Source organism: Lemur catta, chromosome 12, assembly GCF_020740605.2.
Source record: "Lemur catta isolate mLemCat1 chromosome 12, mLemCat1.pri, whole genome shotgun sequence".
Classification (NCBI taxonomy): domain Eukaryota; kingdom Metazoa; phylum Chordata; class Mammalia; order Primates; family Lemuridae; genus Lemur; species Lemur catta.
Window position 1 is genome coordinate 12,289,732 of NC_059139.1, and position 288,358 is coordinate 12,578,089.

The 288,358-nt window shown below is 33.7% G+C and overlaps 1 pseudogene; it reads right to left on the reverse strand.

Moving 5' to 3' along the window:
* Nucleotides 1-48,436: 48,436 nt before the first annotated feature.
* On the reverse strand, nt 48,437-236,960 carry LOC123648137 (annotated as a pseudogene).
* Between the last annotated feature and the right edge of the window lie 51,398 nt (nt 236,961-288,358).

Here is a 288,358-nt window from a genome sequence, read left to right on the forward strand (position 1 = left end):
CTTATATTTTAAACTAGCATCCTTGTATCCTAAATTACTCCATGGAAAAGAAAATTGATGGCATAAAATTAATTTCTACTTTTTTTAAAATATACATAGATATAAATCACTGCAACTTGGGGGAGGTTGAAAAATGACTATATTATCAAAACTTCATGTTCAACAGACAAATAAACATCCTCACAAATCCAAATCACTGTTGCATATTTACCCATCATTAGCCATAATCTACTTCAGATGATGATGATAAATGAACCAAGAAACTGAATCCCGGAACAATACTTGCTTAATGATAACAAACAACCAAAAGTGCAGAAAGAGTCTCCTGCTCTAGCATTGGTATTTAGTCTCATCAGGGCCTTATTTAACTGTTCCCTGCTCTGTCATCACAGGTTTCCTCTATAAATGAGTGTCCCTTTTTCATAATCCAACAGCTTCATTTCTAATTTACAACTGATCACATAGAAATTGATTATACATAGTACTATGCATTCTCAAGGTGAACTCCATGAAGTAATTATATATATAAAATATATATATTATAGTATTACACACAGATATATACATACACATATAATACATATATGCATACACACTGACCATAAGGACATGTTTCTTTTTCTTTTTTCACGAAATACTAGCAGTTAAACTGTTTTGACATTATTGTAAAAGTTATCAAAAGTCTGTTTTGCAGGCTTCTAAGCTGTAGACACGAGATTCTAAATTTAAAATTCTAATGTTTCTTGCTATGATCAAAAAGACTTAAGATGACTTCTCTTGAGACACTAGATCCCTGAAAAACAAATGCCCTTTGCTTTGTCCCTCTGGTAAATACAGGTTATGGTAGTTTATAGTAATGAGACCTAAATACAACCAGGTGCCTTAATTGTACTTACAGTTTTTCATGGTTACGCTTTCATCCTTCCTGACTGTGGGCACAAAACCTCCCATTCAGATCAACATAAAATTCTTTGTATCTCCAGATTGTCTGATATTTTTTCAATAGATTGATTAGATTGCTTTCCTTCTTGGTTTGAATCTTGACCTAACTCTCTGAAAAAATCTTTTCTCTGGAAGTGAATTATATTGTTATAATTGTCACAAATTGTTTCACTAACCCTTAAGAAATGTTTCTGTCTTTCTATACATCATCATAAATTCATTACTACCTCTTAGTCATATCAGTTAGGTAAATAACCAAAAAATAAAGGAAATTCTTTCTTTACACATTTGAATATACAGAGAACTCTCTATGAAATTTTTCTGAGACAACTTTTATATTTTAATTAAAGATGCAGCTCAATATTTTTATAGCTATTTTGAAAATATTTTAAAATAAGCATAAATAGTTCAGGCTAGAGTATAACTATAAACACAAAAATATGCAAGAAAATAAATTCAAAAGACAAAGGACAAATAGAAAATTTTGTTAGTGTGAACGAGAGAAAAATAGAGAGAAAGTGTAAGAGGGGAGTAGGGAGAAAGAGCGAGAAGGAGGAGAGAGAGAGAGACAGAGACATTAGAGAGATTAATATTAGTATTAGAAGTCATTCTTCCAGGTTAGAATTGAAAAAGTTGAGATATGATCAAATTTTCCTGAAAGGGTTTATAGTGCATGAATTTCAAGAGAGCTTGGATTAAATATTGGAATGGCAGCTATATTAGTTTCCTATTGCTGCTATAACAAATGGCCACAAGTTTAATGGCTCAAAATATACAAATTTATTATCTTACAGTTGTGGAGGTCAGAAGTCTGAAATGCATTTCCTTGGCTAAGATCAAGGTATCTACAGGGTTGTATTTCCTTTGGAGACTCTTGGAGAAAATCTGCTCTCCTGAATTTTCCAACTACCAAATGCTGCCCACATTCCTTGGCTTTTGGTCCTAGTCCATCATCTTTAAAGCTAGAAGCATCCCACTGAGTCTTTCTGATGTTGTCATCTCTTAGGTTCTCTCTCTCCTGCCTCCTTCTTCCATTCCTAATAACCCTTGTGTAACGTTGGCACCATCCAGATAATTTAGGATAGTCTCCTCATTTCAGAGTCATCTGATTTTCACCCTCAACTTTTCTGTAAACCTAATTCTCATTTACTATGTAACCTAACATATTCATAGCTTCTGGGAATTAGAATGCAGCTATCTTTGTTGAAAAGGGCATTAGTCTGCCCACCACAAAACACAAGAATAGTCAGGAGGCACGATATATAGTTTTGCCATGAAAATGTTTGCATTTCTGGATTCTGACTCATGTTTCTTATGCTATTTAATTCTTAGTAGTTAGTGCAGTACATTTGCAATGAGATTTTTCTCAGTAAGAATAAGCAATTGTAGTTCCAACTTTGGCAAGCTCATCTAACACTCTGAAGGAAAAAAATGTTATAAAATCAATCAATAAATAGTGGGTTTCTTCTTTGGGGAATCAAAACTAAGCTTTTTAGAAATAATACTGATAAAAATCTAAACTCAAAAATGACACTAAACCAAAATATTCTCTTTTCCAAAAAATAAAACTCATAAAGTTATAAATTCAATGAAAATTTTTAGGTTCTACTTTAAGAAGAAATAGTATGATTACTTTTATTATAATTTTAAAATGCTGATGACATTTTAAGGGTAATTAAAAATTACAATACTGATGAGCATCTCTAAGGATATTCATATCAGACTTTCTTTAATCATGTATACAGAGAAATTTTTCATACTTTAAAATGTAATATATATGTGAACTATTCTTTCATATAATTTGTCCCATTAAATATTTAATGTATAATTTTAAAATTTCTTAATTCTCTATCAAGTCATAATAATAAAAGGAGAATGAAAAACAGAAAGCAGAGAAAAAAATATAAAAAGAAAAAAATGAAGGAAGGGGGAGTAAAAAAAGTAGAAGGAAAGATTAAAAATACAGAAAAGAAGGAAAAAGCTATGGATGGAGAGAAATAAGAAAGGACAAAGGGAAGCAAGAAAGAAGCCCAAGACACCTAAAAGTGGCAATCATCTGACTAAAAAAAAATTAATATACCATGAAATATATGTTCAAAAACTACAGTTATAAACAAAAATTGCTATATGAATTTGATTATAGAAAGTCAAAGTTCTAACCATCAGCTAGAAAAGAATATATAGGGCACTTCCACTTTAAAATGTTTGTCACTCTTGTCTCTCATTATAAATATTATAATTAATTATTATGCTTAAATAAGTAATGGTTGCTTCCATATTATCAGTTCTTGACTAGGACAAAAATTTCTGTATATAAGCAAAATATTTTTGTTTGCTTGTTTTATGTATGGATAACCCTTTTAGAATTCTATATTTATTTAAATGTAGTATTTTATATGGCAAAACCCTTTGTAAAGCTTACTGTCCTCAATTTCCAGTTCCCCAAAGAATAAATCTCACTGAATAGACTAGTGTCTAGAAAATAATTAGTCCTAATAAGGTAAAGAGGAAATATGTGAGGCAGCCTAAGAGTGATTGATTTATCTTTGGTGATTAAGAAAGGTGGCTTTGAGGAGACCACATTTGCAGAAAACAGAATTGTCAAAGAACTGTTTTTTCCTAGAGGTACTTCCCTGTTTTGCACTCACCAGCACACCAGTGCATGGATTCATTTGAATTAGTCCACAGGGGCGTTGAGCTTCATATGGAAAATAATAAAGCTAAGTAGAGATACTGAACCAATGTCAGTAAGAAATTAATCAGATGAGCATTCAATCTAATAATTTTCTTTTAGACTGGGAAATAAATCAGCAAAGATTTTTTAAAAATTTAATCAAACTGCAATATTAAATGAACTCTTTGTGTAAATAGAATTTTTTCAACAGACTTAAACGTTAGGTGTGAAACTATTAGAATTCTAGAAGAAAATGTAGAAAAGACTCTTACAGACATTGGCCTAGGCAAAGAATTTATGAAGAAGACCCCTAAGGCAATCACAGCAACAAGAAAAATAAATAAATGGGACCTGATCAAATTAAAAAGCTTCTGCACAGCCAAAGAAACAGTCATGAGAGTAAACAGACAACCTACAGAATGGGAAAAAATTTTCGCATACTACACATCAGATAAAGGACTGATAATAAGAATCTATTTAGAACTCAGGAAAATCAGTAAGAAAAAATTGAACAACCCTATCAAAAAGTGGGCAAAGGACATGAATAGAAATTTTTCAAAAAAAGATATAAAAATGGCAAACAAACATGAAAAAATGTTCAACATCTGTAATCATCAGGGAAATGCAAATCAAAACCACAATGAGATATCACTTAACTCCAGTGAGAATGACCTTTATCAAAAAGTCCCAAAGAAATACATGTTGGCATGGATGTGGAGAGACAGGAACACTCATACACTACTGATGGGACTGTAAACTAGTGCAACCCCTGTGGAAAACAATATGGAGATACCTTAAACAGATTCAAGTAGACCTACCATTCGATCCAGCAATCCCATTATTGGGCATCTACCCAGAAGAACAAAAGTCATTCTATAAAAAAGACACCTGTACCCGAATGTTTATAGCAGCACAATTCACAATTGCAAAGATATGGAAACAACCCAAATGCCCATCAATTCATGAATGGATTAGCAAAATGTGGTATATGTATACCATGGAATATTACTCAGTTATAAGAAATAACGGTGATATGGCATCTTTGGTTCTCCTGGAGAGAGCTGGAACCCATTCTATTAAGTGAAGTATCCCAAGAATGGAAAAATAAGCACCACATGTACTCACCAGCAAACTGGTTTCCTTGATCATCACCTAAGTGCACATTTGGGAACACCAATTGGGTATCGGACAGAGGTGGGGGCTGGGGGGAAACGATGGGTGTATACCTACTTGATGAGTGCAATGCGCACTGTCTGGGGAATGGACATACTTGAAGTTCTGACTGGGGGGGATAGGGGTGGGGGGAGGGGATGGGGGTATACCTACATGATGAATGCGATGTGCACTATCCAGGGAATGGACACGCTTGAAGCTCAGACTCAGGGGCATGGGGGGCCATGGGCAATATATATAACCTGAGCTTTTGTACCCCCGTAATAAGCTGAAATTAAAAAAAAAGAAATTGCTTGTTTTCTTCCAAAATTATAAAAAGTATTTTTGTGTATTTTTCTTAGAAGCTAATGTTGTTTAAAGTGTCAATTAAAACATAACAATTAGGCCGGGCATGGTGGCTCATGCCTGTAATCCTAGCACTCTGGGAGGCCGAGACCAGCCTGAGCAAGAGCGAGACCCCATCTCTACTAAAAATAGAAAGAAATTATCTGGACAACTAAAAATATATATAGAAAAAATTAGCCGGGCATGGTGGCACATGCCTGTAGTCCCAGCTACTTGGGAGGCTGAGGCAGGTGAATTGCTTGAGCCCAGGAGTTTGAGGTTGCTGTGAGCTAGGCTGATGCCACGGCACTCACTCTAGCCCCGGGCAACAAAGTGAGACTCTGTCTCAAAAAAAAAAAAAATATATATATATATATGCATATATATATATATAAAACAATTAATAAATTCAAAATATGAGAAGGGAAGAATTCATGTAACTAATTTAAATTTTTGATGTTTTAGGGTAGTAGTAAAATATATTTTGACATAACTATATTTGTTGTTTAAATAAACTGACTAATTTAAAAGTTAAGGAGGCAGTATTAGGACAGAAAAAAAAAAAAATACAAAAAACAAAACAAAAAAACCCACAAAACCTCTCAAACAAGACTACCTGTATTCAAATGTCAGTGCTACCTGTTATTAGCCATGTTATCTTAACTGTATTCGTTAAATTCTTTTATCTGATTCATTTTCCTTATTGGTAAAATGAAAGTAATAAGATAATTTATGTAATTATATGAAAATAACTTTAAGAGAATGCAAATCAGAAGTTTCTAATAAATGATATTTGCTTTTGTTATCATCATCATTTTTCAGTAAATCAGACAACTATTTTGTAAAGTAACTGTTCTTTAATGAGGTTGAAAGTATTAATCATTTTTCTTCCATTTACAAAACACTAGGTCTTTAGATAAGTTCTCATGTAGATTGGAAATCATAGCTAAACGAAACAGGGTAAAAAAAATGGAAGGCAAAATTGTTACTCACACTACTTAATACTACATACACCTGAAAACTGTATATAAAAATGTTAATATAATGAAAACTCTTGAAGTCTTTCTTATCTTCTCAAGTTCTTTACATTCATTATATGGATTTGATATTGAAGTTTACTACAAATCCATTCAAATAATGTAGACATTACTTGGTTGGAAATTTTACATCATGGATCTTTCAACTAGAATGCCCCGGGACACTTTTCAAATATGGGTTAGTGATTCCAAAGTATAACTTATCATCAATCATGTATTGACAGCTTTCTTGTCAGTTGGCAGATTTGTCAGTAAGCTGGCTATTTGAGTTACCGACATACGTTTTGTCTTCTTGACTCTAAACTTTTATGTCCCCAGGTAAAAACACACCTCTTTGATTTTGTGTGTGTGTGTGTGTGTGTGTGTGTGTGTGTGTGTGTACACGCGCGCAGATTTATTTATTTATTTATTTTGTTCTGTGACATTAAGTCACACACTGTTCTGAATTCCCTGGAGCAGAGGTGCAGAAAAAATGAAAATCACTCCCTCCATGACTTAAGAGCAATAGGCTTTTGGTATTCGAAATGTGTGTTTTGAATTATATGTTTAAAGCTTTGCCCATTTTGAGGAAATGGCTTATTTTCTTATTGTTTTGGAGAATTCTATATAAAATATAATTATTCATTCTTTTATATTATATAAATTTCACCTGTTTTATTCTGGCATACAACCTTTCTTAAACTTTGTTCATGTTTCTTTTTATTTTATAAAAGTTTCCATAGTAATTTAGTCAAATTATTAATTCATTCCTGTCTTTTTATTTTTCATGCCTAGTTTACAAAATATAATTCTCTTCCCATTTCAAAAGAATATTTGTAAATTCTCTTTTAATACATTTTCAGTTATCTATCAATTGTGTATCTCTTCCTTCTTCAAGCGTGGGGGTCATGAGACTTCTTCAATCTTTGAGTATTTAAGTTGGTTTAAGTTATTACACATATATACTCTAAGTTACACTAAATTTGAAGTGACTCTAATCTCTTTAATAGAAATAGGGCATTTCATATACCTTTACATAAAAGCTTTGCCAGCGTGCACTATATAATATTTTACTGTTGAAATCTAAAGCCAATAGCACTGGAAGCATTGTTTGCTTTTCTTTTTTTTTTTTTTGTAATTAAAATTGCCTATGATGTATAAAAGGCAAGAAATCTCATTTGAATAGAGTAAAAGAACTAGTCATTACTCATGCATAGAAAATTTTAAGGATTCGGCTGTGTGATAGATGGATAGACTGCTGAGAAACCATTTGAGATTTCAGTGGTTAGGTTAGACAGATCCCAAGTCCTATTAGTGACTGTTGCCTTGTTCTGTTACAGAGAGGAGGCGGCTGTCTTCCTCACTTTTCCCCATGGCACTGCTTGCTTTAACTAAGCCTATAACAATTTCGACAAGCAAATCAGGAAGGACTTTGTGGACAGATGGCGATGCTGCCTATGCATTCTCATTTACATGCAACCTTGGTTTGTAACTGTACTTGAGCCATATGCAGGGGGTTTTGCATTCCCTTTGGATTGGTTTTAAGTGCCAGGCAGACGAGTCAAATCTAACTTGTTCCATGTTTTCCTAATGTGCTTTAATTCAATGGAGTTATGCAAAGCATTTATCAAAAGAAGTTTTGAAACTAAAATCTTGACTGAGTGCAAAATACTGATACCAGCCATGATAAGTGAGAAGAGCTCCCCAGGAGACTTCCTCATGTAGGGCATGAATACTTCATTATATTAATTTATAAGCTAAAATAAAATTAAAATATAAACAAACAAGTCTCCTTGGGAATTTGAATTGAGTAAACATGATGTTGGCTTATTAAATTGCCTAAAATGCTATTTAGTCATAAATATGCTAGCAAGATTGTGTACTTTCCATTATTTGATGACACAGTGATCTACAGGTAACTAACATTAAAAATGTGCAAACATTCTAACTCTCACTTTAACTTTATATATTCTTATGACAATTTATTCAATTAGTAAATCAATTTTTGTCACAATAACTAGAAGTTTATTTGTGATTCGTCAGAACAATATCTCATAAGAACATGAAAAACATAGAGTTATATTTCATTTAAAAGAAAAATTTAAATATTAGAGATGAGGCTACAAAGAAGAAATACTTTTTAATCTGTCATTTTTTTAACCTTGCAAATCTCAAATAACAACAATGCTTAATTGTATTCCAAAGTACAATGGCAAAAAGTCTAGTTCTTATAGCTTTTTTTGTCTTACTGCTAAGACTCATAAGAAGAGTATGTGTGTTGTTTTCTCTGATGAAAATAATATTTTCTCATTGTAAAAAATGAAAGCATAGAATGTTGAAAAGATTTCAAAAAATTTATCTATTCTTCCACCACCCCCAAAACAATTATTAATGTTATGCACATTTAGTTTTATACATTAAACACAATTGAGATAAATCTATATAAACAAATTATTGTCCTATAGTTCTTGATAAACTCTAATCTCAAGCATATCCCCAAGCTAATTCAATTAATTTCAAAAACATTTTTTAAATGCTGGAGTATCTTAATATTAAGGATGCATTTATTCAAAAACAATGTCTTTCGACTCAGACTCAGACTCATTTTTCCCATTGTCTATGACTTTCGGTGTTGAATACATTTGTATGTTGCCAGAATTCTGAGAATGTACAAAAAAATTAAATTTCCAGGAATCATCTAAATATGACAATATCTAGACAACAATAAAAGAAAACACAATAAACTTTCACTTTCTATGATTCTTTCTTTGGAGGCAGCAAATTTTCCAGAAAAATTCACGGAACACATTTCCTTATGATTCATGGCTCAGAATGTGGTTACATTTACCAACTTCAAATTGAGATGTAAATCTCATCTACTTCTCTCGGTGTCAGTGGTGATTTCTAAGCATGAGACAGATGACTGCAGTTAATTCAGGCATGCCAGGCATAGTAAGAAGAAGATTCTTCCTACTGTGGATTCTTTAAAGAAAGAAAACCTCCTTTTTCTTCTAGGAACGTCTGAGTAGGAATCCCCCGGTGACCTATTTGCCCAAATTTGATTACCTATCTATTTGTGAACATGGGACTACCTTGGATCAAAGTTCTCTGGAAACGAAGGTGGATACAAGCCATTCCCAGAAACATGACTGTATGGGAAAGGTTTAAACAAATTATCAAAAGCAAGGTTCAGACAGGAAGTTACGTGAAGGATATAAATGTTTCCCAGGCAAGCAAGTTTAAATTTTCTTTTCTTGACTGATTGAATTGGCCATAATCTCCAGTACAGTGTTGAATAGAAGTGGTGAGAACAGATGTCTTGTTCCTGATCCTAGGGTGAAATAATCCAATCTTACACCATTAAATATGAGGTGAACTATAGATTTTGCTTTTCTTCTTATTTATTTGTATAAATTTATGAAGTACAAGTATAATTCTGTTACATGGCTTGTAGTGTATCCATCATCTGAATTGTACCCAGTAAGAATACTTTTCAAAGATTCCCTCTACCACGTTGAGGCTATATTTTCTACTGCCAGTTGGGTGAGATTTTTGTAAATCCAAAATGAGGATGGGCTTTTGTCAAATATTTTTTTTCCTCTATCTGTATAGATGATCACATGGTTTTTCTTTTAGTGTTTTAATATGGTGAATTGCGTTGATTTTCAAAACTTATTCCACATTTGTGAAACTGGGATAAACCTCACTTGATCATTGTGTATTTTATTCTTTTTTTGTTGTAGATCTAATTACTAAAGTTTTATTTAAAGTGTTCACATGTATGTTCATATGGGATATTAGTTTTTCTTCATAGTATCTTTCCTTAATTTTGGTATCAGGAGTATTGTAACTTCATGGAATGCATTGGGAAGCAATCCAATCTCTCAAATTTTTTGGAAAATTTTGTACAAGATTGGCATTTTTTTAATAAAAATATTTAGTAGAATTTACTACATGGATCTGCAATTTCTGTGGGGAATGCTTGAATCACAAATTCCATTTATTTAATAGTTACAGAGCTATTCAGGTTATGCTTTTATTTTATGATTTAGTAGGTTTTATATTCCAAGAGTTTTGTCATTTCATCTGTTTCATAATTTATTGACATAAAATTGTTCATATTTTTGTCTCATCATTTAACATTCAGAATAATGCTCCACATCTCAGTGTGGTCCCTGTAGCAGCTCCTTTCAGCAGACATTTGCAAAGTTTTTTTAGTAAACTTTTTTTTATTATTTTAGCAGAATTTTAGACCTATAGATTTAGAAAAAAATGGCAATAATGGCACAAATGTGAACTTTTGAACAAAAATCTTTTTTTTCTTAGGATACAAAATGGTATGGTATCATAAGCCCTGAGGATATAAATATACCACTGATATCCCAAAGTAAATTGGTGTGCTGTTTTGTGATTTGAAGTCTTAAAGCAAAAATCGTTTATTTTTAGTTTTTAGTTTTTCTTCAGAGAGTATAGACTGTTGTAATGTCAGACTCATTCTAAGTTTAGATACCCCATGGACAAGTTGTTTCCTCTAATTAAAACAAAATGAATACAAATCTCTTATGCATAAATCTTTGATGATAGGAAATGTAGTTTAATATTTCTAAAGCCTTCCCCAAAGTCAAAATGCCTCTCATTCTGGTAACTCTACTTTCCACAGCCAACTAAAATAATTATTAAAGTATATTTGGTGTACTGAATCTATTCATAGTTATATTCTGTTTGATAATTAGTATCTCTGGGACCATTTACTCTAAATATCCCTTGATCTTTAAAAAACATCTCTGTCAGAGGATACTATGCACAAAACATATGTATTCCTAAAAATGTAAGTTTAGCTTTCAAAAAATTTTCAGCAAAACTCTGTTAATTCAAAAAATGTTATGTTTAATTTTCTTAACTAAAATATTTTCTGCTTCACTATAATCATTTAATCTACTACACTTTTCTATAAAACATCTTCCTCTTAATAGGTCCATTATAAGCATTTTAACATAAATGAATAAAAGAATTTTGGCACGAAAACAGGGATTTGAGAATGAATAGGGAAAATAATAAAGCATAACTGAAGTAAAGCATAAATGAATTATCTTCTGTGAACTCTCAAAATTTTTATGTGCATTATTTTACCAGTTTAAATTAGGACCTGGAACCTCAATTCATGGTATAGAGTTTGAATAATTTTGTTCTCTTATTTGAAATTTCTATGTCTTAGCAGTATTTGGAAATAAATTTTTAATCCTCTATCTAGATATAAATGACTCAAAATGTCACACAATTTTATGTCTAATACATTTTAATAAATAAATTTCCACTATAGAGTGAGAGTTAATGTACTACAGATTGATAGAGAACACTATCTGAAGATAAATGGCCCAGATCTTTTCGTAATAATCCTATAGATTATACTCTGAAGTTAAGTATGACAATTCAATTCCATTCTATTATTCATAGACTGTTGTGGAGGCAAAAGAAACAAGTGCTAATGTGGGTCACTGCTTAAGGAGTCTCCATCATTCTTAAGTCACAAAATGTGTTCATCTCCACAGGGCAGAAAACAGGGTACTAAATATAGATCATCACACTCACATAAGAAACAAATTGTCCATTTTCCCACTGATAGGACACAGTCAAATAGAGAAATGAAAGTCTCTTATTATAAAAGTTTTAGTTTTGAGCCAAAGTGAACAATATATTAAGGGAACAGCTCTTCAAGGGTAAAAGTACAGTTGTCTTTATAATTTCAGTTATAACGTATTTCTTTTTACCCACGTGGATAATGAATAAGCAAAATGTATGTCTAATTATAAGAAAGTGGTTATTTTTAATATCTTTTCTGATACTTAAAGAAAAATTATAACCCTGGACCTCTAATATTAACATCATATTTTGAGTTCCTTAATCTCCAATAATATGTTTTTACATTTTTGGGTTTTATTGAAGACAGATGGCTAGACTATATGTATTCATAATACTTTAAGAGTTGGTTTTCCTTAAGGAAAAGCTCATAATTTATGAATAACCATTTGAAACATAGATTTCACAAATCTTCTTCCTGTGCATCTAGTACAAACAGAATTTTGCCTCTCAAAAAATCTGAATAAATACAGAGTCACATCATGTTTCCCTGGATGGAACATCAATAGCAATAGATAATATAGACTATCTATTATGTGCAAAGTGTTTTACCTGCAATAAGTCATTTATCTCTTGATTTATGTACCTTCTATTTATATTCTTATTTTACAAATTAAACGTTAATCCTTTAAGTTTCTAATATTTTAAAACCTGAAAACTCAAAAATTAAAATACAATCCAATTTTTAAAATGGCAAAAAAAATCAACACTTCGGCAAGTAAGATATATGATTAACAGCAACTAAGCACATAAAAAGTTGTTGAACATCATTATTCACCAGGAAAATGTAAATTAATAACCATAGTCTCATACCACTACAAATTTATTCAAGTAGCTAAAACAAACAAACAAATAAACAAACAAAAAGGCAGCAGCAAAGGATGAGGGACGGGGCAATAGAAATTCTCATGCATTGCTGGGGGAATGCAATGGTGCAGCTACTGTGAAAGATAGTCTGACAATTGATTTTAAATTTAAACATATCTTTACCATTTGACTCAGCAACTCTACCTCTAAGTACCCTAAAGTCAATGAAAAACTTATATTCACACAAAGTCCTATGTATGTTTATAGCTATTTCATCATTATCACCTAGAAACATAAGATTTCTTTCTACAGGTGAATGTATAAACTATGACACACTCATTCAATGATATTCTGTCCTGAAACCAAAGGAACAAATTATTGATCCACAAAATGATATGGATGCACCCCAATTTCTAATCCTTTACTTTCAAGCCACTCCAATCTGCACCTCAAATAATATTTCCCTAATAGCAGGCATAACACACACACACACACACACACACACACACACACACACACTCACAAGGTCTCTCATTCTCTCTCTCTCCCTCCTGTTCTCTCTTACACTTGCTCTCTATATTTCTATTTGTCCATCTCCCTATCTAGCTATTAATATATCTGTTTGTCTATATGTATCATTGGGTAGGTTGATCTATTATCTCTCATCTGTCATCCTTTCGAGACATAAGACTTTAGCAAATATTTAAAAAATGTTTTCCATGCTGATTCTGTTATCCTGTTATCCATATATAAAAAAAATTACTATTAAAAATTTTGTAGCATTTCTTTGAGTTATGACCATTTTCATTTACACTCTTTTAGTTCAGCAAACCAAACTAAGCACCAATTCTCTATCACTTTTTGAACAATATCTTCTTTGAGAACAACTCATTTCAAAAGATATAACAAAAAGACACTATTCATTTATAAATTTACTTTTGAAATAATGCAAGCATTATTTTCACAACATTTCAAGGGCTACATACATTGTTTTCACTGATGTTTAGTATGTTGAAGACACAGGTTTTGGGGGTTGCTAAATTCTAGGTTGGACATCAATTCTGTCATTTAAAAGTATGATCCTCAAAAAATTATTTAACCTGTACTTGTTTCATTTGCTCAAATACAGGGATAATGATGCTCTCTTATCTCACAAGTTCATGGGTACACTGAAAAAAAACAAATGAAATTGCATAAAGAAAGCATAAGTTCAGTCCCTTGATTACTCTTTGAGCATCATAGTTGGAGAGCAATATAAATTATACTATCTTAACTTAAGCAACTCCAAAAACCTTGCTTTATTTTGCAGGTACAGGGGAATACTCCATCCTCTGTGATGGAGAGACTACATTATAATTTTACCCAGCCACAGTAGCTAGCATAGTTCATGTGTTGTCTATATCTTTAATGATTGAATGCCAAATACAGTATTTGAATTATCTACTCATTTATAGTAGTACTAATTTAATAACTCATTAAATGTAGTGAAGATATAAATTGTATTCCTTGAATTTTGGAAAAAAAATGTCTTTAGACTTCTGTTGTATAATTTTCAGTGAAATTAAGTTATACTTGGGGATTTGTGATATATCATTACATTATAAGCTGAGGTCTACACAATATATTAAAATAGCATTGAGTGAACTTTCCTTATAGCCCATATGAAAAACATCTGAAAAGTGAGAATTTACAAGATGAATAGCACAAGTTTTCAGAAATTTTCCATTTTAGGGGGACATTGACTTTTCATACCACAACTTTGACAGTTCACTAGGAAAGGAACTGAAAAATATTGCTTATATATGGCTATATTATAACATTTTGTAAAGTATATTATGGACCAGTGACATGACTTATTAGGATTGTACTTTTGTAATATTCCAGTGTATTGTACCTAACAATTTCCACCATTACATGGACATTTTTTAAGAATGATATATAAAAAGATTGCCAGATTAATTTCTTATTGATTAGCATAAAGGAGCAAATGCACCACATATATATCTGAGTATGTGGAAAAAGTTTCCATAACTTAGGTTCTTAGTTAAAACATAAGAGCCCACTATTTTTTTAAATATTGTTTATTTTTTATTTTATTAATTTATTTTTTTAATTTCAGAACATTAGAGGGATACAAACATTTTGGCTACATGTATTGTTTTTGTACAGTTTGAGTTAATGATATAAATGTGCCCATCACCCACATGGTGTACACTGCAGCTGCTAATTGTGAACTTACCCAAACCCTCCTCCCTCTCCCACCTGCTTGATTTCCATTGAGTTGATTGATTACTTCCAGTTTCACAGTGAGTACATGTGGTGTTATAAGAATGATAGTCAATTCCCTACATTTAAACTTTAGGAGATTTCAACTAAGAATCCATATTTCAGGTTTCAGCTTCTCCCCTGGCACCAGACATGGAAAGGCTGCTGCAAATATCCTCTAGTTCACCTTATTCATTGAAGATTACTTGCCTATCATTTAGTGTACAAAATCCTTTATCTTCTGCTTTTATTGTCACTTGAAAACATTATATGAGATGCAAATGTTGTAGACCACTAATGTATTTGTCTCCCTTCAGAAATATCTATCTTATGAAGAAACTCAAATATTCACAAAATGAAAATATCTTTCTAAAATGACTGTGACAGCTCAAGGTCCTTATGTATCACCAAATAGGGCTACTTTTAAGGCAGGTGCATGTTAAATGCTATCTACTCTTTTCTGAAGATAAGTCTTTCTATAAGATAGACTTTTATGAAAAGACCAGGAAATTTATGACTCTGTGTATTTTGAGAGTTTTTATTTAATTTTATAAGATGAATTGGCATATAATAAATACCCTTGTTTTTAAAGGCAGAAATTATACGATTTGATTCTGGCCCTTTAATTTAAACTCTTAGGACTCAATCTTTCTCATCTAAAAGAAGACTGATTTATGAAAATAAACTCCTTCTCCAGAGTAGATTAAATAATTTATCTATTACAAGTGGGAGGGAGTGAAATTTTTATTCATGTTACTAATTATTTATCAGAAGTAAATCAGACAAGAAGGATATACAATTTTTGAAAAAGACACATACACACTTCTCAAGTTTACAAACCTATTTTATCTGTCTTTTATCCTGAGTCTACATGGCACACGTGAGTTTGTTTTAATATTATGCTAATAATATATTATGTAAATAATATAATAAAATAGAAGTCATATGAAAAATATGAACATGCACATATATATTTTACATATTTTAAAAATTAATGAAAATTAATTTGTGATGTTATTTAGATAAATAATAATGGTAAACTTGTAAAAAAACAGTTAAATTGTTTTCAGTTTTTCTCATGATATAACTCTCTAGGATTTTAAGTGTCTGACAACCTTACTTGAATATTTTGACTTTTAACGTTTTCCCATGGAGGATTTGCATAGGATACTCTGGACACTGTTTTATTTGTGCTAGCTCCCAACTGTCACTCAAAGTAACATGGTAAAAGTTAACACAAGTCATTGTATTAACTTGAAGGTAACAAAGCTAACGCTAAAAATTTGGCCAATTGAAACTGGGCAGCCAAATCCTCTGGATCCTTTAACTGTCTATGATAAGCGGAAAAAATGCAAGACATTTCTGCAACAATGGCTAAAATACTCCTTATTTTTAAAAGTATTTTATCAGTAATTTGCGGTACTGGCTTTTTATGAAATTACAGGATCTGAATTAGAATTTTAGGTATATTTGAACATGTGGAATGATTTAATTAAATATTATTTCAGTAGCTCATCATCTATAATGTCTCAAAGAAGCTATAGCACTAAGAATTAAAGATAAAGTTGAACAAGAATGTGTTTATAGCATACCAGTTCAAAACATTTAAAATTAATGCTAAACTGAACAGTATGTTTTTCCTTTTCTAAATATAATAGCATATTGTGCAACAATCAGGCACTCATGCATACAAACAAAAGTACATTTACTGAATTTAGCATTGGATCTAATTTAATGTTAAACTGTACAAATCTAAAAATTTACAGGTTAGTGACACTCTCTAAAACCTACTTCCAGGAATGTGTGTTGTCTCTATCAATATTTTCCTTGTCTCCTTAACAACTGCAATGAATTGCTGGTTTCTCCTAAAATATTCCTAATTTCAGAATGTCAAGGCCAGGTCTGGCTGCATGGATAGGTAAATGATGTAGTCATACACAGATTTTCTCAAATGTCTTGAACTCAGCCTCTGCAGAAGCGCTCTGTGCATTTGTTAGGTCATGCCTTAAGTGTGATTGATATAAATGAGATTTTATGACCAATTGTCTGTCAGGAGGAGAGAGATGGACAGTCACAACAGATTCAGATGACTTGAGAATGTAACACAGTATTCAAAAGAGGATGCTGAGTGAAACAGACTGAAATAAAAAATGTTCACCGTATTTTATTTTTAGGCAACCTGCATGCATATTATTTTAAATTATTTATTTATTTTCTGTAATTAATACAAAATAATTATACACATTTATGGAGTACATAGTATTGTTTCAATACATACAATGTATAATGATCAGATCAGGGTAATTAGCTTGTCCACCATCTTAAGCAGCTGTCATTTCCTTATGTTGGGAACATTCAATAGCTTTTTTTGTACTATTATTTGACACTATTTAATATATTATAGTTAACTATAGTCATCCTACAGTGGTATAGAACACTAGAACTTATTTCTCCTATCTGCAATTTTGTATTCTTTAACAAATCTCTCCTTATACCCCTCTTCCTCCTACCAATTCCAGCCTCTGGTAACCTCTATGCTTCTCTTTACTTCTATGAGATAAAGTTTTTTAGCTTCTGTACATGAATGAGAACATGTGGTATTTGACTTTTCTTTTCTGGCTTATTTGACTTAACATGATGTCCTACAGGCTCATCCATTTTGCTGTAATGACAGGATTTCATTCTTTTTTATGGCTTAATAGTATTCCATTGTAGATATATATCATATTTTTCTTTATTCATTCATCTATTTTTGGACCCTTGGGTTGATTCCATATGTTGACTATTTTGAATTATGCTGCAATAAACGTGGGGGTGCAGGTCTCTCTTAAATGTATTGATTTCCTTTCCTTTGGATAAATGCTCAGTAGCAAGATTGCTGGATCATATATTAGTTCTATCTGTAGTTTTCTGAGGAAACCACGGTACTCTTCTCTACAGTGGTTGTACTATTTTACATTCCCACCAACAGTGCATGAGCATTCCCCTTCTTCATGTCTTCACCGGCATTTGTCATTTTTTTTTATAATAGTCATTCTAACTTGGGTGAGATGATATCTTGTTTTGTGATTTGCATTTCCCTGATGATTAATGATGTTGAGCATGTTTTTTAGCAAATGTATTTGTTAGCCATTTTAATGTCTTCTTTTTTGAGAAATGTCTGCTCAGATCATGTGCCCATTTTTAAATCAGATTGTTTTTATGCTGAGATGTTTAAGATACAAGATGAATAGTTTGCAAATATTTTCTCCCATTCTGTACATGTATGTGTTTTTTCAACCTATACAAATCTGTTTGGAGTTGAATTATACCCCATCAAAAAATATGTTGATGTCCTAATACCAAGTACCTGTGAATGTGACCTTATTTGGAAACAAACATCTTTGCACATGTAATCAATTTAAGATGAGGTCATACTGGACTAGAGTGGGCCCTGTATCTACTGACACAGAAACACACAGGCAAAAGGAGAGAAGCCAGGTGAACAATGAGGCAGAGATTAGAATTACGTATGTATAAATCAAAGAACACGAAGGAGTGCTGGCAGCTATGAAAAACTAGCAAAAGCCAAAGAAAGATCCTACCCGAGAGCCTTTGAAGAGAGCTTGGGGTGTCAACACCTATATTTTGTGTTTCCATCTTCTAGAATTATGACAATAAATTTTTCTTGCTTTAAATCATGCAACTTTTTGGTAATTTGTTATGGCAGCCCTAGGAAACTAATATAATCTGCAATTGCTACACTCAATATAAAGCAACTTTTTCTCATACACTCCTCAAACGAAGAAAAGAAAAATCATGTGCATTTATGACATTCAGTTTTAAGTTTAGGCTAGTTTATTTCCTCAGTTATGTGAGGATGCTGCTGGTTTCTTTTCTCACTTACATGAGGATGGTACAATAGTTAAAAAATTATGTAAGATATTAAATATAACACCTTCTGGCTCTACATGAAAATTAAACTAACCATATACAATACGTAATGAAAAACGGAAAAAAATAATGATTTTTAAACAAATTCCATATGTAGAAAATGAAAAATTATTAAGCAACATAACACAAATATAGAAGATAAATTTCACTCTACATTTCCCTAGAAAGGCTATTTGATTACTTCTGGTTCTGGTCCTTGATTGCAGGACAGAATAATATGAGTTGGAAGTTTAGTCTATTTCTATTGTCTTCTGTAGAAATATTTTACAGAGATTTTGAAAGTGATTTTTATTTGATATTGCCCATATAGAGCTAACCACTAGTTATACAACCAATCAGCCAGTTGGTTGTCTGTGATTGGCTGAAGCATGATTGAAAATTAGTTACAAGGAATGCCTTTAAGTTTTGATTTGACTGTATTAATTTACAAGTCAGAGATTAGAAACTTGATTTATTAATAAAATATCTATAAATAGATAAGCATATAGAAATTAATCATCAAATGTGTGCCTTATAGAATAAATAGAAACCAGAATAAAATAATAAAAACTTGAACTCACAAGAAAATAATTTAAGAAGCATCTGCACAAAGTACCATGTTAAGAGTTGTAAGAAATGGCAAAAGACTTCATAAAAATATAAATAACTTTAATGTATTTTCTCCGTATCAGTAAAAGTAACAGGAAAGAAATCTAAATTGTAAAATGCTATATGAAAATAGAAAATCAGTTTACATTGTAACAAATTCTTTAATAATATTTAAACAGAATTTGCAAAGGCATGGATTCTATAAAGGTTTAAAGGTGCAAGAAACAAATTTGAGTGCCAGTGAAATCGTTGGAGCTAGCAGTAAAATCTTGGTTAGAGGCCAATTGTACTAAGACTTCAGCATTTGCCAAAAGGATTTTCCAAACATTTTTCTATGTATCATGACATCTCAAATTACATTTTGTATTCTAAACCATTTTCAGTTAAATTCCAGGTTGTTGTACTATTACTTAGGTTGAAACAAATACTAAATAAAAAATTTCTTTGACCTTCATCCCACGTTTCCTCAAATGTGTTGTACTGCAGCAATTTTTATTAATGTTTGCAGATGCTGGTAGCACTCCTGGTATCGACCTTTTGAAATTATTGAAAAATAAAGCAAAATAAATCTTTCTCCTGGAAATTCTAAACCGTCTCCTATTTTCGTGACCTTATTTGATGCCTGATCCTATCACCTTGCCTATGACCAAAAGTCAGGGCTTCCCACTCAGCAGAAAGCAGATCATTTATTTTCTTAGCAGGAGATTTCTTCCATGTCATTAATGATTCATATAGGTCATGTTTACAAGGGGCAAGTGTTTCCAAGTTTGTTGTATCATAAAGCAGCAACTTCTATTTTATATAAATATAGTGCAAGAGCTTCTTATGTAAGACAATCAAGAGTGATAATTTAAGCTTTACTATCCTCTTTATGTATTGAATGGCAAAGGACTGCAAGGGGGAACATAAGGAAATAATGAAATAAAATCCTAGGAATAATGACCTGATTCAAGCATCCAATAAACTGGCTCAGAAAATCAGGGGAAAATTTTACTTATTCAGATTGAAGAATCAGAGTTGATATTAGGGATCAAAAATAAACTGAGAAAAGAAAAGGACTTGACAGTATAATTATGTTCTTCTCTAGTTTCTTAGTTTTTCCTTTATTTTTATTATTTCCTCCTTCTTGAAAATTAAAGATTAATTTAACCATCAACATATAACATTCCAAAAGTTTTTCTTGTAGATCATACTTTTAATCTTACTTAATTTATATATTTCAGAGTATAATGTACATTACCTAAAAAAGGGCAAATTCTACAAGTTAGCTAAATCAAATGCTTATATCATTCTTTTTCTTGCTCTTTATCAATGTACATATTATTTTTTATAATTTTTCCCTCACATATTTTCTCTTTCTTAGAAATATTTAATCTTTTTCACTTTTCTACCTTCTCTTGACTAAGCTAATGAAAGTCTAGAAACTAATATGAAAGTTCCTGTACTTACATGGTAATAGCAGAAAAAAAGGAATGGATTTTAATTCATTCTGCTTGTTCCAAATTTCTGGACATTCCAAGCAATGCTGTGGTAACTATGCTTACGATATTGTTGCATTTATTTTGGGGATATAGTTTCTCAAAAACATGTTTGGTAAGTGAATAATATGTGCATCTTTAATTTTAATATATAGTGTCAAATTACTTTTAATAAAGCCTATAATAATAGGTTTTACCATGCTTTTCACTGTTCAGCTAAAGTTAGGTTATTGATTGTTTTTGGTAGCCTTCCTGAATCTCACATATTTACTCTGCCATTCATTTTGTTGTTGTTGTTTGTGTTTGGTAATGGTAGATTCCTAACTAGCAGGCAATGGTGCAGTGTCCCAGAAGAACATTTGACTCACTAGCACAGACAAGTTTTTGTCCTGGTTTTAAATTTGCTGTTCCTCTGAGTCATGCCTCTGTCAGAACCACCACGTGTGAATGTTTTACATCAAACATTTTATTATAACCAATGATAGTATTACAGACAACACTGTTCTGCTCCAAGAATTTTCTTTAAGGGGAAATGACTAATTTCATGGAAAAATGTTAATGTGATCCATTGAATTTACTGTGTACTTCATCATCAAGAACCAGTGGTTGTTATCATATATACAATTGGCCTCTAGAACATTTGGAGATTATGATTTGTAAGTTTAGTTGCCATTCAACAAGTTATAATACATGTTGCCAACCAACGACAAGTATGAAGTTCCTTCTTTAAAAGCCATAATACATACATTCTGAAAAACTAATAAGGAAGAAGCCAATGTTTAAAGAAAAAGCTTATTGCTGAACACAGAAATATTAAGTCACATTTCAAGAAAATCCCTCAAATAGTTCATTTACATCAATAACCTTACATATATCTTTAATGGTTTAAATTGTATACAGAATCTGTGTAACCACTTATAAATATTGCATTTTTTATTTATTTTAAAGCACTATTTCCTATTTTACTGAATTTAGAAGTAACTTGTTGATTGATATACCTCAGACAGAAAGAAAATTATGTAGAGCAAAATAAAAAGGAAATACTTAGTAGAGAGATAGCTAGTGGTATTGGCTGTTATTTTTTTCCAGGACTGTCTCATACTAAATATGCTTTATTTTACAGGGCCTGTATCACTTGATTGTATAGTGTTAATCTGTTTCATATCACAGACTTTTTGAAGAGTTTTATACTCTATTAAATAAATGTAACTATTTTACAATTTTTTGACATTTAGGTTACTTATGCATTTAGACTATTATAAATAATATTCTGTTGTCAGTAACTATGCAATTGTCTATTTAAAAAATTGTTTTCTTGGAATTAATTAAAACAACAGAAATATTCTATGTGACAGTATCCAGATATATGTTCAGCTCTTGAGCTAATTGTGTCTCTATTGTTGTCACACAAATATTTTACATAATCAGACTAAGAAGTTATGATTTACAATCCTATATGGAATGTGTAGTGGAAATGAGAAAAGAATAAATTATAAGCTTTTATACGACAGAAAAGCCAGTTTATAGTATGAAAGCCTAATAATTAATCTATTTTATCACCTAATTATTTTGTAAACAATATTGCTTCTGTCATAATCCATTAACTCAAATTGTTCCCCATAAGAAGGTGGTAGATGTTGTTAATGACCAGCTTGTCACAGCAATGAGACTTACCTTTTGTCTCAGTCTATTAATTAAGGAACCAGTTATTGCTTTCTTAAAAATATTTTCAAAAACATAAAAGTGAAAAGATTATATAAGACATTCTCAAAATAGTATTAAAATGTTTTCCAAGTACATATGTTCTGACCAGTAAACACATGTGAAGAACAATCCGATATGTTAACTGTGGCTGCTCGCAGATCTTCAGGGAACATAATTACAGAGGCAGAACTTGCAAGGATGTGTGGAGATGTGTAAGGGCTAGATAAGCCCAATTAGTGCTGTAATTGAGCAGCTGACAAAGGCTTGATGATTCTAGTAGTTGAGAATGACTGTCTGAAGGACAGATCAGCTGTTCATCCTTTTAGCACTCCTAAGTATTAAATCTCTGTATTAAGTTAGATCTCAAGGAAAAGCACCTGCACAAATAATCTCAAGTTCAAAAAGAAATGTCTTCAGCAGGTGTCAGTTTAACTTCTTTCCCTCAGCCACTATTGAATTGATACAGTAATTCATTTTAGCACTGTGTCAGTATCAATTGAAGAACTGACTTTGGGCCGGGGGCAGTGGCTCACGCCTGTAATCCTAACACTCTGGGAGGCCGAGGCGGGTGGATCGCTTAAGGTCAGGAGTTTGAGGCCAGCCTGAGTGAGACTCCGTATCTACTAAAAATACAAATAAAAATTATCTGGGCAACTAAAAATATATATAGAAAAAAAAATTAGCTGGGTATGGTGGCGCATGCCTGTAGTCCCAGCTACTCGGGAGGCTGAGGCAGGAGGATTGCTTAAGCCCAGGAGTTTGAGGTTGCTGTGAGCGAGGCTGACGCCACAGCACTCACTCTAGCCCGGGCAACAGAGCAAGACTCTGTCTCAAAAAAAAAAAAAAAAAAGAGAACTGAATTTGAGCATAATATTGAGTATGCTATCCAATGGTCATTACATGAAACTTACAATTTTATTAATGTTTCATTGAATTAAACTTCAGAGTAAAAATTTTCAGATTGATCCTGTACTTTATTTTGTGAGAGCATTAAAATCGTTTATAACTACATGATATTCCATGGGTTACAGAATATATTCAAAACATTTTCTCATGTATGCGTACTAAAACTGAATGAAATAGAAAGGACAGACTTCATTATCACAATTTATAGAAAAAAAAATAAAAGTAAATAAAAAAGTGAGATACACAGAGTTAATGTGACTTTCCCTGACTGGCATGAGTGTCTGACTGGACTAGATTGCAAATACTCTGTTATGCTATGTCTTTGCTTACAGACACCTTTTACATCTTTTTTTAAAAATCATAAGCAAAAGTAAAGAAAATTTGCTATCCAAGATTAAAGTTACCTTATTTGAAATAGCTATGTTTATTCTGTATATTATCTATGTGCTTCATTTTTAACATCAACTATTATTTTAAATTATTAGATATCCAATAAGTTTATAAACATACTGGATTCAGATACCTGTTTTTCTGATACGAAGAGATACAGACTAAGACATATGAAAGTACATGTATCACAGCTTAATTTCCCCCAGAGTTTCCTTGAATACATACTAGGGGTTACCACTTCTTATGATATCTCCTTAGCTTCTTCCCAATTGCATATAGAAGATACAGATGAAATAAGTATATTTCTGCAGAGATCTTTTTGTAACCAAGGAAGAAAGGGGGGAAAACATTTTCTGTGAGGCATAACAAGGCTTTCCATAATTTCTTGAAAATAAATATTACCTTGAATGTTTGTGGTTCACTAAATGTCATCAATTGCAATACCACACTCCTGAGGATCAATCTTATGGTAAGCGGAAGGTCCCAATTAACAAGGTCCTCTGTGACTGGAAGTTCCTAGTTAACAAGATCTTCAATGGCTCTTATTATTTGGAAATTTTGCAAATTATGCTCCTGAGTTACGGTAAACAGACAGACAGGAGGCCAAACATCCAGAGGATAGGCAACCTTGCCCGCCTAATTTCTAGGGTTCCCTTCCAAGCATAAGACAAATGAGTGACCCAAGCCAAAAAGAACAAAAAATACACACACACAGCCAAACAAATTAAGTACACTGACCCACATAGTATTAGCAAGAGATACAACAAGACAGCAGTAACTAAAGATCTGGCTTTCTTTTCCTGTGACCGTACAGGCTTGATTTAACATAAATATATACATGACAGCTAGATAGATAGATAGGTGCAAGTATGGGAAATCCTATTTCTAAACACATTTCCATAATATTCTTCATGTAGTGCTAAAAATACCACATTTGATCCCCCGCTTAACATTTACTTCTTTCGTATATGGTTTGCCTTAGAACATCTTTACTATAAGGATGATGGTTTATTTCCATAGCAACAAGTGGAACATTTGCAATGAAGATTTTATCTGATACAATACTTAGTTCTACTTGATCTGATTCCCACAATAATTTTGGTAACGTTTATTGTTGTTATGTTTTGAGAAGAAAGCATGATGGGAGGGGAAAGTATTCTTTCTGCTTCCAAATCTCCAAATATTTTTTCCTCTTCTCTTCGTAGATTCTTTTTTTTTTTCATTTTTGGAAAATTTCACCTGAATTTATAGATTTAATTTTATTTTTAATTTCTAAACATATTGTGTTTTTCCCTGCTGTACTACAGATTTCTCTTATAAGCAATATTTTCGACTCCACAAACACAAAAGCATTAGGTGTGGGGAAAAAAAAAAAAACAGGAATTAAATGCAGTACCCTCGGGGAGTCAGGGAAATGGAAAACTGTGGTTGCCTAGGTCTTATTTAACCAATTTTGTTTGTTTACTAATCTGGTAAAAGTATTAATGTCACTAATACAGAATCTAAAACCTGGAAATAGATTACTTCTGTTTCACCATCCCTCCATAGTATTTCTGGTTGCTCTTAGTCAAGGTGAAGCTGTAAAACTAAGGTTTAGTACTAACAGAACCATGAAGGAAAAAAAAAAAAAAGAAGTGAAAGCCCTTTTCAGCAAGATATCTATTAGTAAATAAAAATAAATTAAAAATATTACACGTGATCAGAAACAAACCTGAATTGATTTGCTTGCCTGGTGATAAAGCAAAATAAGCAGGTCACTGGGGTTATTTCTGCACCATACTGAGAACATTTGTTTAGTGCAGTGAATCTTTTTAGATCCTTGCTACTCAGAGTATGATTATTAAATCAGTGACAGTGGCATCACCTGGTAGCATCTATGAATGTAAAATTATGGACATCCCTTCATCAGCACTTTAGCAAAATCCCAGGTAATTTCAATGACATGGTTGTTTGAAAATACTATTTTAAATGACTTTAAGCAAAACATTATATGACATATAATACTTTAGGAACCAGTTATGTTAGGAAAGCCTGCACAAAGCTAAGACTTTCTTTTTCACTCGCACACCTAGCCTACACAAAGTCAACAAAGCTGTGTTTTCTGATGGAAAGAAAAAAAGCCTAAATTTAGGTAAAGAGGCAAAAAAAAAAAAAAAAGGAATAGTCTCCCAATTTCCATTAAAAAATCATGTTAGAAAGATGAAGATATTTAACAAGTATGTAAATATCATTTTAAAATAAGCAAATTAAAGAACATAATTTGCAAAAGATAAGTGACTATCTTAGCCTAGATTAGATCATTATCAAATGATAGAAGTAAATGCTCTACGAGTGACTTGTAAATACTTAATAAAAGCACTAATTTATGAAATAAGAGTGTAAAGACCACATGGTAATAAAACCCAGTAAGATGAAAATGGGGACTGGAAAACTGTGGAAACAAATTGAGATATAAAATTACAATAATACAGAAATAATAAATGCATTCTAAACCCAACAAAACAGAACAGATGTGGCTGAAAATGGAATCCTTGACACAGTGGAGAAAATACCTATTGAAATTATGTGAATGCAGAGGAAAGAGGCCCAGATCAAAGCAATTAGATGAATTACAATAGATGAAGAGAACAAAGATGTTTTAACATGAGAGTAACTGTCATCTATGATGTAAAGAATTCAATAGATTTAAGAAAAATCATTCATCAGAAATCGATGAAAATTTCCCTGAAATAAATTTTTAAATATATTTGCAGAACAACAGAATACACAGTGTTCCAGAAATAAATGGTGCAGAACAATTTGCCCAAAGAAATAACCTGGCAATGCAATTGCAATTGAAGAATTCAGTATTCTCTGGCATACAGAGATGAAATGAAAGTTATGTACAAGGAGGAAATGTCATATGGGACACGATGAAGCTTACCAACATATACAAAATGGGATTTATGAAAGAAGAGGGGAAAAAGGGGGAAGAAAAATATTTGAAAAAATATAGCTGAAATTTTTCCAATTTTGATGAAAAACTTTCATCTACATTTAAGAAGTTTACACTAACTGAAAGGAAGATAAACTGAAAGAGACATAGACCTAAACACATCATAGACAAACTGTCATAAATGAGAGATGAATAGAATCTTGAAAAAAGCAAGAAAATAAACAACTTTATATGAATGCTATCTCAATAAATCTGTTATAAAAAAGAACTAATGAATATGTGCAAGAAACAAATGAATGATTAACCAACAAGTATGTGTATGAGAGAGTATAAAAATAGGAAGCTCAAAAACAGCAAGAAAAGAATTTCTTGTGAGAATCACAAACATTAATAACATTTTTTAGTATTTGAGAATATTTTCAGTGGGTTTTTGAAGCATTAATCAGATCAACTGATATTCAACAATTTCTGAATTCACCCCAATTTACTTTGGCTTTCTGGAGACTTTATTTAATATCCTCTTGAATGATATTCTATTTAATTAGGTACTTCCACAGGCTTCTTGAAGATTGCTCAGAAAGAGTCAAAAGGAATGAAAAGAAAATAACTAGCATGTTTAGAAATAAATGGAAAGAAAATGTATTTCTTTTAGAAAAGTGTTCTACTAGACTAAAAATGGAATAATGCATTGAGATTCAAGGATTTTTTCCTATTACCTTACAGCATGCTATTTTTCATGGTAAAAAGGTTTTGAATTAGGCTATAATATCATAAGCAGCAAGAGATTCTCTTTCAAAAGTACCTGGAAGCTTTATAACATGGAAATGGACTCTAAACATAATATTTAGAAAATAGTGGCCTTCTCCAAATGGAACAAAAATATATCTATGTTTTAAAGACATACTGCATTAGAAGTTCCCACATTTTAGTTCGAGAAAATTTTCTTTTACAACTATATATTCTAGTGGCCTTTAGCCACAAAAACGAGAGACTATTCTATAGATTGAATAAATGGCCAATTCTTAAGCCATCTCTGACAATTCAGTGGACATGCACAATGGAAACTGTACCTTAAATCTTTTTTAGGACAAGTTGATTTCTATGAAAAATAGAACACAGTTATACCTTTGTTCAGTGTTCTCACTGTGAACAGTAAAATCCTAGGAACAGAGGATGCAATAACATTAGAAGTATAAGGCTGTTGACTTAAGATTGTCCTGGAAGATATTAACACCGGACCCCAATGAATCTAAAAACCCATGGATTAAAATAAAATTACAAGTATACGTATTTCTTAAATGTATATGTTTTAAGTAGCAGAGTCTCTACATTACAGAGAGCCAGCAATTAAGCTATCTTATTTCCAGAATGGTAAATTGACTTGAAATCTAAATATTCCTTTATAGAAAGATAGAAAAACTGATTACTTTCTACAAACTGGAAAAATGTATACACTCTTAAAAATAATACATATATTTTCTGATGTTGATTTTCCCCATTAGAAGATGATATTGAGATCTTTTCTTTATAAGATTTTTTTTTTTTTAACTAGCCATTTGGGCTATATTGGCTGAAGTAGACTTCGTATTCACTGTTTAAGATCTTTATCTGCTAGATTTTGATGCATAGCAAACCACCCAGTGTTAACAACTTATTTTTTCTTCCATGGGCTTGGAATTATTTTGCAACATGGCTAACACACCGAGAACATTGAAGTCACCAATAAATAGAGGACTTGATATGGTGCCTTTTTCAGGAAAATGATCACACAAATAAATATAATTACTGAAAAAGTTCTTAATATTGTTTATGAGTAAATTTATTATTTCCTTAACATTAATATATTGAATAATTAAACTTAAAATTAATATAAATTATTCTGATTTATGACAAGACCTCACTCTTCTTCTAAAAAAGTTCTCTTTGAGTTTTTCATGTATAAAAAAGAATATTAAACTAAATAATTCATAACATTGTCCTATTAATTACACTGAATGTTTACTTAAGGTTTGTACTCTTATCTGAAAAATAGAACATAAACACATGTTTTCATATACATTTTGAGAAGAATCAGAGATCTCAATGTAAGAATTCCAGATTTAAATGGTCTTGAAAACCTCTTCATTCTAAATTCATATTATTCTGAGCACTCTTACCTATTTTACTCAGAACACATGATTATCAGTGCACTTGTGGATTTCTAAAATCTAGAAAGATACATTGTGATTTTGTTTGCATTGTGGTAATCTTCCTATAGGTTTTCTTCCACTAAGAGTTCAAGGAAAAAGAATAGCTTCAGCAGTAAGGTCAGACAATTTTATGACTGAAAGAGAATTATTAAATTGCATGGAAATAGAATAATATCTGAAAAAGAATTCAACCTCAGCACTTGGGTTATTTTTATACCCTGAACAAATGATTTCTAACTTTATCAAGTATCATAATTACATGCAGGGCTTATCAAAACATAGATTACTGGTTCCCACCCACAATTTCTTACTTGGTGTGTCTGTGGGTGAGGGAAGGTCACAAGGCCTGTATTTCTAATGATGTCTCAGGTGATGTCAATGGTGCTGGTTTGGAAACCACATTCTGATAACCACTGCCTCAGCACATTAAATTTCACTGTAAATTAAAAACTGTATTTCATTGTTATAAAATCCCTCATTCATGATTACCCCCAAAAAAGTCCATTAAGGGTAAGGTTTTATTGTGTCTCTTTCTTATTATTTGGCTTCTTATTTATTAAGCATGTGTAAGAAATTATAATAATGTGGATTTATTTCATTCCACTATGTTATCTATCACTGCACATGCCATCAGAGTTCCATTACTCTCTAAAGAGCTACATACAAACACTATGATGAGGACTTGACAAAAGAATGCAGACAAACTTATCTCTGCCACTCATCATTCCACTTGGAACATAAACCACGCTGTAGTCTTCACTCCTAGAGGGTAATGGCGTTTCCTCAACATTCAGGGGAATCATATTTTAAAGAGTTAATGTGTTTCATATTTTTATGTTTACATGATTAAAATTAAGTAAACCCATTTTAAAAAGTAATTAAATCATGAGTCTGTTTTAATTAAAATTTTACACTGTTTTTTACTAGACCAATTTTAAGGTATTTTAATTCTTAATTATATTTATATGTAATTGGATACTTTGAGACTATATTCACTAAATCATTTCTCATTAAAAGAAATGCACATTAGGATTGAATCATAGATATCCCCATAAAACGTTACTAGATTATGTTTTATGGTAAGAAAAATCTAGTTCGCATCATCTGATGGAGAGCAGGATAGGAAAGTGTTCAAAGAGCTTAGGTTCTTTTTTCGTTTTTTTTGGAGACATGGTCTTGTTCTGTCTCCTGGGTAGAATGCAGTGGCTTCATCATAGCTCACTAAAACCTCAAACTCCTGGGCTCAAGCAATCCTCCTGCCTCAGCCTCCCAAGTAGCTGGGAGGACTATAGGCACACACCACCACACCTGGCTAATTTTTCTATTTTTTGTAGAGGTGGGGGTCTCCCTCTCGCTTAGGCTGGTTGCAAACTCTTATCCTCAAGTGATCCTCCCTCCTGGGCCTTCCAGAGTGCTAAGATTCCAGGGGTGAGCCACCAGCCTACTAAAGAGCTTACGTTCTAATATAGGACTGCGTACATTCATCTTCTTCATTAACTGCTTCCTAGTTGTGTGTTCTTAGATAAATTAGTTAGTCTTGCTCATATATAAAATAAAGTTGATTTTTTTCTGATGATTCGGTAATTTGTGTGAAGCCCTTAAAATAATCTCTGTCAATCAGTAAGCACACTATAAATTTAACTGTTATTTTCTCTATCCTTTACAAATCAGGAACAGGTATTGTACATGTATTAGTTTGTAGTCTCAAAATATAGTATATCTTCCAGTGACTAAGTAATACCAGGCTTCATGAGAGGTTTCATTTTATTGTTTTTATTTTTGTTCAGTTTTGCTTGATTTAATAGTGAAATCAATGCATGTTTTGGACTGACACGCTTTAGACAAATAGAATTTTTAAGACTCTTAAATTACATGTTCATTTTGTATGTGTTAATACATATTCAATATATACATATTGAAAATGGATTCCTATGAATTAATTAACTCCAAAAACAATAAAACATTTTAAACACAGCTTAACTATTTCAATACTGCATATGGCTAATAATTCATGAAATACAAAAAAGAAAGAGACAGGAAACAGCTCAGTTTGCTTCCATGTAGTTCCCACATTTAAATATGCAGGGACTGAGTGACCACTAGCCACGCACCTCTCCCTCACTAGCTCTTTACCCTGACAATCACTCAATTACATTTTGGATGATTATTAAATGTTTCCTTAAAATTTGGCTTTGCCTGACATGTCATCTTCATAATTTGATACTATGGTAGCCAAATGCAAGAAAAAGCAGCATTCTTGAATGTTTATATATTATCATACTAACACTTCATAAGTTACTTGCAAAGTCATTTATTTAAATGCAGATAGGTCCTATTTTAGTCATTACAGTTTGGGTACAGTTGTAGTTATTGCAATTATGATAATCATTTGAGGCTGCTATTCTGTTAATCATTTTACTTGTCATGAATTATGATAATGAAAGTCAAGAAGACGGTAATAATCACAAACTTTGAGTGCACAGAATTATAACTTGGTTTAAAATCTAAACCGTATGGAAAGTGAATTAATAAGTTGCAATGTATTAATTTTTGGTTGTAGAAAACAAAAAGGAAGAAAATATAAGATATAAAGTAATATGACCTTTTTCTCCCTGGTTTAGAAAATACATTGACTGACAATAATAGCTGCTTTATGTAAAAGTATTATATGATACAACTAGTGCCATGAAAATGCTAACATATTTTTGAACAAAGTGAAGAGAAGATATCATTTTGGAGTTGTACTTCTACACACTGAGGATTTTTATGGTATAATTTAAATTATAATTGTGTAAATTAAATAAAACTTGACTCATTGAGAAAGTTCAATATATATAATTTAACACTTACACTTCCTAGCAGAATCTCAAATCCATGCAAATTTTATGGGTAAATGAGCAGTCTTAATCAAGAGTTATTTAATTTGCCAGAAAGTAAATGACTATTCACTTTATCTAGTCCTTTTTGGGCAGTAATTTTTTCCAGTACTGTGACTCCTACATAAAATATTATTTATATTCGCTATTCAATGGCTTATGCAACTTCTTTATCATTTAAAATAAAAGGAAAATATTTGTGCTCACACTTTAATAATTACCAATTTCTTTTGATTTACGTGTTAAACTAGAGAAACAGATAACTAATCAATAGAGAATGTGAATTAATATTTTATTCTCAAATAATACTATACAGAAGTGAATTCTGATTCCCCAGGAAGGGGAGTAACCCTGCCAATGTCTACCTTCCCATTCAAGTCTAATACCTTTTATAGGCAAATATTCTTCCCCATTTACTGCCACCTGAGTGGATGCCTATCATTTGATGCACTTAATGGCTTTCCAAATGAAGAGTTCAGGTAAGGAGGAAAAAGAGGAAAAGTAAGAGGAAGAGGGGAGGAAACCTTATTTTTACATACCATCAAATAATTTCCCATATCTATCCCTCTCTTGGAAAAAAAAAACCCATTTTTATTATTTAATTCCTAAATTACTTTTGTATTGACAGAGGTTCTTGACTTAAAATATTCTAAACTAGGATCTCTTAGATTTATGATACTTTTTATGAATTTTAAGACCCCAGTGATGGTGATCCAAAAATCCCACAGAAGAACACCTGGTGATTACAGGCAACAGCAACATTCAAAGCAATATTACGACTTTTTATTTGGCACAAGTAACATGCAGTCAAATGTGCTTTGCTTTTGTTTCTCTGCACATTTCAAAAAAGGCATAGGGGCACATTAAAGGCAGAAGTTTTAGGGCCAGAAAAAACATGCTTTGATTGCTTTTGGGCAAGAATTGATGGCATAATAAAACATATCATGGGAAAAATGAAAAAGCAAATAAAATTTCTCCTGAATCACAATATTTTGCCTTAAGCTTCTATTTTCAAACAAGGTCACAGTTAGGGAACTGCCTGAAAAGCACAGGCATCAATTATAGGACCATTTTCCAGGTGATGTTTTTTATGCTTCTTGACTGAAAGAATAGTTTAAACCTTTAAATCATTTGCTTATCAATATCTCAATTTTTAACTCTAATATTTGTTAAAATTCTAATTTGGAAGGTAGCTCTTGATACAAATGTATCTGGTGGGAAGAGAGTAAGAAAAGATAAGAAATCCAGCTCCAAATCCTCACCTACGACTCATATGTGTTATGTTGATGTGGTTAAGGAAAAGGAAACAAACTAGACACAGGTGTCAAATTTGCTACTGATGACAACTCATTTTCACCACTGATGTATAGAATCTTTCTAAATGGAAAGGAAAATGTGTACCTTCTCTACCTATGCTTGCTATTTGAAGGTAATGCTACCTCTATGTAAAAATAAATTACTATGTTTGGTGATAATTTTGTAAATATCTGTATTATTTTATCTATTGTTTTAGCATAAACAAATTCCTATTTCATAACAAAATAACATGCTTCAAAATTTATTTATAACACAATAAAAATGAGATCCATATCTCATTATACATTTTTATTTAGAAAACTGGACAGTCTCTTTTTCTATGCAAAAAGATAAGATTTCATTTATGTTTCACAGTTTTACTTCATACATTTTAACTGCAATACTTTGTAGGTTCAAGGCCTGCAAGAGTACCTCTATCTTTTAATGAAACTATTGTTTAGTGAATATATATATAATTATTTCTAATATCAAAGTTTAATAATAGTACATTTATATTTCTAGTCAACTTTTAAAAGTTTCAATGTGTAGCCCAATACTAGCAATCTGCATTTCCCTTTATTTTTAGAAAATAATACTTCCTAGCATTCCCTAAGAAGTTGGTTAATGCTTTCACAAGCAGGAATTTATCTCTTCAGCTATCCATTCAACCACTCATAACATTTACTATGCATTCAGCATTGTATTACAATGCAGTCCTTTTCGAGGACACACATGATCTACAAACTGGAAAAAATCTGAACAAATAATTTCACCTATAAAAGAGTGAGACAGATGCTTTAGTAAGGGAGTCAGGCAGATCTGAATACAGAATTAAAATGCTGGTTACATATGGGATTTTCCAGATGATTTGCAGGTTTTCATTTAACTGAAATCCTGTCATGAAATTCAAAACCTCAAACAGAATGTCTCAATTATAAACACATACAGAAATAGAGTGCTACATTCGAAGCCATATCCAAGGTCTTTAAATTATTTAAATCAAAGCAAACCTAAGTGAATCCTTAGTGTGATTCTGATTATACTTCTACAACATCTTATATAATTTGTCAAGAATATTTCTAAAATCTTGGAAAGAGTTAAAAAAATACTTTACCAAAGGAACTGGCACATAAATTTAGATTTATAGACATAGTTATCTAGTTTATACTTACAACCAATTTATCACTGGTTGCAAATCATTTTCTGTCACACAATACACTGAAGATAATAATTTTTCCTTGAATGAGATGATCTTCCTTCTTTGATTTGCTCACGTTAAAAGCAAGTGGTGAAACTATTTTTGGATTTTTTTTCTTTCTTTCTTTTTCTTTAAACTGAGGAGAACAAATAGAGAGAAATCAGAGAAGTGAGACACAATTACATGCAAGAGATAGTTTGTGAAAGTCTGTTTCTCTTAAAAGAGGAAGTAGTTTTAAAGCAAACAAAGTCCCTTATTATTATGCCTTAAAATATTCTATTTAAAGCCAGTGCATTAGCAAAGAAAGAGAATTGCCAAGGACATCAAGGAAATGTTCAAGAGTATTATAATTAAGGATAACGTAGGCTACGTTTTCTCTCAGTAAATACCTATTACAGCCAGCAAGGTAGCTCTACAGTACTTTTTGTAAAAAGTTAATTCATAAGCACATATTAATCATACAGAAAATGATGGAAATGAAAAGGTTATCTTTTTTCTACTCAATTGATTTCACTGTGCAATAATAACCAATATCAAACCTCTTATTAAACCTCATACTAATATCATAAAAGGATAGAAAATTAACCATCCTCAGATTAGCATGAATTACAACCAGGTGAAGGTTGGGATTTAAATTAAAAATATGTGAACTAAAAGATATATTTGAACTAAAAAAACATAATAGCTATGCAGAATCAACCAAAATTTTTACCATACCCTGCATATTTTGAGTAAACTCATAGCTACCTATTTTTTCATGAAGCTATATGCCTTGTTTTTATTTCTGTAATAGTTTTATTTATATACATTGACAGCCTCATTTTCTTTTCTTTAGTGTGAAAAGAGATCACAACAAGCCAAAAGAAATTATCAGTGGTGTTACACAATTGATTTTTAGTAAATTATTGTTACAAACATATTGTATGCACAGAAGTGTGACTTTGAAGAACACTCGTTGTAGTTGAGGCACTAGATGGGTGAATTTTGCAACTGTGTCCCTATTATCTTGGTCCAGATAGAATATATGCTGGGTTTGCACTTCATATTTATTATTAAAATACTTCTGGCTATGTGATGAATTGTATTTTTATGTTTTTCAAAGGGTGTACATTGGAAAAACCACTATAACATATTTGCTACTTACATATTCGAAGAGCTCCAAAGTAATAACAGCGTTGAGGTTTCAATGCAGGCTACTGTGCTAAGTTAACAAACCTACTTGCCTTACAACTGAGTCTTCATTACAAAGGCTGCAAGGCATTTTAAAATTTCACATTCATTTTTATAATCAATTCTATTGCCTAGAAAGTTGCAAATCTTTATGCAAGGGATTGTACATTGTTCCAAAATGATATTCAGCCACTAGAGCATTCATAAAATATTTATGCTGAAATCCAAGCTACTACCTAGGTGGAAAAATTGAGTTTGAAGTAATTCTAAAAATCAGTACATGCAAACATAGCTAAAAGGTCTCATACAATAAGTGGCCACTATTCTGACACTGATTTGATTGAAAATAATCCATTTTACATAATTGTGATGCCAGATCATATCTAGCCTTTTAAAACCTAAAGAAGCAAAGGAAAGTTTACCTACTAAATGTTAACAGCTCTGAACATGACACCCATACTTTATGAATCATTAATTTAGGTGAAACACAGAAATATTAAAAGTTTAAAATTATCGAATATATTATATTGTGAAAATTCAGAGTTTAGTAAGCCTAAAAAGATGTCCGTATTTATTTCAAGATTTCTTAGATGCTAATTTTATTAATGTTCATTAAAATCTCTTCAATAGATTTTCATATGTTATGCTCCAAGATAAATTTATAACACAGACTACCATATTTTAGTTACTTTAAAAAATGATAGCCTGGCATAGTGGGGTGCCCCCCTGTAGTCCCAGCTACTTAGGAGGCTGAGTCAAGAGGACTGCTTGAGCTCACGACTTCAAGGCTAACCTGGACAACATAGGGAGATCCCATATCTTAAAAAAAAATGAGATACATGGAATGCACTTTTAAAATATGTTTGTAAGCCATTTAAAAATGAAAAGAGAAAACTATCAATATTGAGACTCTCTGATCTGAGTTGAGTGAAATCTTTTTATTTTTTTTTAGTTATCCATTTTGTTCTTGTAATTTACAGACAAAGCTACATGATTCAGGGCTTTTCAAGAAAACAATCACCAATTTTCACTCTAAATGCTAGGCATTTCATTCCACTTCTATGGTCAGAGACAATATTTGGTCTAAACCATCCTCCTCTGAGATGGACTTTTCCAAAAACAAAATACAATATGGTCAGTGCTAAATAAACGAGGTACCTAACAATAGTAATCTTTACTGAGACTACTAAAACTACTACTTTTCTAAAGAGAAACTACTACGTCTCCTACCTTCACAACTCCATTTTTATGGCTTATAGATCATATGACCAACTTCTAAAGAAAGTTCCTCCAATTTCTATTGCAATGTTAATGTTTTGAATATTTAGCATTCAGTTTGTCTTTTATTAGTAGCGTTTTTTTGTATTTGCTTTTTTCTACTTTTAACTGCATGTTTGTGTCTTTTAACCACATTTTTTATTATAGTAAATGTCTTTTCTTATTGATAGGAAAGAGTTTATATATTAATTGTTTTAAAAATCTTACTGTAGGAGCTAGTTTTGTTTAGGCTCCTGGGTACAATTCAAAGACATATATATTTTAATAAAGCCAATGTGGTTTGTGGTACTCGAAAAGCAAAACTTCAGATCAACTCTGGATATATTGTTGGTTGAGTGGAAAATAATATTCTAGAAAATTACTAATGTATAGCTATTGTTTAATATGTGATTTTTGAGTATTAAGATATTAGTGTATTCAATATACCCATCAGTTGTACAAATAATATGGACAAATTCATTTTATTAATTATATGTTTTTATTGTGATTCTGTATCCTGTGCATTGTTGTTATGATCATTCAATATCCAAGGTTATTGAATATAACCTAGAAAATAAATAGTAATTTTAAAAGAGTGAGCTCTTTTAAAAGCAGAATCATGAGAAGACTAGCATGCATAGATTTTTTACTAACCTAAGACTTTTCTAATTTCTCTCTACTTTATTCTTATATACTTGGAGGGATCCATGAAAAAGTATATACTTACTGAAATAATCAAATTTCCTGTATACTCCAGGAGACCTCTGGTTTATGTCTCCTACAGATCTATCATTCTTATGAGTGATTTTTATATTTCCTTTCATTCATAAAATGAAAATGTTAAGCTGGTAACTTTGAGATGATCCTGTGAATTAAGTAGGAAACTATACTTAGCTTATAGCAAGGGGGAGGTAGCTTAATTGGATTTATTCTTTAGAAAGATTTCTCTGGTTATACAGTGAATAATGGATTAAACCACAGCTTGGCCAAGGGCCCAAAACAACAATCCTCCAGAAGCTATTAAGATAATCTCTAAGAAAGAATATGATGGATTAAGCAAGATACTAACAGTGGAGAAGGAGAAATGTAGAGTGATTTAAAGGATATTAAAGAGTAGAAAATTAATTTAATGATTTATTGTGTTTGGGATAAGTGGGATAGAGTTATCAAAGATCACTACCAGCTTCCACCATGGGCCAATAGTATAGGGAACAAAAGAAGTACAGCAATTTGTTGCAGACATAGATGAATCACGGACAAGTTGATATAAATGCCTTTGGTATGTAAAGGTGGAAAAACCAGAAGGCACATTCTAGAACTTAGAAAGGAGATCTGAAAAGCAAATATAAATTAAGAAGAATATAAGACTAAGGATAAAGAAACCAAAGGAGAATCTGTAAAGTGAAAACAGAAAAGGGCTGAGGGAAGATTAACGGCTCACAGAGATTTATAATGAAGGCCCTGGTCCATTGGCTCTTAGCAGCCAACTGGTTGTGATCTCACAGAAAATGTTTCTATTGAAGGTAAGACGCTGTTTTCTATTGAAAACTAGATTGATATCATTTGAGAAGTGAATGTCAGGTCAGTATGTGGTGCAGTGATCGTACAAAATTCTTTCTAAATTGTGTGATAAAGGATAGTATCCAGGAATTTCCATACCCAATATGTAAGCATAAGGAAGATGGACAAATTTATTTTAATTTATAGATGGATTTTTTCTGTGTTTATGTGATTGAAAAAGAAGGCACATATAGAATTGCAGGAAAAATTCTTTAGATCTGGGGGGAAAAGTAAAGAAAGCATAATAAAGATCAGCTCCTTGTTTCCTATCGGTTTCTAATAGAGACAGAATGTATAATTATAAAGCTCCAAATGACCATGTGTCCTGAGCTTCCCATCATGAACTGAACTTATCTACCCCACTGAGTCATAGAGTTGGACCGAGAACCTGTACTTCTTCTTAAGTAGAAGTCATGTATATGATGTAAGACTCCATCTTCAAGATCACAAGTGAACAAAACTTGGAATAAAATATCAAAAATGTTTTCACCTACCTAATGAAGGCGAGATTGAATATAAGTTTAGAGTCTTTTGCAATAACTCACAAGAGAGATGAAGGCCAGAATTGATAATAAAAATAAAAGGGAAAACATACATTTAAGACTGTAAAAAGAAGGTCAAAATCTCATGGCCACTCTCCTCAACTCCTTAAGCAAAAGGAAAGGTAAAGTCCTCAGGCACCTGTAAAGATGGGCCCCAGAGATCTTTCATTAAGGAAATACATTACCAACCTCCCATAAGCAAGGACATAAAAATCGTGACTTCAGGTCCACAGGCTATGTCTACCACCTAAAACTAAAGTCTATTCCTGTCAAACGGAATCTATGCAGTCTTGTCTGTAGCTGGGTATTCATTTTTAAGTTCCTGCTGTGTGTAAGACATTACACTGAATTTTTTTATTAACCTACAGCATGTCTGATAAACACAATCTGACATCCAGGACCTTATTCTGACAGGATTTGATTTATAGCAACTGTCTTTTCTACCTGATGAACATCCATTTTGCCCAGACGAGGACAACTTAGCAGACAGGCTGGTCAGCAAACTTTTTCACATACTTTTTTCCCTTTTTCACATTCTTCCCACTCTCTTTTATTATTATAACATGAATAAAATTAATATATGAATACATATTGACAATTATAAGGAAAACATCTCCCTCTTCTAACTGCTTACATATAGCGTTTTCAATTACTTCCTGCAATATCTAGCACCCAATCCTTATAATAATCAAATATGTTGCCATAGTAATAGACTACATAATCTACATCATTTATATATTTGTTCTACATTGAATTAATTTGTATTAATAAGAAGGTTTTATACAGAAGTACCAGAAAGTAAGATTGTAAAGAATGTTTGTGGCTATTTAATTTAAAAGAATTTTAAACTTTGTTTTTTGAATGAGGGATGTTTGGTGTACCTACCATCAGAAGGTAACATAATGAAAATATATTGTTCAAATGAGATACATTTGAAGAATGTGGGCTAATGAATTAATTAAAATAACTAGAGTCAGGAAATATTTCAAAATGTAACTATGATATTGTGAAGGCTGAATGTTTGAACCCCCTCAAAATACACGTGTTGAATGAAATCTAATCCCCAATGTAATGATATTCAGAGATGGGTCTTTGAGAAGTGATTAAATCTTGAGGTGGAACCCTCATGAATGGAATTCTTGTCCTTTTACAAGATATAATGGAGAGCTCCCGCCCTATTTCCAAGTGTGGACACACCCAGATGAATCGGGTCTATGAATCAGCAAGTGAGCTCTTGCCAGACACCAAATTGTCCAGTGTTCTCGTAGTGGACTTCCCAGGCTCCAGAACTGTGAGAAATTAATTTTTAGTGTTTATAAGTCACTCAGTCTATGGTAGTTTGTTATAGCAGCCCTAACTATGACAGAATCCATAATTTTTTTTAACTTGGTTCCCCAATAAGTATCTTTATCAGAAAAATAATTGTTATTACCTTCACACACACAAAAATTATGCTGCAAAAATAGGTATGGAAACTATTTCTCCAGCAGTGAAATATGTATAATAATAGATGTTCAAAAGTAAAATATCATGGTTAGAATTAAAGGTCAAATAAATGTCTCAGAAATATTTGTAAAATGCTATAATACAGAAGCAAAAAATAGGAAATTTAGAAGATTAGTAAAATATGTCTAATAAAAGACTGGTAATAATGCCATGGAGAGATGGCAGAGAAAATATGGACACGTTAAGTCATTATAATACTGTAACAGCCAAGTATCTCAGACTTGGAACACATGAATTTCCAGAATAAAAGGCATATAGAAAAAAAAGGATAAGACAAGGTCTTAAAATCTCCCAGAAAGAGTGAAAAAACTGACATGTTTATTTGGGAATTAAAGGTTCATCAAGTATCTCAATACTAGCAGTGGTTCTGAAAAGGAAGTGGAAAAAATGCTACAGAAATTTGGAGAGAAAAAGGGAAATATGAAATTAGTAAACTAGCTAATGTATCAATAAAATAAATATATTTTCCCTTAGGTAAAGTAAATATATTCTCAAGCATTCAAGATCTCGTCAACGGTACCTCGCACATCTCCTTTCTAAGGAAAACGCTGAAGAACGTGTTCCACCAAAACAAATGGGGCCAATTTCTAGCGAGATGGTGGTGGAGGGAACTTCAAGGTTAAGAACTAGGTTGGAGGTCTCCAGTCCAGAATAGAAGGAATTCTACGACAAATTTGTCCAAGAAGAAAATGAAACTGATAGAGTCCCTAATGTGTCTGAATATATAAAGTAATATATATATAAAGTCATACTTCAGAGAAAGTATTAGTGATCAGTAAATATAAATGAACAATTAAAACAATGTCATTCTTAGCAGTGAAGGACACAAAATGTGTGAAACAATTTATTCAATCAATAGCATATTAGATGGTCCCTTTGTGAATGGCCATGTGTTATAATAAAATAAAAAATTTACTTGGTCAATATTTGTAATTTATCCATTTCTTAGGATAAGATTTATATAATGTGTGTGGTGATGGAAGAGGACCAGGGGAAGAAGTAAAATTTTTTTCTTCCATAGCCTTAAGTCAAAAGATGATATAATATCTATAATATTATATAAAAGATTATACAATCATATTGTTTAGACAATGGAATTTAAAAACAGAAGAAATCACTCAAAGTGTTGAACATTGTTTGCCTGAGAACAGGACAATTAAGATTGTAAAGAAATGGGAGGAGATTATTGATGAGACTGACATTTTATTTCATGTAATGTATTTCATTAGATGTTAAAAAGTTTATAGAAAACAAGAAAATGTTACAGACTTGTAAAATGTGCAAATAAGCATCAGATTTTTTTTAAAAGCAAGACAAATAATCAGATATGGTCAACAAAGTATCAAGTTTCTTACCAATTAGGGCATGTTTTGGTTTTGGAAAGACAGGCAAGATTTTGAGCTGCATATGAAGCAAGATGGTCCAGCACAGGGGCCATTTCCCTTCAAGAACATCTCATTGTACACTCTCCTTACTTCATTGCTCCCATTTTTCAGCCAGATTTGCGTCAAAACCCCACACATTCTAGGTTTATTATGCACAGTCTAGGAACAACTGATATGTCCAACTGAAATATTTTTTAGATAGATTTCTCTTTCCTCTGTAAAATTCCATTACCAACTTCACAAGCTTTTAAACAACTTTGAACAGAGTCGTTAATATGTTTGCTAGGAGAGCTTGAGAGCCTTTGTTTTCTTGGATGTCCCCAGCAGTAAGGGGTCATTTCAGGACTTTTACTTAACCTTTTTTCTTTCCAATTCAACCTCTGCACATAAGAAATAAATAATTCCTTACCTAATATTGCTCATATAACTTTTTTTTTTTTTAAACAGCCTCTCTCTGTCACACAGGTAGAGTGCAGTGGAGTCATCGTAGCTCACTGTAACCTCAGATTCCTGGGCTCAAGGATCCTTCTACCTCAGCCCCCTAAGTAGCTGGGATTACAGGCATGGGCTACCACGCCTGGCTGATTTCTTCCAATTTTTTGTAGAGATGGGGTCTCCCTCTTGCTCAGGCTGGTCTCAAACTCCTGATCTCAAGGGATCCTCCTGCCTTGACCTCCCAGAGTGCCAGGATTACAGGCGTGAGCCACCGTTCCTGTCCTTCCCATATAACTTTTAACAGTTTGTCTTTCAACATTTTCTGCAAAGGAATAAGTCTATGTTCACCTCCTTCTCTGGACAATTGGCTTTCTGTAGGTACCACATTATGTGGGGGGTTTCAAAAAAGTATTATTAAATATTGTCTCATCCAATTTTCATCTAATTATATTTATAAATCTACAGATCCTTTGCTATACCATATAGTGATGGCATTAGAAGGATATCCAATAATAGGAGGAATTAGTTTTAATTATTTTCCTTTTGCTCTTATAGATTTCAACAGAGCTTCTATTTATAACAATAGCCATCAAAAATGTATTTCTTCTATTTAATATTCTATTCTTATTTACTTAGGAAATTCTCCAAGATAAGCCTGCATCCTCCAGATCACAATGGCAATACCTTACTTTCTCTTATAACTTGCCTCAAGATTTTCACTTCTTCTTACCAAAGATACAAAGAGAGCTATACCAGCATCCACTTCTTGTCATTTCTCGCATTACCTCACATTTTTTTGTTTTAAAACTAATATTCAAAGTATTGAAGTCACACAATCAAGAAAAGTCTTATTTAAAAATATATGCTCAGCTTAGACATCTTATTAGACTATTTATAAATTGAGTACAATGAAAAATATCATATTCACTTTTTCATTGCCTTTTTAAATTAAATATTATCTTAAGACACCATGATTCATAGTTTTCAAAGATAATTCCATCCCTGCCAACTTTTAGTATGACAAATTGAATTAAAATAATTACATGAATCATAGATATTATTCAACCTCAAATTTTATTTATATAAAATATGGTAGAAAATGAAAAGCATCCATAAAATATTGTTTTCCTGGCAAAGTGTAAAAACTTTAATTCTCAAAAGTATTTCCTTTTTTTCTGCATCAGGAAACATTTTGATTTCAGAATGACACTAATGTGTGTGGAAATGCTGATCACAAAGGGAACCTTTTCAGTGTTGGGACATCTATGCTTTATACTCCTTAAGTTACATAGTTTATAAAATCGTCTCTCATTCTCTAGCCAACTAATCGCATAAATTTACAAATGCCATAGTTTATTTAAAACCTGGAGATATCAGTTTTGATGTTTATGAAGTCATTTATAGATAGAAACTTCTTTTTTCACTCTTACAAAGCCCTTAGCATGTTTACTAGCAGGTCTGCTTTAAATTACTAGAATGTTTACTTGAAGGTTCTCTGGGTCATTCTTTCCTCCTGGTTTCCCTAATGGGGAGCAGACAGTTTCCAACCTCCTGTTTTATCCTTTCCTCCACAGACCATTTATTTCTCAGCGATATGGACTTTTGAAAATATTTTTAAATGTTGCAAACATTGATAGAGTTAATCTGGTTCTTTGTCAGTCTTTATCAGTTGCCAAAAATGGACTCATGCTTGAGAGGAAATATTATTTACTCATAAAGATCATGAGCTCTGTGGTCGTGTGCTCTGGATATGAATCTTGACTCTTGACGCTAACTACTTATAGGACCTTGGATGAGTTTCTAAATTTCTCTCAGTTTAAGTTCCCTTATTTGCCAGTTGGGGATATTAATACTACCTAATTCATAAGGTCAATGAGTATTAAATAAATCAATGCAAATAAAGCCCTTAAAAGATGTATGACTCATTTTAACTTAATAAATCTTAACTCTCATTAGCTACTATATACCAATGACCTAGACCAATTTGTGTTTCAGTTTAAATTATTTCACCCTGTTCTTGTAGCCTGTCCATTTTCAAGCCCTTCACTTGTTCTCATCCTTGCACCTTGGCTCCTGTTACAATATGCCCCTGCTTTATTCTCCATTTTCCTATTTCTTCTTAGACCTATGGGTTTGTCCCTAAATTCATGTCCTTTTGACACCAATCAAACTCTGTAGTGACATCAAAAACCAAAACTGTAAGCCTAAATTGAAGCATTGGGTTTAATTTAATCGTTGGATAAAGTTATTGTATGCTAGCGAATCTCTGCATCCCTTAACAGCAGATTTATATTTCTCCTTCTATTGCTAAGGAGAAATAGCTAACAATTCAGTTTTACATTTAGAAACCAGACTCCTTTCAACTTACATCTTGGAAGATTGCCAATCTATATTGCAGATAGGCACTAAATTAATTCATTTAGGTCCTGATTCTGCTGTGTTTGCTCAGGCAAAATTTCTGCCTGAAGTTCCATTGACTTTGAGGTCAATAAAATCTTTGCATATATAAATCCTGATGAGTCAGATCTTGAATTAAGATCACACAGTTTCTCTCAGTGTGATTCCTACTATTGAATAACCAAATGGTATTTTATGAAATATTTCAACTGACTTTTTTGAGACAGGATTTATCCATTGAGTAGAACCATTGAACACTAAATAAAAGGTACACATTATATCCTTTCAAACCATTTTCCTCAATTATTAACTTATTAGTGCCAGTGAAAGAAATTAGCTGAAAATGAGTTTTATGTACTTTCTACCACTACTAATATTTTGCATTTTAAACTTCTGTGTATAATGTGATATGTTCTCATTCTTGGTATCTATGATGAATGAATAGGAGTAAATTGGATCATTTACTTATTGCCTTTTTAAAAAAATAACAAACTACTTTGAGTTATGTGCTATAAAAAGTGTGCTAGGTCTCTATGTTCTATTGCAAATATAGAAATATTAGACAGTGTGTGGTCTGATAAGAAGGATAATTGGAGTCTTCTCCAGTATCCTCTGTGATAGAAAGCCTAGAACTTAAACTAGAAAGTCAATGCTCTCGATGTACCCAAATTTGAACAAACGCAGAGCATTTGAGTGGCCTGGTGTACAAAATGAGAACATCAAAAAGCGAACCTGAAATAGACCAAAATATTTCTATTTACCCTCTAGGAAAGTAAGTAAAGAGAAATTGGATCTTGGAAGTTTATGGTAGTAATGAAAAAGTTTTATAGGAAGCAACTGATCTAGGTAAAGAAAAATAAATAGTGTTGAGGAGGAAGGTATACCTTTGCATTTTCTGGGATAATATCTTAAGCATTTCACCAATCATCAATATATCAATCAGGAAACAGTAAGAAATTGATGTCATACTAGAATATCATCTGATGAGAATTTGATTTCATAGAGTCTATGTACAAAGGTGGGGATGGTGTATAGGAGACTGTAATAGGAAGATACATTTGCTGTGAAACCTAACACACCATGACTTTGCAGCTTAAACCAGCAGCCATTTTTATAGCTCAGAATTCTGCAGCTTGGTAGTTTGGAGTGGACTCAGCGGGTTGGTTCCTCTGGTTTTGACTCCTACATCTGTGGTCACTTTCCAGAGCTTGACAGGTGGCCAGCCAGTTCTAGGATGCCTCAGAAAGTTTGACTCTACTCCAGATGATCTGTCACCCACTAGTATGAAAGCTTGAGCATGGTAGTTGGACAGGCCTCCAAGACAGCACAAACATTCAAGGCGCTTTGACAATTGAACTCAGAATTTGCCCACTGTCACTTCTGCTGGGGATAGGTAAAATGTCACATTGAAAAGGGTATAGTACAGGGGACCTACAAAGAGTGAATCTATTTTCTATGCTACTATAATGGTGGATACACGTCATTATATATTTTAAAACTTATAGAAAATACAACACTAAGAGTGAACCCAAATGTAAACTATGGACTTTGGGTGATAGCAATGTGTCAATTTGACTCATTGATTGTAACACGTGCACCATTGTGGTGTGGGAGGCCGATGGTGGGGTAGGCTGTGTGTGTGAGTGAATGGTGGGGACTTTTTGTGGTTTCTGCTCAATTTTGCTATGAAGATACAACTAAAAAATAAGTCTATGTTTAAAAAAAAAAGCATGGATGCTTGGAGGGATCAGTGTTCTAACAAGGTTTGCAACCTACCATAGGATTTACATAAGATAGAGCAGAGATGTGGGACTATTCTGTCACATTAGATTAACTCACATTTTCTAGAATTTTATATTAATGGAATCAAACAATATAAAATATTTTTGTTTGTCTTTCCCATAGCACAGTTATTTGGAGATTTATCTCATAGCTGAATAGTATAGCATTGTATGAAAAATCAGTACTTATTTCTCCATTCACCTGCAGATGGATATTTGGGTTGCTTATAGTTTTTGGTTAATATAAATAATACTCATACCATTCGTGTTATCTTATTTCTCTGTGGTAAGTACTTACAAATAAAATGGCTTTATCATATGATAAACGTATGTTTATACTTTTATGAAAACACAATTTATTTTCCCCAAAGTGATTATGTCATTTTACATTTTTTTCCAGCAGCATATAAGAGTTCCAGCTGTTCCACAAAATTGCTGACACTTGGTATAGTCAGTCATTTTATTGTAGCCATTCATATGTGTGTATAGTGGCATCTTATTTTGGTTTTAATTTGTATTTCCCTAATGACTTATAATACTGAATTCTTTTTTGTACTTACATTTGTTATCCATTTTGGTGAAATGTACTGATTGTCCGAATCTTTTATCATGGGAGATATATTTTTTTTTCTTACTGAACTTTGAGAGTGTTTTATACATTCTAGATACAAGTCCTTTGTCAGAATTTTCTTTTTGCACAATGAATTGCTTTTATTTCAGTATGCATTCACATTTCTGCATTTAGTCTTCCTGAACAGAAAGTGGAAAAACGTAGTAATTTGCCAGGAAGTCAAGCCTGCGAATTCAGGGATCTGCTGTGCACACCAAGTTCTTTCTGACACCCCGCCGAGGATCCTGAGAAGCAGCATCACCAAAACCAAAGTATGCAATGAATTCAAGATTGTTTTTGTTCCAGTTGTCAGATTTCAAACTAGACCCCAATGGGATGACCAAATGAGAATCTTGTCTAAAACTTCTTCAAAATTTTAAAAGCAAAAGCAATTACAGGAAAAGAAAACAATTCAGAGGGATCATGTGTGCTTACAAATGTCTTCATGTGCCTTTTCTCCAAGTTTAAGCACAAAGGACTCTGAGAGCTGACAAGTTTGAGTCACCCTGGTGACTGTGCGTTTTACGTTATCAAAAGAGGAGCTGAAAAAACCCTATCAGCAGAGAGTGGCTGGGCTGAGGACCCAATATTCATTTCCCTGGCTTGTGGAGAGTGAATAAATGCTGTTCCAAAAAGAAAAAAGGGAGACCAGAGACACTTTAAACCTTACCTGATGACTTCTCGCCAAAACAAGGAAGCGTCATGACAAGTGTTGGGTGGTGATGGTGCAAAAAGGGGCTTGAAAAGGAGGAGGGAGAAAGAAGTACCCTCGATGAAGGTGGGGAGAGATGAAATGGGAAAAGCCCTGAATTCCTCACTGGAGGCCAATCTCAGAGGGGAGCGGAGGGGTTAGGATCTGTGCTCCGGCCAATGGCGGGAGTGGAGGAAGGTAGGGAGAGGACAATGGCTTGGAAGAGGAGCATCATTTAAGACTTAAAGAAAGAATCCAGGGGTGCAGACAAAGCACTCCACACACCCAGCAGCAGTCCCACAGGCAGCAACCTGAAACCTTCACAGCTACTCTAACAAGGCCGCAAGCTGAGGGGCTGTTGCAGGGAGGGCAGGAGGTGGGAGAAGGGAAGGGGGAGAAGGCAGAGACCCCAGACCACGTATCAGCAGCAAGGCGTTTGGGTGACGTGTCTTTTCCCAGTGGAGTTAGATGTGCCCCACCAGTTATGATGGGAATCAATTTGAATATACTTTCTTGATCCCAGAAGTTCAACCGCATGAACAGTGATTACACTTGACAGGATGATTTCTTATAGCACAACTTATATATTTTAAATGGGCAAAAATTAACATAATTTACAGTATCTTAAGATAAATTGCGTCTGCATGGGAGCTTCCTTTCCAGTACTTTGAAGTCTACAAGACGTGTATGGAAAATTTACTACCGTGGAAAATGAATATTGTTTAAATTAAAGGTGGGGGCAGAGGAAGGGCCTGTCGTTTTTCTTTTTGATTAATTGCTGTAACACAGTCTTTCAGGTGGCTGAATGGAATTTCACATTTTCTTTAGACATCATTAGGTGCTGAGGCTCTTGCAGGACAACTTTAGTGATGTATGAATTTTGCCATTTTGGTAGCACTTATATGGCTCTTGGTTCCACCACACCATTGGAACTATTGCCGCCATTAAAACATTAATTTTTGTTACAAATACTATGAAGGGGGTGCCTCTGGGTATTTAGGTCCACATTCTATTTTATAGCTGTATTCTCGGTTTTCTTAAATTGTCTGAGCCCATGGTGGCTGCCATCTTGTGCCACTCCCTTTATCAGATTTTTGATTTGCAAATATTTTCACTCAGTTTGTGGTCTGTATTTTCATTGTTATTATTTTTCTTCAAAGAGCTGCAGTTATTAGTTTTTATGGATACCAATTATGACTTTATAATGAAGTTCGATTTTTAAGGATCATGATTTTGATTTTGTGTTTATAAAATCTTTGCCTTAACACAATGCCAGAAAGATTTATCTGTGTTTTCTTCTAGAAGATGTATAGTTTTACTTTTTATATTTAGGTCTATGATATATAGTCAGGTATTTCTCTCTCTTTTTTGTTTTGATGGTACAAGATTTGCATGAAAATTTTTTTAATGTGAATATCCACTTGTTCCAGCATCATTTGTTGAAAGATTCTTTCCTCACTGAATTCTTTTCCATCAAGAATTTGAATTTAACCAATTGCTGCTGCTTCATTTTTCTCTAGAACAGAAATCTCACAAAAAACTTGCCATACATGCAAGCCTCCCAAACAATAAATTTCACCCTCATACAAAAAAATTCTAGGCAGGTTTCACACTCTTTCTTTTTTCTTTTTCTTCTTTTTTCCTCTTTCTTTTTTTTTTTAAATCAAACTACAAATATATCAGCATTCTATTTTTCATAGTTACAATAAATGTTATTGAACTTAACCATCTAGGTTTATAAACATAATTTGATAGAATCAGAAAATGACCTTTGATTGGAAAGATACTTAGTGTTTAGGCATAACCAGAAATAATCAGGACGTCAAAAAACAGACTATTTCTCAGTTTCTATTTTGTACACTATTTTTTAAAGAAATAAACTGGTATGTTTATTTGTGAGTACAAAAAGGAAAACATTTTGCTGGGAAATGGCTATTTTCTGACAATTTCTGTCTATAATTTAACTGAAACTTGTGACTGAGATTGTTAATGTTTTACATGTTAATGGAAAGATAATCAGAGTATTATAAATGAAAACACAATTTTTCAGGAGACCTAGGATATCTACTTACTAATTGAAACATTATTCTGGCATTCTTACTTCCTGTCACAAGCCTCCACATTTGTCACATTCATGGATTTAAAGATAAAACAAAATGTTCTCATGGGGGAAAATGAGAATTTAAAAGAAGCAAGTAAATAATTCTGTAAGGTTTTAAAGATGTCATTTCCCCGAGTATGAGATATATCTATGAATGAGAGTGTCTCTATTTTTGCTTTCTTGTTGAACATTTCAAGGGCATTCTGAAAACCTATTTCTAAGTAATTTTTTTTTTTTTTTTTTTGAGACAGAGTCTCACTCTTATTGCCCTGGCTAGAGTGCAGCCGGGCTCAGCCTAGCTCACTGCAACCTCAACCACCTGGGTTCAAGGGATCCTTCTGTCTGTCTCCCAAGTAGCTGGGACTGCAGGCATGTGCCACTACACTCACCTAATTTTTTCTACTTTTAGTAGAGACCGGGTCTTGCTCTTGCTCAGGCTGGTCTCGAACTCCTGACCTCAAGCGATCCTCCCACCTTGACCTCCCAGAGTGCTAGGATTACAGGGGTAAGCCACCTCACCCAGTCCTATTTGTAAGTAATTCTACATAAAAAATAATTCCTCAGAGTTCATAAGATGTACGTAATGCAATATGTTGTGTCTCAGAAAGCTCCTTAAACAAGCCCCATGGTCCTCTTCCCATCAAAATTTATTTATGTCTCTGATTTTGTATCAAATCTCCAAATTCCAATTTTCCAGTTGGTTCTTATGCCATTAGTTGCCTCTCCATTCTGCAATTTAATATATATTTTTTAATTCTTATTTCAGCATATTGTCAGGGTACAAAAGTTTAGGTTACATATATTGCCCTTGCCCCCCCACTGACATTTAATATTTTTTGATTGATTTCTACACAAAACATTTTCAAATTTATTATCATGAAGACACTTTATAAATGTCTCTTTAAATCCTTTATATTCATTGAAGTAATCCACTGGGAAACTGCTCTTGTCCAGGAGCTGTGCCTGGAAGACCTTGGCCCTGAAGTTCATGGCTGTGGATGTCATAATGGTAGTGGCTCAATATTTTGCAATCTTAAGAATTAATAAACTATCAAGGATTAACAGATAACTGAGCAAAACCTAAAATACAAAAGAAAAATACTATCTTAAGAAAAGCAGAAAAAAGAAGAAATAAATTAATAAAATTAGAAAATAATGCAGAGAAAGGGACAGATATAGAGGCATAGGAAAGATTCAAAGATTAAGAAAGAATGATATGTAAAAATATATATAAGTTTTACAGAAATCTGTAAATTTCCTAAAACACAGAATCAAATGACAAAGATTAGAAATGTTGAAAAGATAAGAATCATAGATAACCAATATTGACATTTCAACAACTGTATAACATATATCATAGAAAGAGAGAAGTATGAAAATTGAAGGAAAAAAAAATCTCCCAAATTTTACAGTATTACCTAGAATTACAGTGTCTTCAGATGAAAAGAGTTATTACCCAGCACAGTGAGTTATAGACTCTTTTCCAAAATCATTGTAAAAATTTTATGATAACAAAGATAAAGAAGAGACTCTGAAACTTGCAGTGATAAACCACAACAAAAGCAAGCAAATCAAAGGCCACCTGTAAAATAATGAAAATTAAATTGTCCTAAACTTCATAATATGCATCATGATTGAATAAATATCTCTGCCACCATTTTATCATCTGTTAAAATTTTAACAACTTTTTAACTAATTTTGGCCGCTATGCTCAAAATTATTCACACTGTTTCTAAAACAAGATATGCCTTAGTAAATATTTAGTGAAAAATACTAGAAACCTTCTTATTATTCACAACATATTTAATAACTTTTCCCTATTCTCTTTGAAAAAGATGGGACAAAGAAATCATGACCGTTAATCATTATTGTTTTCAAGTAAATCCCAGGAAGATCCATGTGTATCTTTCTCTGATATATGAATTTCAAATTATTGTAATAAATTGAACATGAAATGCTTTCATAGTTCTGTGAGAAATCACTTTATAAAAATTGTGCCGGCTTGTTGTTGAAAGCTGACTCTAAATAACACAGAAGGCACTGCTCATTTTATCTACCGCAAATGGATAATGGAGTTATGATTGATTCTTAACACTGCCAATCTCTTTTCCTTTAGAGAGGTTGTAAGAGGGTTCGAAACACATTCAAATCTGGTAAGTGATGGGTGGCTGTTGGCAAAATGCTCTGTGTCTGCGCCGTAAACTGTTGAAAGAGATCCAATTCTGATTAGACAGAGAAAAATGACCCAATCTCACAAAGAGGATGGAAATTTCATAAGCAAAGGTCTGAAACCACTGAGGCAGTACCTTAAAATTATGACAAAGTGTTTTGTATAGGAATAATCAGTAGAAATAACAATAAATGTTCTCAGGGTGTCTCAGAGTCTGGAAATTTCTGACTCAGCACCTATTTTAAATGACCTAAAATAAGTCCTAGCCTGAATTGATGGATCATATTAATATATAAAACCACATACCTGGCATGTAGAACTTTGGGGTTTGTTCCTAGCTCTGTCATTAAAACAACCACCACCATCTCCTCAAACCCCCTCCCCCCCACCGCCCATGTAGTTGTAGAGATTATAATTTGCAAATTTCAACATACCACTGATACTTCCCATTTCTCTGCTTCCTGCCTTTTTGCTTTATGGCTGCTTACAATATAGGAACCATTTTTAAATATTTTGCTGGCTGCCTTAAATGCAACTTTTCTGACCTTGAGAGGTTGTTGCTTGGTGTTCTTGTTAGTATAAAGAAAGAAAGCAGTGGAGAAGGAAGAAGTGTTCTTTTATGTACTTTCACAGGAACAGGGTTACTCTTCCTCCAGAGCCAGACACAAGTACACCATCATTCTTTTCATTCGGTGTATTTCCATTTACTTTTTTGAATAGTGTATACTTTTCTGAAAGTTGGGTAAGTTGCCTTTCTCATATGTCAGCATTAATAGAGATAATTTTCAATTGCAACTTTCTAGCTGTTTAGTGGAAAGGCAGAATAATCCACATCAGGGCATATTATTTCTCAGCTACCATTTCAAACCAGATGCCTATTGCAAAGGAATTGAATATAATTTGAAAATAAACTCAAACCCTCTCCAAAACTGGCTAAATACTTTCTGTTATGGTTTAAAACATAATGGCTGAAAATACTAAGAATCTGTATAAACTAAAAAGCAAAACAATTTTGAAAAGAATGTCATAAAATATTAAGAGCAATAATTTTAACTAGCAGTGTACAATTGTTCATGTAGGTGTCCTACTTTCTGCTTTAGTTGGTATTTTATATGTAGTCTGCAGAGCAAAATTGTTTGTGTCCGATACCAGAAAATTAAAGGTGGTCATTAATGTAAAAACATTAAGGATGTGACAAATGCTTTTCTCTATCCAAAGTTTATTGGCTCAAAGAAGGATATACAGAAGGAGAAACAGTATTTACATAATATCTTATATCCAATTAGATGCATTTCTTTCCCTAGTTTAACACACACACCCCACATAATAAGGAAAAAAAGGTAAGGGCTAACAAATGTACAAAATAAAATTAAAGTTCAAATAATTATAAACCACTTAATTTATATGAATTGCTGAATAATTACTTAAAAAGCAATATATCTACAAGATTTTTAGACCTATTTTCATATATATTCACATGACATGATACCTGACTTTGTAGATCATTCATAACACTTTTATTTTTTAAGTGTTACAATACTTTCAACAGTGATTTATTGTCATCTTGTCAAAGTGAAATATAACTTTTTCAAATGGAAAGCATAGAAAATAATCAAGAACTGTCCACATTTTTTGAGAAAGCATTTGTTCCTGAAACTCCTTCTTCACTGCACAATAACTGTTCAGCAACAGAGGAATTCCACAGAATAGCAATTCCTTTATTTGATCTTGCAATACTTACATTTCTTGGGTTCTAAAATGGTAGCATTTTTCATTTTAAAGCACACAAACAAAATACCTACTTACTTAGCTGAAATATTTGGTTTCTAATAGAACACTAATATCAAAGCATGCTAATTTGACATGTAAAGATAAACTCAGATATTATTGATTCTACTGGCATGTTTAAATAAAAGGTTGAGTTTTAAAATTAATATATTAGGAAAATCCTCATCATAGGGGTGGGAAATATTTATTAGGCCTTGTTTCTACTCCCTGTTCCTGTGGTTTTTGGCTCCATTTTCTAGAGAGACGCTTCCTTTTTTTTTTTTTCATCCTTTCCTTGATGGCATTTCAAAAGGGCACTTGAGAATATAGCCATAACCGGGAAATGCGGGTTTTTCTCATCTTATTTACCTTCTGTAGAACATTGGATCCCAGAGGTGTTTTTGTTTGTGCATTTGCTTGTTTTAAATTTCAAACAATTACACTGGTAAATTATTTCCTTTCTCAATTATCTCAGGCATTATTATTAAATACTTTTTCATTGCTTGATATAGACCACTACTCTTTGAACTTTCAATAAAATTTCCTTTATTGCTATCTGCATACCACAAAGACATTCACATGCATTAAGCTTTTTGTTATTGCTGAACCTTTTTGTGCCAATTTCTGAATGGAGCAAAATAAGCTAATTTATAGAGTGGTAACACATAATTCATAATATCTCCAACTTACAGCAACAATGTTTTATATTTAATGTTGTTTCCATAGCAATTTTGCTTGTTGTTCAGCTCTATCTGTCATCTTCACTCAGGAAATCCAGACTGAAAGAGTAGCCACTGTCTGGAAGATCACCAAACTCATGTGAAAGGAAAAAGATTGAATATGATTAGGCTTCAAAAATATTCAGCAATAAAAATATTAATAATATTTCATTCTAAAATATTTATGTATAGAAAATAAACAAAATAAGCAACAATGTCATTAGCAACTAAATGAAAAAAATCCCTTTTATTACTAAATTTGATCTACAGCTGTCACTATGAACTGATGATAAATAGTTTAACCTTATCTCCTAGGTCTGTTGACTAATAAAGCCTAGAAGCAGTGGCCAACTCAGTGACAATAAATGTTGTTAATCCTGAAGCTTTTATTTTTAACATGTTCACCCATTAAAACTAGTGTTCATTAAACAATGTGAGTATTCCAATTGTGTGCAAGAACTAGCTGAGCCTGATATGTGTTACAATACCAGAAATCAAAGAAGATGTAAACAAATTAATGGGAACCTATATCTTAGATTACACAAATAGTTGAAGAAGATAAATAGATTTTGTTTATAGTAGTATTCCACCTGATAATTGAGGAAGAAATGATAGGATTATGATGAAATAATACTGTCCTAATTTTTCAATGTCTGATGAAATAAGACTCCAAAATATGATCATCAAAGTCTGCTAAAACCTCTTGCAAAAAAAGGTTATGGGGAACATATGTTAAAAAAAAATAACTCATGACCAAATAATCCTGATCTCAAGAATGCAAGTTTACCAACTGGAAATCAATCAGTATAATTTCCCATGTTGAATAACAACAGAATAAAGGAGGAAAACATTAAGATAATTTCAATTCTTGCAGAAAAAGAAATCTGAATAATGCCACATGATGAAAACTCTTAGGCAAACTAGTATAAGAAGAGTACTTCCTCAACCTAATAATAAGCATTTAAAAACCTACAGCTAATGTTATACTTAATGGCAAAGACTGAACATGTTGCTCCTAAAACTAGAAAGAAAGAAAAGATGTTTGCCCTAAATATTTCTACTCCGAAAAGTACTAGACTATCTAGCCAGTAATATGAAACAAAATAAATAAATAAATAAACAAATGAATAAAATACATATTTTGGGAATGAAAAACTAAATTGTTTTTATACACAGAGACATTATCTCAAAACAAAATCAGTTTGTTTATAATTAAAGCCCTACGAGATTTTATTACTTTAGTAGGTTTTTTGCTGTATCAGAAACAGATAATTTCCTCATGAAAAGAGGGATCAATGGTGGCTTAGAAACAAAAGGGTATCCTGGGAAAGCTGTCAACACCAGTGTTTGAATCAAAGTAATAACTATTTGAATTTTACTTGACCAATTCCCATTTTTTGGCCATCAATATATATATATATATTTTTTTTTAAAGATAGTGTCTCACTCTGTCACCCAGGCTGGAGTGCAGTGGTATACTCCTTCCACAGCTCACAGCAACCTTAAACTCCTGTGCTCAAAGGCTCCTCTTGCCTTAGCCTCCAGAGCAGGTGGTACTACAGGCATGAGCCACCGTGCCAAGCTAATGCATTTTTTAAATTTTCTGTGGAAACAGGGTTTTGCTATGTTGCTCGGGCTGGTCACAAACTCCTGCCTTCTAACCATCCTCTGCCTTGGCCTCTCAAAGTGCTAGGATTATAGGCTTGAACAACCACGCTCAGCCCATGGATATCTTTTTAATGATACTTCTTAAATAATTACATATCACAATTTAATTCATGTTCCAAAAGTTATTGTTGTTATAGTCCACTTGCAAATTATATCTATGTTATGGTTATTTTCAAAGGAAATTATCTAAGCACATGAAATTCTTTAATTCAAACCTAAAAATATATCTTATTTTGGTAATTACTTACAAAATGGTAACTAAAAAAAATGTTACAATACCTGGAAAGACACCTTGAGATTATTTATTCCTTTGATAGTTATTTATAAAATTATATTAAAATGTAAATATATTTGTATCTAAATGAATTAGAAGTATCCACACTATTTTTGGTTTGTTTATGGTATAATTTACATACTTAATATTTTTAGTTTGAAGCATTAATAGGTTTTTAAAATAGATATTCTCTATGCTTTAGTGAGAAATTGTATTTTTTTCTCTTAAATTTTGATCTCTTTCAATAAGATCATTTACAGGTAAACTCATTAAACTTGTTTTCAATTCTTTATATTGAAAAAGGTAAGATTAAACAATGTACTAGCACACATGACAAGTATATTACAGTGGAAATTAAAAAGCTAGGAACAATTGTAAATTCATTTAACTAAAATATTTAAATGATGGTTAATATTATTTTATTTCTATTTTTTGTCCAATAGTTATTTCTTTTTTGTGGTATCAATGCACAATGAAATAAAACCAAGAACAATAAATAATTTCCATTATTTTTGTATATAATGCTTGCACTATTTTCTGTTTTGGTGGTCATGTTAATACATATCTATGGAGTAAACTTTATTTTAGAATGCATGGCTCAAACATTATTAAAATATCTCTGGGCTCAAAGATTTTATTTTACTAGTCTTTCTATTTTACCCAGGTCATCTTTATTTTTTTCAATCTCTAATAGTATTTTCCTAATCATTTCAAAACTCTGTAAATAGCTTTTCAATTGTGATCTCTAGAGCTATACAGAAAAAGTTTTAAAGTTAAAATGAAGAGACACAGAAGTCTTACTCATGGAGAGAGTGGAGTGTGCTTAGTTTTTTTTTTTTTAAAGTATGACCATTTTCTGATCTTTAACTTGGCACACTCCCTAAAAATATAAAAATAAGTAAGTAAATTAATAAAAATGTGTATCTATTATGTATTCAAGAATATATAGCCATATATATACACACTATATGGGTGTAGTGTTTCTTACCAGGAAATTTAATTTTATAATGGTCAGGACACCACACATATAACATTTCATTCCCCAGAACAATTCCATGAATTGTTATTGTTATCTCAATATAGAGATGAGTAAGCTTAGACTCAGATAACATCAGTAATTTAAGTTCTCACAGTACTAGGTAGCAGTAGAATAGCATTCTGCATGTGTTTGTGCCCATAATCACCTGAATTAAAGTTTTTAATACAAACTACCTGTGTTAAGTAAATTTGAAACAAAGACATAAAATATTTAATTTATTAAATTAAAAGGCAAATCAATATATTGCTGACCAACATCCTTACTCTACAACCAAAATAGCATGTATTATATGCATAATTTTCTATTTTCTGTGTAGCAAACTATAAATCCATTGGCATTGATCCTAATAAGCATTTTTTCTAGGCTACATTTATATACACTATATTATAGTTCTCAATGTAATTGCCTAAATAAACCTTATTGTCCTATAGCATGCACTTCAGTGACGAATAGGTCAAAATCTGGTGACCATATCTTTATATATATATTAACAAAATGTCAAGGGCTGATTTATACACTGTACATAATTAGTTTCATCCAAGTGTAAAGCAAAAAAATCTGCAGCCAGACAAATGTGATAGTAATTGGGTGATGCCCAACATGTCTGATAAAAGAGTTTTGCCAACAGCTCATATTGCTTTTCCTCAGTGCTTGATATTTGTCATAACATTTGCAGTTATTTTTTTTACAAGCTTTAGAGCAAGTGTAACATAACATTTCTCCCCTAATCTAGGAATGAAACTTTCCGTGATGTCTCAGTATTTATAGTCTCTTCTCTGCATTTAGCAATATAATTCATCAATTTTAAGCTTGCAAGTGTTATTTTGTGCTTATTCTATATAAAACTACAAATTGCTTTCTTAGAGAGCAGCAAATAGTGCTGCTTTGAAAATGATATGGAACTTTAGTGGCTTCATGCCACTATTTATTATGGTTGCCAAGAAAAGGCACTGGGATCTGAAGCACATGGATCTCCAGCTCAATTAAGTTCTTTTTCTCCATATTTTTATAATCAGGGCTCTTTTCACATTTGTGGGGGTGATTTGGCAACTCTTTATAGCCACAGATTTTATTAACCTTGCAGACTCTGGAGTTCTGTTGACTGTTTTAACACATTGACTGCCACGCTAGAAAAATTTGTTTTTCCTTAGAGCCACAGTGTTTTATTATGAAAATAGAATAAAAACTTCGAAAACAAAATAATCCATTCTAACTTAATGAATAATTGTTGGGTTTTTTTTTTTATTGTTGTCTGTGCATGAGTTATATGCAACTTGAAAAATAGTTCACATGGTTCCCAAGGTGAAGAGACGTGTGAGTTACATATGCTTCATGAGGCCCCGGGCTCAAAACTAGTGTGAGTTAAATACAACTCACATGGCAGTTAATGTGTTAAATTTGCTGTGTTATTTTTTGTTTTCTTTTGAAGTTATGTTATTCTTTCCATTACTAATTTTGTGCTGTAGTGAAGCATTGATGAATCCTGATTAATCTTTGTGAATTGAAATAATAATACAGTACAATAATAGTTAAAAAAGAAACTCTAACAGATACAAACAGTAATGCAAATTATGCTAGTCTATGACTGTCTTAGTCGGTTTGGGCTGTTGTAACAGAATACTATAGACTGGCCACCTTAAACAAAAGTCATTTATTTTTCACACTTGTGCAGGATAAGTAGTCTAAGATTCAGGTGCTGGGTAGATTTGGTTTCTGGTGAGGGCTCTCTGGCTTTCAGATGGCTTTATTCTTATGGCATCTTACGTGGTGGGAAGAAAGAAAGAGAAGACTTTCTGATGTCTCTTTTTATAACAGCACCAATCCCATTTTCAGGGCTCTACCTAAATGACCTAATCACATTTCAAAGGCCCCACCTGCAAATACCATTGATACAGGAAAGTGACTCACAATGCTGGGAGCCTCCTGAGGTCTAAGTGGGTCCTTGGCTTTGCACAAGAAAGAATTCAGAAGTGAACTGACAGTATAAAGTGAAAGTGAGATTTATTCAGAAACTATAGAACGTCTACTCCATAGAAAGAGCAGAGGCAAGTTCTCCCTGCAGAAGAGAACTGGCCCCCTGGTTCCTGTTGCCTTTCTATTTAACCAATGGCCTTTTCTTTCCTTAGAATGCATTTTGGGAAAGAAAAATAAATGAAGAAATAAGCAACGTCTTAATTATAGGTAAACAAGGGGAGGAATATTTATGGCAGGGGCAGTGTTTTCCTGGAATCAGGATGACACCCTCTATTTCTCCACCATCTTGATTCTAACTGGATGGAACTTGCCCTGCCTCCATCCTGTTTTGTTCACCATAATTTGAAATTTGTTTTGAGGCTTCCTGACCCAGGTAATGTTGTAGCAATGCCCAAAGCAATGCCCAAGGCAATGCCTGCAGCAATTCCCAAAGCAGTACCTAAAGCAGTACTTGCCAGTTCCCTGTTTCACCATCACAATGGGGTTTTGGGCTTTAACATATGAATTTTGGAAGGACACGAATATTCAGTCCCTAACAAAGACCAATTAAACCCTGCGGTTATTTTACGGCATGCACAGCCTTTGAAGACATGCTCTAATCATCCCTGAATTCCTATTGAAATTATTTGGCTTTGATTTCAAATGGTGAAATATAAATAAAATAATAATTATTTCATTATATTGACCGCAAAAAATGGCAAAACACCTTAATACAATATCATGGAGCATTAAGTGCCACCAGGTTCCAAAGACAGTATTTTGAGATCATATATGGTACAGACTGATTTTAATGGTGTATTAAAAGTCTTTGTTTATGCCATTATACCACGGAAATATGAAATGCTTAGAAAATTTACAAACTAATGAGACTAATGCTGTTAACAAATTGTATGTTTGTATGTAGAGTAAAATATTAACATTCCATTAGAGCTACTCATTTTCACTGTGAAGAACCAATGAATTTGTTTCTTTCTTTAGTAAATGGGAATAATACAACAGTTTTTGACATGACACACAGTAAACCAGGGTAACTATTCACCAGCCTATAACCTGGAAGCCACACAGGTGACCAATATTTACATTGCTGGTGCAGCATTCATTATGACAAAGGCAACTAATCAAAAACTTTAAGAATATCATTAAAATATATTTATAACTCTGCTTGAGCAAATTTTAAATTTATATCCGAAATGACTAACCTGAGTCGTCAGTTAGTTCCCATAATTTTTTGCATGTCCCTAAAATGTAAGGCCATAGTAATTGAAATATATTAAGGCTGTACATTCAGAAAAAATTAGCTGTGCTTCAAAACCTCTCTTCTCTTTTAGTAGTTATCTAAATTACCAGCTACCAAGTTTGAGATTGTCTATGATTATGAACAGAACTTATAAGGATTATAAGTCCCAAAAAACTCTCTGTTTGGCATTTTTTAGTCTGTTTTACATATATATATATAAATATTTATTTATTTATTTATCCTGATAAATAGATTTATAAATAGCAGATTTGATTAGAAGTATTTTACATACAATATGTATGATACATATTTATAATATATGTGATATGTATATCACAAAACTGAAAATTATTCTTTAGTGATAATGTAAAATATCATCAAATAGTTTGCATATTTTCTATTTACATAAAAGATTTAAATATTTTAATTTTAATTTTCAGTGATATAATATAGATTATTATAAAAAGCTAGATCTTTTTTCATGGGAAAGTGGACAAATATGAATGTAACTTAAATTGTATTTAAATTATTTTGAAGGAAAAAATTCTATACACATATTGGATGGGTTTTTTTACAGCAAACTAGAACAAAGTAAGAATTGATAATTTAAGATCCTGCAAAATAAAAGGAAAAAAAACCTGAAATTATAATTCTTCTTGGTATTTCCCTAAAGGAGTTGAAAACATCTGTCCACACAAAACCTGCACATGGCTGTTTACAGCAGCTTTATTCATGATTGTGAAAACTTAGAAGCAACCAAGATGTCCTTTGGTAGGTAAATTGATAAATAAACTGTGGTTCATCCAGACAATGGAATTATCATGTAGTGTTAAAAAAAAATGAGTTAACAAGACTTTAAAAGACATGGAGAAAACTTAAAAGCATATTACTAAGTGAAAGAAGCCAGTCTGAAAATGCTACCTACTGCATGATTCCAACTACGTGACATTCTGGAAAAGGTGAAATTGTGAAGATACTCTGTATGATGCTGTAATGGTAGATATGTGTAATCATAAATTTGTCCAAACTCATAAAATGTACAATAGCAAGAGTTAAGCCTAATGTAAACTCTAGATTTTGGATGAGAATGAGATGTCAATGTAGATTCATAAGTTGTAACAAATGTACTACTCTGGTGGAAGCTGTTGATAATGAGGGAGTCTATACATATGTGGGGGCAAGGAATATATGGTATATCTCTGTATCTTTGGCTCTATTTTGCTATGGAACCTAAAACTGTTCTAAGAAATAAAGTCTTAGAAGTCTTATATATATATATATATATATATATATATATATATAAATGTAGAAACTGAAAGACAAAACCTCCCTCCACTGGAATTTAAAACAGCAAATAAGGCTGAAGATAGAATTTGGGAATCAATTTTCTGGTGATGATATGTGACATCACCAGAGTAAGTAGTATCGGCTATGGCTATAGGAAGAATAGGAAAATTAGAGGCACACAACTAGTTTCTGCAAAATAAACATTTTAATTGCACAAAAAGAAAAAGGACATAGATGCGAAAGCTGAGAAGGATCCTACAAGTGAGTGAAAGGAAAACTAGGAAGGGGCAGTAGATGAAAGGCAGATGAGAAAATACTTCAAAATAAACATAGTGTTCATGATAAGAAGTGCCAATATGGTAGGTAGTCAATTAAGAAAGAAAAAAAAAGTTCCTCTTGGATTTAATGAAAAAAAAAAACTCATTAATATTGGCAAGAGAAATTTCTTTGGAACACTGGAGTTGAATATAGAATTGAAGACAATTTAGAAGTGAATAAAAAGGAACAGAGACAGTGAGATGCACAGCTGTTTTAAGACTATGACTTGTAGGGTGTGTTGTGCTAATTTGACGGAGTCATATCGTGGATGAAAAGCTTTTTTTATGGGAGACACATAGCACAGTCATGTATTTCCATGCTGAATTGATATTCCAGAAGGACATTGAAAAGATATCAACAAGGGGCATAAGGATTTCAGATAAAGGGCTGTGTATGAATTCATCGGGGCTGCTTTCTATGACCAATTTTCTTAAAATTATATTGATTCAAATGTCTGAACCAGAATTTCTCAGCCTCAGCATTGTTGGCATTTGGGGCCATTCTTTACTGATGTTTAGCACCATCCCTGACCTCTACCCCTACATGCCAATAGCACCACCCCCAATTGTGACAATCAAGAATATCTTCAAAGATTGTAAATGTTTGAGTGGGGAAAAATTCACGGCCATTTGGGAACCACCGCTATAAGTGAAGGAATATATTTCAAAACAGGAACTCTAACAATGTTTTCTATTTTAAAATGCAATTCTGAATATGTATTACTTTTATTTTAATCAGTCTCTAAATTGGAAAGGAAGACACACTTTCATATATATTTCATTTGGGAATGTTTCAATACTTGCATTCTAATGAAGGGAAATATTTTTGAAAGTTTACATAGTGCTTTATATTTGTTACAGCTTGCAACTCATTCTATAACATTTTGTAGTGTGGAAACTACAGTTATTCTCTGTGTAACATAATTTGGAAGTTAGTGTTCAAATTTTATACCGTAGTCTTCCTTTATCCACAGTTTCTCTTTCCATGGTTTCCACTACCTGCAATCAACTATAGTCTGGAAATTGGTGAGTACAGTACAATAAGATATTTTCAGAGAGAGAGAGAGAGAGATGAAGAGAGAGACCACATTCACATAACATTTATTACAGTATGTTGTAATAATAGTTCTATTTTGTTATTATTTATTATTGCTAATATCTTACTCTGCCTAATTTATAAATTAAACTTTATCATAGATATGTATATATAGAAAGAAAACATAGAACTGTATATATAGGGTATAGTAGTAGTTGCAGTTTTTGGCATCCATTAAGCGTCTTGAAATGTATCCCTTCCAGATAAGGGAGGACTTCTGTATACAACCTTAGGGAAACAATGGCATAGGAAATGGGGTCTATCTTCTGGAATTTAATATCACCTAAAAATATGAAACTATCCAGTGTAAAAAAGGAGGTTATAACCACTGAAGTAGTACTTTGGAAGAAATAAGGATTTCAGAGTGAACAGATACACACTAATACATTTACAAGTGATATTTTCCACAAAATATTCACAGATTGGGTCAAATTCTTTATCAAAAAAAAGTTAGATATACTATGATTGAAAAATTTATTTTAGAAAACACTTATTCTTAAAGATATAAACACATGCTTTGTTCTTGGCTCATTAGGCCCTGTTTAGTGAATTTGTTTAAATTAGGAGTCCTAAATCATTTTGTGGGTCATGAATTCTTTTGGCAGTATTCTAAAGCAGGGTGAATTTCTCCTCTGAATACATATATTCATTTTAAATCCATGAAATAAAATATAGAGGCTTAAAAAGAAAACCAATTATACTGAAATATAAATGTCAAGATGTTTAAGTATGATATGGTAAATAAGTGCATACTTATAAATGCATTAAAAACAAGAATTAGTGGCAGGTCCAACAGCAGCATAATTTCAATATAGGGATGATTATATATGCTATATTGACATATATGTATAATGCCTTATATGAAAATATTAATGGTTTCTATTACTTACAGAGCCAAAGTTTCTGCTACTACTGTGATTTTTTTCCCCCTAAATTCATAAATGAAGGAAATACTAAAATTCAGCTAGAGGCTAGTTAAAATAAAGACATAAATTTTCCCAGATAAGTTCATGAGTCACCTAAATTTTATCCTCTTATTTCCTTTTTTTAAAATGTATTTATTTAAATTGACAAGTAAAAATTGTATGTATTTATGGTGTACAACATATGATGTTTTGGTATATGTGGACATTGTAGGGTATCTAAATCAAGCTATTTAATATATGTATTATTTCACATCATTATTTTTTTGTGATGAGAACATAGAATCTATGTTTTTAGCAGTTTTCAAGTAAACAACATATTGTTATTAACTGTAGTCACCGTGATGTACAATTGATCTCTTGAACTTATTCCTTCTAACTGAAATGTTGTGCCCTTTGACAAATATCTCCCTAACTGCCTGCCCCATGCATTGTATCCTTTAATTACTGGGATTTGATAGAAGAACAGATATTTAAAAGGATATTTCTATGCTCCTTAGAAATTATTTTTAAACTGTTTGCATAATTTAATAATAGTAAGAGAGGAAGTCTAACACTACATCTACAGTTTATTATGAGCTCTCTTTTATTAATGAAAGAATCTTAGAGCATGGTCTAAGTAGACAGCAAGATCTCTTTGGTGTAACTATTTGCTCTTTAGTGAAGGAAATAGTTACTCATTAGTTGTTCTGTACTGAAGCCATAATATATAGTCATAAAATCGCTTAAACTTCCTAATTGTGAACAAGTTTATGACCATCATTTTAGTACCATTGTTTTCTTACAATTTCAACACTTATCAACAACTCTAATTTATTTGACCATACCATCTCAGTTTTCAATATTGTTGATTCCTGTTTCATATTTGGGAGAAAAAATTCTTATATTCTATGACATCAGAATTTCTTAATTTAAGACAGCTAACTAGAGGGACCCTGCATTTCACCTACTCTACAAAGGACTAAAACAGCAAGTAGATAAGCACATGTCAAATAAAGTGTCTAAGAGAAAACACTGGAATTCAGGAGGGAAGTGACAGGGAATCTCTGAGGCTTGGAAGGAGACAGGAAGCCAAGCATCTGACCTGACCATAATTGGCTGAGAACAAGAGGGAACTCCCTATTGTGGGAGAAAGATAGGTGAGAGATCCCCAGCCATTTGCATCCCCTCTATGGACTCCTGCAATCCTAGCCAAAGTACATCCCCTCAGTCTTCATGGGTCCTGAGACTAGTATAGGGAGTGGTCTGGTGTCCAGGTGATGTCATTGTTCTACAAAGTGGCCTGTGGTCCGTGCAATAGCATTGGTCTGGGGCGGGGTGGGGTGGGGGAATTAGCACTGTTTGAAGAACAAAACAGTATGACCATCTCTATAGAGACAGAGAAAGCACTTGATAAAATTCATTAACCCTTCATGATAAAAAAAAATGTCTCACTAAATTAGGTATAGAAGAAACATACCTCAACGTAATAAAGGCTATAGATGACAAACCTATAGGTAACATCATATTGAAATGAGAAAAGATAAAAGCCTTTGCTCCAAGACCTGGAACAAGACAAAAATGCCTATACTGGAAGTCCTATCCAGATCAATAAGGCAAAAGAAAGAAATTTTAAAAGGCATCCTCACCGTCTGGGGGATGGACACGCTTGAAGCTCTGACTCGGCAGGTGGGGGGGCAAGGGTAATATACGCAACCTAAACATTTATACCCTTATAATACGCTGAAATAAAAAAAACGAAGCATCCAGATTAGAAAAAAGGGAAGTCAAATTGTCCTTCTTTGCAGACAACATGATCTTATATATTAAAAATCCAAAAGACTCCACTAAAATAACTCTGACACCACATTAAAAAGATCAGGATAGTTGCAGGGTATAAAATCAACATATCAAAATCAGTATCATTTCTATACACCAATAACTAACTAGCTTAAAAAAAAATCAACAAAGCCATCTCATTTATTAATACAATAGCTACAAAAATATAAAATATTTAGGGATAAATTTACCCAAGGAGGTGAAAAACTCTACATTGAAAACCAAAATCCTGGCTTGGGTGAAGCAAAGTCATAACTTGTAACCAAAATGTTTGTACCCCCATAATATCCTGAAATAAAAAGAAAAAAAAAGAAAGAAAACCACAAAACACTGATGAAGAAATTGAAGAGGACACAAATAAATGGAAAGACATTCCATGCTCATGAATTAGGAAAATTAATGTTGATAAAATGTCCATACTAGACATACTAGAATGCCCAAGCATTCTACAGATTCAGTGCAATCACTATTAAAATACCAATGACATTCTTCATATAAATAGAAAAAAAAATTCCAAAATGTATATAAAAGTACAAAAGATTCCAAATAGCCAAAGCAATACTGAACAAAAAAAGAACAAAATGGGAGGCATCATACTACCTGGCTTCAAAATAGAATACAAAGTTATAATAACTGAAGCAGCCTGATATTATCAGAAAAACACCCACATAGACCAATAGCATAGTATAGAGAACCCAGAAATAAATTCACATATTTACAGTCAACTGATTTTCGACAAAGGTGCCAAGAACATACGTTGGGGTAAGGATACTCCCTTCAATAAATGGTGCTCATAAAACAGAATAGCTATATGCAGAAGAATAAAATTATCTCTCACCATTTACAAAAATCAACTCAAAACTGGATTAAAGACTTATAAATAAGACCTGAAACTACAAAACTACTTGTAAAAAACATGGGGAAAATGCATCAGGGTATTGATCTAGGCAAAGATTTTATGGGTAAGATTTCAAAATCACAGGCAACAAAACCAAAAATAGAAAAATGGGACTATATTAAGCTAAAAAGCTTCCATACAGCAAAGAAACAATCAACAGAGTGAAAAGACAATCTGTTTAATGAGAGAAAACATTTTGGAAATTATTCATCTGACAAGGGATTCATATCGGTAATATACAAGGATTGCAAACAACAGTAAAACAAACAAACAAACAATTCAACTGGGTAAAGGATCTGAATATGCATTTCCCAAAAGAAGACATACAAATGTCTAATAAGTATATGAAAAAATGCTCAACATCACTAATCATTAGGGAAGTGTAAATCAAAACCACAGTGAGATATCATCTTATCCCAGTTAGAATGGCTACTATCAAAAAGATAAAAATAACAGATGCTGGAGAGGATTCAGAGAAAAGAGAACCCTTATATACAGTTGGTAGGAATGTAAATTAGTATAGCCATTAAGGAAAACAGCATGGGGGTTTCTCAAAAAATTAAAAATAGAACTACCATGTGATCCAGCAACCCCACTAGTGGTTATTTATCCAAAGGAAAGGAGATCAGTATATGAAAAGGATACCTGCACCCTCATGTTTATTCCAGCACTGTTACAATAGGAAAGATATGGAATCAGCTTAAATGTCCATCAATAGATGAATGGATAAAGAAAATGTGGTGTGTATATACAATGGAATATTATTGTATATATATGGCATAAAAAACTAAGTCCTGTCATTTCCAACAACATGAATGAGTCCAGAGGACACTATGTTAAGTGAAATAAGCCAGGACAGATAAACAAATATAGCATATTCTCACTCACATGTGGGATCTACAAAAGTTGATTTTATGGAGGCAGAGAATATAATGATGATTAGCAGAGGCTGGAAGTATGTGTGGGGGAGAGGGGAGAATTAAGGGAGAGTGGTTAATGGGTACAAATACACTCTTAGAAGGAATAAGTTCTAGTGTTTGAGAGCTTAATAGGGTAACTATGGTTAACAATAATTCGTTAACAATAACTATATATTTCAAAATACCTATAAGAGAAGATTTGAAATCTTCCCAATATGAAGAAATGATAAATGTTTGAAGTGATGGATATCCTAAATACCCTGATTTGATCATTATACATTGCACACATATATCTAAATGTAACATACACCTCACAAATATGTACAAATATTATGTATCAACAAAAGAACAAAAAAAAATTTTTGGTTTAATTAATTGCCTTTGGGCAGAATTTTCTCAACCTCCTTTGTAAGGTCCTAATGTGATCCTCCTTATGTAAACATTATGACTCAAATCTCACTCACAGACCTCTTCCTACCCAAGGCTTCCCATTTCAGTATAGCTCTGCCATCCCTATCATCGCTCAACCCACAATACTGAATCAGTTTTCTTTTACCAATCGAGCTCCAGTGCTCAATGATATCACAACAAAAAAAAATATTTCTTTTATGTGCTTGCTTCTCCTTATCCCTATTGTTACCAGCTCTGGCAACACCTGCCATTAGTCCTCCACTATGTTTTTGACTTTTTTTTATAGTGGTAGCATTTTTAACTGTGTATATAAATTCATGAGATTAGTTTCTAACATCCTCATAGTTTGATTTGGATGTGTAATCAAGAACTATCAAATATATTGTGAGAAAAAGTGATGGCTGCAACTTCTAGAACACATAAATCAGGAAAGGTTACTCTTTCTTTTCCTTTTTTCATTTCCTACTTATTGGAGCTGTAAATGAAAAAGAATTCTGCTTTTCTTCTATTTGAATGTCATTGTGTTATGTCCCACCATCAAAAGAGTCTTATAAAACACTTTGCCACTGTGGAGCCACAATAACTTCCTTAGACTATCTTATGTTCTGACTCTTAAATGCATAAACAATGAGCTCCTATTAAGTTCCAGTACTGTTTGTGTTTTGCTTTTTGAACAGAGTTGAAGATATAAAACTTCATGCTGTCACAAATGATACAAGTTCAGAATTAGTGTAGTTTGATCATTTACTAAAATATAGCTCAATTTTGTACCAGAATGTAGTGAAATAAAATATTCTGGTTAGATAGGCAGGTAGATAGGTAAGTGGATGGATGCATGGAAGGAGAGAGGGAGAAGTAGATCACAGAATGTAGACAGAAATATAAATAACAGGGCAGAATTTGATTTGTAAACATTTACTTCACCGACTATTCTACATTCAAACCAAGCTAAATTCCAGGACAAAACATTGTCAGCTCTATTCACAACTGACAAATATTAGTGATATTTCATTGTCATTTTCATCTCACCCATCTAGTTGTTTGTTATTCTTTGGAGTGCTTGCTATGTTTTGCTTAGTTTTGAGAGATTTTACAAAAAATATTTACTCCATCAATTCTAAAATGCAGATGCAGTGACAGGGAGGAAAGCACCATTAAGAAGCCTATGACTATTATTGTACTGAAACTAAAATAAATTCCACTGATGGAAAAATGATTAAATGTGCCCATGTGAATGAATCAAATTATTCAGTACGAAGGATTCTGAAGGACATGGAATAAACAATACAGAATGTTGAAAGTGCTATTAGTATGCCATTGACAATGATCATCAAGAGAAATGCATGATAAAAAGGAAGGCATAAAATAAGGAAAAAAGTGCTGATTTTCACAAAACAAAACAAAACAAAGCAAAACAACATCATTGAGTTTCCATTTTAAAAAAAGGGGGGGAAAGAGGATTAATGTGGAAAATTTGTTCCAGATGGCTCTTTAAGTATAAACTTTGTTGTGATCTGCACAATTTCCATGTTTCTTGGTGGTAAATGCAAATATCATGACTGCTAAGGTGCTTCAACAGCAATACAGGCATTATGAAAGAGGATATTTCAAGGGAGAAATATTACCTTTCTCAAAAACTATTCTGTATAGAGGAAATTGATTTATTTTGGGAAGAGACAAGTAAAAGAACAAAAGTAGCTGTAAACAACCAAAGTGCCCATCAATGGACAAATGGATAAAGAAAATATGGTATATATAAACAATGAAATATTATTCAGCCACAAAAAAGAAGTAAAGCCTGGAGAACAATTTGCTAAGTGAAATAAGCCAGACACAGGAGGACAAATATTGTATGATATCACTTACATGTGGAATCTTAAAACGTTGAATTCACAGAGGTAGAGAGTAGAAGGGTGGTTTCAGTTATAAGATGAATTTAATTTCTGGGGATCTAATGTAAAAATGTATTGCTTACTTGAAATTTGCCCTTTTGAGGTTATTTTCTAGATCTTGTAAGCATGTTTTATTCTTTTTAATTATTTTTTTTCTTTTTTCTCTTCTGACTGTATTTTCAAATAGCCTGTCTTCAAGCTCACTAATTTTCTTCTGCTTGGTCAGTTCTGTGATTGAGAGACTCTGGTACATTTCTCAGTTTGTCAATTGAATTTTTAAGCTCCAGAATTTCCACTTGATTTTAAAAATTATTTTAATCTCTTTATTAAATTTCTCTGACACTCTTCTTACAAATTCCCTACAGTGATATTCTGTTGGCCCTCAAGTTTTCCTTTACTTTAAAAAAACGTAGTCATAATTCTCTGGCACATACTTTTATCTATTTATTTGACACCTAATATATAATATATATGATATATATTAAATATAATGTATACACACATATATAATATGTCTGTGTTAGTTGCTTTAGAAATGCATAGATTAAATAAACATTATTCCTAGTCATCAGAGATGATTTTACTGGGCATTAACAAGATATTTTTAACCTGATGTGTGAGAGAGAGAGAGGGGAACCCTAAGTGTAGAGTACTTCTTGTATGGGGATTTAGAAGGACAACTGAAGGCACCAGGGAAGCTTATTCTTAGATATGATTCATGAGTTTATTCCTGGTAGATGGGTTGAATTTAGATATGCTCATTTCTAATAAGGCACTTAAGTTGATGGAGGATTGATGGCAATGGAAATATTTTATTTCATGTATCTCATAGTTTATCATTTATTTTCTTATTTGTTATATTTCTTATTAGAGATACATATCTAAATAAAACAAAGAATTAACCTGCCTAAGATTAAAAAAAAAAACCTTTGTATATTTTCCTTTTGTGTAGTTTTAACCCCCCCTATTTTTCATAGTGTTCTATGATCTGTTGTGCTCAATAATTACTGTATTCTTTGAGGCAGCATACTGAAACTTTCACAGCAAATACCACTGGAAATATGTCTTTCATAACCAACAGGCTTATCCCTGATGTTTAATTACTGTCCCTATAGTCTATTTAGCAATGAAGACTGATGTGTATTTAGTGTTGTTGTTGTTGTTGTTTTTCACTGTCACCTATGAAAAATTATGTGTAGGCAAATACTTGCAAATATTCTAAGTCATCTAGTTGTCAATCTGGGCCTAAATCATATATAAATGTTAATAATATTATGTGATACTTTCATAGTGATAATTTAAGGGTTAAGGACAGTGAAGAATATAACCAAATAAAATTCATTCCCAGAGTATTATAAACATATTATTAGGTCCTTGCTAAAAACAAATCCTTGTAAATTCCATTGGAAAAAAAATATTTATGACCAAATCTTGGGGGAAACTAGACTGGCTCTGTTGTAAGCTGTTCTGTGGAAACAAATTTGAAATACATACACTTTGTTCTACTGCAACTTTGAATATCTCAACTGAATGTTTTAGAAGAAGCCACAAGTGTGTTAAAATAGGAAACTAATGCCTGGTAGAAGCCAGGCTAATCAAGGAAAACAGTGCTGCAGCATATGTTGTTTTCAATAAAGAAAAATCCAAATGGGACTTTCCAGTGACTGAGACTGAAATTAATTTTATAGGCATTAACATTTGTGGGTGTCTCACACGTGCAAGTACAGAACATTTCCCTCGATGATAAAATAAAGTGTGGGTATCTAGAGGGATGTAAATTGAAACTCACAGTTCCTTACAATCAATTGAGTTTGTATCAGTCATGGTTTGAATGTTATCACACAGTTTATGCATTTTTTTCCTAACTAAATATGTTGGTTAAAACAATAATAGATATTTTAAAGCTAAACAAGGTTAAATAAATAGTTAAACATTTATTTAACCCCAATAGCATGTTTTTGGCATTCAAAAATTTGCTATCTACTCTCCACATTTTTGTGCTGCTTTGAAAGTAAAATAGGAATCTATATTAAAAAGAACTCCATAAATTTTGGAGTTTAAATATTTAGTATGGAAAAATGTCAAAAACAACCAGAAAAAGTGAATCGTGCCAATTAACCATTTAACCATTTTTAAATGTTTTATTTTCTAGTCAATTAAAAAAAACAGTTGAAAATCTGTCTGAATACTGTCTTCTTGAGCATAACAATTGAAAATATGATTTGAAAACTGTTATTTGAATTTATGACCAAAAGCATTTGTTCATTAAACAGGTATAAATTTATAAAGCATTTTATGTGAGCAATTGTGCTAGAGATTCAGAGATACTATCCCAGTCCTCAAACATCTTATAAATACGTGGTATTCCATCTATTGACATAATCTTTGTCAATAATATTTTAACAAGGTTAGGGTCAATACAGCCCTAAAATTTGCAACTTATAGTATGTATACACTTCACATTTAGTAATAAAAATTATTATAACCTTTTTTATATTATAGTTTAATTTATTCTATTAAAATTCAACAATATGGCAGTAACAACAACAAAAAAGAAACATAAGTCACTTTCCTAAACAATATTCTCTAATATTTGCCTAGAAAACACTTTGGTCTTTTATGTCTGACAATTCTTGTATATCTCTATTTTATAGTACATACACAATTCCAATTTGATTTTAGTATTAATGTTTTTGAACATATTTTGATGTATTAATCTGTATTACCCTGATGCTTTATACTCACAAAATCATTTTCCATTAATAAAACTTATTTTCCTGCTTAGCATATATAGATGCATGAGTTAAAAAATATGGAGCCCAAAATTATAAATATTAGACTATCAAGACAAAAAATGTGTTCACTAAAATGCTACAGTAAATATTTAATGTAAATTGAAAATGTTTTTCTCACTTCAAAAGCATAAGTAATGGACACTGGGGTTTAGAGAAGAAGCAATATGGTGGTAGAGGGACCACATCACTGGAAAATATGTAAAAGCCAAACAATAAGTCACTTAGTAGAGCTGACATCAATGCTCACCAGGTGTCAGTTAATGTGTTATATCTTTGGCTTTCTATTAGTTTTATTTTGACTTTCTATTTAACTTATTCTCTTTCATTGCCTATATTTGGGTTATTCCATTTTTACTCCACTTGTTTAAAAAGTTGCACATTCTGTTACTAACATTTCGATTTAGTGTATAAATTTTAATAGGCATACTTAACATACAGAATGAATAGGGATCATTATCTCTATCAAACACAGAACACCCCCTCAACTTAGAATACTTACAATTAGATTTTTTCCTTAATATATATGCAACTTTTGTGATACATTTTATTTGTATTTTGTTTTTATACTGTTGTGTAATGCAGTCAGTGTTTGTTTAGAATTAACCAAATATTTACCATCTTCTTTGCTCATCATTCCATCTAGATCTCAGAATTTTATGCTTGAAGGAGAGTATTTAAAATGTCTTTGATTAAGTTCTATTTTTTAAAACCCTGTCCATTTTTTTTTATTTTATTTATATAGAATTTATATGAAAATGCAAGGGATTTGGAAGAACTAAGACACATATAAATAATAAATTAGAACTAGAAAACAATCATTATCAGAAGCAAGATAATGGTAATTAATATAATACAAAAACAAGAATAAAAATGGATCCATAAAACAAAATATAGAGATCAGAAACAGATCCACAATAACAATAACCTCTTTCTAACACAGGGACCATTCCAATGGAGTGATAGGAAAGATGGCCTTTTCAATAAACAGTTCTGTTGTATTTGGTTATTTAGGTAATTTGAGATGGAATAGATACCTAAATTTTAAAGATAAAATAATAAACCTTCTAGACAAAATTGGAGGAAAATATATTTATAGATTGGAGGTAAATAAATTTTTCTTAAACCTGATGTTATTCATTTTGTATTGCTGCTGTAAAAATTAACATAAACATAGAGGTATAAAATAATACAAATTTATCATCCCATGATCTTGTATGCTACCAGTACTAAAATCATGATGTAGGTGGAGCAGCACTCCTTCTGGGTGCTTTAGAGAAGAATCTGTTTCCTTACATTTTGCAGTTTGTAGACACCACCTCCATTCCTTCTAATTCCTGTATTTTCAAAGCTAGTGGCATAGAATCTTTAAATCTCTTTTTTCCTCGGTCTTCTTGACTTCTTACAAGGTCACTTATGATTACATTGGGCCATCTGGATAATCCAGGAAAATCCCACATCTCAAGATCCTTGATTTAATCATATCTGCAAATTCCTTTTTGTCCCATAGGGGAATTCACAGATTCTGGAAATTAGGATGTGAACGCCTTTGGAGAAACATTTTGCTCTCCAAAGATCCATGTCTATCCAATGCAAAAAAAAAAAAATTTGCTTTATCTAAACATTCATAAAAGTCTTAACTAATTACAACATCAATTCAAAATCCAAGATCACACTTAAGTTTTATAGTCTCAAAAGCCTAAATCCTCCTCCTATCTAAGTCAGGGATGGGTGAGAATCTCGTATGATTGATCCTGGGGTAAAATTCCACTCCATCTGTGGCCCGTGAAACTAGAAAATAAGTCATCAGCTCCCAAAATACAATGACAGTTTGGACATGGTATACAAGTTATAGACAATTCCCTTTGAAAAAGGACACAATGGAAGGTGGAAAAAAGTCACCTGTCAAACAATTTTGAAATCAGGTTAGGCAAACAACATTAAATTTTAAGGTCTAGTACTAATATTCTGTGGTTCTTAGTTCTATCCTCTAGCAGCTGAAACTTTTACCCTTGGATTTATTCTTCCTTCTTTATGAAAAGTATCATATGTTTTAATCTGAGTGATTGTATTTACCTGTGGAATTTGGGTAATCTTAAGGCTTTCTCTTATTTTATTTTCTTTCTGTTTCATTTAACCCACGCTGGCAGTATTTCTGCTGGTGTAACATTCACAAGAACCTCTGGATCTCCTGTCTATGTCAAATGAATTCATTCCATTTCACAAGGTGATTTCTCCACAAATCTTTCTTGAATAATACCATCTCTATTCCTGGATTCTGTGTTAAGATGGCTGAGAAGTCCCATGAATCACATTTGTAATCTGTTCAAAGAGAATTTTTGTGACTGACTACTCTAACCATTTGATCCTTCCAGGACACTAGCCGAAGACTGTCCAGCCACACATTTGGCTTTCTTCACAGAGCACGCTTTCCTGACAGAGAATCTCCTAATATTATCATTTACAATTTGAATAGACAGAGAATTTCTCAAATCCTCAAGACATGGCTACTTTTTGCTTCACAGTTCTTTCCTCAAATTATCCATTTTCTGTACAAACAACATTTTACTACAAGCATTGAAAAGAAACCAGGCCATATCCTTGACATTTTGCTTGGAAATCTTCTCAGCTAAATCATCTCTTACAAGTTCTCCCTTCTACATAGCTATGGCTGTATTTAGCCACGTAAGATATCTTCCACTATACAATAAGGATTCCCTTTCATCCAGTTTCTGATAATGTGTTCCTCATTTCCTTCTGAGCCCTCACCAACAGTTACTGTAATGTCCATATTTCTACTCACAGACTGTTTATGATGACTTAAGTATTTTGTAAGAAATTATAGCTTTTTCTTTACTATGCTCCTCACTTCCTTCTGATTTCTCACTATCATAGTTATTAACATTCATATTTTTACTAACAGTCTGTTCAAGTCAACCTAGGCTCTTTCCATCGTGCTCTTTAAAATTCCCTGTGTCTCTCCCATTCCTCAATCCTATTTGAAATTCTTAAGTGTTTATTACAATAGCACCCCACATTCAGGTAATGAAATCTGTGTCAATCTCTTATTGCTACTGTAGCAAATTACTACAGATTTTGTGGTCTAGAAGAGCAGATTCATTATCTTACAGTTCTAGAGGTCAAAAATCTTATCATCAATGTATCCACAGAGATGCATTAATTCTGGAGGTACCAGGGGGAAAACAGTAGGCTTATATTTTCCTGTCTCTAGAGACTGCCTTCAGTTGAGGCCCTTTCTTCCGTCTCCAAAGCTAGCAGCAAAGCATCTTCACATCGCCCACATTTCTTGTCACATCTTCTTCTCTGACTCTAACATCATGTCTCCCTCTTACAAAGGCCTTTGTGACAGCGTGGGACTCATCCATATGGCCCAAGACAATTTCCACATTTCAAGATGCTTAACTTAATCACATGTGCAAAGTCCCTTTTGCTATGTAGGAAAAATATTTATAGGTTCCAGGGATTAGAATCTGGACTTTATTTTCTTTTTGGCAGGGGGCGGAATTGTTCTGCCTACAATAATGCCTAATTACTAGAAGTATTAGGAGTAAATGAGAAAATATATAAATTCAAATACATTAAAATTGAGAATTTCTGTTAATCAAGAAATATTATTAAGAGAGTGAAAAGTAAAGGTCAAGACTGGGTGAATATGTACTTTCAATACACACTTGATAAAAGATCCATATCCAGAATATATAAAGAAATCTTTCAAATTAATAACGAAATATGATTTAAAAATGAGCACAGTTATGGACAGATCCTTCATAAAGGATGTTTTGTGCTTATCAGAAATAAGCAAATAAAATATCACTAAACATTGTTAGACATCAGGGAGATACAAATTCTGCATATAAGTATATAAGGCATACTTATATACCCATGAACTGAGCTAAAATTCAATGGTTTGATAGTTGAAACAAAATGTGTGATTTCCATATTTTGACATTTTTTTCATCATGAGTTTTTTAAGTTTGCTTTTTAACAATAATACATTAACATATTTTTTATCTTGATCACTGAGGTTTTTGAAACCCCTAGCATGCCTCATTTGTTTCACCCTTGTCTCAGCCCTAATATAAAGTACAGAAACAGGGGAAAAAATGGTGATAGAGGTCAGAATACTGGTTTCCTTTTGAGAAGGTGGTATTGACTAGGAGGGAGCACCAGAAAGCCTTTGTGTGCTGCAAATTATGTAAGTTTGTGAGTATGGGGTGTTGGTTGTATAACTGTGTAAAAATTCATCCAATATAATCTGTATACTATATTATATATAATATAGTACCTCAAAATAAGTAAAAGAAGAAAATTGCCAAAAAATATGTATCTTAGTATCTGCATATTAAAAAACAAAATTTTAAAAACATGCCATCTTCATGACCTCTTTCTTATTTTTAATTACCCATCTTATACCTTTAAATAATTTAATAAAATTTTTTGTGTTTCTTGTGGGAGTGTACAGTTATATTTTTAGCTTTCCTTTACCCTGAGAATACATAATTGGGTAGTTTTATTTCTGTAGGGTATAGTTTCTTATAGATTATAGAACTTTTATGGACTCTGCAGTTTGTTTCATGTCCCCTGCTTCTTGCAAGGCCATGACAACCAAAACTCAAATTCTCTTATGATGAAAACTAACTTTAATGTTCTTGCTTTACTTTGTTCCTGATCCCCCATAGTTCTTGGCCTCTGAGAAGTTCTTACTTTAACACTTTATCAATGCATTTAAAAATACTAAAAAAGTATGTATCTATTTTAGACTCAATTGTGTTCCCCTAAAATTCTGATGCGGACGTCCTAACCCCCAGTAAGGTAGAATGTGACTGCATTTGGAGGCAGGGCCTTTAAAGTAATAAATACAGGAATAAATGAGGTCATATGGGCCCATATCCAACATGACTGGTTTCCTTTTAAGAAGAGGAAGAGACACTAGGGTTGCAAATGTGTAGAGAAAAGACCATGTGAAGCCACAGTGAGAAGGTGGTCATCTACAAGTCAAAGAGGGAAGCCTCAGGAGAAACCAACACTGCCTGCACCTCGATCTGGCACTCAGCCTCCAGAACTGTGAGACAATATGTTTCCATTGTTTAAGCCACCCAACCCATGGAATTTTGTTATGGCAGCCTTAACCAATTAATACATCATCAACACACTCAAGCTCACTCAAAATCCCATCCAATCCCCGGATCATGCACACATTCCAGGATCTGCAGACACATCTCTTTCAGTTCCTGATGGGTTTTTCTATGCTCCAGTAAATTCTGAGCTGAAATATATCTCCGAAAAGGAAGTGAGGGGATTAAGCAAGAGTAGTAAAAAAATTTCAATCAAAAAGAGAAACTTGGAAGACAAGTAACTATTTTTCATTCACAGAATGCATGAAATCCTATGGACCAGATAGTACAACCTCTGTCTTGAGGATGACAAACTTTCTTATTTACTTCCTGCGTCTATAACAGCACCCAAAATTCTTTCCTTAAGATAATTACTGAGACTGATTTATCTGCCACCTTGCTCCAAAACCTTACATTCTTAAGGTAATGAAAACTAATTTGAAGCCTAAAGAAACAAGCTTGGGTGGAAAGGTAGCAACTGTGGTCTGAACTTTGGGTAGGGATGAATTCTTATACACAATGAATGCTGAATAGGATTTTTTTGCTCAAAGGTGTTTTTAGAATCTTAGCTCAGACTGTTTGGATCTACAAAAACTTCACTTTTAAGTTTTCAAACTTTGAGGATCTATCTTCTTAGTTCATTCCAATTCTGCTCTTGAATCAAACAATTATTTTCTGAGTTTTCCTCTTTCTTCAGGTATTTCAGCTACTATGCATCACAATATGTTCTTGAAAAACTTTGTGTTTTCCAAAATTAAGTATGAAGTGAGACAGAAAAGATAGCCTCAGGTCAATAAAAATTTATGTGGCTCTGTAATTAAAGCAGTAATAATAATAATTTAAAGATTCCTTTAAAAAAGAAAAGTAAATACACGTTTTAAAGTAGTTATGAAGACAGATACTCAGTTTGGCAAATGTAGAAGCTCATCTTAAAATTTTTGGTAAAGGTAGCTTGATGGAAATGGGTTCAAGGAAGGATTGAGGTAGTAGAGTGTGACAAAATGCGCAAAGATCTCCAGTTCCATGTGAGAAGAACTGTCAATACAGAACATGTAGACAAACTGAGTGAATAGGAAGGAAGTAGGCTGAAGGAGTACCATACGAAACTTTGCATTTCTCTTCTGTATTCTTCATTGTTGATATCCTGTGCAGCCAGATTCTATCATTAGGTCGTTCAAAATAATCAGTGCGATAGGAAATAAAAAATGATCCAGCATGTTTTCTGTATTGTATTGAAGTGACTCCCCTAGTCACCATTTTTATATGAGAGAATTTGCATAACAGAAACACATGTTTTAGCAGAACAGGATGCAAAAGCTTTCAGAATCCAGCAAGCAACAATCTGCACTCTATTAACATTGTGTTTTCAATGCTTCCCCTAGCTACAGGCACCATGAAAGTTAGATCTGTCTTCTGAATTATCTCAAGAAATAGTTTTGCCAAATGCACACAAGAGTATCCATCACCTAAGCCTTTGATAAATATTTCCTCACCACCTGCTGTGTGTATCGGTAAGCACTGCTGATAACTTCTATATTAGGAAAGATGACACAGTTGACTAGAACAAACTCCAAACTTTCAGTGGATTAACATTTAGAAATTTATTAACTATGCTTTTAAAATTTCAAAGTTACTGTTTTGGATCAATATGAGGGTGAATAATTTCTGCTTTTCAAATTTATGTAGGGACCCAGGCTGACGGATGATGCTCTGTCTGTCATCTTAGCACATGATACTCAATATCAACTTGGTGTCAATATTCAGCTTCCAGAAGGACAAGACAGAATGGAAAAGGCACATTTGCTTTTAACCACTTCAGACTGGAAGTGAACATCTATCCCTTTCACTTATATGCCATTGGCAAGAAGTCATATAATCCCATCCATGTTGAAATAGGGCTAGGAAATGCGGTCTCTTGTAGGACAGTTACTTCCAAAACCACATTTATATGCAATGAAGTGGGATGCATTTTTTCTCTTATTCTCCTATGTTGCACTTCAACTGCTACTGGGGAACCCCAAAACCAGTCCCCTCTGGGTTCCATAGTCTGTGGAAAATAGGAATACCTGGGATAAAATGTTGTAGAACATTCTGCTCTAGGAAGAGCAGGGGCAATGGGTGGACTGGCCTGGGCGGATCTTCTCTATCGGAAGATGTTGCATTCTGTAGGAGGGGCAGGACAAAGGCCTGGGACCTTTTGATTAGTTCCTCCCTATCTCAGGATGTGGCATTCTACAGTTATTCTGAGAAATATGGACAAGGAAAGGGGGGAAAAGTGGGTCAGCTAAAGTCATCCAAGAACCATCCTGCAGGATGTTGAGGGCAGCTTTATTCATAATCATAAAGACCAGAAGTAACAAAGATATTTTTTATTACTGGAATGAATAAACTGAAATGCATCCATGCAATGGAATATATGCATCCATAAGCAGGAATGAGCTATTGATTCACAGAAAACCATAGACAAATATTAAATGTAGCATACTGAGTGAAAGAAGTCAGGATCAAAAGGCTATATATTATATGATTCCATTCATAGTACATTTTGGAAAAGGATGTTCTATTCTGCAAAACTCTAGGGATAGAAAACAGATTTGAAGGTTCGGGGATGGGTAATGGTTGACTACAAAGAGGATGGAAAAGGAAATTTTAGGATGGAGGAACTGTGACTTTGTGGTGGGACAGCGGATATATGGCTGTGAGAGTTTTTGAAAACCCATTAAACTACATAACAAGAAGGAAAATTTAATGTGTGCAAACTCAAAATTGAAAAGAAAAAATTAAACAAACCACAATCGTGTACACAAAAACTCAACCAGGATGTTGAAGGATCCCAGGATACAATATAGATTCTTTTATAAATGTATAACATAACAACACTAAAGAGGATGAGGTAAAAACAGGAGATAACCTAAGTAACTATGGAAAATGGTGTTTTGACTAGAAACTGTAAGGCTAACAACAAAGGGAACTGAACATAACAGAAGCACCCTACTCTAGTTGATATTTTTATCAGGATACAGGTTAATAATTTAAAATTTTATTTACATGACTATAGGGCTTCAACAAATCAGTAAATGAGTGGTAGATTGTGGACAATAAATGGGTGGTAGATTGTGGGAGCCAGGTTTCTCCTTTGCAGAGAAGGAAGTTACAAATAATCAAGAAGGGAAGGATAGACTGATCCCCATCACACTGAATTTAAGTTAGAGGCATCAGTATGACTTCCCACTTAGCTGAGTGTTAGTGCAATTAGACAGATGCAGAACCAATTGTAGATATGTATGTTGTTATAGTTTCCTATTGCTAATGTAACAAATATCACAAACTGGGTAGCTTAAAGCAATGCAAATTTATTATCTTAAAATCCTGAAGGTCAGAGGGTCTAGATGGGTCTTACTGTGCTAAAACCATGGTGTTGTCAAGGCTGTGTCCTTCCGGAGGCTTTAAGGGAGGCTCTACTTGTATTTTCCACCTTTTTGAGGCTTCCCTCATTCCTTGACTCATCTTCAAAGCCAGCAATGGTCAGCTGAGTCTTTCTCATACCATTTCTATCTTATTAGTGTACATGTGATTGCATTTAGGACCCACATTGATAAACCAGGATAAATGACTGAAGATTCTTAGCTTAATTTTACCAATCTTTCCTATTAAAGATAATACTAACTCTATAGGTATTCTATAGGTAATAATATTTACAAATTCTGGGGATTAGGTTATTGACATATCCCTGGGGCCACTATTCAGCCTACCACCATATGAATATGCTTAGACACCAATAAATGAAAACTGATGGATAGAATTTTTATTTTGAAAGGAATTTATAATCCTATATTTTTTTTCTTGTATATACTTCACCTCATTAAAATATAAATTAATGATCATAAAGTATATTGTTTCAATGGATTTTGATTAATTGATGTGCCAATATTAATGGGTTTTTATCAGTTTTGGGAACAAATACTTGATTTTTTTACTTTATTGTGAAATCCAGTCATTTTCCTCTGCATTCGTTTAGGAACTGAAAATACTAACCATCATCTTTTTTGCAACCTCCAGCAGTAATTCTCTTCTCCTTACCAAGGTATTGTTATTGCTTAAATGAGCTGCCTGTATCTTCTCCATATCTGATGCTCTTCTCAATGTAACATTTTGTCACTTCCCAGAGGCACAGCACAAGCAATTTATTTTCCTTTGAAATATTCACTCTAAAAGAAGCCAAAACTTGTCACAAGTTGAAGGCAAAAGGCAGAGGATGCTTTAAAAGTGTGAGGTGAGCCAGGGGGCAAGATGGTAGAGTGAAAGGGCATCCGCTTTGAAGTCAGACAGACCATTAGCTGGGGGCCCTTGGGCATTATACAGAGTTCTCAGGAGCTTTAGTTTTCACTACTGTAAAATCGGTGTAATTATCGAGGCAATGCACATGGTTGTTATAAATATGCTTTCATTCCACATACATATATAAATATTGATTACTTAACATTACTGAGCAGAGGTATATAAATAGCATAGCACAGGGCCTGGAATGAGAATGCTCCATTTTTAAAAGTGGTAGCTATCATTTTATTAACTATGAGATAAAATATTCTTTATTATATCATCACCAGCTGTAGTAAAATCTCCCAGATCTCAGGGACAAAGCAAAATAAAGGTAAGCTCTTTTTTTTAATGCTACAAATTCAATGTTATTTAATATCAAAAAAAAAAAAAGAGTCCACCTTTTTTGAGGTATGGAAGAGGCATTGCAAATCCCTTCCATGAGATATATTCTTGTGAGTAGAAGGATAAAGATTATGTCTCAAATTGTGGTGTTCTTTGATTTCTTTACAACCAAATGCAAGGCAGGCTCTTTGTGAACTATGCCCTAAGGATGTGTGTAGCCTTCTTGCTAATAATATAAAGAAATGGTACAGAGTAAACATGCCTGGATCCTGGGAACAGTCTGCCTGGGATGAAATGCTGACACAGCTGCTACATGCCACAGGAACTTTGGGAGTTACTTTTGCAATCTCTGCCTCAGTTTGCTCAACTGACAACTGTAGCTGATGATGATAGCAACATCCACATCAAAGTTTATAGTTAGGAATAAAATGATCTCATACATGTGAAAGCACTGAGAACAATGTCTGCATGTAATATTATGAAATAAATCTACCTTTGAGGGATTCAGGGAGGAGAAGTGGTAAAGCAAGATGTTGCTGGTCCAAAAATAAGGTAAACAGTAGGCTTTTATCACTCTTTCTTCAACATCACTGTACAGAAAGATTTCCTTTGCACTCTGGGACAATGGACTGGTAATGGTTTGTTGTTAATCACCGATAAAAGTTCAGAACTTCCCAGAGATCCTGATATTATACTGAAAATTTATTTTGAGGATGAACGCTAGTTACTAGTCCATCAGTCGTAGTTGAATGGATGCTCTGATTTCATTTTTCCATTACTGGATTTTGCATTATGCATTAATTTATTAATCCCATGTCTCCCCTGGTAGAATGTAAACCCTCTGAAGGCAAATTTTTTGTCTTGTTTTATTCTGTGCCCACTGAGAAATGCAGAACTAGCAGCACATAATGACTCAGTCCAAACCTTTGCACTAATTGGTGATCAAACTCTAGCATGGCTTCTGGCAGCAAAAGTTGATGTCCCTAAAATGCCCCCAGTTCCCCCATTAAAATGTCTGCCTGAGAAAAGCTCAACACAGTCAAGAGAATTTACTCTTTGTTCTAGCAAACCCTGACCTCCCTTTCCTTAGAGCAATTACAAAAAAATGGCTTATGAATACTTCCTCTGTCCCTTTCAGATGTATAGCGATCTCCTACAACTCAGAAGTGTCTTTTTCAAGGACCCGAAAGCCATTCCTTTGAAATGTAATTAATCATCTGGAAGGAAAGTGCCTCTGTCTCCCAGTCTCTGTGGGAAGATAGCATCCTAACTTTCACAATTGCCAGCTGCTGGCCTAATTGCATTTACACTGACTAACTCTGTAATTTTTTACTTCTCTGCCTCTGCTTCAGTCCCTAACTGCCCCCCTTCCTATTTTTCCTTTACAACACACAGTTACCTCTGCACACAGGCCAATGAGGCAGTTCTCTCCCCTGCTGTCAGTAGTTACTGAATACAAACTGTTTTCATTGACTTAACTAATGTCCAGCTGTTTATCTTTGAGACTAGCTCCTAGAGTAATGCCTGACACATGTATGTTAATCAGTGTTTTTGGATTAATGAGTGAATAAGTGAAATAGTCTTGCCAACCTCTTTTTAAAGGTTCTGTACAGAAGAATTGCTTGGTTTGGTAATTTCTGACAACTTGTCAGGCTGTTTGACTCTTAAGATTATCATTTTCCTTCTGAAATGATGGATGACCACCAAGACCAATTACATTTTCATGAAGATAGGAAGCTGATGTACAGGTAACCTACTTTTGATTGAATTTCTAAATTTTTTTAACCCAAGATTGATTTGGTTTCCTCCAAAAAGAGATGAGAAGAGCGTAAATTATATGTTTTTCATTAAAATTATGTTCATGTGGAGTACAATTCACATACAGTTAAATTAATCTGTTTTAGATGTACAGTTTTGACAAATGTATAAAATTGTATGACGATCACTATCACCGTAATCAAAAAACTGAATTTTCCCCTACCCAAAACCAAAATGTCCCCTTGTGGCCCTTTGTAGGTTGATTTCCTCCTTCTTATACCCATTCCTGGCAACCACTAATATGATCTCATAGTTTTACCTTTCAGTGTGTCATAGAAAAGAATTTAGGGAATTTCACCCCAAAATATGACTCCTTGGTATAAAGACTATTTTCAATTAAAGGCCCTTAGAGATCAATGGGTGTTGGAAGGGGTTTTCCTTCTATCGTCCATAAAGACCACCAACGAGAAAAATTGTCTTTTCTTCCCCCTGTTATCTCAGTATCTATGGCAGGAAAGAAGATCAAGAATGAAATGAGACCTGGCCCAAACCATTTTAAAAATAATGCCTGTCTCCAAGGTTAATTTAGTTTCCAAAGAAAATAGTTTATTAATACAAGTCCATCTGTTTCCCCCATCTATGCATTCTCCCAAGTATCTATTCTTCCTCCCTAATAATCACCTATTGGTCCTCAACAGGATTACCAATATTCCTCCTCTCCTTCCCCTCTAAAATGAAGGTATAAAAGCTTCTGGACCCCATGGGAATGTTGAGCAATCACTCTGTGATTCTCCCGATGCACACAGTAAATAAATTTGTAATCTTTTTCTCTTGTTAATCTCCTTTATTTTGAGGTGATTTGTTAGTGAACCATCTGAGGGGGAAGAGGAAGCTTCCCTTCGCCCCAACACATATCAATGGAATCAAACAGTGCAATATGTCAATTATACTTTCATTTCAATTATCTTTTGCACTTCTGCATTCTAAATAGTTCATAATTCTCTGATTTAATTGAAATTATAGGTGTGTATGTTGTTGTTGTGACATTACCTTTTTGCTGTGAATAGTCAGTCATTTTGCTCATGGTTCCCTTGTATACTGCCCTACAATTTTGTGATTTAACAATGTGGGACTGTGACTTCCTGTTTTAGTACAAGTAAGCATTCTCCCAGTTCACAGAAGCTTTGTGTTTGTTTGTTTGGTCATATTGACATTTGTCTCCTATAGTACCAATCATTTGCTATTTACTAAATATTTGCTTACACATTATTTCTTTTGAGAAAAACATATCTAGATTTCAAAATAAAGGCTTCTACTTCTCAATCATTTATACAAAGCAATCCACTTATTCTCTCAGTCTATAGCAATATAATACAATGTATTTTTTTGGAATCCGCCCCTTGCTGCTTACTGAGTGCTGTGTAAATTAAATGATACAGAGAAATAAATAAAATTAGGAAGCATTATGCAATGACCAGGTGTCATTTTACTCTGCCATCATTCTAGTTCTCCCTTATTCTACTGAAAGTTTCCTGATGGGTTAATTCTTCTAATCTTCCTGTGCTCCAAATTCAGTCCTTGTCCAGCTCTTCGTTTTATCTTTGAAAAACACAGTTCTAATCCTATTACTGCCCTGCAAAAATGTTCTTGATTTTTCACCACTGACCTAACTAAACCCAGATATTTTATCCTGCCACTTAAAACCTCTGCAAGGTGGTTCTAAAAAAGGTTCTTTATTTTATCTTCTCATTTCTTTCCAACATACCTTATTCTCTCATGACATTGTATTTTGTGCTATTTCTGGAACAGGCCCAAATTAACTTTACCCTCACTTGGAAGGTCCTGACATAATTGTAGTGCAAAGTTAATATTAATTAACCAGGAAACAACGTAGGCAGTATCAAATCTACAATATTGAGATGGCTTAGAGTTAAAAACTAAGTAAATAATAACTATACTATTATTTTTTTACTTAGCTAGTACCAAGTACACTAAGTCATACTGAAGTTAATTTTATTAAGCATTTCTATGCCAGTAAATAGGTCAGTAAATGATTAATGTAACACAAATAATAATTATACAATTGCAAATGTCATTACTTAAGGGGTTAAATGTAAATAACAACCATTTCAATAATAAATTGAAAAGCAATTTTTGTGACCATGAATGTTTTAAAATTCATTTAAAATTTAAAAAGAGATTGGAATTTAGATAAGTCATAGAAAAAAATTTTGAAACAGTTAAAAAATGAAGCCTAAATCCTAAAATCTAGTTAAAGCTATAATGCCACAGGATTTTAAACAAATATTCCTCTACAATGCTAACATAATAAAGATAAAATCTGGTAAGCCTCTTTTTTTAATCTCTCATGCATGTACTAATACATACATAAAAAGTACTTACCCCAAAATTTTGCAGACAGTATCAAAAGATGTGGGAAAATATTTAAGTTCACTTATGTATGCACTGTGAATTCATGAATTCCAAAATAGACACAAAGTATTTTGCTAAATTCTCAAACCATGTCTCTTGAAATGAAGAAGTTCTTAACTGACATCATATATCATAGTGATATGTGTAATTGTTATATTGAAACAAAGTCTAGATATTATTGTGAAACTAAAGAACATATAGATGATGAACTAATTGTCCATAATTTGAAAGAATAAATGGAGACATATTTCAAATGAATGAAGATATATAATTTAGGAAGGATATGTCTTTTCTGATTGCTTCCATAACTCTGATCAAAATTATAAATGCTGACAGGCAAGTGCGTCCATGTGACACAATAAAAGATTCTTATTCTGAATAAGTTTACCAATCAATTAGTGAACAAAATGAAATATGAAAGGGGCAGATGTCATCATGTGTATAAGATTAGGACTTTTTCATTAAGATATATGATAAATCTCTGTCCATTGGTTATTTATCTAAACTTTCCTCTTAGTTTTATTGTTATATCACTTTAATAAATATGTGATATATATATATGAACATGTATACTATATATACATGTATGTATACACACATAATTTCACTGTAGTTGTTATTGGTGGTATAGTATCTTTGATTCCATTAGTCTACTGAAGACCAGAGAGAAGTGAATCTAAAATAACACAAAATAAAACATCTCCATTTGACTTCATTGCCTTCCTCACAGCTTCTTTACTCAGAGACATTATGCTAATTCACTAGTGAACAAATCAGATACCTATTTTGTTAACTTATAAGGATGTCCATGGCATATCATATAAGCAGTAAAGAAATATCTACACTTTTGTACCTTTTTAGTTTGATATCCCCATGTTTAGATATTGATATAAGGCATTGTAGCCTAGTGGTTAAACTCAGGAAAGCTGGAGTCTAATTACCTAAGTTTAGTACTGGTTCCAATATCTTCTAGCAGTAGAACCACAAACAAGAAACTTAAACCTCTGTGCCTCAGTTTTTTCATATATAAAATGAAGTTCATAACAGTTGCATAGTGTGTTATTAGGTTGAAATGATTAGTATTTATAAAATGCTTAGATCAGTGACTGACTCATAGTAGACATTACTCTCTAAATATTTATTAAATAAAATTACCAATTTTCTTTTTTTGTGCCTAAGAAATGGTAAAATTTTCCCTTCATGCCAGTTGCTATAGATTGTTTAGCACCACCAAGTATTATGTTGACATTTGATCTTCAGTGTTGGAAGGGGGACCTGGTGTGACGTATTTGGTAATGGGGTAGGATCCTTCATAAATGGCTTGGTGCCATTTTTGCTGGAGTGAGTTGTCACTCTTAGTTCCCAGGAGAACAGGTTGTTGAAAAAGCTAGGCACCTCTTCTGCTCTCTCTACCCCTTCCTCTCTTGTCATGTGATGCCTGCTTAGCTTTTTGAGGCCCTTGCCAGAAGCATACATTAAAGCCATGCTTCTTGTACAGCCTGAAGAACTGGGAGCCAAATAAATTTCTTTTCTTTAAAAATTACCCAGCCTCAGGTATGCCCTTATGGCAACCCAAATGGACTGAGACAAGGAGCCATGAACAAAAATGGGTAATGGACATTTAAAAATTTAAATTTAAAAGACAGAAACAGGAAACATGATAATTAGGGCATTTCATTGGATAATCTACACAGATAAATAATTTGTAAAACAAACAAACAAAAATTTCCATGCAATTGTGAATGGCAGAAATCAGAGGAGATGCCACCTGAAGCTGCAGATTTGATGAAAGGGCAGCTTGGTGTATGGATAGAAGAATTAATGCAAACAAAGAACCTAACATAGTGTCATTGAAATGCAGAAAAAATGAAGAGGAAGAAACAGCAGGCATATTTCCATTTGTTCCTAGCATTAAGAATTTTCTTCCTGCCTGTTCTTACATCAAGCTGGAAAAAAAAAAAGAAAAGAAAAAAATGACTTCCAGCCAAGAAGCACCAAACCTATATTCAAAGTTAGGATACTTCTGTTTAGTGCCTTTTTCTGAGTGTAAAAACAAGATACATTAACATGGAATTCAATGATCTAAATAAAAACAATCAATAATTAGGAGCACTCAAATATACAGAACCTCAATTATTATATTTAGTATATATGAAGAAGTCATACCTAAATCAGAATTGGATGTTTTGACATAAAAGTAATCTGAGAACAATGAGAAGATCTTGAAAATTGAGAAGACATTGAAATTTTCAAGAAAATAAATTTTAAGCATCATAGTATTAAATTAAGGTCATTGTCAAGACTTCAGAGACCTCCTCTACCACCACCAGCAATGACAAGATAAAAACAAAGAAATAGGAATCAACATGGCAGCAGACTTTTCAATAGGTACAGTGGATACTGGAAAACAATGGAATGATGTCCTCAAAATTTTGAAGAATAAATATTTATTATAGAATAGATAATTTAAAATATTATTTAAATATAAGGGTACAATGAAAAATATGTGCTTTCATTCAGGGCCTCAAACAACGTCCTTCCCAGTGTCCTCTCATGGGAACGGAATTAGCTCCAGCAAAATGTGACAGTAACTTAAGAATGAGAAGGGTCTTGGAACCAATGAGTCAGCCTGAGAAACTCAGTAAAGAAAGCCACACAGTGCCACCCATAACATTGGTGTTAATGAATATACTAACCAGCTCAAATTAGAGGAAGATATAGGAATCTGAGCTAGGGCATTTGATAAAAACCAGAGTAGAAGGGAATTTGATAAAAATGCCTTATGAGTCATAGCTTTTAAAATGTGGGTTATATTAAGGATATTACTGATAAAAATATGTATATAAACATTTCAAGTGGAAACATGTTTAGAGAATAAAGGTTGTGTTTAAAGTTATCACAAATTGACTAAGCTATTATATACTGATGGGAGGTATTTAATAATATGAGCACATTACCAAAACTATTAATAATTTAGCACAACACTACTTATTTTGATTTCATGGAATAGGAAGAGGAAATGCAAGCAATAGGAATAATAACTCGACGGTTAGAATGATGTCTTTAACTTATCTTGGACTTTAATTATGCCTTAGTTCCCATTATTTTAAAACATTGGAATAATATGGGCAGATAATGAGGAGGAAAATAGGAAAACATTACAATTAAAAGTATTTATAATGTTAAGCTGTGACTCTCTGACACTTAGAACATCAAGGGCTATTATTTGTAAACTATTGGAAAAATACACCAAAACCCAAAAACTTTTCTAGCATCAATGGCATAGCAAATCAGGACTATCATGCATGCATCTGGCATACCTTGTTTAGAGAAGATTCCTGAAGTGGGTCATCCCAGTCCTTACAAATATTAATCTATAGCAGGGCGAGGTCAAGAGCATACTTACAATGGAATACAGTGATTTGATGTTTAGTGGAATATTCAGACTCACACATATTAAAACTCACAAAGCATATTGGAAAAATAGATAAGAATCCATAGCTCTTCCCTCAAATATTTCTGGTTGTTTCAATACAACAAGTTAAGCATGTCAAATCCACAGTCTAGTGATAACTGTTGCTAAGCAATGCTTGCTTGGATTTGTTTCCATGTAATCATCCTACTTATTACAATATTCTAGGGCAAATAGAGATTGTATGGAAGAAAATTGTTCTTGTATGACTGAAGTTCTTAATAAATACTTTTCTTCTTCCTTTTAAAATTCAAAGTCTTTTGTACATATGCCAGATGAAAAAAAAATGTCTATGTCTTCTAGATATCTTCATTATAATTGAATTGAAACAACCCACTAATTTTATTCATAATAATTTCTCTCATCACCTTTTCTTTCATCACCGTGTCTGTACTAATAAAACACTGGAGGATTAGGAGTTGAACAAAAAATAAAATAAAAGATTTGTAAGATAATGATCTCAGTCAGAATAAAAATAATGACAGTGAAATCACTTGGATGTCATTACAATTCAAAAGTAGTTATTGGTTCACTCATGTATTAGTTTTCTACCACTGTTTAACAAATTCCCACAACTTAGCACCGTAAGCAGCACAAATTTAATATCTCAGAATTGCCATGAATTAGGAATTCAGGCAGGGATTAAATGGGCCTTCTGCTCAGGGTCTTACCCGGCAGAAATCAATTTGTTTATTGGGTCTGTGGTCCCATTTGAGACTCTGGGTCCTCTTTCAGGTTCATTCAAGTTGTTTGCTGAATGCAGTCCCTTGCAGTTATACGACTGAAGTCCTGTTTTCTTATGGGCTGTTGGCCAGGGTTTGCTCTCAGCTCCTGGGCTGTTGGCCAGGCTCTGCTCTAAGCTACTAGAAATTACTTTCAGATCCTAGTCACAAGCCCCTCTCAAAACATGGCCGCTTGCGTCTTCAAAGCTAACAAGAGAATCTCATTTCTTCAAATATTTTCATCCAATCCGCTAAATTGGAACCTCATATAGTGTAACCTAATCAAGAGAGTAAAAATCGCATGATACACACGTATTTCACCCACATTCAAGTGGAGGGGATTATACGGGGAGTGTGTACCTGGTATAGGTTTCTTGGGAGTCATCTTAGAAGTTTGCCTACCACAATTCAACAAAGATACCTGAATATCAACAATATATTAGTAATTAAGAGCAGTATTAATACTCTGTTAATTGCTTTAGTAATTCTCAAATCTGTTGCCTGCTGAATGAAATGTTAAACTTCAAAATACAGCAATTCTTAGGCTCCATCCAGCCAGTTAAATTGGAATTCCTGATAGTGTGGTCTGATAACATTTTTAATGTTTCTCAGGTGATTCTAATGTGAAAGCAGGGTCAAAACTTTCTTGCTTTAATAGAAGAAGCACATGAAGTTCTGTGTCAATATAGGTTACATGTTCTCATGAATCTTAGGTTTGCTTTTATTAAATTCCTGCCCATGTAGAATTTAAAAGTGACTTTAACTAAAGCAAATTATCCATTTTGATAGAAAATTAGCACAATGCTCAGTATATTTTAAGAATGAAACATATATGTTGGGCAAATAGCAAAGGGGTATTATTTAATTTAGAGTAATTTAATTTAGAGTAATTGGCACACAGTACAAGCTAGTGGAGTATATAATGGGAGGAAGAAGGAATAAGAGAAACGGAAAGTTGCTTAAATATATATCTCTGCGTGTGTTTGTGTAATATTGAGTACATTTAATCTGCGTAAAAGTCAGTAGAATCAAATGATTAATCACTAGCTTTAGAGATAAGGACAATGAAATTGTGAGAGATTTAGCACATTGTTCTGCTCTCACAAGTAATAAAGGATAGAGAGGTTTCAATCTAAGAGCTATCTTGTTGCAAAGACTTGATGCTAAAAGCAAGCCGTTCCTAACTCTACGTTATACGGAAAATTCTTTTCTGCAGTTCCACAACAGTTTGGTGTGGTTTGTACTTTACCGCCCTGTTTCTGTCACTAGAGGCAATTTTATGGGGAAAAAAATCCCCTAATTTTATTTTTCTGCTGTACTTTATAATATTAATGAAATGATGTGTTTAGTGTGTGGATTTAAAAACAGTCTGAGTTCATGAAAGGAAAGCAGAAGACATAGATTTTTAATATTTTAGAAAATATAGCATTTTATGTTTTCAGAAAGTGTAAAATTTTATATTTTCAGAAAATATTACTTTTTATGTTGCAGAAGATATAGCATTTTATATTTCAGAACATATAACAGGGAAATAAAAGTGGCTGTAAAATCATCGACAGGTTGATCTGTAAGTTCCAGGAGATATTATTGCTGAATTTTTAAATTCAAATCCTACGTAAACTGAATAACATAGTATGCATGTGTGTAGGGGGTGATAATTATTTTATATAGAGAGAGACTCTGTTCTGCCTTTAATTTAGGTGACTGATACTTCGACTCAAATATATTTTTTTGAATTTTATACTGTTTATTCTTTTTTCTTTTTTATTTCAGCATATTATGTGGAAATATTAACGGTTTTAACATACTTAAGACTTAAGATATCCAACTGTTATAATTTACACATTATTTGATAATATTGGGGATGGCTGAAAATTGTATTTAACTTATTTTATTAAGAAGCTTGAACGTGACTGGTAAATATAAAGAAGACATCCATATAATCTGAAATTTGCACTAATTCACACTATTTTTCCCAAATCACTAATATTTTATACTGTTAAGTAACATCAGGTGGATGCAGAATACATTAAATAGCTAAATGCATCCAGCCTCTGCAGCATACAGTAATGTATACATCCATTTGCCTTGGATTCCTTCTGTTGTGCCCACTTTAGCCTTGAGCTTTGTCTTGGAAACACTTAAGGCATGAATCTACACAATCCTTGTGACTTTTGTGTTTTTGTTCCTCATAATTCGGTGATTTCAAGTAGTTTCACCTGGTGTTTAAAGGAAAAGTCATTTATATATTATGTTGTTTATTTTTTTAGGAAATTAACATGTGTTTTAGAAATACTTCTCTATTAATTTTATTAGGGTTGTTTTGTTTTTATCAGAGCTCTGGTTGTACATTTGCATGTACTCTTTGATGCTCAGCCCTTAAGCCAAATTTCCCTCACAAACTTCTTTCTTCTTAGAGTAAATTGTGCTGAACGAAACATTTACAAAAACATATACATTGCATTCCAGCAGAAACATTTCTACTTACTTTTCTGTTATATATTGGATAAGATTATTACCCATTGGAAAACACATTATGACTTTATGATGAAGCAAATAAAAATCAATATGTGAACATTTAACATTTACATGCAAATTTTTAATTTGGTAATTAATATATTTTACTTAATAGTTTTCAGGGCCTGATTTGTGGCAGGCTTTGTATTAAGTGATAAGTTTAATATTTTTTAAAATAGATACATTTAGTCCCTGCCCTTGTAAAATTTATATTCTACTGAGGAAACAGAGATAGAAATAGGAAATTACAATACAATTCAATGTGAATTTTAGGAATGGTACAATATATTTTGTGTGGCATAAGAGAGTGGTATTATGACTTCTGAACTGAAAATTAAAAAAAAATACTAGCTAGTTTCAGTAAGAAAGAGATTTATCACATGGCATTACATCACTTGCAGATTTTCCAGGAAATCCAAAAGAACCAAGTTTGGCAGCTACACAACCAGGAATATGTCTAAATTGCATCCATCATAGGGCTGTTATATGTGGCCTAAGGTGTTCAGATGTCAGTCTGAGCTTCGTATTCAATGAAATGCTTTGTTTTTCTCTTGGTGGATTTATTCCTTTTGAGGAAACTAACTTCCAATTTAGTAGAGACTAGAATGGAACAAATATATGGTAAAAAATTATTTTCCATCAGATGTAATATTTCAGAGAACCATCCATATATTCTGTCTATCAAAAAAACAGTGACACATATTCCTTCCTGGTTCAGAACATGTGCCACTATCATGTACAATATGATGCCGAATTTACAAGATTTCTTTTTATTTCTTTCTATTTTATAAACCCAGCTTTTTGTAGGTGATTTGGTATGTGTTAATGTCAGCAATCATAAGAAAATTACCTGTTTCCATAATTTTCCACCATAAAATAAATATTGTAGACAGAATCAATGGTATCTATAACATATATAGTAAATAAGACATTTGCTAAATTGATGAAAAAGATTGTAGATAGATGTATGGTGAGCAGAGAAGACAATATGAAATTAAAATATAATATAGTATCTGTTTTACCTACTATAAAGGACAAGATTCAATGGAATTAACTGGCATCTATTAGGTATTGATACACTGGATATAGGGTGCCATGACAATCGTTACTTTGCTTAGTACTCAGAAATACTGGACAGTCGACAGGACTAGCCAGATGGGTATTACTTTTTTTTATTTACTCAAGTACAGATTGGTATTACTTTTAAAAAAACCATATTACTGAGCTCATGCTTACAAGGTCACTGTGGTTACACATCCATTTCAAAAGCATTAAGGATGGTGACAAAAACTGCCTAACAGTAACAAACTGGATTATCTTCCCAACTTGAGTCTTGAAAGCCTCATGTGCAATAAAAATCTTTGGGCAAACATTGACATTCAGTCATAATTTTTATCAAGTTTGATTTATCTTGCCTTTTAAAAAAATGTCCTTTTGATTAATCCCCTAATTGCTATTGTTAAAAATCTGTAACTATTGACCAAACCACTTACCTTCTCCTATTAAGTGGTGGATCTTAACCGCAGCTTATCTTTTCTTCTCAATGATGAGGACAGATAACTAAGTTTTATCAATGGAAAATAAAATTTTCCTCCCCTACTCTCTTCACCCTCCAAACTCCACCATAATTATTATGTCCAACAATTCACTTCTACCTGTGTCAACAAGTAGTACAGAACCATCTCATACTTGTAACCAGATTATTTTAAAAAAATGTTTCTTTTCAGTTAAATGATCATAAAGGAAAGCCCAAGGAGCTAAAGGAGTGAGCTTTGGAAGTGGAGGCCTCCCGGCAGGAGGAAGTACATAAGAAAATATGAGCTACATGCTTATGTAACTTAATTTTCCCTTAGGGGACTGGCTTTGCTCCATATATATATCACTTAAATTTGGAGATTAAATGCTGCTAGGAATGCACTATTTCATACCCGATGGGTAAGAAAACACCAGGTTCATGATTTGTGTCTTATGTTGGTCATTCAGTTCTTTCTATAGCTTAGAAACAAACTAAGAGCAGTTGCTATCACTTGGCCTCAACAACTCAAAATCCCATATCCCTACTGAAATCACAAAGCCTGTTTCAACTATATTTTATTATAGGTAAAACTATATTTTACCTATAGAAAACAAATAGAGTGGCACATTTCAAAATGCTTTCACCTCTTTCACCAATAAACTTGTTGATCTTAAAGTTAAAATAGTACCTCTTGGATCCAGTTAAGAGATACATTTATGGATTAAGTTGCATTTCTATTTCTCTAAGTCTTTAGACTCCTTTTGATCCCGTCAGCAATTAATTTCTGTCTTTCAACTTCATCTGTAGGAGGCTACAGTTGAGTAGAGATTTCAGTTAATCAACCAAGCAAACAATTAGAACATCTGTCTGTGTATTGAACTCACAGATTGTAATGATAATCTCTGGTAAATACACTTGTCTTAGGTCAGGTGCCCTAGAAGCAGAACCTGAGATGGAGACTTACGTCTATTTGATTTATTAAAGGAATTTTCTTAGGAAAAATTGATTATGGGATGATATAAGCAAAATAAGAGAGGGAAAAAGCTATAAAAATGTAGTATCAAGTAAAATTTAGAATGATTCTGATGTAATCAACTTACTAACAAGTGTTCTATGGGTCTCTGCAAGCGCATAGGTTACTGGGGAGTCGGCTTCTTTCTTTCCTGCTGACAGGTTCGGCATTCAGGAGCAGCAGCTGGTGACAGGGAGTCTATGCTGATGGGTATTGGCATAGACTTGATCTCTGCCACCTGTCTACTCTAGACATGAGTCCACTGCAAAATCCGTGAGGTGGCTGAGAAATGAGTTTCATAAATTTCGAGGCTCATATATTTTGACTAAATCATTCTGTCCATTGGTCTTTAGTAAATTTTCTGCAGTAGATACTTTACATTTATTGTGGGAACAAAGACACCTATAATTAGTACGTTGTCTATTATATCTGTTTATATGCTTCTTCCTCAAACATCTGTGTCCATGATTTTCAAATGTTGTTTCTTTCAAACCCGGGGCCAACCATTTGTAAACGCGTGTGAATCAACATGTAACTTGAACTCAGGCCACTTTATCTCCTCATTAACTAGATGCTCAAGTGCAGTGCCAAAACCCCTGTCCACTGGAGGATATCTATACTCACTGGCTTGTAAGACCAAGTCTAAACATGTCTTTAGACCATTTTCAATTATGTACCAACATACTAAGCTAATTCATTCATGAACAAAGCCTAGTATTTTTATTTCACTCTCATATAAAGAATGTTATATGAAGAGCTTTATGTTATCTAAAGCTCATATAAAAAATATTCCATGAGGTCATATATAAGCCAATGATGCTGGTACGACAGTGGTGATTGCAAGAGCATTTGGCCCACCTGTTTATGCAGCTGATATATGCCCATTACCAGATATATGACTTCCATTTTGTGATGGATGCTGCTGTGCCTACTCAGCAACCCAATGGTATAGTGAATCCAAAAGCAAACAACTCACGATGAGCAGCTCAGGTGGCCTGGTCATTTGTAATCCACGGCCAAATGCTCATTCTCTACCAGGTCTCATTAACAGGACAGGAGCTGCTTTTGAATGTTTTATAGATTTCTCTTGCAAATGGCAATAGAATCCCATAGCTTTTCACTAAACTCTTCTTTTCTGCCTTGCTGCAGACTCCATGTGAAATGTTATTTCTACCACAGACACCTCTATTATTATTATGGTATCAGACAGATCAGATGGCCAAAGTGTCACTCTTTTTGCACTCACATTAGACGCCATTCAAAACTAACAGACATTCATGCCACTTGATAAAAGACTCTGAGAATATTTCCAAGTGTGGAATATGCTGCCTCCAAATTGTAGGCATATTGGCCAAACTGGCTGCATATTGCCCTTATTTTTTAGTGGTAAAATGTTAAATAACTGATACTTTTTTAGAGGAGATGCCCAGTATACCCAAGAACACTGGAATGCTAAAATGTTCATTGACATGGCAAACTTTTGAAGCTTTGTAAGGGTTTTCTCCAACTTTCTAGAGTACATATGTCTCATAAAGATATCCAGAGTCTCGAGGTCTGATTACCACACTGGAATCAATGTAGTAGACCAACAGTAACATTCTGAAGAATGTCCAAATTTCAGGTCTTTTTGGACTGTGATCTGACTGAGAGAGAAATAACATAGCATTAGGGTAACCTGTAAATATATACTGCCAGACAAATCAAGTGATTCCAAACTGCCATCTGTCCTCTTCTTCAAAGGAGATAGAAAGAATACATAGACCAGATCAAAAACTGCATACCACATAGCAATGCTGTGGTAGTATCTTTCAGGAAAAAAATACCACATCTGGTACAATAGCTAAAATTGGAGTTGCTACTTTCTTAAGTTTGCAGTAATCTCCTGTCACCTTCAGTGATGTAGTTGAGTTTCACAGGAGCCAGACTGGTGTATGAGGGGGACCACCACCCCTGAAGTCTTTGATGACAGCAATTTTCCCTGCCATTCCACCGGGGATTTGACACAGTTTATTATTTACTCAGTTCTGGCCCACAGGAGATAACATCTATTGGCCATACCTTGTCACCTTGGTAAATGGAATGTGCTCTGGGATTCTTGAGCAACATTTTTAGCTGGTGAATTTGCAGGCCTCACATAGTAGATAATTCCCAGCATTCTCAATTCTCTGAGCTTTGTATCCCTTCTTCCACACTCTGCTAGTGCCTTCCTTACATAATTATTTCATTTGATGTGGAGCATAGTTTTGTTTTTTTTTTTCCAAACTTCCAAGGACCATCCCAGCACTTTACCAACTTTCCCCCAAGGACTTTGCTAGAACATCAAATGCCATATGGTTATAGAGTGCTCTATTTTGACAAAGTTGATGTTTTCCTGCTTTATATTCCTTCCCCCTTAGTCCTATTTCCTCAGGATCCACCTCAAGGCACTTTCTTTTTATTTTTGCCAGTACCTGTTTGCCAAGTTCAGCAGCTCCTTCTGTACATATAACATTTTTCCACCCTTGACAGGCCTAGCTTCTCTCCAGTTAGATCTCTGAGAATTAAACTTAGTTATTGGTATAATTGGCAGGAGGAGGGACGGTGTTGTCGTATGAGACATTGACCTCATTTAAAGTCTCTGCACAGTCTTTAAGCATGGGAGAAGAACATTGACCTTTAGTTAGGGGACAAAGTCATTTCTGCAAGTCCAGAGTTGTTTTCAAGTCTATCTACCCAGACCTCCTTATCCCAGAGTCAGGCTACTACTCTTTTCCTATTGGGACCCTGACTTTGGCATAAAAGATTTATTTTTACTGAACAGTTAGCCTTCCCTGCTACTTCGCTTGTTAGAATTACATCCTGAGCTTAATTTTCAGCATCATCAGTCTCCGAGTGCAGCAGTTGAGGGTCACTTTAAACACTGCCAATGAGGACTTCTGACTTTAGCACTTTCCTTTAAATGAATGATTCATTGAATGGAGCTTGTCCTTTTCTCTGTTTAGTGTATCAATAATGATTTGCAACAGCCATGTGATTCCACAGTCTTTATAATTACCATCTCCATTGTATCTATTAAATGCCAGAACTACTGCATAAGCCAGTGCAGGCTTTGCACCTTTATCCCCATCCTGGTCACTGCAGTTGAAAATCTTAGCGATTGTACTGCAACTGTATGCCTGAAACAATCAGTATTTCCCCTACAGTCAGTGATGTTATCCTCCTGGAAGAGGATCCAGCTGTGGAGTCCCATCCTAAGTGTCTTTTTCCCAGGGCCTCTGCTCATAATGATTATTTTAGGTTGAATTTCTTAGAAGCAAAGCCTGAGTTGGTATTCACATACATGTAATTTACTGAGAGTGTACTTAAACAAGGAACAAGTGAAAGAGTGAGGCAAGTGAAATAGGAAGTGGGGAAAGGTGAGGATATACAAGGATGGGTTTTGAGTGAGATCCAGTGGCTTCTGAATTAGCTGTATCTGATTGGTATAGTCCTAAGAGAGGCTGGAAAGTATGAAATTTTGGTTCTGGTCTTCCAAAATTACACATACATAATTTGAAACTTTCAAATGTGAGGAAGGTGACCAGAGAGTATGCTAAATATTCATTATGTTGAAAAATCTAATCAACATTTGAAAGAGCCTAAAAGATGAATCTAACATATAAAAATGTCAGCCATATTTAAATGGAATATAGGGCAGAGTGCATAAAGCGACAGGGATAGAATATAAGAAGAGACAAAATAGGTCAGAATAGCAGAAATATAGCTGTATAAGGATATAATTATGGCTAGAGAAATTGAGGGAGGGTATCAAGGACAAAGGATAAGGCTGGATAAGAAGCATCTATGTCATGCAAGAAGGCTTTATGAGTCTTGCTAAGGCAATGGACTATGAGCAACGGGAAATATAAAGCACTGTGAAGTGTCTGAGGTTTCACCCTGCTTGCATACTGTCAATTTCATGAATGTTATGGTTTCCTGGATGCTAGTAGGAAAACACAAGATTTCTGGGACAGACATAAAAGATAGTTTAATATTCACACCAATAACAATAAACAGAGTCATCAAAATTTCTCTGGTGGTCCCCTATGACCAAATTCCCACAGGATCAAGTGAAGAACTACAGACGACACCTGCCCGTGTAGTGTGTTAAATTACAGGAGGCAAATGCTGAGCTTAGTGAACCAAAAGATTTTATATTAGACAGTAAGTTTGCCTGCTTCTGTTCAGTAGGAAAAAGTTTCTTCATTTTACTAGAAATATGCATGCCTACACTATATTCAAAAAGGAGACATTATCTCTATGTTTCAAGGTTGTTCACTATACAAATGTTTTTGAAAAGATAGTGCAAAACAAAGGCCAATCAGTAAACAAGCCAGAAAGAACCGTTAAATATTTTCAGCATGAAGATGCTTGATTATTAACTCTTCTCTTCATCCTTTTCTAGATTTATTGTGAAATATAAAGAATGATTTAAGGATATCCTTGTTAAAAAAAAAAAAAAAGCAAATGGGAGTCTAGGATCAAATTTAAAGATAGGAGGGATTCCAGAGAAAGGGAGGTGGGAATACTGACTAGAGACATTGGTTGCCAGATCATTTCAGAAAGAAGGAAAAGTTTTAGTTGAAAAGAAACATAGCCCAAGTGCAATTCTGACGGAATAGTACCAGAACCTACTGGAGATTCCAGGGGAAGAAGTTGTGGAGCAGAACAAGAAGGAGCAAGATATTGACAGAGATCAACCCCTGAGGAATTTGGAGCCCTGTGGAACGGGTAGATGGGACTGTTTATTTTTCTTGTCCTCACACCTCTGGCAGACAGCAGGCTCCCGAACTATTGGAGAGCTTCTCTAACCTCATTTGTTCAAAAGCTGCTGCTGCCAACAAACTGGAAGCTTCCTGAGAAGAGAGCACTAGGCTTTCAGCACCCTCAGGGTCACTCCCCTTCACTACAGACCCGAGCCAAGGTCGTGGGCACCATCCTGCTTTTCCACCCACCCACTGTGTGCCTTTTTCCTCCCCAGGGAGCTTCAGCCCTTCAGTTTTCTTTTCACTGGTCCCCATACAAAGATTGGCCAACTCCTGCCCAGATTGCAGTGGTCACAGGGGGTCCGTGGGTGTCAGGGAAACTGTGTGATCCCAGAGCTTGAACATTTAGGGCAGGCTGTCTTCAGGGTAGAGGAGAGGGCAGCATGGTGAGGGGATTGGACAAAGGGGACCAGAGTGCCAGCTCTGCCCCATTCAGACTGTCCTCCACCTCCTCCCCTCCACTGGCCACAGCTGCCAAGACAGCCATGGCAATTCCCCCGTGAGTTGGCTGGCACAGCTTCCCCAAGGGCTGATGTGAGGGGGAGTTTCGTAGAGTGGCTGCTTCCCCTCTGTTTGTGTGCCCGACACACCTAGGCTTCCACAGAGAGCTGGGCTCACCCCTCTCCTCTTAAAGACCTGCAGCAAACCAAGGGGTTCTCTAACCATGATTTCCCTGCCTGCTGGTCCTCCCTGGGTCTACCCGCCTGGCTGCTTCAGCAGAGCAGGGCAGACCCCAAAGCAGAAGGACATTAAACCTGCTTGAGCACTCCATGGGTGACTCGGGACCAGCACACTTCTCCCTGGTGTGGTCAGGTATAGAATCTGGGGGATCAGAGGACAGGATTGCAGGCTGGATCCCGTACCCTCAGGACTCAATTGGGTTGCTTGGGGGCATGAAGGGGAGAATTGTGAACTAATCTTGGGAGGAGAGGGAGCCCACAGAGGCAGAACTAAAAGGAGAGTGTCATGTGGGTCTGAGTTGCAGCAGACTCGCAGACAACCCCACCCCGCAAAAGAAAACTGCACTTTCAGTCTGGGATGATATAAATATATTCATATATATTTTAAATATGTATATATTTATATATAATGTATATTCTTATGCATATATACAAATGAACATATATTTGCAATTTTATTAGGTGAAAGTTGATTCCAGATTGATTTTGCTACTATTTAACTAGTCACTGTACAAAAGACCTTATTTCAACTGTGAATGGAATTTGCCAGTGAACCATACACGCTTGACAATGTTCTCCAACTCTACCCTGTACATCAGGTATTTTTAGAAGTAATCAAGAAAACCATATTGTAAACACTCGGCAATTTTTTCCTGTATTGTAGTATTTTGGTGGGAATTGCAATTGTAAATTGCATCTAAGACAGTTTACTTTTGGACCGAGAACCATGTGTAAAGGAGCGATGCATTACCTAGATTTTTGAACTGAGTCATGATATCATCTTTAGGTAAAGAAGTTACTTTCTAAAACTCTGTGCTTTGTTTTCTAGTCATTTCAAAAATCAGAGCCTGAAGCTATGGCTATTACTGCTTCTGTGATTCTGGTCTCTGTTGCGCTCTTCACTTACTTTATTGTTTATATTATTCATACTCTCCTCCTCTATGATTTCTCTAAGGAATTTTGTCTTCTGTGTTACAGATATAGGTCTTTTACAGACTCCACAGGCAAGCCACAAATGTAATAGGCATACATATATGAGCATACATCTTAGGTATTCCATCCTTCTCAAAAGTTTGTGGCCTCAAGAGGCACTTTTTTTTTTCAGTTACAAATTTCATTACTATTGTTGTCCTGCTCCTGCCTTGTTTCATTTACTAACAATGGATAGTTTATACTAGAATTATAGAATGTTTCAAAGGACTGACCATTGTGTAAGCTCAGGGTCATAGAATTCTACTTAAGCATTTTCTATTTTCCTAATACTAGATCAGAATTCATGCATGTGATAAAACCTATGCTACCTCCTTTAGGTTATGTTTCTGAATACGTGTACACCAATAGTAAGTAGAATTTTATTCTTTAATAAATTGAAAATATTTCTAAATGATATTAATTTTCCCATTAATAATATAATCATCCTAAATATTTGCCAATATAAATTCACTACCTTTTAAATTTATATGAATCTTTTCTATTTCCTTGATGATATATTATGATATTACTTGCATAATTTGGTTTACATTTAGGAATAATATTTTTCAAATTTTGTATTTCCAAAAAGCATGTTTATTATTATATGCTTAGTGTGTTGGCAGCATTAAGATTTAAAAGTTAATATCCTAAATGGTAATATTTGAATAAGAGATGAGATATGGAGGACCTTATGATTAATTTCTTGGGGCAGAAGATATGACAAAGTTGAACATGTTAATTGGACTTCAAGAAAGTTATATTTTAATGTTTTACAAACTCTAATATATATGCCTAAGGGGTATACTTTTAATTTAAAAATTATTTTTGAGGAAGCATAGGAAATAATTATTTTGGCCCACAAACAGTCTTCAGAAATTTAAATATTTTCAAGCTATAGCTTTACTGGAATTGCATTCTGACAATGCTTTTAGTCTGAGCAGGAGGGAACATCTGAGTGAATTTACTCTCCTTAAATGATGAACTGACACACAAAGTCAACTGTTAGGTTATTATATTTATTTATTTATTTTTTAATTGAGGCAGTGTCTCGTTCTTGCTCAGGCTGGTCTCTGACTCCTGACCTCAAACGATCCTCCTGCCTCAGCCTCCCAGAGTGCTAGGTATATGGGTGTGAGCCACTGCACCCAGCCAACTGTTAGGTTATATGACTTACTTGCCTTACTCTTCTTGGCTAAATTGTTTTTTGTTTGTTTGTTTTCTCCTTATTTTTTTTAAACTTAACATACACTTAATTATAGTAAAAAAATAAAACATCTCTTTTAACATTACAGTAAGATACCTTATTTCTTTTTCTGAAACTTAAATATTTTGCCCTTTAAGCACCAGGCTTTAGGCAAAATGGTGATGTTAATGATAATTTTCTTTCCCACTTGCATTCCAGGTATCTGTGGCATGGCCCACCATAGCAGGGTCTAGTTATCTAGCTAGAAATCAGTTTTGAAAAGTTTGTCACTCCTAAGATATTAGCTGATACTACTTAATATCTTCATATTCTCGGAAAATTGTACACATTGAATAAACACTGGAGATAATCAGAGTTCTAAAGACCCAAAAGAAAAAAATCACTAATGGTGAATAACCAGGGACAATAACCAGGCAGTAATTCTATGTAGTAGAAGTTCTCTTAATTGGGACCAATAATCAGTGAATTAATTCGAAAAGTTAAAAGAAGTGGAAAATGAAAATGGCATATATTACTTTAAACACTTTGTTTAAGCTTTAAATGTATGTGTTTATTCACCAATCATTGGACATGGAGTCAAAACCTTTTCTCTGGACAATTCTGTAAAAATTAAATTAAATAATTATAAAAAGTACAACATATATAAACAAGTGTGAGTACAACACTGACTCTTGGGAAGCACACAACTTGGTTGGTGAAAGCATGTGAATGCGGATAGCCATAGAAAGTGGCATTTATCAATATCATTCAAAGGGAAAATAGAACACGTTGGTTAACCCCAGTTGAGCAAGAGAAAGCTTAAACACTGCTTTTACCAAATACTTTACAATATACTGGTTAGTGCCGATATGTTAGAAGTCTACTCCATGAAGTATTTCCATACGTGTTTCTTCTAGAGCTTTAAAATGGATAGCCAGAAGAATATTATAGAAGAAACTATACATTAGAGATGTGAATAAACTTGGATTTAGAATAATTTATTCTGCTTTAGTCAATGCACAACATACATTAAAAAATGTGAAAAACATAAATGGTTCAATAACTTCTGATTGGGATCTACACAATCCAATGCCAGTGTTGCCCCAGCCAACTTTAAGACATAGGTCCTATCACTCTCCTCTCCAAGCTATTCCTCCCAGGAAAGACAATTTTTATCTCAGGGCCTTTTCTCTCACATCCCTTCTACCTGGATTAGTTCATTCCTCACTACAGAAGGACCCCGACTTACAAGAATTTGACTTGTGATTTTTCAGATTTACAGAGATATGAAAGCAATGCACATTCATTGGCAACTGTACTTCGAGTGCCCATACAATCATTCTGTTTTTTACTTTCAGTACAATATTCAATAAAGTATATGAGATATTGAATATTTTATTATAGAATAAGCTTTGCTTTGTGGTAGATGACTTTTCCCAAGTGTAGGCAAATGTAAGTGTTCTGAGGATATTTAAGGTAGGTTAGGCTAAGCTACGATGTTCAGCTGGTTAGGTGTATTGAATGCATTTTCAACTTAATGATATTTTCAGCTTATGATGCATTTATTGGGTTGGAACTCCATTATAAGTTGAGGAGCATCTGTTTATGACTACTTCCCTCACTGCATATTTGGTCTTTGCTATGAAGTGTTAACCCTGTAATTTACCTCTTACTATGAATTCACGGATAGTACTTATCATTAGCTAACATTTTATAATGTATAGTTCCCTTTTCTTTATTGTCTTTTACTACTAGAAGCGAAACTCCATTATAGCAATAAAGCTGTGTGTCTATTGTTGTAAACAACCCTTGGCATGCAACAGACAACCAATAAATATTTCCTGAATGAACAAATAGTTGACTGCTTTTGCTCTTATAGTCATAATTCTGAATGTATTTTTAGTTGATTATGTCTATATGATTTTTCTCAAGTGTTCCTTTTTAATGTTATTATAACCACATTAAAAAGATACAATTATGATTATAATTAGTATTCAATTATAAACTAATTATAAGTGATAATAAGGATTGTCGCCTGCCTAAAATGTTCTAATAGCCTTCATATTGTGTGAAGTCGTTGTATCAGAAATTCTCAGTTTATTTTCCAAGGTTTTTCAATCCCTTTCAGAGGAAAGATGTGAAGGAGGAAATAAAGGCCAGTTGGGTCCCGTGAATTGAGAGAACTTCATAGGAAGGGGATATGCAGAGGGGCAACTATCCTTTGGAATTACACTTCCTCCGTGATACCCTTAGAAATCTCCCAGTTAGAATGCTTTTTTTCCCCTGTTCAAACTCAGCTCAATTCATTAAAAGGCATGAAATGAGGGCAAAATTTAGGTTTCTGATACTTCAGTGATTTTCCTGGTAGCTGTATGTTAATAGATCCCAAAGACATTCAACAGTTTTAACTGATAAACAGTTGGCTTTATCGATACCGACTACAAATAAGGAAGCCTAGTATGTAATTGAGCTGTTTGGATATTGGAGGAAGCATATTCTGCACCTGGGAACTCTATTATAAAGTATCTACAAAATTATTAAACGCTTGGCAAACTTAAATGAAGTTGTCTGTTACCAGAAGTTTTGAACACAGTTTAAAGCAGCCAGGAAACAATCCTTAAATTTGGGCTGCTTTCTCCTTCATATGCTATGGAGTAACAGATGTGTATACCAGTTATGAAACCTTTGACAATAAGAATGTGCCAGTAATTTCTGGTCTCCGTGTTTTAGACTAAGACTTTCTGCAGATACTAAATGGTACACATGCACGTTATCAGCTATTTCTAGACTGTTATTGCTCACTGGTGCAGACAGACCATCTCACCAAGGGATGTTTGGCTCTTCAACTTCAAATGCATATTCTGCAATGAGCGTTATCTGAATCATCGTTTTCCAGGTTGTGCCAAGACCCAGAAATTTTCACTGTGAAGAATTAATGTATGTAAATTAATGAGTTTGGAGATACGTATCTACCCATGAAACCATCACCACAATTTATGCCATAGACCTATCCAACACCTTCAAAAGTTTCATCTCACTCTCTTATTTATTATTATTGTCAGTTTTGTGTGTGTGCAATGAAAACACTTACTATAAGACCTTTGGCTGTCTCTCTCTTGGTTGTCTTCTCTCTAGGTGTTTCCTCCTTCCTCCTTACAGGTTGTATCAGTGGGCAACTCCATATTTTCATTTTATTTTTAAAAACAAATTGAACTTATTGTCTTGGCTTATACCTCTCCTGATTATGCTTTGCTCACCAAAGTGGAACATTTTATGGGACTTCACTAAAGTGTTTTTATGAACGGAGAAGCAGCTCTTTTTCAGAGTAGAATTATTGTTATTTTTCAAAATATTGTTCCTTTGACATTTGTATTCTAAGATACAAATGGAACACTATTGACGTGGAGATTCATGATGCTAAATTGTTGATTTATTAGAAATCTTGGAAAACTCTCTTTTAAAAGAATTTTGTAGATATTAGCTACAGGTTCTGAATTAAACAAAATGCAAGGTTGTTTCAAGTTACAGAAACATTTCACATTCACTGTTAATAAATGTTTATTGAAGTTGTTTAATTTCAGTAGACTCCTTAAAATGTTATATGATCCCTGTCATTGAAGGCTTATGAATGTACTGCTTGTCTATTCTGTAAGTACAAATTAAATAGCCTGGCTATTAATTAGTGACCTGATTAGACAAGCTATAAAATGCAGGTGATTATGTTTTTAGAATATTAGAATTTTTCTTTAGTTATGTAGAAGATTTTCTGCATATTGACAATATTTGTAAGCTCAAATAGAATAGTAATAATAGGTGAAAAAGCTTCTATTCTGGTTGAATTTAGTTGCAATATGGTTCCTCATATTTAAGATGGAACAGAAATAAGGGTCTGAGAGAAAGAATTGCTATAGAGTTTCTTTATGAGTGTCTTCAATACTGTATGAAAGCTTGCTTTCATTTATTTATCATTTCCTTCTTTCTTTTTTCCTCCTCTTTCCTTTTTATCCATTATCATCTTATGTCTAAAGTTGCATTTAGCTAACACACGGAGAATAAAGATATTCTATTGTTGCTATGAAAGAAAAAGGAAGTCACACATTTTACTACTCAAGCTCTGATTCACAAATATTCATAAATTTTTTGATAACAAAGGTGAAAATATACACTTTTATTCAACTCAAAATTCTCATTTATGTTTCCTGTCTCTCCTTCTGTAAATTCTTTTAAAATATAATGAATGCTACATTATTTCAGTTTATATGACCATTCTAAGAATAATTTAATCCATCAACAAATATTTAAGCCAAGAAAGCAAATTTTTTAAAATGTGCAGAATGTGTCAGAAATAAAACCTTTTGCCCCAAAACTTATTTAAAAAAATATATTAATAAACTCAGACAAAACAGGTTTAAGTTCCTACAGATCTTGTGAAAACTGGTGTTATGCTGGAACGATAAACTTATTTGAAATAGCTGGCCTTTAGCAAATGAAATATGTTCACTTGAGAATCGGAGTTAGCATTCTAACTGCCTGTTTGTTTTGCCACAGTAAAACATTTTTTTGTTGCCACAAAATATTGAACAGAAGAAAAACATCTGAAGGCAGAGTTAACTATGGAAATTTTTATTGACTGTGGTCAGGGAAATGCTTCTGCCTGATAACAGAATTGTTGCTGTTTCTGAACCCCACGCTAATAACCCAGTCTGCTCTCCTCAGTTATCAACAGCTGCAGGCATCCAGGTCAGGCTGCTCAGGTTTGTCTCTGGGGCTCGCAACTATGACTGGGACGAGCTGCCAGAGTTTCGAGGCTCTTTCTTTGCTGCTGGTAAAGTGCGTTGGTTTTTAAACTTGCTTTGCTTTATCCCTTTCTGCACATCTTTTACTTTTTGTCTCTTTGTCTCAATCTCAGAGAAGTCAGCACGGTAATGCTGTGATTCCTATGGATTTCCAACTCATTTGTTGTATTGTGCAGACTTTTGACATTTTGGTATTTCACTTAACCCAGTTTTTTCACAATTCAAATCCAAAGCCACATGCGTTTCATACGTTACTCCTGGGCTTAAAATCCCCCATTTCAGGTGACTCTTTGTCCTTGCCACCACTTCCTGCTGAACTCCTTAGCTGGATAATTCTAACTATTAATACCTTCACATCTGGTGACTACTGCCTGGTTGCATCCTTAGAGAGATTCTTTACTTGGGCTATTTTATTTTCAAATTAGTTTGTTTTTAATCTTGGATAATGATGACTCCCTTCTTTCACTCCATGCTAGGCAACTCAAAATCAGTCTTGGCTGCTTTTCAACCCTTTATCTGGACAGGCCCCTGATGCTTTTGCTTGTCCTCCCAGGGAATTTGTATATATTTCCCCATGTCAGAAGACATTGCCTGAAATAACTGGGCAGGTTCTCCTCGCAATTCTAGCCCATGCTTATCAGCTGAGACTGAATCAGATGCATCTGACAAAGCTATCTTCCCAGATAAGCCCAGAGGTGCTGATTCATGGCTCTACTGAACCTCTGGTCACTGCTGATGGGTTTATAGTCAACCTATTGTTTGTTTGGTAACCCATTTATTGAGATAGACTCCACATACCATAGAATTCACCCACTTAGACTGTCAATTTAATAGCTTTTCCTATATTCACAGAGTTGTGCAATTTTTACAACAATAATTTTAGAACATTTTCATGACCACATCCTCCCCTAAAAAACTTTATGCCCATCAGCATCACTCTCAGATTTCCTCTGATCCCACCAATCACTAATCTATTTCCTGTTGCTATAGCTTTGCCTATTCTAGATATTTCAGATAAATGGAATTATACAATATGTGGTCTTTTGTGACTAGCTTCTTTTGTTTAGTACGTTTTTTTCAAGATTCACTTATGTTGTAGCAAATATTGCTTTTCTTTTTATTGCTGAATAACATTGCATTGTATAGATATACTTCATTTCATTTATCCACTCATCAGAGATTGGTGTTTCGACTGTTTTCACTTTTTGTGTATTTTGAACATGGACAACTTTTTTGTGTGGATATAAATTTTTGTTTCTCTTTGATCATATTTAGTATTTAAAATAATACAACTCTATGTTTAATATTTTGAAAAACTGCCAATCTGTTTCAAGGTTGCTCTAGTATTTTTCATTTCCATAAACAGTGTATGACAGTTCCAATTTCTCCACATTCTAACACTGTTCATCATGTCTTTTCATTAGCGTCATATTAGTGAGTGTGAACTGATATTTCAGTTTTTTGATTTGTGTTTACCTGATGACTAATTATGTTGAACATCTTTTTGTGTGCTTATATAGCTTATATCTTCTTTACAGAAATTTCTGTTCAGATTCTTTCTCTACTTCTTGAGTTCTCTTTTGATTTTTAGATTTGGAAGTGTACATATATGTTCTACATACATGTTCTTTATCACACATACAATTTGCATATATTTTCTCTTATTCTGTGAATTGTCTCTTCACTTTCTTCTTATTTTTAAATTTATGTTTATTTATTTATTTTTATTTATTTGTTTTTTTGAGACAGAGTATCACCCCGTTGCCCGGGCTAGAGTGCCGTGGCATCAGCCTAGCTCACAGCAACCTCAAACTCCTGGGCTCAGGCAATCCTCCTGCCTCAGCCTCCCAAGTAGCTGGGACTACAGGCATGTGCCACCATGCCTGGCTAATTTTTTTCTATATACTTTAAGTTCTCCAGCTAATTTCTTTCTATTTTTTTAGTAGAGACGGGGTCTGGCTCTTGCTCAGGCTGGTCTTGAACTTCTGAGCTCAAACAATCCGCCTGCCTCGGCCTCCCAGAGTGCTAGGATTACAGGCGTGAGCCACCACGCCCAGCCCTTCTTCACTTTCTTGATAGTGTTTTTGAGGCACAAAAGTTTTAAATGTGTTTCTATCCAATTTATCTATTTTTTTTTCTTGCTGTGCTCTTGGTGTTTGTGATGATTCTTGGTAAAGACTGATTAAATTTCATTTCTGTCTTTTGTGTCTCAACAATAATCTTCAATTAAAATCCACCCTGAAAGCAGCTGAAATAAAAAAGGGTCAAGTTCAGAGTCTAGTGGCTATTCATGGTGCTTCGCCATTTTGGATGTATAATCTTGGGAATTCAAGAGTCTAAACATGCACATCTTCTTCCATGAAATCTAGAGGCAAATTTAAAATTAGTTAAAAGAAGGGAATTTTTGAAGATAACTGTAAATTATTTCTGGGCCTCTAGTACCAGGACTAAGCATTTATTTTTATTTTTGAAACATCGTACCATTTTAACAATAAATATCTCTCACATGCCACTATTATATAATGTTTTTATACCTCTAGTTTCTCCCCATATTTATGGATTTTACTTTTCAGGATATCTTAATTTATTAAGTTTTAAGGGACACAGAAAATACTGTATTCCTAACCTTGCTTAATAGCAAAGATCAAGACTGCAGTTTCTCTTCCCTAATAGAACTGATTTTACCAGGAGTTGCTTGATCTGCATCATCAAATGTGAGTTAGATAAAAAGATAACGAATCCCCTACTTCCAGACACCATACTCATCATTGGAAAAAATTTTGGCACATGTGCACTAAATTGTGAGAAGCTGAACTTGTCTGAAAAAGTGGCTACTTTTTCAAAGATATATTATACATTCAATTGTGTGAATGTATAATATATTCCAATACCTACCCTCATGCTAAAGTCTAAAACTTGGCTGAATAATTATTCTTTGTCCTACTAGGGTCTGTTTATTCCTCAAAATTGAAGTAATAATACTTCTTATAGTTTTTCTTTAAAGTGACTGTGTCCTAACCCAAAATCAGATGGTTACAGTATTGATGGGCATTACTGACAAAAAGCCAGAAACTACAGGGATCAATATAAAGTGCACATAGAAATTAACAAAAAATATGATTTCTCATACTACCTGCTACTTATAATTACATGACCAAATGCCTATATTTTTGAAAATCAATTTTACATCATATATTTTCTGATTTTCTTAATGTTAGGTCTGGAGCTGAGAGAGAGACATACGAAGCCTCATGTGTAGCAAAATGCTGTGTATTTTGAGCATCTGGGTGCAGATGGGTGGAGGCCAAAAAAGGCATCCACACCAAAAAAGGGGAGAGCCTTGGGTTTTACAGAGGGTTTTTCTGGGAGGAGTAAATACTTTTCAAACAAACTGGAGGGATAAGGAAAGTAAGTTCCCCTCTTGCATTCCATTCCTTTATCTCCCTAGGGAACAATGGGAGAGATAAGTATAGTTCTCATCAGGAGGGATAAGGAAAGTAAGTTCCCCTTTTGTATTTCATTCCCTTATCTCCCTAGGGGCCTGGCAAAGGCTATGTACCTAATACACTGCAAGGAAGGGGAGAGGGGTGGGTTCTATAGGAGGTTTGGATGGAAGTTTGGGGAGGGTGAATTGTTTAAACTAATATTTATGTCTTCAGCCAGGTCCCACAGCACTTTCTGCCTTGTATAATGAAACATTTCCTGCCTCCTGCTACATTGTATATCTTGGATAAATGTTTCAATTTATGTGGCGTTTTCTGATCAAAGCATTTATTGCCATAATACATTCCTAAAGAGAAAAGAAAAAAAAAAAAGTAAAGCATGGAGCAGGAAACTTTAAATACATGCTATCTTTAAGATATTTAACCAAGTCATGGACCATAGTGCTGTCCCTGATTTGCTAGACTGGATACTCGGTAGCCACCCTAGCGGTATTCTAAAAAGAAGCAATCCTCCACTTCCCAGCCCCAAGATGAATAGAGGACCAACAGAAAGAATTTGAGTTCATAATTCATTTCTGACTCCCACACTTAACTCCTAGAACTCCACAATCATCTTCAGGAATGTAGAATGGTGGGTGCCATTAGCAGAGTTGAAAGGAGGTATATAAATGACCAACTGTGTTATTCAAGAAGCAGGCATGTCATATGTGTGGACAGTGATCTTTGCTCAACTCCATAAACAAACATTTTTCTCCCTGCCCTACAAAAAGTTCCAAGCCTAAAATAGATAAGAGGTAATTATTTTCTGGTTCTGAATTTACTGAATCTAGAAGGATGATATATCTATAGATGAGAGCTGCAACACCCCTAGTATGTGGAGGTACATCGGAAACTAGGCCAGATGGCCAGAAAATAAATTATATATTATAAACCATATTATTTTTTAAGTTTTTATAAGTATTTTTTAAGTTTTTATAGAAATTTAGTGTTTTTGTTTTTATTCTTTGGAAGGGGGAGAATCTACAAGAAGAATTTAGTGATGGGGAATATTTTTTACCTACATTGTTGAATCAGGCTGTAGTTATTTAGATGACAGATTTTTCTTTTGGTGTAAGCCTGAAATTTTGGCTAGAGACATTCATTAGGACAGGAAGAAGAGCTGAACACTTTCTTCCCCACTGGGGTTTTGTAAATGCAATTGATCTGATCCCTCATCTTTATTAAATGCTATTCTAACTACTTGAAACCAAAGGAAGTCTTTTGCACACATGTATATTAATCATAGTCTACCAGCTTATCCATGTGCCTTTTATTATTTGTTGAGGAAAAAAAGTAGAAAATTCCCTCATTCTAAATGCAGTCACTACCAATGAGTGACTAATACATTTTCCCCCTATACTGCTCCAACAAGATAAGCTTCATGAGATGAAACAGCCAGGAACTGAGAAATGATTAGCCCCTGCCTTGCTCTAAATGAAGATATTTTACATGAACTACTAAACTGAAGTATATGATCTTATGTATGATATATGTCTTATATTTGCTCCTGATCTGGGCAGTCTATGATCATTCGTTAGCATGTGTTCAGATTTAACCCTGTAAAATGTAGGTTGGTGTTCAAATTAACATCCTGTTTAGACAAAGCACGATAATGTATTGTCCATGATGGTTTGATCATTTTTCAGGGCAATCAGAACCATCCATTTCTGGAGTCCACAGGGGAGGACACATAAGTTAGCTAAGGAATTGGAGTAAAGGAGCATATTTTATCCCAATTTTCTCTAAACAAACTGTAGGAATATTCAAATTACAAGATCATAAAAACAGTACTTAAGGAAAAGAAAGGGCATTTTAATGGATCTTAGCACAAAAACAGAAATAGGAATATAAATTGCCCATCCGTCCCTCCTTCTTCTCAGTCTTTCATCTTTGTCTTGGGGCATGATGTTCTCAAGGAGCCGGCTTTCTTCTGGTGCAGGAATAGAATGGAACTGTTGCTTCTTAGACCACCAGACTTTATGTCAGCCGGGTCACTGCCACCAGTGTGTTTCAGAAAATTTCATGAAATCAAGTGGGATTGGTACTCTTTTGAAGAAAGAAAATACTCATCCAGTAGAGTTGCTCTGCTCTTTGACCTGGAAAGGTAGTGGTTAAGCATCGCACCTCTGGAATTTGATGGCATTGATTTGAATCTTTAACATATCTCTTCCTAGTGGTGTTACTGAGCAATTTCATCTGCAAAATAAGCACAATAAGAGTCCTAAGTTGACTAGGGTAGGGAACTAAATTAGATATTATGAGTAGGCATGTACACTCTGCTTGTCATGAAGAGATCAATAAATGCTAACCATAGGCTTTATTAATATTTCAATATGGTAATATCTCCTTATATAACCTACTCTCCTTCCCTGCCATTGCTGTCATTAAGAAGAAATGAAGGTCTTTACTAGTTTGTGTTCTTATAGGTGAGTTTTAGAAGCAGTACAGCTTACTTCTCATTGGCTTGATTATTTCTAAACCCCACTTATCAATTTAATGTTTTTTCCCTCTCACTCAAAGTGAAGTATTTCTAAAAATAATTCATTGTATACAATGCCTACACGTTTTATGACCTAACTCTTCCCATTGTTGACCTCTTCAAAAGGAAAAAAAAAAATCCGTATTCCAAAAACTGTTGGATTCTATCCTACTGTTTAAAAATCTCAATCTTTGTGTGTCCAAGTCTCTGCAGTTTAATGTTTGTAAGCCTTTGTATTTCAATTCTGCAGTTAGGGACTTCTTGTCACAGGAAGTCAGCAAGCTCCAAAAGCCTTGGTGAATAAAAACTGTTGCCAACGTATATCAGATATTTATGTTAGGGATCCCACGTCACAACTTCAAAGCTTATCTTGAAGAGAGTCAGTTATCTCTTATCCAAAAACTCTAGGTACTAAACCAAGGCAAAAAATGGTTTGCTTTTTCTGTATAGACATTCAGTGTCCCTACAAGCCAGCACTGTTGCATTTTTTAATGGAATAGTTTTCCTCCAGGGACCCCCCAAAATTGCATTACAGCACAGTTCACTCTTTATATTTTGTTTTGAATCATTGCAAGTCTCCATGTCCCCCACATTGATGTAGACCTGCTAGTAAAAGTCTCCAATCCTTAGGTTAGTGGTTATCACAGGTGTCTCAAAACATGTCAATCCGTATTTATTCCATTAAGGGAACAGATTTGCTATATTTGCTCCAGATATATTTTTTAAGAAAGACAAAGATATTGGAAGATCCTTTGTATGCTGTACTAGAGGCAATCAGAGTCCCCCCGAGAGGAAAGACTATTCTAAATCTTTCCACCCAAATTTTTTACATTTGCTATATGTTGATAGGTCCCCACATTTTCATAATATTATCTTATGTTTTCAAAATCTATGCACAATGAAATTTGTCAATTTCATTAAAGATTAATTTTTCAAGAGCTTTCTGTGTTATATATATAGATCTTATGTATCTCCTTTATTGGATAGTTATAAATTATTTGAAAATGTGTTCCCATCGGTGAAAATGTATACAGTATTAAGTTTGGAGTTATTGCATACACTATGCTTATGGACATGATTATCTATGGTTTCTTTATCTGATTAAAAAGACAAAAATATATATCTATATTCCTCTTTCCTTTTTTTTTAGGTAGGTTTTGGAAAATTTCTGGGTTATTTGCTGTAAGAAGATCTATTCTCTATATTAATTCTCTTTCAATATTCACTTAATTTGACCGTTGTTTCCATATGAAATTTGCGATCTGTTTATCAGAACTACAAAGCAGACTCTGAGTTTTGTTTCTTTGGAAACAACAAAATTAAAAGAGATGTGGAATATTTTATTCAGAAACGCCCTTCTGAAGTTTTAAATTTGGGTTCAATATAGAGGCTGCTTCTCTGTGTCAAAATGACTGAGATCCTCCAAGCAAGAGTGGGATATTTTGCTCTTACTTGTATAATTTCTAAAGGTAAAATTTATGATACTGTATTCTTTTTTAGAGAACCAAGTTTCATTTTTTTAATGAGTAAGAAAGCAATAGTCACTCAAAGAAGGCAGTTGTTTTATCACTTTACAATGGACACAACTTTAGAAGAAATTTGTTTCCTAATTTCCAGCTAAATTTATCTCAATTTTTTGTGGCTGGGCAGGTATTTGTAGTCCAGCTAATTTTTACTTTCTAAAATAATAAATAATTTATATAGTACGTCAGAAGGTAATAAATGTTTGGAAAAAATTAAAAATAGCGAGTAAAGTAATTGAAAAAAAAATAGAGTAATTGAAAAAATTGAGTTGGGAGACATACAGCATTTAGAAGATGATCAAGGATGAACCTTTGAAAAAAGGTGAAGTTTGAGTAAATGCTTGAGGATTGTGAGGGATTTGGCAAAGGCTATACCTGGGCAAACTGCATTTCGGGCAGAGGGCTCAGCGGATGTATGTACCTCATATTACAGAAGCAACAAAGAAGTCAGTATGGCTGCAGCAGAGATGAGTAAGGGGGGAAGTTGTACTTGCACATATCAGAGAAACCAGAGGGCTTGTGTGTTGGTATTGGAGGGATAGATGAGCAAAGTCTTCCAGTCCATTGTTCTCTGCATGAAATGCAGAACACTTGCAGAGTTTCAAGCCAAGAGGTGACAAAAATTTGCTTTAGGTTTTAAAAGGTTACTTGTGGCTAATTTTTGAAACTAAACTTAGTAGAGCAAGAAGCAGGAAGACTGGAAAAGAGGTAACAGCAGTGACCTCTAGATCAAATAACAGATAAAACCACCAACGCTGATATAACTTGGGTTGATCTATCTATATTTTTGAAATTAAAAATGCTATAATTGTACTATTTTCTGCATCTATGGACCTGTAAATGTTTAAATAATTCGGGCTGTTTTTGCTTTTCTTCTATCAATAGATTGATATACAATTAATACAATGTTAATAGCTGGTTCTCTGACAAGTCAATAAAAAAGAAGTAGCTCTTAAATTAGAATAAAAAGTATACTGAAATTTCCTAGAGCTATTTTCAATGTTCATCACACTACTTTATGACCATATATACCCCTTGTTTAGCTCCCACTTGTAAGTGAGAACATGTGGTATTTGTTTTCTCATTCCTGAGTTACTTCACTTAGGATAACGGTCTCCAGTTCCATTCAAGTTACTGCAAAAGACATTATTTCATTCCTTTATATGGCTGAATAATATTCCATTGTGTATACATATCACATTTTCTTTATTCACCCATCAGCTAATTGGCACTTAGGTTGATTCCATCTCTTTGCAATTGTGAATTGTGCTGTCATAAACATTTGGGTGCAGGTGTCGTTTGTTGTAAAATGACTTCTTTTCACTTGGGTAGATACCCAGCAATGGGATTTTACAAAACCTAACCTGTACCATAATAAAAATATGAGAAGGATTTATTTTTCCTTAAGAAACCAATTATAGTAAATTAGGGAAGGATTAGGGTTTGCATTACACTAACTCTTCATTTTTTAAATTTTACTTTTCAGATCTGTACTGAGAGTAACATAGGCAGCTCACCCCAAAGGGAGTCCACCAAATATCTGAGAAAACTATTCAGATGCATTATACAAATATATTTACCTTATTGTTAAGTATATTGCTACACAAATGTTGATATTGTGAAAATTTAAATAATCTATTATTCGTTACAGTATATTAGCATGAGTGGCTATGTGATCTTGAGAAAGTTAATAACTTTTTCATAGAAATTTTAATATTCCCATTTATTAAATGAAGGGATGATATTATGTTACTATAAGAGCTAGCCTATTTCTAAAGTATGGCTTTATGAAGCTCCATTCTTGCTGATTTAAATTAAATCTGAGGATGAATAGTGTATACCATATGTGATTACCAACTTGTAATGATATAATGGCTTCACTTCACATCTCTTGGCTATCCATTTAACCCTAGTGCCCCACAATTACTAGCTGCAACTACATTAATGCTCTCTAGATACCCTTTTTTCATTAAAATAGTGACATATTAAAATTTATTGTAGATTAGATCCTTATCACATAAAATACCCAATCCAAAGAAGTAACAGAATAAGATGGTTGCATTTATTCCTGGTGCTGAGTTGAAATGATCTGCATTCTAATAAAATGGGAAAGAATGACAAGTGACCTGTCAGAAAACAGAACTCATTTTTATAGAATTTGCAAATGAGGCAGAAGAATGTGAGAATGTACCTCATCAGCAGGTTAGCGATGACTTTGCAATTATTACCATTCTTTATATTTCAGTTGAAATTTTTAAACCATAGACAGCATTAAATTCAACTGACTAGAAGTAAAATATCCAATGTACATTCCCTAACACATGTTCTAGTTCAATGTGTTATTTGTATTCAGGAAGATTAAAATGGTAATGATGTGAAGTAAAATATTCATCGTTTACTTCCATTTCAGGGACTCAGCCATTTACCCTGATTCTCACCTGCAGTGACCCCACACCCCTTCCTTTTCCCTACACATTGTTCATAATTCTCCTCTGTTGCAATGTGGAAAATGGACAGAGCCCCTTCATAGAGTGAAACAGGAAAAGCCAGGAGACTTCTAGGAGGCTGGTTGAACTTTTGCCAAAGGAGTGGGATACTAATATATAGAATAAGAATGGCTGCATGTGTAAAGAAAAGCACCTATATATTTTTTCTTTCCATCAATTCTAAAAACAAAACAAAACTCCCCAAGTTTCAAGGGTATAATTTAAATCTAACATAAACCTATACTATATCCATGAGAAAGGGGGATGTGTCACAACACGGGAGGAACTATGATTAAATTAAATTTTTAAATGTTTTTTTCAGTATTAAAAAAGTTGAACAAGAAGCCAGGAAATATAAAATGGGTTAAACTGAAGCATGGAACAATTTTGATAATTTATAGAAAGTCTACTTGAAACAAACAGTGTCACTAATTTTTAAAAACTCTAAATAATATTTCCTCTCCTGACATTGATATAAAGTCACAATTAACAGGTTATTACACAATGTAAACAGGCAAAAGTACATTAACTGTCTCAAAAGTTCATGTTCCATAATATTCTATTTATTTTTCATCTGTATTAAAATAAAAAATTTATACTTTAGTAAATATACCTGTACACTATCTACCCATAGACAATCATTGACCTTAATCTTCTCTTCTTTGTATATTTATACACATATGTAAGCATAAAATAAAAATACATGTAAAAGTATAGCTCTCTTCTCACTGGCAAACAACAGGATTCTAACTATTTTTTCTAAATATGCATTCATATAGGTACATGTGTGAAACATATACATATATAGTCATCTCTTGTATCTATGGGGGACTGGTTCCAGGACCCCCAGGGACACAAAAATCCAGATACTCAAGTCCCTTATGCAAAATAGTGTACTATTTGTGTACGACATATGCACATTCTTGCACATAATTTAAATTATTTCTATATTACTTATAATACCTAAAACAATGTAAATGATATGTAAATTGTACTGCATTTTTTAGGGAATGATGACAAGGAAAAAACCTCTACACATTCAGTACAGAGGGGATATGTTTTTTTTAGAATATTTCCTTCTTCAGTTGGTTCAATCCACAGGTGTGGAACCAACAGATACAAGGGTCAATTCTATAGTATTTATACATGAGTGTTTATAAATAAGTGTTTATATTTTCATTAGTGTTATTCTCCATATATTAATATTTTTTCCATAATATTCAATATTATGTGCTTGAGTGATAGTCATAATACTATAGATATAAATATATGCGTAGAAAAATGATAACTGATTTCGCTTAGAATTACTCAAATAAGCATAGTTGCAATAATCTTAAACAAATTAAGGAAATAACAAATTCTAATTAAGTTAGATATTTAAGGAATGCAAGTTTTCTTCTCCAGTAAGAAATTTTTCAATGTATTTTAATATAAGGCAGAAAATGTAATTTTTACATATTCATAAAAATGAATAAAATTTAATAATTGACAATAATAACTCTTTAAAAAGCTTAGAATAGAACTAAAAATCCATAACTTGATAAACTATATTTATAAGAACCTATGGCAAAAATGTGTAAAGGTGAAATGTTAAAAATATATTCTTTAAAATTGGGAACATGTCAAGGCAGCCAGCTTCTACTGCTTCTACAGCACACTGATGGAGATATGTAAGTGCAAAATTTAAAGATAAGTAAATAAAAGAATAACTATTGCAAGGAAACAAAACTTTTATTATTTGAAGATTATTGTATTCTGATAGTCTTTATGGCAAACAAGATTTCAAAATTAATAAACAAACATCTAAAAATTGATAAAAATTACATTAATCAAAAATAAATAAGGTAAATACAAAAGTCAATTGTATTTTTATGAACCACAAACAGATAGAAAACACACTGTACTTAGGAATACATTTGACAGAAGTTATTCAGTCCTTTATGTCATAAAATTATAAAACTTTAATGAAAAACATTAATGAAGGTAAGTGAATAGAAGGTCATTTCATGGTCTTGGATTGAAAACTCAAATCGTTTTTAATAATCCTTTAATGGCATACAATTTCCATCTGAGAATGTTAGAGGAGAGAATATTCTACTTTTGTACAAAATCTGATGTCATATATCGTACTCTCAACTGTCAGGAAAATATAGTGTTGAGTCTCTTCCAAGTGGAAATGTTGCAAAAGAACAAAAGTGATAGATATCTAGAATCCACATTAATGATGATAGGTAGACAGACTTTTTATCTAAGAGCCCATTCGGCTTCAATAAAATGTAAACACTTGGTTTTGTTTTTAATAAATTTTTAACACTTATACATATAAATATTATTGGGACTTTATCAAGAAATATTTTACATGCAGCTTCTTGAGGTTTTAGTTGAAAGACAATAAAATAAAAATAACATAGCAGTGATGTGATATAAAAATACTCAACAGACTTAATTATCTTTATATTTATTATTTTGTCCAAAATGTACCACATACACTATTATATTTCTAAACATTGATATATACATATACACACACATATATATATGCACACATATATTGAGGTACATATATATATACCATACACACACACATAAAGCTAAGAATGCAGGGCTTAACCATCACACATTCGGCAAGACTGTTAAACCTGGTCTGGCTATTATTTTTAATTATTCAATTAGTTTCACTTAGTCTTTTCTTCATTGTTGTCATGTTAACTGTGATCATCAGAGCAGTGAAACTATGGCATTAATTCAGCACATATTAAATGCATCTTTGTTCATTGACTAATATAATGCTATTAGATTGGGCACTGAAAACATTAAGGTAGTGTCAGAATTCATTATTTGATATCATTTTATGGGGTGACCAAATATGTCATTTTTGTTTGTTTTTTAGTTTCACATCTACAGTAAGTCACTTAGGTTCATTTCTTTCTATGTATATATAAAACTTTATATATACAAGTACACATTTGTGACATTCCCTCACAGTTTATTCTCTCTCTTGATATTAGCACTCCAGATTCACATATAAATAGGCATTTTTAACAAACCAACAAAAATATTAAAAATATATAGACAAAGTTAGCATTTATTATGAATTACAGACCTAGAAGTAATTGCCTGAAATGTCAGTGGACTTCTTAAAATCAAATTCAAGTTCACATCCAAGGTGGAACTGCCCAATGAGGTGGCATCATGGCTACTATGGGATCACTCATGAATTTTAACTCATGAACTTTTGGGCTTCATCAGAAGGAGGCCAAGAAATTAATCTATCACTAGTCAGATCACTATGCCAAAACTAAGTGCTAAGCACTGATAACAGACACAGAGGCTGTTGAAAGGCTAGATCTTGATGAACAACATTAATTGTGGGAACAACAAGAAAACAAACTGTTGCACAATGGCTTCTGGAAATTTCCGGTACACAACATGAAGAAACTGGAAGTGCTGGCCATGGATGACTAATGTCCTGCCGTTGCTCACATTTCCTCCAGGAAGCATGAAGTCATCATGCCAAGAGTGTACAACTGACCATCAGGAGCTCTAAGCCAAAAGCCAGCCTGCGGAATAGAGAAAATCATTAGTTGGTTTGCTTGGCATATATTATGTCTGTTAAATCAAACAATATTTCTACCACCTATGGCAATTTCTTCCTTTTAGTTTTCAGTCTTTTTGCTCTCTTTGGCAGCTCCTTATAGAGTTGCTTCTGACCTATAACTATTCCACAGGATCTTCAGTTTGAAAGGGATCTGGACAGGCCATTTACTCTAGTCTTCTAGGTGTCAATCTATCCTCCTCAAGGGCTTTGACGTTATGGGTCAGTTTTGGGGGAGGAATGAAGGGAGAAATTTAGGTATTGCTATTAGCCCAACCTAGGCTTTGTGTAGGAGCTTTATCATTTTTATAGTCTTGAAAATTTTCAAAAGTAACCATTTCTAGATTAAATTTCTTCATTTGTAAAATAAGATATTAGTTACTCATTGTTGCCCTTTTGGGGGTTAGTGGAAAACAATGACTAATTCCTCTTTATTAGCTCTATGGTAAGCTAAAATCTCACCTATTATTACCTTTTACCATTCGTGTTACACTTGTCCTTGAAGTAAATATGGAATGGAAAGGTACACAAATAAACCCCTCTTTAGTTCATTGAAGGGATGTCAGGTATCCTGTAAGGTATTTTTCATCCTAATTTCTTAAGCCAAATGTTCATGCTGTGGGACTATTAACTGTTTGTAAAATTGCCTCAGGTGGTTTGTGTACATGGAATTGAGTGAAATTTTGATTAATTGTAGGGTTAGTTTTTGTATATGACACAATACTGGTCTTCCAGTCATTTAGAATAGTGAAGTTTTCTTGACATTTCTGCTCAATATTCTTCACTTCTGTGTGAGCATGGCAAAAATCATCAATTTTATGTCTTTGTGACAAATTTTGGTAGCATTTCTTATACAATGTTTTCTGTCCACTGTCTTTGTCTATCTCCTATCAAAAATAATTTTCTTTTTGTACTAAATAGAGTTTCTGTTTATATTACAAAATATCTGTGTGATAATCTATCGTGTTGTAAAAGATTTCAAAACCATAGAGACTCACACCTAGGACCTATCTCCTTCCCAAGCAGGCCGAAAGCAGAAGAAAAATAGACACAATTTTTACCAGAAATCTATGGTTTTGGTAACTAGAAAAAAAAAATAACTCCCAGAAATGTGAAGAAAAAAGTATAGTGCATTGCCAGCTAAGAGAAGAAGAGGTTCAAGCCAGAGGACATGGCCCTTTTTAACACCTCTTTTGTCTCGGCTAAACCACTGCAGAAAAACATTCTTTCTGTGCTGTCACACACGTGCGTCAGACGTTGTCATTCCCTTTCCGAACTGAAAGTCTGACAGGCTTTCAGCAATAGAGCAAGGGCCTAAGAATTGTTATGTCTGTATGTAATTTTGTAATCAATGTGATAACACGCAGCTGTCATAACTGGTTTGATACATTATTTTTTGAAACAGCATTTAATTTTGCCACTAGGCCTCAAAAAGAAGAGCTCTGGGTATAAGCAGAGCATGCTACATCCTCATTCACCGTGGGTTTTTCATCTTGATTCCTCATTATCCTATTCTATCTTCAAATATATGTATATGTATATTTATTATATATTTAAATTTACATAGTTTATATTTATAAATATAAATAAATGCGTATATACTCTTGTCTGAGTATATCTGAGTATATATAACCTTAGTGTTTTTTTTGTTTTGTTTTGTTTTTTGCTTTTTATTAATTGACTCTTGAATTGATTGGCACTTGGGTTGATTCCACATCTTCGCAATTGTGAATTGTGCTGCAATAACAATTCGAGTGCAAGTATCTAGAAAACCCTAAAGACTCTTCCAAGAGCCCCCTGGAAGTGAAAATAAATACAGCAGACTCTCAGATTACAAAATCAATTTACACAAATCAGTAGCATTTTTACACACCAACAACAGTCAAGCTGAGAATCAAAGACTCTAGACTGTTGACCAACAAACACAGGAAAAAATGCTCAATGTCTATAATCATCAGGGAAATTCAAAAACCACAACTAATGGAAGTGGAGCACACTGTATGAAAGAAGGACACACTTGTAGTTCTGGCTTGGGCAAGGCTAATGCATTACACGTAACCAAAATGTCTGTACCCCCATAATATCCTGAAATAAAAAAAAATAAATAAAATACTTTCAATTAATAAAAAAAACCACAATGAGATATCACCTAACTCCACTGACAATGGCTCTTTTCAAAATGTTCCAAAACAACAGATGCTGGCGTTGATGTAGAGAGAAAGGAACACTTACACGCTGTTGGTGAGACTGCAAACTGGTACAACTTCTATGGAAAATAATATGGACATTCCTCAAACAAATAAAAGTAGATCTATCATTTGATCCAGCAATCCCACTACTGATATTTACCAAAAGGGGAAAAAAAAGCCATTTTGTCAAACAGAAGCAAAATTTTTAAAATATCACTAAATTTATGTTTACATGCTCTGGGTAAATGCATCCTGTGGACCTAATTTCTGGGCCCATAGAGATTTCCTTCTATCAGATTGTAACCACAAATACCATTCCCCAAATAAAAGCGAAAATTATTTTATTTGTACTGAGTTATTTGGGTTGTTTCCAATGACATTTTTAAAAATATTTGGAAAAAAATCACAGTTTTACAGTAGCAGTTTTCTGTATATTAGATGATTATTTTGTCACTACAAAGAAGAATCCATGAGCAAATTCTTTGAATGTGAAAGTTTCTACCTAGGACTAAATTTGATCACAAGGGACTTAAGCAGCAGGGTCCATGTTGCATTTATTTAATATGTTCATACACAATTATGCATGTTTACAGGCATATGCACACACAGACACCCACACAGCCTTTTTAGAAATCCTTGAAATAGACCCAGAAGGAAATATTTATTTGACAAATATGGCTCAACTCAGTAATAATATGTTGGTATCATCCCAGTGAGCCTCAAGGAATTCGATAGCTTTTCTCCTTTGCTCAGACTGATGTCCTGTCTGGCTATAATGCCCTTTCCCTTCCCATGGCCAACCTTTAAGATCTGCTTCAAGTCATCTCCATATTATGTTTCTTAATGCAAATGACACATGTGCCGTAACTAATATATATTTAATCATACACTACCGCTAGAATAAAATATTCACCATATGTCAAGATATTGGAGAGAAATAAGGAATATCAACATGAGATAAAACAAAAAAAGATTTATGACTATTTTTTGAAAATCTTAGGACAATTCTCACTCTTCTGTTTAATTATATGTTTTTATTGGCATGTCCTGTCATCATACTTGCTGATAAGCTCCTTGAGATACATATATATGTATATATCTCACACACATATATGTGTGCATGTGTTGAACATATCTATAATAAATCAATAATTTCCTAATAATGTATTCATTCTAGATTTTGGATTATAGTCATGAAAGATAAACAATAGAGTGTAAGTAAGCAGAAATGCTTTCTGCTGTGAATTTATAACAATTTATTGATCATTGTACTTCATTTTGATAGATCAAAATATTTAACTGTTTCTACTCTAATGCACATTTAGAAAGTGAGAATTAATAATTCTGAATCATTTAAATATTGCGCATGTATACTAATTGCAAATAAAAATATGCATATTCATCAAAACTGGTTTATAATTGCAAGACGATTAATACTAAGTCCTTTCAGGGCAAAATGGGTTTTAGTCACTGCCTCATAGTACATTACTTCCCAGCTTAGGTACTCAGGCTGCTTATGCCTTCCGTAATGCACTCAGTATGTTCTTTGCCTTTAAATGGGAACATGGGAACAAATGGCTCATTTGTCTGTCCCTGGTGTAAGAGGTAAAGGCAATTTTTTCAAAAAAGAGTCTTCAAAATTTCCCAATGCTTAAGTGTTCCGTAAGAAATATGACAAATGGAGCTGTAAGGTGAAATGCTCTGGATGGGAATTAAGATCAAAGTCACCTCCAAGGATGTAAGATTCAGGCTGTGTGAAAAGCTGACTAAGGATTTCTTGACATTCTGCTGTATTTTTATCCATGTAACGATCTTGGCATGGTCATAAATCTATCATTACTATCCCTTGACCTGTCCTAAAAATGAAGTATTGCTTTTTGTGATATAAAATGTCAATATCACTTTTGAATGCCTAAACAGAGCAGAAAAGGAGTCATATGGAGCAGATTCTACAAAAATTGAAATTCTAGGCTAAATTTTTACTGTTTTTCTTTTTCATCTGCTTTATTTCTTGTATTGTGGGTTATTGGTGTGTATATAGCACTCCGTAATGAATTGTACCAATAACTCACATGTTGAGATAATATAGCAGATGGATAAAAAGAATAAGTTAACTAACTCTAAATAAATAACATCCATGTGATCCTTGACCTTGACATTTTCAAGTATGTTAATATATCTGGTCAAATTTATAATTCTTAGATCAGAAATGTCTTTTTTGTATTCAAATAAACCCAATTTCTGGCTACAATAGACTATCTTTTAGCTAATAGATTTCTTCACAGAAGTTTCTTATTCACTATTTCTTTTTAAAAAACAATTATGCTGTCATAACATTTTTTCATAGCACTACTTCTAACTGACAGAGAGGTCAAAAGCAAACTACAATTAAATGCCTTATGTATTAAAAATGCCTTTAAGGAGAAACAACCAGAAAATTTGACAACTTTTTATCCAAATACCTTTACAGTATGGTGTTAATCCATTAAAATAGAGAATAATTATTTGTCTCTGGCATTTTAGTGAACATATTTATTTTAATAAATTCAGTTGTGTGTTTAACTATGAATGTGCAAAATTCAGCCTGTTTTCTTATAAAGATCATTAATTTTTTGTGTGTGTGCATGTTCACACATACTTGTGTGTGTGTTTAGTCTTTCCCTATGCATTTCTAAAGGGCTGCTAGCTCAGATAACTAATACTGTATAGTTGGCAACATGTGAAAAACTGTACCATCACTATTTACAGTAATGTTAATGAAAATATTAATAACAATATATATTATGATCAAAAATGATATCACTCTGTAGATGGCTGTAGATTCATTGTCAAATGCTGACACTCATCTAAGCCATACTAGATTCATTTCAGAATTTTCTCTCCCTCCTTACTCTTCTTCACACAGTCCTCACTGCCAGCCTACCACCCCCCAATAGCATATGATAACATAGTAATTCTAGTGAGAAAGAAGTCATTCATCTTTGGAGTAATTGAGCAATTAAAATGGAAATAAAAAGCAATTACCCTTAAGAACTGTAATACAAAATATTGTAAATTTAAAATTTTATAAAATAATTTCTTTTTCTACTATCAAGATAATTATAACTGTAATTCTGTTCATCTTGATAGCTGAAATTAAATTTCTTTGGAATTGAAAGCAGTTTGGATGACATTTCTAAAACTATGGGAGTGGGGCCCAACATTGTGTTTTAATAAGTCCTCCAGGGGATTCAGATTCACAGCAAAAGTAAAAAAACCACTCCTGTATGACATTATCTTTTTTTATTGACAATTGACAAATTATAGTTTAATACATTTATGGGGTACAAAATGATATTATGATTTATGAATACAATATAGAATAAATAAAGCTAATTAACATTTCTATCACCACAGTTATTTTTTGTGGTGAGAATATTTGAAATTCACTTTCTTAGAAATATACAACACACTATTATTAACTATATTCACCACCCTGTGCAATGGATCTCAAAAAAAAATATCCACATATTCTTCCTGTCTGGGGCGTTGTACCCTTTAGATATTATCTCCCAATTGCCCCGTAACCCCCAGCCTCTGGTAACCACCTTTCTTCTCTTTGCTTCTATGAGTGCAATGGTTTTAGATCACACATATAAGTGAGGACATATGGCATTTGTCTTTTTGTGACTGGCTGAGAAAGAAGACACACAAATGGCCACAGATATATGAAAAACAACTCAACATCAGTAATAATTAGGAAAGTGCAAATTAAAACTATAATGAGCTATCATCTCATACCTGTCAGAATGACTATTATCAAAAAGACGAAAATAACAGGTGTTAGCCAGGGTGTGGAGAAAATGAGAACCCTTGCACGTAGTTGATGGGAGAGTAAATTTGTACAGCTATTATGGCAAATAGTATGGAGTTCCTCAAAAGACTCAAAACAGGATTACCCTATGATCCAACAATCCAATTTCTGGGTATTTACTCAAAAGATTTGAAATCAGCATGTTGAAGAGATGTCTGCACTCTCATATTCATTTCATCACTATTCACAATAGCCAAGTTATGGAATCAACCTAAGTGTCCAACAACAGATGGATGAATAAAGAAAATATGGTATACATACAAAATAGAATACTACCCAGCCTTTGAAAAGGAATAAATTTTGTTGTTTGGATCAAGATGGGTGTAATATGACATTATTGGTTTAGGCTCTCTACAAATGAGCTATCAAAGTGTGGGCCATAGACCATCAGGATCAATATGCTCTTGGGGCTCGTTAGAATTACAAGTTCTCAGGCCTCCCTTTAGACCTGCTAAATCAGAATCTCTGGGAGTGGGGCTTAGGACCCTCTGTCTAGCAATCATCTCAGGTGATTCTTATTCTCTAAAATCAGACCCTGGGAAATGGGTCCAGGTGCAAGTGATTTTTTATGGAAGGAAGCTCCACTAGGAGAAATCAATAAGGGAATGGGGGAACAGAATAGGCAAGAGAAAAACTCCAGGCAAGAACACAGTTTCAGGTAAAGTTAGCCTTAGTCTTATCCTGGGAAGATATCTGGAGTAGGAATTGTGCTTTGTTGTTATTCCCTCAAGACTTTCTTACAGGGCAGCCGCCCTCTACCCCTGCCAGGCATTGTCAATTCTCTCTGAGTTCTTGGTGAAGTAGCTGCAGCAGCCCAGAAGCAACCCTCTGAAGAAGGACGCGGGAGAAAGGAAAGCACTCGGGAGAAAGGAAAGCACTGGAACTTGACGTGTGAGTGTGCAGAACTGGTGAAAGGAATCCAAGGGGACCATGGGGTGAGGAAAAGATGCACTGAGCTTGGAAACTGAAAGCTTTGAAATCCTCAATGTGCCTATTGCTTGCTTTATAAACATGAATAAATTGTGTTTATTTGAGCCTGAGACCAGCTTTGCACCTCTAAAATTGGTGTAAAACTATACAATGATTTTAAAATCTTAAATAATTTGTAGGAAAGCACTGAGCAGTAGAGTCATGTATTGTAGGTGTGCATGAAGCAGCTGAACTAGAAGAGTTAAAATGATTGTGCTTCCTCGGGAGGTCCCTAAATGATTTGCATCTATTAACTCAGCATAACTTAAGAGCAACACTGTGAAGTTAAGTTGGGAATATTTTGTCAAATATTAAAGAGTCTGGATGAGTCCATTTTTAATTGAAATTAATACATAGTATAAACCTCCATGTATTTATTTATATCAATAATATATTTAGGCCAGGCGTGGTGGCTCACGCCTGTAATCCTAGCACTCTGGGAGGCCGAGGCGGGCGGATCATTTGAGCTCAGGAGTTCGAGACCAGCCTGAGCAAGAGCAAAATCCCGTCTCTACTAAACATAGAAAGAAATTATACGGACAGCTAAAAATATGTATAGAAAAATTAGCCGGGCATGGTGGTGCATGCCTGTGGTCCCAGCTACTCGAGAGGCTGAGGCAGGAGGATTGCCTGAGCCCAGGAGTCTGAGGTTGCTGTGAGCAAGGCTGATGCCACGGCACTCTAGCCCAGGCAACAGAGTAAGACTCTGTCTCAAAAAATAAAATAAATAAATAAATAAACATAATAATATATTTAAATTTTTGTTCTATGATTGATTAGTACTCTTTCAAATATTATAAAAATGTAGTCCCAGAGATTTTATATATATGTATATATGTGTATTATATATTCAACTAAAAATTGGCATTTTTTAGAAAACCACTAAAGATAACATCATAGAACTTGTTTTTTTCTTCTTTTCATAGAATATTTTTGTCGTTAACCGCATGAGAGAACATCATGAGATATGAACAGTAAATCCAATGTTTTGTGAAAATAAGCTCATTTTCAGTTTCATTGAAGATAATTCTACTGCTTTGAGAATGTAAGAAAAATTGCATGTGTTGAAATTTCTATGATGTGGCTACAATTCTATAGCTTTTATAGAAATATTAGATATAGTTTTCTCATTCTTAGATTATAAAATACATTGTTTTTAGATTTGCTAGAAATAGCATTTGATGATACGTGAAATATGTCAGTTTTGAAGTTGTTTGATGACTTTAAATGCATTATAATAGATATCTTTTAAAACAATGCAGAACAAAATAAAACAAAAATCCCAGAGGACAAACTTGTCACATTCTTGTTCAATTCTGCAAAATGTCAATTTAATATAGCCTGTTTAATCAAGTTAGCATCTTACTTGGCTCATTGTAACATCATCAAAAAAAAAAAAAATCCGTAGGATATATGCAGAAATGAGCTAGAATTACCTTAGGGCTTTAAATTTGTTTTGCTGTGTAAATAATGATTGTTGTGTAATTTTATATCCTGTATTGTGATGAGAAGATTGAATAATTAAGAGAAGCATGAATATTTTTATCATTCATTTCGTCTGAAATATTTTATACATTGAATCAATTCTCAGTGTAATCAGCCAGTAGCACTGTAGAAGTGGATTTTAGAAATAGTAGCTCACAGTAGTTTTCAAATTAAACATTTACATATGCACGTAGGCATTTTATGCTCCTAAGGTCCTATTAAAAGTACCAATTTAGGATTTGTGTACACAGTTATGTGGTCACTTTTAAAAATTGGCCTCATTTGATACTCAAATAAGTAGCCTAACTCAGAGCAATATTTTGAAGACTAAGGATGGAATGGTGCATGCTCCCATTCCATACATTATTTAGCATTTTTGGTCATGATTCATAAAGTCAGCAAATAAACTAGATCTAAAACTATCCCTTTAGGAATATACAACTATGAGCATGTATGTAGATTTTATTTTCCTTTGGTACATATATTCTGTTATTCTTCACTATCAATGGTTATATATTTTAAATTCAGGTCTTCAAAGTTATATTTTATATCAAAATAATCTAGTACAGGATGAGTAGCTAAAGCAAGGTATAATCTCTTCTTCTGTGGCATCATTTTTTACCATTAAATTATAATTTTATGTATAGTATTAATTTTATTTTTGAATTTTATAAAGAATTAATGTGGGAGATAGGGAGGGAGGGAAGGAAGGGGAGGGGGAGGAGAGGGAGAGAGAATTGACCAAGCCTATACTGTCTCTCTACCTCTAAACCTATCTGAAATTTCACTTGTGTTCTTCTTACCCTTACTTACAATTAGAGCAGTTGACCCCCTTCTCACAAAGAGAGAACCCCAGTTTTGTATCCTGGATTACACACTCTTACCTTTTACAGAAACTTAGCTCTTTGTATAATCCTTTTAGTCTTCTGCATCTCAAACCATCTCCTTTAACATACAAATATATTTGAATCTTAAAATTCCACATGACTCTTCATCCCCATAAAGCTACTCTCCCATTTCTCAACAAAGCCTCTTGGAAATATTATCTACATGCTATGTCTATACTGGATCAACTCCATTTACTGTCTGTCCCTCCAGTTTGGTCTTCATACGTACGTACACCTCAACCAAAACACCCTTAAGTGTTTCCCTTTCTTCCATGTGTCACCCTCCCAACAGCGTGCAACCGTTGATTTCTTGCTCCTTGACATATCCTCCTTTTCGTCTGACGTGACTCAAAATTCTTTACGCTTTACGCTCCTCCTCATGGTGATTTCTTCATTAAAAACCATTTGTCCGATAATTCTATACGTATCACCAGGCTAGACCCCTCCTCTAAGCTCCATTTATGAACTGAACTACATATTTGATAAAGCTCATTGGCCAAAGACTTCCAGAAACACATCTGCAATAAGAGAGTGATAGGTTTATTAACTCGCTGCAGCAAGGGAAAACACACAGCATGAGAAACCATTGGGCCTCTCAGAAATGGATATTAGACGGACGGGATTTGCTGGAATTTGCCATAGTATGGTTCAAGAAGAGAATAGTCAGAATTTGTAAACTGGGGAGTTGCTGGAACAGTTAACAGTTTTATCCACTAAGTCTATGAAGTGGCAGTCTTAGATCGGTTTGCCTCAGGTCTTGTCCTGGAAGAGAAAGGTGTAACAGAAGAAAAGTGATATTAAAAGTGTTTGAGCTTAGTTTGTAATGCACAATCATGTCCTGTCTGGAATACTTGTGTCTGTGAGTCAAAAGACATTTCACAGGTTTTGATTTCTGTTTTAATTTCAGTTTTCCTCCTCATAACACAGTTGCCAGTGGGACTAATTTTCAGTTTATTACTTCCCATCGCCATGTTGGTGTCATGAAGATATTTCACATTTAAATGCTTTTCAAAAACAAAACAGAGACAAGAACACAGAATCCCTCTCAATAAACTTGATATCCCCAGTTCTCTTTCTCAGTAAACAACACTACAATACACTGACATATTAGAGACATAACATTTTCTAGTGCTTTGATTCATTTTCTTAATTGTTACAAATGTTTTATCAGCAAGTCTGTTAGTTATCACTCAGAAATATAGTTCAAATTTTCCACTTTTCAAATTGCCACTGTCCTCTACCCTATTCTAAGCCTCTATTTTTCATCTTCATGCCCAGCAGAGGCTTAAGAACCAGAAAATCAAACATGTCACTTTCATGGTTAATGGTTCCAATGCTTTTTCCTTTTACTAAGAATAAAGCCAGCACTCCTTCACCAGACCATGAGGCTCTGCTTCCCAGGGTTCACCGACTCTGCAATCTCCTCTCAGGTACTCTCCTGTTCACCACTTTGCTCTAGCCTTATGATCCTCCATTCGATTTGAAAATGCTAAGCTCTATTTTTCTTTGTTTTAGTTTTATTGAGGTATTATTAATATGATAAAAATTACACCCAGTTAGTGTACACTTTAATGAGTTTGTACATATTCATATACCCATATTACCATTAACCAAGGTGCTAATCATATCCATCACCTCCAAAATTTCTTTGTGGTTTTTTTGTGATTTTTTTGCTGTTGTTAAGAACATTTAATATGAGATCTATCCTCTTAACATATTTTAAAGTGTGCAACACCATATTGTTAACTATAGGTACTAGGTTGTACAGAAAATCTCTAGAACTTATTCATTTTGCTTAACAGAAACTTTATACCTATTGAAAAACTATTCCCCATTGCCCTCTTCATCCAGCCCCCGGCAACCACCATTTGAAGGTCTACTTCTGTGGATTTGGCTATGTTAGATACCTCATATAAGTGGAATCATGCAGCATTTGTCCTGTGACTGATAATGTCCTGTAGATTCATCCATGTTGTTGCAAATGGCCAGATCTCCTTTTTTAAGGCCAATTAATATTTCATTGTATGTACATACCACATTTTAAATCTAAATTGGAACCCCTACACGCTGTTAGTAGAAATGTAGAATGGTACAGCCACTGTAGAAAGGGGCAGTTCCCCCCAAAATAAAGAACTATCATATGATTCAAACTCTTAAGTAATGACTACATTTTTCTATGTCATTCTCTAGCTTGATGTGCGCTAGAAGCCCTCTTGTATACTGCCACACGGACCCCTAATGACCAACTCCTTTGCCTTTTCGGGTTTCTACTTAAAGGCATATTTTTCAGAAAAACCTTCCATAAACAGTGGTTTTCATTAGTCAAGTTCTGTTGGTTAGTCTTGAGTACTGTACTCTAATAAGTCATTTTATAACATGCATTCAAGTTGCAATTACTTGTTAACTTGTGTTTGTGTGTGGGGAAGGAAGAAGATTATATTCTCCTCTAAATGTTAATGACTTTTTAACTGTGATTTAACTTATGTTTCTTAGTTGTGTGTTACTTAACACAAACAATATATTTCTATTTATAAGGATATTATTTTTTATATGTAGACTACACTTTGCCACTTTTAAAAATCTTCTGTCTTTAATAAATTAACATATTTCTTTCCCCTGTTTAAACATTTTTACTTTTTTTATACATGTATATTATCATCCATTCTGTTTTTTCATAATTTCACTATCTGTAGCCTTAGGACTTAAATTTTTATGGTATTTCTGTTAACTCTTATCCATGATAGCTTTTCTCCTTTGTTTTATAATTTTATATTGTGACTAATTTTCAGTTGAGCTTATTTAGTGTAACCTGTAAAACTTCACTTGACAGTTTATTCCTCAGAGAATATTGCATTATTACAGGTACTGAGGTTGCTATATACCGAGGGATAATTTCAGTTAATTGTGTTTTTCTGAGTTTGGGGATAGTAGTTATTGAAAATTAGGCATGTGTGAGGGTAGTTCTGTGATTAAAATTTCTCAGAGTATCTTTTTGTTATACATTGCTGAGATATACAATGACGTATTTCCTTCTCATCTCCCTTGTGTCTGCAGCCTATTCTTAATAGGATTGTCCTTTTAGGTCTATGGCTGCCTGTGGTGGTGTTTTCCTTTCAAAATACTAACTTTGCTAAGGTCCATGCCTTCTCTCATTCAGTGTACTGAAATAAGCAAAATTCTCTGGCTCAGTTAAAATTTATATTTTAGCTTGCAAGTCTGGTTTCCATTCCCCCTCTTTTTTTTTTTTTTTTTTTTTTTCATTTTTTGGGGGAGGAAATCTTGGTGCTTTTATTTTTGATATCAGAAAATAATTTAAAAACATTTTTGTATTTAAAATATGCACTTTCACTTTTTTATGGTGGTAAGTGTTTTTTGTGTTTTAGGATACTGGTCCAGGAACAGAGTTCTCCCTATTAATTTTCTACAGTAGAATATTGAAAAAAATATAAAATATTAGAGCTAAAATATTCTCAAAAGTTAATTGGAATAAATTTCTCTCAGAGAAAGATTTCATCCTATAATATCTCTGCCAGATAATTATCTATCACCTGCTTAAAAACCATGAGAGACTTCCTATATCACGGTGAAATATGAATGTTTTTAAATTTCCATACATCTTCTTCCCTTTAAGTTGTATGTTTGAGCTTCCTATTGTGCTTATTTTGTATAAATAAAATTTCTTTGCATTTAAAGCCAATATTCATTGCTACAATCCTATCATTGCAAAACAAATGGTATAAACATATATTCACAATGTCTTGAACACTTAACAAAAAGAAGCCAAAAATCACAAGGTTATGATGTATGGTTTGGAACTTATCACCAAAGTGACTTGGGAATCAAGGATAATCATAAAATTGTTGAGTCAAGGAATAGGAGAATAAGCAATAATCAATACTCAGAATCATGTTTTAAACATTTTTTAAAAACACTTTAGATGGAACAAAATCCAGCCCCTTAAGAAAAACTCAATTAAATAGAGCATATGACTCCTGTACATTTTGCTAAAATAAGCAAATCAAGGCTCAGATAGAGCAGTGAGACTGAGGAACTTCTGACAGTGGATGTTCTCCAAGGAAAACCCCAACAGACAGAAATAGGGAATAGTCAGCAGGAGACATAGGACTGATCCTAATTGACACATTATACCACAGAAAAAACTGATTTCTAGAACAAACTCATGAACAGAAACGCAAAATGCTATGCACATGTTCCTCTGGAGAACTACTCTCAATAATATGAAAATCCTAAATTATTAAACTATATGTGTAATTTAAATGCATTTAGGGGTTTGTAAAGCAAAATTAATTCTACATATGTTACAAATTGGGGATAAGATAAACTAAGAACAAGAGAATATTTTAGAAGGTCAGGATTCCTATTATTTTTACTTCTTAAAATATATCTAGACAGAACCTTGCCTATGGATATTTATAGAGTATCTGTTGGCTCACATTCAAAGTCCTATTCTTACCTTTTCTAGGATTAACTCATTTCTATGTAAAATTCAAAAGTGGTGTACAAAGTATTTTAAAACACCTATCAGGATGTCAGTTGAATTTTTCAGATGTCTTATAAAATGTTGAGTATGACATGGTAAATTTACAATGCTTTTGTGTTTTTATTATCTTGGGGTATTTATTTCTATTGATTTACAAAACATTTATAAAGGATGCATTATTCAAGTACCAGATGCATATGTAAGCTTCCTCTAACCCCTTTATGTAACAAATATAAAATATCCTGTAGAATGGCAAAAGTATTTTAAAGTACATTGTGAGAAAATAAGCTTACCTATACAATTTAATGGATTGATATTCCCCGACCATTTTCTTATTTTGAATTCAGCTTGTAATCAAAGAATAACATCCCTTGAAATTATCTTCCTTTTAATTTTATCCAAAAAATCTGAAATAATCCTCCAGTCCTCTCTGCTTTAAAGGTTTGTGAAAGAATATAACTTCTTAAAAATCAGATGAAATCATCATTCTTTTAAATCATGGATTACTAAGAAATTTAATATACAGTAATCACTTCTTATCCATGGATTTACTTTCTGTGGTCAACATGGTTTTAAAATATTAGGTAGAAAATTCCAGAAATAAACAATTCATAAATTTTAAACTGTGCACTGTTTTGAGGAGTGAGATGAAATCTCATGTTGTCCCACTCCATCCCACCTAGGACATGAATGATTTCTCTGTTCAGTATAACCATGCTGTCCCCATGAGCCACCTATTAGTCACTTAGTAATAGTCTTGGTTATCAGACTGACTGTGGTAGTATCACAGTGCTTGTGTTCAAGTAACCTTTATTTTACTTAATAGTGGCACCAAAGTACAAGAGTAGTGATGCTGGCATATTGTTATAATTGCTCTATTTTATTAATAGCTATTAATGTTAGTCTCTTATTGTGCCTAATTTATAAAGTAAACTTTATCATAGGTATGCATGCATAGTAAGAAATATATCATATATATGGCTTGGTAGTAATCTACAGTTTCAGGAATTCACTGGGGGTCTGGAAACATATCCTCCATAGATAAAGGGGGACTACTATAGAACTATTAATATTGATAGTGAAAATGAGACTTGATTATTGCTGTAGCCTTTAAATCTTAGCCTTAAATCTCTTTATACTAATTCTCCATTTTTTACTTCCAGACTATATCAACTTGAGTTTGTATGTCATTGAATGAGCATTTGTGAATGAATGTATTCTGCCCATTATTTTGATTTATCAATCGAAATAAATTAACAAGTTGTTTTTTAATGTTTGTCTAGATTTCAGTGTAAGTTGATGCCCAGCAAGTTCTTAGTATTAAGAAAGTCAATGGTCATTTAAGTTTGGACAGTTTTTCATGTTTTATTTCTCTCTTGGAGATTCATAGTTTATTTTGCCACATTATGATGCCAAGAACTTTTATGCTAAGGGCATATATTTTTAAGACTTGTTTAATCCAGTGTTTTCTTAATTTATTTGCAATGGAAAACATATTAAAAACTTAGTCTTCTAATAATATGTCTATACACAACTTGGAAAATGCCTCCACATTACAATTAACAAAAACCTATATAAATTTATTATTTATTTATTTATTTATTTATTTAATGGTTTTTTTTTTTGAGACAGAGTCTTGCTTTTTTGCCCAGGCTAAAGTGAGTGCCGTGGCATCAGCCTAGCTCACAGCAACCTCAAACTCCTGGGCTTAAATGATCCTACTGCTTCAGCCTCCCGAGTAGCTGGGACTACAGGCATGCGCCACCATGCCCGGCTAATTTTTTTCTATATATATATTTTAGTTGGCCAGATAATTTCTTTCTATTTTTAGTAGAGATGGGGTCTCGCTCTTGCTCAGGCTGGTCTCGAACTACTGAGCTCAAGCAATCCACCCGCCTCAGCCTCCCAGAGTGCTAGGATTACAGGCGTGAGCCACCACGCCTGGCCATAAATTTAAATTAATATATAAATGTATCATGAGTTAATATACATTAAAAACACTTTAAATTAATAGATATGTACATATATTGACACTTTATAACCAAAGGAAAACATTTATACTTGATACAATGAAAAGCAAAAATTAAAACCAATCCAAAATCTACTCCTTTATTTATTTAACATACAAATTCTACATTGTAGGTTTCAGAAGACCTGTATCTTATCAAGACTTTTTGGTTCCTGTCCACATAAAATTTGTAATCTATATGGCAAGGTACTATATAAATAATTACAGCTGGAAATGCTATAAATATGTTTCACTGTTCAATCTTACTTTTTCGTGTGTTCAGAAATTACATCTTTATATGTGGCCTTATTTGAGACTGTAAAAGGAGTAGAAATTAACCAGCATATTAACTATATGAAAAAATTACATACGTGAAGATGCTGTGGTGCAAAAGAGAATGGAGTCTATTTGAGGAACTGAATGAAGATCACCAGGGGTAGAATATATGAATTAAAGGATATTTTGGTTCAGGACAAAGTTGGAAAGGCAGATGACAATGAGATTATTCAAGGTTTTGATTATGAATTTAAGGATTTTGGAATTTAGGGAAACTGGGAAGACCATCAAATGGTTTTAAGCTAAAGATCTCATTTTTTATTTTTAAAACTCTTTTTTCTTTTCTTTAAAAAAATGAATCTGAAGGAGACAAAAATGGATTTGAGGAATCTGATTAAGTTTCTTATGCAATAGACTGGACCAAAGAGGATAATCAGGCAGTGTATTCATGGTGTCAATATTTGGTATCTATATTTCAGATAATATATATGTATATTAGGGAATATTCTCCTCAGGAAGAGAGAGAGGTACAATCATGATTTCAAAGTTTCTGGATTAAGCATCTTTTCAGTATTATTTACTGACAAGCGAATAGACAAAAATGTGGTTTTGGTGGATAATTTGATTATTTCATGTCAGTTTCCAATTTTACTCTAATTGGTGAGTGTCCAATTCTTCCAATTGTTTGGTTATTCATAACTATATAAATAATCTTGCAATCGTTCTTGACTCTATTCTTTTTCTCATCATACCTTATGTGAAAACCACTACTTCAGCTTTCATAATATCAGCATCCTAAAATTTATCAGCACCTCCAACTGCTCACACACTGTCCAAAGCACTTCATCTCTTGCTTAATTTACATCAGTAGCATTATAGCTGTTCTACCTGCTTCCCTCGTGACCTTTTTAATCCTAAAGAGCAACCAGAAATTTATCTTGTTAAAATGTAAGTCAAACGTTGTCATTCCTCTGCTCAAAATCCTCCAATAATTTCCCATCTTACTTACAGTAAAAACCAAATGACTTGTAATGATGTACAAGATCCTAGTAATCAGGGACCCTGTTACTTGTCTAACTTCATCATTTTCTTCAATCTCTTTTGCTGAAGTGCACTGGCCTAGCAATGTCCTTAACGTAATCCCATGTCTGCCTCTGAGCCTTTGTGCTTGTACTAATGTCTATTGACTATAGTTCTTCCCCCAGGGGACCCTAAAGCTAGTTGTTTAACCTTCATACTTTTTACATAGGAGTGCCTTCCTTGGACACTCGATCTAAAATTTCAAACCTTCTTAAATATCTTATTTTTTTCTCATGTTAAGCTAATGATAAATTATTAATAAGAATATTACTAATTTTTTAGTCTGTTTTACCTTTTAGAATAGTTAATGACATAGAAGACAGAATTTTGTTTTATATTGTTTTCTCTCTGGATTTTCTTTTGTTTGAAGTCAAGGAGTCTTTCTGTTCTGAAGGTATTTCCTGTTAATCAAGGGTCAAACCTCAGGATAAATAGTCATCTCATTGAATATGTTTCTGTTCTAAATTGTTCCTCAAGCTTGCCATGATATTTCTTTCTTTTAAAATCCTGACCTTAAAATTCATATATATATATAGTGTTGAGTTCAAATTCCATTACATTATTCAACTGTATCAGTGATGTCCAATATTATGAAAATAATGGCATCAATTACAATAAAACCTACTGACACCTTATATTATTGTATTTTGACACTTCTATTTGAAGTTGTTTTTTTAGTAGGACATTTTCATTCTTGTAAATATTGATTTATAGTCAAATTTTACCTCTGCCTCTTAGAGGTTTTTTGGTTTTGGCTGTATCTAAGACTTAAATTGTTATAAGACAGATTACAGATTAATAGGAGAAAAGCATACAAATTTATTTAATATAAATTTTACATGACATGGTAACCCTCATAGAAAATGAAGCCCCTAAAAAGTGGCAAAACCTAAATGCTTTTAATTAGGTTGAACAAAGAGCAACAATTGTGGATAAGTAACTAAACTATGAGGGGGAGGCTAAGAGATGATAATAATTATTTTAAGGTCTGTTTGAACAAAATTCTCTCAATTTCAACTTCTCATCCTCAGTGATAAGAATATTACTTTCCTTCTGGTATACAGAGAACATCTTTCAAATGGGAGTTTTATTATATCTTCTGCTTTCGGGAAGAAAAAGGTGTGTGTGTTTGTGATGGGTGGGGGTGTCAGAGAATTCTTCTTGCACCTGCTGATTGTTATGTTTTTAAGTGCATTTACCTCAAAATAATCCTTATGTGAAAGTGCCATATTTTGGGGTGGCATATTCTGCCACCATTCAATAGCAAAATAGTTTTTTTAGTTTGTGTTCACCTGCTTTTCTGAATCTTTTCCTTATATGGTACAACCGAAGAGAATAGAATATACTGTCATATGTCTCTTATATTTAATAAGTTCTAACAGGCATCATAGGAAATTTCATACATTTTAGTTTAGAAATTATTTTAGAAAATGATAAAATCTTTAGTGTAAAATTTTTTCTCAGGTATGTATCACTGAAATTATCATTATCAAGGGAGCTCTAGGTAATATGCTTGCTTATTACAGAAGTATGTAAGTCATATTACATGTAGAAGATTTAAAAATATTTCTGTATTATAATATATTATAGAAATTATAACTTGATTAAAATGTATTTAAATATGATAACTGCTGGTCTTTACAATATTTCAAGGCCAATGAAAGAAAATAGATACAGATATAAACTCAAACTGTATAAAAACAATTTATGTAACCTAAACATTTGTACCCCTGTAATATTCTGAAATTGAAAAAAATGCAAACAGATATACATTTCTTTACATTTATTGAAAAATAAGAAATCTTTCAAAATTAGAAATTTTCAAAGAAAGACGAGATTCCTCACCATCTATCTGATGTTAAAATTAAAAATAAGTATTTACAGAGATCAAATAACTCATTTAAAAGCAGCTTTCTCCATTTTTTATCAACAGGTCTCTCTGCAGGATTTACATTCTTAAACAATGCATTACCTTTTGCAAAAAGGAAAATTTGTGATTTAGGAAAGCATCAAACAAAATAGTTAAAAAGCATAGTCCTTAGTGAGCCTTGGCTTATTTCTTTATTTCTCAATTCATTTTGTACATTGCTTTGAAGTACCATGTAATTTTATGCTAATTTTAATTATCGTTATTCAGCAGTGTGACTTTTAACTCCCATAGTGATAAAATGAGAGCAAATTTATAAAGGACAAACATAAGCTTATGAGTCTCTCAGGCTGACTCTAATATTTTGTACAAATAAGAAAAGTGTAGCTTCAGTTTTACCAACTTTTCTGTGACTTTCTAACCTTAAGCACGTCGTGTAAAGCCAGAATCTTCTAATTCATGCTGCCTTTTGCCATCTGCCAACTCATAATACCAGGTCTCTCTAGCCAAATGGTGTACTAAACATTTCATTTCTTGAGAATCACAAACTATTCTGTTACACAGACGGGAAAACTAAGGTCTTAGGAGGTTAAGTTTCTTACTCCGTGTTATAAAGCATATCAATGTACATATTTAAAGTAAGGACTGGGACTGTGCATTTTCCCTTTCTATTATTATCCTGACACTATCAGTAAAATAGAAGGGGTCCAAGATTTGAAAAAGCCCTTCAGAGATAAATTGTATTCAAGTCTAAATATTAGTATGGGCTCATATTTGCACTCAATAATTAAATTCACAGTGAACTTTAGCAAAAATATATTTCAGCATTATTTCCAAGGAGCTGCTTAATATCAGGATGTCCCCCAAACAGAATACAAAAACCTTGGATTCAGTTCTCAACTACTTTCATTTTAGTTAAATGAACTTTGTAATTGAACAATGTCCTACCTACACCACAAAGTGGCTGCACATGTCAAAATAGTATGCTTGGAAATTCACTGGAAAGTTTGAATTGTCTATTTATATGTTTATCCTAATTGAGTTTTCCAACAAATATTTATTTGTAGTTCTTTGTGGCTTTTTGTGTGTCTGGTCTAAATAAATACTGAGCTGATAATAACTAAAATCTCCTTCCATTGCTTAAAGTTTTGAATTTCCTATTAATATCAGGAAAGGTTCAGCAGCTTGATCCAACAAAAAGCAAACAGGAATCTCACAGCTCCATGAGAAAAAAAAAACACATTTTTTTAATCTTTCATTATGTTGTATTATACATATAAGTTAGCCTATTGCATACAACCTAGGAAGAGCTCAACAAATATTATTAATTTTTATATTATTAATCACAGGAGGAAGAAAACGGAAAACAATAATCAGAAGTAATTTTATGGAGCATATGTACATTAGGCTACATCAACTCCAAAAACAGAGAGCCTCAGTATGCTAGCTTGATATTCCCAAGTGTGGATGAGTAAAGCAACTGCAATGCAGTTAAAAAAAGAGAGAGAGAGAGAGAGAGAAATAAATGTTTGTCAAAACACTGTACCTGCAAATCCATGACAGTGCCAAGATATAGAGTATTTTCAAGTCCCAGGGAAGGAGAATGGGTGTGATTCCAAAACGAATTTAAGGGAGCAGCAGAATAGAGCAGATTCCTTGTTATGGGCATTAAATAAGTACCTTGACTAAGGATGTAGAAGGGGAATGGAAAAGAAGGAACTGAATCCTCTAGCACACACAAGAATAAATTAAGAATAAAATAAGAATAAATTAAGAAATGAGTAACAATGGTTTAAAAAAAAAAAAAGCCTGACAGAATTTTATTCTCTCTTTCACAGTATTATTAGGAGAGTTTTGAACAGTGATGGAGGACTTTTAATAGTCAAGAAACCTGAAAATATTCCCTAATACAGTTGATTCATGAAAGAATATTATAATGAATTTCTAAAAGTATGAAGCTTTTGTTTCCATGTTTACCCGTAACACTGTGATTTAACCCTGGCTACTTCCTATGGCCAAAATATTCATCACATATTAATCATAGTGTCTCTATTGCAGGCATGAAAGAGAGACAGTGTCATTTCAACTTTCCAAGAAGGGGTTGATTTGTATCTTGGTAGCTTAGTGTTCTGGCTGGGAGAATAAAGGGAGCTTTACTGCTAAATACTTTCTTGCTGCCCCAGGCAAGCTATGATGAAGACCATGGTAGTGCAAGCTGCTCCATCATACTGTCAATTATATCCTATCTAAGGTATTATTATATTATTATCATCATAAACCTTGCTGTTTGTAAATATCAAATCACCTTCTTTGAGTTAATTAATTGTGTGAAAAACACTTGCTACTTTGTCCTTAAATGCAATAATTAATAACATAGGATTCTTGTTCCTGGTCATCTATAATCCAGTATAACATTACATTTTAACAAATCTCTTGAAAAACACTTTAGTTAGTCCTCTGTATGTATGTGTGTTCATATTTATAAAAATAAAACTAAAGGAATAGCTCATTGTCAACTTTATACATTCCATATGATTAAGAATGGCTGGGATACACATTGATTGTTGAAAAACTTGCAAATCTAGAAAACCAAAAGATTTTTTTCCCTCACATAATAATCAGATACATTTTTGACGGATTATAGTCTTTTAGTTTGGTTTTATTGATTTTTTATTTAAATTCACTATGCATCTTGAGTAGAAATGGAGACATATAAAGAATAATTAAATTAAAATAAAATGGTTCTATTAATATTTAACTCCTGCCTTTGGTGATAAAGCATTTCTAAATATGTTTAAAATTCTCTTTGTCTGTTATAGTATATTTAAAAGCAATTTAGGTAAACTGTTAAGATAAATGCTTTGGCTTCAGATTTCACTTTTAAACTTTGCCATTTTGGCCAATCAACCTATATTTGAAAAACATGAAATAACAAATCATACCACAAATACTTCAAAGATTAAATGAGATGATCTAGATGATACATAATATTTTGATGAAACTGTATATTAATAAATGGATAATTATTATATGAAATATCTTAAAATTAACTTCTTGTGATTATAATATGAGTGGACTTATTTTTACAACTCTTGCGTATTAGGTTTAATGCAAGTGCTAAAGATGCTGAAGGACCGAATGTTTCCACTGACCCTTGTAAAATTCTTGACCCTTAGCTGTTCCTCTTCTTTCTTCTTCCTAAATTCGATTTGACCAACTGGCTGGTGTTAAGATCATAGTCCAGGGCCAGCAGACCCTTTACAATGAGTAAAACCCATTATTTATGCCTTTGAAATGGGCACAATCAAAACTGTGACCTTCTTAGGTATAAATTATAAATGCTTTGGGCTTTCTGCTCCCCCGAAGAACTGTCATCTCTTTAATAAAGGCTTGAGCTAATGGTTTCCACATTTGTTAATAAGCCCTTTTCTGTCAAATTTCTAAGGATAACATTCTACTAATCATTGAGTTGTCATTTTGCCCTGGGGTAACAGAGGTGAGAAACTCAAGTAATGTCAGAGAGACCAATCAGCTTCCTTATTGCACGTAAGTCAGCCACATACTTCCTCTGAAAATGGAGTGAGGAAAATTGAATTTATCTTTTAGTTTATTTTTACTAAAGTAAAAATTGTTGGATGACTTAGTGAGATATTATTTGAGGAGTCTTCCTTCTTCCTTCCCTAGAACAGTGGTTGTAAAACTTCAGCATACACCCGAATCAGCTGGAGGGTTTCTTAGAATGCCAGAGCTTCTGAGTCATTGCTTCTAGGGCTGGCCATCAGAATTTTCTTTATAATGAATTTCCAGGTATTTCCGATGGATGCTGGTGTTGCAAGGAATACATCCTGTTCTAGAGTAGTTTCTGCCTACGGGGATTTTAGAATTTTCTCCTTTTTATTCTTTTTCAGGAAAACTTAGTTCAACATAGAATTTGTGTTATGTTTCTATTCTATAGTGCAGCAGTAATTTAAAAATGAACACTTTTACATGTGTCTTGTGAGGCCAACAGAGACTGAAAGAGCAAATATTTTGAATAAATATTCATTACATGAATTTGCTCCCTTTATTACATAAGACAGTATGGAGGGTTTTTTAATTCTTCAGTAATAATTGTTTTAATGAAGCGATTTTATGTAAAAGTACCTTAACTTTATGCATAAATTCTTTTTTTTTTTTTTTTTTTTTTTTTTTGCTGGGAAGCTCACCAGATTTTTCTTTAATGGAAATCAGCTAAATTCTAACAATTTGCAAATAAAATCATGTTCTTTTAGGAAAGCAAACGGATGCTTATTTTGTAAGGTAAAAGTAAGTTATGTTGAACAAGTGAGCTTTTTAAATATAATCAGACTCTAAAATAAGTAAGTAGCATATCAGATGTGGAGTCATTTTCTGCATATTTAAATCATTTCTGGGTCGTTTAAGGTAATTTCTGTTATAATTAATTTTTTTGTGTATGTGCTTCTTTAAATGACCTCTTTGAAAAATGCATTTACATTGTTTCATGTGAAATATGAAGATACAACTATCATTAGCTAAATAGGGCTAAGTTTCTCTCACCTTGTTAGTGTGTAGCTACATATTCTTAGTAAGAAAGTTACTTATGTATTTTGCATGAGCTTGAGGACTGTTACCCATTCCTTACACATTCTGCTTTGCGCTTAAAGTTGAATAAATAGCCTTTATTCTCATGAACATTTTATTAGATAAACATCTAGGAGTCCATTATTTAGTTCCTTTCTCTTGCCCTATTATACACAATATGAATATTCTATTTCCTAATGGATTTCATGCCAACCTTTCTGTCAGGGTATGCATGGAAGTCTCTAAACTATTCAACAGTAAAAACCAACACAATATTTTTCTCAAAATATAATTAGAAGGCTCTTCAATACCTTCTTATTTCACAGATAATAAAACCAAGATGCAGAGGAATTAAGTGATGAATTTTCTCCAGACCAATCAGCCTTAATCATACTTACCCCAGAACCTATGGCTCATTTCAGATTTTTCCACTCCACTATCTAAGAAAGAACCACATATTTTACCTAAGAAAGAGCATATAGTTCCATCAGTTGACAAAACAAACTTGAGCATTTCTACTACTCTATCCTCTAGAATGTACTAGTAAATGTGGTGATGTTAATGATGTATGAATTGTCATTATATGGAACATTACACAGAGAAGTCATAAATATATGAAAGTTTTGAAAAGATCAAACACAGTACAATTTAAATTCCAGAAAGAACAATCATTGCTTTATATACAAAAATATTCAAGAGATTAATGATCATTGACTATATCTAAAGACCAATGTCTATGAATTAGCTTCAACAGATTTATTTTAAATGATCTATTATTTATTAAGCAAAGATAATATTCTTTGCCTATTTGTTAATGTTCACAACCAACCTACACAGTATCTATTAATACTACTTCATAGATGAATAAACTAAGATTAGTTTTCTCTACATCCCAAAGCTTGTGAAGTGTGATGATAAAATTTGTATCCAGGCCTGCCTCACTCAAAGCCACATTTATTAATATTACTATATAGATATTTCTAGAATGGGTTTCAGAATATAGTAAACTCTTAGAGAACTGAATATACAACTATCAAACCATACTGAATTCACAGTACATTTAACAACTTCTTCCTTTCTATCAAAATAAATCTTTAAAGAGTTAGCTAGATATAGTTAATATTTTTAAAGCATGCAAATTCATGTCAAAATATTTTTGTACATTATTGTTTCCTCTAGAAGTTTAAATGTTCCTCATGTGATCTGGTATATAAATCTAAATTTATTATGATATATTTGGTAGAATTGCCTCTGCTGAATGGCACGCTTGATGATTGAAGTCTATTTGTCTTTAGTTTTAAGAGTCACTGCAGTATGTCTGGGATATGAGTTGTAGAAAAATAAAGATCATGCAAATGAGACCAAGCACAGGCTATTCATTCAGAGCCTGTTAAAGCAAGGGAATCAGCCATCATCATTTGCCTGTGGCAATGATGGGAGAGTTTTATAGTGAAAAAAGGGGAAGGGTCCAGATATGCCCTGCCTGGAGGCTGCTGTTATCTGGAAGCTGCAGGCCTGTTAACTAGAAGTGGGGCATCCTATATGAGCATCCTAGGGGAGCATATTTGGCTTTCTCTGGTTGGTTATAAGTTGGAAGTGGGGTTGGGGTTAAAATTAGTAAAGCTGGCAGCTATTGATCATGCCCTGCATTTAGAGCAAATTGCTACAGAGGTTTCGGGTTGCCTTCTTGGCTGGTTGCTTCAGGTCAAAGTTCTATTTTAATACCTGGTCTGGCCATTTTCCATTTATATATTTGTCTCTCAGTGTGTGTGTGTGTGTGTGTGTGTGTGTGTGTGTGTGTGTTTTGTGTATGTTTGTTTGCTCGAACACTACTTGGCAAATACTAAATTAAAAAAAAATGTAGTCACATATTTCCACATATTCTGTATTTTCTCCTCCTGGAAGGCTTGTTGGATTTGTTTTGTAAATTCAAATTCTTCTCCCATGTCCCGTAAGCTCTCTTTTATATTTAACCATCATTTTATTATTCTTCATTTCATTCTTTGTAACTATCTCTAAGTTCTTTTTTCCCATTCACTCGTTCTGTCTCTGGCTGTATTAAACTTGCTTAACTTGTCCATTGACTTTCCATCTCCATCACTATATTTTATATTTCTCAAATTGGTATTTGGTAAGTTTTCTCCTCTTCATTGTCACTTTTCACATTGTTATCCTCTTTTCTTTTAATTGTAATCTTTCTTTGTTCATTTCACATGTTTTAAACAAACCAACCCATAGTCAACTTGTTCTACCATCTAAATTCCTAGGTTGGCGATTCTCCTGTTTTTGGAGTTTGCTATCTTTCCCTAATGAATTATTTCTTTTAGGAATTCATAAGATTTTATTGTAATCTCATCATTGGATAAAATAGAGTCTCCTTGATTCCTGGTGGCATTCTTTTGCTATTTGAGATTTTGATATATACCTTTCTGACCAAGTTTTGAAGTTTACTTCTGCCCCAAATGCTTCACTAACTGATGACTAGTTTCATGTTCATTTCTTCTATTCTGTTATGCTAGGATCTCAATTTCAGTTCTCTCCTTGGTGTTGGCAGAAAACCATGTCTCTTTCAGTGTAGCCATTAAATCCCACTTTGGCAACTAAATATGTGGCAGGTGGTTTACTGCTGGTTGTATGGGTTTTTTTCTTTATTCATGTTAGTTATTAAGTTACCTTTTTATGTACAGTGTATTTATACATACATTTATATTATGCAGGCACACACATACCCATGATTATCTCCATCAAATAGTCTGTGACAAACAGACTAGCTGTGTTGCCACTACAGAGGTTTCCACATTAATCTCGTTATTTCACTCAAGGTGCTTCCTAAGTCTCTTTATGCTTTGACTTTGTGTTTAAATTAACCCTGATTGAATTTAAAAAGCCATCCAAGGCTTATTTGTTAAAGCAAATTCGGTTTTATTTTTACAACTTTAAATATTTCAAATTGACAATTTTAGTGTTTTAAAATGGGATTTTGAAGAACAAACAGGAAGTTTCACAGTTAAGACCATTGATTATCTACATTCATCTTCTACATTTATTACCTTGGTTTGTCTTTTCATTCATCTTTGTTAATTGGTGATTGTTTTCCCTCACTGATTCCTCTTCTTCTTCTTTCATAAACATATGAATCAAGACTCAGGCTTTGGCTCTTAGATCTTTCTATTCTCTTTCATGAGTGTTTTGGTCAGTCTGTGTGGCCATAACAAAAGGCCATGGACTAAGTGGCCAAAACAACAAATATTCTTTTTCCACAATCTAGAGTCTGGGAGGTCCAAGATCAAGCTGCCTACAGATTTGGTGTCTGGTGAGGGCCTCCTTCCTGATTTTAAGACAGCTGTCTTCTCATTGTATCCTCACATTACAGAGAGCAGAGAGAGGAAGCAAACTCTAAAGTATCTCCTTAAAAGGGCACTAAGCCATCCGTGAGGGCTCCAACCTCATGCCTTCATTACCCAAAGACCCGACCTGCAACGACCTCATAACAGTTAGGATTTCATAACACAGATTTTGGGGGAATATAACCATGCAGTCCATAGCAATGAGAGTAACTACCTTTAGAGATATTATTTATCTAAATCATTATTTCAAAATTTAAATTTCTATCTTCTATTTTCAATTATATAATATTTTTAACTGCATAACCCAATTTTAGTGTTCCATATTTATACACTTTTAAAACTACCTTAAAATCAAGATTTAATATCTATCACACCACTTTGCTCTAGAAATTTCTGAGTCTGTCAGGAATATTACAATCATTGAAATAACAGGCTAGCAATCTCATATTCAGTATTTAAAAATATTCAATTAGAATATCAAAATATCAATTCCCTGTTCATAATAGTATGTCCATCTGAGATTCAATCTCCCTTACCACTTTGTCTTTCAAACATATTTTAAATTCAATATATGCGAAGTTAAATTCATCCTTTGTCCACAATAATTTTCCTACTCCTCTGCATTCTTTTACAATGAATGGTGTTATGGTACATCCAGTTACCAAACTGGAAACCTAGGATTCACCTTGAACTCATTAATGTGAAAAATCCAACCAATCATTGGGCCTCCACTTTATGAGCATCTCTTGACTCCACTCACTTTAATGCATCCCGATCTGTGCAATGTAATCTATTACTGTATTCATTATGCATTATTATAATGTTTATTTCATGTATGCATTTTTTGTGACTCATGTAAGTTCTTTTAGGGCAGAAACCATTACTATTATCTTCACCACTCTCTCACCAGAACTTATCACATTGTCTCAAATGCAATAGAGGATCAGTAAGTATTTGTTAAATTAATAAATAAATGCATTTTCACTATCGCTACATTTTTTCCAGCCCCACTTTCTTTTGACTGAGTGTAGTAGGTCATATAAGGGTTCATAGCTATTCACTAACCCTTTCTAGGGAAGCCAACTGGGCTATGTAACTTGTCAATGAAATTGAACATGAGTGCTGTGGTCACACTCTAAAAGAGGCTTGAGGAGACAAGCGTAGAATGATGTGGACCCATGCTCTCCCTTCTTTGTCTCCAGACTACAGTGTTCCAGATAAAAGCTACTTCATTACCTTGGAACTGGGAAACAAGATGAGACAATCCATGATGAAAATGTAGCATGAGAAAAATAAATCTTTGTAAGTTATTGAGAGTTAGAGGATCATTTGTTGCCTCATCATGGCTAGCCGATGCTGAAAGAGACACTTGTTAACATAGTAACTATGTTTTTTTTTTTACTCTGAGCTTTTGCTATTCACACTATAGTTTAATATCTTTCTCTTTATATATATCAGATATATAACTATATAAAACTATGTATCTATATAGTTTTCACATTTAATTATATTGGACATATATAGATATATAACTATATATATGCACAGACACATACACATAAATGACTTTTTTGAAGTCTGTATACTCCATATGAAAATATTGTCTTATAATTTTTAAAATGAAATACATAGCACAAAATGAAGCATGATATTGATATACAGTTACTAAAAGATAAGAAACATTTATGATATTGTTTTATTTATATGCTGCTTTGCTTCTTTATTAACATATGAATCACATTATTTAGTGACAGGTCTAATAACTACTATAATTTTCATGTAATGATATGTGCAAGTAATATATGATAAATTATTTATCATTCCTCTTGATAACAGAAGCTGCTAATACTACTAAGTTGTTTGCCAATGTTCTTATTTGAAAGAAAATGCTACTTTTTGTGGCTGAGTAAAACTCCATGGTATACATATACCACATTTTATTAATCCACTCATGTATCAATGGGACCCAACTTAGTTGACTAACCAGCAGCCTTTCTCAATATTGATCATTTCATTTACCTTGAAGAATTTTCTTCGCTTGGTTCCTGGTGTATTGTATTAATAGTTTACTGATGTAATTTCTTTATCACTGGATACTGTTTTCTCTTTTCTTTGCTAATTCTTCCTCATCTCTCCAGTTATTTAATCTTAGAGATCCTTAAAATTCTGACATTGCATTGTTTCTTTTCTTGCCCACATTTGTTGCTTAGTGATTTTTTTCCAGGACCCTAGTATTAAATACCGTCTACACACTGCACGCTGCCTTTGATAGTATTGTTTCCTCAAGAAAGAGACCCTGATACCAGGATTCAAATATAGTAATTTAATTTGGGAAAAGACCCTAGAAAACACCATCAGACAAATAGGGAATTTAGGAAATTAATGGAGGAAAATAAACTTATCATTAAACTAGTTATCAGTAAAAATCAAACCTTAAAATCCTGCTAGGAAACCAGGATAATCAAAGAAAAACTTAGGCTTAGGTCGTCTCATCAGAGAGGTGAGAAACACTGGAATATTTAACCACTCTGATCTGCCAATCATTAATTGAGAGCTTCTCCAAGAGGATGTTATTTCTCCAGCAATTCTAACCTGCTTGGACTTCTACTTCCAGCAACCAGACAAAGATCCTAAGACAAAAAAATCATAGATGCTGGCAATGTGAAGTTGGCTGAGCATACAAAGAAATGGCAAATAAGGCAAGATGGGTGGGCCATCTACATCTACTGTTCCTCCCACATTATGTCACCAAGTTAGTGATTTCCTTTAAACTCTGTATCCATGTATGCAAATTCCCACTTGTTATTTCCACTAAGATTCCTGTTAGACGTCTTAAAAGGAATTTGCTCACTAAGAAACTCCTAATCTACACACACATCCCAAACTTATTCCCTGTGTGTTTTTCCTTATCTCAGTAGAAGGTAATTCCAGCCTTGCAGTTGCTTAGGCCAAAAAGAGTGAGACTATTCCTCTCTTCTCATTATCTCCCACCCAGCCCTGTCCAAGCTGTCCACACATCCCATCACCCCTTCACACTCACCCTTTCGTTGGCTACCACCCTCTCTGTGCTAGAATATGGCAATGACCTTCCATCTGTAGCAATGAATTTGTTGAATTGTATATTTACTTGAGGATTAACTGGGAATCTCTTGAAAAATAGTTTTATTTTATCCACCATAAGAATGCTTTCTTTGTATTCAAAGGTGTTTATAGAACACACAATGATCTTCACACCAAAAAATGTGTGGAAACAAAAACTCTCTGCATGTTCATAATTAAAATTTGCAAACTTCTTGCATTTTATTATAGTGCGTCTGATTTTATTGCACTTTCAACTGCTATTAATTTTTGTGGTTGCACAAGCAGAGAACATACTGAGAGTGAACCAAAAACAAATTTAAAAAAATGGTATGTGATAAAGGAGACCAAGTGAGGGAAATTTCATTCAATATCATCTTCTTCTTTCTGATTTTTACTAAAAAATAATTGCAAGCTATATTTAAGTGATAGTAGGTCAGGGATTTAATATGTTTGCTTAATAAAAATATTATATTATCATGTCTTTAAAATATCTCTCGGAAATTCTTGTTTTGTATTATTTTCTCATGTGGTCTGGACTGTGTTGGATAACTATAGCCAAAGAATTTGGGAGATCTTGCACCAAAGTACATTTGTTGATACATTATCACTTGAGGTGAATACACTTTTTAAGTAACACGCCTATAGAAGAACTGAAAACACACTCACGACATTAGCATTTTCATTGTAAAATAAAAAGCATTTTATCTACTAATAAGTGTTAGTAACCAGGGACTACAATGTCTGGCTCATGATAAACTTGATAAATATGTAAATGGATACTGAAAAAGAATTTTTAAATGTTAAAGATGCTGAGTAGGAGGGAGGAAAGTGACACTGACCAGTCCATCAAATAAAGATTTTATTTAGTTTAACAAAATCAGGTTTGGGTAAACTCATTTAATCATATTGCCTTATGCATTTATTCCCTTGCAGAGAATCCTGGCTTCTCCATTACAAACGTGTCAAAATAGCAAATGAGTAAGTACATTTGTTCAATTATTTGTTCACTACATGTCTCAGCCTCCAGGCCATATGATTTGTCTGCTTTTTGTTTGCTTTTATCTTGGCACCAAGCAGGGTATTTAGCACCCGGGATTAGGTATCCAATACAGTTTTGTAAAGTTAAAATATTCATAGAGCATACAAATGTGTAGAGATATGAGTTTTGATTAAAGGAAGACAGGTGACATGAATAGAAATAAATTTGATATGGTCCTAAAGTAGAAATTTTCAATTTACATAGAGTAGCCTGGGGAAGAAATAACCTTGGAATGAGGAAAAGAGGAATTGGGAGAAGAGAGAAGGAAGCTCAGGTCATACAGAGTAAGAGACAAAAATGCAAAGAAAAAGGATACCTAGAAAGAGGTTTGAAAATTTACCTATGGTTCTTGCGTCAACAATGATGACAAATGTTTCTGACAGCTGTTTACAATGCTACTTGAAGACTTCCCAAGCACACGATGAGTGGCATAGGTCCTCAGAAATTGTGACACTATTTTATTACTACAATTGTAATTATTTCTGGTAGTATGTAACACCATTGACTATTATTGAAAATTATTTTACTAATCCCTAAATCATGTCATAATTCTTGCACTAACAGGAAAGATTAATATAAACAAAGTATGCTGCATATTTACTAGTCTTAGTAATAATGCATTAAAAGGATTTGTTGGAAATTAACTCCATATAATGGAAAATTTCTTGAAACAAGGTTTTCATTGAATGTTTTCTGACTTAGTGCTAGATCCACCTAATGAAATCAGTCATCACGCTCTTGAAAAAAAAAATCAGTAAATTTCTTCCTAGAATATATTTGCTTCTTCTTTCATATGGTCTCATTATCTAAAAAAAGAAAAAGAAAAAGAAAAAGAAAAAATGTCGGGGGAGATGTGATGGTGTTGAGTTTGTACACAATATTATCCCACAGAGCAGCTAGCTGGTTAATAGAAACATTGCTAAAAGTTCCAGCAGTACAGAATTTTCCCTTAGGCTATAAATAATACATTACTTTGGTGTTTAATCCAATGCTGACAAGAAGAGAAATGAATTGGCATCCATATGGCGAATATTAATTCTGGCTACTGTTCATGTAAATATTTAAGGCCTTATTTATAGATGGCAATAAAATGAAATAAGGAATTATTATACTGAGTCTAAACTATAAACAAATCATTCACAGTATAGTCATTAAAAAATTCATCTCTATCAAGTCTGCTTTGTTTGATTATTAGATAACCTGCGAAACACAGCTTAATTATAGGGAGAATGACTTTATCACTTTGCAAGGAATAGAGATATTGATGTAAGTATCGTTTAGGTGAGACAGCATGGTATCGTGTCAAAAATCTTGATGCTAAAAAGTTGTGTTGGTATTCTCAGCCGTGGCACTCTGATCATACACAGGACCCATTTTGTAAAGCCTCAGTTTTGTTGTATGTACAGCAGGAAGAGTAAATCTACCCTACATTGATGGAACCACTATAACAATTAGAAGAGATATGTTTCTAAAAGAATGTGTAGGTTGTAAGACATTTTTTTTAACATAACACATTTTGTTTATTCATTTACCAGTTGATGAACATTTGGATTATTTTCATTTTGTGGCTACTGTGAATAATGATGCTATAAACATTCTTGTACAAGTGTGAACTTATGTTTTCATTTCCCTGTACAGATACCTAGATGTAGAATTGTTGAGTGATATGATAAATTTATATTCAACTTTATAAGAAACTGCCAAAAGCATTTCAATTGTAAATATTTTTTTCTTAGCTTGCTTGTTTTCTGTGTAATGCAGGTCCTTAGAGAGCAAGATCTATAGCCTTTTCATCTTTATATACCTTCCTAATGTCTTATATATGAGAAATTCTCATTCAATATTTATTAAATGAATAAATGCAAGAATGAATAAATAAATAAATGAATGCATAATTTTGATCAACGTGTTATACTTTCCAATTTCTTAGTGGAAAATTACCATTGCCAGAAAAGCCCATTGAAATTTTACTCTCCATCACTGAAATTATACACTAATAATTTTCAATTGAAATGAAATTATCCTTATATATTTTAATATGCTTTTATTGGTTTAATTTTATCTGTCTGCTGTTAGTTGTGCTTCACACTTTTTGGGGCATTATGTTGTTGTGTAAGAGGCTGGGAGATCTTCAGAGCTTTACATAGATTTTCGTAGGTATTTTATCTGTATTCCCTGAATACGTAAATCTACACACTGGGGTCCACTAGAAAGTGTATTTAACTTGAATTCATAGGGACCTGATGTTAGACCTGGACTCATCGTATACTAGTTGTGAAGTTTAGGCAAGTCATCCTTTATTCATTAAATAAAACACTTCACCACATGCAAATAAAATTTACTGAAAAATTAAAAGTAAAAATCTGACTTTGCTTAAGTGGCATGCAAAAAAAAAAAAAAAACACACCAATAAAGAAATTCATTGAGTGGATCACTAAGGAAGAATAGTCAAGGATTTTATGTGCAGGCAGATGAGATTCATGGTAGGTTAATTAAGAGTTGAAAAGTTAGCAATATAGATGGTATAGAATAAGTGCCAGAGACTGTACCTAGTTGATTCAAACAATCCTAATGTTCACTGGCCAGGGAAGACAATTCATTTAGGTCCATTGAGGATCTGCCATATGGCTTACTAAAAGTTTTTAGTCATTATTCAACATCATCTGGTAGGTCACTCAAAGTTCATGGTTTTTTAACAACTTCAGCAGATTAGAACAACTTTCAATTTTGTTATCTTCTAGACAAGTGCTGCTGTATGTGGAAATTATTTCTATTATAAATCTGATTGCTTCTCACTAACTGCACTGCTGCTATCTTTTGTAAGACACCATCCTTTCTCACCTGGATAATTACAATAGCCTCCCAACTGGCGTCCCAGCTTTCATCCTTGTTCCCTTGCTAAAGTGATCATTAGGAGACCTCAGTCAGATCACATAACCTCTCTGTTTGAAAATCCAGCATTGATTCCTCATTTTATTCAGAGTAAAAGCTAAATTTCTTATAATGGCTTAGAATACTCCAAATGGTCTGTCCTACAACCCTTTTCATCTGCATGGCTTCCTAATATCCCCCATCATTTACTTGTCCCTAATTACATGACTACCTCATTTGTCTCTGTAATACTTCCGCTCTAAGGCCTTTCATGCTAGTTGCTACTACTGCCTGGCACTCACCCTCTGATATCTACTTGACTCACCCCTTCCCCTCATTCAAGTCCCCACTCAGGAATCATCTTCTCTAACAGGGCTAACTTAACCACCTGGCTTAAACTTGAAAATTGACCATTGCATACCCAACTTCCATTTTTAAGAAATTATAATAGTTATTACCTTCTAACCTACTATATAGTTTTCTTATTCAGGTGTCTACTTATAGCGTATTATACATTTCTTCTCTCTCCACGAATATATTTAAACTGCACAAAATGTGTAAACATATCTTTTCTGTTTGTTCACAACTATATCTCAAACATATAATAAGTGATCAATAAATGTTTAATAAACCATTGAAAATTGTGCAGAATAGCATATATTAGGTCATAATGTAAATCCCAAAATAGAAATAGTATAAATTTTATTCTCTCACAATAAAGTATAAGAATGATAATTAATAATAAAATACCAAGGGAAACTTCCTCAGTAGCAAATTTATTGAAGAAAATAAATCTTTCCAGTGTCATCTATCAAATATTTAAAAAAGAAAAAAAAGGACCATATTGTTAAGTAACCTAAAGAATAAAGTTTGGCAACACACACACACACACACACACACACACAGACACACACACACACACAAGCATATCTTAATTAAATGAACAAGAAAATAACTTAGTGATGTAAAATTAACATTTATATAAACTTCTTTTTCCCTTAGAGGTACTTTGTTCTGTTTTTATTTTTAGTATTGAAATTTTGGTTATTTACTCTTCTGGGAGGAAGTTTTAGCTCTACATTGACTTCTTCCCCCCAGATATTCTGTTATTTTTTTATTTACTTTTAGCTTGATCTGAGTTACTTAACAAATTTGCAAGCTATTTTTTGTTCAAATATTTTTTAAATATTTTGACTATTAATTTTTAGAAGTAATTGTACTGTGGTTAAGTACCATAATCTCTACAATTTCCATTCTTGATAAAATCAAATTCCTTGTGGTTTGGTAAATAGCTATTTCTTGAAATAAATATCTTATGGTTACTTGAGAAGAAATAGTGACTTAATTATAATAGAATTAAAAAGTGAGTTTGTAAAGGGGCATAACATATATTATAATTTCATTAAGTAATTTTATTTACTATATTCTATTTGGTGTGTTTGAAAAAATACTATTTTGTAATTAAAAAGGAGAATTTTAAATTAAATTTTACAAATTAATATTCATATTAAGTTAGATTGAGATTGCTATTATAAATATTAATTATAAACAACCAAGTTGTGAATAGAATCAAAAGGTCAAGCCTAATAAGCATTTTAAGAACCAATGTCTCTGATTTATGGAAATGTAAATGAAGTGTATTAAACTTAGACATTAAAACCTGGTGGCTTTAGGCAAACCATACAGAGATATAATAATATATTCACACTTCATTTTTATTTGTACAAATTGATTTAATAAACTAAATTTAAGGTTCTTATAGGTTAGATAAATATAAGAAAATGCTTTCTTTAATTACCTCATATTCCTGCTTTGTTCTCAAGCTGTAGTAAATAAAACACTTTATCACATGCAAATAATATATAATATTTAATAAGAAAGGTATGAGCAACAGAATCCCTAGCAGTCAAGGTATAATTCTTCAATACTAATTTTCCATTATAAATATAAAGTTACACTTTAAATGGTGTTAATACACATATATACTCTTACATTATACACAGTATCTGCAACATAAACAACTAATAACAGTTATTTGTTTAATCTCTTCTTAAATTATCACCATATATCATGATGATTTGCAATGGCCCCATGAAAATATTGTTCATGTAATTATAGTTTCCTTAAAATTAGCCTAGAGTCTGATTAGGTCCATACTGCTTATATCTTTCTAGGGCTAGTAATGCATTCTCCCTTCCTCCCTTCCATTGTACATACCACTCTCAGGTGTGCAATGGAATGTATTTCTACTTTGCTATTCTGTTACCTTCATTGAATAGTTATAAAAGTAAATATGCAGTAGATGAACAAATAAATTACTTGATTTACTTAACCAAGTTAGTCATATCATGTAAAATATAGACCTGAGTACTAAGGGGTCTTAATTGGAAAGATCAATTAAATGATTATGTAAAACTTAAAAATGATATCAGTATTATTATGATGGTGATGATGATGAGAGTTAGCATTCACTGAGCACTTACCAGGCATTTTGCAAAACACTTTATGTACAATATTTCATAACTGAGTAAAATTTGAGTTATATTCTGTCTGAAACTTAGCCTATGTGACTTTAAACCAAGATATTATATCATCTTCCCTTTCTACGGGACACCAAATTGCCAAGTAGTTCACCTTTCAAGAGAAGATTGCCTGAATTTCAGTTTCACTTATAACTTGAATAGGCATTAAATGTAACCAAAATGAGTTAATGAGATAATCAATAAAAGGGGTATTACATTTTACATGAGCTTTTATTTCATAATTCAACTCACGAAGAAAAAATCACATATAATACAAATGGCCAATGAATATGTTATAAAAACATGCCACATTAAAGTTAACCAAAAAGTCCTATGTAGCTGGCTTTTCTCCAGTGTTCAACTAGAGTGCTCTGGTGTGTGTGTGTGTGTGTGTGTGTGTGTGTGTGTGTGTTTGCTTGAGAAACAGATGATTTTGTTAGGTAGTCATATTAAATAGGAGAAAAAGAAACTAAAATAATAGAATCACAGTGCTATACTCAGTATGTCTTATCTAGCAAAAAATTATGCCCAGAACCAAGATCTACTGAAAAACTGCTGATTTGTGAGTTTTATCTCATGTTTAATCTAACACAACTGTCACTACAATGTCATACAAACCCCCATTAAAGGGAGTGGTGAGTAGAATTATATGCATATTTTTGTTTTATATTATGTTTGGACATTTTCTCTTCCATATCCCCTCCATAATTTCAGGATGGCATTTTCATCAATTAAAAATATGTTGAGAAATACTATTACGACTTAGACAACAATGTAATCTGTTAACTTTTGGCCTTCAAGCACATGTGATACCTCTATTACTGTATTACACTCCTAAGTGTACAGAGACTTAATTCATTTAGTAGAAATCAATCTGTGATTTGGGAAAGTGGGAAAATAAAAGAGAGGATTAGTTCATCAATGATAGAATCTGAAGGGAAATTACACCAAGGGACAAGGTATTAATAATTAGTGTTGTTATTTTCCAGAGTGTCTCAGTACTATAATGGAACTCCACTGATGGGAAATGATTCTGAATTTAGTGAGTTCACATGGGAGAATTTTTAAAGGATAGATAGATTGGAATATTTAGCTATTATCCATACTGTTAGAAAACGTAGTAGTTGGAAAAAATTAGAATAAAATTCAAGTTGATTAATTTTAAGATTTCTAAAAACTGCCCAGATAATGAGTATCTATTTAGTGATGGAAAAATATGCAAACAATATTCCTTGTGACACTACACAAGAGTTGTGCCATATTCAATCAAGTCACTAAATTCAGCCAAAACTCAAGGGGATGCAAACAGTCTCCATCTGTCATTAAGGAGCATTAGCAAAGATATTGTCAAGTACCCTGGACATGTCATGCTGTCGCTGCCACATGTAGATGCTTTAGTCCACAGCCCCAGGTGAACTCTACATTGTAGACTTTCTAACCAACATGCCAGACGTGGAGGTAAGACCATGCAGGGACTTTCAGATCAGTGCAACCACTAAGAGGATGAATTAAACAACTAAGAGATTACAATTAAAATGCCATTCTTCTCCTTTACTATCTCTGGAAATGGGCTGTTCGGATGAATATTTTGTTTTGGAAAGGGTCTACACTCATTTCTCTTCACTAAAAGTCAGGCACTTAAAAAGGACACTGTTACCTGAGTAAGTCACTTTTTCAACATCCTTTATTTATGAAAAAATATACCAAAAATGCTCAAAGAAAGAAAACACAGCCACCTGTCTGATACACTCTGCAGAGTAAGATGCTATATAATTTTTGATAAGCACTCTCCCTGACTCATTCCTGTGCTTTTTTATCTGTCTAGTCACACACTGGAGTATACAAAGAAGCATACAAAATACAGAAAATATGACTCATATTTCACGAGTGTTACATGTTATCTTATTAAAATCTGATCATACTATTCACGATGGTGTATACTTTGCCTTATCTCCCCTAAAATTTATTATAGATATTTTTAGTTTAATAAGTATAATCTTTCCTTGTATTTTCTAATGGATGCCTAGCCTTTAATTGTGTGGATGTGATATGATTTATGTAATCATTCCTCTTCCAAATAACATGTAAGCTTTTGCACAGATTTGCTGTTATTAAAATATGATGCAACTATATATATATATATATATACACATATATATATATATATCCTGTGCACTATTCTGTGTAAATAAATATTTCTAAAGGGAATTACTGAACACTAAGAAAGGTACCTTTAATATTTTGAATGATACTAATAAATTGCCTTTTGAAAGTTTCGAGCAATTTATACTCATCTTAGCAATGAAGGAAATTTCTAATTCTGCCTCTAATGTTTTCCCAAAAGTACAATTCTAACTGATGTTTAGATTTTTTCCAGTATTTTTACTTTAAAAAATTTCAGTATGTATTAATCTATATTTTTAATATTTATGATAGTCGAGAATAATTTCAAATATTTATTGACCATTTTCATATCTTATTTGATAAGTGGCTTCCTGTTACCTTTCAGTTTGCTCCTGATTGTTCTGGAATAGCATGCAAGGAATTCTCATTACACAATAATTTGCTTCTGAATAAAGGCAAAAATTCAGGAGAGAATAGACTGGTTTGGATACTCACAGGAGACGCTGACTGTAACTGCGAGGTAACAATCTACATCAATGATTAGGCCTGAAATGTCCATTAGAGGTATCCTCAACCAATTGTTAGGTGTCACAAGAGGTAACACTCAACCAAATGTTAGCAACTGTGGAAAGAACAAAGATCAGGTTGGAGAATTAAGTAGGGGTTAGACCAGGCACTACCATGTAAAGTACTTTAAATTGTAATAAGGACTTTGATTATATTATGTAAACAACTAAAATATATTTTAAAAAGGATATGTCATGAATAGGTGATCAGTTATTAAAGTTTACACATGTTAAAAAATAAAGAATGAACTGGGTATGTTTGGGACAGAAAATACAAGGAATTTTTATGTGTTCACATAAATTAGACAGATTTGAGTTTGCTAGAGTCAATGAAGTCTGACAGAAATGAATTGAGTTTGGACAGACTTTGAAAAAAATTCATCAGAATACTTTGGCTGTGGGGTGTTAGAGAAAGAATTAAGAATGATACCTGATACCTGAAACTTTATGGTTATATAAGGGCATTATTACTGAACAACAAAAACACAGAAGAGAATATGACACAAGTTAAATGGGTTGACATTTGGATATGCTGATGTTAGGTATGTTTACATGCTAATTTTTATTCTATAGGGAAAATGTTTAAATATACCAATACAAACTATTTCTTATCTTTACAGAATTATTGATGGTGGATTCATTTTTAATCACAAGACATAAGACAATCTCATTCACTTAGTTAGGCATATTTGTAGACTAGATTATAAGACTAAAATTGAGTTCAAAAATGGTAAGCATTTTCCAGATGACTGTAGTGGCTCACAACTGTAATCCCAGTACTTTGGGAGGCCAAAGTGGAAGGATTGCTTGAGCCCAGAAATTTGAGGTTGTACTGAGCTATGATCATGCCACTGCACTGCAGCCTGGGCAACAGAGAGAGACCCTTTCTCTGGAAAAAAAAATTTTAATGGTAGTTTTTTACATTAAACAGGATATTATCATCTATTTTATAAAGCTCCTGCCCTTTCTTAGATGTTTGAATATGGAGGACACAAAAGCAAAACCCTGCAGAATTCCAAGTAAACTATTAAATCTTTACAGAATTGATCAAAAGTTATATATTTTTTCTAAAGGCTTTTCTTCCTTGCACTTTTTTTTTGCAATTCAAATGATTAAACTTTATTAAATAAACTGTCTTTCAACAGATATTATGAATATAATCAAAGTGATTTTCTCCTATAATTTTATTGAACATAAAAAGCTCACATTACCATTAATTCACCAACTAAATGCTGTAACAGAAAAGCAACACATGACATATCTTAATATCTGGAAAAATAATGGCAAATCTTCCTAAAATATTTCAAAGATAAAGTTGGAAGGATGAGAGGAAGAAAAGAAAGAAGAAAGGAGGAAGAGAAAGAAAGGGAGTGAGAGAGCAAATACAATCGGTCTTTGATATTTCTTTAACAGAACTGTGCTTCATTTCTAGCTTCCCTTGAACTTCAGCTTTATATCCCAGGGTGCAGTTAAATATTTCACAAAGAGGAATATAAAAAATATCAAAAAGGTTCTTTCTGAAATTAAAATGGAATAGATCAATGAGAAGGGTTTCTTTTTGCAAATCCTTTGCTTTATAGTTTATCATTTCATTTTGCTGTAAAATTACAGTAGCCTTTGAGAATTTGATGCCATTTATGTGCAGTCTCTCATTTACCCTTGATTTTTAAATACCGTTAATCCTGTTTTCCACTGTTTCTACTCTGCACATTTTAATACTTTTATTCTCAGTAGATTTTCCCTGCATAAAATTATATATATAATTTTTGTTTCTTTGCCAATATCTTTATTTTTATTTCTTAATGTGTGCTTTTAAGCTTTAGTTCATGTTTATTTATAATGAATACCTTTAGTGTTTGTTTAATTCATTTACAGAGTCATTAAAGAACTGCCTTATTTATAAATATTTAAGTTCTTTTTATACTGAATCACCTTTGGAACAGCCGTGGACTGAAAGGATTAAAGTTCACAGTGGATTTTATTCTTGATATATTGTCATCTGACTGTATTAACCTTTTAGTTCACACCTTTCTAATATGTCACAGTCTCACTATTTAGTGTGATGTGACAAACAGGGCTGCCCCAAAATAACAATTACAATGTATCTGGCTTGCTTGGACAATGAACCAGCTGGTACTGGGAGCACTTTAGTTCTCCCAGCAAAAGAAGCCATCTCCAAACTCAATTACCCACATAGTTTGTGGCTTCTTCTCCCCGTTGTGAAGTACTACTTCTAAATTCAAGTCCCCATAGGCTCATAGGTTCACAGTAGGGCAGCTGTCACCTCAATCAAGGCTTAAGTTACCTTTTTAGTATATTTGTCAACACTGACAAAGTCACCCTTATTTTGAACTCTGAGAAGGAAAAGCAGCAGGAGGCTGCGTTCCCTTTTCTGGAAGGTGAACCCATGTTGTTTGTGCATCAGAGCACTCCGGCCCTAGCTTATGCCTTTCTGTTTATGACAGTCAAAGACCCAAATCTCTTTTTTGCTGACTCCTAACTTGTAAGTTTCTTCAAATAAGCCTTTTCTTAGTGCATACTATGTACACAATGGTGGAATTGGCCAAGAACCTCTATTGCCTATCGGGTATCAATTGCAGAAGGACCTATCTTGCAGGATCCTTTTCTAGTCTAATTTCAACATCATCTTTTTTATTTAAAAAACAATGCATAAACTTCCAATTCATTTGTTTCTTGCTGGTTTCATTATAATCCTCTGGCAAAATTTCAATCCCAGTTATATCCATCTCTCAGAATTTTCCTTCAGTATAGTGTAATCTTATACATGAAAAACACAACCAGAGTAACCTGTGTCACTTGAATGATAGTTGATCTCAAGCAAGTCCTTAATTATACTATTCATCTATTACCTCTCTTTGAAAAATCATTTTCTCTTCATATTCAGGTCTAGCTAATAATTCTTTTTCCTTTTATTTCACTGAACAAACTGCAGCTTAGAAAAGAACTTCTTTCTGCAACCTCCCAGTGTCCTATCCATTCAGTGAGCTCCATCTGTGTCCATGAGGTGTTCCTTCCTCCTAACACTGTGGACACGCGGCGTGTGATCCTGCCCAGAGCCCACTCCCACATACAACTTACTCCCTCTCTCGCTGATTTTATCCATTCTTATGGTTTTATATGTCTTTTCAAGGCTGAATGTTTCCTTTTGTGTATTTCCATCTGAGAACCTTACATTGAATTCCTTCTTAGTGTTCTTCTGAAGATATGTAAGTCATATGTCAAACTTACGTTTTTATCTCTCCAGCCACAAAACTCTGATTCTCCCACATTATTAGAAAAAAATGGCACTTCAATACTTTAATAGTTTAAGTCAAATATCTTAAAATCATTTCTAATCCTTTCTTTTCTTTCATCCTACAATCTGTCAGCAAAACTCTGTTGACTTTGCCTTAAAATAATCAGAATGCAACAGCTTCCACAATAAACATCCAGATCCAAAAACAATCATTTCTTTCTTTCTTTCCTTTTTTCTTCTTCCCCTTCCTTCCTTCCTCCTTTTCCTTCACACTCTTTCTCTCTCTTTCTCTCTTTCTATGCTGGATAGTTGTGGCAGCTTTCCAAGTGGTCCCCAGCCCCTTGCAGATTATTCTCCATAGATCAGCCACAGTGTTTCTTTAAAAAGTTAGTCCTATCAAATCATTTCTATCATGAAAATCATCTGCTTCCACATGGTAAAAGGCCTAAGAATTTCCAATGGCCTGTAAAGGCCTGTGGGGTCTGGCTTCTCTGACCTCTTAGATCTCATCTCCCCCCAGTATCTACCAGCCACAGGGTAGAGATCTGCCTTTGCCATGCCCTTTGCTTGGAATGTTCTTCACTAAATATCTGCATGGCCCTGCTCTCTATTTTTTTTTTCTTTTTTACTTCAGCATATTATGGGGGTACAAATGTTTAGGTTACATATATTGCCCTTGGCCCACCCGAGTCAGAGCTTCAAGCATGTCCATCCCCCAGACAGTGTCAACCGCACTCATTATGTGTGTGTACACCCATCCGCTGCTCCCCCCTCCCATCTGCCTGACACCTGTTGAATGTTAGTACTATACATGCACTTAAGAACAAAAGACAGTCTGTAAAAAAGACATCTACACTCGAATGTTTATAGCAGCACAATTCACAATTGCAAAGATGTGGAAACAACTTAAGTGCCCATCAATACATGAGTCGATTAATAAAATGTGGTATATGTATACCATGGAGTTCTCCTCCTCTCTGTAAGGCCTGACTCAGATGTCACCTTGTCAAGGAGATACCTGAACGCTCTATTGAAAATTACACCCTCTGGGCTTTCTCTTTCCATATTTCTTCCTTTCAGTTTCTCCATAGCACCTACCACTATCCATAATGACATACAAGTCCTTTCTCTCTCTATGTCCACCTCTCTTTAGTATGCTCTGTAATCTGTAATTATCTATCCACTTATCCCTACTTATCTTTCCTTAGAACAATGCCTGGTACATCAAGAAGGTTCTTCATTTTCTTTTTTATTTTAATGTTACCATTGGATCAACAGGATAATTTAACATTACTTTTAGGAGCTGATATAAAATGTCAGCAAGCAGTAATGCTTTATATTTTATAATTGTTACCATGTATGATGATGATTTCATACTTTTCAATTTTTTTAAAAAAAGGATTAGAGCACATGAAAATATATTATTGAAAATTCTGTTTTATAAAAAATATCAGTATGATGATTAAATTCTTTAAAAAATATATCTTAACAAAGGAATATAAGCAAAAAAGGACATCACTTACTTTTCTATTCCCATTTTCTTCTTTCCAATTACTGATTAATTAGATCGACAAGGGAAAATATATACCTTAACCTTATGTTTTCTCCCATGTAAGCTTTCTAACTTTGACTCATAAAAGAGCTAGGGTCTTTATTAATAACAGACAGTAACCAATTTTAAACCTTCCAAAACTTGTTTCACTTTCAAGTAGAATTGAACCTTATGTTCAACTGCTTTAAATCAATTGTTTTGATAATTAAATATAGAAATATCTTTGAAAATGTAGTATATTTATATGAGAATTATTTTGTGTCATATAAAGTGAGAATTTCAAATATGACCTACAATGTTTTGTATTTCTTTTCTATAATTTAATCAAGTATGTTGTTAAGCATCAATGAACCAAAATAGCCTATAGAGGCACAAGAATAACTCAGAAACAGAAGGATATAATATGAAATATTATTATTTATTATAATGTTCAGTTGTTTCTTAGTTACACTAAAGTTAAACATTTGGTTATAGAGATGACTCCCAGATCTCTTTATGGCAAAGGTAAATTTTTTTCCTTAGATATCAGTAAGTAAGCTATGGGGATATTTCATCACCAAATATATATCAGGGTCTAACCAGGAAAGTAGTTTTATGGAATAAACAATTTACTGTAGGAACTAAGGAATTGTATCTTTGGGGAGGAACTAAAAAAATAACGGTCTAGAAAAGGAAGTTAGAAAATCAGGGAATAGTCCCAAACCAGAGGTACTAGTGTATTAGGGACATATCTAAGGTAGGTTAAATTCCCCTATTACTGACATTCAGAGCATGATAGGCATTTGCTCAAAGGACTTATAGAAGCTATCACTTTGAATGTATTTATATGATTTTGGAATAATGGCCTTCTTTATTCAACTTGAGGATTCATATGGACAGAAAATATAACCAAATATATTTTGGCAAATATATTTCTAGGTCTTAGTGTAATGCCAGGAATTTATATAGTTCATTGAAAAAATAAACAATTTGAAATTTTTAGGCTTCATTTTACGTAAATGAAAAAAGTAACAGTCTTACTTAACTTTTGATGTAAGATTTAAGTACAATAAGAGGATTAAATTACAACAGTGACTAGCTCATAAGAAGTACTGAAAATTGTTAAATTACTTAAGATCTCCTAATGATTGCTTTTTAAGACAGACATTCAATCAATGTGTATTTAATGAATACTGTGTCACAGCATTGTGCTAAACATTGAAAAAGTAATCTTTTAAGACATCCAAAGCACATACTGTTATTATCATGCAGAGCTGTAAACACAGCATGGGGTTGGACTTACAGAGACTGTTTTAAATTCTCCCTTCCTAACTTACTAGGTGTTTGAACTTTGACAAATTACTTATCCTATATGACTTTCAGTGTCCTTTTATTTTTTTTAAATAGTGGCAATGATACATTTTATGAGGATTATTGTAAGGATTAAATAACTTAATATTTATAATGGTCTTTATCTGAGGAAGACACTCAAAAACATTGTTTTTGTAACCTATTGAGGGAAAGATGAATTTTCAATTAAAATGGACTTAATTGCATTCAATATATTTCATATTTTATATTTTTAAGAAAGCAATTGGTTGAAGAGAATTCAAATTTAATGTCTATACTACTGCCACATTTTCTGAAGTACAAAAAAAGTCTATTTCTCAAATGATTTGCCCACAGACTGAAACTAGCTTAATAGCCTGAAACTAAAATAAAAATAAGCCAAAGAACATTTTTCATATGTAAATAAATCTGTTTTATCAATGAAGAAGTGAGTAAGCGAACTACCACACAGCAAACATTACTACTCCAGGAAACAATCTTGATAATCCAATTAATTTTAATGGAAAAATTGGATACTAGGAAGAAGAGATTGCACAAAATGTTTTGTGCAAATGAGGACATTTTACAACTCATCCACAAATACCTCTTGAAGAAGAGTTCATCTATCATTTGAAAGTATATATCAGTGCAGTTTCATCTAAACCGAATGGCATTTTCAAAAACTTTTATATCTTTATTTAATAGTGTCTTCCAGCACTATAAGTATTAATAGATTATCAAATTGAAAGATGTTTGTTCTGACCTTCACATAGCTCCATTTCTCTGGTGTTTTAATGTCAGTTACCAAGTACCAGAAGTGCATTAAATAATTTCTCATTTCTCTATGATTCCATGTTGCCTTTTTCACAAGACAAATGAAGAATCAGTTGATGTGTAAAAATCCAAATAAAAGTGCACAATAAAATATTTTCTATTTTCTTTTTTTTCTTTTTTTTTCTTTTTTTGGAGACAGAGTCTCACTTTGTTGCCCAGGTTAGAGTGAGTGTGGTGGCATCAGCCTAGCTCACAGCAACCTCAAACTCCTGGGTTTAAAGCGATCCTACTGCCTCAGCCTCCCAAGTAGCTGGGACTACAGGCATACGCCACCATGCCTGGCTAATTTTTTTTTCTATATAGATTTTTACCTGTCCAAATCATTTCTTTCTATTTTTAGTAGAGATGGGGTCTCACTCTTGCTCAGGCTGGTCTCCAACTCCTGAGCTCGAGCGATCCACCCACCTTGGCCTCCCAGAGTGCTAGGATTACAGGCGTGAGCCACCGCGCCCAGCCTCTATTTTCTTTTGATGCCTTAATTTACAATCCTTTAACAGAAAAACATCTAGATATTTCAAATCCACAGTCTATTTTTATGGACTAATTTTGTTTAGTTGTTAGATATTTTGTGACGAAGAATAGTGTGAGTGTGTGTGTGTGTGTGTGTATCAATTAGGTATCTGCACTAAATATGCATCAATATGGTGACTTCCCAGGAGCAGGGTACCACAAGGGTACCATGAACCAGCCTAGGTCAGAAGTGGAGCAGGTCAAAAGTCCCATGCTGAGCAGTAGTGGGATCGCCTGTGAATAGCTACTGCACTGCAGCTTGGGCAACATACTGAGACCACTGCTCTTAAAAAAAAAAAAAAAAAAACCAGATGAAATCAGGAAGGGCTAGGGCTATAAGAAAGAGTCTACCAGAAAAAAAATAATGTTAAGTAAATTTTCAAGAAATCTGTTAGAGCATAGTGTGAGAAGTAATATAGGAACAGACATATAGAAAACTAAGAAAATGGAAAATACAAGGCAAGTATTAACTTGAGCAACATAAAGAGTGTAAGAGGAAGGAAAGTTAATAATAGAGTAACTCAGCAGTGTGCAAATATCTGAGGAAGTATATTATAATGTATAAGAGCAAAGTTATGGAACTAGACTTCCAAGTGTTAAATCTCAGCTGGGCAATTTACAAGCTGTGTGACCTTGGACATATTTTCTGTGCCTTGGCTTCTTTATCTGGACATTAATAGTACCTTCACCATTAAGTGAGTTCTCAGATATACATGCTTAGCACAGTGCTCAACACATGATACAAGTGCTGTGTGTTGGTTTGTTTACTGGTAATGATACCTATTGAATGGGCTAAATGTATGAAATAACTCATAACTACATTATTCATATGCACTTAAGTGTTGATCAGTTAATACCAATTTGATGGTGAGCACAAGTGGTGCTTGTTTTTCCATTGTTGGGCTACATCAGGTGTTGGGCAGATGGGAGGGGAGGCGGGATGGGTATGTACACACGTAATGGGTGTGGTGTGCACCGTCTGGGGGACGGACACGCTTGAAGCTCTGATTCAGGTGGGGCAAGGGCAATATACAACCTAAACATTTGTACCCCCATAATATGCTGAAATTAAATAAATAAATAAATAAATAAAATGGCATTAATTGGTCAACACTAATGTGCATATTTTGGAAGTAATATTCATAGGGCATTGGGCAAGTGGGAGGGGGCAGGAGAGGATGGGTAAATTCGCACCTAACAGATATAGTGCATGCTGCCTGGGGGATGCGCACGCTTATAGCTCTGACTTGGGCAGTGCAAAGGCAATTTATGTATCCAAAACATTTGTACCTCCATAATACTCTGAAATAAAAAAAAAAGACAGGAAATAAAAGATGCTGGGAAGAATACGGAGAAAAGGGAATGCTCATACTCTGTTTATGGGAGTATAAATCAGTAAAGCCACTAAAGGAAAAAAGTGTGGAAATTCTTCAGAAAACTAAAAATAGAACTACTATATGATCCAGCAATCTTACTACTGGGTATATATCCAAAAGAAAGGAAATTAGTATATTCAAGAGTTACTTGTATCCCCATGTATATTGCAGCACTATTTATAATCAAGATGTGGAATCAACATAAATGCTCATCAATGATGAGCTCATCAATGATGAATGGATAAGGAAAATGTGGTATACATACACAAGGAAATATTATTCAGCCATAAAGAAGAATCCAGTTGGGCACAGTGGTGGATTTCTGTAGTCTCATCTACTCAGAAGCCTGAGGCAAGAGGATCACTTGAGCCTAGGAGTTTGAAACCTGCCTGGGAAAAATAGACAGACCCCTTCTTAAATAAATAAATAAATAAATCATAAAAAATAAAATCCTATCATTTGTGACATTGATGGAACTGGATGATATTACATTAAGGAAAATAAGCCAGGCACAGAAAGCAAATATTGCATATTCTCACTCATATGTGAAAAGCTAAAATAATTGATCTCATGGAGGTAGAGAGTAGAATGTTGGTTACCAGATGCTTGGAAGGGTAGAGCAGAGAAAATGATAAAGATAGATCTGTTAATGGGTACAAAAATACAGACAGATAGTAAGAATAAGATTTAGTGTTCAGTAGCAAAATAGGGTGACTATAGTTAATAATGATTTATATTTTAAAATAACTGGAGGAGTGGATTTGTAATGCTTCCAACACCAAATATTTATCAATTTTGGAGGTGATAGATATCCCAATTACCCTGATTTGACTGTTACAAATTGTATGCTTATATCAAAATATGACATGTACCCCATAAATATGTATACCTATTATATACACACAAAAATTAAAAAAGAAAAAGAGTCAAGACATGAAGTTTAGCCAGAGTAGTAACCAAATGATTTTCATTACAATAATTTTAAACACAAAGAGGGTTTCTTGTAAAAACAAACAAAAAAAAAAAACCAGAAAAACTTAATAAATGTAGCTCTTTTTCTTCTTTCTTTTGGATAACAATCAGTACTTATTTTTCTACATGCAGAAAAAATTATACATATGTCAAAATCTTTTTGTAAATAACCAGGACACAGTAAATTGCATGCATATTTATAATTTTTTGTCATTTTTATTTCATAATTAGATCTTTCTCCACAATTACATTTTGAGTAATTTTTTTTGTCTTTTGTCAAAAGGAAAGTAACATTGTCCCATAATGGATATATATTGTCCTATCAGTGCTTCCTAAATAATTGTCTTATCTATTCTATTTCTGAAAGAGAATCTTAAGAAAAGTCAGCTCCCTGCAGATTCACTCCAGGCTTGCTGTTTACCAGTGTTTGACACATGTTAAAAACGAGAGCTTAATTGGTTATAATTATTCTCTAGCTGTGTCTATGAGTAGGAGAGTGGCTTACACAAAGTCATAATACTCAAGCATAAGCAAAAATAATTTTGTAAAATGAAATTTTAAAATATGACTTAATAAAGGAATGTATTAATAGTGTAGAACATCAGTAGTGTGATGAAAATTACTAAATAATTTAATTCAGAGAAAGTTCTAAAGAGCTTATATTGGCCAATTTATACCCTTATTTAAGATGAACACATATTGCTTTGAAGAAAAACTCCATTTAGAAAAATTATGTCTTTTTCCTCTTCTTAAAAACCTAACATTCTGCAAATCCAGAAGCAATCCAACCTGTTTAAAACATTTCAAGGTTGGTATTTTGTTTTACAGCAATGTTCACTCTATAATCAGAGTGACCCATTTGGGGACACTTTTCCTGGCTTACTCTCACTTTCACTCTCTTTTTAATGCCCCTGAAGTTTTCATTCAAAGTGTCATAATCATATGTTCTAATTCACATCTCTTTCCTGCATTCCGACAGGGGTGGGGAGCCTGCAGCCTTAAGGCAACATGTGGCCTTCTAGGTCCTTTGGTACAGCCATTTGACTAAATCCAAATTTTATAGAACAAATACTTTTATTAAAAGGAGTGTAGCAGAGGCAGATGAAGCTTTTCTTGCCTCCTTTGGTGCTTAAAAAAGAACAATCTTGAAATCAGAAGGCTGCAGGTTCCCTACCTGAATCTGAGACCATTGCCAAAGACACAAAGGGATCTCTCCAGAACTCTTTCTCTCTCAGTATAGCCTTCTCTTCTCCAGCAATCTGCCCTATGTATGCTAACTGCTTTCAACCCTTATATCTCCACATTGTGTCAGTGACTCGCCAATACTATTTGGTTTTGATTGAGTTCTCTTCACTGAATTACATTCTGGAAACTCTCCAGGAAGTGAACTAGGCACTGTTAGAATTTACCCCATTTGTTTCCCTCCTTCCAGGAATCACTATCCTTTGCTTCTTGTTATTTAAAGTCTGAAAATACTTGGAATTTGAGTATGCAAGTGAATGTGGTTTTATAGTTGGCTAAGGTTGGATGGTAAATCTACCCCTTTTTATCCCATCATTGCCAGAAATATTTGCTAATGAGAATTTCTACTTAGAGTTGGACATACATAAGATGTTATTTCTTTTTAGAAAAATGATAAACATTTAAAAAACAGAAGTCTATGTTCCACTATGACAACAACTTTCACCCATTTCTTTCTTTTAACTAGCTAAGTGTCAGCTCTCATAGAACAAGAGAAAAAAGCTGTGAAAGGCACATGCTACCTATTGAGGGTACCTGGCCAGGGGTTGAATAGTCTTACTTCCAGTCAGTATACTTACTGATCTCTGCTCATATATGTCTTTGCTCTTGTGTTCAGCAAGGGTAGGAGACATCTAATATTTAGCACACTGTGATCCTCTATTAGCTCGGTGTGGTTTAGAGAGATAGAAGAAGTTGGTGTTCATTATGATCTGATTGGCTAGTCCCATATACTATTTGAAGATGCCAGGTGCTCTTGACGTGCCTTCTTAAAATTCATTTGCAGTTGTATCAAACTTATTCTGAATATTTAAAATCAATAAAACATAAATCATAGTATCATTATTCATGTAAATTATTCAGCATTTTGTCATTACATCCTGGAGAATTTCGATACTTTGTAAATTTAATAACAACTTTCAGTATGTAAAAAGTTTATTTTCTTTGAGAGAGGTAGCCACATACTTATCTTCAATGGGATGAATATAATATTTACTATATTTCAGAACCACATGTTCACAATGAAAGACACTATGTTTGTGGAAAAGTTAGTTTACCTCACTTTAACACAACAAAATAACTGTATACTCATTTGTCTGCAAATGGAGGATGAGGGACACTTAACAAAATTGCCTTTCACAGATCACCATATAAAGCAAAATTATAGAACATAAAGGGGCAATATATGCATGTTTGTACTTAAAATTTTCAATACCTCATTCTGAGTAACTGATATTAAAAGTAGAGAGAAAATAAGCAAGAAATAAAAATTTGAACACTCTCCATCATAATTGTCTAATAGATTTTCATTAAACACTATGCCTAAGAATAGCAAAATACACATCTTCCTATATATACACACAAAATATTTAACAAAACCATAAACCATGTTATGAGCTATAAAACAATTTTCATTAAATGTAAAAAGAATGAAATTATAAAAGTGTATATTTTTAGAAAAAGACAGCTATAAACTGGTAATTAAGAATAGAAATGAAGAGAAGCGGCACAACAAAAGGGCTGAATATAAACCTCCAAAAATCATCCCACCACATGAACATCAAATTCAACAACCATCCATGCAAGGAAGCACATTCAGGAGAAGCAAAAATCAGGTGAGCCACCATAGTACCTGATTTTAACATTACATCAAGAAAAGAGGCACTGAAGAAGACAGAAAAGACAGTCTTGCATGACCTATGGCATTCTCTCCCACCATCCCCTGGCAGCACCATTCCAGCATCTCAAGGAACTATGCATACCAAAGAACTACAAAAGTAAGAGAAAACCAAACCTAAAATTAGTAGAAAAAAAGAAATAATAAGGACTGGAGCAGGAATAAATGAAATTGAAAGCCAAACAATACAAAATACCTATGAAACAAAAAGTTGACTTTTTGAAAAAATAGACAAAATTGACAATTTTTTAGACATATTAAGAGAAAAAGAGAGAAGTCCCAAATAAATAAACTTAGAGATGAAAAAGGAGACATTAGAACTGATACTACAGAAATCCAAAAGACCATTGGAGATGACCATGAGCATCTATATGCCAATATATTAGAAAACCTAGAAGAATTGGATAAATTCCTAGACACATATAACCTACCAAGATTGAAGCAGGAAGAAATCCAAAACCTGAATTAACTAACAACAAATAATGAGATAGAAGCAGTAATAGAACTCTCCCATCAAATAAAAGCCAAGAACCCAATGGCTTCATGACTGAATTCTACCAAGCATTCAAAGAAAAACTACTGCCACTCTTACTTAAACTCTTTCATAAAATTGGGGAGATGGGAATATACCCAAAAACATTTTACCAGGTCTGTATCACCCTGATACCAAAACCAGTAAAAGACATGACAAAAACAAACAAAATAAAAAACCACTATAGACCAATATATCTGATGAACATAGATGCAAAAAATCTCAATAAAATACTAACAAACAAAATTAGGTAACATATTAAAAAGATTGCTCATCACAATCAAGTGGGTTGCATCTCAGGAATGCAAGGATGGTTCAACATATGCAAATCAGTCCATGGGATAAATCATATCAACAAAATGAAGAACAAAAACCATATGATTGTTTCAATTGATGCCAAAGAGCATTCGATACAACTCAACATCCCTTCACTATAAAAACTCTCAAAAAATTGAATATAGAAGGAATTTACCTCAACATAATAAAAGCCATATAGGATATATCCACAGCTAGTGTCATACTGAATGGGGCAAAACTGAAAGCCTTTCTTCTAAGATCTGGAACAACACAAGGACGCCCCCTTTCAACACTGTTATTCAACATAGCACTGGAAATTCTAGCTAGAGTAATCAGAAAAGAGAAAGTAAAAAGGACACCCAAATTGGAAAGAAAGAAATCAAATTATCCTCATTTGCAGATGAAAGTTTAATATACAGTGTAATAGGTAATTCACCTATTCAGGGGCCATCAAAGTCTCCAAGCAATATCTGTATCAGCTACTGACACGTAAACACCATTGGATCTGCTAGATCATATGGCCCAAGTGGCAGAGCAGCTTGCATAGCAGCCTGGATCTGTCACAGAGCCTTCTTTTATGAGTCCTCCTCAAAAATATCAGTTTTTAGATTCACTCAATAAATGGGCCACAGTAACCACCCAAATGAAGAATATATTGCCTTCCAAATCCAAAGAGGCCCACTAGGCATTGTATTTCTTTCTTGGTTGTAGAAGGGGCCAAATGCAGCAATTTGTCGTTCACCTTAGAATGGATATCTGGATATGACCTACACAATTGGACTCCTACAAATTTTACTAAGATATGAGGCCCATGAGTTTTTTATTTACTTCATGCATTCTAGCATGCAAATGTCTTACCAATAAGTCTAGAGTAGTTACTTTTTGTTCACTAGCTTTACTATGCATAATATCATCAATGTAAAGGACCAGTGTGACAGCTTGTGGAAGGGAAAGGTTATAAAGAGTTCTGCAAACTAAATTATATCATAGAGCTATTAAGTTGACATACTCCTGAAGTAGGACAAGGAAGTTATATGTCTGGCCCTTCCAGGGATAGCAAGCTGTTTCTGGTGGACTTTATGAACAAAGAAGGGGGGAAAAGACATTTTCCTGATCGATGGCTGTATACCAGGTACCAAGGGATAAGTTAATTTGCTAAAGCAATGAAACTACATCTGGCTCAGCAGCTGCAATTAAAGTCACCCCCTGATTAAGCCTACAACAATTCATTGTTCCTCTCTAAGATACAACTTTATTCTGCATTGGCCAAATAGGAAGGGTGAATGGGAATGTGATCATACTCACTACTCTCTGCATTCTTCAAGTCCTTGATGGTAACACTAAACTCTGCAATTCTAGGGATGTGGGATTGCTTTTCGTTGACTATTATTCTCTCTAGAGGGTGTTCTAGTGATTTTCATTTGGCCTTTTCCATCATAATAACCCTCACTCCATAGGTCAAGGATTTGGGGATTCTGTCAGCTGCTGAGTATGTCTATTTTAATTATGCATCTGAAACTAGAAAATAACCACAGGATAATTTTGAGGACTCACTGGACCCATTGTGAAATGGACCTGAGCTAAAACTTTATTGATCACTTGACCTCTATAAACCTGCACTTTGATTGCTGGATTACAGTGACTTTTTTGGGTTTCCTGAAATAATTGTCAGTTCAGTGCCAGTATCCAGTAGTTGCTGAAAGTTCTGATGGTTTCCTTTTCCCAGTGAACAGTCATGCTGGTAAAAGGTCATAGGTCTCTTTGAGAAAGCTAAGAACTTTCAGTAGTGTACTTGGATCTATTCTTAATGGGATTGGCCTTCCTATCATTTTAGGGGTTCTAGATCTACAAACTAGCTCAAGTCTTGGAATTGTTTGAGGGACCCTAAATCTCTGTTTTTATGATTCAGATTAGATTTTTGTTAATTTGAACCTGTACTTTTTTTGCTCATACATATTAAGAAATAATTTAGTAGGTTTTCTATATATTTCACTTCTAGAAGCACCATAATGAACTAGCCAATGCCATACATCTGTGCAAGTCAAATTATTCTAATTGCTGCTTTGACTCTGCTGTCCATTATGGTAATCACACCCATATTGTTTTTGGAAGTTGAGTGCCACAACTTGGCCCCTGACACACTGGGATCCAATACTACATTGCATTTTGGTTTCACAATTCAGTGGTCGCAGTTCCTTCTATAAGTTCTGACCTACAGGTAAGAGTAACCATGTAGTCTTCAAGGATGTTGGATCTCCCCTTATAAATTTATTTCTCGTAGTATTAATGAAAGATATGTCTTCTGGACCATCCCAGTGTAGTTGAGTAGGTCTTAATGACAAATTCATTCCAATATTTCAATATCCCTAAAACTTTGAATCCATTCCTCTACATTAAACCAAGGTAGCTCAGGTACTTCCAATTCAGTCAGGGTTAGCCACATTTTTGTCCATGTTTCAGCCAACCAAAACTATTAGGGCTCTTTCTAACATTCTGAGCTGCAAAATTAAATAGAGAATCTCTGCTTAATGAGCCCGTATCAATAAATCTGGCCTGATTCAACTCTATATTTCTTTCACCATAATCCCACACCCTTAGTATCCATTTCCACACAAGTTCCCAGGATTTCTCTTTGTATATAAATTAGAAAACTCAAGTGGTTCCTTTGGAGTGCAGTACATCTCCTTATGGGTCACACTTTGTACTTTGTCTTTAGGGGCCTGCTAGCAATTGAGTTTAGATGTAGGTTTAGAAGCAAAGAAGAATAATGAAGGTGGGTCCTGAGAAGAGTCAGTATTGTCTTGCCTGGTAACTGCCTGTGAGGAACATTACAGTTTTTTCAGGCAATGCAGAATTTATCTCCTCAGATTGGAGCATAAAGACCAATATTACTGGGGGAGAGGAGGCCACTATGACTGGGTATGTGGATATTACTGCCACCGAGAGTAGAGAGGCCTCCTCCACTGGCAAGAATGATTCATCAGAATTTATTATTTCAGTGTACCTAGATTCATTGCAGTCTTCCTACACATCATTATCCCGAACTACAGGTTCCCATTTTTTCCCCAATCAATGCCCTCACTTAAACAGTAGACACCCTGTGAGGCTGGGGGTTCAATTTGCAATTAATTCAGCAGTCACAGGATGAGATTCTGTGTTTGGTTTTCAGTAGTCTCAGCCCTGCTGCTACAGGAGATAAGAGTCTCCTTCAGGGCACACATAAAAGCCTTCAGGTCATTTATACAGTGCTTGAACTGGGAATTTAAATCTCTGAGCTCATTCTCTGCTTTCATTTTTTTGTCCGGTGACATTAGGAGTAACCAGCCAACCTTATTATATTCATTAGTTTTCCAAAAACTTTAAAGTATCATATATGGACCCCCAACTCCTTGCTTCTTATAAATAGCTGAATTAAGAGTATTCATTGTAGATATCTTGCCTTGCATTTCTCTATTGCTAGATCATACCATGGACTATCAGTGTTATATACTATGAAGATAGAGTCATTAGTGTCCTTAAATATAGAATATTAGAAAACTTAAAAGCAATTCAAAAAATACTTTCTTAAATTCTGTTACTCTCGAACCACTCCTGTTATCAAAATCTGTATTAATTGTTATTCTTCTGAGAAACAGAACTAATTGGGTTGATTTATCTATCCTTCCATAAGTGAATGAATAAAGTATTGTATATCCAGCCATTGAAATATGATTAGTTCCAATTTAATAGTGAATACATGTGTATACCTATGTATTCTTATCAGAGTTATATAGTTTTAGCTCTTACATTTAGGTGTTTGATCCATTTTTAGTTAATTTTTACATATGGTGTGAAGTACAGGTCTAACATTATTATTTTGCGTGTGTATATCCAGTTTTCTCAGCATCATTTGTTGAAGAATCTATTTATTTTGTATTCCATTCCTTTGACACTCTAGTCAAAAATTAATTATCCATACATGTTTGAGTTTATTTCTGGACTTTTAATTGATCTATATGCCCATGCATAATATGGTATCATAGCACAATCTTAGTTACTGTAATTTTGTAACACCTTTTGAAATTGGGAAGAATGTTGATCCTCCAATATTTTAAAATTGTTTTGAATATTCTGGCATTCTTGCATTTTTTATAAATTTTAGGAGCAGTTTATGGATAAGGACTTCAGGATGTGAGGTGATGTGCTACAATCACCGAACAGTAGGCAGAAGTTCTACAACCCAGTGACCTGCAAAGAGAAAATCACAATTACTGGACACATTTCTAAACGCTTAGTTGCTGTCTATTTCAATTACCGGAGACCAAAATGAGCAAGAACATGCTCTTTGCTTCTGAGGACTCTGTGTTCTCTGTGTCACCACAAGATTACATAAGTCACATTCATCTTTCATATCTGCATGCAACATCTTGCCAAAGGCAATAAGAACAAAGACGGAATAAGAAAGTTAAGAAAACCCTTTTCAAGAGGACTAGTGGTGCTCTGTACTAAGTTTACTGCTTTTCCCCTCTTGCTATCCTGATGATGAGAGCTGTAAGGGAGATTAGATCAGTTATAAAGAATTCACATGTTCTTTCCACATGTGAGTGTCATTTGAGTAAGTTGTTTAACCTCACTTCAATAAGTAATGAACTAATTAGTTGGTTATTGATGGACTATTATAAGGTACAAGTTTACTAATAAAATAATGCAAGCTTATCCAAAGTGTTTTGGAGATTAAAATCTTAGATATTTAGAAAAATTGTATTAGCAAATTATTATTCTTACCAAAGTAATGGCATATACTTACCAATGGATCTCATGGAGACAAATGAAAACTCTTAACAACACAGTTAGGACTAATAAAAGGGACATAAAAGCACATTTGAATTTTATAATAAGACAGCTTGATTAGAGGAACAGAGAAAGAGAATTAACTTGAGTCAACTGGGTCAAAGGTCTCACTCAAAGCTTAAAATTGTTCAGGGCAATGGAAGTTTTCAGTTCATATGCTTTAACTGATTTACCTCTGTTTAGTACAAATTAATGGAGATTTCTCCTATTTACATTTATAATTGAAACACAAAAAGTGCTACAGTTCTGAACTCCTGGAGTTATACAAATTTTTAAGTTTAATCTGACATATATGTGATTTAATAATAACTCTTATTTTCATAGGTATCCTTGCCTAATAAAAGTGCAACATTTGAGCAAATACTTGCTTTTTAAATTATTATTTTGTAGTTTAATAGCTGTATCTAATGTGTAAAAAAATTTACTTTGAAATAGTTTTTCATTTAATTAGGAGTAAAAGCTGATTTCTAGACAGGAAATACTAGATAAGCTCAGTTTTCTCTTTTTAATATCCTGTTTAAAATCATAAGAGATATGTTGGATTTTGTATTTCTAACCAGCCCTTTGAAAAGTATATGCAGGTAATTTTTTAATTTAAGGTGCCAATATCCTTTGTTAGATTTATGCCTATGATGAAAAATAGCTGATATGTTTAATCCTAACTTTACTAAAATCACAAAATGCTGCATATCAAGATTCTTGTTTTTTGTCAAATTACTCTTGTAAATTATAAATTTGCATTAAAAAAGTAGTAAATGATTTCACTTTAAAGTCATATTAACTAATGTCTTAACTTTCCAATTAAGCCATATGTAGCAATTGGGAAGGATTGTAAAGAAGATAAATTACATGATAATGTTATCATCCAGTTCACTAAACACATATTAATACATATACAGGTTCAAATCCTGAGGAAAATGAAAAAGTACTTTTGTTGAGTAACAAATACTGAACTATCACTAATATACCTTTTAATCATTTGAATTAAGTTTTATTTAAATACAATTTCAATGAAATATTTTTATAGTATATTTTTGGCCTTAGAGTCAAAAATGTAGAACACAAATGTTTATTCACCCTAAGTCCCAGATCAACACCTAAAATAATTTTACACAAAAACAATTACATATTTCCAAAGACAGAAAGAAGAATGAGAGGATGGAGCAGACAAGAATATTTAAATATTAATACAAATATTTATCAGGCTGAAAGGTATTGGAAGAGTGAAGATGACAAAAGTCACAATGGAAAATATGTGTAGACAGGGATCATACAGGAAGAAAGTTTAACCCTCCAGAACCCTGGAAAGGCTCAAAACTCAACCGGTCTGGGGAAAAGTTGAATCAGGATCATCCACGTTCTTCACAGCTATGAGGAGCAGGCTGAATTTGACAAGGTGAAATGTAACAGATATAATTTCTGTTGACTAGACTGGAAAACCTACCAGTTCAAAGCACAGTGTGCGGCTTAGCAGGAGTAAAGGTAAAACATTCTGAGGAATTTCTGCCTGTGGTCAGTCAGCAACTCAGTAATCCACACAAATTGTGGCTGTTTGATATGGAAATCAAATCTAGAGTTAGAAGTGATGCCTTAGGACACAGGGTACCTCCTCATTTGGGGTTAATAATGAAATACTGTCCACTGTCAAGATGATTTAGCTATTGATAGTGTTACATGATGCCTTCCTCCAAATGTTAGTTCTGTGAGTCTTAAGCAAAATAATGAAATAAACTTTAAAATTATAAATCACTTTATTCCAGAAAGATCTAGTAAAAAGTACCATAAATCAGTAACTATACTAGAAAAGACAAATATGAATGTACATATTTGTAACCAATGCCTGTGGGTAAAAGCACAAAATTAATGACCAACACCTGCTAAGAGTCTACTTTGTATGAGAAATATCTTTAGCACTTTTTGCATTTTGCATAATTGTTATAGCTAATCTACTAAGTAGATATTCTACCACCCCCATATCACAGATGAGGAAATTGGTACAGAGAGGAACATACTTTAATCAAGGTCACAGAGTTGATGGTAAGACCAGAATTTGAACGCAGCAATCTGCCTTCAGAACCCATGTTCTAATCATTCTGTTATACGCAGTCAGTCCAGAAAGTAACCAGCCATGTAATATGAAAATTAGAGACATTTATTGAAGAAGATACAAAATACAAGAAACATTGTACAAAGGACAATGATGCCTCAGTTCTCTTCAAAGTAGGCACCTTGCGACTTCACAGAGTTCTCCCAGGCGTCTCTTCCACTGTTCAAAACACTTTGCAAAATCCTGTGTTGGAATCACCATCAGCTGCATCCTAGTATTTTCCTGAATCTCATCAATGATCTGAAATCTCTTCCCCTTCAAATGTGATTTTAGTTTTGGGAAAAGCCATAAGTCACAGGACACCAATTCTGGGCTGTAGAGGGGCTGAGTCACCTGGGTGATTTGATGTTTCACCAAAAATCTCGGCATGAGATGTGATGTGTGAGCAAGCACATTATTGTCATGAAGCTGCCCATCACCAGTTGCCCATAGCTGTGGCTGTTTTCATCACATTGCAATTCTCAACTAATAATGAACATTGAGGTGGTACTCCTTATAAACTGCTTGGCCTGAAAGAGTGTACTCGTGATGGACAACACCTTCCAATCAAGAAACATAGTTAATGTTGTCTTGATCTTGCTCTGACTTTGCCATGCCTTCTTTGGGCATGGAGAACCAGGTGACTTCCATTGCAATGACTGGGCCTTTGTTTCCAGATCATAGCCATGGACCCACGATTCATCTCTAGTTATGACCTTATTGAGTAAATCTGGTTCATTGGTAGCAGTTTGAAGCACATCAATAGCAAATGCTGTTTGATAGTCTGCTCTGGTAGCAGAAGCCATGGGATGTATTTTGCCACCACACATTTTATACCAAGAGCCTGCATCAAAATCTACAATACGGTATTATTTGGAATCCCCAGATCAGCTTCTAGTTCTCACACGGTCAGTCGCTGATCTTTGTTGATTGCAGTCCATACGTGCTCAACGTTCTCAAGTGTTCTGCTTGTTGCAGGCCTTCCAGAAAGTGGATCACTTTCAACATATTCTCAATCATCTTTGGAGCATTTGTGCCACACTTTTATTTGCACTGAACTCATTGCATGGTCCCTGAAAGCCTTCTGAATCATCCAAATAGTTTCTGCAGGGGAATGTTCAAGCCTAATGCAATAATTGATGCAGATTTTTTGCTCTACTTGCTCAGTTATTTTGAATGTGATGGCCACACAGTACACACGCTCACTCAATGGTGTCTAGCACCCCTCTGACTAGTACAGTGAGGTCATCACTGTTCCCCCATGTGCATCACATTCCATTTTCCTTGGCTGCCAGTTACAGCGATGTCCCACAAACTAGTTTTGTTTTATTAACAATGGCTGGATACTTTCTGGACAGACTCTTTCTTCATCAGAGGCATTTATATGCTGAAATAGAGTAATAAAAATCAGATTTTCTGTGTGTGTTGAACCGTTATTCCCAGAAAAGTAGGATTCTAATATGCTTTTGAAACATAAGTTAGATTCTGCCTATTTTCATCCTGACTCTTCTATAATTCCTTTCCTTGCTATGTCAATGAGACTCAGTCCTCCAACTGCTTTTATTTTGTTGTTATAATTTAGTCAGGCCATGGACCATGAATTAGAAATTAATAATCTCAAGTTTATGTTTTAAGTCCAGAGTTAGTTACTTGCTGACTTCCTATTTGAGAGGCTCAAAACTCCACATTTTGTTGTCTCAAAAGTTCTGCATTTTTAATATGTCTAAAAATAAAATATTGCAAAAACTCCCTTCAAAATCAGTGATGCCCCAAAATAATTGTTCCTTTGTCTTTGTGGTAGGAGAGTCAAAGTAAAATGTATAGCATCATGATTTTTAATTTTGCTTGACAATGCAAAAATCTCCAAGTTGGTAGCAGACCTATTAATTTTCTTTGGGTGTGTCTCCATTATCTGTCATGCATGTGCCCAACCAACATACCCAGAGTACCTATTTTTTGTTTATCAGAGCACTTAAGCAAGATATCATTTATAAAGTAGATCCTGTGATGTTTTGGAAAGATAGTCAATATCTCTCCTAACTTAAAAGATAAATGGTAATATAAAGTTAAGTCACAGAACAAAGGAATACTGTGACTTCTGTTAATGTATACATACATACATAAATTGGTCATTGTAGCAATTACTTCCTGTGTTCTCTGTTTATTGGTATATAGGAAGCCCACTTGTCAAATCAAGTTGCATACCAAGAGCCAGAAACTGCATTAATTTGCCTCAGTAAAGAGATAAGCAGAAATCTGCTAAAGCAAAACTGTTACAAGGTTTTAGATCATGACTTCAATTGAGAATTGATGGACTTTAGATTGTCATTTTCTTCCCTTTAGCTGTCCATGCTATCACACCTTCTAATGGTTTCCATGTTCCTGAGCCATCCATATGTGCTACATAGAGATGGTTGCCACAGGTTCTATAAGACATATTTAATGAGGAATTTATTTCAGGTAACATTTATAAAATGCTTGAAAACTGCATACAAAGGGCTGCCAGATTTTCACCATTCCAAATTAGCCAAATTTCAGTGTTCCTCTCTTGCCCTGGTACGAGGTATCCTGGTATAATCCTAAACTAGTCACAACTCTTGCTTGCTTGTGATTATCACTTATTTTAGTTAACTTAATGAAAAATGAAATTTACTGACAAAGAATTCAATTGATCCAAACATGGAAAAATTTGCTGAAAATCAGGCTCAGTAAAAATTAAATGAAAATCAAGAAGGCACAGAACTGCCATGATTAGCCACCTGAGAACACTGCTGCTGTCAGACTGGACACTCACTACCTGGTCCACTGCTATCACTATGTCTGGACAGGTGCCACTATTCTGCTGGATTCCATTTCACTTGAACACTTGGTACTAGGTGGGTCATTAGAATCTCCACTGTGTTGATTCTGCTATCAACAATCTCTAAATGTCATGGTGCTTTTGCTTCATTTACTCATGATTCAGTCTTCAGTGGTAGGGGAGAGAGAGAGAAGGCACGACTGTTGAACTTAGATAACATCCTGCCAAAGGGAAGGGATTATCTGGCCTTCTTCAGCTTCCATAGCAGATGGCTCGGTTGGCTTCCACCTATCTTGAGTCTTCCTGCAAATCAAAAGGGTGGCCAAAAAAGGAAACATGTCCAGTGAGCTTATTAAACAAAATGTGAAAAATACATGGAGTAAAAAATAGAAGTTAAAAAATAGAATTTGCAATAGCTCAAATCTTTAGATTGAGCCAATGTCATCATTTTATTGTTTTTTATAAATCTCATTTCATTAGTTTTAATGTGACAGTTACTCAAATTCATTCTTTTTAATGGCATATGTTGCATGTATTTTAAAAATTTTAAACAGAAGTTATACATTTCTTGAAATTTAGTAAATAATAATTTTTAAGCCATTTAATAGATGGCCTTAGCAATAACCAAATAGAAGAATACCTAGATCCATCCCTGTGGAATCTAATGAGGCCTTTCTGCAACCAACAATACACATATAACAAGGGACAGAGTAAAAATGAACTCATGGTGATAGATAATATAAATAGAGTCTTGACTATATGCCTGGTACAAGCAGAGTGTCACGTGCTTTCTCCCTATGATCCTCTCTACAACTCTACAAGGTGTGTTGTTGCAATTTAACTAATAAAAATGCATATAAACTTGCACAAGCTCACACAGTTAGAAGTTGGTAGATATAAGAACTGATCCTAGTCTTTCTGATTGCAATAAGGCATTGCCCTGCTATGTGTATGTATGTATATATCTGGTGCAACACTGTCTAAACAATTTATTTCTCCATGGTTAACGAGAGGTCTTAGGAGACACATGAAAAACAATGTTATCATTAGTACTATATTAATATTTGTAATTTTGGAGGGATTCAAATAAAAGTGAAAATAAAACTAAGTAAAAGGGCATGTTGTCCTTAGATAGAATAAGAACTTTTACTTTTAAGAAATATTATGATACTTATGCTCTTTTGTTTTATTATTTTATGTCTAAACAGCAAAATCTAAGTTAATAAATTTTTTAGTATAATTATAAATAAGGATTTTAAATATTGTAACTGTTGTACGAAGATCCATAAATCTAATTGAATAAAAAAGCTTATCAACTTCACCTTTTTCTGATTTTAAACTAGTGCGCAGTATGAAAAAACTGGTGCATATTAGGTGCTGGGAATGTTTTTTTTCCCCATATGTGGAGAAATAGTAAGTAGGGGAGGATTATCATCTAAATATTTTTATAATGGCATTATTAAAAATGTTTTGAGTGATAAGACACAAGTCAATCTTGTTTCTCATAAATATGTAAATCATAATATTAGTGTAACCATCACGTTAGAATGACAAAATTTTCTTTAACACAAACATAATAATTTAAAAAATGACCCAAATCAACTAGAAGCTCAAATTCTCTAAGTTAAAACAGTCATATAGACAAGGAAAAAGTTTAATGGCAAATAAATATGCAGAAATGAATGACTAGCTATTTATTAATTCATTGAATAAATATTTAAATATTTTTGAGTGCTTATTTTCTATGTGACACTAATTTGGATGCTGGAGATAAAGTGGTAAAGTTCAGACAAAGACAACTTGTGACCTTAGAGAGCTTCCATTCTCTAGCAGAAAAAATAAAGCAACCAAGTAAGTAAAGTAAACAAAGACACAGATGGGTTAATTTCACATTGTGAGAAATACCAGGACATAAATAAAACTGAGTATGAAGAGAAGAATGGCTCACAAGGCTACATGATAAGAAGTAGCCAGTCATGAGGAGATTGAGAGTCAGTGCATTCCTGTTAGGGAAATGTCAATGATAGTGACTTAGAAGTGTGAACTGTCTTGTCATATTGAGCAAGGAGAGATGACAAGTATGGATGGGATATCACAAATGAGGGTGAGTGGTCAAAGACAAGGTTATTGAAGAAGGACGGAGCCATGTGGCACATGACTATGTAGGTAGGCTATGGTAAGACAATTCAATTCATTCTAATTTCAAAGGGGAATCTTTGGTGAATTTGGTGCAGAGAATTCAGAATTTTAATAAGTCACTTCAGCTGTTCTGTAAATAATTTTGTACTGGAGATGGGCAAAGAAAGCAGCACAAAGAACAGGTAGAATACTCCTGCCATGGTCCTGTATAAGATGGTGGCTTAAGCAGTAGAAGGAGTGAGATGAGGTCAGCTATTGTCAGACTTTGAGAAAAGAGATGCCTGATAATTTGTACATGAGAAGGGAGAAGGAAACAAGCATCTATGCCTTTAATTTTGAGCTCAGCTAAAGAGATGATGCCATTATTTTATATGAGAAATATGTGAGAAAAGGTTTTGGGATAGAACCAAGATGGAATCAAGATTTTTGACTGTAAAGTTTAAAGCCTCAGAGATAGCAAAGTAGACATATTTATTAGGCATTTGGATGTATAAGCCAGGAAAGAGGATGTTTTTTTCTTTAAATTTAGAAGTCATTACCATAGATACCATATGTGTTATATATGTTCAGAAAAACACATATATAATATATATCATATATATTTTTCTTTTAATTTAGGAGTCATTATCATATGTATGTTTTTAAAGCCATGCAACCAGATGACATAGAGATCACATAACAAATTTATATTATATCCCCAAATAAGCGTTATAGTATACTATTTAAGACAAGGTAATTAGAATTCAATGATGAGTAAAAAAATATGTAATGAGTTAAAAAGCATATATTAAAAAGAGACATAATTACAATAATGTTCTCTTTTTCCTCTGCAAATCCCAAGCATTCCTTTTATTTAATTTTAACAAAAATTAGAGCTTTTTAGTAATAATCACCCTATATATGCATATGTGTGTATGTAATTTTTATACATATTATAATCCTTATCCACACACACACACACACACACACACACACACACACACACATATATAAAGATTAAACCCCATTTAGATGGAGACTAACCTTAATAATGCCTATAATTGCCCAGAGGAAATGTTTTGTCAGTTATCACATACTGATATGCTATGATCGCTGACGTGATGTAAACTGAGGATTACTGAATTCACCCTAACTATACATGCAGAGCCTCCCTGACACAAAGGTGTAGAGCATGTATAAATGTACATCATAGTAACACAAATCATTAGACTTAAAAAACACATAGAATTCATCTAACAAAACTGTCTCATTATACAATTAAAGAAACTGACATCCAGAGAAGAATTAAGTTGAGAACAACAACAACAACAGTACAAGGGAACTTTCTGGCTTTCAGTTCTGTGAAGTGTGCAAGACCATCTTACTGTCTTGCATAAGTTAAATACTGACTCTTAAAAAGTTGAAAACCTACAGCATTAAATTTAATCAAGCAAAAATACAATTTTGCTTAAAACTTGAAAGATATTTGCAAAGGAATTAATTTTGTTTTTTAATATAAAGAGGAAGACTGTGGAGCCAGGCTGGGATCAAATACTGAATCAGGTACTAATTTTGTATGTGCATCCTTGGTTGTATCACTTAATATTTCTGAGCTTGAATGTCTGTGAAAAGAGGAGATCCAAATCCCTCTGATGATTTTTGGTGTAGTAAGAGATAATGCATATATATAGCAAGTATTTAATAAGAATGACTTGCATGATGGACAATGATTATAGCAAATACAAGTACTTCCTGTGAGCTGGCATCATTCTTAGCCCTTTACTTGTGCTAATTCATTTAAACTTAACATGAATCACTTGAAGGGGACATGATTATTGTCCACATTTTACAGTGCATAAACTGAAGAAAGAAATGTAGAGTAACTTGCCAAAAGTTACCTGGCTACAATGAGGCAGAACTGGTATATAAACCCAAGCGGTCTCCAAGATCTGCTCGTAATCACTCTGTAATACTAACTGAGGAGGTGAGTGCATTTAAATCGGTCTGTTTAAGCAACCAGACAGCATCATTCATGGTAAAATAATCACAGCATCAACAAAAATAAATAAATGGGACATGATCAAATTAAAAAGCTTCTGCACAAAGAAACTATCACTAGAAGGAATAGACAACCTACAGAACGGGAGAAAATATTTGCATACTATACATCTGATAAAAGGCTGATAACTAGAATCTATATAGAACTCAGGAAAATCAGCAAGAAAAAATCAAACAACTCTATTTAAAAGTGGGCAAAGGACGTGAACAGAAACTCTTCAAAAAAAGATATACTAATGATGAAGAAACATATGAAAAAATGCTCACATCTCTAATCATCAGGGAAATGCAAAACCAAAACCACAATGAAATATCACTTAACTCCAGTGAAATGGCTTTTATCAAGAAGTCCCAAAACACAAAATTTTGGCATGGATGCAGAGAGATAGGAATACTCATACACTGCTGGTGGCACTGCAAACTAGTACAACCTCTGTGGAAAGGAATATGGAGATACCTTAAAGAACTAAAAGTAGAACTACCATTGGATCCAGCAATCTCACTACTAGGCATCTACGCTAAGGAAAAAAAGACATTCTATAAAAAAGATATCTGTGCTAGAATGTTTATAGCAGCACAATTCACAATTGCAAAGATGTGGAAACAACCCAAGTGCCCATCAATACATGAGTGAATTAATAAAATGTGGTATATGTATAACATGGAGTACTACTCAGCCACAAAAAAACAATGGTGAACCTTTTGTATTACCCTGAATGGAGCTGGAGCCCATTCAGGATAAGTGAAGTATCACAAGCATGGAAAAACAATCACCACATATACTCACCATCAAATTGATACTCATTGATCAATACTTATGTGCACATATGGAAGTAACATTTATCACATGATGGGCAGGTGGGAGGGAGGAGGAAGGGATGAGCATATTCATACCTAATGGGTGTGGTGCACACTGGGGGATGGGCACACGTGTAGCTGTGACTCGGGTGGGCAAAGGGAATATATGTAACCTAAATGTTTGTACCCCTGTAAAATTCTGAAATAAAAAAAAATATTGTTTGTGATTTTTACCACATAACAGCTACATAGAAAAAAATAAAAGTTATATAAAAATTTCCAACTAAATTAATGGTGATAAGTGTTTATATTCATTTTGTTAAATACAAGGCAATTAAGAGTCAAGGGGGCAATTTGTATGTATCCTACAAAATGGGATAATATTACTTATAATCTTAATATCAACTGGTTTTACTTTACCAAATTAAAAGAGAAACAATTATTTCACATTAATTGAGAAGTAGGCAGTCAGCCTTCCATATTTTGGGTGTTACTCATAAGAAAAGAGATTGAATGTCAGGTCATTAGCCAGGATTGAGGGGAGAAGAGCTCAGGGATGTGAGCTTGGAAGTAGTGGGAGGAATGAGTCTCCACCACAGCACAGACTAGGAGCAGGTGATTTGAACAATCAGTGTGAGGAAACGGCAAGGTATAGCACAGAACGTTAAGTATAGAAGTCTAGATTGCACAGGTGAGAGCCAAAGGATATAAAATCCAAACATAGATGCACTCTGCTACGTGGATTTTTAATGTTCTAACAAGTTTATATCACACTGCCCCCCTACATTCTGCACAATCTTTAGTGTGACAGATCCTATTTACAAGGTACTTTTAAGCTGCTTGGTTACTCACGTAGGTTGTATAGTCCTTGTAGCTCAGAGAGTGAAAAGGACTTCTATAAAACACTGTCAGATCTTTGTTTATCCATCTGTAATGGTGAAACTGGAATTGAAAGATTTTTACTAAGATTTTATTAATTTATATTTGTAATGATAAACTATTTTGCCAAAAACCTTAATTGTGAGAGTCTGCTATGAACTGAATATTTGCATACCTCTAAAATTCATATGTTGAAATCTGGCCCTTAATATGATGGTATTAGAAGGTGGGGGCTTGGTAAGTGATTATGTCAGGAGGGTGGAGCCCCCATGAATGGGATTAGTCCCCATATAAAAAGGAAGAAATGACCATAGATCTCCCTTTCCACCATGTGAGGACATGATGAGAAGGTGCTGTCGGTGAATCAGGAAGTGGGCTCTCACCAGATGCTGAATCTGCCAGCATCTAAATTTTGGACTTCCCAGTGCCTAGAACTGTGAAAAATAAATGTTTGTTGCTTATAAGCCACTAATTCATGGCATAATAGCAGCCCAACAGACTATAATGCTATCATATTTTTCTTGGAGAGAAATATCAAATTTTATACATTTTCATCAGCATGTTGACAAATATCTAATTAATGTGATGTATCAATATATATTTCTTAGGCTTCAATTGATATAGTCCGTGAACATTCTATAATACCTGAGTCTCTGAATGAACACATGTCTTCTAGCAACAAAGTGTTCCATGAAGTAATAACTTTGTGGAACACATTGGCTAGATCAACTTCTGGACCGATCCTCGATGGATCAAATCATACGACCTTTATTAAAAGCTCTCTTTTGCCCAATTATGGCAAATGGGGTGTTTACTTCTACTAAAGCCTCATTAAGCCTCTTTTCTTATACCACATCTCTGCAAAATGTAAAATTCAGTTTAGGGAAATGGGAAAAGAAAAGGTGTCTGTCTTATCCACACACTGTACTAGAAAATGCATGTCTTTATATTTAGAGAGGTTAATCTACTCCAAAGTTCCTCACCCAGTAGAAAATGTCTTTTATTGAAATATTTTATTTATAAATATGTGCACTCTTTTTACTTGCTTAAGCAATATTTTACAGTAGATACATGATAGAAATGTAAAAGCTAATTATACAAAATGAAGAATTTGATCCATTTTAAGTCACAGGTAATTATGAAAAGAAAAACAAAGATTTTAAAGGTCAAGGAAAAAGCCATCTGCTTAACAACCTGGCCATCTGTGAAAGATAATTCAAGGCCAGTTAAAAACTCAGAGGGCCCTAACTGTCACCCAGAAAGATGTCTTATATGTTATTCTGTATCTGAACTCACAGTAGAAGGCACAGATTGTATAAGCATAAATATCATCCATTTTTATTTTTAAATCAATTTAGATTTGCCTTGTTAATTACAGGTGATGCTCAGTTTTTCATAATTAAATTACTGTGAAGAGACATTAAAGTTGTGAAAAATTATATATTATGCACATTCATTATGATTAAAAATAATATTCTACTATGTCTGATGTTTTTGTTGAAACTGGACATTTAACAAGGATATATTTCATTTATATGTAGTTTTATCTTTTAATTTATATTTAAAAATATGTATTAGTATAAAATATTTTTAAATGTATACATAAGAAAAATTGAGTTATTCAGACAGCAAGATAATAAAATATAAGTATTCCATACATTCTTTCTTCAGTACAATCTTCAGACAAAATAAATGTATAACTCCTAAGTAGATATAAATGTGCATGTATGACTGGTATTTTGAGTGACTAAATTTGAAATTGTATTATTTTGAAACATCATTGGCTATGCAGGGATCTTATCTTGTTCCAGAAGAAGCATAGAATTATTTTTTCTAGATCTTTGAAATATGACCGTCGTATTTTGATGGGCATTTCATTGAATCTGTGAATCACTTTGGGTAGTATGGACATTTTAACAATATTGATTCTACCCATCCATGAGCATGATACATTTTTCCACTTGTATCATCTGTCATTTCTTTCCTCAGTGTTTCATAGTTCTCTTTGTAGAGATCATTCACCTCCTTGGTTAAGTATATTCCTAGGCATTTTAGGTTTATTCATAACAATTTGGAATGGTATTGAGTCTTTGATTTGACTGAATATCATAGCTTGACTGTTATGGGCGTATAGTAATGCTAACGATTTGTGTACATTGATTTTGTAACCTGAGACTTTGCTGAATTTATTTATCTATTCCAGGAGTCCTTGGTAGAATCTTTGGGGTTTTCTAGATATAAGATTATATCAACTGCAAAAAGTAATATTTTGACCTCCTCTTTTCTGATGGGGTTACTTTTAATTTCTTCCTCTTGCTTAATATCTCTGGTCAGCATTTCCAGCACTATGTTGAATAGAAGTGGTGACAGTGGGCACCCTTTTCTTATTCCAGTTCTTAGTGGTAATGCTTTAAACTTTTCACCATTAGTATGATGCTAACTGTGGGTTTGTCATATATGGCTTTTATAATTTAAAGGTGTGTTCCTGCTATGCCTACTTCATTGAGAGTTTTTATCATGAATAGGTGTTGAATTTTGTTGAATGCTTTTTCTGCATCTATTCAGATAATCATATGATCTTTATTTCTGCCTCTGTTTATGTGGTGAGTCACATTTATTGACTTATGTATGTTTAGACATTCATGCATTCCTGGGATGAAGCCCACTTTGTCACAGTAGATTATTATTATTATGATGATGATGTACTATTGAATTCAGTTTGCTAGTATTTTACTGAGAATTTATCATCTATATACATAAGGGATATTGGCCTGTAGTTTCTTTTTTTGTTGTGTCCTTTTCTGGCTTTGGTATCAAGGTGATACTGGCTTTGTAGAATGAGTTGAGGGGGGATTCCTTCCTTCTCAATGTTTTGGAATAATTTCTGCAGAACAGGTACCCACTCTTTTTGTAGGTCTGGTACAATTTGTCTGTGAATCCATCTGGTCTGGGGCTTTTTTGGGGGCGGGGTTGGAGATTGCTTACTGCTGCTTCAATCATCTTGCTCATTATTGGTTTGTTCAGGAGTTCTATTTCTTCCTGATAGAGTCTTGGGAGGTTGTGTGTTTCCAGAAATTTGTCCATTTCCTCTATGTTTTCAAGTTGATGTGCATAGAGATTTTCATAGTATTCACAAAAAATACTTTGTATTTATGTGGTATCAATATTAATATCTCTTTCTACATATCTAATTGAGCTCATTTGACTTCAAACTGTACTACAAAGCTATAGAAACCAAAACAGAATGATATTGGCACAAAAATATAGACATAAACCAATGGAAAAGAAGAGACAACCCAGACATAAAACCATCTACATACAGCCAACTGATTTTTGACAAAGCAGACAACAATATACACTGGGAAAAATAACCCCTATTCAATAAATGGTGCCGAGAAAATTGGATAGACGCATGTAGAAGAATGAAACAGGATCCAATTTCCCACCACTCACAAAAATTAATTCATGATAGATAAAGGACTAAAATTTAATACATTAAACCATAAAAGTTCTAGAAGAAAATTTTAGAAGAACTCTTCTAGATACTGGCATAGGCAAATAACATGACTAAGGACCCAATGGCAATCACAGCAGCAACAAAAATTTAAAAAACTGGGACTTGTTTAAATTAAGAAAACTTCTTCACAGCCAGGGAAATAATTAACAGAGCAAATAGAAAACCTGAAGAATGGGAAAAAATATTCACAAGCTATACATCCGATAAAGGACTAATAATCAGAATCTACAAGGAACTCAAGCAAATCAGCACGAAAAAATAACACAGCCGCCTTAAAAAGTGGGCAAAAGACATGAACAGAAGCTTCTCAAAAGAAGATAGACAAATGGCCAATAAACATAAAAAAATGCTCAATGTCACTATTCATCAGGGAAATGCAAATCAAAACCACAATGAGATATCACCTTACCCAAGTCACAATGGTTTCTATTAGAAAGTCCAAAAATAATAGATGCTGGCCTGGATGCAGACAGAAAGAAATGCTTACACACTCTTGGTGGAACTGTAAATTAGTACAACCTCTATGGAGAACAGTATGGAGATTTCTCAAAGAACTAAAAGTAGACCTATCATTTGATTTAGCAATCCTATTATGGGTATTTACCCAAAGGAAAAAGTCATTTTATCAAAAAGACACTTACACTCATATGTTTACTGCAGTACAATTCACAATTGCAAAGATGTGTAATTAATCCAAATGCCCATCAAGTCATGAGTGGATTAACAAAGCATGGTACATTTATACCATGGAATACTACTCCACCATGTAGAAGGATGACTTAATGCCTTTGGCAACAATTTGGATAGAACTAGAGACCATTATCCTAAGTGAAGTATCTAAAAATGGAAAAACAAACAGCACATGTATTCACTATTAAATTGGAACTAACCAATGAGTACACATGTGCACAGAGGGAGATAAATCTCACAGGCAATCAATCGGGGTAGGGGGAGAAAAAGGGATGGGCAAAACCTACCTAATTAGACACTATCTGGGTTAGTGGCACACTTTTAACCCTGACTTAAGCATTACAAAAGTGATCCATGTAAACAAAAACAATTGCTCCCCCATAATACTTTGAAATTAAAAGAAATAAGCACCTTTAAGATTTACTGATCAAAAGTAAGTTACATTCTTCCATTGGACATCTATATTCTTATATCTCTTGTTTGGTGTTTAATTAAAAAAATTATTTTCCTGCACATTTCTGAAGTTTATTCCCAGTGTTTCTAACTTCATCTCCTGCAAATCTGTTTTTTCTTCCATTATTTATTAATTTTCATAGAATATTTATGGTCCATTTGAGGGTGAATTATTCTCATAAAAAATAAACTTAATGAATTATATTTTGGTTTCTTCCAGTTCTTTGTCAATCTTATATTTTCAAACAATAAAATCACACAATCTGAAAGTGTCCTTCAAGAACAACAAATATTAAGCACCACATCTGCATGACACGCAGGTCTAAACATTGAGGAAGCAAAAGTGAACAAGAGATGAGGGTCTTCTTCTCATGGAGCTCGGATTTTAAAGGGATAATTTAAGGAAGTGATGAATGCTTTTATGGTTAAATATGGACAATTAGCACTTTTAAAATATTGAGATTTATAATCCAAGAATAAATTTTAAATTTTCCTTTTCTGATCTATTGTTTTCTAAATTAAGCATAGTCACATGTATCAATATTTGCTTCCAAACCAACTTAGTTATGTCTTTTTTAAGAAAGCTTTCCAGACACCAATATATAAACAAATTCAATTATATTTTCTAATCAGTGTTTTCAAGGTGGTTTGTTTGTTTATTGTTATTATTGTTGACTTTTTTAACTCTAAGACTTCATCTCATATGAAGTTGTCCTTTGAAGATAGGGTGCATTGTTGAGTCCAGTACATCTTTTGTTTCACGTCATTTTTTCCAGTTCCATTTTTTTCAACTTCCTCTTCTCTACTAGCTGTCCTACAATCAACCTCTGTCATCTGTCAAAAATTGCCTATTTATGGAATCTCTGTTCTAGTTCATTGATTAATCCTGAGTTAATGCCACAATATCAACATTAATATTGATATATAATAAGTCCCGGTATCATGAATAGCAGGTTACTCTTCTTATCCCTTTTGGAAAATGACCTGGCTTTAGTCAATATCTTATATATCTGAGAATTGCCTTATCTAGCTCCATATATTACTCTCTTGGAGAACCTGTACACACTACATTGACTATATTTAAATATAGGGACAATCCTCAGCTTCAAATTATTTAGTTTTCCTATTATTAATATGCCATATATCTGTCTTTAGTTATGCATATTGTAATATATTTCAATAAAGTTTTTAATTTTTTTTTTGTGTTGGAAGTCTCACAATCTGTTTTACAGCTTAAGAAGAAAAATGAGATGAGAAAAATGTACCTTTGAAGCTGTAATCTTATTATGTTTTGATTATATATTTGTTATGCTGAGTTTGTGGAAAATTTTGAATGTTTATATGGCATATGGATATTCAAAAGGTATCAACTTAAATATTTTTTTATTTTCACTAGATATTTTTTGAAAATCATAAACAGAATCATCTGTTTTCTCTGACACGTAGTACTGTGTACCCCAGAAAATACAAAAATATTGATTAATTAATTATTTTATCTTTATATTTATTTTATCATCCATTTATTAAGTAGTATTAATAATTTGCTATGTATTTAACATTATTATAAACATATATAATAAATACTAGTGATAAGACCTACATATTGTAACACTGGAATTTTATATATTTTTCTTGCTTTTAAAGCATATTCTGGTCTTATTATTTAATTTAAAAAAAAGGAACTATGGGTATAAGCCCATGTAAATGACTAAAGGTGAAGTTTCTGGTGATATGTTTGTCATCTCTATTCTATGAAGGAGATGTGTGTATATGTGTGTATAGTTTAGATACAAAAATATATATATATATATATATATATATATATAATGAAAAACAAAGCAAAATCTTCTTAAGGATAAGACGTTAAAATAAAAATGTATTTTCCAGCTAACTGTGAAATAAGGAGGTATTTTGAAAAAATTTGCTTTAAGAAAGAAAAAATCAGGTACATTTGGGAATGCATAGGCATATATTTATTTTGCCTTATTATAAAAGCTTTATGAGTTTAATGAACAAATATATAGGCATATTGTAAATGACAATCTCAGTGTTCTTTGAACAACAAAAAAAGAAACACAAAAAAAAATCAGCTGACAAAGCCTGTTTATGACCTAGAAATGACACTGCCACAAGTGATTAAAACCTGCAAGTAAGACCAGTTCGTGCCTGTAATTTGAAACTTGCTTGAGCATCAGATACCTTTTATGTGTGTAGAATAGCCAGGAAAGTAATTGGTTCTACTTATAGTAAAAGCAAGTTCAGCATTTTGAGTATTTTTTTCTTTCCCTAACTGATGTGCATTTTATCTCTACTCAGCTGAGACAAATGAAAAAAAGGCAAAGGTTTGACTCAGCATTTGTGCTCAGATTCATTAGTGAACTGAAGAGGGGAAGATCTAAACCCTCCCTCCCTTACTCTGTATTTAAAAATTCAAATGACATCAAACAGAAATATTTCCAAAGTATGTTAAAGTAAACAGAAGAAAGTACTCTTTATTAAGCTAAATTCTTCCTGGCATTAATGCAGTGGTTTATAAGAAGATACTCTATTCTCTTAGAATTTAGTACTGTTTGGGGAAATTTTTAATCACCTAGGGAACATTGCAGAAAATACTATTCCTAGGACATACCCCCAGAGATTATGTTTTAATTGGTCTGTTATAGAGACTGGCATTGTATTTCTAAGAGCTGCCAATGCATTTCTCAGGTGTAGCCAAAGATGAGAACCACTATTCTAATATATCTCCCACTGCTCTGACTTAATTTTGGAAGTCATTAATTTCTTTCTGCCACCAGGGTATTAGAGTCAGCTGTAGATTATCTAAACCCACATGCCTAATCTCTGATAATGAGTGAGTAAAAGAGCATTTGTCTTTGGATTTTGAATTTGAGATTTATATTCAAACAGAGACATGCTAAGGAGCACTGGTGTAAAAAGAATCATATGATCTATCTGACTTCCATTCCTGATTTAGCCCTACTGTCAGCCATTCAAAACACATTTGATAACAAAGAGAGAGAGGAAGCCATAGAGCATCTCTAAAAATGTTATCAGGGATAAGCCCTATTTAATATCCTTACTACCTGATGAGGGCCACTTTCTTTCTCATTCTGGGGAAAATGGAGACAGCAGGAAAAGAATCACAACTGTACCCCTGACACAGAGGGATAATTACCCATCTTTATCTTCTCTATATTCTTCAGTCAAAAACAGCTGGCTACAAGGAAAATGTTTAAAAGAACCTCAAATTCTGGAAATTAGTCGAAATAGTATCCACAGCCTTTGCTAGGAAATGAATAAACGAATACAGTAGGACAGAAGACATCCCTTCACTTTTAAAATATGATAAAGGCTTAGAAAACAAAGAGGAGAATATCTTCCTTGAAACTTAATGCAAACGATTGTAACAGCTGGCATTTCTTGAATGCTTTGGCGTTAGTGTGTATGATAGGCATTTATTGTTTGTCTTCTCAGAACCCGTCATTAATACACAAATAAAATACAGATCACACACACATATATATTTAAGAAGCTGTTTCATCCTTTTCTCCAGCCACGTTGTTTCATTAGGAACTGCCAGCCATGGTACTAATACTATAACACTCTGGCGGCAGGGGTAGGTCTAGGATCCAAGCCAGTGTGCTCAAAATTCTACTCTGAGGATTAGCAGTAAACAGCAAGGTGCATGTTAGCAGGCCATTGCTTTATCCCAGACATTGCTAATTCCTAGGTATGCTGTTGCCTATTTTGCAAGTTTCTTTTACAGAAATAAAATTTCCACCATTGGCCTATGCAAATTTGAGCTGTGATTCTATTATTTGCAATTCAAAGATTCCTCAACACCAGTACTATAAGTGTATCTTGCCTTTTAATACTATATTTGGAAGTATAATATAGAGTACAAGAAAAAGGATCATGACTTTGTCATTTACTAGCTGCAAGATTTTTTAGGCAAGATATTTAATGACTTCTAAGACTGAATGTCCTCATCTCTAAAATAGCGGTTATATAACAACTTTCCTTATGGTGTTATTGTGAATGGTAGATGGAATACACAAAGTCTGGCACATAAAAATATGTAAAAATGTTAGTAATTTTATTATTCACAGATCTTTTAGTTCAGTAATGTATTTTCAATTTCATATGTAAGGAAACAAGCTCAGAGAGATTAAAATAACTTGTCCAATGTTGTAACAATATATAAGTGGTTAGGAAATGAAAACTTACTTGGATAGTATAAGCCCAAAGTCTGTATTCTGTATAAATTTGAAGTAAAGCATAAATGTGAATACATGACATAAAAACATATACAGTAACAAAACATATGTCCAGTTGTTCACACAAATATACACTAACAATTCCTAAATGCAGAGTGAATATAGCCATATAATCTCTGCCCATGTAAAGAAATAGAACACTTCTAGAATCCCAAAAGTAGCCCTTTTATAGAGCCTGTCAAAAATTCACCCTTGGGGTAACCACCATGCCCAAGACTTGCCTGTTTTTGAACTTTATATATATGAAATCATACAGTATTTATTGAGCTGCATCAGGATCCTTTATAAGATCTTCTGATGCTATATGTAAGATTAGTTTATTGGTTTGAATTGCCATTTAATGTTACTTTGTATGGATATCCCAAATGTATTCATCCATTCTACTTGTGATAAGTATTTTTTTCCCATTTGGAGGATACTACAAATAGTACTTTTAGGAGTATCTCTACATATATCTCTTGGTGTGTGTTTGTATGCATTGCTATTTTATGTATATCTGGAGTGGAATTCCTGAGACATAGGATACTCATATATTCATTGTGGAGGAGGTTTTGAACTATTTACTTTTCCCACCAATATCTGTAACTTACAATTGTTCCTTCTCCTTGTCAACACTCAGTATTGTCAGTTCTCCTCAACCTACCCCTTCATCTGGCCTCTCACACCCAACATGTGAATGTGCTCTGGTGATTGTAGAGTGATACATGATGTTAAGGTTTTTTGCTGTTGTTTTGTTTTTGCTTAAGTCTCATGTGTTCATCGACATTTTAGCTATCCTTGTTTTGTGAAGTGCCATTTCAAGTCTCTTGATCATTTATTTTTATATTTTTAACCCTTTTCCACATTGATTTGAAGGCATTCTGCATATATTCTTAACATGTCTAGATATTAGTACTTTGTCAGCAATATCTATCCCAAATGTCTTCTTCCACTCTGTGACTGATTTTGGTTTGTATGTTTGCTTTGCTTTGCTTTTTCCTTATGATAGTGTCATTTCTTGAACGATCTTTAATTTTAATATAATTCCATTTATCAACCTTTCCTTTTTTGTGACCTATTTAAAAAATCTATGCCAGTCCCATGATCCTGAAATGTATATTATCTTCACATATCTACACCTTTTTGTTTATCTTTCTTATTTTGACTCATAGTCTACTTGAATTTATTGTTGTTTGCTTGTATATGTGGTGTGGGGTCAACATTCTTTTCTTTCATGTGGATACAATTAGCCCAGATACATTTGTTGGTGAGACTATCATTTCCCACCTTTGTTTAATGCTATCTTTTTTTTTATAAATCAAGGACCCACATTATTATAAGTCTCTTTATGGACTATTTTTAGTGCTATATTAATCTTTTGTCTATCCTTATTCCAATGCACAATCTCTTAATTACTGTTGATTTAAAATAAAAATTGATATATGGCAGTGTGTATCATACCACATTGCTCTTCTTTAAAGACATACCTATGAAATTATGCTGTGGCTCATGACCAAGACTCCTCCACCAGCATGTGAAACCCTGGGTGAAACTATTAAATAGATACTGATTGGATTGATATAATTACCATAACAAAAGACTTTCAGGATCACTAAATTCCTACCCTTAGCCACCAGCAATAGGTCATTAACCTCTGACACACTAGCTGAGGGTATAGCCAGCATTTTTTTCTTTACTTATACTTTAAAATGTAGAGTTAATAAAATTAACTTTTTATGAGCTGATACATTAGAAATTTAATTTTTGAAAAGTGAAAGAAAACTTTTTTTTATTTACTATTATTGGTTTATTATAAAGCATATGACTCAAGAACAGCCAAATGGAAGAGATGCATAAGGCAAGGTCTAGGGGAAAGGGTCACAGAGTTCCCACGACCTCTCAAGTCACATCACCCTCTTAGCACCTTCATGTGTTTACCCACCTGGAAGCTCCAGAAAACTTTAATTTCATTCTTCCCTTCTCCCTTAATCTGCCAGAATATAATATCTAAAACATAAATTCCACAAGAGTAGAGGCATAGTCTAGTCCACTGCTGTATGTACTATAAGCATGACAGAGAGGAACACAAAAGAGATGATCTATAAATATTTTTAAATGAATAAATATATAACATTTTAATATATGTTGTATTTAGACTATTAAGTGTGTGGGAACTTACCAAACAAAAATGCAAACAAAGCTTCTGATTTATTCTATATATGCACAAATGTTATTTAACAATAAGCACCCCCAAAGTACATGATTCTTATAATTATGGAATATGGAATGAATGTGAATAATTTCCGTTCAGTATATGCATCATGATTCATACTCTCCTGGATGCTAAGTCTAGGCTTTCTAGAGTAGGTAATGAAGTATCAAAGACATAAAATTATAATTTCAATTATATCAGCAGCTGGGGAATGAGAAAAGGACCCCAATTATTGAGTAAAGGAAAAAAAACACTCAAATTCATTGTGTTAACCTCAAACTATGCTAGTATTTCTTGATAACTTCTGCTTTTAAAAAGTTTTGCACAGTGTGCGGGTGTGTGTTTGTGTGTGTGTGTGTTTGTGTGTGTGTGTATGTGATAGGTAGAATGGCCCTCCCAAAGGTGTCCACACCATAATCCCCAGAACCTATGAATATATTATCATATGTGGCAAAAGGTATTTTACAGATGTAATTAAGTTTATGGACCTTAAAAAATATATTACCTTGGGTTGTTCAAGTGCCCCAATCTAATCACACCGCACGGGCCCTTAAAAGCAAGGAACTTTCTTCAGTTGGAGACCAGAGTAATGAGGCTTACAGGAAGTGACTTGCCTTTACAGATTTAGAAGATAAAGGAGGCCATAAGCCAGGGAACACAGGTGACTTCTACAAGCTGAGAAAGACTTCCAGGGGACATCCAGCAATGACATGGGGACCTAAGTCCTACAGGAATTATATCTTTTGATTGGGGAGTTTATTCCATTTATCACTAAAATAGTTATTGACAGAGAAGGACTAACTATTGTCATTTATTAATTGTTTTCTGTCTTATAATTTTTTATCCCTGTTTCTCTCTTTCACTGTCTTCCTTTGTGTTTCACTGATTGATTTGTATTGATATGCTTTGATTCCTTTCTCTTTTTTTGTTCGTGTAGCTTCTATAGATATTGTCTTTGTGGTTGCCATGAAGCTTAAATCAAACATCTTCTAGTTATTAATATAATAGTTTATTTTAAATGGATGATGATTTAACTTTCATTGGCTACCAAAACTCTGCATTTTACTCCACCCAACAGACATACTTTATGTTACTGATGTCACAATTTAATTTTAGTTTATGTATCCATTAGCATATTTTTATAATTATCATTATTTGTAGCGTTGTTTTTTATCTCTCCTTCATGTTTGAAAGACAATTTTGCTGGTTTAGTATTCTGGTTTGGCAGGTTTTTCTTTTCCTTTTATCAGTTCGAATATATCATTCTACTCCCTTCTGACCTGCGAGGTTTCTGATGAAAACAATCTACTGATAGTCTTAAAAGAGATTCCTTGTATGTGATGAATCACTTTTCTCTTGCTACTTTAAAAATTCCTTCGTGGTGAGCATTGTAGGCAGGGAAGGGCACGTCTCAAATCATGGTTGGGATATGTCAAAGTCATAACATGTAACCAAAAGGTTTGTACCCCCATAATTTCCTGAAATAAAAAAAAATACAATAAAAAAATAAATGCAACTGCATTATAGACTAGAATGTAAAATTTGTATCAACTTTTATAATGGATACAAAGTTCTTCATTGATAAGAGTCCTATAACTAAAATGAATATGAAGATAAAGCTTTATTCTTTAGTGTTAAAATATATTATATCTAATAACCAGCCTCATTGGTAGAGCAGTGTATGAAAACAATGTTTTATATAAAAACTATTTGTCTTCAGCACCAAATACATAATAAATGTATCAGTCACTATTTATAAACAGCTTTCAAACACTCCTCAGAATATTCTTTTAAGTATTTCAGTGAAGTATCTTGTTAATTATTTGAACATTGTTTTAATTATTACAAAACACTGATAACTGCAAGTCTTCATGATTCTGTGGTACTAAGAAACACTTGTAGGTTTGTATCAATAAAGACTTTGTACTAAAGACTTAGTAGATAAAATTAAGAATGTCAATTTAAGTTAATAAAAATCCCCCAATGTGAAAAGAAAAAAAAAAAGAAATAAAACGTTAGCATTTGAAGAGAGTTTTTGGGTACATTGAGTAAAATTATACTTCCATGTCTTTTTATTCTTTCCTCCTATAATGGCTTTAAGTGGTATATAAATGAATAAGTTTGAAAATAGAAAAAAATTTCCTTGTCTTTGACTTTTTAAAAAGAATTATTTTAACAATCACACATACATAATAGTTTGCATATATTTATAGGGTACATGTGATGTTTTGATAGAGGAATACAATGTTTCTTAATCAAATCAGGGTTACTGAAGTATCCATTACCTCAGGCATTTATCATTTCTTTGTGTTAGGAAATTCCAATTCCACCATTTTAGTTGTTTTTGTTTATAATGTGTGGCAGTGTGGATTTCTTTGAAATCCTTTTATGTAAGACCCATTGATTTCCTGAATCTGGATTTCCATTTTCTTTCCCAGATTTGGGGAATTGTAAGCCTTTAGTTCTTTAAACCAGCACTGTTTCTGTTACTTTCTCTCTTTGTTCTCTTTCTGAGGCCTACATAATGAGTGTATTGCTATGCTAGATGGTGTCCCATAGTCCCTTGAGTTTTTTCACTCTTTTACTTTTTTTCCCTTTTATCTCCCTTAGATGAATAATTTCCAATGACCTATCTTTGAGTTTAGTAATCCTTTCTTCTGCTTGATCTGATCTGACTTTGAAGCATTCTAGCAGATTTTTCAGTTCAGTTGCTGGATTTTTCAGCTTCAAGATTTCCATTTGGTACTTTTTAATATTTCCTCTTAGTTAAAATTTTCACTTTGTTCATTCATTGTTCTCCTGACTTTGTTGAACATTTTTATGATGGTAATTTTGAATTCTCTCTCAGTTAAACCATGTATCTCTGTTTTATTAAAGTTGATTTATGGAGATTTATCTATTTTATGTGTGTGCAAAACACATCTTCCTGTTTTATTTTCCTTGACTTATTTTGTTGCTAACTGAGTGTTAAAAAAACAGTCACCTATCCCAATTTTCATGGACTGGTCTTATACAAGAGAAGATCCTGCAGATCATCCCAGCCACAGCTTCTGGATTTTCTTAAACCCTTTATTCTAGTTCAAATTACTAAAAACATACACCTCGGAAAGGACACACTATTCAATAATTGGTGCTGGGAAAATTAGATAGCCATATGCAAAAGAATGAAAATAGATCCCTATCTCTCACTCTATACAAAAAGTAACTCAAGATGGATTAAAGAATTAACTGTAAGACCCGACAAAATAAAAATCATAGTAGAAAATCTAGGAAAAATTCTTCTGAGCATTGGCCTAGGCAAAGAATTTATGACTAAGACCCAAAAAGCAAATGCAATAAACACAAAATTAGACAAACAGGACTTAATTAAAATAAAAAGCTTCTGCACAGCAAAAGAAATAATCAAAAGAGTAAATAGTCAACATACAGAATGGGAGGAAATATTCACAAACTATACATCTGACAAAGGTCTAATATATAATATGTACTAGAAACTCAACTCATCAAGAAAAAACAAACAATCACATTCAAAAGTGGGCAGATGACATGAACAGGCATTTTTTAAAAGAAAATATACCTGGAGAATATTACTACCATGTGAGCACCATATTTGCAGAAACATGGATGGATCTGGAGGATATTACTTTAAGTGAAATAAACCAGGCACAGAAAGACAAAAAAAGAAAAAAGAAAATATACAAATGGCTAACGAACACATGAAAAAATGCTCAACATCACTAATCATCAGGGAAATGAAAATTTTTCTACAGTGAGATGCCATCTTACTACATTTAGAATGGTCATTTTAAAAAAGTCAAAAAACAACAGATGTTGGCAGAGATGTGATGAAAAGGAAACACATACTGTGAGAATGTAAATTAGTACAACCTCTATGGAAATCAGTATGGAGTTTTCTCAAAAAACTAAAAGTAGATCTACCATTTGATTCTGCAATCCCACTACTAGGTATCTACCTAGAGGAAAAGAAAACATTATATCAAAAAGACACATCCACTCATATGTTTACCATAGCACAATTCACAGTCGCAAAAATATGAGATCAACCTAAGTGCTCATCAACTGATTAGTGGACTGGAAAATGGTAGCTATGTGTATACACACACACACACACACACACACACACACACACACACACACATATATATACACACACATATCCTGTATATATATACTATATATATTCTCTCTCTCTCTCTCTCTCTCTCTCTCTCTCTCTATATATATATATATATGTATATATACCATGAAGTACTATTCATCAATAAGAAAAAATGTAATAATGTCTTTTGCAACAACTTGGATGGAACTGGAGGCCATCTTTTTAAGAGATATAACTCAGGAATAGAAAAATAAATGTTACATATTCTCATTTATAAGCAGGAGCTAAACTATCACTACATAAAGACACACATAGTAGTATAATGGACAGTGGAGATTCACAGGGAGGAAAGTGAGAGGTGGTAAGATATGAAAAATTACCTGTAGGGTATAATGTACACTAGTCAGGTGATGGGTGCACCAAAAGCCCAGACTCCACCATTATAAAATGTATACATATAACAGAATTCAACTTGCACTCCCTAAGTCTATTTAAAAAAATATGTTAAAAGCTATGCTTGTAGCACTGACTTTTGAACACTGTAGCTTCTGAAACTAAAATTGACAGGCTAAATAAGGAACATCAGCTTTAAGTTTCTAAAATATGTCATTTACTGTAGTGAACAAAGTAACCTCAAAACACTTTAGACAGAAATCTTTAATATAGTAAAATTGTTTAAATATGTCATTTATCCATTAGGCTGTCAGACAACACTCCCACACACAATGAAATGCTTGCTTTTTGACAGTTGGAGTTGTGTGGGAAGAGCTCTGCATTGTAAAGGCTAAAATATTAATAAATGCCCTAAATATACATTTCCCAGAGGGCACTTTCAGTTAGAGAAAATGCATGTGATTAATGTAAATAAACTCTGTGTTAGGAGAAATTATTAGGAAAAAATAATAATAGTATAGTCTTACGTAATTCCTTTGTTAGTAAAAGAAAAAAAATCTAAGTTAGAACTAGATAATAGGATTATGGTAAGAATTAATACAATTCAATAAATCCATAGTGTAAAATTCAAATAAAAAGATGGATATGACTTAATTAATTTCCTGACAGATGGATTATTTGATTTAGATGCAAACACAATTTATTTTGGTATACAGAAACACAGATTTTAGTGATAATAAAACACAAATTGGTTTTCCCGTGAATCATGTAATTCATTTTTGGCACAATTTAAAAGATAGCCATGATTTTAAAAGGTGGTTCATTATTAGAGAAGTAATTATGAAAAAAAAATTGACCATTTCAAATTATATCCTCTTGGACTCAACATACCACTGATAACCAAGAGCAGTACCATCACCCCACCTGCATCATCAGAAACTGTCAGTTATTTAAATGTATAGTGACATATGTCCACTATTAAGTACTTTCCTATAAAGAGTTCATAACTCCTGCCACAATTTTGCAAGGAAAATTCTGCCTCCCTTTAACAGATCGAGGAACTGAGACTCAAATGTATAAACTTCCCAAGATCACAAGTTTTTTCTTAATAAAAAAATGGCAATAAAGTTTAAAACAGATATATCTCCTTTAATAGCCTATTTTTTTTTACACTTAAATATATACATTTTTTTATCTGTTTAATACATTGTGTAGGTAGGATGGGCTTGGAACTAAAAATTTGTTTTAAGTCTAGCTTTGAAGTAATTTGATTATAGCCTTAAATATTTTGCTTACTTTAACCAGACCTCAGTTTTCTTACCTATGAAATAAAGATGTTATAAATTTCCCTCATTTAAATTTACTCTGCAATTATTTCTAAGTTCAACATTTGGCAAATTTTCTGTTCTGTCAATCATTGTGTGAAAGACTGTCATGTGCTAAAAGACAGTAAAAATCTCAGAGTTTGAGTCATCAACTAAAGCAGTTATGGAAAAATATATGACATAATCTATTCATTATATATACATATATACAGATGTGTATGCACACATATGTAATACATTATATATGATTGTATATATAATTTATATGAGATAAAATCAGGTTTTTAAATAGATTGAGACTCGTGAGGAATAAGATGTTTTAAGATGGCTTCTCTGAGGTGATATTTGGACAGACTATAATGAAGTTAGGTGATGCCCTGTAAAAGAACTGAGGGATTTCATCAAAGGCATAGGAACAACAAAGGAATTAAAAAAACCTCAAATAATGACCTCCTTATATTTTAGGATCCATAAGAAAACCTATGTGGCCATATTGGAATGAACATCCTGAAGGGTAACAACTTTTGTTCTATGCTACTGAAATCACCCAAGTTTGTACCAATATTTCATTTCACTCTGATATTGAAATAACCTCCCACAAGTCCTGTTTCCACTAATATGCAACTTCAGTCAATTATCTATGGATTAGCAATAGGGTTATGTTTGATAGTCAAGTCCATTCCAAAATCTTCCAGTGTATTCTAATAATATTCAGAACAAAATACAATTTTCTTACTGTGGTGTAAATGCCTCTTTATGTCCCCCTGTTATAGGAATTGCAGATAGGCAGGTAATGAGGTAAAAGAAAAAGCATAATCAGGGGAGATGCTAAGATTTTGACCTGAATAGGTAAATGATGATGCCATTTATTGAGATGTGGAAGATCAACAGAAACAATTTACAGTAGAGAAGTAGGTATATAAGATTATATGTTGGATCTATTATATAGAAATAACTGATTATAATCCAAGTGAGCAAGAGTAGTGGTAAAGATAAAGGCAGTAAATCAAGTGAACAAATATTTTATAAAAGGGAAGAATTCCTTGAAAACCTAGTGCATTGGTGCTGAAATAAAAGATAGTATGTGTGTGTGTGTGTGTGTGTGTTTACACATACACACACACGTATATATAGTCTGATGTATAGTCTTAAATAGAGTGGTATTTTTTCAAAGACAAAAATGCTAACGAAGTAGCAATGTGTTGTAAGGAATTTATCTGTGCCATATTTAGGTAATGGAGAATAAAAACAGACACATTCACACAGACACACACACACACATCGAAGACCTTAAAAAACAGAAGAGTTGTTGCTGGGAAATAACTAAGTTTCAATAAAAGCAAAACTTAAAGTGGTGTTTAGAAAATAAGTGCAGACCATTATTAGATTTTTATGTAGAAAAGACTTTAAGTTCCAGAAGCAGGTAGAACATTTATTTTATGAGGTGTCAGTGGGATGGGGCATGCTAGATCGAGTAAAACTAAGATATGTAAAAGTCCTACAGAGAAGAGAGTCTTGAACGTCTGTTAAACGGTATAAATGACCTTAAGGGCTGGCTGCTCAGGGACACATTGCAGAATGTAGACTCCTTGGAAAGTGGCTGTGTGGGTGGGAGGAGGAGGGATGGATAAGTGGAGGTTCTGAGAGAAGCATACGAAGACTTAAATGCATGTCTAAAAAACTGTTTCCTTCATTTGTTCCTATTTCCCTTTCATGGTATAAAATGCAATTATCCTTACTTCAATTACCTTTTAATAACCAACAATATATGAGCTTTTAAGATAAATTAGCTAGAGAATGTTGAAAATGGAAATTAACATTGAATCCAACAAGGTATTAGATTTATAAATAGAATAAATACATCTTTCAGTGTGAATGGAACATTATATTTTTGTGCTTTTCTCTTTTATGTATTTTCTGTTACCATAGAAACTTCCTCTATGGAGTCACATATCTATTTTAATCTTGTCAAGCCTTTCCCAAGGTAAAATGATCAACATTTTTAAAAAGGATTTAATGGAAAAAAATTACATAGTAAAAAAAGAACATCTAATTAAAAAGATATGCTATCTGTAGTCATGTTTGCATATTATCCTATGTATCTGCTACATGGAAGCAAACTGAGTACTCAACATTTCCATGTGTTCAATGGGTAAATTTGTGCTCTTTCTCCTTTTCTCTAAATCATTTACAACAGGAATTTTCAACAAATTAGCTTAATATGCAGGTTAATTATTCTCTGTGTGGCAACACAGTGTAAAAAACAAGCATACATCTTGGATTCATATAACTTCTATATAAATTCCAGTTCTGTTTACTGCCCATACAAGATATTAATCCCAGTAAGCCTCAGTGTCTGCATCCATAAAATGAGAGTAATTGCAATATTTATTTTCTAACTATGTGTGTGTGTGTGGTTTTATGAAATGAAATGAAATGAAATGATATATTCAAAGCACATGACACAGCACCTTAGAAAACTTGCACCACTTTATGATCTATCACAGCTTGGCAATGAGGAAGAATCCTGGTAGAACCAAAGTCCCTTCTCTTCCATTTGCCAACTGTCTTCCCTTATATTTAATATAATTCAATTTTCTCATCATTAAAATGAGAGTAGCAATAATACCTGCACTATAGGCTTGGTGTGAGAATTAAAAACATGCCATACTTAAAACTTTGTGATCAACAATAACATCTCAGAAATATTTCTACTACTGTATATATGACCCTTACTCATGATGTTTAAAAAATCACTGTGAAGAAAGGAAGAACAAAAGAAAGAACAAACAAGTAAGAAAAATTAGAGCAAAAGGAAACCCCCAAATGGGAACATCAGCTCTCTAGCAATGGGTACCAACCAAAATGAAAATATTGAAATAATAGATAAAGAATTCCAAATGTGGATTTTAAGGAAGCTCAATGAAATCCAAGAGCAAATGGAAAACAAACTCAAAGAAACCAGAAAAACAATTCAGGAAATGAATGAAAAATTTACTAAAGGACATAGACATTTGAAAATAAGAGCACTTCAGGAAATGAAAAATTTGTATACAGAAATACAAAAAACAGTGGAAAGTGTTAAGAATAGACTAGACCAGGCAGAAGAAAGAATTTCAGAACTTGAAGACAACTTTTTCAAATTAACTCAGTAATCCAAAAACAAAGAACCAAGAATCAAGAGGAATAAACAAAGCTTACGAGAAATATGGGATTATGTAAAATGGCCAAATATAAGAATCATAGGTATCTCTGAGAGTGAAGAAGAAAATGGGAGGAGAAGATGGGTGAAATCTACCTAATGGATACAATGAACACTCTTTGGATGATGGGCACACTCATAGCCCTGACTCAAGCATTACAAAAGCAATCTATGTAACCAAAACATTGGTTCCCCTTTAATATTTTGAAATTAAAAAAGAATATAGAATGTATCAAAGTCTGAAGAGAACCCCAAAACACATGACATTGAATCATGTTCTGAATAAAGAGATTAGGAGTGAGGGAAGACCACTGATTTTTAAATCATCAAAAGACGCTAAATTGAATATTCCTGATAATTCATTGGAAGACACATTATTACCATTAAGACAGAATCTAAAAATTAGAGATGAACTGCCAAAGTCTGGATGAAATTCTGAAGGGACAGTTTTTAAAATTATGCCTCCTCATAGAAAACAAGTAACAAAGGAAATGGGAGGGAGAGAAAGCTACAATCAGAAACCTACAAATAACCACAAAATTATAGTGAATCTCCAACCAGAGATAGTAATGTGGGGCATAGTGCTTTTCCCATAGTTTTCAGCATTTTTCAGAAGTAATAAACTACAAATGGAGCATTGAACATATAGTTCTTCTGTTACTTAATAAGGCTTCATGATGCTTGAACATTTTACTGTCTAGGCTTGGAAGGAAACAAAGATAAGGATGGGAAGGTTCATGTGCCAACTAAAAATTCTATCCACCATATAACTCACTGGTGCTCTATTGTAAGTTAGATAAGACCACATGGGAAATGTTTTCTCTGCAAGCTTGGATCTTTGATTACCTTACCTAGGTCTTCAAAAACCATTTTAAAAATATAAAAATACATTCAATAATTAAAGAGAAAAGTATTTGCAAAATGTTAGAAATACAAAATTAAAGGACTTATGACAGGATATATATTGATTTTTAATTTTTTTCCTTTTTAAAGATGAGGATGAAATGGGTGAAATACTCACTTTTCTCCTTTAGAAACACACAGTGTCTTATGGTTTTTCTTTGTTGCTCATTGCGCTTTTCCCAGCACTAAAACAGTGATGACACATAATAAAATGTTGATTCAATAAATATTTCTTGAAAAAAGAAGAAAAGTGTTTTAGTCTGTTTGCGTTGCTACAACAGAATGCCTGAGGCAGGGTGATTTATAAAGAGAAGTTTATTTGGCTCATAGTTCTGTGCGCTGTGCAAGATCATGGCACCAACATCTGCTTCTGGTGAGGGCCTCAGGCTGCATCTATTCCTGCTGGAAGGCAAAGGATGCTTTTGTGTACAGAGATCTCATGGTGACAGAGGATGCACCAAAATAAAGGAGGAGGTGCCAGGCTCTTTAACAATCAGCTCTCTGGGGAACTCTAGCAGGAACTAAGAGAGTGAGAACTCATTTAGTTCCCCTTCTCCCACAGAGGGCATTAATCTATTCATGAGGGATTCACTCTTATGACTCAAACACCTCTCCTTAGGCCCCGCCTCCAATATTGGGAATTAAATTTCAACATGAGATTTGGATGGGACAAATATTCAATCTATAGCAAAAAGTAAGAATTAAAAAAAAAAAAGAAAACCAGAGTGTAGGAAAGAAAGAAGGAAGAAAGGAAGGGAGGATGGTTGGAAGGAAGGAAGAAAAAAGGAAAAAAAAGAGAAAGAAAATGGACAGATTGCTCTTTTAGCATAGAACAAATTCTATTTTTCTGACTTTTGATAGAGCTGGAATTGTAGTGTCTAGTGTCATGGATTTTAAATTGCACCCAGACCTAGGACATATATTTGCTGTGCAATCCTGGACAAATTATCTAACTTTGGTACTCCCAATTGTTTCATCTCTAATGTAAGTAATATGAATGTATGAATAATAATAGCTATAGCAAAGTAATATATTTTTGCTTTACATGAAATAAAACAAAGACAGAATGAGCATAGAGTCAAATCATTTAAGGGAGCTTGTAATGAAAGCTAAAATTACAACAAAACATAGAAAAATTAAAGCAAAAATAATTTTTTTTTATTTTAGAAAAGAATGAAGTGATGACAGCAAGACTGTAGAGTAGGAGGTTCTATATTTTATATTCCCCCCAAAATTAACAATTAGATATTTAAAAATAAAAATAGCTCTGGGAACCTCAGAAGTCCAGTAAAAGTGTCGCAACACAGTGCAGAATGAGAAGAAAAGGTTAGGAAAAAAAGTGTCATTGTGCCTGCATCATCCCATCCCCCTGGCTGTTACCGCTCAGCACTATGAGGAAACTTCCAGACCTGTGAATTCCTCTTGTAGGGAATAGGTGAACAGGGTGAGTAACCAGCTTCTGCAGCCTTCTGGACACTGCTCAAAAGACTTGCTTTGGTTTCACTTCACCCAGCTCACTGTGGTGATCAGCACAGCTGAAATGTCTGATGATGGCTAAGAATGAAAAAGGAGGGTGAGGCTATCAGTACAAGCCACATGGCAAATGCCACTGCAGTCCCCAGTGTTCTGTTCTGCAAAGGACCCAGCAAAGTTCACAACTGAGGGCCTCAGGAGCCATCCCAACTGCTGTGGACACCCTATAGAAGGGGCCACTACAACGCCACTCCAAGTTGAAGCCAACCCCCTTCCTCCCTGCAACATGCACGTGCCCAGGCCTGGAGGTGCTGTCACCCACAGTCCAAACCCTGGCTCTGCAGCCACTTGGCAGGCATCCACACCTCAGAAATCAGTGCCACTGCCTTAGTGGGAACACCCACACCTTGAACACCTGCACCAGCACCACGGTGGTTAAGCCTGTGACCCAGATCCCAAGGCTATAGTTGTTCCACGCATCCCCATGCTCCTAATGCTAGATCCTTACCTCCTCTACATGTGCCCATGCATCCGACAGACACTGGTACCACCACAGCTGCAAGTGCATATACATATAGGACCCAGCACCAAGATGGGTCTCTTTTGTCATGACTTCCATCTGCGGGGGAAATAGAGACCAGGAGGATTCAGCAGTGTTCACCACTGAGAGACCCAACATCCCTCACCACTGACATGGACACCCATACTCTTGGCCACCGAGGGACGCTGTAAACTTTGCTGCACAGAAACTAGGTTACAGTGACATCCTCAGAGCTGGAATCACCATATCTAACCTAGGCTGGAGGGAGGGGGAGATGGGGAGATGTTGGTCAGGTGGTACACAGTTTTAGTTATGCAAGATAAGTACTGGAGATCTAATGTACAACAGTGTGACTATAGTCAACAGTATTGTTTTGTATAACTGAAATTTGCTGAGATCTTAAGTGTTCTCATCACACAGAGAGAGAGAGAGAGAGAGAGAGAGACAGTAACTATGCGAGGTGATAGATGTATTAATTTGCATGCTCAAGGTGAATATTGCACAATGTATAGGTATATAAAATCGTTAAGTTGTGAGTTAAATATATACAATTTTTATTGTCAATTATACCTCAATAAGGTTGGAAAATACACCAACAAAAAAAGAATATAGTGAGAAGAAAATGTTTCTTCCAAAGAATCTAGCCTGAGGGGAGCAACTGGAAATGAGCACAAATCTTTGTGCTAGGCTTGTTGACAGGTGAGCCAAATGTATAAACATGATGAGTTTCATGAGTCTAATTATCCTATAAAAGGCTGCTTACCAAACCATTAGGGAAAGACAGAGTTTTTCACAGAGTAATAAAGTCTGAATGAAATTTTCATACAGGGACATGAAACAAGAAAATTGATAGTGTCTTCCAAAGCACCATGTCAAAATGTGGATAGAGACAATAGTCACAGGATTACTTCTCAACATTAAACAAAAACCATAATGTTAAACCAGTTCCTGAAATTGTTATTATAAGGAGCTAGAATATTGTCGTTATGAAATTTTCTGGTGAAAATCTATCAACTCTAATACCCCACACTTGGGCTGAGGCAGAGAGATTTTAATATTCTTCATACAGAGAATTAAACTCAGTTGTGTTTTCACATGTTAAGTTGAATGCTGCTAAAGAGCAACAGTTGTTTAATATATTTTATATCACCCTACACAAAGCTATATGCTGATTATTTTTTCATTGCTTTCACTGCTATTTTGTTACTTCTCTGTTTAAGAATAGATCTTGCTTTTTCAACTGTGCTATGGAGAAAGCTGGGTGAAAATTCATTCCAGTGTATGTGTCATCTCTGATTTCTCCATGAACGTTAATACAGCTGACAGTTTTGCCCTTTGCAAGCATCTATATTGGAATGTGAGGAGAGGAGGAAAATGGCATTCGACATTAACTAAAGACCTAAGTCATCGTGTTATTACAATTACATGTTCTTTGTTCTCACCTGGCATCTGACCCATGACTACCACAAGGCAGTTTTGTGGGAATTCTGCTGCACTCTGTTCTTTGCATATAACAAATCCCAGAAAGTGTTTATAAGCAAGAAAAATCTAGTGTTGGTGGACTTTGTAGTTGATGACTCTGCCTTGTCATTTGATGGATGAGAGAGTGATAATATATGATTAAAGAAGCAATCATGAGAACAAATCAGCTTAATACAATTTGCAAAGGTATTTTTTATAAGTTTCAGCTCTCTGGTCTGCTGTCATCATTCAAGTCAATTCCACTGAGCATATGAAGTGCTAATTTCTACAGTGTTTACATCTCTTAAAATACAAGTATCTAACCAGCACCCTTTATTTGTTCACCCAGAGGAAATACGATTAAAGGATTTATGAAATGTTAGAGTGTGTTTTGATTCATTGCAAAGTAAATGGAAGTCACGCTTGGGTAAGGCGCAGGGGAAGGATGACTTTCTAAGGTTTCAGAGCTGTAAAACACTTTAAAAAGAAACAAAAGTACATACTATGTTTATTTAGAAAATAGTGTATCCTTTTTCTAGTCCCCAAACAAACACATCCATATGTTCCATGAAATTCCCAATATTCAAGTTTGAGTGGGAAACTACTGTGAAGTGAGATTAGAATACAATTCTTATTTTAAGTGACAAATGAAATCTAAGTGAAATATGGAACATCAGACTGCATTAAAACAAAGACTTAAATGTTTTTCCCATTATTTGCTTCTGAAGAAATATGAATGCACACATTTCTTCTTGGTAACTTACGGGGTGCAAAAATTGAAAGAAAATAGTTTTGTGTCATTGATACAGGCATTGGGTTTGTTAGACAACCCACCCCCCCAAAAAAAATCTGAGGTGGAAGAAACCAAAAATCTAATATAAAATATCTTAAATAATTACTTGTTTATTATAAGAAAAAGGACTGGCTACTGGATTGACCAATTAATTAGGTCAAATGTATTGATGATTAGATTTTTTTTCCATCTTATGCTTAGCACTCTTCAATATTTTTTTATTTATCTTTAGGCTATCTTATTTCATAGTCATAAAATGACTACAGAAATAGCAGGGCTCAAACCTTGACATGAGAATGGTCAAATGCCTCTGACTTTCTTAACCCTGAAGAGCCAGTAAACATTTTCCAGAAATCCCCTAAAACATTTCCCCTCATGCTTCATTGGTCAGAGTTATGGAGCATCCTCATGTGCCCCAGCCCAAATCAATTACCAGCAAGAGAAATGGGACATTCAGTGGCAGGAGGGAAAGAACTAACATAATTGGCTTAAACTAGTGTTTCTCAATCTCCATGCAAATCACAAACACCTGAGGAACAATTATAAAAAGTACAAAGAGCCTGTAGGCCTCCAGAAAAATCTGAGTGTGTTTTGGCATGGATTTGGGGAAATAGTATTTGTTTTAAAATCTCTTTATGTCAATCTAAGGCAACTAAGTAACTTTGACCAATGGACTCTCTCTGAGATGGTTATTGTATCTCCTCACTTGAGGGATTCACACTACTCGAATCCTGGGTTCTCCAAAGGAAAAGAATGGAGTAATCAGCCAAAAAGCTCAGTGCTATCAGGGAGAACATAGAATGAGAAAAATGCCTTTGGGGGAAATAAACTGAGAGCCCTGGCTAGATAGTTTAGATGGAACAAAACAAAACAAAACAAAACAACCCAGAGGTGCATGAAGAGTTTGTCAGTGCAATAGTAGGGAGCTCATGAACCTGAGAACAAACTAAGGGAGTCATCAAAAGAAGAAAGAATGCTGCTCAATAATCAAATAGATTCTGGTATTAGATAGCCCAGGACCAAACTGGTAGTAGAGTCAGCATACATAAGTCTCCCAAACCTTACTCCAAAAAGAATAGCACATGTGTAAATGCAGGGACTCGGCTAGCTGTTCCTTCACTTATTGCTTCCTTTCTAAGCATTGGCATGTCAATATCTGAATATAGATCATGAGTGACACCTGTCCTGTCATTTTTCTTGCCATTGGAACACGGGTTTCCTCACACAACACGTTAGGGTCTCTTTATTATCAATGAAAAGGGAGTTGATCCTGAAAATCAAATGGGGATAGTGAAGGGTTATTCATACCTTCTCCTGCACTTGTGGATATTGCAGTAGAATCGAGACTTTCTGAACTGAGGCAGTGGTTGATGACACCCCCGTGAGGGTTAAATATTGATTTATACTCCACCAGTTCTGAAAGATTTCATATAATTTAACATAATAAAATTAAACAAAAAATAAAGGCAGAAACTGGAGAGAAGATAATTAGGGAGGAAACAATTCCCTAATAAATCAGGTAGAACCTGGTATTTGATAGCCCAGGAGCCGAGAAAGAAAAAGTGAGTTCACAAAATGAGTGAACATGTGAACAATGAGAAACATTCACAAGAGTATATGGACAGAGGAAAGGGTAGGTCTTACAAATTATCCCCAGCTTTGTGTGTATGTGCAAAGAAATATTAAATTATTATTAAAAACAGTGAGGTTACTATTACACATTTTTATTCTTAATATCTGTCTATGCCTTTCAATATTTGTTTTTATGCCATTTTATCCTTTGAATAACGAGAATTCAGACATACTAAAGTCACTGTTTAAATTTTGTTTCTAATAATAAATTCTTCTTTAATACATTAAGAAACAACGTTAAAAGTTATTTTGCTAATATAAAGATCCAGAGATACTCAAGACCAACATGGGCTCAAAAATATAACTTGTAAAAAGAATACCAATTTTCTACCTATGCCATTTCTAATTCCTCTCTTATGTTTTCACTGTAACCTCCATGTTCTGTTTTGGTAGTATAATATTTGTCTCACTTAAAGTGTTTAGTGGTAAATCAATGTTATTTTAATAATTATATAAAATAAACCACTTGTATATATTTAAAAAAATAACATTCAACTCTAAAACATATTACCTTTTTGAATAAAAATATTTAGCATGAGGTAAGCATTTAGTGCTTTAAAATGTATTAAGTGACATTCTATTTAAACTCTTATTCTTTTTGACGTACTGAAGAGAAGACAAAAATATTTAGTACTCATTCTGGGTGATTTCATAAGGAAGTTGGGAATATGACACAAAGGGATTTAGAGAGAATTAATCAGTTGGGAAAACGCTGCTAAGAAGACCTTCCCAATCACCCACTGGAGCATCACTTTGAGATCAAATGATCCCACTCTTAAGATTTTAACCCCATTCTGATGTGATCCTGGATCAGCTTGGAGACATCCAAGTGTACTCTAATTATGACCAGGGCCAGTGCCTCTCCACTATGTATTCTCATCCGCTTCTTGGTTTTGAACAGCAGGAGAGTCTTATGGCTCTGACTACTATTCTGATTCTTTGCATAAGCAGTTGTCAGTATCCCGGGAAAATTTCAGTGTAGCGCAGTGTGACGAAACAACATCGCAATTAGTCTTAAAATTCCTTGAATTTTCACAAAAGTAGAGAAGCATTCCAGACACTCAAATAATTCCCTAAGCCAAGATAAAATTTCTTCCTTTCCATTACTCCTATTTGCAAACTTATACACCTACCCTATTTTCTCAGTCTTATCCTGGATCCAACACTTATTTTTGATGAAATGACTTCTGTTTTCTTTTTCAGTAGTCAAGAGCACCAACATCCTTATCTACCATTCTATTTTACTTATACACTAAGATTGTTCTATTACTTTCTCTTCCTCTTGCTTTCAATAAATACTTGTTTTATCATTGGATGGGAAGGATATTTTCTATTAAATGGTCTCATTACCATTGGTGCTAAACTTAAAATTTAATTGACTAAAATACATACGTTAGTGCTATTCTTCCTCAGTATTCACCTTTGACTCCTTTATATCCTACATAATTTTTTGAATAAAGGACAGTTTGAATCTATCAGGGGAATGTATTATCTATGGCTGAATGAAATTTTAGGAATTTCATGATATATATAATTTCAGCAGCTAGGCAGATACTCTGATTCAAGCTAACTCAGAGATTAATGGAATTATCAACATTATAGCCAGTTCATTTTTCAATTTGATTAGATTTACACAATGGGAAAAATTTTGTAGAAACAATGTAACTGTGCATTTCAGGGTTGGGATCTCCTAGAGGTTGTAGTCAAGATATCAAGGTGTTGGCTGTAATGAATTGGAAGTTTGATTGGAGCTGGATTATCAGCTTCTACACTCATATGGCTGTTTGCCAGGGGCTTCAGCTCCTCAACGTGGGACTTTTCATATGGCTACTCACCCCAGAGCAAGTGATGAGAGAGAGAGAGAGGGAGAGAGGGAGAGAGAGAGAGAGAGAGAGAGAGAGAGAGAGAGAGAGAGAGGGAGAGGAAGCTCAAGATACCACACTGCCTTTTCTGACTTTGCCTTGTAGTCAAACATCACTTGTCTTATACTAGTAAAAACTAGTTGCTATATCTAGCCCACATGCACCAGAAGTGATTGCACAAGGACCTGAATACCAAGAAACAGGGATCTTTAGGGGCCATTTTGGAGCCTGGCTACCATACCAGGGACTTCCTTGTATTTGTCAAAATTATTGAATATTAACTCTTGATATTCTCCTACTTTGTCTGGTATTTTGAAACTCTTTTAACATTAAGCTATAGATTTTCTTTGATTTTACATATAATCATTTATTTTCTAAATAATACGACATTTTTTTCTTGCTTTAATATGTATGTTCCATTATCTTTCCCTCACTCCATTACTTTGCTAATGGTGTTATCTAATAGTGTAGAGAAATATTAATAATGAGCAACTTTGTCTTCTTAATTTTATTGGAAGTACCACTAATAGTTTACTATTAATTATTTCAGTGGTTGGTTTTCTTTTTTTTGATAGATATCTGTCATCAAGATTGCTCTTACTCAGATTAATAGTTTTCTTATATGTAATTTGTAGTTTCAGATGAATAGGTGTTGGATAGTTCTAACAGCTACTGAGATGGCAATATTGTTTTTTTCATCGGTTTAGTTATCAGGTGTTTACTGAGTAGCTATCACAGGGAAGGCACTCTTAGGTAATAGGAGAAAGTAAATAAAACTGTAAATTATCCTGCATAACGGTGCAGGTAGTGTGTCACATTAATTTTTCCTGCATTTTTTTTCATGATACCAATTTATTCATTACATAATCTTATACATAAAAGTAAAAGTGTGTTAAAGATTTCACTATTCAAATTGATTTCTTCTTCAGTATATGACCAGCTTATGATATCAGTTTGATATTTTCCAAAAATGTTCTCTGATCTTGATCAGTTGCTATAAATTAGTCACTATTTATTCTCTGGTTAGATAGAATTCACCTAGTAAATCTTATGGATATGTCTTTGACTGCTGTGATGGTTGATTGTCTGTCCAGACATTTGGTCAAACATAATTCTGGATGTGTCTGTAAGGGTGTTTCTGAATGAGATTAACATCTGAATTAGTAGGTACAATAGGGAAGTAGATTGTTCTCCCTAAAACATGGACCAAATCTAACCAATTGAAAGCCTGAATAGAAGAAAAAGGCCGACCCTCCAGTAAGTAAGGGGGAATCCCTCCTGCCTGACTGCCTGCAACATTGCAACATGGGACTTTTGTTTTTTTTCCCTGTCTTCAGACTCAAGTTGAAACATTAGATATATTTTTATTTCATGTCAGCCTGAATGGGTAAGGAAGAGTTCAGGGCTTTAAGATACTCAAATATAGAATCAATGTTGAAATTTTCAATTGCCTCAGAGTCATATTTATGTTAGTTGATTTGCAAAATTGTTTCAATTAAAGCCTACACATTATATATCTCATAAATTTCCTTAATCTATAAATTTTCTTTCCAACTAGATGTCACTTGTCACTGTGTTATAAACAAGCCTCTATAAAGTCTCATAAATTGGATTTTGCTAAATGTGTTCCTGTTGTGTATTTATCCATGTTTCTTTGTCCTCAGTATTTCTGGTAAATTGGTAATTTGATTGCTATGTTTTTGCTCTCCCAAAATTTGTATGTTGAAACTTAATCCCCAATGTGATGGTATTTGGAGGCAGGGTTTGGGGGTAGGTGATTAGGTGAATGGGATTTGTGGCCTTATAAAAGGACACCAAGGGAAAGTGTTTGCCCCTTCCACCACATGAGGTTACAGTGAGAAGGTATCCTTAAGAAGAGGGACCTCACCAAACACTGAATCTGCTAGTGCTTTGAATTTGGACTCTCCAGTCTCCAGAACTATGAAGAATAAATTTGTGTTGTTTATAAGTTACCTACTCAAAACGTTAGAGTAGGTAGTCAGACAGGTATGAACAAGGAAGGAGGAAATGGAAAAGTTAGTCAACTGTCTTGAACAGCCCTTGAACAAACAGACCTGAGAGAGAAGAAAAGAGCCATTAATTTCCCAGCATTGCACAGGTGCAAAGTCATCTTTCCCCTATTGTATCACAATTGTAATAAGTTAACGTTGTGGTTTTGATCCCCCTTGTGGGAAACACAGGAGAACTGTAAGAACATAATGAACTCTGACTGCTCAAACTTCTTTGACAACAAACAAGAAGAGCAAGTGCTTTGTTTCCTTATTTCTCTTATTGTTTTAAATCTAAATGGAAATTATTTTCATGCTGAAGATTGACAATAACTGAGTGTCACTTTGTGTCTTTTTTTGTAAAAGTTACATTTTCTAAAATGAAAAAAATTAGTGAGTAGAATGTCACTGTCAGATTTGCAATTCTTTTAAACTATAATTTCAAGTCTCATACATTTTAAAAAATGTATATATTATAATTGTTTATAGTTTTATTCTAGTTTTATTCTATGCTATGCTAATATTATGTATTATATAAACCTGTTTTCGGTTACTGTTCATTGGTTTACCATGTTGGACTGTTGAAATTTGCCCAAATTTCTTTCTACCCTCTCCCTCCCTTTCCCCCTAGTCCATTATTTAAAGAATTATGCTTCTACTTTCAGTTAATAACAATAAAATAATCAGCAAACTTTTAATATGATCTTCTAATTCTGCATACATACAAACTTCACATGCTACATTTTAATGCTTATTGCTATCATTTGGTCTTAGTTCTACAATAAATATATATTTAATGATCAACATCAAGCCTTATGTTAATATCTCTCTGGTCATTTGTTTGGGTAAAGCGCAATTTCTGTAGACACAGAAGGAAATTCATTGATATGATCTTGACATAAACTACTTGTCAGGTTTTCAGCACAGCATCAAGAAAGAATATTCACAATGATCTGAGCAGGATATTATAAACACACATTAATACATATGGCTAAATTTTCCTCATGTACATTAACCATAATAACATTTTGTTACAGATTGAATGCAGAAGCAGACATGACAATCCAGCAATTTTGTATCAAGGCAAGCATTAAAGAGAATTGCAAAATTTGACAGTGACGTTCTGCTCACTTATTTTCTTTCATTTTAGAAAATGTAGTAATTTTTACAAAAAAAAGATACAAGCTGACACTCACTTATTGCCAATTCTAAGCATGAAAATAATTTCCATTTAGATTTTAAAACAATAAGAGAAATAAGGAAACAAAGAGGCTTAGTTCTACCAGTTGAAAATAAGAGACTTCCTCCCCTCCCTTTTCTTAGATCATTTACTTTACAAAAACTTGTAGTTATTATAAGTTATTTATCTGTTTCTTTGACATATAAACTTTTTAAAAATCTAAAGAAGCCTCCTACCAGCTTTAAGACCCAGAAATGTCTTTCTCAAGTAGGAGTTAATCACATCTCTTTAAAATGTAACCATCCAGGAAGACAGAGTCCCTATCTCCCAGTTCCTGTGAGAGGGGAAGAGCTTAACTTCAAAGGGCTCCTTACTCCAAGTTGCAAAGCTACATTTTGTCATAAAGATATAAAAAATTTATTTTTCCATTGTATGAAGCCAATTAGCTACCACAGATGGTCATCTCAACTACCAAATGAATTTAAGATGAACTCTCTATGAAAAATTGTGCTGGCAAGTCCTCTTACTTGGGGTCTAATTATTGTTTAACTAACTTGACAACATGTATATAAAGGGTTGTATCTGCTTGGCTATATAAAGGGTGAAATTTCTTTCTTTGGACTCTCTTTGAACATCGCCTGTGATGCACAACATGTGCGGGCTTAATGCTCATGCAATGATAAAACTAAGTTTTCTGCATTGAAAGGAGATTTTGGTTTTAGTTATATGTCCTTAACAAAAGAAAACATTTATGGGATTTAAATGCAATTTTCATATTGTTTATTTTTTATGAAATTAATGTTCATAAACTTTAGAAAGAAGTAATTCCGTGATGCTAGAACTTCTGTTGTTTTCATCAATATACAAAAGTACAGCTTCATATAAGAGTTCCTCTTCTCCTTCCCCTATTTTTATCTGAAAGTTTTATTTCCTTTGACCTCATAGTCCCTGTCCTGCTCATGTTGAACTTTATTTCTCTTCAGAATGGATTCTCCTCAAAAGTTAATTTGGCTGTTGGATTTGCTAAATCCCCAAATTTCCTTTTCACTGACCCGTGGATTGGAGTGGGAAAAACCCTTCCCCATATCAGCTGTGGGTCTTAAATTGGTCAGCCCTGTGAATGCCCATTAGGTCTTTTTGGGGTTTTCCCAAAAAGGTTTTACAAGGTTTATAAGTTGCCCAATGCTTTGGTCTTATTTCTTTGGCACAGATGCTGATACCATGCAGGTCTTAGAGGTGCTGATGCTGGTGGATATATGCAGTTATTTGTCAGCAGGTTATTTGTTTGTTTGTCTAATTATCTTAGTTACTTTGTTTTGGGGTAGGAGAAGGGGAAATCAGGGAGATTAAAAAATTAAAAATCTAGGCTGACACCACTACCATCTGTCCAGTATCCTCAAGTCATTAGTTTTATTGGGGAAACAGGTATAACTTTCTTCTGAAATTTAATATTTACTTTATATTTTATACCTCTCTCCTAACTTCTCCTGTACTATCCTTTGACAGTGATTTTTTTTTTTTCAAAAGCTGAGGCCACTCTAATTTTTTTCTGTCTTATGAGAAATGTGATTTTTATACCTGAAGGCAAGGAAATGTCCTCTTTATTGGTAATATATTTTAAATATTTTGGCCTACTTCCTTAATTCTGTTATGAAATTCAGTTGTTTCTCTATATTTTACATATTTTTTCACTGCAAATATCTCATTTATATGCTCTATTTAATGTGTTCCTCTTTTTCCCATTTCTTAAACTGTTCTCCATTTCACTGAGTATAGCTTCAGTGCTAATGATTTAATTATTAGTGTTTTAATGTAGTTTAAATCACTACTGCTTTTTATTATTATTTAATTTATTTTCTATACTTTCTCTGCTTATTTGTCAAAATTAATGTTTTTTCCCAGTGTTTATATGGTCTGCATTAACAGGTAGCTGTTAAAGGCTATATTTTGTTTAAAGTAAAATCCTGATTTTTGAACAAATGTCAAAGCTATTATTTAACTTACTAATTAAAGAAGGAACCAGTAAGATGTTACAACTGGTTTAAAGGAGATTTCAAAACACACACAACACGAAAGCCATTAGTGGTGCTGAAATAAATTTACAAATATACAGACAATTTGTCAGTGTAGACAGGGCAATAATCAACTATATACCACTGGTCATGATTTGAATTTCTAGACACTAGAATCATTTGTATTACACTCAGTTTTCTACACAGAATTCTAATATATTAATAGTTAAAAGACAATGAAATGCAGAAGGGTACAGTAGATGAGCCATCCAGGAATTTTTTTCTCATTTCAAAGGTTTTCAAAATTTGGAAAAAATTAGGAAGTATTTGCCTTAATATTTTGTATTTCTTGAAATAAAAGTGCTTCTAAACACTTGTCTCAATGCTTTCTGTTTGTTTATTATTCCTACCTCCTTTTCTTGTCTTAAATATATAGAGAATATTCCATGCAGATTGAGATAGAAATATATTAAATAATGACATCCTCCTTCCATATTTCATGTTAGTTATTCAAAATGTCTAAGTTATTTTGTGTTCTAATTTCATTTTAGTAGGTTTCAGAGAGATATATAGAGAGGAAAAAAATCACCCTTGTACCTTTCCTTATTTAAACCTCTATTTAACTACTTCAACAGTCTTACATTATAAAGACAGCAGCTGATACAGAAATGTACCTTCTATTTAATGTTTGTACAAAGCTAATTTACCACCAGCTTTTTGTCAGTCCATTAGAGGAACAGTCTATTTATTGAATATATGACCATGGTGGCTTCATACCAGAAAATTTTTATTTTGTTAGACACAATGAAAATTACATTGAGTTGGGACCTGTCTGGATTGCATGTAAAAAATAGTTTTTCAGTTAAAAATAATAATTTTCTTCATATTTAAGAAACAGGACTTTGGGATTAACAGCTTTGATTATTACTAAAGAAGAAAAGTTGTCTGTGTATTTTGAGTGCAGGAAATAATTCAAACACTGAGATAAGGCAGCACCTAATTCCTTAGCTGCTAAGTAAGAATTGGGAGGGCAGCTCGTGCTTTTGAATGGGGCATAAGATAAATACAATGGACCGCCATTCTATTAAAGAAGTAGACATAATTATTTTCTTTTTTCCTACCCATTCCAGCCCATAAATTTAGTTCAGTTCATGACTAGAAATGTATTTACAACTTCACACTGTCTATAGATAAAACAGATTTATTCAATTGCATTGCGCATTTAATATCTTCTCTACCAAAGTATTTATACTCTATCTAAGAAAAACACTCATAGGAGTTGTTTAAAAAGCTTTGAATCACAAAGTTTCAAAACATTTGGATTATGTGAATTAAAATTTGTTTTTATAAATTCAATAAAATAAAATCCCCAAAGCTATTCTCCCTACTCTAAATAATGTTTTCCAAGATTCATAAATAGTTTTAAACATAATGATGCTAATATAACTCCTTTTACAATGGAGGAGCACCTGCTAAATTTTTCTAGGAAAGAACTCAGGTTGATTTGGGATTATGCAATAACAAATTAATGTGAGTAAAATGTTGTCTTTTTGATAACAAAAGGAAAACCTGATTCACACATATACACAAATGCCAAAGAATATTGTAAAAATCATACAAAATCTAATTTATTATTGGAGAAAATGATAGTCAATGAAGATTTTATATGCCTTCAAACATGTATTTTTACATTGTTCTTTTTCATATAAAAAAATTAGAATTAAATGTTAAAGCTATAAATCTGATTCTTAAAAACTTTGTACATTTATATTACATTTCACATTGATTAATCATCCAAATAAAATAAATCGATGTATTTAGCAATATATCTTTGATACTGGTAAAATAGTAATCACGTGGGAAGGTACAGGTATAGACCAATAGATACACACAGATCCATACACAAACACACGTATACACACACTCACATACCCTCATAGTCCCATTTATTTAGTTTGCCTCCTACTCTACCACAGAGCAGCAACAAAATTGAAAAGGGTGACCACAATTATGATGAAGACTTTATAGAAACAAGCTTTTCAGAAGAGCATATGGTACTTTAATTCAAATTCACTGCAGGGTAAGGGAAGCCCTTCACAATGGAGTATCATGAAAAATCAATACCTGTCTAGGGTTCTTTTAGTATAGATAAGACTTTTGGATGAGAAGGTGAAGTTATATTTGAACACAGGAGTCACACTAAACATCTTTTACCCTTTGGGAAAAGAAATCATAGGAATATTTTAGTTTCATCAGTTACACATTCAGCTTCACTGGTAATATCTCCGCTCCCCTCCCCTCCCCTCCCCTCCCCTCTCCTGCCCTTCCCTTTCCTCCCTTCCCTTCATTTTTATCTTTAATTATCTCAACTTTTATTCTTTCTTTCTTTTTAATCAAGCACACTTCCAGGTTCTAGGGATATAGTAATTACCTTTATGAGGCTTTTATTCCTTCACCCAACAACAAAGACTTGTGTAAATTCAATAATTTGAGATATAAAATCTCAATAACATAAGGGTAGTTTTTAAACAATATAATATTTTCTGTAATGAAGTGCAAGTAAAGTTACACATGGTTATTTAAGATACATATCATTTGTTTTTTTCACATGTAAAATAAATATATAATTAAAGAACTCTCTTAGACATATATGCAAAATACTGTGAATACAAGTGAAGAAGGACAGCTGCGTGAAAGATTTCATTAAAAAGTGTAGCTTCTACAACAATCATGAGAACGAGTCCTACTGGAGAAAGGTGGAAGGTAAAATGAGCAGTAGATTTAGACAGAAACCCTTGGACAACGTTTAAAAGTTTATGAGTAGCATATATTCTTAAATAGTGTTATGTAAAAAAAAATAGAATAGTCCAGCCAGACTACCAATTTGAATTTGAATTTTGTAAATGAATAACATTAATCAAAAGAGTTAAATGCCTGTATATTTATAGGACTAAAGAGCAAAATTAGATCTTACAACTGGTGGGACTAAATGTGTTTAAATTTAATCAGTATAAAATGATGACTTTTAATAAGAAGATAAATATCACTTTTTAAATTATATTTTTATGACCATACTTTAGTTACATATCTCCCCATTTCTACTGCATGTTAGTTAGAATTGTAAGATTATTAGAGCTAGATAATATATAGATATTTATATAGTATAACTTTAACGCTATGCTTCCAAAAATAAATATAACAGAAAATTTTAAGCAAATATCTAAGTTAAAATAAAAATATTTCCAAAATGTCCACGTGTGAGCTGGCTGGGCTGAAGCATTCTGCTTACAAAAGAAGAAAATTCTCATCTCCAGCACCACCCTGATGCAGTTTCTTTTGCAGGGAGGGCTGAAACCTGTGGGAAGAGAAGGTAGTTGTGAGAAAGAGGAGGCAGAATACATCAGTGAAAATGGCTGGAAATCCTATGATGTTTGGCACAGACACAGACCTTGTGAATATTATGGGAAAGCCCCCCCCTGCCACAGGCATCAATATGCAGGAGGGTCTGAGTAAGGTGTCATCCACAGACAGCTTCAGGAGGAAAGTATGCGAATGAGGTAGCAAGAGGCAGGGGCAGGAGAAGACTGTAAGCAGATTGGGGACTATCAAAAAAGCTCTTTTCACATTCAGCTAATAGGGACAGGAATGCTTCCTGATGTTAATGATAATGTGGTTCCATGGTAATCATATGCTATTGCTGCATAAAATGTCTTGAGTTTCTTGGGCTTTAATCTATCCCATATATTAGCATAGCATGGTAAGTTACATCAGATACTTAAAATAGGATGTCTGAATTAAATTTAACTTATTTCCATTGGCTATTGAGTAATTGATCAGGCATTTTTTAAAAATCACCAGGATGATATTGTAAGTTGCTTGTTGTTGTTGTTATCACAATATTTTTAAGCTATTCTCATTAACATCTATTTTAGCCAATGTAATTACATTCTAAGTAATTGAATTAAATATATTTAGTGTTCACTAAAATCTCAAATATCTGGAAAATATTGTGGTGCAAAGAAAAAGTTGTTAATAAACATCATTCTTTTCCTTTCTAGAACTTGTCAAATTGTTCCAAGTATTAGTCAATTTTCATTAATTGAAAGAATTATCAGGGCCGGGCGCGGTGGCTCACGCTTATAATCCTAGCACTCTGGGAGGCCGAGGTGGGCGGATTGTTTGAGCTCAAGGGTTCGAGACCAGCCTGAGCAAGAGTGAGACCCCATCTCTACTAAAAATAGAAAGAAATTATATGGACAGCTAAAAATATATATAGAAAAATTAGCCGGGCATGGTGGCGCATGGCTGTAGTCCCAGCTACTCGGGAGGCTGAGGCAGGAGGATCACTTGAGCCCAGGAATTTGAGGTTGCTGTGAGCTAGGCTGATGCCACAGCACTCTAGCCTGGGCAACAAAGTAAGACTCTGTCAAAGAAAGAAAGAAAGAAAGAAAGAGAGAGAGAAAGAAAAGAAAGAAAGAAAGAAAGAAAAAGAAAGAGAGAGAGAGAGAGAAAGAGAGAGAGAGAGAGAGAGAGAGAGACAGAAAGAAAGAAAGAAAGAAAGAAAGAAAGAAAGAAAGAAAGAAAGAAAGAAAGAAAGAAAGAAAGAAAGAAAGAAAGAAAGAAAAAGAAAGAATGAATTATCAGCAACTGGGATAGAACTGGAAGCCATTATCCTAAGTGAAGTACCTCAGGAACAGAAAACAAATACCACATATACTCACTTATAAGTGGGGACTGAACGACAGGTATACACAGTCATACAGAGTGGTGTAACGGACTTTGGCGACTTGGAAGAGGGGAGGGATCAAAAACTTTACTGCAAGGTACAATGTATACTATTTGGGTGATGCATACACTACAAGCCCTGATTTCAAGACTGCACAATTCATCTATGTATCAAAAAGCCACTTGTACCCCTGAATCTATTGAAATAAAAATAAAAGAATTACCTGTATCTTAATTTTAAGTAATATTTCATCTTTTTATGAGAAAAGTCTCTGTAATTGAATAGCATGCATTCCTACAACTTCCCTGGGATATGTTTTCATTCAAACTAGGTACGTCAATTTTTATCCTAATTATTATATCATAACCTATGCTCCTATTAAGACATATCAAATTAACATGCCAAAGTAGGAGATCTTCTGTAAAATAGAATATATACAAAATATATGTTTCATGCTGTATTTGTAGATAGAAACAACTGCATCAGAATAGACCTTTTACTTTGATCTGGATGGTGCAAATAACATCAAAACAAAGAAGAATTTATTCTTTCCCTTTACAGTAGAAAACCTACCATGAAAAGTCTGATTGGGATGTCTGATCCTGTGCTCATCCTTGAATTGATTAAAGAGGTGGGGCATGAGGACAATGTCATTGGCACCTTGTGAATCTTTTACCAGAAGGATATCCTACTGAAGGAAGGGCAGACGTTCTCCAACAAAGTGGGGGTCATATTAGACAAGTAAAGGTTTGAGTGGGAAAAGTGTTGGGAAATCAAACCATGGTGGTGGTGTTTAGTCTAGTGGCTCTAACCTTCTGGTCCCCCAGCCAGTAACCTACACATCATTCACCAAGAATATAGCTTGTTGCCACTGTCATTGTCGGCTGAAATAGTAGATTACCATAAAGAATAAAAGCTGCATTACACATTAGAAGTAGAAACATTTCATAGAGCAAAGTACTGCTGTCTCAGATCAGCACAATAAATTCTTATTCATGTTGTGACTCTTCTCTAGAATAATAATAGCAAAGAACTCAGATAGAAGTAGGATGTGAAGCCAGATAGAGATGGCAGGAAAGAGCACAACCCCAAGCATAACTGGAATAGAACTAATTGTTCCCAAGAAGCTAAGATTAAGTGCTCCATGACTATGTGGATATAAATGAGTATATAGGTGCATATTTTATGATAGAATAACAGTTCAACTTTAACGGTAGAAAGAATAATTTAAATAGGACAATAAAAGAGTTACATTTGCTCAGCTATTTAAAGTGCTTTCTGAGTCACCAGGCAGCACTGCACTTTGTATTTCCTAAAGGACAGAACATATACTTGATAAAGGATCTTTGATTCACAAAGAAGCTGGCAAAGTTAATATTCTGGCTTCAGAAAGCGAGTCCACAGATAGTCTGTCAAACTGAATGAGTGGATGGGGCCACCCACTCGGTAATTCACTTGCCCCAGCTAATTCAGTGATTTTTCTTCTCTCTAGTAGATAGATAGAAACATACATTTGAGGCCACAATATCTTTTTATTTCAATATCGAAAGCATACTTTACATAAAGTGGATAATGCACATTAAATGATATATTTCTATGGCTTTTAGTTTTAAAACTATTTTCTTTTGCTCTATTTGACCTTATATTTCATAGTCACAACATTGCCATAACTAGCAAATGGTCCTTTTTTATTGCTATAATCATTGAGGCTATACCATATGCTTTCTAACGGATGAACATGAAAAAAGTAAAACTAATTATTTAAATTAGTTTCAGGGCTACTGTTCTTGGCATAGACTAGACTTCATGAATCTTTTGCAGCTATTTCAACTCACAATGTACCAGCTTCTGTAGATTTAGCTCTCAACCTATCCTATATTTTCTTGACCTTGAACACTTATTAACATTTTATGCTTCTGAAATAGTACTTACTCCATAATGACCATACTCTTTTATGATCTATTATAATAATAGATTACACAATTATTTTATAGGATAATATATTAAAATCCTCTGAATTGTTAAAAGGCCTTTGAGCAAAGTGTGAATAGGTCTAACAAGGTAAAAGAAATGACCTCGTCCTGTTTGCTTAAACCATGCTTTGTCTTGTCACAAGGGGTACCCGACTCAGCAAAATCCATCAGCACTATAAAGACTCTCCTTCTCCTCAGCTCACAGATGGCTCTGCTCTGTCTACAGGGTAATGACAGGGATTAGTGTCCATGTGTATACTAGGAAACCATTCCCCTTATCTCTATTTTAATAATTAACACATTGTTCTGTAAATATTAAATTTCCTTTTTGTTAAAGAGTAAAATGTATTTGATAAATATCAAACCTCTTAACTGTATGTAGCCGATATATATGCTATCACTAATATTGAATTTTAGTAATTCCTATGAAAGGAACATAAATCTTAAAAGTCAGATATATTTTTTTTCCTAGATTCATAGTTTGGTGTCCAGAGAGTAAAATGAAGTAGGTTTGAAACTGTCTCTGGATAAAATGGAGTAATAAAGCTCTTAATCATGTTTGTGGCAAAAGGAAATGCAAAGACTCTAAAATTATTGGAAGACTTACATCTAAATGAGCATAAAAATGAAATAGATAGAGGTGCATAAAATATTCCAGGGACATTTTACTATTATGTTCATTAGGGTTCCAGCTTAGTGCATGCTTTATTGCCCAGAAATTCATTTCATTTGCATTTTAACTGGGTTTTAGTCAAGTTAATCCTTTTCTTCCCTTGCTAAGAAACTATTTCACAACTATAGCAAAATACCAAAACAAGAGAAAGAAATTGAAATAGTCTACTTATGCTAAAACTTTGACATAGTTTACTAAAGAAAGGAAATGTCTATACTAAGTTCACTAGATTATATTATTTTGACACCAAAAATTGTCTTGTGCATTTTAGGATAAGCTCTGTTAGATGACAAGGAATTTTATTCCTTTATGCTAATGATTTAATAGCAAGGGAGATTCAGTAAAAGCCAACATTTTATTTTTAGAGGAGTAAAAAAATGATAAACCAATCATATTTAGAAATATCGAATTAATTTTCACAACACACTCTAACATCCAATACTGTGCATCATTTAAAGGACTATGTCAGTATAAGAGCAGTTTAAGTTGTATTTTGACAATGCAAGCATTCAGTTTAGTAATACGTTGGCCTGATAAAAAGTTTTTTTTTTAATTGAAAAAAGGTTAATGACCAAAATCTTAATAATTTTAGGTCCACATGGAAACAAAATAGTTTCATCTGTGAGACAGCATATTTAAAAAACCAAACTGCTGATAGATCCTTAGTAAAATGGTTCCTTCAGGCAGATAGACATCTTAGCAAATTCCAAAGAAAAAGAAAGGTGAGAATAAAGAAAAGCCAATAAAATTACAAACAAAATCTTCAGACAACAGGAAACATTCTTGATGATTTATTTTAAAGTATTTAGCTTATATATTTATAAGATAAAATGTAGTATTTTGAGCATACCTATCCTATGTTTAAGAGCCATCTCTAAGTTTTCTTTTAATAATATTTTCTTTAAAAGTTTGTGCTATTTCTTAAGTAAATATGAAAAATTATTTGTCTCCTCACTAAAATTTAAGAGACAAAGTGCTCTGCTTGCTGTATTTTACTTACCTTAATTCATCATTTCAAGTTTAGGATGGCTCCTTGTAATATTTGTTGACAGCAGGTGGTGCATTTGGAAGGGATGCTGCTGTGAATTACTCTATTTTAAAAAGGCATTTGGGCTGTCAATCATTTCAAATATTTATCAATAAAAGTATATGGGGCAGTGTTGGGGGAAGCCCTACATTTGTTTCAGGAATGTCATGGCCATAATAAAACTGAGAAAAATTATTTATAATAGTAACCAAAGTAAAATGAAAGCTGTTTTTCGATCCTCTTCACTCTTGCTGATTAATACCAGGCATAAAGTCCAGTATTTTAAAAGAAAACAAAGATAATCTACTAAGAGTTGGATGATCTTTATGACCCAACTGACTTCCAGCACATTCCTGGTCACAAGATGAAACACATTCATTACTCCAGTCTAGTTCTGCTCCTGCTGAGAAGCTGATGGAAAAATCTCTTTACTTGAGGCTGGGCGTGGTGGCTCATGCCTGTAATCCTAGCACTCTTGGGAGGTGGAAGGATCATTTGAGCTCAGGAGTTTGAGACCAACCTGAGCAAGAGTGAGACCCCGTCTCTACTAAAAATAGTAAAAATTAGCCAAATGTGATGGTGCACATCTGTAGTTATAGCTTCTCAGGAGGCTGAGGCAAGAGGATTGCTTGAGCCCAGGAGTTTGAGGTTGCTGTGAGCAAGGCTGATGCCATGGCACTCTAGCCCAGGTGACAGAGTGAGACTCTGTCTCAAAAAAAAGAAAATCTATTTACTTGATTCAAAATATCTCCAATTTCACATACAAAAGGATGGTGTTCCACATAATAATGAAATAAATCCATTTCCCTTTACATTTCCAAGCTACTTATTATAAAATTTTGATTGTCAAGACTATATCCTAGCAAAAAATAAAATAAAATTCTAATTGAAAAATGCCAAAAACTGCATTACTCTAGCTTCAAGTTGATTATTAATATATTTTAAAGTGTTCAGATTCACAATGTATATGAAATTTGCATTTGCCTTTTATTTTCAAATTTTACTTGACCCTATATCCTATTGTGTTAAAACCTACTGCAAAATATAAATGTTGGCTAATATTTTCCTAAATCTTTTTAATATACAAAATTGCAGTGAATTTTATAAAATTAGATAACCTTACTTCTTATGAAATTAGATAAAGAACAGCAAAAGCCACCCCCTAAAAAGATAGATAATAATAAATGAAATGTCATAAATTAATAGAAAGCAAAAAATAGAAAGGAAACATTTAATGGAGCATATCAAAAAAGGCAAAACTTATTCAGTGGAAAACTAATATGTCAAATTTTGACAAAAAGGGAATAAGAGAGAGAGACATAAAGAGAGAACAACACGAAGAGAGATAGCAAACAAAGGTACAAAATAAATCAGCATTAAAAAAAGTCAGTCAATACAAAGTATGTATTAAAATATCAGAAAAGAACATGATAAATGAATATGGCAACAAATTTGCAAATCTAGATGTAATGACACATATCTTTAAAATACTAACTTTCAAAAAAATGAAAAAAGAAATAGAAAACCTGAATATGACACATCAATTATAGCTAAAGAAATTACATCAGTAATCAAAATAATCAAATACACACATGCACACACATATACACAGCCTAGATAATTTCATCAGTAAGTTTTATTACATTGTACATTGAATAACATTCAAGGTACAAGTAAGTAATCCCACTATTTTAGAAAGCATTCAAATGATTGAAAAAAGAAATCATGCTCCTTGTCGTTTTAAAAAGCTAGCAAAAAATCTTTAAAACAGAAACTGAAAAGACAGTTTGAATTAAGCAACTTACAGTACAATAACTCTCTTGAGCAAACTAAATCCAACAATGTACTCAAATTATACTACCTTATGCTCCAGTTTGATTTATGTCAGCAATAGTTGGTTTAACAACAATAACATACTGCTATAACTGATAACAACTTGTGAATAAAGGTGTAAATTATGTTTCAGTTTTTTACCTTTGGGAAGTTATTTAAATATTTGCTCATTAAAATTCATAGTAAATATTCTTATTCTTAAAATTACTCAGCATAATAAAATATCATGGTAATAAAATATAATTAGTTAAAATAACATTTTATTATCTCTATATGCCAATGCATTTGTATAAGGAAATATATGCATTAAATCCACAATGTCAAAAATATCACATATTTAAAAATAATTGCTGACCTTAATATATATTTCAGTGAGCTCAGCATATATAATAGGAAATGGATCCCAAAAGTTATAAAATCATTCTGTAAAATCTCAGAGACATTCAAGTATAAGTTTCTTTATATCTTTATATCCTAAAATCATCCATTAACAAATCACTCTATAAAAATTATAACTCAATATATCATTCAAATAAAGTTTTCAAAAACATTTATTACTAATTAACCATTAATAAAAGCCTATCAGAAATAACAATTAAATGATCTCCAAAAGTCAAACATAAATGTTAGTTTTTCGAGGAAAAGATCTTATCTTAATTTGAAATTAATAGAGATTTTTCCAAGGTTCTTTGCAAAGGGGTGAGCCTAGAAAACGTCCTGGGAAAATTCATAGCTAAGGTGAGTTTCTCTCTGTAATTGAGAAAAATCACCCATTAGTTGAAAAACGGGTTAAATTCTTCTAAGTTATTATTAAGAATAAAAATGTAAAGCAAATGTCTGGTAAGTCATTTCAAATGTGTGCCACCCACACATTTTAAAACATTTATGATGAAAACAATTCTAAACTTCTGTTTTTCTCTTTTTATATGTTTTCCTGACCAAACATTTAATATAACAACTCAGCTATGTGACCTATGAGTATTTCAATATTAATTTTGTGAGCAAATACAGACACAATGAAAAAGATTAAAATCACTGGCTGAATTTTCTCTAGTAAAAAATCTCTCTTCAGCAAAAAATATAGATAAATCTTCCAACAAAAACAAGAAAAAAATATTTAAAGAGGTGTAGCAGGATGGTTGACTAGAGAAGACTAATGCCCACAGTCCTTACAAAAAAGGATCAGAACAATGAATAAACAAATACATTAGAACTGGAGTGTTTGAGAGAGTGCTGGAGTACAGCTGGGGAGAGATGAGAAAACTGTGGAGTAAGGAGATTTTCAGGGAGGCCCTCACGGAGAAGAAATGAAACACCCTGCCTCTGCCACACCTTATTCCCAGCAAGGATTAGCTCAGAGAAAGAAGGCACTTGCCCCAGTAGGGAAAAGATAAGCAGGAGGTCCCCAACAGCTCTCATTAACATCACAGACACCTGTAATCTTTGCTGATGGAGAATCCTGCAGTCCCAACAGGCCCCCAGAGCTTAGTTTGGGGAGCTGCTACCAAACAGGTATGTTGCCCCAGAGAAAAAGCCCACATTGTGTTCCTCTTCCCACTCCATGATCCCAGCTGCAGCTGTATAGTATCATCTTGAAACTAGAACCACAGCTAAAGTACATCCTGCTCTGGGAGCCAGTAGTCACTGCATCATTTTATCCCTGAGGCTACACTACCGTGATACTGCATTCACACTCAGTAGCGCACCATTCCTCCACTGAGCTGCTGCAGACTCCTGCTCCCTAAGAACAGCAGTGCAAGAGGTGCTCTGCCTTCCACATCTTGTATACTACAGCACCCCCAAACTCAGCCTCTCAGAGAATAACACAAGCAATCTGGCACCAGATTGCAGGGTGCCTACATGGCAACCTATCCCCAAAGGAACAGGTGATCCTGCCCAGCAAAGTCATGTCCAGAGTGGCTGCTCGCACAATCAGTAGGCTTACCAGCCAGGAATGCTGCCCTCAAAGGAGCCCCAGTCTGAGCCAGTTGACCAGACCCTGTGCACCCCAATGAACTCTGCTGGGTGTACCGCTTCCAGGGGGACTTCACTCCAAGCTGGCTAATTGGTCCCCACATACCACCTGCACTCACCAACCAGATGCACTGATTCCAGAGGGGAACTGCTGAAAGCCAGTGGACTGGCCCCATGCTCACCAGCCAGGCTTGCTGCTTTCAGAGGAACATCACTATGTTTCAATGGACCTGTCCATGCCTGTTCCTGGCATACTTGCCAGGTAGTCATGCCACTCCCAGGGAGCCCAATGTTGATCTGAAAAACTGGCCACACAAAATCCTGCAGCCTAGGCCACTGAGAAACTCAACGGCATCACTGAAGTTGACTACAGCTGAAAATCTGTATGGAGAATAGATTACTGCACCCATCCAAAATCACAGCCACTACACACTACCCAAAGTGTGGAAGTCTTTTTCTATGAAAACCACTCTGTAAAATTGGAAAAGGTGACCATTCCAACAGATGTACAGATATCAACACAGGGATACAAGGAACATGACAGAGCAAGGAAACCTGACACCACCCAATAAGCACATTAATTCTCTAGAAACTAACCCCAAAGAAATACAAATTTAAGGATTGCCTGAAAAGAAATCCAAAATGATGATCATAAGGTAACTCAGTGAGATTCAAGAGACTACAAATAGACAATTCAATGAAATCAGAAACATGATCCATAATCTGAATGAAAAATTCAACAAAGAAATCACAAGAATGAAATGGAAATCATGGAACTGAAGAACTCAATTAATATTTTTTTTTTTAAAGAGAGCTTCAACAGCAGACTAAATCAAACTGGAAAAAAAAAAGAATTTTTGAACTTGAGGAGAGGTCTTTTGAAATAACCAGAGAGAAAAAGAAAAAAAAAGGAAAGAAAAAGAATGAAGAAAATCCACAGGAATATAGGACATCATCAAGCAAACAAATGTTCACACTGTGGTATTTCTAGAACTAGAAGAGATGGAGAAAGGCACAGAAAGTTTATTCAATGAGATAATAGCTGAAAACTTCCTAAGTCTTGAGAGAGATAAGAACATCCAGACTATAAAGTTTAAAGAACCCATATAGTTTCAACACAAACAGATCCTCTCAGAGGCACCATGTAATCACACTGCCAAAAGTTAAAGACCAAGAGGTGACTCCAAAGCACTTCCCAAAGCCAAACTTGCACCAGAAAAAAAAGGTCATGGTCACAGTTTGGTGGTCTGTGGCCAGTCTGATCCGCTATAACTTTCTGAATCCCTGTGAAACCATTGCGTATGAGAAGTATGCTCAGCAAATCGATGAGATGCACCGAAAACTACAATGCCTGCTTCCAGAATTACTCAACAAAAAGGGCCCAATTCTTCTCCGTGACAATGCTCTATCTCATATCACACAACCAACGCTTCAAAAGTTGAACGAATTAGGCTATGAAGTTTTGCCTCTTTTGCCATATTCACCATTGGTCGTCTTGTCAACTGACTACCGCTTCTTCAAGCATCTCTGACAACCTTTTGCATGGAAAAATGCTTCCACAACCATCACAATGCAGAAAATGCTCTCCAGGAGTTTGTGGTATCTTGAAGCATGGATTTTTACACTACAGGAATAAACAAACACTTCTCATTGGCAAAAATGTGTTGATTGTAATGGTTCCTACTTTTATTAATAAAGATATGTTTGAGCCTAGTTATAATGATTTAAAATTCGTGGTCCAAAACGGAATTATTTTTGCAACAACCTAATAGGAATAAATTCAAGTTCCCTGTTGCACAGTAGGGTGACTACAGTTAATAACAATGTATTGAATATTTCAGAATAGCTAGAAGAAAGGATTTTGAATGTTCTGATACAGAGAAATGATAAATGTTTGAGATAATGGATATACTCATTACCCTGATTTGGTCATTACACAATGAATACACATATGAAAACACCACATTGTGCCCCCAAAATGCATACAATTGTAATGCCAATTAAAATTTTAAAAAATTTATGTGCTTCCTTCTGAGGGATGGACTTGAAGCTCTGACTTGCATGGGGCAAAGGCAATATACATAACCTAAATATTTGTACCCTCGTAATATGCTGAAATAAAAAAAATAATAAAGTATGTGCTTTGAATTAAATAAATTTCACATTAATATTATAGTCATGAAAAAAAGTAGAGAAATAAAAGCTAAAAGAATTATATAATAGGTATTTTTCCCATGAGAAATTTCATGGAATTTAAATAGCACCTTAAATTCTTGTTATGGGACACTAGAAAAGTACACAATAAGAGGAATAGAAGTTTCTTGTTAAATGTCCCATGCTGGGATAAAAATATTACATCTTTTTCTATTTTATGTTCAGAGTGAATGACTGACCAGTGAGGCTGATCGAGAAATCTGAAACATGGCTAGCAAATGTGTATGTATATCCTCATGGCATCCATAGTTAATGCGTGCAACTGAGAATTGCAGGGTTGCTTATTGTTAGCAGCTTTTACATGGTTTTGGTGGTGAGGGTCCTGTGAGAAAGATATCCTGTAGAGTGAAAAGACAGTTGCCTCCAACTAGTTCTAAAGCTAGTTCATCAACACCTCCTTATTACATGCCTAACTCTGCTCTGTTCGTACACAATACAGTGGTGAGAAATACAGTGTAGAAATATGGGATTTAAAGAAACCAAATAGAATATGCTTTGACATCTAGATAGTATCTAATACCATCATATATAATTGTATGATGTTTTAATATAAATAAGTTAATATTGTAAACTTAGTGACTAAGAATTCAATATAAAATTAAATTGATTTCAATCAGGAAAATAGTCTAATACCTCACAAACTTGACTCTAAACTTTGTTACCATATAAAATAAAATTCAAAACCATGACGGCAAAAATAACAGTCATTTAGACAGAATCAATTTCTTTTGCCGGCAAGACTTCATTTAGAAAATCATCTCATTTTTTTTCTGTTAGTGTAGCAGATGTTTCTAGGACTCAATTTTTTTGTGCACCTGAGCAGATTACATTTCTCAGCCCTCTTGGAGTTAGTGGAACATATGTTTAGTATTCACCAATGACCTATAAGCAGAAGTGACCTGTGTCATTTGCAGCACTAGGTGTTTTTGGTGGTGTCCAAGAGTGGATGTTTGAGATAGAGGAGCAGCAAGGTGCAGGCAGCTGAGTCGCGGAGACACCACATGAAAGACACCGGTCCAGACGGTTTCTGAACTCAGACTGTTCTTGGTATAAGCAAGAAAAAGCCCTCTGGTGAATTGAGCCACAGATATTAGCTTTTGCAATATAGCCTGATCTATCTTGAACAACCACATGGGTCAATTCCAAAAGATTTATTTCAGTCTTACAATTTGTCTTGCACACTCTTGGACCTTCATTTTTTTGAGATTTAATACACTGCAACAAGTATTAATTTTGTTACTAAAATGATATTGTGCAAAGCATAGCCATCACAAAGGTCATTCTTTATAAAGGACAATGTTTATGATGGAACAACCTGAACAAATTATAGTGATGACACAAAGTTGTTTTCAGGTCTGCTGGCATTCCCGTACTTACTGAGCGATAATATATTCCAAAACCTTGACTAGAACATCCTTTTCTATTCTGGTATTTATTACAATGGTTTCCAATCATTAATCATGAAACGCATCTATGGTAGCAGTGACTAATATGATGATTTTAGTGATCCGTAGTATAAAAATGCCATGGAATGCTCGACAGATAAACTGTCTAAAGGATGTGTCTGTTGCAGGTTTTGTATCTATCAGTCTCCTCTCCATGTTATTTGCTCAGGTCCTGAAATATCATCATCCATTACTTGTAACACATCTGCTTTCACAGTTAGGAGCATTTCTGTTTCTAGTCCTCATTGTTCAGTCTCTAAAGCATGGAGCCCCTGATTTTTAGCCATTAGTGTAAAAACACACAAATCTGACTTGACAGTAACAAGTATGCCTCTAGTGAGGCTATTTTCTTCCTGAAAAATCAATAAGTTTGATATAGAATTTAACAGAGTAAATTGTGGAAATATTTGGTGGTGAGACCATTTCTCAATTTTCTGTTTAATTTATACAGAGATTCTACCAAAGCAGAGCTGTCACCAAAGAAATGTGCCTCTTTCACAGGAAAGCCAAGAAAAGTTGGACTAGACCATTATTTTGATATGTTTTGATTTTTTGAGGACAGAATGTGCCTTAAAAAGAGAGAAAGAAAGGAAAGGAGAGAAAGAGATTTTCAGAAAAATTTCTCATCATCTTTTTTGTCCTCAGCTATGGGAAAAATAAAAATAACACTAAAAAGATAATCTGCTGGCCCTGTAACTTTATGAACTATGAGTTTTTAGATGAAACATGAGGTTCACATACACCAGTAAATGTTCCTTGTCCATCTTGCATGTAAACACTGTCCCTTTCTTTCAAAACAGAAATTTATATCATTAGAATAAATTCCACATTTTCTCCCTGTCCTCATAGTAAAGCAAACAAGGAGGTGACTGTGTTATAATTCTGTGGGTTTGACGCAACCTCAGCAGCACTGCTCAGTGGAGATGGGAAGGGAATCAAAACAGGCCAGACATGAGCTAGTAGCCCTAACCTATTTTTAGGCAATTTCTTTCTTGGAACCCAATGTATAAGAGACAATCAATAGTCATTGGAGGTTTTCTAAATAGGAGACCCCTTGAAATTATGCATGTGTTGGGCTGTGGATCTTTTGTTTAGGATGAACTACCTAACTACTGGCTACGAGTTTGGGAAAGAGTCTGTTTTAGAGGGAGTGGCCTGGCAAGGGTAAGATGGGGTACAAAGAAGGGTTTAATCAAGGATATGGTTCTTATTTCCACAGAAATTTAATGAATTAGGAAATTCAGCAAAATTTTGATAAGAAAACAGGTATAGAATATTAATCAAAGATTGGCTACATTGATAGATCCTTGAAATCATAAACTTAAATCCAGACATCCCACAATTGTAGGCAAAATCCTTATAGTATTCCTAAAGATTGATTCAAGATTAACACTGGGTAGGTGAGTGTTGAGTGTATAGCAGAGATCTTAATGCTTGAAACAATCAATCAAGGCTTTTAAAAAATCTAAGCCAGAGAAACTGATGTGTGAAATGAAGGTAACTATTTTGGCAAAGCAAATTCTGAACCCGCAGAACTGTGAAATTTCTATCTAAAAGTTATCAGAGAAGCTTTTTTTTAATAGTACAATAGAATTAAGACAAATTTTCTTCATCTTTTAATCTACTCCAGGAAACTAGAGAGAGACACCCACAAAGCTAGGCTTATATCATGACTCAGCTTTAATTCCATTCATTACTTGGTTATTAACAATTCTTTTGTATATATCCTGCTTTATTCCAAAACAAATTTTGAGATGACTTGCAAAAACATGTAATGTAAACCAAAATGGCTTAACTCAAATCTAGGAGCAGGAGAAGATACAAACTAGGACAGTTCAGGCTACAATGTGTTATATATAGATCTGGGCATGTTCAGTAGATGAATGTCTTATATTTTAGCTGTAGGCTTTCTGGCAACCATATCAGAAATTTTATAATTCTTACAATTCACCACATTCATAAGATAAAAATAAAATTATTTGCCCTGTAGCATTATACTTTTTAAAACTAAGACCCAGAAGGAATTTCTCACAGGAGTCTTCAAGTAGATATGAATAATGTAAGAAAAACTGTGCTCAAAAGGCATGATAAGAAATGGGTTGATGAATATTAAACTTGAAGTGCCTTTATCCTATAGAGGTCTAGTATTAATCATAAGAAGCGATAATATTCAAACAGAATTGATATCACCTCAAACAAGTGGAGTGCATTTTATTCTGTCCTGTCCTCTCTTTTCACCTTAGGATCTGACATTAGTCCTTAGGGATGATTAATCAGTAAAAGATAACATTTTCCTGTCACTCTTGTTTGAGCCCCGAATAATAGGTTTCCTCTGATTGGAAACCCTTAGCTTTATTGACAGTTAAAATATATTTAATTTAAAATCTTTAAAGAACAATGACAAATTTGATATCAAGTGTTTTACATTATAGAATAATAAACTGTGTTTGGGAGTTTATCCAAGTTCTATGGGTTTAAAGCTTTTTCAATGCTTGGAGACTTCTTTGCAAAAGTATGTATATAAATCTCATTTTTTTAAGTTAAAGATATCATAAGCATGTGAACCCATTGCTACAGCTCCACCCAGGGCATTTGCAAGGGTTCATGAGAGTGAGGGTGAAGCTCAAACTACATTAGCTGTAGGTCTGTCTCCATGTATAGGAAAAGTCTTCTTGACATTATCATATTCAGAAACACCTTCTGCTGCTTTCTTTGTGATGAAGTTGTGGGGAATCACAGGAAAATGAAAAGGTTTGAAAAAGTTATTTTAATATTCATGTCATAAATTGTAGACATTAGGTAAAAACTAAAAAAAAAATCTGAATACACTATAAGCTTAAGTTAATTATAGTGTGTCAATGTTATTTTATTAAAGGTAACAAATGTACCATACTAAGCTAAGGTGTTAACACTAAGGAAACTGTAGGGGAGGTGGGAATATATAGGAAACTTCTGTACTATCTGCTCAATTTCTCTGGAAATCTACAACTTTTCTAAAAATATATATATTCTACAATTTAAAAAACTAAAGTAATCTTACTCCATCACAAAAAGATGAAAATCCAATAAAATGGCAAAATATTTAAATAGATATTTCTCAAAGGAAGATGTACAAAAGTCCTGTAAATACATGAAAGAGTGGTCAGCATTATCAGTTAGGGTGATGTAAATTAAAATCACAATAAGAAACCATTTCCTGAGACAATAACAAGAGTTGATGAGAATATAGTGAAACTGGAATCTACATACATTGCAAGTGGAAAAATAAATTGGCATAATCACATTGGAAAACTTGAAGTTCCTCAAACTGTTAGATATGGAGTTACCATATAGTTTAGCAATTCAGCTTCTAAGTATCTACCCAAGAGACCAGAAAACATGCCCATATAAAAACATGTATATAAATGTTCATGATAGCATTAATCCTAATAGCTAAAAATTGGAAATGACCGAAATTTCCATGAACTGATTAATGGATAAGCAAAATGGGACACATTTATACATTTGAACACTATTTAGTAATAGAAAGAATGTAATACTGATATATGCTATAGCAAGGATGAACATTATGCTAAGTGAAAGAAGCTAGTCACAAAAGACCACATTGTATAATTCTATTTATAGGAACTGTCCAAAATTTGGGATGGGGTGGTTGCCTATGGCAGATGAGGGCGCAGGCAGGGAGGAGGCTGTGTGATGGGGAATGACTGCTAAATTATGGTGGTGGTTGCACCACTCTATAAATATGCTCAAAACAAGTGAACTGTGTACTTCAACAGATAAATTTTATAGTATATAAACTATATATCAATGAAGATGTTTAAAACAAGCAATTATAACTGTTTCATTTTGAATGGAAACACCACTGACCACCACAAGATCAATAAACATCAGCAAGTCTCTGCCTCCTCTATATCCCTAGAAATCCATGAAGCCACAGCTTGTGCAGAGACTGGATCTGACTCTTCTGGTGGTGTGTATTTCACGGGATTCTCTCTTCTTAGCATATCCCTTAATGCTACTTAAGGGTATTATTGATTCAAGAGCCTTTTTGCAAAATTCACTTCAAGATCCTAAAGCTTCACTAGCAATCACCAAAAATTTACTTTTTCTCTCCCTTAGGCATTAAAAAGGACAGAGAGAGAGAGAGAGAGAGAGAGAGAGAGAGTGGGGGAGGAGAGAAGAAAAGAAAACAAACCCAAACAGGGACTGTTAAGCATTATACTCAAGTAACTCGTTAAGTCAGGCTTACCATCCATCTTCTTTTACATTACTGTAAAAGATGGAAGATTGAAAACTTGCTAAGTTCCTTTGAGAAACATCTATTAAAAAATTGTTCCAGGCTTTTGTGTAATGTTATGGCTAGAGAATAGAGTTGACCCGTCTCAAAGGATGTATGAATCCTAAACTGGATGTCCCTACTGCTAACCATATCTACTCAACATCTGGATATGAAAACATCTCCAACCTCTCACTAAAGGAGACATGTAGTTAAATGAAAAACACTCTGTTCCACTCCCCACATCAAAGTTATACAATTTGAGGGACCCATTTTAAACAACAACAACAAAAAACTCCAAAATAAATTATGAAAGTGACTATAGATTTAAAATGAGAAAATAAATCACCACACAGTACAAAATTTAAAAGTTTCACAAATTCAAAAGCTAAAAAATAGCATATTTTTATTAATTAACCTCTATATAACATTTTTGCTAATTTTTGGCCATATTCTCTGATCATATTCTAATACAAAAATATGCTGTAATGTTTTTTAAAGAAAAGAAAAATATTTGCCTCTTCTCTAGTATAGTTGATATATTTTTATTATTATTACTGATTATTTAGAAAAGTATCTTTGGGACTCAATGCATTTGTTATGTCACATAACTTTTTAGAAGTGTTGACATATGTGAGGAAAATTCTACCCAATGTTCTTAATATATGACCTATAACATTTCAGGGTATTTTAAAATTTGATGACTACTTTTAAGTATTTACTCATCAACTACTTTGTCTTTGACATCCATATGGAAATAACATTTTATTACTTTTATGTTCCCTTCTTGGGATTATATTACATGTCAAATGAACAAAAATGTACATTTTTGAGATATGTTCTTCTGGTTAATTCTTTGTGATAAATAGATTAACAAAATTCAAAACGTTATACACTAATTTTTCTTGAAAGTTATCTCTTTCTCTTAATGAATTACAACATTTAATATTACCTGGAATTATTGGTTACAATTTGCTTCCTAATATCAAAATATTTTCTATGTATTCTATCACTTATATTTATCACTATTATTTCACATTCCATTTATTATTTCTCAATTTTTTTCTCAGTGCTTCAATAAGCAAATATTAATACAAGATGTAAACTTCAATAAGTGTCCACATTAGTCATCTGTTATTTCTTGTGTTTTATTAAAACACTCTAAAATGCCTTAAAATTGCAATTGAATGATATATTTGAGTCATATCAACTTTCTGAATAAAATTTAGCATATTATTTGTGTTTGGGTTCCACTTCTGAGATTTTGAAAATATGTTTTAGAATGCTTAAAATGATTTTATACCCATATTGCAAAGCATGAACAGCTTTATAGTGGGCAGATTATCTCATTACACTTTTAAAAAAATTCAAATTGGCAGCTAGATGAACTTGAAATAAGAATATATAAGAAATTGCAAGGTAGCAAGATCCAACAAATTTAGGTACTGCGAAGGCAGCTTTTCCCCTGACTAGATTAAGAGAATGAGCTGTCCAAGCACATATAGTACAAATCCTTGGTGTCACGACTTTGTGTGAGTCAGAAGCCTAGGCCGTAGAAGTATTTCTGGAAGACATTACATCAGGAAAATTGACAATAACTTAAAAATATATAGAAGTTACTCTGAACATAAATATATTATCCTGAATTCTAGTTAAATGTGTCCCAAATCATCTTCCCATAGCTAGATCTCAAAAATAACTGTAGTTATTCCAAAGTCACCCACAAGAGGGAAACCATGCAGACTAGAAGCAGCATCCTTAAATAATTGTGGCTAAAGTACTTTACACTGGCATAGCTTAATAAAATGCGACCACATTGCTAGGATCATTTTGCTTCACAATAAATCTGCTTCAGGAGGTGAAGGGTCAAGAAAAATAGGACATATGAAAAAGGGAAAAACCTCACAAATAAGAGATTGAAATGACTGTGGTCAAATATGAATATATTTAAACATTGTTTTGAGTAGGAATTAAAGATCATTGGAGTAACCCCCTGAATAGTCTCTAAGATTCTTTGTATTCTGAAAACACAAATATTCATGAAAAGATAGTCCAGAGAAAGGGTATCAGTGTTTCTGCTCACATGAAGTGCAGAAATGCAAGAGGCCCATGGAAAATTGCCTCCCAATATAGATTATAGTCTTCTTGCTCTTCAGTTTGAAACATGAAATGTGTGCTTATGCATGTAAATACATAATAAAACCACTTAATTTTTTTTAAAAAAATGAAGATTTGATGAAGAGCAATAGTAGTATAACATGAATTTTAAAAACAACCCTAAATGTGCACATACAGTAGTAACATTCATCAGGTGTCCAGCAGATGGGAGAAGGAAGGAGGGGATGGGTATATTCACACCCAATGGGTGCAGTGTGCACCATCTGGAGCATGGACACACTTGTAACTTTGACTCGGGTGAGGCAAAGGCAATCAATATATGTAACCTAAACACTTGTACCCCCATAATATGCTGAAATAAAAAAAAAATTAAAAAGAATGCCAGAAGATTGACATGGCAACAGCCACCGGGGGAAAAAAAAACCTAGATATAATAATACTTTTTCTATTTAATGTACATGTCAACCTGGTTATCATAGAAATGTGATTTTGAAATATCTACCTCCCTACCACGACTCTAATACTATGCAAAAAAATGCTTACCGTATTGGTGAAATAGCTTCAGAATTCAATGGAATTTTTGTTGTATATTGTGGATTCATGAGTTGGAAGCATGTTGACTCTGAATATTTGACTTAGAATCTCTTATGAAACTTAGATTGCTAATAATAATGTAATAGATCGTAATTTATAGTCAAGAAAACCTAACTGGCCACATAGACCAATTGAACTGCAGATCAGTAAATAAACATATATTTTTCTTATACTTTGTTTCAATCTACCTGTGAGATATATAATTGAGAAAAAATGAAATTAATTAAGAACATGGATAGTGTTTATTTAATGTTTATCTGATTCTACATATTTTAAAATCAGCATGATCATATAATTTGTTGTACAAACCAAATCATTTTAAGACTGTAAGAGGATGTTATCATGCCATGACAGGTATAAATTGAGATTCTATTAGACATATCAGGATGTAAAATCATACTACTTATAACCTCCAAATTATATCACAATCAATAAAATTTGCTTTTTGCTCTAAAGGATCTCATATGGACATTTTTATATCAATGAGTATTGGGTTCTTAATAGAGAAGTTTGTAAATGACAAACATTTTGAAGGAGATGTCATATCTTCAGTATATATAAGAGCATTAGGCAGATTCAACGTTTCTTATTTATCCCCATACAAGTTCGCTTTAATTCTGTTTTAATATTAATTGCATAAGGCATAAAGTTCTATATTTATTGTGCATTTTCTGTGTCAAGCATTGTGTTGTAAACTTCCCATCAATTATTTCATTTAATCCTTACCCCACTCTGTAATAGAATTTCTATTCTTCTCACCATTTTATAGGTGAAGAAATTAAGCCTAAGCAGACTAAGTGATGTGTGTAAAGTCCTGTGACCTGTATAGTGTGGAGCCGGGTTTTGGACCTAGTCAGCGTGACTCTACAATTTGTGTTTTTAGCAGCTATACCATTTTTGATGTATATATAGACTTAGTAACAATAGATCAACAGTCTTACTTAGCCATGCGTTTAACTGAAGATGGATGATCACCAGTGCAAAGCCACTAACAATACAGTTTCCCTAGATTCTGAAATATGGGTCATATGAATTAGGACTACCAGCTGAACCACATTGTGATAGTAAATGCAGAAAATTTAGCCAGTGAAGAATGAGTAAATTTCACCACTGGGAAAGATAAAAGTGAAATCCTCTTGAAATCATTCATCAGCTTTCTGCCCCCTGTATTATGCTGATTTAGAACTTAACCTGTGAGAGCAGAGACCATAGAATAAAGACGTGAACTTGAAGAACTGAGGCAGCTGAAGTAGAATTTTATGTATATATCTCCCTGCTCATTAGGGAAATGTCTAAAGAGCTAGTCTTTCATTTAGCCTTCAAACACTTGAGAAGAAATTGCAACAGAGTCCAGTCCAGATGGGCTAATACTCTACGACGAGAATAACAACATAGGCATTAAGTAAAAAGAAACAAAAGCCAACTCTAATTATAAAGGTATCCTACCAGAGGGATGAGGAGTAAGAGGAGATTTCCTTATGGTCTCAAATTGAGGTTTGTTCAAATTACGTTCATTAAGAACGCATGCTGCTTCATTATTTGCCAAGGAATAAAGTCTGATCTAGTAATTTGAGCGACATTTCATTGGGCTTGAAGAGTGATAAAGGAAAAGATATGAGCTTCGTGTCCTGCAAAAGGTATGTGCTGCTCTTAGCTCCTTATCTGGACATCTACAGAGGAACCTAAACTTACACTAGTATGATTCTGTCATCAGAGATGTAAGAGAGACTGGAAATCACTAACTGTAATCAAAAAGCAGGTAAATCCAATGGAATTGGCCTCACTTCCTCAGAGACATCCCTGTGCAGCCAGAATAAGACTAGAACAAGCACAGTTGTGGTACAGCCTATACTCAGTCTTATCAAAGACACTTCTCTTACTATTATCCTTTAAGCCAGAAACACACTTTTATTTCCCTTGGTTGTCCGTAACCCAGATCGATCTGCACCATACTCTTTTCCCCATTACCTTTATCAGGTATAAACATAGCATTTCAAAATGACATTTAGTGTTGTCTATTATTTCAATTAAAAATTCCATCTAAAGCATGGATAGAGCTTGTGGATATAAAGGTGATGATGACAGCGTATCCACACTTCATCCATATGAAGGTGATCATAGTCTCGATGGAAAAGTAACTCAGTAATTACAGTTTGCATATTATGTGATGTAATTGTGCTCTGCATAGGATTGATGGAACAGATGTGAAAGATTTTCCATAAGAGATAATGTTTAAAATGAGTTTAGAGTGCATTCCTTACTTTGACTCTTACCTTGTTGGGGACAGTAAACAGGAAAATAAATGAGTCTGAAGGTAGTATTGAGTCATTAAAACAGAAATGAGGAAACTGTATTTTACAGAGAGAGATACTAGCCTTTGTAAGATGCAAATGCATGATACTGAAATGTAAGCTTTATAACATAGTTGAGATCTCTTTTAATTACTGACATATCTCTATCATAGAAAATTGCCTGGAATATAATAGGCATTCAATTAATATTTGTTGTATGAATGTCAGAATATGGTGAATTTGAGCAGGTGCAATTAATTTGATACTGCTTAAGAAGGGGTACCAGGGACTGAAGCTAACTCTGCAGTGTTCAGGCTGTAGCACAATAATAGAAGGCAGGATGTAATGGTATGTAAATGCTCTGGGCTGTGTCTCCTCAGTGGTTGCCTCTCCATTAATCTGCAAATGAATGTGGCTATGGAGAGTAGAGGTGGATAGGTAAAGACAAGGGAAATAAGACAAAATAAATCCCTCTGCCTTCTGATTCCTCAGATCTGGGAATTTTTAAGGCTCTTTAATGCCCTGGGAAGTTGTTTGAGTTCAGAATAATCAATTAAGAAACGATACCACTTCTGATTTTAATTCTATTATTTTGCCTTCCTTATCATTGTTGGGATTACAGGCGGAAAATGAAATTCTATGGCTCTCCATTATTTAAACACATTTTTTTTCCTAATTTAGGCAAAGAAGGGTCAAATACGCCATACCAAGATATTTGAACTTTATTTTTAAATTGACGGAGAGCCAAAGGGTGATTTCAAACAGAAGAATGATATGTTGTATTTTAGGATAGTGAATCTAACAACTAAGTAAAGACAGCACTGAGGAGACTCAATCAACATAGAGCAAATAGAGAGATGTTCACTCATGCATCCATGGACTCATTCTTGAACAAAGATGTCTTGAGCATTAGAAATATTTGAGTATCTGTGCTAGCTAGAGGGATAGAGCTATGAACAAGACAAACTGAATCTCCATCCTTATGAGTTCTATAGTCGAGAATGGAAGAGAGATAGTGAACTACTGAGATTAAGTCTAATGAATGCTAAAAGCAAGTGGAAACAAAGAGTTCAAAGAGAGTGTGACAGAATAATTTGGAAACCTATCTTCAGATACAAAAGAATTATACGTGAGATATATATGTAGGTAGAAGTAGACCAGGTGCAAGGAAAGAAGAGTGTCCCGGGCAAAAGATATGGCATAGGAGAAGACCTTAAGGAGAGAATGAGTAGCAGCCACAGAATAGTGGTGTGAGAGGGGTAATAGAAAGGAATGAGACCAGAGAAATAGGCTGGGAAGAATTTGGATTTTTTCCTAAAGTCAAAGAAATGTTGCTAAAGGGAGGAAAATTAAAGGAGGGGAAAGTAAATGAATGTACAGTAGTTTGTTAAAAGCTTTGGCTAGGTTACACAATGATTTTGCCAGAAGTAATGGAGAGAGGTAAAAATATTTTGATATTAAAATAAACAGGAATGAGAATTGGTGATTGCTTGAAACGGGAGTGAGTCAAAGCTTGACCTCTGTCACTCTGGGCTGGGGACTAGTGGAGGAGCAGAATGAATCGTGGTGACATGGCAACAAAAGGGATGAAGAGCTCAGTTTTAAACATGCTGAGTGTGAGATAGCTAAGCTGAGAGGTGTTACATAAACTAGAAGAGTTGAGAAGAATGACACATAGACTGTATTTTTTTTAATTGAAAGGTTTAGATTAATTAGAAAAAACACCTAAAATCACAAGGAGATAGGGACTCAGAGAAAGCCTTGAAGTCTAAAATGCCTCAAACCTCAAACATGCAGGACAAAAGAAGAGACATTCCCAAAGGTTCAGTAGAAAAAATAGAAATAATAGCAGATATATTTATATACATACACAGAGAGAGAGAGAGAGAGAGAGAGAGAGGCAGAGAGATAGGAATCTCGAGAAATTGGCTTAAGTGATTATGGAGGTTGGCAAATTTGAAGTCTGCAGTGTGGCCAGCAGGCTGGAGATTCAGGTAAGAGTTGATGCTGCAATCTTGAGTTCAAAGGCTGTAAACTCAGACAAAATTTCTATATTGCAGTCTGGAGACAAAATTCCTTTTTTCAGGGGGTGAGGTGCGGGGGTGAACCTCATTCTTTGCCCTGGAGGCCTTCAACTGATTGAATGAGGCCCATCCATATTATGGAGAGTAATCTGCTTTACTTAAAGTCAACTGACTGTCAATGTTAATTACATCTAAAAATATATTTACAGCAGCATCTAGGCTGGTGTTTGGCAAAATAACTGGGCACCATATAATCTAGCCAAGTTGACGCATCACAAGGGCACATGATGACAGAAGAAGGAAACAAAATATCTTGGTCCACAGAGGCCAAGTATGAGTGTTTGAAGGAAAGAGTTTTCAAAGTTGTTGAATACTCCTGAGCAGTCAGCAGTTTGAGTATTTAAACGCATCCTTTGAATTGACTCTTGCTAATGAGCAATAGTAGGAGCTTAGAGAACCAGAATAAAAAGCCCAGTATAAAACATGGGAAGATTTGAAAGAGTTAATCTGTTAATCTGAATGGGACTTTAATGAATAATTGAGACTAGGTATGAAGAGGAAAATGTCAGGGATAGTCCCTGGGATTAGCTGTGATCCCCAGGATGAAAGCCAATCACTAAGTAGGAAGTATAGGAGGTAGGTAAATGTGGAAAGATGGGGATTAAAAATATGTGTTAAGTTAAAAATATGTAAATTTTACCTAGTTGTAGGAGATCTAGTTCATGTCAATTAGCTTTTGGAATTAATCAATTTAGACAGAGAGATTTGCTAGAGTAAAAAGAGGAAAGAAAAAGGCCACTTTGTAGGCACAACAAACATTAAAGAATAGGTAAAGGAAAGGATAGAGAGAGGTGCAGATGAAATCCTCCTTTTTTCTCTGTCCTGACCTACTGTGCTAGGATTTTACAAGTACTTAATATATTAAATCCCATATTATGGGTGTAGTATGAGAGATATAGCATGGCTATAAGGTCAATGAGGGCCATAAGGCTCACTCAAATATTTCACAGGGCCTATGCTTTGTGTCACTTAGCCATATGATGTAACCTGACCTAAGGATTTCTGACCCTGGCACAGGGATTACCAGGTCTCTATGACAACAGGACCTAAAAATCCTGGTTACCATAGAGACAAGGCCACATCAGCATAGATGCAACTTTCATGAACCTTAAAACAAAGCTTATCCTTACGAGAATGCCTCCAACTTACTTAATGAAAGAAATACCTGATAGCTGACCTAGACTGAATACAGGAATACAAAAGGGGAAAGAATCCCCCAAGCTCTGAGAATGGTCTCTGATGGAGACTCTCCCAAACAAGCAAGACCCTTGACTATGTCTGGCCCATGCCACTGATCTGCTCCTGCTTTCCATCTTGTGACAGCACTGCCAGAGTAGACTGGACATCCCACAGTGTCTGAGACTCACCTTTGACAAGAATCAGACTGAAGGGGAAAATTTGCCCCTGGGGAAGCTGGTCTACTAGGACCACCGGCAACCCTGAAGGCGACATTGGGGTAGATGGCAGTCTATATCAGCTTGCAAATTTAGCAGCTGTAAAAGTAAGAAACTTGTTCAAATTGCTTATTAAAATATGTTAAAAGATAATTTATTTTTACCCCAATAGCTAGATTCTAAAGAAGTCTTAATACTTCAAGAGACTTGCTGTGGTAGACAGAATAATGCCGCTACTCTAGATGTGCACAATCCAATCCCTGGAACATGTACATATGTTACTTGAAATGACAAAAGTAAGTTTTCAGGTGGAAATAAGGTTACTTTAAAACAGAAGACTATCCTGGATTATTTGGGTGGGTCCAATGTAAATAATCTCATGGGACAGTAAAAGAGGAAGAGGAATGCAGAAGTTTCAGTAAGAGAAATGTAAGGATGGAAAAAGAGGCAGGAGAGATTAGAAGCATGAGAATTTAACTCACCATTGCTGTGTGTGAAGATCAAAAAGGGAAGCCACAAGCCAAGGAATGGGGGTGGCCTCTGGAAACTGGGAATGGCCTTCACCTGGGACAGCCAGCAAAGAAATGATAACCTGAGTCCTACAACGTTGATAAATTATATTCTGCCAACAATCTAAATGATCAAGTAAATAGATTCTTCTCTGAAGCCTCTAGAAAAGAGTGCAGCCTTGCCAACACTTTGATTTTAGCAGAGTGACACTGTGTCAGAACTATCAGATAATAAGTATGTATTATTTTAAGCTGCTAAATGTGTGGTAATTTGTTATGGCAGCAATAGAAAATTAATATACTTGTATTTAGGTTATTTTTCTGAAAAACATGTTATACTTATGATATTCTAAATGGTAGACAAAGGAAAAATACTAATTAAAACATGAATGTTGACTGATACAAATTGGCACACATCCTACTTCTGTTTTGCTTATATTATTTGTGACAATGCAAAAATACATGATAATGCAAAACTTTCTGAGATTAATCCACATTTAATACTGATATTATAGCAGAAATGTTATTGAATTGAATGCATGCATAATTCTGTTTGTTAAAAAGTTTTAAAGAACAACCAAAACTGCAGTCTTGATAATCAAGATAGTGCAATTGTTTATGGCCTATAGTTTATCATGTCTAACAAACTCTCACTAAAATGAAATAGTGCAGCCAATTCTATTTTCTTGCAATAATAGGTTTTTGCTTTACCTTCAGGGTTCTTGGGCCAATTTACCCAAGTGTAGATTGAAATGAACTTCAGGTCCTCAGATTCTTAGACCTATGATACTAAAGTTATTTTCTATACATGATATGTTGGACTTTTTTCTTCTTATTCATTTTCTGTAGTTTATATTATTTATATCATACCAGTTGAAAATAAAGAATGCTGGTTACTTTTTATTAGGGAAATAAATCATTGCTGAGAAGAAGATATTGTACAGAATATTTAGCTCATTGCAAACCGTTTGTCTGGAATTATACTGTGAAATTGAACTGTGTGAAGACAGATTAGTTGAAGTTGGTCTTCATCGTAACATTAATAGGACATGAAATGCCACCAAATGTTAATATTTAAGGCTCAGTGTGTTTTCACTGCAGGCTATGAAGCCAACATGATTTAGTTGTCACTTTATTTTTAAAACCACTAAGCACTTTACAACATTTAAAAAGAGTTTGTTATTCTCTAGTTCATGGGGAAAATGGCACTATTATTTTTATTTTTTATGAATTCTATTTTCAATATTTCTCTTTTTGATCTCATACTTGCAATGTTGCATTCCTTCTAGACAGAAAAAAAGATCTGTCAAATAATCTCATCTTTTTTCTTTTAGTTTGTACAAATCAAGACATGAGAAAATAATTTATTTAAAAGGGTAAATACTATATGACACCACTAACACAAAGTTAAGCGAAATTCTGGCTTTCCAGAATCAGCATAGAGATTTCATTTTTATTTCTGCTCATAATTTCCCTAACACTAAAGTGCATAACCTTATTGGGTCTTTTGTTCAGAGTGGTTTACAAATAATTTTACAAATAATTGTAAATTACAAATAATTTACAATTGATACATTGATCTGTTATGTTTTCTAAGGTTATAATAAAGATTTCAAGTATGATCTCTTCCTCAAAGAACTTGCCATTAACATTAAATGAAAAGAAAAATATATAAAATTTATTTGAAATCTCGAATGATAGTTGGCCACAGAAGTTCTATATTATTAGCTAGACCTTGTGTAGTTGAGAATTTTTCATGGTTTTCAAGCCCAGGCAAAGAAAATTAAATAAAGTAGATGAAGAAAACCAATGGATTTTTTTCAGCAAATTTACTGACCTGATGTAACCCTAAGTCAATTATCTGGAAACATCTAAGCAAACCATCACTACAGCACTTATCACAAGACATTGAGAGGTGACACTAAATGTCTGTCTCTTCCATGTGGATCTCTAGGTCATATTTATATAATTTTTTAATCTTTGAATTCTTATATTTAACATAAATCTAGCCTGATATTATGTTCTCAATGTATGTTTTGTGACTGATAGACATGTGGGTTGTTTCCACATCTTTGCAATTGTAAATTATGCTGCTATAAAATTTGAGTGCAAATGTCTTTTTTTCCCTTGGATAGATGTCTAGTAGTGGGATTCCTGGATCAAATGGTGTTTCTATTTTTAGCTCTTTGAGGTATCTTCAAATTACTTTCCGCAGTGGTTGTACTAATTTGCAGTCCCACCAGCTGTGTAAGAGTGTTCAAAGCTCTCCACATCCACACCAACATTGTTATTTTGGGACTTTTTGATAGAGGCCATTCTCACTGGAGTTAGGTGATATCTCATTGTGGTTTTGATTTGCATTTCCCTAATTATTAGAGATGTTGAGCGCTTTTTTATATGTTTGTTGGGCATTATTCCGTCTTCTTTTGAAAAGCTTCTGTTCATGTCCTTTGCCTATCTATTGATGGGGTTGTTTGATTTTTCTTGTTGATTTTCTTTAAATCTATATAGATTCTTGCTATCAGCCATTTATTGGATGTGTAGAAAGCAAATATTTTCTACCATTATGTAGGTTGTCTATTCACTGTAAGGACAGTTTCCTTGGCTGTGCAGAAGCTTTTTAATTTGATCAGGTCCCATTTGTTTATTTTTGTTGCTGCTGTAGTTTCTGGCCAGGCCAGGCTATTTTCCTCCAGTATTCCAAGAAATAGATTTTCCAGCCCATGTGTATTTCCTTCTTTTCTCTCTCGGGATGCCTATAATTCTTATATTTGATTTCTTTACATAATCCCACATTTCTTGTGTATTCTGCTCTTGTCGCTTGCTTCTGTGTTCTTTTTCTTCATCTGATTTGTTTAGCACATAGGCATTATATTCAAGCTCTGAGATTCTCTCCTCTGTGTGATCCATTCTATTTTTAAGGCTTTCCACTGTGTTTTGAAGTTCCTTGAATGCCTCCTTCATTTCCAAAATTTCTGGGGGTTTTTTTGGAATATTTAAATTTCTTTCGAGAACTTTTCATTCATTTCCTGTATTGTTCTCATGGTTTCTTTGTGTTGGGTTTCTATTTCCTCTTCAATTCCATTGAGTTTCCTTACTCAATGGAAATCCATATTTGGAATTCTTCCTGTCAATTTAATCATTTCATTTAAATTAGTATCTTATTTTGAGGGTCTCATGATTTCTTTTGGGTGTGACTTTTCTCTCTGTTCTTTCATATCCCCTGTGTTCTTTCTCTGATTCTTTCTCATCAGGGTAACTGACTGAGAACTGGGAGTGCTAGGACTTGTTTGTGCCCTTAACTTCAAGCCCCCAAAAGACATTCATTAACAGTGGTAGGAGGAGGTACGATGGTCTTGTATTGCCTTAGAGGTATTTTGGCAAGTTGGGTTACCTCTGACCTGTTGTCTTCACCTCTTGCCAGTGGAGATTAGTGAGTTTGGTGCCCCAGCTTAAGCTCTCATGTGGTGAATTGCACCTGTGTGTATAATTCCACTGCCCTCTAACAGCTTGAGATGGAGGGCACTGTGTTGAGCTGTGGGGTTGCCCTCTCTGTCATTGGTTTTGCCAGTTATCGAGGTAATCTGATGCCTCTGTGTTGGTTTCTGATCCCCAGGTGAGGAATACTAATTCCCCTATCTTTAGGAAGGATCTTACCACCCCTGAGGGTTACTTGAACCCTGTTCCTCCTTAAAGTGCTCGGAGGAGCAAGGCAGATTGCAGCTGCTGCCTACCAGCCTGGATGTGTGTGCTTCTGTGGTTCCTTGATCTGCCACTAGGTGGAGCCGTTAATATGTTATTCCGGGTTCTTCCACCACACTTGGGAGGCTGCTCCTGATGGGAGGGGTTACTTGGTGCACCTGCTGTGGCCTCTGGCCAGGATTTTCTTTCCCTGACCACTAACCCCCTATTGGCAGCTGCCTGGATGTGGAGATCAGGCCCCAGAGTTAGGATCCTACTGGATGACCTAACCTGGTCAGAGAGGCTGAGTCATTAGGCTGTCAACTATTGATCCGCACCAAGGCCCAGCAGTTTCATGCCAGTCACACAGGGAAAGTGGCTTTTCTTGCCTCTCCCTACCTCCACGGGTGGAGCCTAACACTTTCGGTGCCAAAGTTGCAGTGCTAGGGGCAGGGGTGATGCCTGAGTCTGCCCAGCGCCCCAGCGCCTATGAATCCTGCAGGTGCCTGCCTCCCACGGCTGGGGAAGCACTCAAAATTTGCCCATCAAAACGTGCCCGGCTAGTTGACAACAGGTGGTGAAAGAGCACCTGGCCGGGAGGAAAGTGCTGCTGCCGGAAACCGGAAACCGCAGCGCCCCGCGGGCGCCAGTTTGTGGACTCCAAAATGGCGGCCCCCGCCCGCAGGGCGCTGGCTGTGAGGGGACTGCTCAGAAGTTGGCAGATGTCGGCTTGGGGAGCCGAGTCAACAGAGCTGTCTCTTCTGTGCCACCCTCCCACAATCTTGCGCCTGCCTGGCCGGAGGTCTTGCACTTCCTGACCCGTCCTGAGCCACCCTAATCACCTGCAGCAGTTTCCAGGTAGAGGCCCCTTTTCGGTGTTCGCTCCGTTGTTCCGGCCCCTCTGGCAGGAGACAGAGGCCAGGTGCCCGTCTCCTACCTCCCTCCGGCGGTGGCTCAGTCCGGTCCCTCCCCTGCCCAGCGCAGCCCTGGCACAGAGCTCCGGAGAGTTCAGGATGCTTCTGCTCATGTCTCTTCTCCACAGAGCCCAACATTTCCTGCGCGATTTTGCACTGACTTCAGGCAGGTCCCTGTCTGAGTGGGTGTGGAGATCAGTGGGCAAACAGGACGTTCTCGTGTGGGTCACATCTCACCTCCATTGCGGGCTGGGTGGGCGCAGCCGTCCCAAGCTCTTTTCTCTATTGTTTATCTTGCACTCTGCAGGCTTCCCAATCCTATCTCCCATTCACCTTTTTTTTTTCTTTTCTCGGTGTTGTGTGTCCCACACTATTTCTCTGCAGTTTTACAATGCTGTTCTTGCGAGGGAGAGATCCACTTGTTCGTAGCGGACTGAGTTCTGCTCTTTCTCTGGAAGCATGGAGCCAGGAAGTCACCTTTACCCGCCATTTTTCCCAACCATCAGTGAGTACTCAGAAAAGACATATCTTAAAGTAAAACCTAGTCAAGGCTTGGAGCTAAATGTTACAGACATTATTTAGGAAAACTTTGGAGGTTTGAAATATGAAAGTGGAAAAAAAGTGAAAGAAAAATTAAAAATCTTTTTGGAAAGTAAAATGAGTGCTGAAGAGAAAACATTTTAAATATCTCATTTTAACTGGTGGTTTTGGGTATGGTGGGGAGAGAAAAAGTAGGGGAGGATAGTGGATATCTTTTTTGCCTATAGCAATAAAGAAATATATATATATATTTAGTTATAATCATTGGGAATCAGCACATCAATATTTACCAATAAAGATGGTGATTAAATAAGATAAATAGTAAGTTGATCAAATTAATAATAATAGAAAATAATAACAGGAGACAGTAGTTTAAAATAAATAATAAATCTAAAGTAAAATAAAAACAAAATAATGTTACATAAGATTAAGTGTTCACTAATAAATTCTCTTAAAAAATAAAAATGTCAGTATAGTTTTTAAAATAGTAAGTTATACATTTTTTCCAAGAAATTTAATAAAATGAAATGCTCAGGAAAGAATAAAAGCAAGGGTCATGGCCAAAAAGACATTATATAACTATAAAAGGCACAACAATTCACAAAGAAGGTATGCATCCTGTTATAAATGCACAAAACCACATAGACTAAATGTATGAAGGGAAATAATAAAGATGTAAAATGTTAATAAATTATAATTATAGTCAGACATTTTAATAAACCTCTTCCAAAATTGGATTCATGAAGTAATAAATAATTCCTAAAGAAAAGAAAATAATTGGAAAATAGAACATATATTTAGTCAGCTACAATAAAATACAACTATGACTAAATTTACTTCCAAAGCCAAATACTCAGCATGTTTCAATTTTGTTCAGCACAGTATCTTTCCAAAAGCAAATAATTTTCCAAATATTTAGACTAATTCTTAAATATCAAACATGTACTTAATAAATAGGCATGTGAAAGAAGAAAAAAAGTTAAAATTCTATGGATAAGTCTATTAGTCAAGGTTATCCAAAGAAATAGCATGAATTGGGTACAATCATTACACACTCACACACACACACACACACACACACACACACACACACACAGAGGAAGGCTGCCTGGAATGTGTCCAGCCATGTAATATGAAAAATAGAGACATTTATTATGTTAACAATGGTTACATATAAATTTATTATGGGGAAGATCATGGAGGTTAAGTCCCACAATCTGCCCCTGCAAGCCGGAGGTCCAGGAATGCCAATGACCTAGTTCCAGTGCAAGCCTGAAGGCTGAGAACCAAGGGAGCCAATGGTGTAAATCCAAGGCCAAGGGCAGGAAAAGACTGATCTCCCAGCTCACCAGTCAGTCAGGAACCAAAAGGGTGAATTCCTTTTGCCCTATGCAGGCCTTTAAGAGTTTGGATTATACCCACGCACACTGGGGAGAGCATTCTATTTTACTGAGCCCACCCATTGAAATTCTAGTATCATCTAGAAATGCCCTCACAGACACACCTAGAAATAATGTTTAATCTGGGCACCCTTTGGCACAGTCAGGTTGAATAGAAAATTAAACAACCTAATGGGTAATGGCCACATAACTACAAAACCACTTATTTTATTTAATACTAGTCATCATTAATAATTACTTTTATGAAGAATATCTGATGGCCCCAAATAGTATTTATGATATTTCTGTAAGTAGATAAACATGTTATGAAATAACATTGATAATAAATTTCCTTAAACTACCAGAAATACATGCGCAGATATTAATTTCCTAGGGCTACCTTATAAAAAAAACACAAACTGGGTGGCTTACAACAAAAATTTTCTTTCACTGTTCTGTAAGCCAGAATTCTGAAGTCAAGGTGTTAGAAAGGCCATGATCCCCCTGAGTCCAAAAAAAGGCTCTTTTCCTTGCCTTTTCATATCTTCTGGTGATTTCCCGAATTCATTGGCCTAGTAAATGCAATACAATCCCTACATCCATTGTAACAGGATGTTCTCTATCTGTGTCTGTAGGCCCATTGCAATCCAGTATGACTCCATCTTAACTTGATCTGCTTAGACTCTATCTAGTTCTAAATAGGGTCACATTCACAAGTTCTGGGGGTTATGACTTTAGCATATCTTTTTGGAGAAAATATACACTTCAGCTCACAATCATTATTAAAAGTGCTATTTCCAGGTAATGGATCTTATGAGTATTCTGGATTGTTTATTTGGGCTTAATCATGATTTGTAAAATGTCTACAATGAGTGTAAATTAATGTAAGAATTAAAAATAGCTATTTAAAAACAAATTTAAAGGGATATGATCTGAATAGGGTTCTTTATCATTTATTATTGACTTGTAAAACTTACAAAAATGTTTTCAAGATGAATAGATGAGATAGAAATATGCCAAACATGCAATTAATGGATCTGCGTTATCCATTAGGTACAGATCACTCAAGCCCCCTTTCACACCCCTAAAAAAAAAGAAAGAAAATATGTATCTCCCACATTTAGTATGTCCTCATTTAATCGAGGGATTATTATATATACTCTTCCTCACAAATTGAGTAGCTGTCATGGAGAGAATTTACAGTGTATTTTTCCAACCTCTCCCTTTATAAAATATACAAGATATTCTTGCAAGTTGCCATTTGCTACGCCTCCCCATATTCTTGTCTTGAACATTTTTTCAAACCGCAGTGTGCCCAAAAGGAATAATTGTAAAATTGGTAAAAAATTAGCTCTTTCCTTTTTGTGAAAATAAGTTCCATTTTTAAAGTCACATATACTATTTCCCAAATTTTAGCTTTTGGACATTAACTGATATTCTTCAGTGATAAATATTATATGATTCATTGGAAGAAACTATGTAATTTCCAGATCCAGGAAAGGCAAAGCCTGTATTTTTTGATGTTATGATTTATACTTTTACTGTATTTAAAAAGTTTCAATAAAAGAGAAGCAATAAGAGAAGATAATTTAAGGGGATTAATAACTTTCCAAATGCCAGAGGCCAAATTATAATCAAATTTTTATACATTTTGTTAATTAATACTCGGAAACAGGCTTAATTTATGTGGAATTTAGAGGGTTCTTAATAGGTTAGACACATATAATTGCCTCTAGTACCTATAATCATCTTGAAGCATAATTTGCATGTATTGGAATGAAGATAAATGATCTGGAAAAACATCAGGATTCTAAAAATCTTTCTGAATGTTCATGCCAATGTTCAAGTCTCTTGAAGAGCACTGCAGTTTATCACTTCATTTTTAATAGCCTTATAACTATTTATCAAAAAGATAAAGTATAATTGATGCCAACATTATATTAAATAGCAGTAATTTACTAGTTATTTATGGAAGGCATTATAGAGATAAAAATAAATTTCTTTTCAGAAAAGTTTAACAAGTTCCTATTGTGTTCAATAAACTGTGGAAGAAAATAAAGCTCAGTTGTTGCTTTTAAAAAGTGTATATATATATATTTGGTAAGATAAGATTTGTTCAACAATAAGTAAAATCTGTGTTAAGAAAATGAGACAATGTCCAGAAAACAGATGAGTATAAAGACACCATTAACTCTCTTATAACTATTAATACCTGGGAGAATTATATATTGATACTCCTGATGATTGTTCTGGTCTCCAGCTTTGGTATAAGAAATGTTAGCTAATGTGTTACCTAATTTAGAGATCAGCCAGAGGAGCTATTCTAACTGGGATGAGTGCTGGAAGTTTCCATCCATGGAATAAACTACTCTTCAGTATATTCAATGTAGCTTTTTCTTGACTGCAGTGAGTGAAATTCTCTTCATATTCTGTCATGTTTTTAATTCCTCTTTTTCTTTGACATTTTAATAAAAAAATCAAGAAAGCCTTTGAGAAATATCTAGTCAGTAAGCTTTCTATATTAACTTTAAAAACCTCATTGATTTAAAACATTTTTTAAAGAATAGCCTTAACCCATTTTATACTTCCATATTTTCTGTTCATCACCCTGAAATTAATGGAACTGTGTGTGCCCCATTTGTTTTTGTTTCTTCTCAAAAATTGGCCATATTTTTCTTCATCTAACAACTGGTCTAGCATTGAACTGATCTCCATTGAGACTCATGACTCTTCCCTTTCCAAAATGTGCAACCTCCCCTCTTTACCAGGATTAAAATCTGGTGCCACATTATTTTATGGCAATAAAACCTCAAATTTAAACTATGTTTTTCTGTTAACTACTTCATTTCAGTAAGCAGAAGAGAAAGAAAATAGATGAATGGACAGTCACCCAGCAGAAAGCTCCACACTCTTAGCTCCTTTTTGAATGCATAATTCAGGAAAAGACACAGTTTGCTTTAAATATTGAAACTGTATTTTTTATTTCTTAAGAAATTAGCACGATCTTGATATGATTTAGAAGAATTACAAAGGTAGCAAAAAGGATTTAAGGATCAGACCACAATGTGAAGACTCAAGGTGTCTTGCCTAGAGTTCTGTATCTCCATGTTACTTCCCTTTTGTGTGAGCCACCAAGGCTTGCCTCTGACCCTCATCTGTATTCAGTCCAGAAATCTCTATTTTCTCTGTCAAGATCATAAACTTTCTCCATTATCCCTCTTTTGCCATTAATATTTTATGTAAAATACTCCATTATAGAATAGATGCTCTATTTTCTTTTCTTTTCTAGGCTAGATCGAGTTAACATAGACACCTTGCATTCTGGGAGAGGAGTTTCTGCTGCTCAATTTGAATTCTGTTATTATGGTCCTGATCTGTAAAAATAGGTTTTTACAAAAATGGAAATAGTTTACAAAGGATGGCCTGAATGTGTATGGGTTCTCAAACACATGTATTTATCTCCAATCAGAAAACCTAGTTAGGAACTAAGGGCAAGTAAGTGAGGTGTAGCTTTCTCCTCTGTCCTGCTCCTCAGTCACTTCATACATTAACTGCCATGTGAGTTGTATTTAACTCACCCTAGTTTTGAGCCTGGGGCCTTACAAAGCGTATGTAATTCACATGTCTTTTCACTTTGGGAACCGCATGAACTGTTTTTCAAGTTGTGTGTAACTCATGCAGAGAAAACAATAAAAAATAACAAATTTTTCACTATATTAGAAAGGATTGTTTTGTTTTCAAAGTTTTTATTCTATTTTCATAATAAAACACCATGGCCCCAAGGAAATTTTCTTTTTCTAGTGTGGCAGTCAATGTGTTAAATTCATCCTATCCCCATGAGAGAAAATCACCCCTCAAGCTGATTCAACAAAGTTTAGACTCTTCAGGCTCTCTCAATAAAGGTCCAAGATAATGAACTCAGAATGCACAGGGTAGTACTTAATGGTCTATGGAACACCAGAGTAATTGGAAATATTAGCTTTACCATATGAAATTGCTGAGTTTGTACTTCAATATTGGCCAAATAACAATCATTTCAAACAGTTTAAATTAATAGATCAAAAATGAAATCACTCCTTAGAGTAAGTGTACATGGCAAAAACTTGAGGGTTAAGAAATTGTTTGTATTTATTTAGAATTCTAATATAGCGAGAAACCTGTGTGTGTGTATATAATTTACATATTATTTCTGCTTTAATACACATGCAAATCTACTTTAACATTTGAAGGTGAATTTATACATGCAATTTTCTTTCATATAAAAAGGGTTTGGGGTGCTGTAATTTCACCAAATCTAAGGTGATATTCCTTGTAAAAAGCTACTTTAATTTATGCATTAAAAATAAGAAGAATACTTACTCTTTGTACTATAGAACTAGAGCATCGGTAACACAACATTTCTTAAAAAATGACCCCTCTATTTTTCTAGGATATTGTTCTAAGACAGTGACTCCCAATTTCACATTTTTGAAGCTGGTGCGCTTTCTTGATATTTTCAAAAGGGAAACTTATATGTATTTATATAGTTAACATCTAAAAAAATTAGTTATAAACCAGTAAATATGTATATATTTTTTAAAAAGCACAGATAGCAACTCAAAGAGAAATTGAAGTTTTGGATTGATAAGAAGATACTATATTCCTAAAAGTAGGTAAATTTAGAGAAAAATTAAAGATTAAACAAATACTGGTTCGGGATAATGTGGAGATGATCAGTTCAATATACATCATAATCCTTATTATACATAGTGTGCTAAAGTAAGTTGACAAATCAATACTAAATTGAAAATAACAACAAAAAACCTTAGCTGAAAAAAGTAGAATAATAATTTTTACTGAAATGTCAGGATAGTATTTAGTAAAATTATATTTTAATAAAATATATGAAAACATATAACCTGTATATTGTATACATTATTATAAAGTGAATAGAAGTCAGAGTAATTTTGTCCATTTCTCTCCTACAAGAATATGTGTCTATAGATCTTATAAATGGAATTTTATATATATATATATACACACATAATTGTTACAAATTATGGCTAAATAAAATTCAATATAGAACTTTGAAGTTAAATTGTTCTTGTCTTGCCCACTCCCTCTACCCAAATTAATAAGACATATAATTCAACAGATTTCTGCTATTCTTCTCCAATATAGAATAGTGTCAAGAAAATCAAGAGTTGAAAGCCATTACTTTCTAAAAAGCTGTAATAATAAACTTTCAAATAATATCATCAAATTTTTAAAAATATAAAAATCATATATCAGAAAAGTACTTATATAGGCATATAAAATGCAGAATTTTAAATAATTATAAAACAAAATACATATTTAACTGAATATGTGGGATTGTTGGAGGGGGAGATCATTCTTAGAGAAAAGAAAAACAAACCTCCAAAGAAAATGTTAAAAGTTATTCAACTATAGTTGTATTATTGTTATTAGTATTGGTATTGTTGCCTTGGTACTATTTATTATTTTTAGAAATATTTTGTTTGGATTACTTTGTTAGAAACTAAAATTGTTAGAAAAGAGAAAGCAGGTGTTATCATTATAAAATATTAGGCAAACATACCAAAATGATAAGACATAACTTAAAATATTAGTGTGAATCATGCTGTTACCTCCAAAATGAAGAGGTTTGTTCGCTTAGTGAGTTTCAATAGACACAGCCAAGTTGGTTATATCAAGGGGATTTTCATTACTTGGCACAAATAAGGAGCACATTGAGGATAGTTCCCAAAGCACTGTGTCCCTGAACAAGGGGGTTGGGCTGGTTTTATAATCAGAGAGCAATGAGGCATAACCTGATAGTATCTTGTGATGGAGTGAAGCCAGGAAACATATTCTGACTGGATCCTGCCATGGGGGTGATGTCAGGACTTAAGCTGATTGGCTCCTGGATCCTGGATGTCCATGTCAGCTTCTTAATTCAGTCCCTGCTCCTCAGATAAGCACTTATGTTCCATCCATCATTGCAAGCTTGGTTCATCTGGGCATGCTCAGGTTACATAGCCTTTAACCTGGGGGCCCATGGCAACTGAAAAACAACTCATAACTTTGTTACATAAAGGTTGAGCTGGATTGTTCTGGTGCCATTACAATGCCTTTAGGTAAAATTTAAAAGAATATGATTTATTATCTTTTTAATGTCTTCCCACTGAATTGTCCACCGAGTCATGTCTTTTTAGATGGAACAAAGGTAATACTCAACATGTGCACCTATATCATAGTGCCCGATGCCATCTTTCAAGTAGAGAAGCCCAGGTTCTGTGGAGAAATCATGACTTACATGTCTGGTAGGAAAGATAAAATGTGAGGTTGTGACACTTTGTTATTCCAGAAGAGAGAAAATTGTAAAATAACTATAGTGTCCTATCAAAAACACACAAAATTAAATGGGTTTCCACTGGACAAATTTGTAACAATTTAAATATCAGGAAGAGAATAATGGCTATAGTGAAATAAAACACATCAATTCTATGACAAGCATGGGCCTCTAATAGTATGCAAAAAGATAAAATTTAACAAAAAATATCCTAAAGAATACAGTTAGAATAGGATATTTTGTCCTTTAATCTTGTTTCTTAATAATATTGTAATCTTGACTCTTTCTGTAATGGGGTTCAGGAAATGCTACCCCAAAATATGGCACTTTGGAATTTGAGAAAATAGCAAAAGTAGGAAGATCACTGTCACCTTCCCTTTACCCTTCTGCCCTGAAGCAGGTTATAAAACCTAGGGAAGGTCACCCTCTGATCTTCTGCCCTTCTCCTCTGAAGACCCTAATTCAAGAGATGCCCTCCCTATACCCTAAGAAAAGGAATGTCCTTATCTCTGAAGACACAGGGACATAGAGAAGAATATGAACAAACTGGCTTTGCTAAGTTCTCCCCTAGTTTATTACTATTAGATCACACCCCCTCTGACTAATTATACATCTCCAGAACTATACGCCTCTTTCTCAAACCTAATCATACAAGTACCCAAGTTTATCTGTTTCTTTGGAATGTTCATTTCCTTATAAAGACACCTGGGTCGTGTAAAGCGTACATTAAATTTGTATGCTTTACTTTTTTTAAATCTTTCATTATATGAACTTAAACCATGAACCTAGTGTTCAGTGAGAAAAGACATTTTTTTGATTCCCTACATCTGTAAATTAACAAGAATCTCAAATGAATTATATTTTCTGATCCAAGAACATCAATAGAATAATGCATTCTCTGTAAACACAAGTCAAAGCCATTTGAATATATAATATACAATCTGTAGTCTAATTATTCTCTTAAAAGGCTAAAATCATGACTTTAATACAGCTATAACAATGAACATATGTTAAAGAATATTTTTCTACTCATAAATCAATGAGAAAACTAGGCAGGTGTTATAACCAACTGGTTCAAAAGACATTTCAAAGAATAGACAAGTATATAGATCAACATTGAAAGGAATATGTAAACAGAGAAAAACCTGCTTTTTCACAGAGTGAAAAGGAAGAAAATTTAACTTCTACAGGACAGCATTTACATGTTTATAGACAAGAATTATCTTGCAAAAGTAAAAAAAAATTAGAATCAGAGAAAAAGAGTTATCTTTCATTACTCTCAGTTATCTACGATTTTCAGAGATCCAAAATAGTTTAGAGATAATGAAAGAGTAGAATCAGATAATCTGGAGGGTGTCCTCTAGAACTAACTACAAAACTTTACTATTTTTTGTCTATGATTCTTAATATGTATAAATTAATAAAATATTTTAAAATTCAAAATTTTATTAGGTTTAAAGCAATCTCTAAATAGAAAAGATATTCATAAATCTAAATATCTCATCAATTTCAGAGGCCTTTGGGTTAAAAGGCAAGTGCATTTACATATTTTAAGTCTAATTTAAAATTTGATCAAGTGATTTACCTAGGTGCAAACATGGAAATTTGGGGAGGAGACAGGTTAAGAAGTTGGTAGGTAGTAAGACTTTGAGATATATGGTCCACAGTATTACTCATTTTGCATTGAGGAGGAAACAAATATTTGTTTTTTCATATATTTATAATATGTAAGAATATTTGGACTATCAGAGTAACAGCTTTGTAACTCCAATTCAAAACGTACAATCATATGATTAATGTAGAATGAGAATTTAGGTTAAAATTGTATCTTTTACACAATACTGCGCAACTTCAGTCTACTTGCATGCACATTTTAAAATTATTAGAATTACAAGGGTTATTTAATATTCAGGAAGTTTTAAGTTAGAAAATGAAAACGTATAAAAACCCAAGCATTATTCAAAGGTCACTTGAAAGTTATTGTTTAAATTGCTAGGCTTCTAAGTAGGGGGGGAAAAAGACTTCAAGCTGAATTCAGAAGCCTAAAAGGAAAGCCATTTATCTCCCTGTAAGTGGTTTAGTTGAGAGGAAGAAAGGATTATCCGATGGAATCCAAATTAGAGGGAGTGAAAACCATCATGGGAGTCTCTAAAACCTGCAGAGAGAGACACACTCAAAATTATCTGGGGACTTCTGATGTGAACTGAGAAATGAGAAAATGCCTCCCATGGGATTCTTAGAGGCTTTTACTTTGTGATTGTTCTAGTTTAATGATGCCTTGTAGAGAGACCATTCTTACTCATCCCCCAAATGCGCCTCTCCAACTCACCTGACTTCCATATGGTATTAGATGACTAGTATCCTCTGAGTCCTAGCATAGCCTGCAATCAAGTCTATCTTTCTTATCTAAACCCACTGCTACTTTAAATATACTTGGAGTCATGCCAAATATTATAAATGATTCCACAAATTGTGAGATTGAAAAGGAGTCACAAAATGAGAAATGATAAAGATCTACTCACTCTTACCCTGTTATAAGTATCTACCTACATTAGTACTCACACATTTAAGTGTCTCTCCCTGTCACACAAGATACTCTGGCAAGTATTGAAAAATAGTCCACAGAAAGAGCCTTTCACAGCTTGCTCAAGTCACTATGCTAGCTCCCCTTGTGTCACAAAATAACCCACCCTATATTTCTTTTGTACCGGAAGAGAACCCCAACATAAGAGAAAAATAGTTCTCAGAAAGAGGCCCCATGAGATTTTTGTCAATTTCTGTAAGCTAGTTCTGAACAAAGGTGTATAAAAGTATATTTGTGGTAGCAAGGTATTAAGAGTAGCTCAGTTACTGGAGTGTGTATTTTCTTCTCTCTTTATGCAGCAGGTAAAGAAAATAGCCTTAATTTAAAATTTTAATATGCACTATTTATTCCCACAATGGAAGCACAGACATCACTAAAAATTATGGTTTTATTTCTATATTCTTACAATATTTCCTCCCAACTACATATTATTGCCTTCAAAAAAGTCTCCACAAAAGAGCATATGTAAACCAGTCAATGGTGTCATGGTTCAAAAGGACTGTGGTACTTTACTTTTGGAATGAATTTTAAATCTTATGTAACATTACTTTTCTTGTTTTCATTGAAAAAAAAAGCTTTTGATTTTAAGAGTAGAATTGATTGTCAGAAAGAGCCTAACTTGATTTCAAGTGAATTTGTTGTGTCAGAGTGACATAAATTCTCAAAAAAAAAAAATTGACAATAAAACAAGTAAACTGATTTTTCTGTATACAAACCATGAAAAAAAAGTCTTATATTTTTTAACTCTATAAAACTTTGATATAGAATGTTAAAAATTTACTGGTTTATATGGACTTTTCTTACCTTCATCATAGGGTGGATAAAATATTGTCATTTTTCATGAGCCAATATTGTTAAACCCAGTTTGTGAATGGTTATTTAATCTGTTATGTATCTCTTTGCTTAGTTATATTATAACTGTTTCTCTTAAAAAATAATTTTAAACATGCCTGTCCAACATTTCTTTCATGTTAAAATCTAACAGGTTTTATTATTGCAGGTTTTTGAGTATTGTGTTTTGTTTTATTAATAATTTTAACTTAAAATGAAAGTATCTTGTCATATTGAAAATGCCTTAGTTTACTCTTAGCCTATAGCAAGCAATCTTATGATCAATATACAATATTTAATTCTAAATGCCATCTCATTACTTATATTTTTATAAAATTTTTAGTATATGTATATTTTATATATGTGTACATTTTGGAATAGCTAAATTGAACTAATTAACATATGCATTACCTCACATACTTCTCATTTTTTTGTGATAAGAAGACTTAAAATCTACTCTCTTAGTAATTTTCTTTTTTTCCTCAGCAATTTTTGTATACAAAGTAAATAGTTATTAACTAAAGTCATCATATTATGCAATAATATCTTGAACTTATTCCCCCCATTTAATTGAAATTTTTATCTTTTGACCATCTTCCTAACCTCTGTTAACCACCATTCCACTCTCTACAGCTATCAGTTCAACTTTTTTAGATTTCACATGTAAGTGAGAACATGGGATATTTGACTTTCTGTGCCTAACTTGTGTCACTTAGCATAGTATCTTCCAGGTTCATCACATCACAAATGACAGGATTTCCTTCCTTTTTCAAGGCCAAAGAGTGTCTGTTGTATATATACCACCTTTTCTTTATTCATTCATGTAGGTTAATTCCATATGTTGGCCATTGTAAATAATGCTGCCACGAACATGAGTGTGCAGATATCTCTTCATCACACTGATTTCATATTTCCTTACTTTTATTATAATGTCCTTTTTCTCTTCCAAGATTCTTCCAGGATAACACAACATATTTAATAATGACGTCTCCTTAGGCTTGTCTTGGCTGTAATAGTTTCTCAGAGTTTGCTTGTTTTTGGTACCCGAACAGTTTTGAGGAGTACTAGCCAGTTATTTTGTACAATATCCTTCAATTGGGATTTGGCTGTTATTTTTTTTGTCTTGATCACACTGTGGTTATGGGGTTTTAAGAGGAAGATTATATTTTAAAATGCTATTCTTATCACATCATATCAAACAAAGGTGCGTACTGTCAACTGGAATTATCACAGTTGATGTCAAAATATATCATCTTGTTGAGGTAGGGTTTGTTAGGTTTCTCCACTATAACATTTCTACATCTCCCAAAGTGAATATTCTTACATTTTCTTTGGAAATAGCCAAGAAGGCTGATAGAAAAGAATTAACTTCTCACAGGACAGAGTCAAGAGCCATAGAGAATAACACCTCAGAAAGCATCTGCTAGGAGGAAAAAGAGCCTAAACAGACTGTTTTATTTCTCAAGAACAGGAGGACTTTACAACTTTTGCCTGGTTTTCAGAACTGTTATTGACAAGTGATCTGTATGTCTACTATTTCCTCCTTTCCAAATGTGAGAATTTGAGAGTTTCTTGTAACTGTCTTGTTAGTATTCCACCATTCTATGTTCTGGGTGTGTATTTGTGTGTGCTTGAGAGAGAGAAAGAGAAAGAGAGAAAGAGAGAGAGAAATTGATTATAGGAAGTAAATATAATTAATATTCTTTCCGATTACATATCTTTGGTCAAATGCAGCTGCATCTGAACCCCACGCAGATCACAATGCACCTCCAAATTTGAGTGAAGCTTTTAGAGTCCCTCAGAGGAGGTAAATGAAATTGTGTTAGAGGAAAGCAAATGTTTTTGACTTTGGTAGGATGTATTTATTTTTCACAGTTCCCCACAATTGCCATGCTTCACTGTAGGTTGAGTTTATGTTCCTGACTTTGGGCTTAACCATACGATTTGTTTTTGGCCAATGGTGTGTGAGTAGACATATCTTTCTCCACATCTGTGCAAAAGCATTCAATACACTTGTGTGATTTGGATCTGCCATACTTTGTTCCTGCACTCGATCATGAGGATAGCACATCCCAGATGTAGGTAGCTCTTTGAGGTTGGGTGCAAGAATAAGAACTCATTAGAGAGGAGGAGAGTTCAGAAAAGCCATAACTCATCGGCAATTTCAAAAGAAAAAAGAGTTGTATTGTTTTAAGTACCTGAGGTTTTGAGATTATTTGCTACTTCAACAAAAAAAGTGATTAAAACAGAAAACTTATCCAAATAAACACTAAATCACAAAGGCAAGATAGTGGTGTTATTTGGAGAGAACATGACTTTTGGAATGCTAAGGAAATAAGTAGTAATGACCAAGAGGTCATAAAATTTTGTCAATGACCAATGGTAGGCATCATGTACCAAACAGATTGATTCTGTGAAGGCTCAGAAGATCATTAGCACTTTTTAACAATAAAGTATTTTTTAATTAAGGTATGTACATTTTTTAGATGTAATGCTATTGCACACTTAATAGACTATAGTGTAGCCTAAACATAACTTTTATATGCACTGGGAAACCAAAAAGAATTTCGTGACTTGCTTTATTGTGATATTCACTTTATTGAGATGGTCTGGAACTGAACCTGCACTATCTCCAAGGTATGCTTGTATCTAGCCACCAGCCTTTCACTACTGTGCCTCATAATCTCCAAAGCCACCAGCACTTTCTTCCCTGATGATGTATTATTAATAGCATGATTAAACAGATAAGGTACACCCAGTCTGAAAATAAGGGGGAAGCTTCACATGCCTCAATGTTCCACTATTTTCAAAACATTGCGCTTCCAGTTTCCCAGAGACTGCTCAAAAAAGTTTAAATATTTTTGCTTGTTATATGATATTGTATTCTGTATGAAAATCAGTAGAGTGGTCAGCCAAAATTTAATCATAAATCAAAGCCAGCTTTATACCACAGAGTCCCTTCTCCTGAAATCTCAGTGAAACTTTATAGATCAAGTTTTGCACAAAGATTTTGTTAGAAAAAAACCTTCTTACAAAGTTATTTGGTTATGATAACCCGCGAGGCCTATGTACCAGATTTCAGGATATTTCAGTCATTTATAATCCTAGTGTGACAATTACCTATAAAATACATTTTAGATGAAAAAGGTGAACAGTAGAAAAGAAATTATGAAGAGTGAAGGGGCTGCATGTGAGATCAGCCATAGAAAGAATATTCATAATGACAATTTTGTTGTATGGGCATAAAAGGAAACCTTTGGTTAATGGATTAAAATTGGAAAAGAAGACATCAACTTGATTTTCCTAATATCATTAGTTGTTGGAGGCTAGAATTCTCACATGGGATTAGAAATCTACAAGATCAGAAGGACAGACTCTACTCAGTGTTCAAACTGAATGTAATTCACAAGTTGAGCTTGAAATTGTGCTTTCCTCAGATTATTAACAAGTAGAACTAAGCTGTATTCATAAATGATGACCTTATCAGAAATGACAGTTATGTCACAGACCCTTCCAGAGATGATGCAAAGATGTCTCAACTGGAAATGAAAAGACCTAGAAGAATTTGTAGTCCATGAGTACATAGCTATGAACTTTAGAATTGTGATAGGAATGAGGCCAGTTTGTCATAGAATAAAGAATAAAAAATCATGTGACAGAGTAAAAAAAAATTTTCACTGAAATGTGATTGGATACAGGTGACTTTGGCAAGCAAAAATTTAAAAAAGTAAAGAATCTCTTTCATAGCCAATTACGTTTCTTCAAATTTTATTAGTTTATTTTGATAAATTACTCTAATAAAGTAAAAGCCTATTTATAAACTACCTTGTTATATATTAAAATGAAAAAGCAAATCTGAATATATTAACAGGAAGATTTAGGTAATATTTAAAGCATTTAACCTTTATATCTTTCAAACTAGTCTCTAGTTTTTATTTATCATGGTTATATTTTAATATTCATAAGGGTAGATCCATGAAAATATTAAACCTTGAATATTTGGGAATAAAGATGTCTAAGCAGATAAGTTACTATTATCATTGGAAGATAATATTTATTTTTCAATGTATTTTTGTTACAATATAAAATAATTTTACTACTTACTATATTAAGTCCCTTTAATCTTTGAAAGATATATATACTTAAATGTATTTTAAGCAGTTTTATTGGGATATAATTTACATAACAAAGTTCACCTGTTTTAAGTATACAATTCAATTCTTTTTATTATATTTACAGAGTTATGCCATCATTAACATAATTTAATTTAGAACATTTCCATCACTCCCAAAAGGAACTTATGCCTATTAATAGTCACTCCATTCTTACCCCTTCAATCCCCCAAACCCTGACAAACATGACTTTACATTCTGTCTCTACAGATTTGTCAATTCTGGAAATTTTTTAAAAGTAGAATCCACACAGTGTATTGTTTTCAGTGACTGGCTTCTTTCACATAGCATAATATTGTAGCATGCATAAGTACACCATTCCTTTTTTTCCAAATAATATCCCTTTGTGTGAATCTAGTACATTTTACTCATCAGTTGATAGTTGGGTTTTTCCATTCTTTGACAATTATGAATAATTGCTGCTATGAACATTTGTGTACAAGTTTTGTATATACATGTTTTCATTTGTCTTGGGTAGATATCAAGGAGTGAAATTGTTAGTTCATATGTTAACTCTATATTTAACATAGAAATACATTTCCATGAGTAAAACTACAGAAAAACAAAAGTACTCTTTGAAAAATTCTACAGAACAATTTTTTTTTCAAAAAACATCCAGAGCAATTATGATCTACTTTTGAAATTATAACAAAAAGGGGGAAAAAATCACCTCGAAACTCTGAGTTTCAAATTTAAGATGGTGGCTTCTGCCAAACACACATTTTTGTCAAAATAGCATTTGCACTTACTGCAGATTCTCTGAAAACCTAAATGACAAAAATGGTCACGTAAGGTAGTAATTTTGTAATTTTTTGGCTGAGTGGCCCTGAGTCTATTGGCACCCAACAGTGAGGAAAATTATTTATAAACAGCCACATTATATGCTAGACCAAAGTTTTGTATTGCCTCAAACTTTAAAAGTATTGCAAAAATGTTATTGTGACAAAAATTTTACATTCCTGATTAATTCTTACCAAATTCAATTTCAAAGTTAGCTTTTTTCTCATAAAAACAAACTCATTATATTTTATGCCATTGTCTTTGTGTATTATTCTAGTTTCTTAAAGTCTCTTGAATATATAAACCAAAAGAACCTACATATTTCAAGATTTGTAAGTTTAACAGCATTTTAGAGAAAGTCTCTTAAAGTTAAAAATGTAAAAATACTTTTACTTCTTCACTGCAAAGTATAATTTTACTACGAACCATGATTTTTGTGTAGTTCTATTAAATAAATAATTATCAGTATATTAAGTATGAAATATCCTATTTCCTTAAGTACTAAGTTTGACAGCTCATATCTCTGACATTTCACTTTGACACTTCATGTTATATTTTTATTGTGAAGGTACAACCTCATTCTTTCAAGTGCACAGTTTGGCTTGGGTTATCTTTCAAAAAAATTTTTAGAGCAATTTTTGTGAAACCATGGATAAGTCAAAAATTCTTGTTATTTTTGAATATGAGTTCTGTCGTGGAACCAGTGCAACGCAGACAGCTCAAAATATCAACGAAGTGTTTGGGAGGCATGTGGCTAATGAACATACAGTACATTGTTGGTTTGAGAATTTACATTCTGGTGACTTTAATCTTGAAAATGAGCCACGTGGACGACCTGAGACCAAGGTGGATCATGGTGAACTGAAAGCTATAGTGGAAGAGAATCCATCTCAACCCATACATGAATTAGCAGCAAGGTTTGATGTTACTATTCCAACAGTATTGGACCATCTGAAACAAATGGGCAAGGTAAAGAAGCTGCATAGATGGGGCCTGCATAATCAAATGTGGTATATGTATACCATGGAGTTCTACTCAGCCACAGAAAACATGGGTGATCTAGCAGCTCTTGTATTATCCTGGACAGAGCTGGAGCCCATTGTACTAAGTGAAACATCACAAGAATGGAAAAACAAGCACCACAGGTACTCACCATCAAATTGGTATTAACTGATGAATACTTAAGTGCATATATAGTAGTGACATTCATCCAGTGTCACACACGTGGGAGGGGGGAGGAGGTATATTCACACCTAGTGGGAGCAGTGAGCACCATCTGGGGGATGGACATGCTTGAAGCTCTGACTCAGGCATGGAAAAGGCAATATATGTAACCTAAACATTTGTACCCCTGTAATATGCTGAAATAAAAAAAAATAGAAATTTAAAAAATTTAAAAAAGGAGCTTCAGAAGAGAAATTGTCTTGAAGCTTGCCTTTACTGTCACGACAAAAAGACAAACCATTTCTACACCGTATTGTTATGTGTGATGAAAAGTGGATACTTTTTGACAATCACAAGCATTCAGCACAATGGTTGGCTAAAGATGAAGTGCAGAAACAATCCAAAACCAATATTCATCCAAAAAAGCTAATGGTGTCTGTTTGGTGGTCCAGTGCTGGTATTATCCACTATAGCTGCATGAAACCTGGTCAATAGATTCCAACAGATGTCTACTGCAACCAATTGGATGAAATGATGAGAATGCTTTTAATTAAGCAGCTGAGATTGGTCAACAGAGACAGGCCAATCCTCTTGCAAGGTATCACTGAACCACATGTCACACAAACAAATCTGCTCAAACTATAGAGGCTGGACTTGGAAACTCTGTCATCCATCATATTCACCAGACCTTGCACCAACTGACTACCACTTCTTCCAGGCTTTGACCACTTCTTGCAAGGGAAAATATTCCATTCTCAACAAGCTGTGAAAAAGGCCTTTCACGATTTCATTGCCACTCACTCTCCAGGCTTCTTCCTGCTGGTATAAACAAGCTACCATTAAGATGTATGTCAAAACTGTGTTGATAGTTCAGGCACATACTTTGATTAATTGTACTGCTTCTTGTTTGAGTGATAAACTAAACTTTTGATTCAAAATTAGACATTTCACACTTAATGACCTAATATAACTGCTGTTTTACCAGTTTCCAAAGCAGTTATTGAATAACCACGTATTAAGGCTTCAGGGATAGAGACTGGTTACCTAATTAAATCCATTAAGTTTTGAAGGGTCAAATCTTCCTTTTAAGTTTTTTTTTATTTCAGTTAATTGATATGACCCTAGTAATGAGAATAAAGGGAAATTAATATTTACTTATTTTCTCCATGTTTTAGGTATTATTTGTTACATTAAAATACATATCACATTATCAATAACAAACCTACAAAGTTATAATCAACATTATCCCATTTTCACAGATGACTAAATATTTGTGACACAGAAAGCTTATCTTCCTCACCTAATGCCACAGAACTGCTAACTGATAGAGAAATTTTAATCCAGAATGATCTAGCACCAAAGCTCCTATGCTCTTTTCACCACATCAGGATTCCTCTCAATTGAATTCATTCATGTAGTCAACACATGCTGAGTGCACAATTTTCTGCTAGGTGTCTGGGTTACAAAGTAGAATATCACACAGTTTCTGCTGAGAAGAGATTATAGTTAACTGGGTGAGAGAGAAGTAATTATTGTATGTAATTACAATAGAGAATGGTAAATGCTAAATTTTAGTCATATGTCCATGGAATAAAAGATGCGAATGACTATAATTAGGCTTTGGAAACAAAAAGGTTGAGGAGCATTCTTTTTGCAGTAAGTGTTGAATGATGCCTATATCGTTTTGTGAATAGAAAAGAAGATATTCAGACAAAGAGACTTTAGAGGAAAACATGGAACAAAGAAACAGTATAATGTATTCACAACAATGATAAGAAGCTCAGAATTAAGGGACTACACATTGTAATATGACATGCTGCAAGAAATTAATCTGAAATGGCCCTCCTAGACTAGATCACAGAGGATTCATGGGTCAGGCTGAAGACTTTTCATTTTTCTCTGAAGGCTAGTGATCCCCTATTTCAGAGATAAGCTTTGTTGTAATACTAATAGTTTGAAAATAAAGCAGAATTTATCCTAATGTCTGTGTTTGTATTAAGAGTAGATATATGATTTATTTTTAATTTCAAAAATCATTAAAATAAGCTGAGAATTATATTTTTTCAAATGAGAGGGATAAGTTAACAAGATGGAGGAGAAAACTGAATTTCCTTTCAAATTATGGAACAAGAATGAAGATTGAGAAATTAGTTAGAAGGCAGCCAGGAAAGGCCAAGTCCAAGATGATAGTGTCATTGACCAAGGTGTTGATGGTGAACACACAAAATGCAATGCAGAATCAGGCCGGTATCTGAGAGGCAATTGTATAGATGACAAGGAAGGGAACTGAAGAATCGTATTCACCATTAAATTATCAAAATTGTTTTATCATAAAAGCAATGCTTACTAAAATCATCCTTTTTTATTTATCTGCTTATTTTTATTATTTTTTAATTTGCACACATTTATGGGGTACAAGTGCAATTTTGTTACATGCAATCTATGTATCCATCACCTGAATAACTTACATTATACCCATAAAGCAATTTTCATTTTCCATCCCTCTCCCACCCCGTCATCCTTCAGAGTCCCCATTGTCTGTCCTTACACACTCTCTGTGCACATGTACACATATTTAGGTCCTATTTATAAGTGAACATGCAACATTTGTCTTTCTGTTTCTGACTTGTTTCACTTAAAATCTTTCTCAAATGTTTGTTGCCTTCTCTTTTTGTCTCATGTTTTATTCACATGCTGTGCCACAGATATTTCTTTCTTTTCTCTTTTGATGTTTTACTTCATACCTGTTGTTTTCAACATCCAATGTCTTCTTCTAACATACCTACCAACATCTCTGATTTATCCTTGAATTCCAAAGCACCAAAGTTTCAATGATTTTAAGTAGAAATTTTTACAAAGATATTTGTAATAGTATGAAGCATACATCATATAATGTATGCCATAAATATGGCTTATGATGGATTTTTACTTTCTTTGAGAGTTGTAAATGAAAATTTCTGTCTGTCTCGAGGTTTTCATTTAATTAATTTTCTCTATTTTTGCTTCTCAATTCTAATTAAATATTTTAATGTATAATATATTAATTTCAATTATAGATATTATGCTATTTTTTACTCATGCTTTTTTTTAACATGAACACATATAAAAAATAAAACCTGAATTATAAAATGGATGTTCTACCCTTACATACATAAGGATGGAGATTTCAGAATAAGTGAATGCCTTATTTTTGAGTATATAATACTTCCTTTAGAAAAGGGGCATAAAATTGCCAAAGGTGCCTGTGACTTAGCCATCTAATTTCATTTTGAGGAATTCCAAAAGTTTTGTTGGTTTATTTATTTACCTATTCATTTATATTTGTATTTATTTAGAGCATAAATACTCCAAATATGTTTAAACATCTTAAAATTATGAAAGAATTCACCATAAATTTTTATTTTTTTCTTTTAGAAAAAAACAAGGACTTTTATATTAGTGGATGCAAAATTCTTCCAACTTGCTTTTTCTTTTTCTCTGTTAGAAATTGGCAATTCTACTCGAATGTCATTGAGATTGCAGTAATTAGCCTTCTTTTATTGCAGAACAGATGTTCTAAGTGCTGGGCTCATTCAACATGGTTGGGATTGAGATATCACAGCTGTTATAGTTTAATTCTGGTTAGGTCAAAAGGCTGTATCATTACCAGTTCAAAATATTTGTAAAATATAATAAAGTTTAATCATATTTCCAATTAAATTTCAGTTAATTGAATTTCATGTAGTCAGTCTCCCAATGTCACCTATGGCCGCATGGGCTGCAGTTTGATAAGTCAGTATTTATTTTCATGATCACGATTTGTGGAGTTTTATTTGTATACATAACAATCACTACTGATTGATTTTATTATGATACTGAGAGCAGCTGATTGAAAACATCGGAGAAAATATCTTTCTGCATGACTGTCTTATTTCCAGACAATAAACACTCTGAGAACCTTTCCACATAACCAAATTCTCTGAATGCTTTTCTGTTACCCATAAAAAATTAATATAACATTTTTGAAAACCTATATTGTTCCCTAACCACAATTCAACTTCCTGAATTAGAGAAAATCCAACAGTTAATTGTGCAGAGTGCCAGATTCAATTCCAACTAGCTCAATAGGACTATTTGTATGATCTTCCACAACTGATTAATTTCCATATTTAAATAAAAGTAATAGCCAACTGCTTTGAATTAGATTATCCTCAACCTACATAAGTTAATGCTATCTGATTTACCCATTAGTATTGTTAAATTAATTGAATTAACTTTGCAATTTTCTGGTTATTTCAGTCTTAACCACTGAATCAGATCCGATCTATACTGACTCAATCAATTTGTGACAAGTGCCTATACTTTGGCCAATGGAACAATTGTGTCTATTTAGGAAGGATTACCTTTACCATTCTACAAAAGTTTTAGCTAGGCAGTAGCAGATTAGTATACTTGTGTATATGATAGGAGTATTAAATTAAAAATTAATGAAAGATAGTAGAGTACTGTGTCAAATATTCTATTAGTCCATTGGAGTGTAGCATTTGAAAATTATTCACCTTGATGGTAGCAATAAGTGTAACTTGGTAAGGAAGGCTTGTTGCCCTCTATGAGATAAACTGCTAAAAGTATTCTAAGTTGTCCAGGGATGAGGAATGAGGTTGCATTATTTGGAAAGCCTTCTAAAATGCTTACCCTCCCTTTCGCCTTCCTTCCCACACATTTGATAGTTCTCCCAGCTATATTGTAATATTGGACATTAATTGTTTCAGATATTAATTAGCTTGCATATACCCCAAATTCATCTTGTTTCCTAATATTACTATGATAGGTTATGAGAGAAACTCTGTACTTCAGTTTGTGAAGACATAATGGATGGGTAATTCCTCGATTCCACCTCCCTGAGGAGTGAGAACTGGAGAGGGCACTGGTAGAAAGATTGACAGGTAGATGCAAAACCTTCTTTATAGTACCTGAAATAGCCAGAGAAGGGGAATGTTTAGCTTGAGTCACAACCTGTTACTGACATTGATGTACGTTCACTAATAACCCCCCTCCCAGCACCACCACCATCACCCTCACACATATATGTACATTTTTTGAGAAACACTCTTCCACTGATTAGGGACACCCAAAATCTTTTAGTCTTCACTGATAACATTGATTTCTCAAAAATTTTAAAACTATTCATATATTTAGCCCTTAGCAATGTAGGTACCTAGAATTCATGCATTATTTATGCTGAAACCTAAAATATATATATTTTAATTTTTACATATATATTTTTCTTTTTTTTCCCTTTTTTCAAATTTTTCCTTTATCATTCAGAGAAAGGTGCCCTCATAGAATACTTCAACAACCTTCTCAAGGAAGAGTTGAAATATCAGTTCAAAGAAAAAATTCTGAAAGAATGAGGTGTCTTCCTTCAGGACCACTGTGTTTATTAAGTCAGGGGCCTCTATTTGGTGCCGTGTTCATAACAGGATACACAGGTCTAGGGACCGAATTTGAAATCCACACTTAACTGCTTATTTTCTCAGACCCTTCTCAGTACTGCTTGATCAGTCCACAGCCTCTGTGTCTGTGAAGCACAAGACAGGGCTTTTATTAGACTTTATCTAAGGATTTAATTAAAGGAAACTGGAACCACGTTTGTGAGAGAAAATGAGAAGAAAATGGGTGATAGTGGGGAGTTGCTAAGCAACAATGCAAGTCTGACCCCAAGTGAGGAAAAGGAAAAGAAAGTTAGGTGAAGTCTCCAGGACTAACTTTCAGTCTAAGGAAGGTTTGGCAAAAAATTCTGAGGGGTCTTTATGCCAAAGTCCAGTGCCTGAGGAACTCCACATCTGCCAGGAAGGGCCTACATGGACATTAGTATAGAGTCTGCACTCAGTCAGTGGCTGGAAAGAGCCCTGAAGAAGTATAGCCTTGGTGCAAATGCAGTAGTGGGCATCAGAGCTCAGCAGCTGGGGCACTTGTTAAATTCTGGTTTTTGCAGTTGGAGGTCTGTGAGGTACATTTTCTCCATCATACCAGGGTCTCCATAGCCTACAAGCAATCTCTGTTCTTATACTCCGAGTTTTCTTACTTCTTCGATGACTTTGCTTCTTGTTATCTTATATTAAATCAATTTCTCCCTTTCTAGTATATCTTTCCCTCCCTCCCACCCAGGAATATAGATTCATGCTTGGATATCTCCATGAAAATAATAATAATGATAATAAATGTAATTATCCATCTTGATACTGAATTGATTTCCATCTTATACCTCATTTCTCTCGTTCTCTTTATTGACATACTTCTTGAGATTGTTGTACAATATACCTTAACTTTGAAATCTGCCATTTACTTATCTGTCCAGCTGTGATTTACTTTCTTTTCAGCTTCTAATAATACTAGACACACAACACACATACACACAAGCTTTCAATATTTTATTGGCAAATCAACTGGAAATTCCTTTCACCTCATCTTATTAAATGTTCCAACAGCAATTGATACATTTGACTATTCTTTCTTATTGAATTAATCTCTCTTGGGTTCCCTGACATAAAGCTATTTAGTTTTCTACATATATGTTTGGTTCACTTTTCTTTGCCAGGCATTTTTCCTCAATTTCATATCTCGTCAGTCAGCATACCTCAGATCTTCAATTTTCTTATCTTTTCCTACTATCTCCTTAGGTGAAATAAGCATCATGTTGCTTTAGTCAACACATTATGCTGATGCTTTCCAATTTTACCTCTTTAGCCTAGAATTTTCCTTTGAGCTCTAGTCTCATTTATCTAAATTCTTACTTGATATCCTCATGTGTATGTCTCATGCATTGTAAATATGTACTGAGCAGAAATCCTGATTTCTTTCCCCAATTCTATTTCTCCTTGTAGCTACTATTTATCAGAAAATGGTGCCAGAATTCATTTAGTTATTCATACAAGAAAAATTGGAGCCATTTTGCACTCCTTACGCTACCTCAACCATTATATTAGAACTTAGGTCTTTCTTATATTTTATTATTTTATCTATAATCTATCCACTTTGTCTGATATCTGCTGTCACCACCCTGGTTGACCTCTCATTTGGCTTCTTTCAATAACCTCTGAACTCATCTCCAGAACATCTCTCATGATCCTTCTTATCCATTCTCCATAGAGTAGGCAGAATAATACTTCTACATTAAGAATCAAATAAATTTATTTCAATCTACACCTCAATAGCACTCTCTCCTTTTCTATTACGGTCTGGATAAACAGTTTGAAGATATTCCCACATGCCAAATTTTTCTCATTATTTCACATTTTCCTCTACCTATACAGTCTTCACCTAAACTTTGTTTAGCATTACTGTACTCATTGATTTTCTACATAAAAATCCAACATATTAAGAATGTGCTCTTTTTCCTCAGAAATGGCTGCGTTTGGACAAATTTTATAGCAAACATATTATTGCAAAGTATTAAAATATTCTTATTCTTCAGTTCTCAAAATAAATGTCGCTTCATCAGAAACTTTGCCAGAAAAGCCTTTGCAAAGCATTCTCCACCTTACAGAATCTTATCCCTTACCCAGTTTCCTTCAAACAGCTATTTTAATTACATATATTTCATTAAGCTTATATCTGATTGGATCACTTGTAATTATTTTACATACTGCTAGGAAAGCCACAACATTGCTAAACAATGATATATTGGTTTTGTATCACTCATAATTTTCATTTTAGACTTTTAAAAAGAATACTTTGACTCTTATTCAACACTTATCACCCTTGTACATAGAAAAATATCATTATATGCAAAATAAATGATTAAGGTATGCCTACACCTTCCTTGAATTCAGAGTTCAACTTTTCTAAGTTGTATTTTTATTCATAGTTATTGCTGTTCATGTTTTCCATGCAATATTGTCCTTCATGCTGCTAAAGGAATTGGCGAATGCAGAGAAATAAAGAAAGAATTTTATTCAAAGATTGCTTTGCCATTATTTTCCAAATTTTAGAAACTAAGCCACTAGCACATATATTGCAAGTTTTGGTGTTGGCACTTTCTTAATCTCAGCAGAAATTGTTAAGATTCTGGGCTTGCATTCCTTCTTCAGATACTCCTGAAATATCTTGTGTACAGAAATGCCAATGGATGTAGCTTTCTGGATCTAACACCAGGAATAACAAGCAGACACACTTTTACATGAACTTATTCTTTAATTGTTGACTCCTCTGTCTATATCAAATAGGCCAGCCTCATCACTTCTACTTCCTATAAATTTTAGCCAGCTCAGCCTTCTCTCTGATCCTAAGCCCTGTGGATATTGCTTTTCCTCATTTATAAATTGAAGGGAAATTCCCTGTCCTTTATTTTATTATTTTGATACACACACACATTTTAGAGGTATGGCTATGTCTGTGAATTCCTTTCCCCTAAGGCCCTAATGGCTGGGACATTTTGTCAAATAAAACACCAAACTCCACTGATTTGTTGACACGTGAACAGCCTGAACACCTGTACGTAGGCAGACAATAACAACTACTTCTGCTAAAAGACTGCCGCCTGTACCACAGCAACAGGAATATGCTCTTAGTCAGGTGATGAATACTAAGTTCAGAGATGTTAAAATGTAAGTTTAAAAACATTTACTTTCAGATTGGTAAAATAAACGGCGTCTTTTGTTTAATCTTTTTACTGGCTAGCTCTCCCTCTGAACTGAAGATTGCATAAAGTTGTGTCTATTTTGTTCACCTTGAACAGACTATGGTAATGCCTGATGCATATTGGCTGTTCCATATATATTTGTAGAATAAATGTATAAATGAAGCCACATAATGGAAAAATTCCACATATTTGGATTTATTTTTTACAGTGACATTAGTAAAGCCACTAGTTAAAAAAAAAAACAACAGAACATTTCAATCTTAGGACTCTTGGTTTTTATAGAGAAAATTCGATTTTTTAATGAAAATGTTTTAATATGAAAACCAAATAGTCAAGTATAATATATATGTTTACTACAATTTTATTAAATTTCACCATATGGCTTTGTGTTAGCTCAGGCTGCTGCAACAAATTACTATGGACTAGGTTACTTAAACAACAAACATGTATTTCTCACAGTTTTGGTGGCTGGAAGTCTGAGATCAGAGTTCCAGCATGGTTGAATTTTTCGTGAGGGCTCTCCTCCTGGTATGCTGAAGGCCATCTTCCCGTTTCTTCTCATGGTAGAAAGAGAGGAACTCAGCTCTCTGGCCTCTTCTCATAAGGGCACTAATCTCATTCATGAGACTTCCACCCTAGTGGCAGTGGCCTAATTACCTTCCAAAATCTCTACCCTCAAATACCATCACATTGGGATTAAAGTTTCAACATATGAATGAGGAAAGGGCACAAACATTCAGTTCACTGTGTTCCACTTCTAGACCCCCCAAAATCATGTCCTTCTCACATGCAAAATACATTCATTCTATCACAGTAGGCCCCAAATTCTTAACTTGTTCCAATATCAGCTCTAAAGTCTAAAGTCTCATCTAAGCATCATCTAAATTACGTACAGCTGAGGTTTGATGTACAATTCATCCTGAAACAAAATTCTTCTCTAGCTGTGAACATGTAAAATCAAATGTATTAGTCGAGGTTATCCAGAGAGACAGAATCAATAGAACAGATAGATTGGAGGGTAGATAGATAGATAATGAGAGAGGAATTATTAGGGAAATTATCTCACATAATTATGAGAATTTCCTGCAACAGGCTGTCTGCCTTGTCCTGAAGACCAAAACACTTTTGCTTGCAGCAGAATTGCTCTTTGGGCCTCTCCTATAAAATTCAGGCAGGCTGATAATCTTTCTTCATTTTTTCCTCTTTCCTTCCTTTTTCTTTATTTCAAAATATTAAGGGGGGTACACATGTTTTAGGTTACATGGATCGTTTTTGTAAAGCTTGAGTTCTGGCTGTAGGTATCCTCATCATCCAAATAGTGTTCATAGTACCCATTGGGTTTGTTGAAATTGGCAGTTTTCTTGCTGGGGTAGCTGATTAAGTCTGTGGTTTATACCCATACTAATATCCTTATCAAGTGGTCATTGAGTCACACACTTGGTGTTTACTTTTGAACATGTTTTCTGACTTTTTGCAATAAACACAGGCTCAGAATTTTCCAGATCTTTAAGTTCTAGTTTTTTCATTTTGGTTTGTTTATTTTGCTGATTAATTCTGACTTTAAGTAATTTCTCTCTTCTCACACTTTGCTATAAGTGGTCAGGAGGAACTAAGTTTCTTCAACACTTTGCCTAGATATCTTCTCAACTAAGTTTCCAATTTCCAAAACACTAGAACATGCACAGAATTCAGCCAAGTTCTTTGCCACTTTGTAACAAGTATTATTACTCTTTCTCCATTGTCGGGTAATATGTTTCTAACTTCTGTCTGAGATATCACCAGAATGGCCTTTACTGTCCATATTTCTACCAACATTCTGCATATGATTATTTATATATTATTTAAGAAGAGGGAATATTTCTTTAAAGCTCCATTTTTTTTTCTTAGCCCTTACCAGAATCACTTTTTGGCAGTCCCTTCAAGGATAATCTTGGGCCAGGCCGGTGGCTCACACCTGTAATCTTAGCGCTCTGGGAGGCCGAGGCGTGAGGATCGCTCGAGATCAGGAGTTCAAGACTAGCCTGAGCAAGAGTGAGACCCTGTCTGGGCTTGGTGGTGCACACCTGTAGTCCTAGCTACTAGGAGGCTGAGGCAGGAGGACCATTAGAGCCCAGGAGTTTGAGGTTGCTGTGAGCTAGGCTGACACCACGGCACTCCAGCCTGGGACAATAGAGCTAGACTTTGTCTCAAAAAAAGAAAAAAAAAAAGATAATCTTGGCTTCTTCTAGCATACACTTCAAAAATTCTTCCAGCTTCTTCCCATTATGCTGTTTTAAAGCTGCTTCCACAATTTTATATATTTGTTACAGCAGCACTCCACTTCTTGGTATCAATTTCTGTCTTAGTTTGGCAGCTATATAACAAATTACCAGACTGTGTGCATTATAAATAACAGAAATTTATTTCTTACAGTTAGTTCAAAGGTTGGAAGTTTAAGATCTGGTTGTTGATGTCATTACATTCTTGTGAGGACCCTCTTTTGTGCTGACAGCCTACTTCTAGATCTCACGTGGAGAAAAGACAGCAGGGAGCTAGCTCCCTGGCCACTTCTTATAAGGGTGCTAATCCCATTCCTGAGGGCTCCAACCTCATGACCTAATTTCCTCCCAAAGGCCCCACCTCCACACACCATCACATTGGGATTAGAGTTTCAACATATGCATTTTCGGGGGCAGATACCAACATTCAGTCCATCGCAGTTTTTTAATCAAAATTTTGAAATTTAATTGCTAATGTTTAATATTATGAAATATTTTTACTTTATCGACTGCCACAGGGATACCTATGAATTCTGCTCCTGAAGCTGTCTTTGCAAGCCAGAAGAATCTAGTTGTATTATACAAAGAAATCAAAACAGTATGAAGACAATTTTTTCCCAGAAAAGTTTTGTGAATGTTTTGTGATTACAATACTTCTTGTTCTATTTAAAACTCCAATATTTTTTAAGTCTTTGTTTTAAAAAAAAATTGGCAGTTATAATTTTACAACCTTTGAGGACTGGTGAATCCTTACATAAAGATGTGTTTTGTTGTGTGCTTAATGATACATCTTCTCTAACCTCACATAAGAGAAACGGCAGGGCTGTACCCTGACAATGTCACAGCTGTTCTAAATTCCCTTCCTTAGTCAGATCCCAGCTTTTATAGCTTGTGCAGCTGTCAGCAGCAGTGCTTTTTCTTTGTTAGGCAGAGAAATGCCTAAACTTATAATTAGACCTCAGTTATGAAAATGTAACTAGTTAATCATAGCTTTCATTAGGGCTTTTTTGCATTCCAAAGGGATTTGAACATAGCTAAGAATGGTGGAAGTCACCAAACAAAACTAGCCTGAATTATTTTAGGGTTTATTTTCTAATTCACAAACAAATATTCATCTCACCATATGACTCATAATTGTCATTTGAACTGTTATTTAACATCTTTAAATTATCTAAAATATTTGCATTACCTGTAACACCATTATTCAAACTTGACCCCTCTTCTTTAGTGAAATTATTCTGATTATGTCACTGTGATACGTGTAAGCAAAATAATAGTAACTGTAGTAACAATTTCTTAGCCATAACACCATCAGAACATGGTGATATTTAAATAAGTAATCAAAGTAATACAAACAAAAGTACAAAAACAATGATTTTTTAAATTAAA